The sequence below is a fragment of the Mixophyes fleayi genome, chromosome 7, assembly GCF_038048845.1.
Source record: "Mixophyes fleayi isolate aMixFle1 chromosome 7, aMixFle1.hap1, whole genome shotgun sequence".
In the NCBI taxonomy this organism is placed as follows: Eukaryota; Metazoa; Chordata; class Amphibia; order Anura; family Limnodynastidae; genus Mixophyes; species Mixophyes fleayi.
Window position 1 is genome coordinate 83,452,337 of NC_134408.1, and position 288,358 is coordinate 83,740,694.

A 288,358-nucleotide genomic window follows, 5' to 3' on the forward strand; every position below is an offset into this window, starting at 1 on the left:
TTCCTAATTCTTCCGCAGTTCATCAACCCTATTATTTTGGGTCAACCCTAGCTCATGGCCCATTCAACGCAGTTTAAACAGCTTCAAACACAAGTCACATCTTGGGAACCTGCCTTCAAGCAACACTGTTTGAGGTCTGTGCCACACGCCAGGGCTATGATTCCTTGTCTAGCCTCATCCCCTCAGTCAGCTCTTTCTGAGACCTCTCCAACCTTTTTTATGTATTCAGCAAGGTCGCCTCTGAAACCACCTCACTGACTCTGGGATTGCCCCATCAACCTCATTGCCCCTATTTCACCTCTCACCTGCAAAGGTGGGAAAATCAAGGTCTGGCCCCAGGAAACGGTTCTGGCCTTCAAGGCTTTAAAAGAGAACTTTTTGGCTGTCCCTATCCAAAAACTAAGACCTGATCAGCACAAACCGTTCTTTTTGGAAGTTGACGCCTCCTCTGTCAGTGTGGGTGCTGTTCTTTCACAAAAATGTTTCTCTGGCATGCTCACTCCTTGCGGTTTCATTTCGGTAAATTTTTTAACGAAATTCACTACAGCATTGGGAATAAGGAAGAGCTCCTAGCCATCAAGGTGGCCCTGGAGGAGTGGCAGTAACTTTTGGAGGGGGCCCTTCATCCCATTACAGTGTTCACGGATCACACAAATTTCATTTACCTACAGTCTGCTCAATGCCTAAACCCTCAGCAAGTCCATTGGTCACTTTCTTTGTCAAGATTCTAATCAACTGTGACCTTTCGCTCCGGCAAGCTGATGCCCTTTCCAAGTCTTTTAACTTATCAGATACTTGTTGTTCCCCTGAGCCTAAACCTATAATCAGTCTGCTCAAAATTCTGGCTTTGAACAAATCCAGAATGCCTCCTGTTGATTGATCTTTTGTGGACATCCACCTTTGCAACCTTTATGATGGGCTGATTACTCCAAATTTGCTTGGTATGCCGGCACTATGAAGATCATTGCCCTCTTATCTCCTCATTATTGGTGGCTCTCTTTAAATTTTGATGCCCACAAATATGTTCAGGCCTGAGGGGTCTGTGTCTGACACAAGACTCTTAGGCGATTCCCAGCCAGCCACCTCCTTCCTCTGCTCCAGACTCCCCTTGGATGAGCATCAGCATGGACTTCATCACTGATCTTCCCAACAGTCGTGGCTGTATTTCTATTTTTCTCCTCTTAGAAGCTTACCTTCTGCCGTTGAACTGGCTCTTCGAATTTATCGAAAACATTTTGTTATATTAACGGATGTATCCTTAAAATTATCTCAGACCGTGGGGTACAATTTACTTCCAGATTCTGGAGGGCTTTCTGTAATTACCTTGGGTTTAGTTTGAAATTCTCCTCGGGATACCATCCCCAGACCAACAGCCAAACTGAGTGGGTCAACCGGTCAACCGCAGACCTTCCTCCGCTGTTACTGTTCTGAACATCAAACCTCCTGGAGCGATCACCTTCCGTGGGTGGAATACACACATAATAACCATCAACATGAGTTTATAGGTGTCTCCTCTTTCTTTACCATCTTCAGTAAACATCCCGCTTTGCACACATTCTCTGATGCGCCTAACTCCCCTGTACCTGCTGTTCAAGACATGGTCCGCGATTTCTCACAGATAATTGGATGAAAGTGGTAATCAATATTTTCTGCACACTAATATTGCGTGAGATGTGATTAGTATGCAATTTGATAATAATTTTAGCAAATAACGTGCAAATAAGTTTCATCTAATTATTTTAGTTAATATAAAATATAATGTGGTTTCCAACATATTAATTACATCAAGTTTGGTCTCAACCTGTTTGCGATCACACAAGAACATTTCCAGTGTTATTTATTCACCTTGTGAATGCTAGTTAGAAATAGTATCACTTTTTCATACAACAAATAACCAGTTCATAGGAATCATAAAGGAACCACTTTGTACAAGTCTAGAGGCTGTAATCTGAAGGACACCTGGCAATCTCAAGGAACAATGATCAGAGGAATCCACCAATGCCATGTCGAGTTCATAGGAGGTCAATACCCTTTGACCTATAAATGAAGACCTTAATACTGTAACTGTTAATCTTTGTGATGGCACTGGTTTTTAAAACTGTACTGTGTATAAATTGTTCACCTCTGGTTTTGGAAAAGAGAGCGTTCTCATAGAAGCTTTTGCTAGTGCTAACAACATGCCTATACATACCAAAGTTTGTCTTGTAATAATAGTGCAAATAAATCCTTGAAACCACAGAGATCGCATCGGTGAATCTTTATTGCAACCAATAAACACATAAACATAACAATGCTTTCTTTTTCTTTGAGGTCACTCTCTGCGTGTGCATGCGCAAATTGAATTGCATCCCATTGCTAGTATTGTTAGGTTGCTAATTCACATAGTGGACAGTATGATTAGGTAGACAATTCAAATGTCGGCATTATTACTATAGGGTTAGCGATAGGGCTAAGGATATGATTAAGGACAGGCATAGGGACAGGTCTAGAGATAGGTCTAGGGACAGGGTTAGGGACAGGCATAATACTGTCTACACTTGAATTGTCAATCTAATAAATACTATCTACATTTCAATTGTTGTCCTAATAATACTGTTGATGTCATTATATTGTCAATGTCACGTTTGCAAGGAATAAGTTGGATCCTGTCAGTCTATTAGGATTGATGCTACTCCTCCCAGAGACGTAGAGTCTAACAATGTAGATGGTTTTCACCTGGGATCCCCGCAAGGGTATTTTGACTTTGCAGCCTCTGCACTGCAGGTCATGGCCCTCTGGGGGAGTACCCAACGAGACCTGAGAGAATGGAGTAGCAAAGAGATGCTTAGTGATGTTGCAACAGCAGGAATGGGTACAGCGATAACTCTGTTGAATTGTAGCACAGGAATGATTGAGAGCATACACTGGGTACAATAGTCTGCAGACCAATACACAGGAGGTAATAGATGCATGATGCAGAGCGATACCACTAGGCAATGGAGATGACACACCGGGTGCAATAATCTGCGGACAGATACACAGGAGATACAGGATACAGGGAACCACTTCCTAACAGCAACAGGTACTGACTCAAAGAACCAGCACCAGAGAGAGAGAGAGAGAGAGAGAGAGAGAGGAGGTCTTAGATGTAGTCCATTCAATAATGAAAGGCGAATAGGGAGAGAGCAGAGGGAATAAAGTTTGGATAGGTATGCGTATGCGCAGACCACCCAGGAAGATGGCCACTGGAGAGGTGATTGGAGGACTCACTGAGGGGCAGGTAGGCGTTTTGGACCCCAGGTGGGGAACCCAAGAGTCTGGCGCTTGACAGTCCACTAAGCTGCCCACCAATCATATTATTTCAATCTTGTAGCTGTTGAAAACACATGGGTGTTGTCTCATCTGTTAAATAATGTCTACTGATGCTGATGCTGTCCATCTAATGAGCACTGATACTGCCATGGCTGTCCCCTCTCCAATGTATTGCTGCTGGCCCTTTCCAATGTTTTTGCTGCAGTGCTGATCCTCTCCAATATATTGGCTGTTGATCCTCTCCGATGTGTTTGTTGCTGTACTGACCCTATCCAATGCTACAAATAGTAATATCGGAGCCAGGGCCGGTGCTAGGGTCCATGGCGCCCTAGGCATTTTGAAAAAAATCGGCGCCCTCCTCCCTCCTCACCCCGTCTTTCCTTACCTCACCACCGCCGCCTCTCTGCTCCGTCTCCTCCCCTCCACTCACTGAGTGAGTGGAGGGGAGGAGACGGAGCAGAGAGGCGGCGGTGGTGAGCAATAGCCTCTTCCCCCCTCCCCCGTGCATCTGAATGCTGTGCGGCGGCCGTGACAGGTATGGTCAGCGGTCGCCGCACAGTTTTAAAGTAATTTTCATTCTGGAGGGCGCCCTCCAGAGCCCGGCGCCCTAGGCAAGTGCCTAACCTTGCCTAATGGGAGCGCCGGGCCTGATCGGAGCAAAAACAGCTAAAAATCACATAATTTTATTCTATTTTTAATTAAATCCAGATTCAAAACCCAAACTTTTAATGATTTTGGGGCAAAACCTGTAACAAAACCAAAACACGAAGATGTTTTAAAACCAAAACCACATCCAAAACCAAAACATGGGGGTCAGCAAACATCTTTACTATCTATATAAATAATATATCAAACGATGTTTGTGACAAGATGGACTGCCTATGCCATCCTGTCTGTTGTAGCTGGGAACCGGCTGGACTTACCTTGCCACCGTTCCCTTTCAGTATCCCAAATGCGCCCTCTAACCAGAGTAGGAGGGGCTTATAAATGCTGCCACGACTGAACTCCTTACCGGGTTTCTTCTGGGTAACTAACGCTGCTGGTGTACCCTGTTACTGGTGCACCTGGGCTGGTACCCCTGACCTCTTCCTATGGATCAGAGTTGCTGTGGATGGATGTCCCCTGGCCTATCACACTGGCTAGAGCTGCTGGGTAGTGGGCAGAGCAGTGGTATTGGATTCTGGGTCCAAATCTCAGAACAGCCGTGAACGGATTATAGTTGGGTCTAAACTGTAGGTCACAGAAATCAGCATAGAGAAGTTTCCAAGCAGGTCTTTGAAGCAAGTGATGTTTATTTGCTCACACTGGTTGAAGGTACCAGTGATCAGTTCAGATGAAACAAGAAGAACAACTTTTAATACAAAACAGTGCTGTTTTTATTAGAGATAGGCAGGCTCGGTTTCTTGACAACCGAACCCACACGAACTGTGGGGATCCGAGTACCGTCTTTCGCGCCTATTCGGATTCTTAAAAAAGGCAAAACGTCATTGTGACGTCCTCGGATCTCGGATCTCAGATCTCGCAAGTTTTGGAATCAAATACCGCCCTCCACCGCGATCTAGCGCCATTTGAGAGAGGGATACAGAAGGGGTAGGATAGAGTGACAAAGCACAGAGATCCATTGCTGAATTTCCCATTGCTGAAATAGAAATATACAAGTCCTTGCAGGCTTATATTTCGAATTTGCAGCAATAAGTGTAGGGTGTTATATACACGCAAAGACAAGAACTCCATTGTTGAATTTGTCATTGCTGAAATACTAATATACCAGTCCTTGCAGTCTATTTTTCTGAATTTGCACTAATAAGTGTAGGGAGTAATATACACCCAAATGGAAGAGCTGCATTGGTAATTTGGTCATTATTGAAATACTAATCTACAAGTCCTTGCAGGCTTTTTTTCTGAATTTGCACTAATAAGTATAGGGAGTAATATACACCCAAATAGAAGAGCTGCATTGGTAATTTGGTCATTATTGAAATACTAATCTACAAGTCCTTGCAGGCTTTTTTTCTGAATTTGCACTAATAAGTATAGGGTGTTATCCAAATGGATTCACAGCAGTACACAAATGAGCAGGAGTAGCAATCAGCTGCTGTTTTTTTTATTTAGAAAAACTTGCAACAAAATACATAACACAACAATCTTACAATAACGAAACCCCTTCCATATCCCAATAAAAAAGTCCATGCTCATAATAAATAAAGTCCATAAAAATAGAAAAGTCCATAGGCCTTCATGGCTAACTGGTTATATGCACCATAATAAATCACAACTTTAATGTTAAAGCAAACTTTAACTGTGCAAAACTAAAAACAAGCATAGTGGAACTAAATAGGATGACTAGACATATGCAAGCACTTACTAAAAAAAAGGGACCAATCAAAATCTACTGGGAGGTGAAGAAATAGAAAGCCAACAGATGGAGAGGCCCCAGATTTCTGCCACCCACTAAGGGAGTTTCAAGCCACGCCAAAGCCTGGCCTAGCTCGCAGCATCCATCCGTTGTCTCTCCATATCCCTTATCTTCCAAACCTCGTGAAGAATATCTCCCACCACCTCTTTGCAAGGGAGGACTTTCTTGTGGATTGTCACTAAACACTGTGCATTTCAAGTGTAATACCTAACCACTAATGTAACTAAAAACAGAATGACCAAATCAAAAGCCCAAAATCTCTTGAGCGCTCCATAAACTCACTCAGGGTAACTAAGCCCCGAAAGACTAAGGGTGCCCAAGACATATGAGACCCTATCATAAACCTCTATGTCAAAAGGACACCTCAACAAGAAATGATCCATTGTGTCCTCCTCCCCTGGACACTCCTCCCATGGGCAGCCACGATCATCAACATTCTTTACCTTGAGGTTTCCTCTAACATAGAGTCTCCCTTGGAAGGAGAGCAAGGCAATGTCCCTGAGCTTCAGTGGTATCCTCCGATCAGTGATCAGAGCTATACCATCTGAGCAGACACTGCCCGGGCAGTCCTCAGTGACAGAGGCTCCCAGAAGTGAGACCGCAAGACTCTCCTCTCCAACTCCCTTCTAAAGGAGCTGTTGACATCTCTCACCTCCAGTTGCCATTTCCTTGTAACCTTCAAACCCAGTTTCACGTAGGCCAGGAGCTAACCATGTGGAACTCGAAAGCTCTTTACCGCTCCTCCCTCTAAACAGGAATTGAGGAAGGGATGCACCCAGGCATGAAAGCCCTCTACCCAAAAAGGGGAAATATCCAAGATGAGACTGTGCAGATTTAATTTAAGAAAGGTGAGCATAAAGAAGACCAAAGAATTTACCATACCCAGGCCCCCTTGACCCTCAATCTGTAGGTCACTCTACGCTTAACAAGGTTCAGCCTGTTCCCCCAAAGCATCTGGAAGAACACTGCATTCGACCTGTCAAGTAGACACCAGAGGTACTAATGATTGACCCAATCAAAAGCCTTTGACTGGTCCAGTGTCAGCAAATACTTTCCCCACTTCTCAGCACGACACCACTCAACGGCCTCCCGGACACCATGGACAGAACTAAAGGTGCTACGACCCTTCATGGTGCAAGGCTGAGAAGGAGAAAGTACCAGGTCTGTAATCTGAATCAACCTGTTAAACAGCACTTTTGCCAGAATCTTGGGATCCACATTAAGAAGGGCGATGGGATGCCAGTTATCAATCTTTGATTGGTCTGATTCCTTTGACAATACTATAAGGTCAGATGTCCTAAGGCACTCATTAAACACTTCCATAAGGTGAGGGGCCAGGATGTCGACAAAGGTCTTATAAAACTCAGATGTCAGGCCATCCGGTCCTGGGGACTTCTTCATAGACAGACTCTCTATGGCAGCCTTGACCTGATCTACATTATATCACCATCCAGGGTGTCAAGTGCAGCATGCAGGTTATTCACACCAGGAGCTTCCTTCAGAAATTGCTACATCTTCCCTCTGTCAAGTGACATATAGGCCATGTAGCGAGCTTGTTCGGACATTATAGATGTCACATTAATGGTGGCAAATCTAATAGTTTGGGGAGCCATTATTCTAGGTTATATAAGTAGACCCATTTAGTTCCACTTTACTTATTTTGTCTGTGTCCCACAAAGGAGACCAGCTCTTTCCTTGACTCCTTTGAAGAAGGCTTTGAAACCTGAGTCCTCCCTCCAGCACTCTTTTTGGAAATGTCAACCATACCTGGCCCACCATCACACTATTCCTTATTAGGGGGGATGGATTTAGTTATGACTACCTCTTCAGCAGAGCCCTTAAGGGGCTTAGGAATAGAATTTTTACCTAAGGAAATGCCTGAATGAGTACTAACCTCTGGAGTCTCTACATGGGTGGGTACTTCCCCTGGCATTATAGTGTTAACGGTCAAGGGAACTGGAGAAACTCCAAGAACAGGATTCATCCTAGACATCAAAGGGACCACTGAGTAATATGGCTGCCTCTTCCCCCTACCCTTCCTCTTGTCTCCTCCTAACACTAACCCAACCCCTACACCAACAAGGAGTTCCTCCACCTGTAACTGAGGGGGGTTCCTAAGTAACTTCTCACCTTCTTCCTCTGACGCTTAGACCTAAGTTTCAAATCACCTTCTATGTCCCTCACCACCTCTCCCTCTTCCTCCTCTTCACTGGAAATATCCAGAAACCAATTTACAACCACAAAATCCCCTGATTTGCTGGACACCTGCTTTCTCCTTTTATTTTTGCCTACTAGGGTCCATTCCTCTTTCTCCATCTCCATTTCGGATTCTGAGACGTGATCAGGAGCAGCATGTGCCTTATTCTGAGATCTGCTTCGCACAGCCTCCTCCCTCACATGCTCCAAAGTACCCTCCATGCTTTGTTGCAAGACTATTCCCTCTTCAACCAAAGGGCTCAATACTGAGGGGGTCACAGTGGGAACCACAACTGAAGAAACTTTATTATGCTACGCCAGTGGGCATCTACTATATGGGAGGCCATCCTCACCACAAAGTTTGCACTTAATTGCAGAACAATCCCTTGCAGTGTGCCCTAGCCCCTGACAAAGAGAACACTTCAATTTCATACAATTATTGCTACGGTGCCGAAAAGACCCACACCGGTGGCAGAAACGAGGCTGCCCAGGGTAGAAACACTGGATCTTATCCCGACCTGACCTATGTAGGCTGCAGATGGAAGATCCAGAGTACGCCCCTCACTCTGCCGCAGCTGTACAGTCATGGACCAGTCCCCACCCCAGATATGGTGTTCTGGATCCGGCACCTTACTTAAGGGTGAAAGTAGGTCTGCGTAACATTTAACCCAAAAGGACAGATCTGCCACTGACAAAGTGTCACGGTTTGGTAAACTTGACTCTTGGACCTGCCCAACTTGGCGCTACTCCTAGCAGGGTGTGGAGTCTAAGGACGGATGGTATTCACCAGTGATCACCGCAAGGTGATTTGGACTTAGCGGCGTCCGTCCGCAGGTCGCGGTCCCTGCCTGGAGTGTTATGCGAGATCCCAGGGGAGTAGAAGTGAAAGTATGTAGACACACCTGAAGATGATTGAGATGAAAGCTCTACTTCCAAGTAGCGGAGTGAAGACAGATGCAGGATGAACAATTCAAGTAGCGATTTAATGATGACAAGGAGTTTGAGCAGAACAGTCTCTAGTATATTGACACAAGGAGAATATCAGCAACATGTACAGTTCCACTAGCAAAGTAACAGGAGTAGATACAGCTTAGCAGTATATTGGCATAATAAGAACAGTAGTGGCATGAACAGTCCAACAGCAAGATAATAGCGACAAGTGCAGTTTGAGTATTGGGACCACAGTATGGCAGCACAATAAGAGAGGTGCAATAAACAGTCCAGCCAGCAAGATAATAACAATAAGTGCAGCCAGAGTGGGATGACTTGTAATACAGCAACACAATAACGGCAAATGCAGGAGGAACAGTCCAGTCAATAAAGGTAGATGAAGTTAAGCAGATTGATAAAATACAACCTGCAGTATAGCCGGACCATAGGGAGGAATGCAGAGTAGATGATCCAGATGGCACAAATGTGGAGACTGGAGCAGCTTGAGCAGGATAGCCCGTGGAGCAGCTACGCAGCAGAGTCTGGTGTAACTTGAGCGGTATAGCCTTGTGGAGCAGCGATACAGCGGAGACAGGTGTAGCTTGAGCAATGTAGCCCATGGAGCAGCGACACAAGGGAGACAGGTGCAGCTTGAGTGGAATAGCCCGTGGAACAGCAACACAGCGGAGACAGGTGCAGCTTGAGCGGTATAGCCCGTGGAACAGCAACACAGCAGAGACAGGTGCAGCTTGAGCGTTATAGCCCGTGGAACAGCAACACAGCGGAGACAGGTGCAGCTTGAGCAGTATGAACAGCAACACATAGCAAAGGCACTGACAATCCAAGTAGATACTCAGGAAACAGACAAAGTCCTAATCAGGCAGGTAACTCAAGTACCAGGACCAAAGGAAAGGGAGGAAGTGCCTTTTCAAATTTGGAGCCAGGACTAGGAACCAATAGAGAACTGCCATGGAGAGACAGGTACTACGTCTGCGTATGTGCAGAACAAACGTCAGGCGTTGAGGTGTGCTTAATGAGGGACAGGTGGGTGTCTTAGTCTTCGGTTATAGAAGCCGAATGAGCGCCATGTGACACAAAGACTCGTTACGGACTAATATTGTAATCCTAACCTGCTCTTGTCTAGTAACTGCGTAAGCCCTATATCTTAGCCAGGGACTCTGTCCTTTAACAGAACCACATATATTTCAATATGCCTGAAGACCCCCATAGGTGGAAAAACTAATGTCATATTCAGGGGATCCTACAGGGTGTATGCAAGCAAACAGATCACTAGCTACAAAGCCCAGTGTAAAAAACTGATTAAGAAAATCAGGCCTAGAGGGAGGGTTTACTTATCCATTTTAATTGAACAACATTTCTCCATTTTGGTGGCACTCCTACTAAAGCAGGCTGTGGAGTCACAACCCGCTTCCCTGTTAATACCCCAGCATATGACACAAGGGCTGGCCTACCCACAGCACCTGAAGTCCAAGGTTGAGGCTCTAAAGAAGTAACTGGAGGATCAGGGATCTCCTCACCCCCACCCCTAGGCATAGCAGCACCCACAGACATAGCAGGAGCCAAAACAGATTCAGCCACACTAATTGCAATATATTTTACACACTGAGCCCCATTGGGTAATTTTTCAATACTAACAGGCGCAAAGACTAATTGCACAGACACAGTACCAGCACTAGGTGAACTAGCAAATGCAAGTCTCTCACCACTTATCTCAGTGTCCAAAGCACTTGTGCCTCAGTCTCTGAACTCAGTTTATTTACACCTGTGGTAACACTGGCTGCTGCAGACATTAGTTCTCCAAGAGACTCACTCATTGCAAGATCAATCTGAGCCTCATCCTGCTGCACAACACAGTTAGCTGCTGACACATGTGACAGAGTCCATTACAGACTGCGCCATACCTCCGGTCGCAGCGCTCGAACCAAAGCCGCCATCTTGGGTTTCGAATTTTACCACCGGACCGCCAGGGAGAGGAGTGAACCCTGATTGAGGTACAACAGGGCCAACTACCTACCCTGCACTGCTCCCAGCCGCCACTGATAAACCCCCATCTTGGACTTCAGGTGACTCTTTCACTTTAGACACTATAAGGCCCACTACAGACCCTAATGCACTCACTACCACACTCTGCGATGTCACGTCTTCTTCCAATGCCCTTATGGATGAATAAAGGGCATTTTCTCCTTCCATATTTTCCATCTCTGGAACAGGGATATTAGCAGGCATAGGGACTGAGGCAGATTGTTAGGTTATATTTAGAGAGACAGGATCCAAACATTTTACAGCTTCACATGCAGGACCCACAGTCAGCTGTATCATACCTTGGGATGGATCAGTAGTAATAGAATCAGCAGATGTTAATAACTGACTACTCTCGGATTGCTGGCATGTTGCTGGTAATATGCCATTCTCTAATGCAACTCCTCCAGGTGAGATTCTTTATACTTTCGGTTATCCGCCAATTCATCAATAGCCCTCTTCATTTCCACCCTGTCACGGCTAAACAACTTATTTTTCTTTAGCTTCTTTTTAGTAATTCTCTGTCGCAATCTAGCAACTGAGATCTCTGCCCTATGCACTTCTTCCTGCAGACCCTCTATTTCCACTCTGTCTCCCCAGGATAGATACTCTCTGGAGTCAGGTACTGACCGGGCATTCCCCAAAGCTTCAGCCTCCTGACCAGCCTGACTGGATGAAACAGGCGCTTCCACCCCAGGATCCAGCCCACCCCCTGAACCACTCTCTCCCTCTAATGTGGTAAGTTGAAAACAGGGAGTTACCTTTGCTGCAGGCATCTTTTCTTCCACAGGCTGCACCGAGCCAGGGGCTTTAACTTCAGCTTTATTCTGATCACGTTCTGTTGTTTTGTCACGCGAAGATGTTGAAGCCGGGCCTTTCCTGCATTTTCATCAGCAGTAGCACCACTCATTCTGGGAGGCTGATTATCAGGGATTCTGGATGAATCTAGACCAAGGCCTGGACCAGGCTCGGTAGGCAGGGGACTCTCCTGGAATGTTGCCACAGGAGGCTCCATCAAGGCTGGGTTAGGCAAAAAAAACTCTACCCTGCAGGCTTCAGGAAGTCAGAGCTGGAACAAACACCTCCTAATCTTTTTATTGAAAAAGTATTGCAACAAGATATATATAAACTGAAACAAGTTGTGGCACTTATGTAAAAATTTAAAACATAGGATACTACTTTTAGGGGTAGAATGCCCCACACACGAGTCCCAATTTAAAATGTCCATAGCAAGAACAACATAAAATATTAAGTGCCCACAACCAAATATACAATCAAAACACAATCAACTATACAATCATAACATAACTAGTACTATATACACTGCAAGCAAAGAGAAACTGATCCAAGCTTTTAGACATATGCAACCGCACATAAAATAAAGATGTTAACTCAAAAATCTACGGGGGGTGCAGGACAGAAAAGCCATAGATGAAGAGCCCCCAGACTTTGACCCCCTTACGGAGGTCTCAGACCCCACCACAGTCTGACCCAGCTTGTATTGTCCATCAGGGACCTCTCCATATCCCTGAGTTTCCACACCCTCATGAAGAATGTCACCCACCACCACATCGCAAGGGAGGACTTTCTGTCTAATTGAGACCTGACACTTTACATTCCATGTGAAGTACCGGACTACTAAGCTAACTAGAAAAGTGGTGGTCAAATCAATATCCCAACACCTACCCTTGAGCGCTCCATAAACCCACTCAGGGTAACTAAGCCCCGAAAAGCAGGTAATGCCCAAGGCACCAGACACCCTCTTGTAAACTTCTACATTGAAGGACAATTTGAGCAAAAAATTGTCCATTGTCTCCACCTCCCCCAGACACTCCTCCAGTGGGCAGCCACGATCATCGGCATTTCTGTACTTCAAATTTCACCTCACGTAGAGTTTCCCATGAAAAGAGAGCCAGGCAATGTCCAAATATTTCAGGGGGACCCTCCAGGAATTAACCAGTGCAAGCCCCTCCAAACACACACTACCTGGGCAGTCCTTCAGTGACAGCTGTTCAGAGAAGAGGGAGCACAAAATTCTCCTAGAGAAGCCTTTGACTTCTCCCACCTCCAAGCCCCAACACCTTGTCACCTTCAAGCAAAGAGTCACGTAGGCCGGGAGATATCCATGCCAGACCCGGAAACTCCCTCTATCCAGACACTGAGGAAGGGATGCACCCAGACTCTAAAAACCCCTCTACCCATCGAGGAGGGGTCCCTAAGAAGAGACTCCCCAGATGTAACTTGAGGAAGGTGGTTAGAAAGAAGAGCACTGGTTTTACCATCCCCAGGCTTCCCTCCCTCCTCGATTTGTAGGTCACAGTTCGCTTAATGAGGTTCAACCGGTTCCCCCATAAGAGCTGGAAAAACACGGCATAGACCTTGGTCCATAAAGACTCCAGCAAGAGGCACACGTATCTAACTTACAGAAAAACTGGAATCAGAAAGGTCTTGATCAAGTCTACCCTTTCCCTCAGAGATAGCCTCCACCTCTTCCAGCTCTCTACTTTCTGGGTAGCTACAACCAGTCTAGCCTCCCAATTTAATTTCGACTGGCATAATCACCAGTGCCAAATTTAATGCCTAAGATCTTGATCTTCTGGCTGGCTCGGGGGAGGGTGTCCGGAAGGTCAAACTACTGGCCTTCCTCCCCCATCCAGAAAACCTCACTCTTCTTCTGGTTTACCTTTGAGCCACCGGTCTTGGAGTACCAACGGATTAGAGTTGCCACCTCCAATGCCTCCGCAGGACTCGACAAGACAAACAGTGACATCATCGGTGTATGCCACGACTGTCAGCGGACGACCCGGGCCCAATCGCACCCCCTCTGCAGTGCTGCCACCTAACCTCTGAATGAAGGGGTCGATGGCGAACAAATACAGAAGAGGGCTCAGGGGCAACCCTGCCTTACAACAGAGTCAACTGCGAAGGATGGACCCACCCAACCATTCACAAGAGGGAAGCTCTCAGCCTGCCTGTAGATTATCTGGAGCCAATTAACCACCCGCACTGGGAGCCTATACCACAGGAGAAGAGCCCACAGGTACTCATGACTTACCTGAGCCTTCGACTGATCCAACGCTAGTAAGTATTTCCCCCACTTCTCAGCACGGCAGCGTTCAATGGCCTCCCGGACCCCAAGGACAGCACTAAACGTGCCCTTCACTGTAACTCCTTCATCCGAGCCTTCACCCGGGAGATCTCCCCACCATCTCCCTGCTCAGAGATCAAGAACCCTAATTTCCTTCTCAAGGCCTGGTAGGAATTTTTATTCAGCAAGTTCTTTCTGGCTATGAGGTTACGGAAAAAGCTCCTAGTCCTCTTCTTACACACCTCCCATCACTCAGACCTACTCCTTCCCGCCTCCAAAAGTGACTCCTGTGCTTCAAAGAAGTCACTGAAGGACTGTCTGATCACCTCCTGCTCAAGGCCCCTACCTTTCTGAGGAGTTTCTGAGGCGTTCAAGGATACACACAGGCAAATGTGATCGGAGAACTCCACAGGCCTCAGCACTGGTGCCTAAGTCGTCGAGCCCTCCTTAACAAAAACCCTGTCTATTCTAGATCTACAACTACATCTAATAAAGGTGAAACCTGTGAGGTCTGGGAAATGGCGAACGTGCACATCCACCAGACATGCCTGCCTAACCATGTTAGCTAAAAAATTTGAATCGTAGCCCAGAGTAGTCTTTGCGCCCCCCCTGTCTTTGAGCCTGATGATGGTGTTGAAATCGCCTGCAAAAACCAACTGCCGGGCTGTAAAAAGGTATGGTTTTAGCTCCCCGAAAAGGCATTTCCTGTGCCACTTGCTTTGAGGACCATAGATATTAATTAGTCTCCGGTTATGCCCCTCAGGTTGACATCTAAAATCATACATCTACCTACCTGTAACTCTATAACTTGCTGGAGAGTTATCCTGTCAGTGAAAAGGACCGCCAACCCACAGTACGGCTCGGCCACAAGAGACCAGCATGAGGGGCCGTGTCTCCACTCCCGCTTCACCCTAGTCTCCTGCAAAAATAAAATGTCAACCTCAAGCGTGTTGAAAAAAATTGAAGGCCATATAGCGAGCACGTTCAGATAAGATGAATGCCATGTTAATAGTGGCAAACCTTATGGGCTGGGAAACTACCATTCTGAGTTATAGTAAGTAGGACCCAGATCACTTTCTCTTTACTTGCTTAGTGGAGTCCTCGTCAGAGGAGCCCCACTTTTTTACACTAACCCCGGCCGGCACCATATCGGAATCAAGAAGGTTTACCTCCTCATCTTCGGAGGTCACCTTATCTGGCCCAGGGGAAACAATACCAGAAGAAATGGCAGAGATAGGAGCACTACCAACTCCACTTCACCCTCCGTGGCTGCCTTAGGCAGACCCACTAATTTCTTAACATTTGGCGGATCAGGCGGACCAGGGGGTGGGGGACCAGGGTCTGGAATATCTGGGGTAACCAGGAGGGAAGGGGCCTGAATAGACGATACCAGGGCAGGAGGTGAGTCTTTGGAGCAAACTGAAGGAACCAAAGGAGGGATAGAGTCCTCCGGTGGGTGAGAGATCTCTAAAGGGGTGGTGGATATTGCCGGGGAGGAAGAGGTTACTGTGGCCAACTCCTCTACAAAGAAAGACGTTGCGCAAACTTAAAGGTGCCTTCAAGAAATTTTCCCCAATCAGAACCTTAGCTGTCATTTTACCCGCTACCTTCTTTTTTGACTTCTCCTTTGGTTTCTTATACTTGGGTTCTACCCTTAATGGGGATGGGCTTTTGACCTTTCGCCTCCTCCTCATGACCTTAGGCCTAAATTGCAAGCTACCGTTCTCACCCCTCACTATTTCTCCATCTAACTCCTCATCACTTGAGAAGGATAGGAAACGGTTAGATAGGATAAGCTTTTCCCCGCCAGACTTTACAGCCCGACTCTTTCTCCCCTTCTTCCCTTGCACTGTAAAGGGGGCTTCTTCCTCCATAACTGTTGGTTTTGCAACTGGCACAGTGGACTGGGCCAACACCGGCTGGGAGGGTGAGGGGGCGCAGGAACAGACTCCGAAGAAGGTCCTGGTACGGGAGGGGGCAAATATACAGAAGAAGGACCTGGGGCCTGGACAGGACTCACCACAGATGGCATGCTTACACCTATTTTCATTAACTCTGCAGCCTGAACCAGGTCTATATCAGATATTTCACATGCATTGTGGGAGGCGTGAGGGCAGCGGCTAAAGGGATGGCCAACCTCACCACATAAATTATTATCATCATCAGCAGCAGCTTTTATTTATATAGCGCTATGATTCCGCAGCGCTGTACAGAGAACTCATTCACATCAGTCCCTGCACCATTGGAGCTTACAGTCTAAATTCCCTAACACATAGACACACACACACACAGAGACTAGGGTCAATTTTGATAGCAGCCAATTAACCTACCAGTATGTTTTTTGGAGTGTGGGAGGAAACCGGAGCACCCGGAGGAAACCCACGCAAACATGGGGAGAACATACAAACTCCACACAGATAAAACCATGGTCAGGAATCGAACTCATGACCCCAGCGCTGTGAGGCACAAGTGCTTACCACTGAGCCACCGTGGGTTATTTTCCTAAATTCAATCACACCCACCATACACAAAAAATAAAAATAAAAATATGCATTTAATTTACTCAGCTTTTAAACCTGAATAGTTAAACAGATAGTTACATCTGCTATTTTTATAAGGATTTTTTAAAAAATTATATTCGGTGTTATACTTTCCTGCTTTGCGCTCACTTCTCTTCGCTTGGCAACGCTTACTTCCGCTGTGCATGCACTTTCACCACGCCTACTTCTGCTGTGTACTCGATGCTTTGCCACGTGTTCCCTTCTTGTTTCCACAAAACAATCATCATGTTCAATTCTCGTTTTTGTTGATTTAATCAACCGCACTTTATCTCTAACATTATTTAAAACCTCTGACTCGAAACAACCTATGTTTAGGAAAGGTTTCACACACTCCCGGATAATCTTGACCCATTTGTCACAATACACCGTTGGGTATGCACCATACTTTTTAAACATAAGGAACCTCGCCGAACCAATTGGTCCCTCCTTAGGCAGCACAACATCAACCATCTCTAGCGTTTGCTTTCACACTGTGAAAACAACCTATTTCTTAACGCTACGCAAAAATTACATTTAATCTTTACATATGACCTGGCCTCATGTCCCTGATCCCCGCAATGGCCACACTTTTTAACGGGACAATTCATGCAGAAGTCACCACAGCGATGGCACATACTCGGCTGGCCCGAGTAAAAGCATTGAATCCGGTCGCGACCAATAAAGGCCACAGATGGTACGTGCAGCACACCAGCCTCCGTGCATTGCAGATGGACCATGTCAGACCACCAGCCTCCCCAGACATGACGGCTCGGATCGGGAACTTTCTCCAACGGGGACACTGAATCTGCATATATTTTTAACCAGAAACACAAGTCAGATTTAGGTAGAGATTCATTCCTAACTAATATAGTCACACGTACCCTTTCTTGGCGCGTGACAGGGATTGCTCGGAAATTGGACCATGGCTCTGTACCTTTCTGCCTTCCCCACTTAGCCCAAAAATCTTGCAACCCATAGTAAGAGCAAAAGCGGACATCAAAATCAGGGGAACTGACAGGATGTATGCATGCAAAAAGATCCTCAGCATTATAAACAAAACTTGCAAAAAAAACTATCCAAAAAGTTAGGTCTAGTAGGGGTCTCACCACTCACACATTTCAATTGAACGACATTCCTCCTCTTAGGGGGCTGCACTCTGATAGACATTTGAGGGACAGTAGGTGCTGCAACACCAGGCACCACCCCCGATACTGCCTTAGCATAAGAATTGGGACCAGGTACCCCAACTAGTGCAGGAATGGGAGCTTCACACAAAGGATTAGGGGTCAGTACTGCAGAGGGCACATCAGTGGCCACCAAACAGGGAGCTGTTGCAACAGCAGATTTAACCGAATACCCCCCCCCCCCCCCCGCAAACTCCCACTACTATTTACACCAGACACTTGCTTATTTACACTGATCTCCTGTGGCAGCATATTTGGCATGTTTTTTGCAGCTTACTCAATCGCCTGAAGGGCTGCCTTTGCTCTAGGAGGCACACCTAATGGACCATAAACAGTATCTACCACATAACCCTGCACATTATTTATATCACATCCATTCAGACATTGCTGGGATGTATCTGTATTCACTGGCATGGAGGTAGCAGAAATTGGCAGATTTCCCCCGATCACCGGCACCACTGCTCCGCCCCCTCCACTCGCAGAGTTACCTTCCGCTGCTGGCAAGGATAGGATGGCTTCATTACTATTGGCACAGACAGGCAATGTGTCATCTGACACAGCTGCACTCACCGATGCCTTGCACGAGCGCCTGTCAGACACTCAAACAGCCTTCATTACAGCAGGAGAGCCTACAGCACCGCTGTGGCTTGAATGAACCACACACACAGGGTGGAGTCGAGACATTACAGCTGCAGCCGTATCAGTAATAACAGGCACGGAGCCTGCACTCACAGGAATCGGGCCATAGACAGGGGATCCTGAGCCAACCACAGCAACTGCAGCAGGCACCATCTCCCTATCTACAATGGCCGCGGCTTCTTGCAGCTCCGTCACCGGCAACTCACCCTCCATTACTCTTATATTATTATATAAAATGTTCACCATTGGACCTTGAACATCAGAAACAGGAGCATTAATAGGCAAGGGTTCAGATGTCAAGCACTCCTCTTTCTCAGACTTCTGACAGTGAGTGCAACTTTTCAATTAACCCTTGCAGTACTTGTTCTTTGTTAAGAAGGATTTCCAATTCTTTAATTTCTGCTGTGAAGGTTACCCTGTCAGTGCTATAAGCATTGTTTATTTTCCTTTTTTGCAGCAATTTGTTTTTTAACCCTTGCAATCCCAGATTCTATGTCTAGTATTTGCTTCCTAACCGCAGACTCATTTTTCTCACTGGGAGCTGATTCAGGGAGGCACATATCCACAGTATTCACACACCCCTCCTGTGCCGCATCAGTGTTGCCGGCAGGCACTATCTCCATAGCCGCTTCACATAATACAGGTTCAACATTAGCTTGCACATCCATACTGCCAGTTATATTTACTGTGACTGAACTTACTTCTGTATTACTGGAGGCAGGCTTGCTTGGTACAGGGCCTGGGATAGGAACTTGTTCCTTTTTCACTGCAGCAGCACTTTTAGATGCAGGCTCTGGACTGGATCCCTGAGTCTCCACTTTAGCAGCAGCTGTTCTTGTTTCCATATTTCCAGAGGCAGGCTTGATTGACACAGAGCCATTAGGAACTTGTGCCTTTTCCACTGCAGCAGCACTTTTGATGCAGGGTCTGGACTAGATCCTTTAGTGGTAGCTGGATTCACCACCAAGGTGTTAGTAGAAACAGGCTTACTTGGTACAGAGCCTGATATAGGCCCCCTGGGCCTTTGCAGTAGAAACAGCTGAATCCACAGTCTGGATACTCTTCTGGGTATGTGTTCTCAACACAGGGCCCAGGCTAGGCCTCTGCAGATAGGCTTGTTTCCATCCTCAGGTATTACCAAGGTTTTCCCTGGAGCTTGCACATTCAAAAAAGGGCCTGTGGTAGGCCCAAAAGCCAGGGAAATTGCCTTGTCCTTTTCAGCTTCATTATGCTCCTTAGGAGCATGGCCTAAGCTAGGCCCAAAAGCCTGGGGACTTTCCTGCACACCTCCCCCAGGATCCTCGATCCTCTCTGGGCTTGCTCCCAGAGTCCACTCTGGTTCTTAGACAGCAAAGACACACCTCCTCTCTCCACAGCTCCTGGCACCAGTCATGATGATAGTTATCCCTGTACGTCATCAGGTAAAGCCTATGTAAAAGTATATAGACTTTTGAAGTCAGGGAAAATAACAAACAAAAAAAACACCTTTTACTGTGTTAAAGAAAAAAGAGCTGTAATTGAGGAAAAGTTAACTGCCGATAAAAAAAAAATTGTCAACATGCCATTATACACACGCAGTGGCAAAGAAAGAATGAGGCCTTAGCCTTTCTCTATGAGTGCGAGGTCTAAAATTGTTACTGAGGCTTCTTCTTGTAAAGTCACTCATGACCAAGCAAGACCAAGTAATTCGGAGTCCAAAAGTGGTGCACAAATACTGTTACATGTAAAAGCCGAACTGGAAGAAAACAGTAAGGCATTAGAGGAAAATGTATGCTCTGATTCAGAAATGACACCAATCCCTGAGGAGAGTCCATCCATGAGTGGTATGTGTAATTGTGATAGTGTACCCTTAAAGAAGGCCCCTTTCAGCATTTCTGCTGATGTGTGCCTGAACAGCCCGAGTGTAGCTAGTGATACACCAATTGAGGATGCATCTTGGGAATTGGAAGAGGATGAGGGGGGTATTTGTGTATCCGACGAGGGCGCTAATGATAATGTTGATGAGGACGATGTTGTTTGTGTAAGTCCTGCACCAGTGGAAGCAGTTCTGGCATGTGATAAGAAAAAGGCCATTGTCCTGCCTGGAAATAAGACCAGAAAAAAACACTTCTTATGTGTGGAATTATTTCTACCCAAATCCTGACAACAGTTGTCTAGTCATTTGTAGTGTATGTAAAGCCACAGTCAGTCGAGGAAGGGACCTTAACCATCTAGGACCCTTATCCATGTTACGCTATTTGATGCGAGTTTATGGCAAGGTGTTGGTAAAATCTGAAAGTTATGGTAAAAAAATAACAACAAGCAGTCCATCATCAGCTAGGACCCTTCTATCACCTACATCCCGACGCTTGCAATCTACACCCACAACACTGTCCTCATCAATATCCTCAGTAGCGATCGGTGTTAGTCCTGCATCCAAGTTGCTAAAGCTAGATGACTCCTGCACTATCCTTGATTCCTCTGAAAAATTCTTGAGTGTTAGTTCCACTATTGCTGCTGCTGGGGGTGAATCTTCCTCCCATAAGAAACCCAAGAAGAAGACCACTAGTACTTTACAACAATTAACTGTGAAACAATCTTTTGCTAGAGGAAGCAAATATGACAGCAGTCACCCACTCGCAAAGCAGATCACAGACGCCATGACGACTATGCTAGTGTTAGATCTGCGTCCAATATCCACTATAAACGCAGCTGGTTTTTCACAGTTAATTGAGGTTTTGTGTCCCCGTTACAAAATTCCATCGCAACACCATTTTTCAAGCAAAGCTATTGCTCAACTGTACCAGATCTTTCGTAAAAATGTAATAATTGAGCTCAAAAATGCCATTCTACCCATTGTACACTTAACCACAGATTTGTGGACAAGTGGAAGTGGGCAAACAAAAGATTATATGACTGTGAAAGCCGACTTGGTTGGTCATTCGCCTTCACAAGCAGGAACAGCAGCAGCATGTACAACACTATGTAACATATCTCACAAGCAGGCTACTCTTTGAATCACTGGCTTCACTAACAGGCTTACAGCTGATAATATGTTAAGAAAACTAAGGGATGTCATTGATACATGGCTTATGCCACGTGGACTCTCCCCAGGATATGTAATTTCTGATGATGCCACCAATATTGTGGGAGCATTACAGCTGAGTGAATTCCATCACATTCCCTGTTTTGCTCACACATTAAACTTGGTGGTGCAGAGCTTCTTTAAAAATAACCGTAAGGTGCAGGAGATGCTTTCGGTGGCCCATAAAATTTTGCAACATTTCCAGCATTCTACCACAGCATGTAGGAGATTGCAGCAGCTATAAGAACAATTTAATTTGCCCTGCCACCAACTTAAGCAAGAGGTGTTAACAAAGTGGAATTCCACCCTGTACATGCTTCAGAGGATGGAGGAACAGAACAAAGCCATACAAGCGTATTGCACAAGCCATGACATTGGGAAAGGAGGGGGAATGTATTTCAGTCTTGCACAGTGGAGAATCCTTTCTGTGCTGTGCAAGGTACTGAAACCATTTGAAGTTGTGACATGTGAAGTGAGTTCAGACTCGCTAGCTTGAGCCAAGTCATTCCCTTAATTCAACTTTTGGAAAAGCAGCTTGACAAACTGAAGGAGGAGATGAAAGAAAGCAATTCTGCAAAATATGTTGGCCCTGTAGATCAAGTACTTAATTTGCTTCGCAATGATCCAAGAGTTATTAAAATCTTGAAGTTGGATCATTATGTTTTGGCGACTGTGCTTGATCCTAGGTTTAAAACCTAGTAGATTCTTTGCTTCCAAATGACCGAGATCTGAACAGATGTAAGAAGCTCCTGGTCAGCAAGTTGACCGCTGAACTGGTCTTTGGCTTGACGATGTCTCCTCTTCAGTTTCTCAGGCAGCTGCTGCTCGTAAGAAATTGCATTTTCAAAAGAGAAGCAGGGATGACGCAGGTGGCAGACCACAACAGTTTGACATCTGGGAGTAAATGTATTATGGTCCGGTTTTTTTAACTCGCTTGAAATTGGCTAGTTTACAGCTAAAATTTAAAGCAGCGCTGGCTTGTAAAGGTAAGTTGCCTTTACAAGCTAGCGCCGCTTTAAATTTTAGCTGTAAACTCGCCGATTTCCGGCGAGTTGAAAAAACCGTACCATAATACATTTACCCCCTGGTCTGGTTTGAAAGATTTTACCAAAAAAGTGTCACCTCGACCATAACTCCATCCGATCCTACTATTAACATGCAAAGGATGGTGGAGGATTATTTTCAAGAGTTCCTTGATATCGAAATGTCAGACAGGCCCTTTCCATACTGGGAAGAAAAACAATCAATTTGGAAACCCATGTACAAACTTGCTTTGCAATACCTAAGCTGCCCACCTCCAGTGTGTACTCAGAAAGAGTTTTCAGCACAGCCGGGAACCTTGTCAGTGATCGATGTAGGAGGTTCCTGTGACTGGATCACTATTACATAACTATTGGTAAAAATTATTTAAAGCAAATAGCGCAGGACACTTATTTATGTAATTGCAGGTGCACTTAATTTTTGATATTGTGTATATTGTGAGATAGGAAATCGTTATTTCTGAGACCAGTGGAAGAAATTTGTCTCTTGTTTAACCTTGCTATAGGATATGCCTATTTCTGATGTATATATCTGATACAATGATCCTGTGTTTACCAAGCCTTTGGTGTATTGTGATGTGGGGAAGTAGCTTGTTTTGGGTTTTTTTTGTTGTTCTGTGGGAATGGGTATTCGGCGACTGTCTGAAGTATTCATGCCAGTCAGACCTTTTGACTTGCTAGTGAGTCTCCTGCCTCTGAAATAAGATCCAGGAAATCAGATGAAAGTGTCTGTATGGAACAATTACAGGTGTATGTAGAAAACTTTAAGGAGAGATCTTACCCTCATGGAAGCTCTAGATAAAACCAATAAAATGGATAGGAAAGATATGTTGATATATAAAGAGAAGAAGGAAAAATTGGAAATCATTCCGTTTATTATAGAATACAATGAAGATGAATGGAAAGTGAAATATATTCTGAATAAATATTGGAAGTTAATCCGTATGGTTCCTATTTTGGGTTCGATGGTTTCAAATTAGCCAGATATTATTTTTTAAAAAACGAAAAATTTTGAATCTTTATTAGCACCCAGCCTTCTGAGGAATAAAAAGGCCAGTGGTGAGACTTTTCTAAAGAAGGATGCTATAGGTTTTTTAAGTGTAATGGCTGTAACATGTGTAAATCAGTTTCTCCTTCTTCAAACAAAATTTTTTTGATTCTTCACATAAAAAAGAATTTAAAATAAAAGAATTAATCAATTGTCAAACTACTTCGGTTATTTAACTGATAGAATGCCCATGTGGTAAAGCTTATGTGGGTGAGACCAAAAGATCCTTAAAATTGTGTCTGCAGGAACATGTTAGAGCTATTAGGAGTAAATCCAAGTTATATACAGTATCTAGGCATTTCCTGAAGTTGCAAACCCGAGTGTACTCAGACGGAAATTATTCACATATGATTGGTTCAGATCCATTTTTTCGAGCATATATATGAGTGAGGATGTATACTATGAACTATTATCCCTTGAAAAAGTCTTTATTAAGACAAAACGCGTCGGGTGTATCTGGTCTTCCTCTAACTGATTGGCGTTATCTGGAGTTTTGCTGCCTATGCCGGCCCGGGATTGTGCTCACGCTCATGTTCTGCAGATTACGTTTTGTCTGGAGGAGGACAGATAAGCTGTGTTTATTTTATCATTATGTACGGGCGTATTTTGTACTTATTGCCAAGAGATTTTACTGCTAATTAAATTGTTTTTATGAATATTATTCTCAATTAAGAAGTATTTAAATGGTGTTACACTATTGTGGCTATCTCTTCGAGTTTTAGCTATTGAAGTAACCTGGTCCCGGAATCTGAGATCATCCAGAGATCCTTTATGAGGTCATATTGCTGCATATACCAGATAAGCTGTGTTGATTTATATATTTGGTACGAGCACTACTTGGTCTCTTAATATCACTTGTTGAGATTTTATTACGCTATGTGTGGCGCCCCTTGTCTTTTTGTATTCCGATACATAATCACTTTACACACATATACATTTAAAGTACAGTTTTACATTCCCCGGCGCCTAGCGGGGTTTAACCCCTTACATGCTGCAGCGCTGGGTGCTACTCAGCCAGCGATGCAGGGCACGCATTAAAATACCTTTTTATTACAATAAAACATTTTGTTTATTAATAACCTTTCATGCGGCACCTAGCGCCGGTGATTTAACCCCACCGGTGCCAGGTATTAGCCATCCTGGCGCCGGAGTCCATTTCAAGATGGTCGCCATCAGGACCTGGCCACAATGTTATTATATGATAACATTTTAAAGCCATGAAAAAACTTGCCCTTAAGTAAAGCAAAATGCATCTTATGTATATTAATATAAGAGATGCTCACTGACCCCTGTGAAGTGGTTTTATTTTTGGATCTGGATTAGCATCGTGTTTTGGTTTTGGTTTTGGCAAAACCACCCTCGTGTGTTTTGGTTTTGGTTTTGTATTTTTTTTTAAAAATTGCTAAAATATGCTAAAATCACATAATTTTACTCTTTTTTGATCCTACATTATTATTAACCTCAATAACACTAATTTCAAGTCATATGCAGTAAATTTTGACCACCTCACAGATCACATTATTATTTTCATACACTTTTGGACAAATACTGCAGCGTCCTGGCTGGATGCTAAGCGACAGAGAAATGACTCAAACACACGGTAGTTCCTGCCATATCAAGGTCCCATTGGCACACAGCAGTGGCAGAAAATACAATTCAGATGAAAAGCCTGCAAGGCCCAGTATTTCTATTTCAGCAATGACAATTAGCAATGGAGCTCTTCTCTTTAGGTGTATATTACACTATACACTCTTTTTGTGCAAATTTAGAAGAAAATCCTGCAAGGACTAGTAGCTGTATTTCTGCAATGAGAATTACCAATGGAGCTCTCCTTTCTGTGTGTTACCTATATAACACTGTAGAATTGGACTGCAGAATTAAATCAACCCTGTAGGCACTATTATTTGTATGTTTTGGCAATGAGATTTAACACTGGAGCTATGACGCTCTCCTGAATGTCACTGATTACTTTGTTTAACACTGATACCACCCTCTTCGTTCAATTCTCTAACTTTGCCTTCCCAACTGCTCTACACTCTATGCTACCGATCTATGCCCCTCTCTCAAATGGCGCTAGATCGCCGTAGAGGGCTGTATTTATAGATTCCAAAACTCACGAGATCCGAGATCCGACGACGTCAAGATGACGTTTTGCCTCGTTTTTGATTCCGAAATAGCGGGAAAGTTCAGAGTCTGAACATCTCTAATTAACATAGTTGATGAGGTTGAAAAAAGACACCAGTCCATCAAGTTCAACCTATTTTGGATCTCCTGCGATCCTGCACTTATATTTGAAATTAATCCGGAGTAGGCAACCGCCCATCTGTTTCAATTTTGAAAATCCCCCCAGACTCAATATTGCAATCCAATTTTTACCCTATATCCACTACTATCCTTTATTTTAAATTAACGGTCGTATCCCTGGATACACCTTTCTGCTAAAAATTTGTCTAACCCTTTCTTAAACATATCTATTGAATCTGCCATCACAACCTTCCCTGGCAATGAATTCCATATCTTGACTGCCCTTACTGTAAAGAACCCCTTCCTTTGCTGGTTGTGAAATTTCCTCTCCTCTAACCTTAGGGGATGACCACGTGTCCTGTGTATGGTCCTTGGGGTAAAAAGTTCCCATGAAAGCTCTCTGTATTGACCCCTAATGTATTTGTACATAGTAATCATATCTCCCCTTAGACGCCTCTTTTCTAAAGTAAACATGCCTAAACTGGCTAACCTTTCCTCATAACTTAATGACTCCATACCCTTTATCAATTTTGTCGCCCTTCTCTGAACCCTTTCTAGTTCCAAATTATCTTTTTTATAGAGTGGTGCCCAGAACTGTACTGCATATTCAAGATGAGGTCTTACCAATGATTTATACAGTGGCAAAATTACACTGTCTTCCCTTGCATCTATGCCCCTTTTTATGCATGCCAATACTTTGTTTGCCCTTGCAGCTGCTGCTTGACATTGAGCACTATTGCTAAGTCTACTGTCTACGAGCACTCCCAAATCCTTTTCCATTATAGATTCTCCCAAATTAATTCCATTTAATTTATAGATTGCGTTCTTGTTTTTGATCCCTGAATGCATAACCTTACATTTATCTGTGTTAAACCTCATATTCCATTTAGCCGCCCAATCCTCCAGTTTATTTAAGTCCCTCTGTAGAGAAGCTACATCTTGCTCTGATTTTATTACCTTACAGAGTTTAGTGTCATCTGCAAAAATAGAAACTTTACTCTCTAAACCATCACCAAGGTCATTAATAAATATATTAAAAAGGAGTGGTCCCAGCACGGAACCTTGAGGAACTCCACTTAAGACCTTTGACCAATTAGAAAATGTTCCATTTATCACAACTCTCTGTTCCCTATTCTCTAACCAGTTTTCGATCCAAGTACAAATTTTGATTTCTAGACCCAGTTCCCTTATTTTGTAAACCAACCTCTTGTGTGGCACTGTATCAAAGGCCTTTGCAAAATCTAAGTAGACCACATCTACTGTCCTGCCCTGGTCTAAGTTCCCACTAACTTCCTCGTAGAAACTAATTAGATTAGTTTGACATGACCTATCCCTCACAAATCCATGTTGATTCCCACTAATAATTTTATTGCGTACCAAGTAATCCTGAATACTGTCCCTTAAAATACCTTCCAGTAGTTTCCCCACTATTGATGTCAGGCTTACAGGTCTATAATTCTCTGGTTGTGATCTCGTCCCCTTTTTAAACAACGGCACCACATCTGCTATTCGCCAATCCCTTGGTACTGAGCCTGATGAGATTGAATCTCTGAAAATTAAGAATAGCGGTCTAGCTATTTCCGAGTTTAATTCCATAAGGACCCTTGGGTGTATGCCATCTGGACCTGGAGCTTTATTTATCTTAATATTCTTCAGTCGCCTTTGGACTTCTTCCTCTGACAACCAAGTATTAATTAATGGCATGGTTTCATTTCCATTTTTATGTATTACTCCTGCCATTTGTTCCTCTCTGGTAAATACTGAAGAAAAGAACGTGTTTAATATCTCTGCTTTTTCCTTAGTATCATTTATCAATTCACCCATCTCACTTCTTAGTGGTCCTATATTATCTTTTTTAATCCTTTTGCCATTTATATACTTAAAAAACTTTTTGGGGTTTGTCTTACTTTCTTTTGCAACGTGCCTTTCATTTTCTAATTTAGCCAATCTAATTTCCTTTTTGCATGTTTTATTACATTCCTTGTACCTATGGAAGGACTCCTCTGACCCTTCAGACTTAAACAATTTAAATGCATGCTTCTTCCTTTGCATTTCTTCTCTTACCTTTTTATTTAGCCACATTGGTTTAGACTTAATTCTTTTACATTTATTTCCCATAGGAATGAACTTATACGTGTATGTTTCCAACAACATTTTAAAGACAGCCCACATTTCTTCCGTATTTTTTCCTTCAAAGGCTTTGTCCCAGTCTATGCTCTTTATAGACTCCTTTAGCATATTAAAATTTGCCTTTTTAAAGTTTAAAGTCCTAGTTGATCCCTTATACTGTTGTTTCTGGAAACTAATTTCAAATGAGACCATATTATGATCACTGTTTCCCAAGTGCTCCTTTACTTGAATATTTGATATTACGTCTACATTGTTTGTTATTACTAGGTCCAGTATAGTCCGGTTCCTAGTTGGTTCCTCAACTAATTGGGACATGTAATGGTCTTTTAGCGTGCTCAGAAACCTATTTCCCCTAGCTGTACCGCAGGTCTCAGTACTCCAATCAATGTCCGGATAATTAAAATCCCCCATAATTAAAATTTGACCTAGTTGTGTAGCCTTTTCAATTTGCTGTAGAAGTTGGGCTTCCTCAATCGTACTAATATCTGGCGGTTTATAGCATATCCCTATCAGAAACTTCTCTGAACTTTTTCCTCCGCTGGATATTTCCACCCACAATGCCTCTATATTATCACCAATATTCTCATATTTAACTTCCTGAATACTTGGTTTTAATTCTGGCTTAATATAAAGACATACTCCTCCTCCCCTTTTATTTACCCTATCCCTCCTGAAGAGAGAATAGCCTTCCAAGTTGACTGCCCAGTCATGTGTATCATCCCACCAGGTCTCAGTAATACCTATAATATCATACTGCTCATTCATTGCTACTAGTTCTAACTCCCCCATTTTACCTGTCAGGCTTCTTGCATTTGCAAGCATACACTTAAGTCTATTGGCTCCCTTAGGTATTTCTTTTTGCTTTAAAAAGGGCCGCTCCTTATCGGCTATGCTTCCCTTTCCCCCCTCTCCACCCCCTTTACTCTTGTTAAATTCCTCCTTACTACTCTCAATGTCTATCCCATAAATACTTGCTTGCCCCTCCCCCCCGGAGCCTAGTTTAAAATCTCCTCCAACCTTCTAACCATCCTCTCCCCTAGCACTGCAGCCCCCTCCTCATTCAGGTGCAATCCATCACGACAATAAAGATGGCAACTGACCGAGAAATCAGCCCAGTGCTCTAAGAATCCAAAACCCTCCTTCCTACACCAATCTTTTAGCCACGCATTAACCTCCCTAATCTCCCGCTGCCTCCCTGGACTAGCGCGTGGCACAGGTAGTATTTCCGAAAATACTACCTTGGATGTCCTTGCCTTAAGTTTGCGACCTATGTCCCTGAAATCATTCTTTAGGACACCCCTTCTTCCTCTAACTCGGTCATTGGTGCCAACATGTACCAAAACCGCTGGGTCATTCCCAGCCCCTCCCAACAATCTGTCCACCCGATCCGCAATATGCCGAGCCCGAGCACCCGGGAGACAACACACTGTTCGGCATGCACGGTCCCGGTAACAGATTGCCCTATCTACCTTCCTAATAATTGAATCCCCTACCACCACAATCTGCCTGGGTCCCTGAGTAACTTTGGTCCCCTCTGTGCTGGAGAGACCATTCCCCTGGTTGCTAGAGGAAGCAGTGTCATCCAACTCTACCAATTCTGAACTGCCTTCCACAGTATCTTCATCCAATCTGGCAAATCTGCTGGGATTGCCTAGCTCAGAACTGGCCTGCCTCTTCCTCCCTCTGCTACCCCTAGTAACTGTTACCCAGCTGCCTACCTGTGCATCCTCCTCTGTCTCTGCTCCACCCTGCTCAGCTAACGCATCAACGGTGAGCTGTAAACTCTGCTCCAGGTTGGCAATGTCTCTCAATGTTGCAATGGTCTGCTTTAGATCAGTTACCTGGGCTTCCAAAGAGACCAATTGCTCACATTTCTCACAGAGGTATAAACCTTGGAACACTTGCTCCAAGTGTGCATACATATGACAAGATATGCATTGAGTGAGATCATCAAGCCTGCTACTACTCATCTTATTATGGCTAACCTAACTTCTTATAGCCTACAGTGAACTTTAGTACTAGCCTTTCCTAGCCACTTACCAGTTTAAACCCCTTCCTGGATTCAACTCCTTAATGGAACCAACTCCACACTTTAAACAAAAACAGCACTTGAAATCAAAAAAGCAGTGAAATCACAAGCTCAATGAAATCGCTTGCTACCTCCTGTTAAATAGAGCTTGCACTAACCAGCTGTATCAACTATGCAATTAAACCACACCCACTAGATCTAACAGAGAGAAGGAAAAAAAAAACAAAAAAAAAACACTTAATAAACACACAGAAAAAACGAATCCCGTTCAATAAACACACAGAATAATTCCCCAAACTATATCACTCTCTCAGCACAGCACAGCAATCCTTAATAGAACCAACTCCACACTTTAAACAAAAACAGCACTTGAAATCAAAAAAGCAGTGAAATCACAAGCTCAATGAAATCGCTTGCTACCTCCTGTAATTAATATATTACTATCTATTTCTCTTACAGTATGCAATAACTCTGACATAACCAACATAAAACGTATCTCACTTTGCACTTGTCTTACAATCTTCCATATCTATCTATATAAATAATATAGCAAAATATCTTATTATATAATAACAGTCTATAAGAAATTACACTACACTTATACAACCTGCAATATCTATCAAACTAATATATAAAATGTATCGAAAATATAAACCTATTATAGCTGTATAATAATATATGCAACTATAAAATAAAATATGTTATGTATATAAATAAATGTAAGTTATTTGCAGTATATGTGCAGTGTACTATGTAGCATTTATGTAGGGTTGGGTGTAGTGTATGGGGTGTGTAAGGATAATCATCGTCATCATCATCATTTATTTATATAGCGCCAGCAAATTCCTTAGCGCTTTACAATTGGGAACAAACATTAATAAAACAATACTGTGTAATACATACAGACAGAGAGGTAAGAGAACCCTGCTCGCAAGCTTACAATCTATGGGACAATGGGAGTTTGAAACACAAGGGCATGTGCTACATCATATTGCACACTGGACCAGCTAGAATGCAAAGGTAAAAGTACTGAGTGGGCTGTGTGTGTACCAATGTTGGTCAGAGGGTTGTTGTCTTGTATTAGCTGTGTAGAGGGTGGTAATAGGGGAGATTAAGATGGTGGTTGAGGAATATGATAAGCTTGTTTGAACAGGTGGGTTTTCAGTAGAGATGGTCACTGACCCCCGTGTTTTGGTTTTGGATTCGGTTTTGGATCTGGATTACCGTCGTGTTTTGGTTTTGGTTTTGGTTTTGCAAAACCGCCATTGCGTGTTTTGGTTTTGGTTTTGGTTTTGTTTGGTTTTGTTTTGCTATTTTTTGGGAAAATCCATGTTTTTGGGCCTAAATTAACCCAATTTAGTGCTCCAACTGTTTTAGAGACAAGTAATCTAATTGTTGAGGTAATAAATCATCCAAAAAAACAGTTTAATTCTTCGTTGGTAGGCCTATTCTACACACAAAACAGATTGTCTTCCTCTCCATCTATGCATATTGGCAATGCAGCCATCGTCTTTGAATGTATATTACACCCTACACTTATAGTTAAATATGTAAAGAAATGGAAAAAGCCAGTTTGGTTTCTGTCTCTCAAGGCCCCCCTCCACTTGTATAAAATAGCAAAAAATTCAGCCATTATAGACTGTACAATATTAATTGACATGGAGAAAGCCAGTTTGGTTTCTGTCTCTCTAGGCCCCCCTCCACTTGTATAAAATACTAAAAAATTCAGCCATTATAGACTGTACAATATTAATTGACATGGAGAAAGACAGTTTGGGGTCACTCTGTCTCTCTAGGCCCCCCTCCACTTGTATAAAATACCAAAAAATTCAGCCATTATAGACTGTACAATATTAATTGACATGGAGAAAGCCAGTTTGGTTTCTGTCTCTCTAGGCCCCCCTCCACTTGTATAAAATACTAAAAAATTCAGCCATTATAGACTGTACAATATTAATTGACATGGAGAAAGACAGTTTGGGGTCACTCTGTCTCTCTAGGCCCCCCTCCACTTGTATAAAATACCAAAAAATTCAGCCATTATAGACTGTACAATATTAATTGACATGGAGAAAGACAGTTTGGGGTCACTCTGTCTCTCTAGGCCCCCCTCCACTTGTATAAAATACCAAAAAATTCAGCCATTATAGACTGTACAATATTAATTGACATGGAGAAAGCCAGTTTGGTTTCTGTCTCTCTAGGCCCCCCTCCACTTGTATAAAATACTAAAAAATTCAGCCATTATAGACTGTACAATATTATGAAAAATGGACAAAGCCAGTTTAGGGTCACTCTGTCTATGACACCCTACCCTTAAGGATAAATTGCCCTAACAGCAGCCTTTCAAGATGGTATGTGATATGGAAATGCCACAAGTCCCTTTCCTCTTTGGGGGTAGATTGCACCCTACACTTACATAGAAAGTTTTAAAAAGATGTTATCGGCATCATCTTCAGCTTCATCCTCACCCTCATCAGTGTGTACGTCATCATCACAGACTATCAATTCATCGCCGCTTGAATCCGCCATTAGAGAACAGTCAGTGCTTGGATGTCTTGGATGGTGAAGGCCTTCCTCGTGGAAGATGTAGTTCATTTTTATAAACATCATTTTCTCCACATTTTTGGGAAGTAACCTTCTACGGCGATCACTGACTAAGTTCCCTGCTGTGCTGAACACTCGTTCAGAGTACACACTGGAGGGTGGGCAGCTTAGGTATTGCAAAGCAAGTTTGTACATGGGTTTCCAAATGGCCTGCTTTTCTTCCCAGTAAGGAAAGGGACTGTCTGACATTTCCATATCAACTACCTCTTGAAAGTAATCCTCCACCATCCTTTGCATGTTTATACTCATATTGGATGGACTTATGGGCAAAGTGACACATTTTTTTGAAAAATCCTTCAAACCAGCCCAGATGTTAAATTGTTCTCGTCTGCCCCCTGTGTCTTCCATGCTTCTTTTTTGGAAATTTAATTTTTTACGAGCAACAGCTTGAGAAAGTGAAGGAGGACACGTCGTCAAGCCGAGGCCCAGTTCAGCGGCCAACTTGCTGAGCAATAGCTCCTTGCAAAAGTTCACATCTCGCTCATTTACAAGTAAAGACTCAATGTAGGTTTTAAACCTTGGATCAAGCACAGTGGCCAAAACGTACTGATCCGAGTTCAAGATCTTAATAACTCGAGGATCATTGTGAAGCGAATTAAGTACTTGATCGACAAGGCCAACATACTTTGCTGAATTGCTTGCTTTCAGCTCCTCCTTCATTTTCTCAAGCTGCTTTTCCAATAGTCTAATTAAAGGAATGACTTGGCTCAAACTAGCAGAGTCTGCACTGACCTCACATGTCACAACTTCAAATGGTTTCAGCACCTTGCACAGCACTGAAAGGATTCCCCACTGTGCAAGAGTGAAATACATCCCCCCTCCTTTCCCAATGTCATGACTTGTGCAATATGCTTGGATGGCTTTGCGCTGTTCCTCCATCCTCTGAAGCATGTACAGGGTGGAATTCCACCGAGTTACCACCTCTTGCTTAAGTTGGTGGCAGGGCAAGTTAAACTGCTCTTGGAGCTGCTGTAATCTCCTACATGCTGTGGCTGAATGCCTGAAATGGCCTGAAATTTTACGGGCCACCGAAAGCATCTCCTGCACCTCACGGTTATTTCGTAGGAAGCTCTGCACCACCAAGTTGATGGTGTGAGCAAAACAGGGAATATGTTGGAAATCACCCAGCTGTAATGCTCGCACTATATTGTTGGCGTTATCTGAAATGACATACCCTGGGGAGAGTCCGAGTGGTATAAGCCATGCATCAATCACATCTCTCAGTTTGCGTAACAAATTGTCAGCCGTATGCCTGTTAGTGAAGCCGGTGATACAAAGAGTGTGCCTGTGACAAATGTTACGTAGTGGTGTACATGCTGCTGCTGTTCCTGCTGGTGAAGGTGAATGACCAACCCAGTGGGCTGTCACAGTCATATAGTCTTTGGTTTGGCCACTTCCACTTGTCCACATATCTGTGGTTAAGTGAACAGTGGGCAGAATGGCATTTTTCAGCGCAATCTCTACATTTTTACACACTTTTTGGTATAGTTGTGGAATAGCTTTACGGGAGAAATGGTGTCGCGATGGAATTCTGTAACGCGGACACAAAACCTCAATTAACTGTGAAAAACCAGCTGCGTTTATTGTGGAGATTGGACGCAGATCTAACACTAACATTGCAGCCATGGCGTCTGTGATTCGCTTGGCGACTGGGTGACTGCTGTCATATTTGCTTCCCCTCGCAAATGATTGTTTCACAGTTAATTGCTGAAATGTAGGACTGCTCATTTTATTCACCTGCCTCTGGGATGACGATTCACCCCCAGCAGCAGCAACAGCAGCAGCAGGACTAACGCTTTCTTCAGAGGAATCAATAATAGTGCCGGAGTCATCCAGCCTTAAGTGGGATGCCGGGCTAACTCCGAGCGCTACTGAGGATATTGATGAGGATGGTGTGGTGGGTGTATTTTGTAGCCGTCGGTATGTCGGTGAGCGGAGGGTCTTAGCTGATGAGGGAGTGCTTGTATTCTTTTGGGAAGAACTTTCAGCTTTTCCCAACACTTTGCCATGAACTCTCGTTAAATGGCATAACATAGACGAGGTTCCAAGATGGTTAAGGTCCCTCCCTCGACTGACTGTGGCTTCACATACACTACAAATGGCTATACAATTGTTGTCTGGATTTGGGTAGAAATAATTCCACACATAAGAAGTGGATTTTTTTGTTTTATGCCCAGGCATGACAATGGCCTTTTTCTTGTCACGTGCCAGAACTGCTGCCACTGGTGCAGGACTTACACAAACAACCTCATCCTCATCAACATCCTCATTAGCGCCCTCGTCGCCTACACAAATCTCCCCCTCATCCTCTTCTAATTCCAAAGTGGCATCCTCAATTTGGGTATCACCGGCTACACTCGGGCTATTAAGGCACACATCAGCAGAATGCTCACGATTAGACATCCCACTGTTGGATGGACTCTCCACAGGGATTGTTGTCATTTGTGAATCAGAGCAAATATTCTCCTGTAATGCCTCACTGGTATCTTGCAGCTCAGCTTTGACGCGTAACAGTAGTTGTGCACCAATTGTAGCCTGGGTAACTTTTTGGGATCTGCCACTAATAGCCAAAGGTGAAGGCCTCATTCTCTCTTTGCCACTGCGTGTGTAGAATGGCATGCTTGCAATTTTTTTTTTATCGTCACTTAACTTTTGCTCAGTTACACTTCTTTTTCGCTTCAATACAGTAAATTTTTTTTTGGTTTTTGTTTTTTGCACTAATTTGAAAACACTCTGTTGTTTGACATCGCCTTGGCCAGATGACGTACTGGGAACACTAACATCAGGACTGGTGACAGAACCTGGTTGCTCATTTAGATCATATGTGGACTGCTTTGAATCCATTCTGAGCGCAAACCACTGAGGAGTGCTAAAAATTATTGAGTAGATACTGCTGACAGATATGACTTTTGACAGCCAGAAATATTAATGCACAATTAGGGAGGACACCCCAAAAACACTGAGGAGTGCTAAAAATTATTGAGTAGATACTGCTGACAGATATGACTTTTGACAGCCAGAAATATTAATGCACAATTAGGGAGGACACCCCAAAAACACTGAGGTGTGCTACAAATTATTTAGTAGATACTGCTGACAGATATGACTTTTGACAGCCAGAAATATTAATGCACAATTAGGGAGGACACCCCAAAAACACTGAGGAGTGCTAAAAATTATTGAGTAGATACTGCTGACAGATATGACTTTTGACAGCCAGAAATATTAATGCACAATTAGGGAGGACACCCCAAAAACACTGAGGAGTGCTAAAAATTATTGAGTAGATACTGCTGACAGATATGACTTTTGACAGCCAGAAATATTAATGCACAATTAGGGAGGACACCCCAAAAACACTGAGGAGTGCTAAAAATTATTAAGTAGATACTGCTGACAGATATGACTTTTGACAGCCAGAAATATTAATGCACAATTAGGGAGGACACCCCAAAAACACTGAGGTGTGCTACAAATTATTTAGTAGATACTGCTGACAGATATGACTTTTGACAGCCAGAAATATTAATGCACAATTAGGGAGGACACCCCAAAAACACTGAGGAGTGCTAAAAATTATTGAGTAGATACTGCTGACAGATATGACTTTTGACAGCCAGAAATATTAATGCACAATTAGGGAGGACACCCCAAAAACACTGAGGAGTGCTAAAAATTATTGAGTAGATACTGCTGACAGATATGACTTTTGACAGCCAGAAATATTAATGCACAATTAGGGAGGACACCCCAAAAACACTGAGGTGTGCTACAAATTATTTAGTAGATACTGCTGACAGATATGACTTTTGACAGCCAGAAATATTAATGCACAATTAGGGAGGACACCCCAAAAACACTGAGGTGTGCTACAAATTATTTAGTAGATACTGCTGACAGATATGACTTTTGACAGCCAGAAATATTAATGCACAATTATGGGGGACACCCCAAAAGCGCTGGGGAGTGCCAAATATGAAGAAAAAATAATAAACCTCTATCCTCCTCTCTGCACTAGCGATTTTGGTTAGAGCAATTGCAAGAACAATATGGTATTCTCTGTCCCTGCTCTAATTAGCCTATGACTACACCCTGCTCTCTCCCTCTGTCAAATGGCGATGGATTGCTGTGGAGGCGTGTATTTATAAAGTTGAAGTATCGCGAGAACCGAGTCCCGAGATCCGACGACGTCACAATGACGTTCGGCCTCGATTTGGATTCGGAATGGGCGGGAGAGTACCGAGCTGCTCAGCTCGGTACTCGGATACCCAAAGTTCGGGTGGGTTCGGTTCTCGGAGAACCGGACCCGCCCATCTCTAGTTTTCAGAGAACGCTTGAAGGTTTGGAGACTAGAGGAAAGTGTTACTGTGCGAGGGAGGGTATTCCACAAAGTGGGTGCAGCCCAAAAAAAGTCCTGTAACCGAGAATGGGAGGATATGATGAGAGTGGAAGAGAGACGCAGATCTTGTGCAGAACGGAGGTGTCGAGTAGGGAGATATTTTGAGACAAGTGAGGAAATGTATGTCGGTGCAATTTTGTTGACGGCCTTGTATGCCAGTAGAAGAATTTTATATTGGATTTATTGAAATACAGGCAACCAATGTAGAGACTGACAGAGTGGCTCAGGAGAGGAAGAACGGTTTGCAAGGAAAATCAATCTAGGCGCTGCGTGCATAAGATTGTAGGGGTTCAAGTCTGACTTTGGGAAGACCAGTAAGGAGGGAATTGCAATAGTCGATGCTGGAGATGATGAGTGCATGAATTAAGGTTTTTGCGGTGTCTTGTGTGAGATATGTGCGTATTCTGGAAATGTTCTTTAGATGTTTGTAACATGATTTAGATATGGGGAATAAATGATAGTTGTGAGTCAAGGATTACACCTAGGAAGCGAGCTTGCAGGGTGGGATTTATGGTCATGTTATCAGCAGAAATAGAAATGTCAGGCAGGAAGCTTCTGTTTTTAGGTGGGAATATTATTAAATCAGTTTTTGAAAGATTGAGTTTGAGTTAGCGAGAAGACATCCAAGATGAAACAGCAGAAAGACAGTCAGTAACGCGAGACAACATATAATAAATTTAAATAAGTAAACAACCAAAAAGCTGTAGTGTAAGGTGCAAGAGATATGTTTACAAGCCAATAAGTCACCAAAAACTGCTGTCCAGAAGGGGAAAAAGGAACACAGGAAACCAGCCAAGAAATCACAGCAAGTGGAAGTTGAGAATGGCTGGTTGAAAATTTTATAGAAGCGGAAGTGGGAAATAGCTAAGGCGGGAAAAAAAAACCAAAGTGTCTTCTCATGCACAATCGCACATTACATGGTTTTGGCAACAAGAGGGCGGAAGTTAGATAAAAATTTAATTGCAACATTTCCGTTTCCAGATTTTAAAAATTATTGTTACAATGTGGGCGGTAAAGCGAAATGCACAAAAAAATTTACTACACTGATGCATTTCGTCCTCATATGAAGACTTTATCAAAGAATCCAATCTTTGATAAAGTCTTTATATGAGAACAAAATGCGTCAGGTTACCATACACTTTTTACTAAAACCGTGGTGAGAAGCAGCTGTGTGAATATGCTGAGTGTTCAATCTGTTGCCAAATCACAAAAGGACTGTTCTTTATTAATGAGAAATTGCATAGTATCCTACATGCAGCTGTAGGTAGAGCTCTACATATTATGGAAAACCGAGGACAGTGAAACCTCCTTTATTAACAACTGATAACTTATCGGACACAGAGGGAGATTGAAAGGAAAAGGGAATTACTCCCTAGGTGACATCTACTCAGATCCAGTGAAACTGTTACTTGCTGTTCTCTATGATTGAAAACACTCTTGTTTGTTGTGTAAAGATCTATTCCTTATATAGGGCATATCTTTATTGGTCCAAGGGTGGTGTGGTGGATAAAGACACATGCAAATTTTGGGGTTGATCCCAGAAGTGGAATAAAAGTCAGCTTATTGAGAAATCATTGGGATGCCATCTATATTTGAATAGATCTGAAGTATCCACGTGATTGCTATCTACATGGTGAACTGCTACTCACCTTAGGATTGCTTCAAATTGTTTCTTGAAGAGATGATTTATATAGAGCACATACACCAGGTTTTCACTAATATTAAGCTTCTCCGAGGCGTTAAACCTGTCCCTTTTTTGGATATTACCAAATACACATTGCAGATAGTGGAATTATATATCTGTTTGTTTTATATCTATTTTATTAATGTTTTTGTGATGCATCACATTAGATGAATTAAATAAGTGATGAATTAATAAAAAAAAAATTTTAGATTCAAACTCTGCTGTTTTCGTATTGCTATCCAAGTAAGTCTGTATAATACCCCTCTCTAAAGGTGCCTCTTTATATATTTTTAATTGGTTGAGAATGTTAATAATGTTACCTACCAGATTTATGGAGATGGTGCAAAGAACATTTCATTCTTTGAATCTTTTTTCTGTTTACAGCTATAATTAAAGCTATCTTTTTTAATTTTAATGATACGGTTAAAGATCAGTAATTACATGTCTTTGCATCAATGTATTATAATTTACAAGTGTTCAAACAGTTTCTATTGTATTACGCCAAATACCCCGTGGCGTTATGTTTTTTTTTAACACTAGTAAAAACAAATTTAATACGATAGCTTCTACTGTCGGATTAGTTTAGTAAAATGAGTGTAATAAACCCATTGTGTATAATTCCTTAGTTAAGGAATTGTAAAGCAATATATTAAAAAAATGTATATATAGTCGAGCCTGGAAACTGTGTACAGCACAATGAGGTAGTGGAGAAAAAAAACCTGTTATCATAATATATAGAACACATCCTTTGACTTCACACTTTCAGCTATAGCCACTTTCCTGTTATAGGAAGTATTTCCATGCTGCAAAAGAGAAAAGTTTGAGGAAAAGAGAAGTAGTTTTGAATTGGTTGTTTACCATTAATCAGACTCTGCTTGGCAGGGACTGGATGACTATAAGCCTGCACAAGCTAAAAAGGGGCTGGAAAACTACAGAAGGCTGCATTCTTCCTATTTAAAGCTGCAACACTTCACAAAAGGTCTTGTTTGCAGACTTTGTCTTGGAGCTCAGAGGGAAGACACATATACTGGTGGCTTAATGGTGCTAAGAAGATCCTAACTTTTTTTTCTACTCCAAAAAGGAAAATCACATGTCTAACAACTAGACATGATTTTAATACATAAAAGGCATTTTATAGCTTTTACACTTTTAATAGGTCAATTTCTAGCTGTACAAGCTCAGTATGAAGAAAGTGGTAAGTGAAACAGCTCAGCCTTTTAAGTGATTTTGTGAATTTAAGTGGAATTTGGACAAACTTGCTGAATTGTTATGGCTTTTTAGTTGTTTGGTTTTCTTTAACATGAAACATTAACTTTTATAAGAATTGCACACCTTATGATGTTTTGTTGCTATGTCACTGTTTATGTGAGTTCTAAAAGTGCACAACAATGAGCAGATAATATGTGATACAATAAAGTTCTTAACAACATTTTGCCCATTGTTACCTGGCAAAGCAAAGAAAGAACTGTTCGATAAGGATGTGTGGGCTTAGAATTACTTGCTGCAGATTTCTCTGCAGTCTCAGATCCAGCTAGGGTGGAGTCCTTGCTATGTCTTCAGGCTTTTTCTTTGTTGAGCAAGAATTCCCTTGTCTCTCTTTTAATTACTTTCCATATACTTTTACCCTGCAGTAATCTTTTCTTTATTTAAGCAAATCTTATTTTTTCTAAGTTATATGTTATATGACATGTGATGTATTCTGGTTTCTATTCTTTGCACTATTTGATTGTGTGTGAATGATAGACTTTTTAAGGCAAAGTGACATTAGCTTTTGACTGTTTCCAGAACCCTTGTTCTCCTTAGGGATTTTTCTTGTATGCTTCTTCCTGGGATCTGCTTAACATAAAGATATAGTGGTGAACATTTTACTGCACTCCACAGCAAGGCATGTTTATACACTTGGTGCATTTAACACATTTTGGTTCACTAATTAATGTACAATACTGAAGCTATATAGTTTAATGGGTGTAAAGATACACATGTATACTTTTAGTGTCAGTGCTTTAAACACTTATCAGTCACATATGCACATAGCTGTGAACTTTTCAAACAAGTTGACCTAGAGATGATTTACAACACAATAATATTTTCTTGAATCTATGATCCTAATAAAAATTGTATAAGATGCCTTCATTAAATGTATATACAAATCATACAGTGAACAGGTTTATGGAAACCGTTAACATACACAGTGTACTTAATTTGTAGTTTTGTTTGTAAAATAAAGCATAGCAGCAGGAAGTCAGTGAAAAGGGCATGGTGTAAAGGAATTGTAACCGATCTCTGACAACCTGGGATGTATCTCAGGGTCAAACCATAAGAATCTCTAGGTTTAAAAAAATAATAATCGTCATGTGTGATTCACCATTAGGGTCTTTGGAAGATATTAGTTTGTAACTTTCCCCAGCATGACTCTTGCTCATGACATAAACACCGCAAGGGGGCTGTATACTTTGTAGCTTTACATTTACAAGAGGTGGCACAAAACTGTAATGGTTAGAAAAGTTGACTGGAGAGCTAGGTCAAGGGACCATTTACAATGAGCATTGATTTTAAAATAGATCTTGTCAGTGATTACATATGTCAGTTCAATTAACTCCTCACATGTGAGCCACCCAGCAAAGAACTGTATCCACATGTACACAGTCCTTAGTTTAAGTATAAGATTCAAGTTCTATACTGTATATCATACACAACACTTTTATATTTTAGTTCTTAGCTTTATATTTTACTTTGTATATTGATGTATTGTCTCATTTCTGAGACTGTTGGCCATCATGTCATAAAATAAATGATGGTCTCAGCTTTCTGCATTTAATAAAATGTAGGCTTAAGTGTTTTACAAATTAAGTATTGCAACATATGTAATATGTTCCGTTGTTCTGTTGCTGTGTGTTTTTTATAAATTGCAGATTTGGCACATATGTGGAAAACTAATTATTTGCAAATGTAGTGCATATTTTGAAAATAAAAAAACCTCATTGATATTTTATCCTACTGAAGTAGCCCCATTAAACAAAGTTTAGGTAGACCTCTAGTGGTAATTTAATATTATTTTATATGGTTATTTACAATACATTTAGTTATGTTGCTATTTTCCATGAAGGTCACTCTACTTTTTACTCTATAAAATGGATGAGCATTTGGTGCACATCATTATATATTTATGGCAATTGAAGAGGTTTGTGCTAGAAATCAGATTTTCTTAATTACTAGAGATGTTTGGACTTGCCTAGATGTGCCCTTCAGATGTAAATTATATGTTCCACAACTTATAGTCATATTTATAGTTTAGGGTACTATGAATAAACTGACCTCACCATGAAGTACCCAGTGAGTTGAATTGCAAACTTATTTATGGTAGATTACTTAGATTTTGATCTTTGAGACCTCAGAATAGAATATTTTTAAGGACTTTCTAACATCAAATATATTAGGAAGGGATCGCAGTGGTGGGGCCAAAATGAGACCATTCATGGTAAATTATCCTTGAGGCCCTTGTCAAACTGGATGGCCTACTCTCCCGGAAGTCTCCAAGACATTCCGGGAGAGTGGAGAAGTATGATTAAAACATCTAATATGATGTATGTATAATACTCGACATACATTAAAAGTGATGTATTGGATGCCTTGATGATGAAGGAGGTTGTGGTGTAAGTTCTTATGACACAGCACAAACGGAAGCAATCCTAGCATAGCAGATACCCCCAAGGAAGAGACAATGACATTAACTTCTCTGTACAAGTGTGGGAATGCAAAGGATCCCAGTAGGTTTTGTAAGGGGTCTGGAACTCAATTACTCACCTTTGTCCTGCTTCCTTAACTCCTACTCACACTGGCTGGTGTCATAGTAACCAAAGAGAAACAGCCTATTCCTATTAGTTACTATGACAGCAACCATGGCTGCTGTAAAATGAAAATCATTTAGCTATGCTTCTATGGTTGTTGTTGAAACACCCAATTGGAAGCAGTTTGGGATGTTAACCAACAACAGTGCATGTTGCATCTTACAGGGTACTTGTAGGTTGCCAGAGCACATTTCTTCCTGGGCACCAGATTTTTAAACCTACTATTTTCTCTTTTTAAATATAGTAACTGGTGGTCGAAGTGGGGGGTATACAAGATATGCCATACCGCCACTTCTCCTACTGCTGTCATTATAAAGCTATCAAATTCTATGCATTTATAATTTCCATACCGCCACTTTTAAATTTCCACTTCAACCACTGATATTAACCCTATTGCTTATTAATTTATTTAAAAAAAATATATAGAGCATACATCCTCTTCAGTGATTAACAATTGGTAGCTTACACGGTAAAATACAAAACTGGTTATTAACAAACAGATGAAGAATTAAGATGGTCCTGCTCTCCGCTATCAATCTATAGGACCATACCATTGATAAATAAATTTGTACTGTCTGTCAAACCAAGCAAATATTTATTATTCATAGGATACTATAGAAAATATACAAAAAACTGTCTTAACATTAGTAATCAAGTTACTTTAGTTTAAAATCTGCTTCTGCGTACATAGTTGTAGCTATAGTATGCTATACCATTCATGGGGTTAAAATGTCGCTTGTAATGGAGATTGTTGTAACATGCAATGCTGGCCAGAGGTTACAAACATTACATGTAGCCAATAAAAAAGCTGGCTTCCTGTCTGATGACGTACTGGGTTTATGAATGTTCTAGCAGCAAAGCTGGATTATGGCTCTCTTGGAAAAGACTGTTCATCACACAAAATAAAGACACAGAGATGCTCTTTACTACTCTTTGTTCATTTATTTAGGACGTAGTAAAAACTATGTAATTCCATAGTTTCAAAATGTATATAAGTGCATAATTGTCTACTGTCCTATTTTTTAATATTGACACCGGCACAATAACATTGTTTTTCTTTCTGTAGTTTAGATACAATTCTAGCCATTTATTCTTATCATCTGGGCTAGATACAGTAATATTTATTGGTAATGATTTTTTAAAATGCAAGAATTTCCTTATAATCAAATTTAGCATAGATGGCTCAGTGGGGTTGTGGACCTGTATCCAATATAATGTGCTAAAATGCACCAACCCCATAGCATAATGGTCCTGGAAACTATATAAAAGTGTGGCCAACTATTTAAATATAGTCAGGAATTTACTGTATTTTGTTGAAAAGATATTTAATGATGCTATTGGTGGCTGGCATCCCCTCAAAACAAAAATATGGAGTGGTATATTTAAAATATGAAGAATTACTGCTGCATTACAATTCCAGGAACACTACACATGTACTTGTACTGTGTCCTAATGACTGTGCAGTGTCCAAAATTCCTAAGGCCTAATCCACTCGTAGAGATACCAGAAGACCTAGCATATACTTCAGAGCAAAAAGTACCACCCAGCGTGAACCCTTTATACTAACAAAACAAGTAAGGGGTTAGTGGAGAAATTTCCCCTCCTGAGAAATGTAATAGAGATAAAATAACCTGCCTGTTAGGGGCAAAGTCAGAATTTCTAGAAGGCGGTTTCCACGCCATTCCGCAAGAGTTGCTTGACCAGCATGCAAGGGGCGTGGCTAACATTTTAGATGGTGCTAGGCCGCTCTCCAACCCCTTCCATCCACTTTAAATACATGGTCAATGTTGCATGCACTACTGTTAGGAGTTCCCTTCATGAACAGTACACACTGAAGCTGGTTATGCATCCAAACTTTTCTTGCAGTAAAGACAACGTCCTGAATGAGTGGGATATTCACCCAAATTTAAGACTGTCCCACCAAAATCAGGACAGTTGGCAGACTGTCCAACTAACTCTCACTGGATTTTGCACCTTTCACTATCTGCTGCTGCTCATGTCTTAAGCTCGGTTGCTGCTTGTTTTGATCCTACAATGTTGGGACTCTGAAATTACAGCTACATAAAATATGGAAAGTCTAGCATTGAGTAACCCCTCTTGGCCTCCCTCTCCCCAACTAGCCTTAACATTAAATCATTCATACTCAATAAATAGATCTCTTTCCTTCTAATTCAGCACAAGGTGTCTCTGGGACGATCAAGGAGACACCTAGGCTCAGAGATATTCCAGGAATCTCCTCTAATTTTTTCTCACATCCAATAGTGGTGTGCAGAAAAATGAGAGGAGTTTCTTACTGTAATGGCAGGCATTGTACACAGCGGACATCTCAGTGTTGTCCATATGCCACATTGCCGCCATTGATTCTCCCCATAAGCAATTAGTATTCACAATAAAAAAATAGCTTATCCCCAAACGCAGTCACACATTAAATTATTAGCCCACAAACCACCCCAGAATTAAATTAATAATCCCAGCACCCCACCTTAAATGAATAGGTCCACTCGACTATTAAATTATTCCCAACCATCAAATAAAAAGCCTCCACCATCACCCATTATTAAATCAAATGTTCTCTCCCACCATTATGTAATTATCCTTCCATCTTCAACCTACCATGAAATTAATAGTTCTCACCCCCAAACCACATTACAATCAGAGCCATCCCCCCCTCATTTATAATAAAAGTTCCCTCCCTTATAGTTACAAGAAAAGTGCCCTGTTCTCACATGTACATTAAAATGCTCCTCCCTCAACCCTTCCCCCACACTTACATTAAAAGTTCTCCAGTTAAACACTTATCTCCTTCCATCTGGTGCCACCAGAAAACAAACCGTGCCCCGGGCTCCCTAAGTGCCTGTGTATCTGGTTATATGAATTTGTATAAAAGAGTATTATTATTTTGGCTAAAGGCAAAGATGAAAACATCCTTGTTTGGTTTTCTATTCATTTCAAAATCCCAGATTTGCCCTTTTTTGGAAGTTTTTAAACTATGTCTGTATATTTACAGTGGTGCTATTACTAACACTACAGAGATTTTAACCTGAAACAATGAAAATTAGGGTGAAATCCTTTTGTGGCAGTGAGCTACAAGAGAACAGGCAAATCTGAGTACCATGGTACAGTCTATGGGGTAAAGCCAGTGGATAGAGAGCAATATGCTGATGCTGGAGAGGGGGTGCAGTGTGGGAGCCAGGCTGCTTACATGCGCATTGTGGGAGTCTGAGCAGTCACGTTGAGGGTTGGTCACCAACTGTTCCAGGAAGATGGTATGAACTGAAGGAGCAAGCCACCAAAGACTGTAGTCATTAGTCAACTATATAATTTGCCAGTCCTGATTGATCTGAATACTTAGGATTGCTGATTGTTTTTGACCCATACACAGCAATTTTGGGCCAATATCAAGAATGACCAAATTGTTTTTATCGTGCATGAGTGTATGGCCTGCTTCATTTGGTCTGCCAACATTAGACAATTATAATTTTTGTTTTCTAGAGTGTATGCAACATGAAAATACATTGCACACATTGGAATCTAGCATAGAAGTGAATGCCTATTCACAGTTTAAATACCACATCTGTGAAATAATAATTATAATTTTTTTAAATTATTCTTTAGAAGTGATGGGTGCATGTATTAAATCCTTTGTTTTAATGTGCTATACCTTAATTGGTTACCAATATTAGTTGCATTATAATTTACCTGCTTTAGGAGAGGAACAAAGAGTGTAAAGTTAATACAGGAAATTATTTGGCACTGCATGTCTTTGATGAACATCTGTTTATCTAAGGCTCCTCTTCAACATACTTCTAGTCAGAATGCAACAGATGTTGCATACAAATGTAGTGAATGGTATTTATTATATATTTTGAGTTCAATTCCTTTGCTTCCACTCCCTCTAAAACATAAAGTTACCCAATCCATATGTCTCAACGCTGGTCATCGTTGGAAAAAAAAAAAAATATATATATATTATATATATACTCAAAAGCCAAAATTCTGGTGCACATTTTAGGCATTAATGCACTTAAACCAGAAGATTTATTCATAGTTACAGACAGATATGTGTTAAATTCTGCAATAATATAAATTCTAATATAAGTTCTAGGAAAATATGGGGTTCTTAATGTACATTTTGATTAGACTGTGGATGCCCATCTGCCACATGTAGGTGACTTACACCAAAAAATTACAATTGTATTACATGGGACATTTAGTGCCTCTAAACAACAAGTAGTACTGGTAGGACTAGACTGCTGATTAAAAAAACACCTGTGAATAGATGGCTGGGCTGCTCGACCAAAAATAATGCAATTTTGTAGATTTTGAAGTTAGTGACTGCAAATGGGGGATGTCCGTAGTCAGGCGCGGGCTGGCAGGTTTTGGCCCGGGGGGGGGCGCACAGACAGCCGCATCATGTGACACACGATGCGGCCACGTCATAATTCCGCGGTCGCATCATGTGTCTTGTGATGCGGCCGCCTGTGTGCGGCCGCATCACATGATTATTACCGGCAATTACACATAAATATTACCAGCGGCCGCCGGTAATATTGAGAAATTATTTCATCCACGGGGGGGGGAGGGGAATGGGGGGAGGCGGCCGGCCCAAACAGCCGTTAGACTTAGCGGCCCGGGTGCCCGCTGCCCCCCTGCCCCCCGGTCCAGCCCGCCCCTGTCCTTAGTCCTCAACTAGACATTATAAGTGTCCTAATTAGACATCTGTGGGCCCCTTATCAAAATGTTTCGAGGGCCCCTTGTACTGGAACCTGTAGCGATTGCCCCCACTGTTATTATGGTAGGTAAACATTTCTATATTAACATGTAACATGTGTAAACATGGTCTCCTACATGTTGAATAATGTTTGTTTCAAATTGAATGGCAATGTATGTAGCTGGGTGCTGCTACACTTGAGAAGTAATGCAAACATTACTACCGATTCTGTTTTGCTCATAATTGAATATGTCATAATTAATATTTGAATGGATAGTTTAACCAATGCGTTACAATGAGAATGTAGGATTACAGCTGCCAGAGTATTTATATAAAAAATAAATGTAAAACGATTTTTTTTCAATATATTAAATAAGAAAAAAATCAAGTTTCAATTGAATTTGTTGGTTCAAGCCCATCAGGCGCACACATAGGTAGTTTCCAGTTGCCCAGAAACACCTTTCCGTCGAAGACTCATTGACAGACTGGTCCCTCTCTCAGGACCAGGCAATTTACTGCCGCAGATCTACAGATCCGTTCCACCTCTCCTTTCACCTCCACCTATATGTACTGTCCTTCTTTTTCCTGAGAGTTGCAGCATATGACATTGCAGGCCCACATGTGCAGGATATAAGAGAGGCAAACAGAAGACTGCCTTAGAATCTACAAAGCAGATGATAGAAGGTAATTCTGGGGGAGGGCTCTTACTGTAATAGAGGTGGAGGCTAGGAATTAATTTAATGGTGGTGGGTGATAATACAGTAAGATATAACGAATACAGTGGGCATAATGACATATACATGAAGCAGTTACACATAAATAACACAAATGAATGAAAGTAAAATTGTAGGGACTCTAAGCTGCCCTATAGTACTGTGCACAGCATGACACCAAAGACTGTACAATGTAGGAGGACTGATACGGCTTGATAAATAAGCTATCAAAAATATATCAAACTTTAACAAATACATTTTGGGCTTCTAATAAATTAATTGAAAAAATTGAAAAAAATATAAATGAATAATGAAAAATTACTTGCAATACAAGCATTGTGTGGAATCATTGAGACACAAGGATCCCCAATCTTCTTGCTGTTTCACAATCTATACACATACTCGTTAGTGTTTCTATGCTAGCCGTAACACATGCTTGCTAACATTTTGGAACTCAGCTTCAGGATATCCTGGTGCTGAATGCGGAGGGGTGGCTACATGATCCACGGCATAAAATATTGCAGGCGGGTCCATGATGGCGTGACTTACTGTGAATTGTGTCATTAATCCCTGTTCCCAACCATTCAATAGGGAAGTGGGCAGGATGCAGGAGGGAGCAATGCTCTCCTGGGAGTTCATTGGAACTCCTTGAAACTCAGAAATCTTCCACAAATTTTGGGAAAGCCTAACTTCCCAGGAGGTTTTCAAATATTCTAAAATAGTAGGCAACTAGGACTTCTATTCTGTGTGCAGGAAAATCCCACTGGACAGTTATCTTGAGGAAAAATCTCAGGGAAGATTAATTAGTCATCATGTAAACTGGAAATACTGAACTTCAAATTGTTAAATATGTCAGTTATCTAGTGGAAACGCTAAAGGAAAATACTTAATAATGAATATATATATATATATATATATATATATATATATATATATATACATATATATATCACCTCCTGTCTCTGTTTATGAGAGAGGTGGCCATTTTGTAGTAGTAAGGAAGGCATGCAGGAGATTACTCTACCACCGTGGAGTCTGAGAGATCTCGTGGACATTCCTGGAGAGTAGTCCACTATTATGGGTTAAACCTATGTACTTCTTCATTGGAGGTGCCCCATGCCCAAGATCACACTGTTAAGGGAACACAGCTGCTCACATACACTGCTATTAGGGGATTAGTGGGGAGAGGAGCGCTCTGGCAGTGTTGGACAGGTAATTACAATATCTCTCTCTCTCTCTATCTATAACATACTTGCCAACTCTCCCGCATTGTCCGGGAGACTCCCGCATTTTGCAAGAGTCTCCCGGACGAGTGTAGCAATCTCCCTGATAGGAAGGGGGAAAAATTTAGTTTAAACGCCGCGATTCACCCGGAATCGCGGCGTTTAGCCCCGCCCCCACTGTAAAATGACGCGATTTGCGTCATTCCGTCACGGGGGCGGGGCCAAAATGACGCGATTTCACAGCCCCGCCCCCTGCACGCCCACGTCCCAGCCGGCATCTCCCGGAAGAAAAAAAAAAAATGTTGGCAAGTATGATCTATAATATAAAAGCTTAGCGGCGTGTGTTAGTCTGTGTGTGGGGAAAAAAAAACAAGCTGCAGCGCCACCTGCTTGGCGGAGTTATACACGTATAGTTATACAAAAATATTTTCTCAGAAATGGCTCATCCAATTGACCTGAAATTTGGTATACTGACATTATTTGACAAAAAAATTAGAATAGTGAAGTCAGTTAACTTCCATCATCCCCCCTTCCCCCCGTGGGAGGGGTAGTTAAGGCTAAATTTTACGAGTTGAGGGGTCAAACTCATTTTCGTGAGGTAATTTTACCTCATGAACACACAATAAAAAGGGCGCTTGTCCCGGGAAGTAACGCTCCTCCCCTGAGGAGGCCTGAGCTAGGCCCAAATGCATGACAAGAACCTTTTTAACACCTTAAGTAGCTTGATTTGACTAGAATGCATGAGTATCATGCACGGGTTAACTTGTATATGTATGTATGTATGTATGTATGTATGTGTGTATATATATATATATATATATATATATATATATATATATATATATATATATATATATATATATATATCTGAAAGTCAGTTTGGGCGGGAGATTTAAAAAATAAATCTTCCACCCCAGTCTGAGAGGCACTAGGGGAGAAGAGTTGGCTGAGCCCTCTCTCCCTTGCAGCTCATGGATAGGGGGGGAAGTATACTCCTCCCTGCCCTAGCAGTAATGTTAAAGGTGTTGAAACTCTCTGGGTTGGTTCACGTGCAGGCTGCATGAATCATCCCAGATTGGTTAAAGGGACAGGTGGACCGATTACCTCCTGCTAAGACTAGTCTCCAAATGTGTATAAAAAGGCTGTTTTGTATTAAAAATTCTTCTTCTTTCATCTGACCTGATCACTGGTACATGCAACCAGTGTGAGCAAATAAACATCACTTGCTTCAAAGACCTGCTTAGAAACATCTCTATGCTGATTTCTGTGACATACAGATTAGACCCAACTCTAATCCATTCCCGGCTGTTCTGAGATTTGGACCCAGCATCCAGTACCATGACTCTGCCCACTATCCAGCAGCTCTGGCCAGTGTGATAGGCCAGAGGGAAGCCATCCACTGCAACCCTGATCCTTAGTAGGAGGTCAAGAGCAACAGTCCAGGTACACCAGTAACGGGGTACACTAGCAGCGTCAGTTACCCAGAAGAAACCCGGTTCTGGATGCCGGTAAGGAGTCCAGTGGTGGCAGCATTTGTAAGCCTCTCCTACTGTGCTTAGAGGGCACATTTGGGAAAATGAAAGGGAACGGTTGCAAAGTAAGCCCAGCCGGTTCCCAGCAGCAACAGACAGGGTGGCATAGGTGGTCCATCCTGTCACAACAACAATAACCCTAGCCTATGTGTATGTTAGGGAATTTATGCTGTAAGCTCCAATGGGGCGAGGACTGATGTGAATGACTAATATTCTCTGTACAGTGCTGCAGAATTTGATGTATCTACCACTGCATCAGGGAGAGTACTGGACAGTGTGATCTGCTGGAGAAAGGCAACAAGTAGTAACTGGCACACCACATGGGTGCAGGATGGACCCACAAGTCAATTTACTCATGGGCCCACGTGTGGGTCTGTTCATAAGGTTATTTGCATCACAAAATAAGACATATACACAGACTGGTGAGTTTCCTTCTGGGAGTTTAGCCTGCAGTCTAGGTAGTATTTATATTTCAAAATAAGTTTCTGTTACAAATAGCTTTGTTTTGGAATTAAAATACTATGTGCCAATGTAATAGAGTATGTGCCAGTAACAGTGTGTTGTAGTATTCAGTACATTCATATATCTCTAACAGAGTTAAGTAACTCAAACTTTTAGGTAATTGATTTTCCAGGTATGCAATATAGGATGGGAGAAAAATTCCAGATGTCCTGAAGCCTGCTTGTTTTGGAATAATGTCATGTTACAAGTGGAATATGCTGGGCAAACGTAGAATGGAAATAAGGCTGGAAAAAAAACAACAGGGTTTTGACAAGCAAAAAGTAAAGAACATGGAAAATTGAAACATATTGCAATTTGTAGATGGCCAATGAATTGGCTATTGGTTTTCTAATGAGTATTAACATGAAAACGTCATTTAAGATTAAACGAAAGTTTCATATTAGGACAAAGCATTTTTTTTCTGAGTTTATATTATTTTTTCAGAAATCCCTTTACATTTGTTACACAATTTCTTTTCTCATTCTGATGCCACATGCATGGACATTGACCAATGACAGGCATTTTACTATCCTGAATTACCGTATTTTTCGCTCCATAAGACGCACTTTTTCCCCCAAAAAAAGTGGGGGGAAAAGTGTGTGCGTCTTATGGAGCGAATACTTCATGCCAGAAAGGAAGGAAGAAAATAAAACTTACATGTCCAGCGTGGAGAAGCGGGTCCCGGCCAGGCTGCAGATCCTCCTGATCGTCCGTCCCCTTGCCTATCTGTGAGGACCTAGCTATCACATGGGACGTCCCATGTGATAGCTAGGTCCTCTCAGATAGGCAGGGGGACGGACGATCAGGAGGATCTGCAGCCTGGCCGGGACCCGCTTCTCCACGCTGGACATGTAAGTTTTATTTTCTTCCTTCCTTCAGGAGGATCCGCAGCACTGAAGACACCTGAGGGAATAAGATAAGGCTATAGTGTTTGTGTGTGTGTGCTGGAGACTATACTGTGTGTGTGCTGGAGACTATACTGTGTGTGTGCTGGAGACTATACTGTGTGTGTGCTGGAGACTATACTGTGTGTGTGCTGGAGACTATAGTGTGTGTGTGTGTGTGTGTGTGTGTGTGTGTGTGTGTGTGCGCTGGAGGCTATAGTGTGTGTGTGTGCCAGTGTGCTAACATAGCATGTGTGTCTAAGAGTGGGGATCAGTGTGTTAATATAGTGTGTGTGTGTGTGTGTGTGTGTGTGTGTGTGTGTGTGTGTGTGTGTGTGTGTTGGTAAGTGTGAGTGAAGGGGCCAGTGTATTTTGTGTGAGTGAAGGGGCCAGTGTATGTTGTCCTTCTCTAAAACTAGGTGCGTCTTATAGTCAGGTGCGTCTTATGGAGCGAAAAATACGGTATCATAAATATGTAAAAAAAATGTGATGCAACACTGAAATGTTTTAATTAGTTTTATCAACTAATTATTTAATCTATTCTGTATGGACAAAATATTCGGACACTTGACCATTACACCAACAGGGACTGTATGACATTGTATTAAAATACATATACTTTAATATAGAGTTGGTCCCCCTTTTGCAGCGATAACAGCTTCCACTCTTCTTGGATGGCTTTCTACAAAATGTTGGATTGTTTCTGTGGGAATTGGTGCCCATTCATTCTGTAGAGCATTTATGAGGTCAGGCACTGATCTTGGACTAGAAGGCCTGGTTTGAAATCTCTATTCTAGTTCATCCCAAAGGTGTTCCATGAGGTTGTAGTCAGGGTTCTGTGCGGGATAGTCAAGTTCTTCCACACTGAACCATGTCTTTTTAGTCCTTGATTTGTGCACTACGGCGCAGTCATGTTGAAATAGAAAAGGGTCTTCCCCAAACTGTTGCCACAACGTTGGAAGAATAGCATTGTCCAAAATGGTATGGTGGTATGCTGAAGCATTAAGATTTCCCCTCACTGAAGATAACAGTATATAAGTCCAAACAAACAAAGCAGAGCAAAACGTGTGGAAAAAGGATGGTGAAAGATATGATTGAGTGTAAAGATATGCAAATATTATAAAAATATCTAAAACAATATAGAAGCCAGGGCAGAATCCAAAACGGTCACCACAGAATCTGAAATATAACACTTTAATAAAAATAAATATAAAAACAATATATAAAAAAACAGCAAATGGTAATTGTCTCAAAAGATCACAGAATAAAAAATGATAATCTTCAGTGTGTAATATACGGATGGGACTTACGCAACGCTAAATAATAGGAAATCAATTGTCAGATAATTAGGGGAACAATACCCCACTAATATGTCTCTCCTGTAATTAAATGGGAATTCGGGCAAGAGACAACAGCAGTCCGATAATAGGTGTCGGCCGGTTTAGCAAGCCTGCTAATATAGAAGGTAATATGTACAGTAGGATAATAAGATATGCACTTATGACCGCCCTGATGCTCCGTAGTCCTGTGGCACTCCGGCTCGTAGCTGTTTCTTCAAAGGTGCTGTGCAGTTCAAAAAATCTGCCCGGGCAGAAAAAGAGACTGGAGAAAGTGATTCCGCAGTTAATTCGATCTCAACGATCTGGCTCCAAAGGTATGCTGGTCCTTATCCATATTTAGATCCGATGTTAGAGGATCAAAGCATCAAGTGCTCACACATAGACTGACGCATTTCGTCTCTCGAATATGAGACTTTCTCAAAGCCAAAATGAATATGTTCTCTCTATTTGAGCCATCTTAAATAAGGGAAGTCCCGGAAATCATTGAGGTGGTTTGTATGTGTTTTTTATTATAATTATTATTATTATTTTTATCTGGATCGACTGGTACTTTAGTTCATACCTCATTCAGATTTCTGATGTGATTTTATTATCGGTACATTTATGTATTATGCATTACTTCGTGACATTGTCTCCCTACAAGATACGTAGGTCTTATAATCTATGTTATTGATGAGACTATTTATATTATACTGTATTTTTGAAGACCGATGAGATTACCCTTCTCTTCTGAGTTTTAGGTCATAGCTAGGATTGTGTGTTATATTTATTTTTATATCTATATTTATTATGTTATGAGTCCTTTTTGTCAGCAGCTCAGAAAGAACCTGATTGATTAATGTTTTCTGGGATTTCCCTTATTTAAGATGGCTCAAACAGAGAGAACATATTCATTTTGGCTTTGAGAAAGTCGCATTCTAGAGACGAAACGCGTCAACCTATGTGTGAGCACTTGATACTTTGATCCTCTAACATCGGATCTAAATATGGATAAGGACCAGCATACCTTTGGAGCCAGATCATTGAGATCAAATTAACTGCGGATCACCCTCTTCAGTCTCTTTCTCTGCCCAGGCAGATTTTTTTGAACTGCACAGCACCTTTGAAGAAACGGCTACGAGCCGGAGAGCCACAGGACTACGTAGCATCAGGGTGGTCGTGAGTGCATATCTTACTATCCTCCCGTACATATTGACTTCTATATTAGCAGGCTTGCTAACCCGGCTGCTGTTGTCTCTTGCCTGGATTCCTATTTAGTTACAGGAGAGACATATAAGTGGGGTAATGGTCCCCTTTTATCTGACAATTGATTTCCTATCATTCAGCATTCAGCATCCCATCCATATATTACACACTGAGGATTATCATTTCGTATTTTGTGATATTTTAAGCCAATTACCATTTGCTGATTTTTTTTAATATTGTTATATATATATATATATTATATAAATGTGTGTATGTGTTATATTTCTTATTCTGTGGTGACCGTTTTGGATTCTGCCCTGGTTTCTATATTGTTTTAGATATTTTTATAATATTTGTATATCTTTACACTCAATCATATCTTTCACCATCCTTTTTCCACATGTTTTGCACTGGTTTGTTTGTTTGGACTTATATGCTCATAGTGGGGAGTAGCAATTCTCCCTTTATCTCACAGCTGCATTGTGTGTATTTAAGGTGGTTACAGCCCAGAGTGGGATTTTGTTTTTTCATACTGGAGATAATAGGCCTAGCCTAAACCCTGAAAAACTACCCCATATCATTATCCCTCCTCTTCCAAACTTCACAGTTGGCATAATGCAGTCAGGGAGGTAACGTTCTCCCGGCATCCGCCAAACCCAGACTCCCCCATCTGACTGCCAAACAGAGAAGCGAGATTCGTCAGTCCACAGAACACATTTCCACTGCTCCACAGGCCAGTGTCGGTGTGCTTTACACCACTCCATCCGTTACTTGGCATTGGTCTTGGTGATGCGAGGCTTGCATACAGCTGCTTGGTAATGGAAATCCATTCCATTAAGCTCCCGCCGTACAGTTTTTTTGTGCTTACATTAATGCCAGTGGAAGTCCGTAACTCTTCAGCTATGGAATCAGCAGAGTGTTGGTGACTTTTACGCACCATGCTCTTTAGCAATCGTTGACCCCACTCTGTGAAAATTACGTGGTCTTCCGCTTCATGGCTGAGTTGCTATTGTTCCTAAACGCTTTCACTTTCCAATAATATCACTTACAGTTGACAGTGGAATATCCAGCAGGCATGAAATTTCACAAACCATCTTGCATTCTATCACAGTACCATGGTTGAAGTCATTGAGCTCTTTAGAATGATCCATTTTGTATCCCAAATGTTTGCAAAAGGAGACTGCATGGCTAGGTGCTTGATTTTATTCACCTCTGGTAATGAGTCTGATTGAAACACCTAAATTCAATAATTAACAGGTGTGGCCAAATACTTTTGTCCATATAGTGCACCTATAAAGGACGATTTTGATTTTTTTTTTTAAAAGCTTGTATGTATTGTTATTTCTCAGTCTTTATATAAGAAGGGTTGCATGTTGCCTAAAAACAACAGCTCACTTCCATGAGCATTTGTCCCACTTATGTTTTAAACCTTAGAGTTTTCTTTTCTGCTGGAAGCTTAGTCTATTATGATGGCTTTTTTTCACTTTTCTCTGGGGGACTTTTATAGCTGTGTAAATATTTCCATGGAGTAAATTTATTTTGCATGTGTGCTAGTGACTGACAAGTAACATTTCAGATGAAAAGAAAACAACCACTCAGGAGTGGTAATCAGCAATTTGTCCTATTAGCACTTCTTTACGCGTTGAACTTCTGCAGCTGCTGCTGGATGTTAGTCATTAGAGCAATTTGTAGAACTTGCACAGTGGCGTAAATAGACATTTGTGGGCCACATAGCATTTTTGTAAGGGCCCCAAGGTGCAGCTTAAGGGTGAATAAACAAATATACACATAGGGCTTTTTCAGAGGTTTCCTGCTGCACTGCAACTACTAGGAAAATTCTGTTTTTAAACTTGCATATAGCTGTTTCAAACTAATTAGCTCCTATCAATTCAAAATATAACTGAACAGATTCTTTGGTGTACTCAAATTGTCCATTAGGTTGAGTCAGGGCCGGATTTACCACTAGGCAACCTAGGCAATTGCCTAGGGTCCAGCGATCCCCAGAGGGCCCTCCCAGGGCCGATGGTGAGACCAACCTTTAAAAATGGGCCACTACTTATGAGCCAGTGCTATGTGCTTGCCCCCGGGCTAAAGTCTGCCAGCCAGCCCCTGAATAGGGGTATATGTTATGCTAAAAACTATAGTGCTATGGATTTTTTCAGGGAGGGGTCCCAAACCAGTATCTTGCCTAGGGCCCCATGAGGTCTAAATCTGGCTCTGGGTTGAGTAGGGCTCAAAGGAACAATTGCTGTTTATACAAGGGCAACTACTTTCTGTTTTAAGAAGGTTCTCGCTGTATTCTATTTAGAGTAGGGGGCATCTTGGTTCCTATAAACTCAATCAAATTGACTTTAATGGCTGCTTTGCATCTACACAGTTTAACATGCCAAGGACAAGAGATGTGTGTAGAGAATTCATAGAGCTTCCATGATATACAAATGAAAAACTGTGACACTGACAGATGACTGTGACATGTGATCTGAACTTTGCTCATTAAATCCAGCCCTATATTGTTTTAAGTCTCAAATACATTGCAGCAGAAGTATTAGTCTATTTCATCTTGTCCTGTTAATTGGGTTTATCAATTTATATTAAATATTGTCAGATTTTGGGTGGAAACAAAGATTCACTGCCCTAAAACTGTGACTACCTATTGACTAACTTTTAAAATTGTTTTTCCTTGCTATCAGCCATTTTACACTCTTAGGGCCTGAGTCATTAAGGGGAGTAAAGCATAAAAAAGGAGTAACTTTGTATCTGGGCAAAACCATGTTGCATTGCAGGGGGAGGTAAATGTAAAATGTGGGGACAGATTTATAGTTTGGGTAGGGCTTGTCCCAGATCAACCTTAAATTTCAGTGTACAAATAAAGCTATTAAGTATTTGTGTGCTATATGAAAATACAGCCTGTATTCAAGTCATGTGCAAAATAATAAACTAATTGCACCCCTTCCATCGTAGCATGGTTTGTCCCAGAGAACATTTACTCCTTTTTTTGCCTTACTTTCCTTAATGACTCAGGCCCTTAAAGTTTTCTGTATGCAGAGAGGGGGACTGAAAATGTACACAAAATGTAGAAGATTGTGAGATGAACACAACCTAGGTTAACTCTAAATCATGCTTGCCGGCATTTTCAATTTACCCTCCAGGTGATCCCAGAGGTTAGATCCTGGGAATAATTGTGAGGGAACATGGCCGCATGAATTGTGTAATTAACCCCTGCCTCTGCAGTTCAGTGACACATTTTGCAGCATTATATGGTAGAGGGTGGGGCCAGGATGATGCAATTCACTTTGAATCACGTCATTAAGCCTCACTGCCACCCACTGCACCAGGCAAGTGGGCAGTATGCGGGAGTTTGCACTTCTCCTAGAAATTCGGGAATCTCCCTGACAACCTGGGAGAGAAGGATACCCTAAACTGCAGCTTTAAAAATAAAGCTGCACAATATTTGTGTGCTACATGCAAAAGCAGCCCAGTATTTTCCCTGTATGCAAAAATTGCACCCCTTACACCGCAACATAGTTTGTCCAGGTTCAAATTGTACCCTTTAGCTTGATTTGTTCCTATGTATTAGGCCCACAATGTACACCCATTAACTAGTAGGAATGGTCTATTGCATCTTCCTCTTTTGTTTCTTGCAAGCTTATTTCACCATCTTGTGCTGTTTAACTTGATCTTTCTAACAGCAGCAGGAAATCATTATCCCACCATAAAATTCCATTCCAGTGAAGCTATAATTGATTCCTGGGATATTTTCTTTTTAGACAGAACATATGTGCCATGCATTAGTATAACTCGGCAGGTATTGAATTACCATAAAATGTCACCATTAAGTTCATGGTCAGTTCCACTTCGACTCCAGGCTAAAATGATTTCCATATGATTCCAGTTTGCAAATCAGCACAAAAAAAATTGAATTTTGTATTTTGAAAAATATCATAGTTTAATTACATGAAAAATTATTGTGGATAGAAATGAACCTGTGAAATTAAGTATAATTTATTGTATGAGCGTATAATTATAAGTAATATATTTGACTCTAAATCATGATTAAAGACAGTTCACAAAATGCTAAAAGATTCTTAATATAATATACTTTCCAACTCTCCCAAAATGTCCAGGTGACTCACAAATTCAAAGTAGGTATCCTTGGGAAAACAGGCCTCGATAATGCATGTTACTGGATCACTTATAAATAACTTATAGTATAAATTTATTTAAAGGAAATAGCACAGGGTGCTTATTTATAGAATTGCAAATGTACTTATTTTTATATTATGTGTATTTTGGGAAAGGAAATATTTTTATTTCTGAGACCAAGGGAGAAAATTTGTTTTTTGTTTTTGTTGCTAGAGAAAATCTCCAATTAGGCATATGTGGGGAGGGAGTCTGATAGCAGGAAATGCTAAATGTTTTTTGAGATGAAGTGTCAAATGCCTGCTCTGGCCGAAGGACCAGCTGGGGGTCGTTACTGTGTGGCCTTTTGTCCAGAGTGCTAGAACCTTCCTGGACATTGTACACAGCTCAAGATGCAGGAAATCAAAGCAAGTTTAGGATATCACAGATAAGAGTAAATATTGTTAGTTTTGCATTGCATGTAAATCCATTTTTGGGTAAACTAATTGCATCCTGATTCTAAAAATAGCTCAGACCTCACTGTGCTGGCTTACCTGTGAGGCTGTGTTCAAATCTGTATAAAAAGCACTGTCTTGTATTGAAAATTGATCTTCTGGTTCCATCTGACCTGATCACTGTTACCTTCAACCAGGGTGAGCAAATAAACATCACTTGCTTCAAAGACCTGCTTGAAAATATAATCCATGCTGAAAATCCTGTGATCTACAGATTAGACACAAAATCTAATCCGTTCCCGGCTGTTTCTAAAGGTTTGGACCCAGCATCCTTTACCACCAATCTACCCACTACCCAGCAGCTCTGGCCAGTGTGATAGGCCATTGGGGATTCATCCACAGCAACCCTGATCCCTAGGATAAGGTCAGGAGTGGCAACCCAGGTACATCAGTAATGGGATACACTCACAGCATCAGTTTTCCATAAGAAACCCGGTACTGGATGCCGGTAAAGGAGTCCAGTGGTGGCAGCATTTGTAAGCCCCTCCTACTGTGGTGAGAGGGTGCATTTGGGATAACGAAAAGGGAATGGTGGCAAAGTAAGCCCAGTCTGGTCCCAGCAGCAACAGACAGGATAGACCGCCTACGCCACCCTGTCAGATTTCTGGTGGCAAACGGTGGGATAACAGCAGGCGGCTTTTCGTGCACCAGTCAGGAGAGCCAATTAATTCAGGAAAGTTATAACTGCAGTCAGGAGAATGCACAGAATGCCAAGTACAGTAAAATGTCCAAGGCGGAACTCAAGATACTGTGCCAAGCAAAGGAGATAGAAATTTATTTCACAGCGACAAGGAACGAAATGAAAAGGCGCTGAGAGCCTGGGATACGCAGTACATGTCAGCAGTAGAGGAAGCTGACTGCTACAGTGACCAGGAGGAGACATTAACTCCAAACCTAGAGGTACCTGCAGTAACATCCCAGAACACAGCATCCCTTTCCAGCAACAGTCACCTCCCACAGAGTGAACCAGTGATGCAAGTTCAACAGCTTGATGAGGGTAACTTTTCAGTATTAGTGCAGCAGATGGGGGTCCCTGGGAGACAAACCAAATGAGGCAGAGTGGTTGCTTATCATCCAGTTGGGGGGCAATCCGTGGGCACTGCCTCCTGCAGCGGCCCATGAACCGTCATCTGCTGCGCCCAGATTGGGCTCTCTTCACTTTTCCAAATTTGATAACACTGTTGGAGATATTGATGGACATTTGCAGGTGTTTGAAATGTCTTGTAGCCTCCATAACTTGCCCAAACAGGAGTGGGTAAAGTATCTAGTTACCATGGTACAAGGTCATGCAGTGGAAGATTATTGCGGAGTGGCCCCAGAGGACTGTGTGGACTACAACGTGGTAAAATGGGCCCTCCTTAAGTGCTATGTTATAACCCCGGAGATCTACCTGCAGAAATTTCGGGACTTGGCTAAAAGCACCCATATCAGCCATGAGGAATTTGCCCACCAGTTGCAGCAGTTGGTAATAAGATGGATTAAAGGATCTGACACCAAGTCCTGGAAGGAATTAGTAGATTTAACTTGGAGCGAGCAATTTCGCCGACGGTACGCGCCGAGGTGAAGGAGTGCGTATTGGACCGTAGCCCAGCAACCCTGGAAAAAGCGGTCCAGTTGGTGGATCAGTATGTGACAGAAGTGCCAGGTTAATAGTCAACTCCAAAGGACTGTACAATCAGGGGGACACCCCTCTTCTACTCACCCCCAAAAACAAGTACCTAACCCTTCTGGTACCATTCGCCAGCCACCGTCCCGCCCTGTCCCTGGGAGTTATCAGAGACCATCAAAGCCCAGGATGGAGAAGAAATGCTACAGCTGCTGGAAAATCGGCCATTTAAGGATGGACTGTTCCACAGCCCCAGCACCCCAGGCTAGTGCCCCTAATCTGAGTCCTGGGGCCCAGTTGACTTGCTTAACCTGCGAAGGTGAGCCAGTAGAGACTATTTCCACCCCTGCCAGCCCAACGGAGTGTGGCGTGTCTGAAGATGACTCAGCAGTGAGGGTCACTTGTTTGTCCAAAAGACCCCCCCCAAAAAACATTTGGAGAAACCTGCAGTCGGTCCAAATGAGACCCCTGCGGTGTGAAGGACTTAGAGACTCAGGGGCCTCAATTACTGTTGTGAGTCCCCATCTTAATGATCCTGCTGCAGTATTGCAGCCTCGCACTGCCAAAGTTAGTGTGACAGATGGCCTGAAGAAGGAAGTGCCTGTCGCAAAGGTGTATCTGGACTGGAGAGATGGCTGAGAGTTGCAAGATGTTGCCGTTATGGATGGCCTCCCAATCAATGTGATCTTGGGCAACAATGTTAGGGGTGGAATTGTGATTGCATTTCTCAACTTCATTACCAGGAGCCAAGCTGCTTGACTACAGTCTTCAGGATCTACACCTGCACAACCTAGCTCAGAGGAAAAGACCACAGCTGCTATTTTTTCAGGAAACAGCCAGATCTTTACCTATGGATAGACTATGTCCCCTAGCAACACACAGGATGTTGTCTCTTGCCAACCTGATCTTGTGGGGGTGCCCGGTGATGCTCCTGACCCAAGCAGTATGCCAGCTAGGGGGGTGAGTATAGGTGACCACAGTGGAGTTGCGACATGTTGCCGTTATGGATGGGCTCCCAACTGACGTGATCTTAGGCAACGATGTTGGGGGTGGAATTGTGACCGCATTTCTCAACTCTAGTACGGGGAGTCAAGCTGCTAAAGTACAGTCTTCAGGATCTACACCTGCACACCCCAACCCAGAGGAAAAGACCACATCTGCTATTTCTTTAGGATACAGCCAGCCATTTGCCCCTGGAAAGACTACGTCCCCTAGCAACACAGAGGATGTTGTCTCTTACCAACCTAATCTTGTTGGGGTGCCCGGTGATGCTCCTGTCCCTAGCACTATGTCAGCTCCAGTGGTGAGTATAGCACACCACAGTGACTCACTTTGACTGACCCTAGTCATCCCAACATAGCCCCCCCTGTAACATATCCTGACTTAGATGATAGTGAAGGCCCCAGTAGATCAGGGAAGAGGTACATCCTCACTGTGGTGTACTACACTACCCAGGATCCAGATGCTGTAGTTCTGTCCTCCATTACTGCGGAAAAGGTAGCGGAAGCGCAAGCAAAACAGACTTTGTATGATCAGGGCAGAGTGTTGAAGTAGAACAGAAGGTCCTTGTTCTGATGCCCACGCGCCAGAACAAGCTCCATGCTGCCTGGCTGGACTGTATACATTCGTTTCAAAATGCCTAAGTGATATCATTTACGTGGCATCATTTGATAGCGATAGTAGGCTGCAGTGGACCTACCACATAAATATGTTGAAGGCATACCACGAGTGTGTGGGGTCGGTAGCAGCAGTTTGCTGCTTACCATCTGAGGAACCCGGAAGTGACCCACTACCTGACCTCCTTGCGGATGCCAGAGGTGAAGGTGGTGTAGAGGGAGTGTACTGGAATGAGCAGTTGAGTGCCCGCAAGAGGGAGTAGCTTGAGGCAGTGCTGTGGCCCTTTGCATCTCAGTTCAGTAGAAATCCCGGTTGGACTACCTTGGTAATGCATCATGTGGACACTGGTGAGCGTAAGCCAGTTAGGCAATCTGCATATCGGGTCTCACCATAGGTCAAGGAGCGTCTATACAGGGAGATGTGGGGGCTGCTTGAGCTAGGTGTAATCCAGCCATTGCGCAGTCCTTCTGCTTCCTCTGGTGTATTGGTTCCCACGGACGATAAGGCAGCTCGGTTTTATGTATACTACCGCCAGTTGAATAATGTGTCCATGTCTGACCCTACCCCTTGTCCTGTATTAACACTTTTGTAGATGAGTTGGACAGAGTTCAACTTTACCTAGAAGACATTTCCATTTTCAGTAAGATTTGAGAAGATAATCTGGAGCAAATAGGACTGGTGTTAGGGAAGATTAGGTGGGTATGTCTGACTGTTAGGACAGAGAAGTGCCAGATGAGGATGTCAGTGGTACAGTACCTGGGTCATTGTTTGGGAGGAGGTAGGTTTAGGTCAGAACCAGCTAAGATAAAGACAATCTGAGACTGGCCCCAGCTACGACCCAGTTACATGTACTGGCATTCTTAATGACTGCAGGGTACTACAGATGTTCTGTTCCAGACTTTAGTACTGTAGCGAAGCCCCTGACAGATCTCACTAAGAAGAAACTCCCCAAAGTAGTTGACTGGACACCTGCTTGTGAGCTGGCATTTCAGTCGTTAACGGAAGCCCTGGTTCGTGCTCCAGTACTGTGGCGCCCAATTATGACAAGGACTTCATTGTGCAAACGGACGCTTCACAGTATGAACTGGGAGCAGTGCTTAGGCTGAAACTGGCTATCAGTGGGTGGGGGCGAGCCAGAATGACGTGTTTAGCCATGCCTCCACCCACTTCATAAAACAAGGTGAGCTGGATCCGGGAGGTTGTCCTGCTCTCCCAGGACTCCGGGAGAAGTCCTAAAAATTCGGTAGTTTCCCGGACAGTCCTGGAGAGTAGACAACTATGCAGTAACGGGGTACACTAGCAGCTTTAGTTATCCAGAAGAACTACTGCGGTGAATGGGCGCATTTGGGATAACAAAAGGGAGCGGTGGCAAAGTAATCCGAGCTGGTTCCCAGCAACAACAGAAAGGGTGGCATAGGCGGTCCATCCTGTCACAATGTAATTTGCAGCGATTTAGCCTCGACCCCTGCAATGAAATAATGCAATCGTATAATTTCACCAAAGGGGACGGGGCCAAAATGACATGGATTGAAACACCCCACACCTCCACAATATACCTTTCCTCTGTTTTCTCCCTTATAAATCAGGCAATCATACATATAATATCCTTCATACTGCAAACTTGATAGAATGCAGTGATTTTGGAGTCTTTTTAGAGTGTGTTTGGCTAACGTCTAAGCACCTATTGCATTACTTATTCCAAACTTTTGGCATACATATGAACACGATGCATAAAACAACCTATTGCTAATCAAATAGAAAATTTATAACAGCGCAGTGTAGTTCATCACTTCCAACTTCAGTGTATCCAAGTCCAGTAGCCCGGAAACTACCTATGCTTGAATCACAATCTCAGGAGTGTGTATTTTCATTAAGCACCCGTTGCTTAATTTTGAAGCAAGAGCACGCTGATTGTTACACTGTATCAATAACCAGCAGTTGTCTCTGTTCGGCTAAGATGACACTAACTCAGACTAGAGTATAAATGAGCACACAGCCTTTAGATTATTTTCCTCCTGACTTGCTTTCATTAGAGGTAGGTCTGTTTTACATGTGTATCTATCTTCCTCTGTATACCCCGGTGATTATTCAGCATATAAATGCTGACTACACCGACAATACTTACCATGATGTGTTCAGAACGAAGGACTCCTTCCACTACCAGGCTCCAGAACGACTGCTGTGTAAACCGAGTGAAAGCATTGCGATCAGTGGAGAAGCCGACGGCAGCTCATGACGTCACCAATAACCGAGACGCTGTCATCGGTGCTTTAATTAACAGCATTCACATTTAATATGCTTATTTCCGACCCCCATATAGCCCCAACATTAAATAAAATTGCACCCATATTAAATAATTAGGCCTCTATTCCCCTAACAAGCCCAACATTAGCGTTTAAGTTTAATAAATGAACCCACTCACCCCAAACTGGCCCCAACATTCCCATTTAATAAACATCCATATCGCCTTTCACGGACCCTGACATTAAATAAATAACCTTCAACATTTATTAAACAAACCAATTTCACCCCTCACCAGCCCCAACATTGATAGTATTCCCTTTTAATACAAAGGCTTTTTTCTCCCAATTTTTTTATTTTTCCTTTAAAATGTTCATAATTGGCTGCTGAGTCGAGTCTTGCCCTCTGGGCTAAAATTTGCCAGCCCTCCCCGGCCCATCAACCCCACAATCAAATTATTAGCTTTGAAATTTACAGCACATTTAATAGAGATTATTGTTACTAATAAACACATCACTGCCTTTTTGAATGTAGTACTTTTTTATTTTTTAGAGTTAATTACTTATGTTTTTATTATACAAATGGAATATATATTTTTGTACTCTGAAGACCCCCCTTTTCGCCAACCCCCAGCGTCTCTCCTGCCCTGTATTCTCCAGCTCCCCTCCCCCCCCCATTTTATACAGAACCCCCATCCCCTCCCTCTCCCACCACCCCACTTTTTTTTTACAAACCCCCCTCTCCATCCCGTCTGCCTTCTCTATCCTTACAGCAATATAATTGCCTCAGGGCTCCTCGGCTTCTTTTATGGCTGCTCCTTGCTCTGATATCATCTTCTTCTGTCTTCTTCCTCCTTCTTGTCTCTGCACTGGCTCCTCTATACAGCCTTCTGGCGTCACATTTGCATGTCAGGTATACTGCTGTGAGCAGGGTGCAGGGCGCCGGGACGCCTTTTTTCATTGTGCCAACTCCCTGTCACTGAAAACTGACACCCCCTGCGGTGAGTCTGATGGGACCCTCTGGGGGCTGTATATAGCAGGTGGTACACTGGGGACTTTTAGGGCATTTCTAAGGCAAGTAAAATTATAGATTGTAAGCTTGCGAGCAGGGCCTTCTCACCTCTTTGTCTGTTTTACCCAGTTTGTTTATTAGTTTACTATGTTTGTCCCCAGTTGTAAAGCGCTACGGAATATGTTGGCACTATATAAATAGATGATGATGATGATGATGATGATGAATTGTCCTGCATCAGTTGAGGATCAAGATATTCAGTTCATGCAACTGTGCAGGGCCGTCTTTCCCATTGGGCACAATGGGCAGGTGCCCGGGGCCCTGCAGCCCAGGGGGGCCCATCGGAGGCAGAAAAAAAAAACAAAATCTGAAAATAAAGAAGACAATACTTACCTTGCGGTCAGGTGGCGATCCGGCTCCCTCCCTGGTTTCCTCCTCCGTCGCGCCCGCAGTGCATGCGGGCGTGACATCATCACGCCCGCCCGACATCCATTGCAGAGCGCGACGGAGGAGGAGGCCAGGGAGGGAGCCGGATCGCCAGCTGACCGCAAGGTTAGTATTGTCTTCTTTATTTTCAGGTTTTTGGTTTTTTTTGCTGCCTCCGACGGGCCCCCCTGCAGGGCCCATATATATAATATAAATATATATATGGTCCCCGGTGCACTGCTTTGCCTGGGGGCCCAAAATGTTGAGAAGCGGGCCCTGCAACTGTGGATTGCTGATATGAGTTAATGGGACATTTGTTGCTTATACCTTTCTCCCTAGTTATAAGTCAAGAAGTTATCTATGGATCTTCTGAACCACATTTGGTCCGAGATGGGCAGATTGGTCAAAGGCACATTTTGGGCTCATACCCAATTGTTACAAAAGAAGTGTTTTGTTGCTGCGTTTTACCTTTTTTGGTGAACACACCTGGAAAGCAAGTTATTATGGGGGAGAGGGGGAGGCGGGAGAGGCAGAGAGGCAGATCAACTAAACCAGGACAGGTCAGCCATTACAATATGTACCCTTTTGCCTTCCTAAAATATGAAGTCTGCTCAGTCTACTCTCCAATCTCAGGAGTCGGCTCCACAAACTAAATTTAGTGTGCACTGAGGCAGAAAAATATTCAGAGACGCACTGTGCAAAACTATAAATGTCAGTTCAATCATCATCATCATCATTTATTTATATAGCGCCAGCATATTCCGTAGCACTTTACAATTGGGGACAAACATAGTAAACTAATAAACAAACTGGGTAAAACAGGCAAAGAGGTGAGAAGGTATCACTGTTAAGCTGTATCCCTATGCTTTCTCTATTCTGCACTCGCTGCTCCTGGACTAAACCTGCATATGCTACTGTTATAAAGGTGGGTGCATTTGTAAGCGCCTGCGGGGAACAGGACAGACACACACAGAAGAACTTACTTTTTAAACGATGGTCACCTCCAGTCCGCTTCCGATGTCACAGCCGCCGACCGATTCCAGCAGATCAGCAACCGCAAGCCTTGTCACCTCCAATCACGTCCCTCTAAGAAAGAGACAGAGATTACGTCCGTGCCTACCAGGAAAGGGCTGTCCGAGAACACGGCAATGAACAAAGACGCTCTCAGTCCAAGCTCACTTGTTGCCTCCTCACTTTGCTCTTGCCACGGCGCGGGGGACTACAGGCACTTGAAACCAGGAACGGTCCCGCCTCAAGTACCTCATACACCTCCCGGTGAGGGCCCAACCGAAAGAGGGAATCGAGCGTGATACTCACCGGAACACTCCCACTTCTGATCCTGTTCTCCTGCACCTCCCCGACAACTGCGGATGACAAGGAACACACAGCCTCCCTCTGCACTGTCAGTGAGACTAAGGTGTGCACCCACAAAACGCTAACCTTACTACAACAGCGACCCGACCCTAACAACACTCTAATGGTCAGCCACGCAACTTGGTTAAACAACTAAACACTAACTAGGTGTGGTGCACTAATAGGAACTATTCACTAGCCACTACGGGGAACACCAGCCGGTGTTCACGGACTATACCGGAGGGCAGTTCCTAACCCCCTCACCCAGGTCTAACCAAGGAGACTGTCTCCTTACTATGAGGTCACCCACGGACCCTAAGGACCGGCTGCACAAGGCCCGGCTGAGGCTCACTGGAACAGCACACTAACCCAGGACCTGACTGCCGCACGGAACAACCGATCGAAACTGAGCTGCCCGACTGCCTGCATCCGTATATCGAACACGTGTCCTTGCACCCGGAACTGCCAGAGAACCTTCATGGAATTCGGGCTTGGGGACCCTCAACCAGAACCACGGGCCGCCCCTGGAACTGAATCAAGCTGTGCTGCACTGCCACTGACTCACACAGTCACCCCCTCTGGATACCAGCGTGACCCCAGGGACCTAAGGGATGGGAAAACTATGTGTGTTCTTCCCTGACTATGTGTAAGCTGGTAACTACACCTGTCCCCACAGTACGGGTAAGCACAGGAAAACAACAGGAAACAAGAGCCTACCTTTAATGGGGGCCTGACGTCTTGCACCTGGAAACAATTTATGTAGCACACCAAAAATACAGTATGTAAAGCAATACTCGCCGCACAGACAGAATAAATACAGTAATACAGTACTTTGCACGCTACTCACCAGAGTAAACAGCTGCTAGCCAACCGGACGGTTGCTACAGTACCAACAGGAGCCTCCGCTCTACTGTACCTCTTCCTCTCAGTGTACTCACCGCACGGGACCGCGCCCTACACTCACAAGGCTCTCATGCCTCTAACACACCAGGGCCTCTCTGTCCAGCTACATACAGAGCCTTGTGCTCTGTCTATGGGCCTTATCCCCTCTCTAACTCAGGGCTCTGAGCCCACTAACTAGGGCCTTGTGCCCTGCTACCTAGGGGCACTAGCCCCTGCCTACTTAGGCCTTCCTACCTCTGGGCGTATAATCCCTGGCAAACTACTAGGGCCTTGTGCCCTTTTTAGTCTATGGGCTTATAGCCCCCTGACCAGGCCCTATGGCCTCTAGGCCACTAACTAAGGGCCTTGTGCCCTTATACACCTGGGGCTCTGAGCCCCCCGCCTAGCTAACTAACAGAGCCTTGTGCCCTTTTAACTCTATGGGCTATTTGCCCAGTACCTAATAGGGGCCTAGTGCCCAACGCCCTGAGCCTTGTGCCCCTACTACTTGTCCCACGGACCTTGTGCCCGACCATGACCACGGGCCTAGTGCCCGACCTAACGTTGAGGCTACTTACCTGCTCTGCACAGGAAACTCAGCTTGCCACGCCATCTTCCTTCTTCTTTTCCGGGTCTTCCAGACCCTCCAGCCGGCTGTTGAAGGCTGCTTGGCAGGGGCGCTCTTAGCCCTTACAAGGGATCCCCGCCGCCGCCGATCTCTGCTCCGGCGGCTTGCTTGTAGTCTTCTTCCGCCGCTCCGGACGTCTGGTCTTCTCCTCCGCCGACGGATTTCTCAAGAAATGGCGCCAGCCGGCGACTTATATAGTCATCGGCACAATGTCATCACTAGGTGCTGCCGCGAGCGCCGATTGGCTCGCCGTGGCGCAAATCTTTCAAACGGCCAGGCGCGAGCCGCGATTGGCTCGCATATCCGGCCGCTGATTGGCCAGCGGGGACAGATGAGCCCTGATTGGCTCATCCTTCCTCCGCTGACAGGACCTGAAAAGAAGAAGCGATACTCACCGCTGGAACGCTGGATCAGTGAGTAGGATTCCCTCTTCTCTTTCTTCACCCTCTTGTAGGGCACAGCCATCAGGAAACTCTTCAGCTCCTCCAGGGCGACAGTGGGGTTCTTTACGGGCATCGGGCACATCTCTACACATTGTGAGACGTGTCCGACCGTAAAAATGTGTTTTTTCATGTGTTAGTCTTTTTCTACCTGCGTATGGGCACACATGTATCCAGCTCTACATGAGCTCTAGTACTGAGTTTAGTGTATTCCTGTTCGCTAAGTGTAAAATAGACAAATTTGTACTGCGCATGCCCACAAAAAAGCATATGCCTATGTTCGTATACAGATTTGATACTTAAACCTCATTATGTTGAGAGACTGGACAGGGGAGGGAAGAAGTGTGCAAATGCAGGGCCGCCAAGAGGAATTTGGGGCCCCGGTACAGCAACTTTCTGCCCACCCCACCTCCACACATCGAAGTGTGATGCGTTCCGCTGATGCGCAGTGGAGCTGCCAAAGAGGGCGTGGCCACATTGTAATGGGGTGTGGCGAAAATGGGTTGTGGCTTGGATTCTTAAGACAGGACATATTAAAATGGTGTTGATCTCACCTACTTGTTGTTGCAACTTTCACAACCTGGTACTTGCATGGATCCTGGAATGTTGCGACTCGTTTGGAAAATGTATAGGTACATGAAATATGGAAACCAGAGCAATAAGTGACCACAGAAATTATAGAGAATAAGGAGAGCACCCTTGTTGCCACCGAACAATACACAGCATACTTGTGACCGCCACACAATACAGAGGGCAACCATGTAACCGCCACACAATACAGAGGGTAACCATGTGACAGCCACCCAATACAGAAGGTATTGTGTCTGCCAATACAGAGGGCATCCTTGTGACCACCAACTCAAGTACTTAAATCCAGATCCAGATACAATTGCATCAATAGATCAGGAGGAGCGTGAAAAAATAATTTGACATGTTGCAGGTATATTGCTTTTTGTAAAGAAAGTCTCTGAATTTCAACAGGCATCTCAGCAGAATGAGGCACTGGAAGGTTTTTCTTTCTCGTCTATTTTTTTATTTTTAATCTGGATTTCTAATCTGCAGTCAAATGGCCAGATTGAGAAAATCTTTAAACTTAGAAGCAAAGAAGATGACACTACCATCATCGTGGAATACAGAAAACAGAAATACAGCTGACCGCAATGTCTGCTGCCAATTAGAACAAGAATAGATTCTATACTCCACAATGTTTTATATATATATATATATATATATATATATATATATATATATATATATATATATATATATATGAGAGAGAGATACACACAAACACAAACAATGCCATATGCATACATACACGCAATACCATATACCTACATACACACACACACACACACACACAATGCCATATATACACACACACACACACACACACACACACACACACAATGCCATATAAACGCACACACACAAAGCCATACACATACACAATGCCTGGCATATAATACCCCCACCACCCCTGGGCTCCTTGTACTTCCCTACTGACATCCGTTGGAGACATTCTATGTAGAGGATAATAGCCCCGCTCCGTGCTCTGCAATGATAGGCAGCCTGGCAGCAGTCTGATTTGTTGCCCGGCTACCTGTCTCCATCAGATCACTGGTAGGCTGAACCAATTAGCTCTGCCACCTAACGACTGGTGAATTACAAAAATAAAGAAATAAAAAAAAAATATTGTGGTCTTCGGTCCATGGCCCCCTGGCATGTCCAGGTACATGTAATTAGTACCTGCTCCCCCCCCCTCATGGTGCCCCTGTGCCAATACAGACCAAGTACAGTAGGGACGTGTTTGTGTAATTGCAGGTGCCTGACAACTGATGCAAATACACTCTGATTATTATGACAGTCGCCAGTTCTAGCTAGCCACTTCTGAATGACTGATTGTGTATTTGACTACATAGCTGATAATACTTTGTTTATTGATCTGCATAAATTCTATAATTTTGTGGGCGTATTTTCAAATATATATTTTGCTATATTCCTCCGTACACGAGAAGAAAAATAATACTTGCATTATTATAGAAAGTTTTTTTAAAAAATTAAATCAAACGTTATAGTGAACATGTTTTTGCTTTTAAAACAAATGGTAGCAGATTTTTCCTGTGCTTATGATCTGTTTGTGTGTCAATGTATCTAAGTATAAGTACATCTGATATAAACTTGGTGCATATGCTACAGGTGTACAGCTGAATGCATCTTGCGCTGCCTCGGCTCTGCATATTAAGGCGTAAACAAGCTATTTTTCCACGCTGTTTTTAGAGCTTATTTTTTGGACGCAGATGTGTCCAACTTAGCATTAGACTATAAATGTATAGTCTGTCCAGCATTTGTCTATCCAATAAATCGGATATTTAAAAATAAAAAATAAAATGCTCAGAGTGAGGTTCTTTCCTATCTTGCATCTTACTGGGATATTAGGAAAGTGTGCTCTATACCCTGGTCTCTTTATAAACATAAATGGCTATATATATCATAGATTGGTGGAGTCATATACAACTGACATGATATTTCTTTATTTGATACTTTATTTCTATACCTTTAAACTGTGTTTCAGAGCTGTTGAGTAAGCTACAGCTGCTTTTAAATAGAGATGTTAACTGACCCCTGTGTTCTGGTTTTGGTTTTGGTTTTGGATCTGGATTAACTTCTTGTTTTGGTTTTGGCAAAACCGCCCTTGCGTGTTTTGGTTTTAGTTTTGGATCTCATTTTTTGTTTGTTTTTTTGCTAAAATCAAATATTTTTGCTTCCCCCCCTACATAATTATTACCCTAAATAACACTCACTTAAAGTCATTTGCAGTAAATCTTGACCACCTCACAGGTCACAATATTATTTTCATACACTTTCAAACAAAGACTGCAGATTTAGAAGACCAAGCCTGCCAGACCTGTTATTTGTATTCCAACAATGGCAATTGGCAATGGAGCTCTCCTCTTTGTATGTTACCTATATTAATGTGATTGCAGATTTAGAAGACCAAGCTTGCCAGACCTGTTATTTGTATTCCCACAATGGCAATTGGCAAGGGAGCTCTCCTCTTTGTATGTTACCTATATTAATGTGATTGCAGATTTAGAAGACCAAGCTTGCCAGACCTATTATTTCTATTTCAGCAATGACAATTAGCAATGGAGCAATGGAGCTCTCCTGAATGTCACTGGTGGCTTTGAAGATCACTGCTACCCCTCCTCTTTCTTTTCTACCTATGACGCTGCCCAACTGCACTAGAGACTGCTAAGGACTGTGCTACCCCTTCTGTGTCCCTCTGTGAAATGGCGCTGGATCGCCATTGAGGGCGGTACTTATAGAATCCAAAGCTAGCGAGATCCAACGACTTAACGCTGACGTTTTGCCTCATTTTCAATTGGCGCGCGAAAGTACCGAGCTCGGTTCTCGGATCTGCTAAGTTCGGGTGTGTTCGCTTCTCGGGGAATCGAGAATGAGCATCTCTACTTTTAAATAGGGTGTAAGAAAATTAACTTAACTTTTGCTAAACAAAGTTGCAGTGACACCTAAACAATGTATTTAACTTTCTTTTTTCAAATATGAAAATTTTATTTATTGGGATTAACTGTGGATGCCCAAGCAAAATTATAATGCCTTAAAAAAATTAGGATCTACAATATTCTGATTTTTTATAGCTACTGTATTCTTCCAAATGTGGATATTTTTATTTCTGCTCTCACCACAAAAAAGATGTGTTCCTATAACAAGAAACTATGTATTATATGCAAAGAAAATTAGTACTTGCTTCAATGGTTCCTTTGTTTGCTTTGGAATGGAGGACTTAGGACGTGGCACATGCAATATTTGATTTGGCATGTCGCATACGCTAGTGGTCATTCTTATATTTAGTGCACTCATTGGTGCTGTGACAGATGTATACTTGCCTTCTTCCATGGAATGTCCTGAAAAATTTCAGAGTCCTCCCAGACTCCCTGAAGATTAGGACTCAATCCCTCATCCCGCCTAAATTTCTTGCAAAGTGGGCAAGGCCACAAGGCCATATTTGCAGCGAATTGCATTATCATGGCTCTTCCTCTGCTGCGATCACTTGATTGTGGCATTTTTCAGCTGGGGGCGATGGACTGGTGGTAACAAAAATCATGTCATGACGCCTCCTGCACTTGCCACTTAGACTTCAACTCCTGGGCCACCAAGAAAGGAATTGTAAAAACTAGGTAAGTATGAACATATATTACCAGAAACATTAATTACACTGATTCAATTTGTCTCTACAGTAAACAAATTGGAATTGAGCCCTCAGAGAGCACACGTGTTAAAAAGTCCTCGGATTGTGGTTCATTTGTAATTCACATTATGTCTGAACAATTCTGTTCTGCGGGTTGTCTGTACTTGTCATCTGTCATCTGCTCTTTCTTTGCACTTTGAGCCCACCTGATTTTCACAGGCTGTCTGGTTTTAGGTTGCTGCTTCCTTAAAAAACGTAGTATAATAGACAATAGGAGAGGAAGCGCAGGACAAATAGTATAGATGTTATATAAAAAAAAGAACAACACTGGACTAGTATGCAAAAGAAATGTTTACAGCTCTTTCAGGAAAAAATGCAGGGAGGCGAAAGACCACTGGGGGCAGATAAAAACTTACCCTAACGCTATCCCTAGATGTCAGAGTGGTCCGCTTGTGAAGACAGGCTGGAGGTTCCAACGTGGCTGTAAACTCCAATGGTGGAACGCATGTGGACCGCAAACTGGAAGTGGATGGTTCGCAGTTTGAGAAAAAAGAAAGAAGATGAGGGGGAGTATTGCAATGGTATAAACCTACGCGTTTCATCCGCTGAAAGAGTCCATTCAGCCTGTCTTCACAAGCGGACCACTCTGACATCTAGGGATAGCGTTAGGGTAAGTTTTTATCTGCCCCCTGCATTTTTTCCTGAAAGAGCTTTAAACATTACTTTTGCATACTAGTCCAGTGTTGTTCTTTTTTTTATATAACATCTATACTATTTGTCCTGGTTTTGCCCCAACACTTAAACTTTACATCAAGATATTGCAAGTGCTATGTACAGAGCCCTGCAGGACCTAACTTTGCCTAATAAATAACTTCCCTTCATGAAGATTAGCAAGACCAAAGCTGCCAGTATGAATTCTAGGGACAGTTTGCTGCTGGACAGGTATATGTATATGTTGCACAGGATACAGTATAAATGGAACAAGGAAAACCACCCTTTCACCCCAATGTGACATGACCAATGAAAATGATAACAACTCTAAGACACTGGGGTCTTTTATGCACCACTTATTTATAATTCCTGCCAAAAGTGCGTTCGAACAAGATATCAGACCTTCCTTTAGTGACCTCACAGTGATGGGAGGTTGGTGGGCGGTAGTGAATGCTTAAAAATATTAGCCTGAGGATAGGACTTTGTCAGTTTTTGGGGATGAATCTGCTATTGAGGATATGTCCATTATCCATCTTTCCGAGGTGCAGTCATATGAAAGCACCCCTTTCTCTTTTATGTTAAGAAAAGAAACGTGATTGAAATTGTATTTATTTATGTCCTGTTAAGTTTTTTTCAATATATATATATATATATATAAGTGCTCATAGTGCGCGGGTATGAGATGGTCATGAGATGGTCTAAACTGGAACTGTTCTCAGCAATATGAGAAAAGTTTCCAGTTCAGCATTGACTTTTTTTTTTACTTAATCCTGAGGGCAGAGGGTTCGCAAGGTGTGTGTGTGTGTGTGGGGGGGGGGGGGGGGGGTTCGGTGCAGAGGGTTGCACGGGTGTCATTCATGCCATTGGTGGGGGCAGGGCATAGTGCTCCCTCTACTGGATAGTGGGTCCCTACAAAACTGCTCACCTGTCACTGAAGGTGTCCGGAGTTCGCTGTTATCTCCCTGTGGTTACATCTGTCCAGGGGAGCCGAGAGAAGAGTGGAGCGGGTACTAATTACCTTGGCCCGGACATGCCAGGGGGCCCGGACCCGCACTGAAGACCACAAGCCTTTTTTTTAATTTACCAGGCCGGAGGTGGCAGAGCTAATCGGGAAGGGGCAGAGCTAATTGGTTTGGCCTGTCAGTGATCTGATGGAGACAGGCAGCCAGGCAACAAATCAGAATGCTGCCAGGCTGACTGTCATTGCAGAGCGAGGAGCTGAGCTATTATCTTCTACAGAGAATGTCTCCAACAGATGTCAGCAGGTAAGTACAAGGGCTGCAGAGGGGTGGGGGTGTTATATGCCTGGCATTGTGTATGTATATGGCTTTGTGTGTGTGTGTGTGTGTATAGCATTGTGTGTGTATTTATGGCAGTGTGTGTGTGTATGTATATGTGTGTGTATGTGTGTGTATATATATATATATATATATATATATATATATATATATATATATATATATATATATATATATATATATATATATATATATATATATATATATTATAATTGTGGGTCGTGGGGGATAGAATCTATTCTAGTTCTACTTGGCAGAAGACATTGCGACCAGCTTTATTCTGTATTCCACTGACAGTGTGACCTTCTTTGCTTGCAAGTGTTAGGTTTTCTCAATCTCTCATTTCACTGCAGATTAGAAATCCAGATAAAAAGAACCTTCCAACGCCTCATTCTGCTGAGATACCTGTTGAAATTCAGAGACTTTCTTTACAAAAAGCAATATACCTGTAACATGTCAAATTGATCTATTGATGCAATTGTATCTGGATCTGGTTTTAAGTACTTGAGTTGGTGGTCACAAGGATGACCTCTGTATTGTGTGGCAGATACAAGGTTACCTTCTGTATTGTGTGGCGGTCACATGGTTACCCTCTATATTGTGTGACGGTCACATGGTTACCCTCTGTATTGTGTGGCGGTCACAAGGGTTCTGTGTATTGTTTGGTGGCGACAAGGGTGCTCTCCTTATTCTCTATAATTTCTGTGGTCACTTATTACTCTGGTTTCCATATTTCATGTACCTATACATTTTCCAAACAAGTCGCAACATTCCAGGATCCATGCAAGAATCCAGTACCAGGTTGTGAAAGCTGAAATATCAGGTAGGTGACAGCAACACCATTTTAATACATAATATGTCATGTCTTAAGACTTCCAGCCACACCCCATGTTGGCCATGCCTTCACTATATGGCCACGCCCACTTCAGTGGCGCCACCGCGCATTGGCAGCGCACATCACTTCTCCTATGTGTGGTGGTTGCTGTACCGGGGCCCTAAATTCCTCTTGGTGGCCCTGCAGATTATTATGATCTCTGTGTCAGAGGAGACACCCAGTAGTTGTCAGAGGAGATGGAGAGCAGGTATCAAGTGGGGGCTGGCAGCTTAGGACAAATTTGAATGTGTGCTATAGAATTTACAGCGTAACAAAACACAAATAAACTCTATGTTGCTGAGTAGGCAGATACCAATATCACACTTGTTGCAGGGGGTCTGCAATCACCAATAGAAAGATATCACAAAAAACAACAGTTGCAACTGTGCATATGGTATCAATCAAGAGGTTAATGAACTGCGGTAAATATTACAGATATATAAATAATCACATTTAAAAACCAATATATAAAATAATTAGGCCTGAAAAAGTATATCAAGCTATATAAATTAATACATATAATCACTCAGCTGGAACTTTGAGCTGAGTGACTAGAAGTGGATTGACTTGAGATAAATGCACAATCATCTTAGATAGCTCTATATTATTTGCCCAATAAATGAGCTAATTAATCACTCAAGTTAGTATATCATGTCCACATGTAACCAAATCATGGAATGGAAAAAAATTGCCAGCAAAGATAGAAAAAATAGTGAAGCGTCTCACAGTTCTTGATATCGATGATTGATGTACAACAGTGTGAGCCGCAAGATGACTATGTACAAGAGAAGCTAACCGGAGCTACCGCTTACGACAGCCAGAGTTCTTACCAGGATAACTGGATCAGGGCAAACTGAAGTATTGCACAGCAACGTGTGTACAGATTGATTACCATCCCACAGTGCTAAAATTGTCCTCCTCCCTTTGGCACAACACTGTATAAAGATTCGTTACTCTGGTTGTATATGCTGCGGCATTAAAGTCACAAATAGACATCCGAACTGTGATATATCCTTGGTGTAATAAAGCTGACCACAAGGGCTACAGTGGTATTGAAGACACTCCAATTCCTCAGTTCACGGACCAAACAATAACAATATAGCCTCACGCATTCCATCGCCTAATGGGCGATTTCATCAGAGACATAGCAACCTCCTTCTCTTACACCTATAAATACCTATCACTTAATTAAACACATTCACACCTGTTTAGTTAACCATCTTATAACCGCAGTGCACCAGACCCATTAAAGCATGAAGATATTTCTTGTACTTAAATGTGTCTATGTCTCGCTAACCGACAGGGTAGTGTTCTATTCAATATACATTATCATAGCTTATATAATTACTTATAATACTTAAAAGGAAACCAAAAAAGGATGTTAGAATTGGAGTATTAGCAAAAATAAAAATAACAATGTTGAACGATCTATCAGTAACCCGATTACACGGGCTTTTTCATTTAAGAATGTGGATAGCAAAGGTATTAGATAAAGTTACATACCAAGGTATCTATATATCTAATAATGATATCTAAGGAAGTTAAATGAGAATAAATAAGAAATCCTGAAAAATACTGTAACGCAAAAATTGTGCTTACACACAATGTTTAACAAAATAAAAATAAGAAAATACCGTGTACAAATATGCATACTGTGGCCGGGTCCCACTAGGTGCCACATGAAAAAGCTATTTATAAAAATGTTTTTTTTTATTAAATAAAAATGTTTTATAGGTGGGCTATGTGTAACTATGTTTATTTTAATTGTAAATGTGTGTTTAAATGTATGAAAAGTGCAAAGTAAATGTGGAAATGTATGTATAATAAAAAAGAAAGTACATTTCCCTGTGCTGGGGCTGCAGAGGCAGCCCTGGATCCCCTTCACCCTCTGGCAGCCAGCTTCAGATAAGTTTCAAATGTGTATAAAAAAGACTCTGTTTTGTATTAAAAGCCGTTCTTCTTCTTTCATCTGACTTGATCACTGGTACCTTTTAACCAGTGTAAGTTTGACAAACACATATATTGCCAAATTGGGTCTTTCCAGTTGTTCAGTGGGAAGGTGGACCAAACAGATTACAAGTGTCCAACGTCTCCAGTTGTCCTATGACCACATGCAAGTTGGAAAATCATTTTGGGCCCACACACGTTATTTCAGGCCAATGTAGAAAATTGTCCTTTCAGCTATCAGTCTTGAGCCTCTCTCTTGTAATTTAGGAATTATTATTGTGCTAAATCAACTGCTGTTTAAAATGCACTTATAAATACACAAAAAAGGATAAGACTAGGCACACACTACAAAAATTTTAGACCAATGTGTTATCTCTAACGATTTTTTGACCGAAAGAAGTTAGAATCGGTCTGTTGATTCATGTGCACACACTACAAAAGATTTACCTTCGATCTCTGCTCTTCATCTGGCCCATTACTCAAAGCTAACTGTCAGTATCACAGAGTATAATATGAAACTTTAAAACTTGACCAATCAGAGGCTAGTATACATATGCATATGTGAGCCTGTCACATTCCTATCTCTCTATTTTGACCCCCTGTCTTACATTCCCATAAGTAATAAAAGCAATAGGTCAGGAATGCATTGCTAGCTCTTCTTAGGCCTTACAGTGTTAAGGTTTGTTGGTGATCCGCTCATCCTCTGGAGAATGCCAATGATCTGCTAAATGCTGGACCTGTGACTAGACATGACAAATGCTGACCCATCCAGAATCCCTGCACGCTGTAAATAGTGTATTTGAATCAGAAGTTTGTTGTTGACTGGCGGGTTTGCAATGTCTCCAAAATACCCATTTTTTTCGATTGTTATATACTAAAGTTTAAGATAGTATGTTTTTTATTTTTATCGACAAATTTTAGTCGACTTGTATGTGTGATAGTATGGACCACCTATGCCACCCAGTCTGCTGTTGCTGGGAACCAACTGGGCTTACTTTGCCATCGTTACCTTTCGTTATCCCAAATGCTCCCTCTTGCCGCAGTAGGAGGGCCTTACAAATGTTGCCACCACTGGACTCCTTACCGGCATCCAGTACCAGGTTTCTTCTGGGTAAGTGACGCTGCTACTCCTGACCTCTTCTGATTGATCAGGGTTGCTGTGCATGTATTCCCCCTAGTCTATCACACTGGACAGAGCTGCAGGGTAGTGGGCAGAGTGGTCATACTGGAAAACCTGGATCCAAGCTTTAGTAACAGTCAGGAAAGGATTAGATTTTGGGTCCAATCTGTAGGTCACAGGAATAGAAAAGTTTCCAAGCAGGTCTTTGAAGCAAGTGTTGTTTATTTGCTCACACTGGTTGAAGGTACCAGGAATAGGTCAGATGAAGCAAGAAAGAACAATTTTCAATACAAGACAGGGCTTTTTATATCGAGTTGAACACAGCCTCACAGGCTATTTTTAGAATAGGGATGCAATTTGTTTACCCAAACATGAATTTACATGCAATGCAAAGCTAACAATATTTACACTTCTCTGTTATGTGCTAAGACTTGATGCTTACATTATTTGAGATCCAGTAATGCCAGAATGCAGGCAGCGGCCCCCTGCTGGGTATACAGGCTAAACAGGTTTTTGTCACTTCACATAAAGACTTACTTAACATTTCCTGCTATCAGCAAACAGACTTCCTCTAGCAAAGATACAAACCCAAACACAAGGACACTTGCATACAAAACACATCCCAATGTAACACGATAATTGCATTTCAAATTATACATTGGTGCCTGCATCTCTGATTTAAAATTCATTTCTACAATAAATTATTTCTACATGATGCAACCAAAAATAAGTTATTTATCAGTGATCCAGTCACACTTCGCTTTTCAGGACTTCTCTGAAATGATGTTAGACATTGAATCCTATAGGGAGAGCATTGAGGCAGAATGATCTTCAGATCCCACATCGCAGCTTACCTGCTCTCCCTTCCAATCACTATCGCAAAGTTGCTTTTCATATACGTGACCTTAGGTCACACATGTGCAAAGCATGGTAAGTGACGTCATCGCCGGGACAGTCTCCTATCGGAAATGCTGTCCCGGGATGATTTTTTGATAAATGGTTACTGAAAGTCATCTGTCATCATTGTGATGAAAGATGATAACTAACGGGACAAAAACTTGTTAATTAATAAGTAGGCTCCTCAGCCGCAAATAATAGGTGTCACTGAGGTGTTTGCATCATTCATTTACAGCACTGCTGCACTAAAGCATTTTTGAGTGCTTTCTTCTCCTTATACTGCATGTGGCATGGTGATCTGCCTAATCAAAACTTTTTTCTTTTCCCTATTTGAGTGATGGATAATGATGTAATTTAGCATTTCATAATGGTTATTATTGTGTATGGTAATAACATAAAATAGATCTACGTAACTGGTTCCATAAATCATATTTCAGAATTTTTTTGAGATTCCAGTTTAAGGCTCTCATATGTTTTAAATAAAAAACAGTTGCAACCATGTCACTTGAAGTTTCACCAGAACTCAAGTTCCACCTCTTTCTTCCTCTTGGGGCCATATAGTTTTATAGACAATGTTTCCTTTTAGCCGAGCAATCTGGAAAAAGATGAAAAGGTCAATCTATACCTCCCAATATCTGGATATCCGGCATCGAGACAAGGGGCATGTCCAAACCATAATGGGGTGTCTTTTGAAGCACTAGGCTGCCCCCAGAGGCAAATGCAGGATTTCTAGAGGGGGGTTTCTAAATGTTTAAATGTGGAGATGGCATGGCCAACCCATTCATGGGCCGTGACTGGCATTTAACAAAAGTTAGCACTTCTTCAGTCCTAGCCATTCTCCCTTGTAATACCACGTGCACCCCTGTCTACTGCATGTGGCTTGCCCTTCGTGTTTTCCTACAATTACACAACAGGGAACATACCAATCAGCTATACCTGTTATCGGGGCAAAATCATTGCTGTGCAGGACTAAGTGAAAAAAAAAAATCTGAACCTCCCTTCTAATTCTAAAATTGCATAGATTTGGGGGGCAGTAAAGCCATTCAGGAATGTAACAATTCATCATATAGTTTCTCAATCATGTCACATGTGTGCAAATGTCCCTTTTGATGTGCTACAATATAAATTTACATTTGTGGCTATATACATAAGAAATCTTTTTCCCGCAGGCAAGGTATGGGAGTTATGAAAATATATTTTTAGAGGTCTTTATTCTTGGCTTCTCTTGCAAACATTTTTTTGCTTCTCTGTCTGTTTTCATTTCCCACAGGCACATAATTTTACCCATAAATATGGTCTACAGTCATCAACTTTATTCATTTCATTTTCCAGTGGAAACATAACCATTGTGCCTCACCTATTTCCAAACATAAGTGTCTGCTTCCAGAGCTGTGTGCTGAGGATCTCGTTGCAACATGAAAATGCTTTTATAGCTACGTCCATATAATGTGAAATAATTGGATAGGAATATACTGAGATTTTTTATATAACCGTTTTAGATACTAAAATATATGTACAGTTAAACTCAAATAATTAGAAGACAGTTTCACTGGCTACATATAGATGTAATTCAGAAGATCAGGACTCATGTGTGAGGTCAATACTCCTTATTCCAGCTTCTCAGACAGCCAGAGTGAATACAAATGCTAACACTATTCAGTCAATCCTTATTTAATACAAATATTTTGTTTATAAATTATTTATACACAGGACTTTGTAGTTTGTTTGACTTCCACTGTGTCTGGCAGATTACTTTTCTGAAAGTGAAGGGTTCTTCACTGTAATGGTTCAGACTATAAGATTCTCTTACAATTGAAGTGGTGATGGTCAGTTCTTTCACTTGATATAAAAATGGATTGGATGTTTTTCTTAGAAGAAAGCATATCTTTTCCGATTCTGTATTCGCTAGAAACTCCGCAAAAAAACTAGCCCTGCAACATATCGATAAAATACGTCAGTATCCCTCTGGTGATATAACTTATAACCCAGCAGTGATTGTTAGTGAATTTAGGGAGTTTTATTCTTCCCTTTACAACCGTGATGCACCCCCTGATCCTCACTTTGAATTACCTTTCATCTACACCCCTCCCTAGAGTCACCCCCACACAGCAATCTTCGCTGAATGCAGATATTACTTTGACGGAGGTCATGGCGGCGGTTAAGTCATTGAAGTCCTCCTTAGCTCCTGGTCCGGATGGCCTCACCCCTCCAGTACTATAAAGTTTGCTGAGGTTCTCTGCCTTTACCTGACAAAATTCTTTAACAAAGTGCTCGTGGGGGCTTCATTTTAATCCGCCACTACTAGGGCCAACATATTTGTTATTCCCAAACAGGGAAAAGACCACTTTGTGCAAGTTATAGGCCTATTTCGGTACTTAATGTTGACCTGGAAATATTTGCAAAGATTTTGGCCTCTAGGTTGAACCCACTCCTCCCTGCCCTCATCCACTCTGTCCAGGTGGGTTTTATCCTAGGGTGTCAAGCCCCTGAATATACCAGAAGGATTATCTACTTAATTCATACAATAAATAACTATGATCTTCCTTCCCTCATCATGGCGATCGACGCTGAAAAGGCGTTCGACCACATCTCCTGGTCATTTATGGAGGGAGTGCTTCAGACAATGGGATTCACAGACAGATTTCTGACAGGTATTTTAGCCCTCTACCGATCCCCCTCGGCTACTGTTTCTGCTAATGGTCTGACCTCAACGCCTTTCCCGATTATGAATAGCACTCGCCAAGGATGTCCCCACTTATATTTCCTCTTGTTGCCGTGCCATTGGCCTCTAGGATTCGAGATAACTGTGAGATATTGGGTAGACAGGTGGGCCCCTCTACTCATAAGATTGCACTTTATGCAAACCATGTTTTGTTGTCTATTACTCATCCCAAAACGTCAGTGCCTTCCCTCTTAGATGAGCTAGACCTATATGGCTATTTTTCAGGCTATAATATCAACCCAGACAAGACAGAGGTTTTGGATTTTAATGTTCCTGATACGGACAAGGTGATACTAGAGTGCTCCTTTCCTTTCCAATGGGGTCTCCACAAAATTAAATATTTGGGTATTTTTATCACAAAGCACTACCGACACCTTTTCAAGCCAATTTTCCTTGCCTCCTTGACAAAGTAAAATCAGATCTAACAACTTGGTCTCAACTCTACATTTTCTGGATTGGTCGCATAAATGCCGTCAAAATATCCTCCCCAGACTGCTTTATTTCTTCCAGACTCTTGCTATTCGCATCCCACCTTATGTCTTTAAATTCCTCCAATTCCATGTTTCCAGATTCGTTTGGTCAGGTAGATGGCCCCCAGTTCGACTTAAGGTTCTTCAGAGATCCCCACGGGGAGGGGGCTTGGGGATTCCTGACTTCCGAAGATACTATCTCTCCGCCCAACTCACTCAGTGTGTCTTATGGTCCGGTCCGATAGAAGCCAGAGTTTGGTATAAAGTAGAGGCCCAGGGTCTGGATTGCTCTCTTTATCTTCTCTCCTATGGCTCTAAAGATCTCGTTGCCCAAAATGCTTTTTACTTCATCTAGTAGTATCACATTCTCTGTCCATTTGTGACTAATCATCTCAGAAATGTGCTCTGTCGCCTCATCCCTCCCCGGTTATAACACTATTCAATTCCCCGGATTTTCTTCCAGGAACTCATCCTAGTTCATTTTTGCCGTGTCACTTGTGGGGGGTCATTTATCTCAACCACCTAACCTCCTCTGCAACTTTTCCTCAATTTTCTGAAATTCAATCACGTGTCCATATTCCCTCAAATCATATTTACCACTTTCTGCATATGTCACTTTCATAGTGTTGTCAAAGAATGCCTCTCATCCCGCTCTCTCTCTACCTTTGAAGCCCTCTGTTTACGCCAAACCTCAACAAAGGGTCTAATCTCTACGCTTTATTATGAGCTTGCTTCTTCCACCTCAACTCTAAGAGCCCCCCATGAATTAGCCTGGGAGCGGGACCTTGATGAAGAGCTGTTAGATGAGGAATGTTCTGAGATATATGAGAATGCTGCCTCTAACTCTATCTGTGTTAATACCATTTGTACAGCACCTTATAGACATTCTCTTTAATTCTACGTGCCTTTGCGTTTTCGTAGAATCCTCCCTGATCCGTCTGATCAGTGCTGGCGGGGTGCTCCCATGAGGGCACATTCCTCCATATATGGTGGACGTGCCCAAATCTGTCAAGCTTCTGGGTTGATATCAAAGGCTTGCTTAATTCAAACCTAAATTCTTCCTCCTCACTATGGGAGCTCCCTCGGCATCCCATCATCAGAATAAATTAATCAGGCACATTCTCTCTGCAGCTACTTGCCAAATAGCGGCAGACTGGCATCTGCAATCCCCTCCCTCCATGCAGTCCATAATTAATAGAGTCTGGCAGATTCAACGGATGGAATATATGAACAGTATTATTCGGAACTCCTCAAGAGCCTTCACCAGGGTCTGGGACCTGTGGTTATCCTTTTTTTTAGGCGTGTCCACCCTTTACATAACTCAGTTCTAATTAGAGATGGGCGGACTCGGTTCCCCGAGATCCAAATCCATCTGAATTTAGCCTATCCGAGTACCGAGCCGAGCAGGCTCGATACACTCCCGCCCATTCGGAATCGAAATCGAGGCAAAAAGTCATTGTGACGTATTCGTATTTCTGAGCTTGGTTCAAGCTAGATTTCAAAAGCATAAATACCAGCCTCCACAGCAATCCATCGCCATTTGACAGAGGGAGAGAGCAGGGTTAGGTCACAGGCTATATTAGCGCAGGGACAGAGCAATTAGTGTACACATAACTGTTTGTATTCTAATCTCTACAATTACAATATTAATACCATTTGCAATTATTAGAGGAGGATATAGGAGGTTTTTTTTTCTTTTTTTGGGCACTCCAAGTGCTTTTGGGGTGTCTCATATTCCCCAGTGTTTGACACTAAATTTTTCTGGCTGTCAAAAAAAGTAATCTTTGTCAGCAATATCTATCTAATACAATATTTTTCACTACAAGTGATTTGGGCTCATTAAAATGGATTCAAAGCAGTCCACATACGAGCAGAATCAGCAACCAGATTCTGTCACCAGTCCTGATCGTGTTCCCAGTACGTCATCTGGGAAAGGCGATGTAAAAGTACACAGTCTTTTTAAATCAGGGAAAAAAACACACAACCAACAAAAATGTACCGCGTTAAGGCGAAAAAGAAGTGTAACTGAGGAAAAGTTAACTGCTGATAAAAAAAAAAATTGCCAACATGCCATTCTACACACGCAGTGGCAAAGAAAGAATGAGGCCTTCGTCTTTCTCTATTACTGCCAGATCTAAAAATATTACTGAGCCTTCTTCTTGTAAGGTCACTCGTGAGCAAGCAAGACCAAGTAATTTGGAGTCTAAAAGTGGTGCACAACTACTGTTACGCGTCAAAGCCGAGCTGCAAGAAAACAGTAAAGCATTAGAGGATAATGTATGCTCTGAATCAGAAATGACAACAATCCCTGTGGAGAGTCCATCCACCATTGGTATGTCTAATCCTGAGCATTCTGTTAATGTACCCATAAAGAAGGGCCCTTTCAGCAGTTCTGCTGATGTGTGCCTGAACGGCCCGAGTGTAGCCGGTGATACACAAATTGAGGATGCCACTTTGGAATTAGAAGAGGATGAGGGGGAGATTTGTGTAGGCGACGAGGGCGCTAATGAGGATGTTGATGATTATGATGCAGACAGATACCAAATTGCCTTTCTCAATTTCTATTTATATTCTAGATTATATAACGGCTGAATAGTTTTCTATTTTACTCCTAGTGGAGAGGGGCTCTGATGCAGACAGATACCAAATTGCCTTTGTCTATTTCTTTTTATATTCTAATTCTACACTCTATGCAGGCTGCTTTTTTTCTATTCAACTACAAGTGGAGGCCAGGGGGGGGGGGTTCATTGACAGCCACCAAACTACCTTGGTCCATTTATTTTTTATATTGTTCAGTATATCCAGGCTGCTTTTTTTATATTCAACTACAAGTGGAGGGCGGGGCGGTCACAGACAGCCATCAAACTACCTTGGTTAATTTATTTTTTATATTGTTCAGTCTATCCAGGCTGCTTTTATTTCTATTCAACTACAAGTGGAGTGGGGGGGGGGGGGCGGGGGGCTATAGAGACAGAAACCAAACTGTCTTTGTCCATTTCTTTAGATATTTAACTATAAGTGTAGGGTGTAATATACACCCAAAGACGATGGCTGCATTGCCAATATGCATAGATGGAGAAGAAGACAATATGGTGTGTGTGTAGAATTAATAATAGCCTACCAGGAATGAAACTGTTTTTTGGATAATTTATTAGCTTTACAATTACATTACTTATCCAAGAAACAGGTGGACCACTAAATTTGGTTATTGTATGCACAAAAACATTGATTTTTGAACAAAATAGCAAAAAAAACCCAAAACCAAAACACGCAATGGCGGTTTGGCAAAACCAAAACACGACAGTAGTCCAGATCCAAAAAAAAAAAAAAAACACGGGGGTCAGTGAGCGTCTCTAGTTCTAATACTTAATTTCTTTCTAGGACTTCTCTCTTCTTTTACATTGAATCTAGTCACTTCTTATCCTCCCACCCTTTCTCCTTCTTCTCTCGCTCTTTCCTTTTCTGTACTCTTCCTCTTCTCCTCTTTCTTCTTCTATCCTTTTTGTACAAAAACTCCGGGTCACTCATTTTCCCTATATCTAAATGTTTGGTTGACTTGATAATTCACATGGTTTGCGCTGGTCGTAGACTCTATGATATTCTTGACTACTCTTGATAAGTGTATTCACTCTGTCAATCGTATTCTTCTGTTAATGTGACTTTGCAAAAATAAAGCTTTAAAAAAAAAGAAAGAACAAGAAAGCATATCCTTAGCAATACCAATTCCATTGCATTTTTGGGATGTTTGATTCATGGAATAATCTTATTGCCTTTTATGGGGTCATTGTTTTGCCTTCTTATTTGTATTATTATTTTTATTTACATGGCATCACAAAAGGTCTGCAGCGGTGTACAACTTTTTCAGGATAAACACAGCTAAGATTTAAAATGTTCATATTTTGTTTTGTTTTCAACCTTAATTAACATTACATTTAAACAATTGTAAAGTTAAATAAAACTATCCTCTTCCTTTAAAAAGTGTTTCAGAAATCTGTCCCCAATACAGAAACGCTGCTGCTTCCAGTTTTATTATTCAAAGGAGCTTATTTTGCTTGTAACTCTGTTATTCTAAGCTGACTAAGGATACCTTCCCCTTAACTTGCTTTGATGCAAGGGGCATATTCTCTGCAGTTGCTAGATAGGTATAAGAACATATTGCTCCCCTGGGAGGTTTAAAGACAAAACAAAATAATCTAGTTCTTTAAAGGTTGCAATCTCAATGAAAACCACATGTCTAATTCAAAGTGTTTACAGATGGATAATTAACAGTCGTATTTTTTTAACTAGGTTACGCTTTTTGAATGTTGTTTTTGTGTAAAAACTGAATAGGTTGCATTATATAAATATCAGTAAGCATATTGCTAATATCTTTTTTATAACTTTTGTGCTCCTGAGGACACAACATTAATTTAATTTATACTTTTCCTCCACTTTCCCCAATATTAAATAAGGCCTTAACACCAGTGCAATGCCATCCCTAAAGGATTGAATGGCTGATGCCATCTTAAGATGGAGTTAGCCATCGGAGACTAGTTCCGAAAAGCTAAGCTTTTTGGAGCTTCATAAAATTGCCCAGGCTGCAGTCCCCATTAACACTTTACTTAAAAATGCTTAAACCATGCGGAAAAAGCAGTTTTGTTTTAGTGCTTCAAAAACAGGCCTGTAGATCTGATATACATTACTTATTTGTTTGCAGTGTGATATGAAGTTGTAGGTCATTCATTTTTTTATATGTTATTACCTGTTTTTGTTTTTTTCCATCATAGGCTAAAAATGCAGAAAAGTTGAATGTCAGTGCTTAATGTTAAGTAGTCTCCAAATGTATCTAGGGCAAACTTGTACAAAGCGCTTAGATATACCTTTGGATCAGTTAGTACCTATTATATGCATAGTTATCACACTTTTTTTGTTTGCAGTAAATGAGTGTATGCTGTGCAGGGCAGATTATGAACTTACAGTAGGTATGATAAAAATTCTGAAAGTGGCCTCATGTGGGCAGGGCCAAATCAACTGTAGGCAGGACAAAATAAGGCGGGGTTAGTACAAGGTTGGCTCTACCCCCAGAGAACTGCCTCGTGCTCTCAAGCACTAGGCTGCCCATTACATACCACCCTTCCCCTAACATTCCCACTTGCGGGACAAACATGTTGGGACTGTCAAGCTGAAAACTGGACAGTTGGGAGGTATGATTATTGGTTCACCAACATAACGGCTGACTGCTCCTTGCAGGAATGATGGGTACACTTTGACTTATACATAGATAGTAGGACAAAATGAGCAACTAAACATTTGCAGTAGCAAACCAGTAACAGAAAATGTAATCACAATTTACATATTTGTACTTATTTAATAACATGATGCAGAGAAACTGCCAATATAGAAAAATACAGTTGGCAGACTGTCCTGCTCTCTCCTACCTGCTCTTGTTGCTTTCCCTACTTGTGCCAGCTGGTGTCTTTTGCTCAATTGCTGCTTGTCTGGATCCTGGAATGTTGGGGGCCCTATTTGAAAAAAAAATGGGTACATGAAATTTAGAAAACTCCAACCAGCTCCGGCATTAAATCAGTAGCACACACATTTAATAATTAGGCCTTCCTCCAGCCCCAAAATTAAATTAATAGTATTCCCATTTTATAAATAAAACTATTTCCCACAACCATCCCTGGCATTAATTAATTAATGTTCACATTTAATAAATAGTCCTCCTCCCCAAACTCAGTCCCACATTAAATGAATAGCCCCAAACCACTCCAGTAAAAAATTAAAGGTCCCAATGCCTCATCTTAAATAAATAGCCCCACTATTGAATTAAATAGCCCTATCATTCACAAATAAAATAGCACCCATTAGCTATCACCTACCTCACACCCACATTTTATTACCATAAACCCCCCTGCCCTCACCCACATTATATCACCATAAGCCCCCCTTCACACATACAGACACACACACATTATATTGACATAAACCCCCCTGCCATCACACACACATTATATTGACAGAACCCCCCTCCCCTGCCCTCAAACACACACACACAGACACATTACATTGACATACAACCCCCGCCACCCTCACACACATACACGCTACATTGACATAAATACCCTGCCATCACACACACACACACACACATTATATTGACATAAGCTCCCCTACCCTCATATTTACCTTGTTCCAGCTGAGCTTCCTGCACCAGACACATGGGACACCACCTGTAATATGATGTGTGTTCCATGTGACATCTGGAATAGGAAGACTCAACACATAGGGGGAGGGAGGGATGGATCCATGGCCACTAGAAGGAAGGTGGCTGGTCACGGGGAAAGGCCCAGCTTCCAACCACCATGCTGTTCCCCCACTGGCACCCCTGGTCTGGGGTTCCCTTGAATGAGGGGCGGCCCAGGGCACATGCCCCCTCTCTCCCCTAATCCGTCTCAGTTGTGGGCCGGCCCCGTTGATGCGAATCCCATTTCCGCCGGCACCCGGCAGAAAAAGACCCACAAAAGTATAATGGAGAAAAAAATATCTGGAGGCCAACAGACAGCCTCATTAGGCCACCGTCCTTCCTGGAAAATTCACCATAAGGCCTATGACCCATCTGCCCCTGATAGTGTGACACTTGCGACATTCACATAAGCAGAAATATAATAAGCTATTGTACAGGATATAAACAGTAGTATTGTAAAAAAAAAGAAAAAAAGAAGGAAACAACGTATCGGAGTGTAGCTTGCTATGTTTTTGTGTTATCTACGGCATCATCTACCACATATATCTTAATTATTTTGCTAATATAATAAGAAAGTACACAATGGAGGGAAAAGTACAGAGACACATATGCAGGGCAGTTGCAGTATAATGGATTGAATAGTTATTTATAGGAATTTGTTGATGGCATGCCTACATTCTGGTGAATACATAGACTCTATTGTGTTTCCCACTTCTCATAAATGCAATTCTCTCTTAAATCACACATTGTTATGTGGCATCAGAAAAAAAAAATACAATATTTTATACTTTCCATACAACATACAACTTGTTACGTTTAGGCTTGATATTTATAATCATTATTTTACAGAGCAGATTTTCTATGAAAAAAGCCTCTAAACGTTGATGTTCAAATCATAGAACAGTTGGCAATCCATATCACAATGTCTGAACATGTTACTAGCTGAAAGGTTTTCTAGATATTAAAATATGTTGGAATGGAATGTCATTAAACTGTAGAGATTTTGATGTGATTAGAGTCACTGTTTGACAAGAGATGTCTAATTGTGTAAAACTGAATGATCATGAAAGTTGCTGCACATGTGGGACTGAGTTTGGGGAGGAGGGGAATTTATTAAATGTGAATATGAAAAATGGTTATGGGAAATGGTTATATTTATTAAATGTAAATGCTATTAATTTATTGCTGGGGCTGTTTGGAGGCAGGGAAATAGCTTTATTTATTAAATGGGAATATTATTTATTTAATGTTGGGGCTGGTTCGAGGGAAATATTCTATTTATCATAGGGCACCCAACATTCCAGGATTCAGACAAGCAGCAACTGAGCAAAAAACACCAGCATACAAGTGAAAGGGACAAGAACAGGTAGGAGAGAGCAGGACAGTGTGCCAACTGTCCTGAATCTGGAGGGACAGTCCCGAATTTGGGTGACTGTCTCGCTTACTCAGGATTTGGTCCGACTGCAAGGACAGTTGGGAGGTATATCATCATCATCATTTATTTATATAGCGCCAGCAAATTCCGTAGCACTTTCAATTGGGAACAAACATTATTAAAACAATACTGGGTAATACATACAGACAGAGAGGTAAGATAACCCTGCTCGCAAGCTTACAATCTATGGGACGATGGGAGTTTGAAACACAGGGACATGTGCTACATCATATTGCACACTGGACCAGCTAGAATGCAAAGGTAAAAGTACTGAGTGGGCTGTGTGTGTACCAATGTTGGTCAGAGGGCTGTTGTAAAGAGGGTGGGACCTTAATGACACAATTTGCATCATCATGGCCCGTATGTGTAATGATGGAATCTCTCCCCCTACACTTCCCCTTTAGACCTCCCAGCATTATACCATGCCCCAATTACATCAGACATACCCCCTGCCACTAGACCATGTCCCAAAGCTGTTGTAAAGTGAAAGGATTATAACACATTCATACAATTCACTAGAATTATAAAATAATGGATTATAGAACAGAGACAAAGTAGTGGACTTGATTTACAAAGCACACTGTAAGAGTACTGCAAATTTGTTTTTGCACATTCATGGTTCGTTCAACGCACTTCAAAGTGCACTCCTACTCTCTCTGTTCTCAGGAGAGGCCTCTGCAAATTAAAAGTATGCCTAGGTTTGTGGCAAGGTGTGAAAATCTCAAGAAGTGCACTGTGGATAAGTGTAAATGTCAGATCAGAGTCACATCTCTTTAGAACCACCTCTTTCATTAAATTAAACTTTTAATTTTTTCTTCTAATATACTTTCTCTTTATGGCTTAAATTAATCATGAAAATGACTGCCTTTTTTACATGTGGCAAATTTGTGAGTTTGTTCTTCTGTTAATGTGAAAAAAAAGTTTCAACTAGAAATGTACTTCACCAAAATGCAAAAGGTGCAAAATGCATCCCATTAAAGTATAAGAATAAGGGTTGATCTCTGCTAGCTGCCAGAGCTGGTTCAAACTTCAATTATTTGTGCAGAACCATAACTTAGAATTCTAGTGCCTGGGGCGAGAAAGACAAATGCCGCCCCCCTAGCCCTCAATTTTAACCCAATGAACCTAAAATACTCCTAAATTGCGCCCCCTTCAGTTTTGCGCCCTGGGCGGTCGCCCCTGTCGCACAGCCCTAGTTACGGCCCAGGTGCAGAGAGATGTGTGTCCTTTCAGAAACAAAACAATGCTCCTCAAAATATGCCCCGTTCACCGCTTTATGTGAATTAAAAAATCTTGCTCCGCAAATGAAAGTTCCTTTAACACTGCCTTTCAGACCTAGGTTCACCGGTACCTACTTGATACTTGACAAAGAATGCCTTCACTCTGCCTAACTCCTCTAGGTGGCTTGTGCAAACTTCTGCTGCATCACAAATGTCTTTTTGCCCCACAAACCCATAAGTTTTGGCACTCCCTGTGTAATCAAGGTTTATGGCATCATCCAAAGAAGATTTTGCTCTGTGCTTCTTAAGTGAGGCCCAGTGTCTTTCTCATATTCTCATAGTTGCGTACTCTCCAGGAATGTCTGGGAGACTCCCAAATTTCTTTGCGTTCTCCTGGACTCCAAGGAGATCAGGGCAACCTGGGTTCCTGACACACTGAATTCATTAAATGGCGAGGACGGGACTCACAACGAAAATTGCACATCATCATGGCTCCACCCCCTGCCATAATAGGTTAAAACTGATGATGTGTGTTTAGGGGGCAGGGTCAAACAATGTGATTCACCAAGCCCCGCCTCCACACGCCCACCTGCCCCGGAGGCAAACATGCCAAAGTATGGTCTTTCTAGTAAGATATATTGCAAATCATAAGGAAGCCTATATAACAAGGATTGCAGCTGTGCAATCCTTTTTCTGTTATCTTCATCTCAGGATGGTGATAGCAAAGCAAAAAAAATGAAAAAATGGTTTATTGTTTGAATACATTTTTTTTTTCAATCATCAAAAGCATTAAGATATTTTTTAAAAATATATTTTATCTATTTTTTAAACTATTTTAATAATTATTCTTTTTAGTAGAACTGAAAGTTGACGCCTGTGCTTGCACTTCCACTGTGCATGTGCAAACTGGCTAGACTGGTCATGCACGCACATATTCTCTGTTAAGCTTTACTGCTCTGGACCAGTATCACCGGGGCAGCTGAGTAATAGAAAGTTATTTTTATTGACACTTTTTAATAGATAGGCCAGAAAGTGTTGTACCAAAGGGTCCCTAGTGGAGACAATGGTTTGGGATCCTTACTAATACAACAGATTATTTACTACCATATCTTATCACTAAACTATATTTGTACATAAATGGTTAAAAAGCAATCCATCCAGGTCTACACTTAGATTATTAAATGCGTAAGGCTATAATCTACTTGCCATATTGATGTATCGCAGACTGTAAAACCTAATAGCTTATATTTACTTGTATGGCTGTGTTATGTCATACAACAAATGATGGCCTAACCATTTCTATACACCCTGAAGTGTCTTACGTAAAACAGAAAAAATGTCTGTTTGTAACATCTATTGATGTGCACAGTGCAATGCCATTTTATACAGTATTGTAGTACATGCAGTTTAAATGACAGGTTAATTTCTAAAGATATTCGAATAATTCAAACTGGTTTGAAATTTGACAGAATTTGAACACTTCAAGGCTTCTCAAACCTGTATGTCCCTGAAATCAGATTCGATTTTGAAGTTTGCTTCTACTGTTCTTGTTGGAGATTCTATAACATTTTGCTTGTTCAGCTTAAATGACTACATTTTTTTAGTATTTTAATAATTGTTTAATTCAAGCATTGAACATTACTGTTCCAGTTTAATGTTTGCTATTCCTGTTCAAAGATCAATGTTATCAATTTGAATTGGAAAACTGTTAAAAATACTATACAATGTAGGCAATAACTTTAAAGATGTTCGATTCTGTTTGCCTATCTATCTAAAGTTAAAGAATTTTCAGCCAGTTTTCAAACTTTACAGCTAACTAGACATACTGGTTGGAGAACCAATTGTAACTAATTTCAAGCAGATATTCTATCTGTCCATTCATCACCAAAAAATGTCTGTTTCACTCTTAAGACACAGCGTGTGACCTATAGCATGTTTGTTGGTAGAAATATCATCATCATATGTCGGGAGGGGGCTTCATTATGGGGGCGTGACCACACAAATTGTGTCATTAGGCCACACCTCATGCTAATCTTTGTCAATTTCAGCCTATCACAACAGTTGGTGGGGCCAGGATGATGCATTTAGTCTCAGCCCCACCCACTTCACCAACGAAGAAAGCTGAAAGTGGGTACTTGTCCTTCTCTTGGGAGTCTAGGAGAACTTCCAAAAATTCGGGAGTCTCCTGGACATTCCGGGAGAATAGGCAACAATGCTGTTATTTGATCATGAGAGACCCTTTAAACAAGAAAACATGTTAGTGTACTGATGACTGTTGTTGGGTCAGATCATGGACCACACATACCTTTCTAGATCAAATTTTGCTCCAGAGGCTTTCCTTTTAGATCCAGATTTATGGAAGAAAATGGCAAATTATGCGTCTTCCTAATGAAAACTTCCTAATATTTTTACAATTAACTCTCCTAATTTCATGTTTTTAATATATTCTTTCAGATATCAATCACAACTTTATTATGTTATTAACACAGACTGTTAATTGAGTTAATACTTTTTTATCTTCAATAAAAAAAGAAAAGTGAAGCAACACAGGAATGCTGTTCTAATTTTTCGCCATTTTTATCTCAGAGCTGGTAGAAACTTGGCGTAATGGCTCTGAGCGTCCTGCTAGAATGACCTGTCCCAGCAGGTGACAGACCCTCCTTTCTGTCATATGATTAGCCTAATGCATGGCACAGAAAATTACATTAGTTGCTTCTATTCAGATATCATTTGTTAGTGCAGAGAAATCAATGTTTATCTCCATGTGACTGATGAAATGCTAGGAATGTTAATATTGAGAATCCTGGAATGTAAAAGTCCTTGATGGGTGACTGCACTGCACAGTTAAGAAATTGTTATGTTTAATTCACATATTATTATAAATTTGAGAAGTGCTGATATGAATTGGTTACAAATATGCAATATACTGTATCAATAAAAGCATGTGAAAAGTGTTGTCTTACTCTTGTTTCCACCAAAACCACAGACAATTAAATAATAATACTTCTTGCACAGCATTTTGTTACCTGTGCTGTTTTAATATCGTGTTGTACTGATGTCTATCACTAAAGAGACATACAATGCAACCAGCAAATTTACATCTAAGATTTGCTTTTGAGATTTAGAAATCTATTTAGTATAGAACAAAAATCCCTATCTCCAGCAAAAACTGATATTTTTCACAGAGATAAAGCTTCACCCTATGCACCAAGTGGTCACAGCCCACATGATGCATAGGGCGACTCTTTACAAGGCAGCGCCGCTTTAAATTTAAGCGCTGCAGATGCTGAACTCGCCGGAGTTGAAGAATCCGGAGGTTCATACATTTACCCCCAGGTCTTGCCAGCCATAGCTTCACTATGCTTTTAACAAGAATCATGATGGTAAATGTACCGCATAGTTGCCTACTCTCCTGGAATGTCGGTGAGACTCCCGAATGTTTGGGAGTTCTCCCGGGAGAGCAGGACAACATCCTGGGTCCAGCTCACCTCGTATGTGAAGCGGGTGGGGGCGGGCCAGGACGCGTTTAGCCCCACCGATAGGCTAAAATGCGTAAAGATTGACAGAGGGAGTGGCCTGATGACGCAATTCACTTGGCCATGCCCCCAAGATGGAGCCCCCTCCCGGACAACTGGCTGTAAAAGTTGGTAAGTATGATGTACTGCTGCAACCCTCTTTCTGTTATCACTATCTCAGGAGCGCGATGTCTTGCAATAAAGCATTTTAGCATTGGTGAATCATTTCTAAATAAATTGTTAATCTATTTTTTCAATTTATGGAACTGAAAGTGCAAGACTGCTTCACTGCGCATGCGTGAACCAGATTGCATCAGACTGGCACGGAGACGCAGTAAGTTAACCTTTACTGGGCCATTATCACCAAGGCTGCTGAGTATCGATAACAATATTTTATTGAGAGATTGCGATAATAAATTATTTTCAATCGCTGCAATAATCAGAACTTATCGATAACTTTTAATATATACACCAGATAGTTAGTTAACACTTTTATTGTCTATTTAAAACTGTTCTTTTTTTCACAACCTTTAAAACACTGAACACTTTTATCCTATTAAGATTTTATTTCCTGGCAACTGGAATGGAAACACACAACTGTCAGTTTGGAAATTTAAAGTATTTTTTTATTACTGGGTGGTCCTGAGAAAAAAAAGGCTCAGCTAATGCCTGTTTTTCTCTGCACTATAATATATTAACCAGTCACATCAGGTAGATTTCTTTGTGTGATCTACTGATGGCATAACAACAAGAAATTGTTTAAGTCACTTTTATACTTTTGTACTTGAATTAAATAAAAAAAGGAGAATGTCAGTTTACCAGATTAACATGAGTAGTAGTTATATAATTTGTTACAGCTGGGTAAACATTTGCAGCTGTTTCCAAACTCTGTGCTATTCTTTACTCAAGTGGTAAAAAGCCTGAGATACAAAAATAACACTAAGTGCAGGTTGTTAACTTAAAAGAGCTTCAGAAAATATTGTGTAAGACATTTAGTTAACATCAATTGAACTCCATGCTAGGCCTCCTATACTATCCACACAGCCATCAATATCCTGTATGAAGGTCACCATGGTAAAGTTATGCAGACACCATTTGCTTGCAGTACATGCTCTATACATCATTACTGTTCATGGGGCTAAAATATTAAGCAGCACTATTTTTCCAGTTATTTTCTTTTGTTACATTGCATTTGGAATGCAATGGACTAAAACTTGTGCTGACAAGCTCTTAGTATGATATCATCATACTTGCCTGCTTTGTAGACTTTTCCTCCTGAAATTTGTGAGTCACCCAGACATTCTGGAAGAGTGGGCAACTATGGATATAATTTCAATATGTTTTCTTATAAATGTTTCTCAAAGCATTTGGACCTAGTTTATTACGTGCAGAGGATATCATCCAAATGTAAGATTATGAACAGCTGTTTCCTTACTGCTAACTCTACCAATGCAAAATTAAAATGTGTAGCAAAAAATATTTTTCTATCATTGTTGCATCACAATGCAAAATTAAATATAATTGGTAGACTATGAAAGAGAATGCACAGTAGGCAATATTGTCGTCAAATAAATTATACAATACTCCCTTTTTAAAAATGATATTTCAGATCAATGAATCTGCAAAATACAGCATATAAAATAGTCATACATGTATATCTTTCATATTAAGTATATTTAATATTAGCTGATCTGTATCATTACTCACCAGATACCGTCATTAAGTATATTTTTTTTTATTGATGCTTATCAAAGTAGCAAAAGGACTCAAAAGGGCTGTTTCGGCGAAGACTTATTGCCCCAGAAAACCACTAGCTTAATTCAGCAGTTCTAGTTTTCTCTTCTGAATTCTTTTCCTGCTAGTTTGCATTGCAGATGCAAAGTCATAAGTCAGCAAACTTCAGCCCAGGGGGCAAGACTCGACTCGGCATCCTATTTTAAAGAGAAAAAAATGCAGGTGGTCCAGTGACCCAGCCCAAGGTAACCCACTATGGGACTGGCCCGGGGGGCAGATGCCCCCCTACTCCCCAGCCCAGCCTTCCTCTGTGAACGATCAGCATATTATCTACAATCAAATAAATACAATAGCAACACAATAGTTACACAAGTCAGAGCAACTCACAATAACCCTTATGTTGTATTGTAATATATCTTCCATTGTAATATTGATGATAAACTTTATTCATTACTCAACTGTTTATAAATGACCATTTTTGCAAACGTTGTGTACCTCATTGGCTTTTTGTAATGGCCACTAAAAATGGCATCTGTTCATCACTGGGCTCACGCTGCATGACAACCTTGAGGAACCAGATGGAGATCAAAGCACTGTTTTAGTGCTTTGTTCTTTCAGCTGCTGCACATACGTGCCTACTTTTTGGACTTCCCCTGAGGGAGATGCATGAGGAGAAATCCAAGGGGCACATGTGGGGAAGTGATGACAAAATCATGTCGCCATGCAGCTGGGGATGGGGCCATAATGGCGAAACTGGCATCATCAAGGTCTGCCCTTTTACAAGAAAGAGAGTCGAAATCAGTAAAGGTGACCTACTCTCCCAGGAAACCGCAGTGCCCTTGCTCTTTGAGCCACAACTTTCTTTGTCTTTCCCTCCCTCTACTCGATGTACTCTCCCAGGAGTACAGGAGGACTCCTTGGATGTTCTGGGAAACTATGCAAATATGTTTCTGCTTAAGAAATGGAAATCCTGTGACTGAACATTATCATGCCACCAGCATATGACCATAGTGACAGGCAAAAGATAAAGGCAGAGAAGACATGAATTGGATAATCTCTGTCGGCCTGCACGAATAGGTCTAAACTGGATGTAATAGGGAAGATAATGATTGGAGTCTCTTATGAGTCTTGTTCCCACTTGTGAAAAAATAGGGTAAAATAAAAACCTAAAAGTTATGCAGAGACATACTGTATACATTCTCTATTGTAAACAATTCTGTATTTTGATAGGTAATAGGTAATGAGTATGCTTTTGAAAGTGGTATGAATGCAATAGTTCTACATTTCCAGTTTTGAAATGGTGTGCTACGACCCACAGTAACCAGACAATAGCTTTCATTAGGCCGGTTAGCTACTAGTATTAAAGCAAATGCTATCACTACCATTTTTTAAGGCCAGTAAAAGCACGCAAACAGGTATAGAATATATTATTTACAATGACCTCATACCAAATTACGCTTGTATCTGTGTCTTTTAGCCGCTGCATGCTCCATTTACACATGATCAATTAAGTGAATGCAAGGGGGACAATTGTGTGTCCTCCACTGACACCCCCAAACTGACATATAAAACACAACATAAAATATGATGTGCATTTTTTTAAAGCCTGTGGGTAACTGGAATTAGGGGTCTATTTATCAAGCCCCTGTGGATTTGAAGGCTTGCCATCACTCCTTTATTTAAGTGATAGAAAATCTTTGATTGCACAATTTATCAATTAATGGTCACCAGGGCATCTGAGCAATGCTCAGTTCCCCGGTGATAGTGGCTGGCTGCGACAATAGGAGTCTTACCGCTCACCAGGCCTATCTGTCTCGAGTTATCCCAGGCTTGGACTTCCAGTTTCAGATTTTCCATAGCAATAGGAGGACAGTGGCAGTACCAGCAAAAGGCTATCACTACAGATTGTCTTTACCAGCCAAGCGGCTTTAATAAATAGGGAGAAGCCCTTAATCCAGAGAAAATTTCTGTTTTCAACAAATTTAGGGCTTATATCACTTTAATAAACAGACACCTTAGTCTGATTGCAGTCCACTGCCAAAAGCTGATTTCTGATTAGTTGTTATGGATTACAGCACACCACTGTTCCTTGCACTATGTTATGAATAAGAAAGGAAATTTCATATTCATTTAGGTTTTGACCCCAAATTATCTAAAAACAGATAAAAGTGTAGTATACAATTAGACTAGTTTATATTATCGCACTGAAGCTAGTAACTTGGAATAGGTAATGGCATTTTTCCAAAAAATATATCGGTATTCAGTGAGCAATGTATAAATTGTCAAGTGCATTGCAAATAAATGGACAAAGAACATTAGTTTGCAATGAAGAAGAAAGCAAGGTTATATAAAATATAATTATTTAACTCCTGTCATAATATGGAAATATCCATCAGACCTGAGAACTCACATAGTTGCACAAATCCACTCACCAGAATAAAAGAATTGGATGTATGAACTTAATTTTATAATAGGTACGTTTCACACCACAGTTTTCCTGCATCAGACTGACCACTACTGCCTCAAATCACTACTCTGTTCAATAGAAGAAAACTTCTCTTTCCACGATCTAATTCCTCAGTTTGTGGCTTCTTGTTTACCTCATTTCCTCTCCTCACATGACAATACTTCTGTCACCTATCCCAAATATCTGAAGACGTCCCAGATATGCAGAAGTTACAATTAATACAGTAAGGAACACAGACCCTAATGACAAAATATAATAATATATTCTTATCAACAGTGTTCACATAGGATGACCAAAATGCTGGATAATGTGTAATGTAACACTAACCAATTCACACCATTAGAAATCACTTCAAAATCTAAGGAAGAAGCAGTGATGAATCTAAATAATATTAATATATACAAATCACATGATTCAAGTTGCATGCACAAATGTATTCTAAAGAAATCAAGTTCAATTATAAATCAATATTTTTTTATTTTAATAGACCACCTAATATCAGGGTCAGTGCTACAAGAAGGACCCTATAGAACTTGAGAGGATTCAAGATCGAGCCACCTTGTTAATGAAGGGAATGGATAGTTTACATTATAAATAAAGACTTAGAGGTGACCTAATTAATGTGCATACATGTATCTGAGGTCAATCCAAAGATATGTGCTTTTCATTCATAGGTCTATGCAGGTGAAAAGTGACATCCACTTTGATTGGAAGAAGGCTACTTTCACCATTCGCACTGAAAGCCATCCTTAGCTGTAGGTGTTGACAGACTATGGAACGCTTTACCTAAGGAACTGGTAATAGCGAAATGTTTACAAGAATTAAAAACTGGGTTGTATGCCTTTTTTTGCAAAGAATTGTATCTTCATGATTGTTAAAATTAATTAAATGGGTGCTGGACCCAGACAATTAACCTGATTGCCATTTAAGGGTTTAGGGAAACTTTTTGTTTTCTCACAGCAAGGATACATTCTCAGCTGCCTTTCTTGGATATTGTTTTGTAAGAATATATTGGACTTGATTGACTTTGAATTTTTCAACCCTGTTAAACATATAAATCAAAAGCATATTCACCTTACAAGAGTCAGCTATTAACATGAAGCAGCCTTTTGCTGGCAACACACAGGCTGGTCCTGCTGTTTGCCCTGACTGCCTAAATCAGTATCTAATTTGGCCACACAAATGGTTTTCTAAATTAGATAAGATCCTGCTGTTCGGCATATGGGCTGCTGCATCACTGGGGCCTATTAGTGTGTGGGATGCTTGCCATTGGTTCTGATGTGCACAGTATTATTTTCTTGCCATACTATAAATGCTAAGAATTTATATATTCAGAGCATTTAGAATTTAAGAAGTGGTAGTATTGTATATGCTAACATGAAACTGCTGCAGTTTTATAATAAATGGTTTATTTTTGCTATTGCAGTATTCAGGTGCTGCTTTGCATCCATATTTTATTTGTCATTACCAAATAATAATAGTAATAACAACAATAATCTGAGTCTGGACTTGGTGATAAAATCTACAGACATAGAAAGTCCTATGAATTCAAAAGTCTATATTGTTTTATTTTATATATACTTAATTGAACATGTGCTTTGCAAAATGTAAGGTCTTAGTCAAATGTAACCCTGTTAAAAAAAGACAAATAGGATTGATGTCTCAAGCTGGGTACACACTACAGAAATTTCGACCAACTTTTTATGCCGGGTGATTTTACATGCGACCGATGGTCCGATCGCTCGGTCCATGGACTGCATACACACTAGCCTTGTTTAGAAAGATAAAGGGAAGGGCGGACGTCCCGTTAGCGACTTTTTACAGCCATGTTGTCGTGAGCAATGACTGTAATTTCGTACTCACTGTTGTGGATCGGTCGGAAGTTTATACACACTACACAACAGAAACGAGATGGGAACGAAAATATTAAACGGTACGACCAACCAAATGAGGCGATAATCGTCCATTTGGGCAGACTTTCGACCATTGTGTAACTGTACACACTGACCCGACTTTTGAACGAGCGGTCGTATGTCGGCTGTTTAAGCCGATTATTGGACGAAAACAGTGTAGTGTGTACCCAGCTTCACTGCTGTTAAATATTGTACTCCAGATAGTGACTTCTCAATGATCCCAGGAAGGCTTTAGGTTAGTTATTTAAGTCTGGGAGTTTGCCAAATTCCAAGTCTTATCTGCAGTCCTGAGCACACAAAGCTTACTAGAGCTAAGTATGGTTGTAGCATTCCTTTCACGCAGACGTGAATGAACCTATAATGGCAGATGTCACTTACAGCAAAATAATTTCTCATTTTTCCCTTGGAGTTGTAATTATATTCCAGCACATAAGCTAAGATTTGTTCAATCTTGTGCACATGAACTATTCATATTTAATGTTCTGAACCACCCTTGTTTGTCATCATCTGGAGAAAAAAATACTTCATGCAAATTTGATGTCATGTTATTTGCAAACTCGCTAATTTCCAGGCAAAGTCTCAGGATTTTTAAAATCGTGCATGTGAATTTTAGATTTTTTTTTTAACAATTTCCATGTAGCAACAGATATACATTTTTAATGGCAGTATAATGCTGTCTCTATATATTTTAACCATCTATTTATTCATGTTCACTATAGTTTAGAGACTTGCACATTATTTCTCAGCATTCAGAAACCTTAAATGACTGTTCATGGACGAAAAGCTATCAGCATGCAATTTTGTAAACCTCATGCTTGCCCAGGAGAATAGGCCTCCCACACGCATCCTGCCTACTTCCCTAGCGAAGTGGGCAGGGGTCTTGATGACATGATTTTCCACTTTGAATCTCTGCTCTGAGATCTCCTGGAGGGTTGTTGATAAAAATAAAAAGTAGTAAGTAAAATAGTATGTTCAAAAAGCGCACTTAGGACACATGCTCATTTTGTAACAAATAGATTTTCACATACAATTATACTAGATTACTTAGGTACCATGTAAATTCATATGATACAGAATAATCTCTGTAATTGGTGCTTAGTGGATATCATTTTGTCTTCTAAAATAATTGCAGAAGCTGTGTTTAATCAATTTGCACAGGAAAACTAGGTTGTATGAGCAGTATGAACTGTATGAAACTGAAAGTACTCCTTACTCTTAAGAGTTAATGGTTTAGAAATTTATGTCACAGGGTCAACAGTTCTAAAACTTTTTCTCCCCTAATTACATACTGATTAGTCATATGTGAAGAAAATTCTATACTGCCACCATGTGGATCTCAGCTGAATAGTTTGTAGATTTAATACATTAAATATAGAGATGCTCACTGACCCCCGTGAAGTGGTTTTGTTTTGGTTTTGAATCTGGAATAGCTTCGTGTTTTGGTTTTGGAAAAACCACCCTCGTGTGTTTTAGTTTTGGTTTTGGATCTGTATTTTTTTAGACAAATTGCTAAAATATGCTAAAATCACATAATTTTGCCAATTTTTTGATCCTACATTATTATTAACCTCACTAACACTAATTTAAAGTCATTTGCAGTATATTTTGACCACCTCACATGTCCCAATATTATTTTCATACACTTTCAAACAAAGATTGCAGCACTTCTTTCCAGTGATAAGAAAAAGGCCATTGTCATGCCTGGGCCTAAGACCAAAAATCCACCTCTTATGTGTGCAATTATTTTTACACAAATCCTGACAACAGTTATCTAGCCATCTGTAGCGTTTTTTAAAGCCACACTCGGTAGAGGGACCTTAACCATCTAGGATCCTCATCCATGTTACGGCATTTGAAGCGAGTTCATGGGAAGCTGTTGGGAAAATCAGAAACTTATTTAAAAAAAATAACAACAAGCAGTCCAGCATCATCTACCTCCCTTCTCTCATCTAGATTCCAGCACCTGCAATCTACACCCCCAACATCTTCATCAACATCCTCACAAGTGATGAGAGTGCAGATATGGATAGCTTGAGTCAAGTGATTGCCTTAATTATACATTTTGAGAAGCAGCTAGAGGAATTGAAGGATGAAATTAATCTAAGCAAATCCGCTAACTATATTGTAATTGTAGATCTAGGACTTTATTCGCTTCGCCAGGATCCAAGAGCTATCAACATCTTGTAATGACGTCTCCTCCTTCAGTTTCTCTGGCAGCTGCTTCTCGGAAGAAACTTAGCTTTCCCAAGATACCCAGTGGAGATGCAGATGAGTCAGCACAACATTTTGACATTTGCTCTGCTCTAAAAGAATTGCCCAAAAATCGTGACAGCTTTGCCATAAAATGAACTACAAATTCCATGAGGAAGGCCATTATCAGCAATTACATCAAAGTACACAGACTTCTGTGATGTTGGATTCCAGCGGGAATGAGTTCGTATTGTTTGAGGAAGATGTACACAATGATGAGGGTGGATATGATGACAGTGTACATTGCAGGTGCTGAAATCTAACTAAGAGAAGGGAGCTACCTGATGCTGGTATGCATGGTAATATTTTGGGTAGAATGGTATCTTGGCAATTTTATGTTTTTCTACAGTAAACTTTCACCTTTTTTTAGAGAGTTTTTTTTCTTTCTTTAAAAAGGTACAAGCTTTTTATTTTCATTTTTGTTTCCCTGACTTAAAACCACTATGCACTTGAAAATAGGCTTTCACACATGAGGTAGAGGGATTAGTATCATTATGACTGAGACTGGAGAGTGACAACAACAACAATGTCACCCCTCCTGTTTCTGTATGAGCATTGGCACAATACAATGTCACTGGAGACTTTGAAGAACACTGACAGCCCTATTACAATTTCTGTTTTAGCACTGAACCCTGTCGCCTCTCCTGTTTCTGAGGGAGCTATGGTACAGTAAAATGTAACTGCAGATTTAGACCAAGCCAGCCCTATAATTTCTATTTCTGCAATGACTCTTAGCAATGGAGCACTCCTCTCTGCCTGTTACCTATAAAACACTTCTGAATTTGCCTGCAAATTCAGAAAAAAAGCCTGCAACAACTAGTATATTATATTTGTATTTCAGCAATGACAAATTCAGCAATGAAGCTCTTGTCTTTGGGTGTATATAACACCCTACACTGCTATCACCCTCCTCTTTTACTTCTTTAAGTTTGCCTGCCCAACTGCTCTACACTCTATCCTACCCCTTCTGTATCCCTCTCTCAAGTGGCGCTAGAGCGCCGTGGAGGGCGGTATTTATATATTCCAAAACTGCCTAGATCCGAGATTTGACGACGTCGCAATGACGTTTTGCCTCATTTTGGAATCCGTAAAAGCGCGAAAGTACCGAGCCGACTCTGCACGGTACTCAGATCCCCTAAGTTCGGTTGTGTTGGGTTTCCGAGAAACCGAGCCTGAGCATCTCTAATTAAATATAAAGCAAATAGGTCTCAGTTCATAAATTTATATTTTTCATAATTATACAAGTCTGTAATTGTTTGATTATTAATTATTACTTTTAATCTATCTGTATCACATATGGCAAAATAAATCCGGCTTTTGTTGAAATCTCTGAGTTTTAGGACAAAAAATAGCCATACCATATTTTTAAGGAATGGCGCAAAATAGCAGTGGCTATGCGGCCACAATGTTTTTTTTGTTTTTTTTTCTTAAGCCATTTTGGATCCAACTGAGCTTCATTAACACCTTCACATCTAAAGCTGTTCTCACCTCTGTGCTGAGTCTATTTTGACACATTTTGGGATGGGCATTTTCCAACATCAATATCAGTAATTTATTTATGCAGTACCCAGTCTACTTACACCTTGTCTTTCAGAAGACTTCACATTTTCAGAAAATACCACTAGTTTGCTTATAATTCTTCACAAGCCAAATACAATATGCACAAAATGCCCAAAAAAGTTTTTTTTTTTTTTTTTTTATTAAAATCGCAAGAAAGTGATCTAAAACCAAATGCGTGGGGTTTTTTTCTCTAACAACCACAAAGACATACTTTTGTGGTTCTTGCTTTGGCAGTAATCCACCTTTTCCAAAACAGAAAAGAAGCAGGATTCTACACAATAACAGGAATTCAATTCCCTGTGTTGACCTAAAGAATAACGCGGGGTGCGCACTAATACCATTACTACGTTAATAGATGCGCATTAGTACGGTAATTGCAACACTGTTTTTTAGAAAAATCCTTGTTAAAATTAATGCACTAATTTTTTTCTAAAAAGCAACATGGGAAATTGAATCTGCCCCATAGATTTTCATAATAAATATGCACTTTTTTGCTAGTTTGCAGCGTCTTTAATGAAGGATACAATATGTAGGAATAATATGGTAGCCCAACAAGGCATAACATTTTAAAATGTAGACATTCTAGTATATTAAATGAGGCTACCCCTGTTTTTATTGAAGTCAGAATAGGGGAGTTCTGGGCATTAGAAATCCCCCCAACACCACCATCTCTGGACTTTACAATTTCTGTAGTGGAAGGTGTTATTTTCTATTGAGAAGCAGACAATAACAACTAAGGGAGCATGCCATTTGAAATAGAGAATTATCTTCTTGCAAATGAGGGATTTCCATAGTTTTGTGAAAAAATTCCTCCCACGTCCTGAGCTCCTTAATGTTTTCTGCAGTGTTGGTAGTTATTTTCTGGTGATCACATGAGATAACCAAATTATAACTACTAAAGGGCCACATTATTTGAAAGAGGAGAATTTCCTCTTTCAATCTAGGGTACCACTATATTTTTTGAGACCAGGATAGATCAAGAAGTCCCCCCCTTCATCCCTGGACTTCTTAATGATTTTTGCAGTGTAGGTGGTTATTCTATCACACATGAACAAACTAGGGCATACTTGCCTATGCTCCTGGAATTTCCGGGAGGCAAACAAATGTAATGCTGTGCGATTCAGCATTTCATAGCAGGGGACGCCACGCTCCCTCCTGCAGTTGTTCCTTCCAGGATCTCCCGGAGGGAAGGTTTTCAAAGTAGGCAAGTATAAAATAGGGTGTCACTACGTCTGTGTGAATCAGTATTGTGGAGAAGGGGTGCTTTTAGTATGCCCAGGCTCTTTAAATTGTAGCGTGGTGGTTGGCAAGGGGCATACCCAGGGCAATGCCCATACTCAAGCCTTGTCCCCTTCCCCTGCTCACACCAGTAGTAACTAGCTGAGTGGGACTTTTGGTTACATATTACCGACCAGTGGGTCAGGTGTCGGGACACACCATTTGTTTAAACTAGAGATGCTCGGGCTCGGTTTTCCACCGAACTTAGGGGATCCGAGTAGGCTCACGAGCCGGCTCGGTACTTTTGTGTGTCCTTGGATCTGAATCAAGGCAAAATGTCATTGTTGCATTGTCAGATCTCGCGGATTTTGGATTCCATAAGTACCTCCCTCCCCAGGAAATCCAGCGCCATTGCTCACACAGAAACAGGGGTAGCAGTGTTCTTGTGACTTGACAAAAATTGACTGGAAGTTACTGGAAATTATTGTTATTGAGGTTAATAATAATGTAGGAACAAAAACAGAGCCAAAATAATGTGATTTTAGCAAAAAAAAATAGGGATTTTAGGAAAAAAAAAAGGGATCCAAACCAAAACCAAAACACGCGTGGGCGGTTTTTCAAAAACCAAAACCAAAACAAGAAGTTAATCCAGATCCAAAACCAAAACCAAAACACGGGGGGTAAGTGAACATCTCTAGTTTAAACTATAATAGCTCTCTTTGTAGTTATCCACGTAAATTCTCAATCAATCTTTTAATTGTACTGTTAAATTAGTGGTGTGGTTGATATCAACCTATAAGCTTTTACAATACTTCATACTTCTTTTGCAGAGTTTTCCTTTTATTGTCTGTACTAATAATTAACAAAATACTAGTTTATGAAACATCTGCCTACAGTTGTATATGCATATATGCATGTTGCTATTTATGTGTTCACAGTTTATTGAACCTGATCTTCATTCAGCCACATGGATGGCCCACTAACCTTCAAAAGAACAGCACATTACCCTTAATCTCAGTAATAAGTTGAAACAATACTTAATCAAAGAAAGAGGCACCTATCTGTAATAATGTATCAGCAAGCATGTTAGATAAGTATTACATACTATAACATAAAAACTCATAATAAAGCAGGAAAGAGGTGGGTGCTGGAGGTGAAGACACGGCGGGTTGCCTGCTGCCCATCATTGTGATAAGTGGTATAGTTTAAGAGCAATATGGAGAACAGAGTAAAAAAAATAAATCAATCGAGAGGGAGAAAACAAAACAGGAGAAAAGAAAAGTAAATAAGGAGAAAGAAAATCCTACGTACATTGACATAAACAGTACAAAAAAAGTTAAATGCTTGTAATGTATACACAACCCCATTTTTTTGTGTAACCTATGCATATGCATACATCTGTATTGATATTTTAGTGTACCCCTGACTTATTCCTGGAAAGGCAGAATGGAGCCAGGTAGGGTTTTGCAATTGTAGGGAGAATACAGTGAGGGTGTGTTCATATAATTGCTATAGAATTATAGGTGGACATAGCCACAGATATGCCAGTTAGGAGTTGTATCTGTTGTAGGTGCTTTAACCCTGGAGCAAAGATCTGTAATGATTATGATCAGCATGGAAATTTTCAGTTTAGAAAGAAACAAAACAAAAAAAAAAAAGATAAAATAAAAATATATATAAAAAGGTGTGTCCTGCTCCCCCAAAAATAGAGACCAAGCACCAGTGCTCATAGTTTGGGCTGGTTACCGCTAATGCAAGATAACAAACAGTGCGAATTCCGCCTACAAAAGATGCCACCAGTACTAGACTTGGACAGACTGATCAGGTCACACTATAATAACCTGCCCACTCTCCTGGAATGTCCGAGAGGCTCCCGAATTCCAGCCATTCTAACACATTCTGTCCATTGCCTTCTAAAGTTGGCAGGATGGGAGCCTCCATGACGCGATTTGAGGTGATTCACTACTTTGCCCTCTCCCCCCGCTTTTGAATCATTGTGTCGCAGGGTTAAAAGGATGCAATTTGTCGCACCACATCCCCTTCCATCCTAACACTTGATCCCGGAGGGGAGGTGTAAACAGTTGGTAAGTATGCACTATAGCAGGGAGACATGCAGCATTATTACAGGACTGGATTTCCTAGAGGAATAGGGCCCACAAAAATAAAAATGTGCCCTCCCATAGGAAAAAACAGCCCCATACTGAAATCACTGGAGCTCCTACCAACACCCCTGTGTGGTAAGGGTTGGGGTATTAAAGTTTTAATATGTGAAAAGAGCATTTTTATGTGTGGCAATAAGGTCCAAGCAAGTCCTAGTAGCATAAAACTGTTTGGATATGTTGATACTTGTAAAACTATAACAGAGCATAATGGCAGTTGTAGACCTACAGGAACCAGCATGACATGGCATCCAGGGCACTATTGGATTTGCAGGGCTACATAGCAAAATTCTATATAAATGAAAAACAATCAGGACACTCTCCTAAATATGTAGTAGAAGATCCAAATGTCTATTTTGGAGTTGAGGGTAATACTTTAATTTTTAACAAATCAGTTAATTCACTGATTAAACATTGACCTTAGACTCTCTCGGTCTGTGTGTGTATTAGGGATGTGCACCGCCGACTTTTGGTGTCTCGTGTTTTGTGTTTTGGATTCGGATTTTCGCGATGTTTTGGGTTCGGATTTGTTTCGCAAAACACCTGTCGAAAGGTTTTGGTTCGGATTTAAGGTTTTGGATTCTTTTTTTTTTTGAAAAAAGCATAAAAAGTTCAAAAATCAAGTTTTTGGGCTTATTTTCACTCCTACGCTATTATTAACCTCAATAACATTCAATAACAAGCATTTCCACTAATTTACAGTGTATTCTGAACACCTCACAATATAGTTATTAGTCCAAAACGTTGCAACGAGGTATCTTTCTGGACTGCGTAGTGGAGTGGTCCCCACAATATAATAAGAAAACCATCAACTGGTCTTAATCGCACCAAAAAATGTACCTGGACTGCGTAGAGGAGTGGGTCACCACAATATAATTTAAAAACCCTGAACTTGTATGATTCGCACCAATAAATGTATCTGGACTGTGTAGAGGAGTGGGTCACCACAATATAATAAGAAAACCATCAACTGGTCTTAATCGCACCAAAAAATGTACCTGGACTGCGTAGAGGAGTGGGTCACCACAATATAATTTAAAAACCCTGAACTTGTATGATTCGTACCAATAAATGTATCTGGACTGCGTAGAGGAGTGGGTCACCACAATATAATAAGAAAACCATCAACTGGTCTTAATCGCACCAAAAAATGTACCTGGACTTCGTAGAGGAGTGGGTCACCACAATATAATAAGAAAACCATCAACTGGTCTTAATCGCACCAAAAAATGTACCTGGACTGCGTAGAGGAGTGGGTCACCACAATATAATTTAAAAACCCTGAACTTGTATGATTCGCACCAATAAATGTATCTGGACTGCGTAGAGGAGTGGGTCACCACAATATAATTTAAAAACCCTGAACTTGTATGATTCGCACCAATAAATGTATCTGGACTGCGTAGAGGAGTGGTCACCACAATATAATAAGAAAACCATCAACTGGTCTGAATCGCACCAAAAAATGTACCTGGACTGCGTAGAGGAGTGGGTCACCACAATATAATTTAAAAACCCTGAACTTGTATGATTCGCACCAATAAATGTACCTGGACTGCGTAGAGGAGTGGGTCACCACAATATAATTTAAAAACCCTGAACTTGTTTGATTCGCACCAATAAATGTATCTGGACTGTGTAGAGGAGTGGTCACCACAATATAATTAATAAAAAACTCTCCACGGGTCTGAATTTCCCCAAAAAAAATTCTGGACTGTGTAGTGGGGTGGCCCCGGTACTAAATTTGATACCTGGCCCACAATACCTGATCCAAGTTCCAAGTGTAGTGTTTATAACATATTAACACTACACTAATTCTAGCATGTCAAACCCTCTTGTTTTAAATAATGACAGGGCATTTAACTTTTGATTTAATTTTTTGAATTTGTTGACATTTTCTTTTACTTTTTGAACATGTCAAACAACTGTTGAATGGTCACATAATACCAAAAAAAGAGTTGCAAGATGGAATTGTCCTTGGGCCCTCCCACCCACCCTTATGTTGTTGAAATAGGACATGCACACTTTAACAAACCAATCATTTCAGCGACAGGGCCTACCAAACAACTGTGGCTAAAATGATTGGTTTGTTTGGGCCCCCACACCAAAAAAACAATTCATCTCTCCCTGTACAAACTAAACAGGCTCTACTGAGGAAAGATGTCGTCCTCATCCTCAACCTCTGATTCCTCTCCCCCTACAGTGTGTACTTCCTCCTCCTCACACATTATCAATTCATCCCACTGGACTCCACAACCACAGGTCCCTCTGTACTATCTGGAGGGCAGTGCTGTACTTCATTGAGGAATTGATTATTAATTTTTATAAACATCATTTTTTCAACGTTGTGAGGAAGGAACCTCCTTCGCCGCTTACTGACCAGGTTCCCCGCTGCACTAAAAACTCTTTCGGAGTACACACTGGAGGGGGGACAACTCAGGTAAAATAGAGCCAGTTTGTACAGGGGCTTCCAAACTGCCTTTTTTTCCTGCCAGTAACAATATGGACTGTCTGACATGTCTATTTGGATGGTGTCAGCAAAATAATCCTCCACCATTTTTTCAATTGTGACAGCATCCAATGCAGCGACAGTAGACATGTCTGCAATGGTTGGCAGGTCCTTCAGTCCGGACCAGATGTTATCAGCATCCCCGCCAGCGGCTCTTTTAGGAAAACTGAGCTTTTTCCTCGCAGCCATAGATGTGGAAGAAAATGAGGGTGGAGCTGTTGGCATGTCACGGCCCTCTTCAGAGGACAATCTCCTGACCAGAAGGTCTTTGCACCGCTGTAGACTTGTGTCCGCCGGAAACAGAGACACAACATACGCTTTAAACCGAGGATCGAGCACGGTGGCCAGAATGTATTCCTCTGACATTAAAAATGTGACCACCCTCGGATCCTGGCAAAGCGTACGAAGGGCTTCATCCACAAGAGCTACATGCTTTGTTGGATCGCAATGCTTTACCAGCTCCTCCCTCACTTTCTCCAGCTGCTTCTGCAACAGCCTGATCAGGGGAATGACCTGACTCAAGCTGGCAGTGTCGGAACTGACTTCTCGTGTGGCAAGTTCAAACGGCTGGAGAACCTTGCACAACACGGAAATCAGTCTCCACTGCGCTTGACTCAGGCGCATCCCCACTCCTTTGCCTATGTCGTAGGTGGCTGTGTAGGCCTGAATGGCCTTTTGCTGCTCCTCCATCCTCTGCAGCATATAGAGGGTGGAGTTCCAGCGCGTCACAACCTCTTGTTTGAGGTGATGGCAGGGCAGGTTCATGCTTTTTTGAGGTGCCTCTAGTCTGCGGTAGGCACTGGCTGAATGCTGAAAGTGTCCAGCAATTTTGCGCGCCACCGCAAGCATCTCCTGCACACCCCTGTCACTCTTGAGGTAATGCTGCACCACCAAATTAATGGTGTGTGCAAAACATGGGACGTGCTGGAAATTGCCCATATTTAATGCCCGCACAATGTTACTGGCATTGTCTGACACCACAAATCCCCATGAGAGTCTAAGTGTGGTAAGCCACTGGGAGATAATTTCCCTCAGTTTCTCTAATATGTTGTCAGCGTTGTGCCTCTTATTAAAGCCTGTAATACACAATGTTGCCTGCCTTTGCACGAGCAGCCATTTTGTAGATGCTGCTACTGATGCAGCTGTTGCTGTTGCTGCGGAAGGCGATGCATCTACCCAGTTGGCTGTCACAGTCATATAGTCCTTCGTTTGCCCAGAACCACTTGTCCACATGTCCGTGGTTAAGTGGACAGTGGGTACAACCGCATTTTTCAGAGCACTGAGGACACTTGATCGTACTTCTCTGTACATTTTTTGTATCGCCTGCCTAGTGAAGTGGAATCTCGACGGGATTTGGTACCGGGGACACAATACCTCCATCAACCCTCTAAATCCCACTCCACTGATGGCGGACACCGGGCGCACGTCTAACACCAACATTGCAGTTACAGCCGCAGTTATACGCTTTGCAATAGGGTGACTACTATCGTATTTTGTGGTCATGGCAAACGACTGTTGGACGGTCAATTGTTTTGTGAAAGACTTAGCGGTCTTACGACTTCCCCTCTGGGAAGATGACCGACTAACAGCAGCAACAGCAGCAGTGGCAGTAGTAGGCGTACCGCTGCAGGATTCCTCGGATGAATCCCGTATTGGAGAGGACTCAGTCTGGCTGCTGACTTGGGCTGCAGGAGTCAATCTGATGGAGATCGTGGAGGAAGTTGACGAGGAGGGTGTTGCTGGTGTGTATCCAACTGGATCACAGGATTTAGGTGTCCCTGTACCGATGACGGTCCTAGCCCCAGTTCCTGAACTAACCACTGAACTATGAAGGTTATTCAGGTGACGTATAAGGGAGGATGTCCCTAGGTGGGCAAGATCCTTACCCCTGCTTATTTGAGCTTTACATAAGCTACATATGGCCATACATTGGTTGTCCGGATTTGGATAAAAATAACTCCAGACCGAAGAGGTGCATTTTTTGGTCTTCTGACCAGGCATGACAATGGGCTTTTTCATCCCATGGACATCAGCTGTTTCCCCCCCTGGTGCCTCATTTACAATAACCACATCACCATCCTCATCATCAAGTTCCTCCGCAGCGCCAGCTACATTATCAATAGCCTCCTCCCGAGCCACCTCTTCCCGTACAGTGATAGGAAGGTCAGGCTTGACAACCACCAACACCCTTGGGGATTTGTGATAATTTCTCTTTAAAAGGCAGAGATGTTTGCTGTTTGGTTGCTGACAGCATAACTCTCTTCAATTTTTTGTAGGGGGGGAGGAGGAGGGCTAAGATCCTTGGGTGAAGATGGACCACTAGTCATGAACACGGGCCAGGGCCTAAGCCGTTCCTTGCCACTACTTGTCGTAAATGGCATATTGCCAACTTTACGTTTCTCCTCAGATGATTTTAAGTTTCTCTTTTTGCTTTTTTTTGAGAACTTGGGCTTTTTGGATTTTACATGCCCTGTACTAGGAGATTGGGCATCGGGCTTGGAAGACGACGTTGATGGCATTTCATCGTCTATGTCATGACTAGTGGCAGCAGCTTCAGCATTAGGAGGAAGTGGGTCTGGATCTTTCCTTACTTCATCCTCCAAATTTTTGTTCTCCATTATATGTAGCACAAGATACTGCAGAATGTGTGAACCTGGTAATATTGCAGACAGTACCAATGGACTTATACTGCAGGATTGGTTTTGCAAATTTTGTTGTAATTAATTTTTTTTTTAATTATTTTTTTGTACTTTTTTTATAACTTTTTTTTAACTTTTTAAAGACTTGGGAATAATGGGGAAATAACTATGCCCTTAGAAGCACAGAGCACAGGACCACTGGACCACTGGACCACTGGACTGAACAGGACACAGCACAGGACCCAGCAGCACCACTGAACTCAAAATTGACAGAGCACAGCACACAGCACCACTGGACTGATACTGCAGAGCACAGCACAGCACAGAACTAAACAGCACAGCACAGAACTAAACAGCACAGCACGAGATCTACCAGGACAGAGGACCACCTAACACACCCTCCCTCTACCCTGATCAATCTACTAGCGGGGAATTTATAGGATCCGAGTATCGCGAGATCCGACAGCGGGATTATGACTCCGAGCCTCGGATTCAAGTTTTCATTTGGATCCGTCTCGGATCCGACTCGGATCGGAAAGGTTCGGATGGGCTCGGATTCACAAAATCCGAGTGCGCTCATCTCTAGTGTGTATGTTAGGGAATTTGCTCATGTGTCCATTGTAGGCGCTTTTGGTGGTGGTTAGGGCTCAGCATGGGCACTCTGACCGGTCTGTGGCTATGCATCCCAATACATCAGCAAGCTAGAGTACAAAAATACAAAAGAATTTTAATAGAAAAATACAAAAAACAACAAAAAAATCAAAGAAAAAAATACATTACAAAACATTTCCTGCCCAACAATAGTTTCAGTTCCCTTTACTTTCATCTCCCTTTCAGTTCCCTTTTACTGATGAAAGTAAAGCGAACTGAAGCGATCGTTTGGTAGGAAATATTTTGTAATGTATTTTTTTCTTGGAATTTTTTAGACTTTTTTGTATATTTCTATTAAAATTCTTTTGTACTATTGTACTCTGGCTTGCTGGTGCTGGTCTGTTCATTTTATTTTAACAATTGAGGATATGCAATGTATTATGACCATGCACAGCACTTTTTTGCTACTTTGTTTGGCAGATATTCAAGTGCATCCGCCTCCATCTATTTTTATGCAGATGGATGGATAGATGGATGTATATATATATATATATATATATATATATGTGTATGTATATATGTGTATGTATGTATGTGTGTATCATCATCAACATTTATTTATATAGCGCCAGCAAATTCCGTAGCGCTTTACAATTTGGAACAAACACTGATAAGACAATACTGGGTAATACATACAGACAGAGAGGTAAGAGAACCCTGCTCGCAAGCTTACAATCTATAGGACAATGGGAGTTAGAAACAGAAGGGCATGTGCTACATCATATTGCACAATGGACCAGCTAGAACGCAAAGGTAAAAGTATTGAGTGGGCTGTGTGTGTTGCAATGTTGGTCAGCGGGAGATGATGAGTGCATGAATTAATGTTTTTGCAGTGTCTTGTGTCAGATATGTGCGTATTCTGGAAATGTTCTTTAGGTGTATGTAACATGATTTAGATATAGAGTTGATGTGGGGAATAAATGACAGTTGTGAATCAAGGATTATACCTAGGCAACGAGCTTGCGGGGTGGGATTTATGGTCATGTTATCTACATAAGAGAAATGTCAGGCAGGAAGCTTCTGTTTTTGGATGGGAATATTATTAATTCAGTTTTTGAAAGATTGAGTTTGAGATGGCGAGAAGAGATCCAAGATGAAATGGCAGAAAGACAGTCAGTAACGCGAGACAACACAGATGGTGAAAGATCTGGAGAGGATAGATAAATTTGTGTATCATCCGCATAGAGATGATACTGAAATCCAAAGGAGCTTATTAGTTTTCCAAGAGAAGTGGTGTAGATAGAGAATAGCAGAGGACCTAGGACTGAGCCTTGTGGTACTCCAACTGATAAAGGAAGCGGAGCAGAGGTGGATCCAGAGAAATTAACACTGAAAGAGCGATTAGATAGGTAGGATGAGAACCAGGATAGGACAGTGCCTTCAAGGCCTAGGGATTGTGGCGTTTGTATGAGGAGAGAGTGGTCAACAGTGTCAAATGCAGCAGAGAGATCCAGGAGAATTAGAAGAAAGTAATGGTTGTTATTTTTTGCTGTGATCAAATCATTGACAACCTTGGTCAGTGCAGTCTCTGTGGAGTGTTGAGAGCAAAAGCCTGACTGAAGAGGATCCAATAGGTTGTTTGCTGTAAGAAAGTGTGTGAGGCAAATGTGTAGGCAATTATCTCAAGAAGCTTGGAGGGGCATGGTTGGGAGTTGGGAGATGTGGCAGTAATTTACGAGAGAGTTAGGGTCAGAATTCTGTTTTTTTAAAATGGGAGTAATCACTGCATGCTTGAATAGTGATTGAAAAATACCAGTAGAAAGAGATAGATTACAGATTTTAGTTAGAGGGGGAATGAGCACAGGGGACAGGGACATACCAATTTGTGAGGGAATGGGATCAAGAGGACAGGAGGTAGATTAGGAATATGAGAAGAGAGTAGAAACTTCCTCTTCATTTGTGGGATCAAATGAAGAGAGAGTGTCAGAGGGTGCTACAAAGGAATTGAGCCGATTGCTTGTCAAGGGAGATGATACCATTTCAAGCCTGATCTTATCAATTTTGTCCTTGAAATAGGAAGCAAGATCCTGTGCACTGATGTTAGTTGGAGGATTTGGGGCAGAAGGATTCAGAAGAGAGTTAAATGTGTTAAAGAGACGTTTGGGGTTAGAAGCCTGAGCGTAGATGAGAGATTGGAAGTATGTTTGTTTTGCAGTGTCCAGAGAATTTCTATAGGAGTGGTAGATATCAGTATATGTGATGAAATCATTAGAAGCACAAGATTTACGCCAGTGACGTTCTGCTTTATGAGAAAGTTTGTGTAGAGTTCGTGTTACTGTTGTGTGCCACGGTTGGCAACGAATGTTACGCAAAGTATGTAGTGTCGCTGGAGCCACTTGATCCAGGGCAGTTGCTAGAGTTTAATGAAAATGGGGTACTGCCCGATCAGGGGAGGAGAATGTAGAAATTGGGGAGAGAAGGTGTTGGAGAGAAGTGGAAAACTGTTGAAAATCAATAGAGTTGAAATTCCTGCGGTTGTGAGGAGGCTTGGAAGAGTTTGACACTATGGAGAGTAAAGAACTGGGGGTGAGCGAGTAGCTAATAAGGTGATGATCCGAGAGGGGGAAAGGAGTGTTAAGGAAAAGAGAAACTGAGCATTGTCTAGAGAAAACAAGATCAGGACAGTGGCCATCCTTATGAGTAGTGGATTCAATCCACTGGGAGAGGTCAAGTGAGGAGGTTAGAGAGAGTAGTTTGGAAGCAGCATTTGAACGTGGATTAGAAATAGAGATGTTGAAATCACCAATTATGATGGTGGGGATATCAGTAGATAAGAAGTGAGGGAGCCACGCAGAGAAGTGTTCAAGTAATTGTTGGTGTGGACCAGGAGGTCGATAGATGACAGCAACACGCATAGAGAATGGGTTAAAAATCCTAACAGTATGTACTTCAAAAGATGTGAACGTGAGTAATGGGACACTTGGTAGAACTGTGAATGTGCACTGTGGGGAGAGAAGTAGTCCAAACCCCCCCTCCTTGTCTGCCTCCCGGTCTGGGGGTGTGGTTGAAATGGAGACCACCATGTGAAAGGGCTGCAAGTGAGACAGTGTCTGATTGCGTGAGCCATGTTTCTGTTTGTATATATATATATATATATATATATATATATATATATATATATATATATATATATAATGAGAGTGGTTTTGATTCTGAAACGTGTTCATGTTTTTGTTTTGTGACAGATTTTGCCAAAAAATCGTTGTTTTAGAATTGGGTCTGGATTTAATTAAAAGTTGTGCAAATAGTAAAAGAATGTCATTTAGTTTTTTTTTTTGCTCCCATGTAACTCTTTATAGCATTAATATTATTTACCAGTGATTTTCAGTCTATTTTCTAATAGTCCCTTTACAACTGTCCCAATTGTCACCAATTTTGGTCAAAGTCTGCAGCAGGGACAGACTGGGCTGGCCAGCAGGGGGACATCTGCTCCCCCGTCTGTTCCCATAGTGGGATACCTTGGGCTTTGGTCACGGGGCCACCTGCATTTTTTCTCCTTTTAAAATGCTCCTAATAGACTGCCGAGTCGAGTCTTGCTCCCTGGGCTAAAATTTGCCTCAACTTGTCTGCAGCGAGCTGTGTCAATGAAAGTTTTTGTAATTTTGCCATCATTATATTTGCTTTCTCCCATTCAATTCCAAAAATAATTAATCAGTCTATGCGGTCCTATAACTCTGTCACTTAGTGTAGATCATCAGCCACCATATCTCCATCTCTACATATATTCTTTGCCAGGGCAAAGATCTTCCTCTTAATTTCTCAGAATGTGGACATTCAATTGCATTGTCAAGACATGTTATGGGCAGCCAAATCTTCATCATTGTTAGTATTATACATACTTACATGTTGGGAAGGGCAATTATTGACCTATCTGAACTGTCAGTTTTACATATTTCTTACACTTCACTAATAGAACACATAAATATTGTTTATATACAGTTCAGATTGATATACATGGGTTTTGGGGACCACCTCCACTGCAAGTCTCGGGCATCCCCTTTATAAAGCTTCCCCTGTGGGGCTGATTCTTATGCCCTTCCTATAAATATATAGGAGTACCTTTGTTCGATTCAGAAGGGCATTATTACGGCACAGAGCATATAAGTAAAACAAGGTATGAAATATCTGCTCTTGGCTACCGATGAATGCTCTGCTCATAGAAAAGTGTGTAGTACTAGTCTTTGAAGTTTTTGGTATGGGTGTAGGCCACTTTTGTCTATCATCATCCATATTTATTTATAAAGCGGCAAGGTTTTTTAAAGCTCTGCTCTTGGCTACCAATAAATTCTCTACCTATCAAGAAGTGCATAGTACTATTCTTTGAAGTTTTGTACTATGGGTGCAGGCCACCTTTATCTATTTACTTTTAGAAATGTCTAACTGTCCATCCAATGACCTCTACCTGTTACTGTAGCTTCACTGTCTCTAATGCATGCCCTGTAGCATTCTAAAAGTATTGTGTGCATAGTCTTTGAAGTTTTATAATATGACTGCAGGCCATCTTCATTTCTTATCATCCTTATTTATTTATATAGCGGCAAGGTTATGAAAGCTCTGATCTTGGATAGCGATGAATGCTCTCTTTGTCCATCGAGAAGTGCATAGTACTAGTCTTTTGAAGTTTTTGGTATGGGTGCAGGCCACTTTCGTCTATCATCATCATCATTATCATCACCATTTATTTATATAGCGCCACTGATTCCGCAGCGCTGTACAGAGAACTCATTCACATCAGTCCCTGCCCCATTGGGGCTTACAGTCTAAATTCCCTAGCATACACACACATACAGACAGAGACTAGGGTCAATTTTAATACGAACCAATTAACCTACTAGTATGTTTTTGATGTGTGGGAGGTATTTTTGATGTATTTTTATGATATTTTTTCAGAGCAGAGACCTGTAACTAACCTCCCCCTACACGCTGTCTGTTTTAAAGTGGCACTTGAGACAATCAGTGAGTGCTATATATATACACATATATAGAAAGAAATATATATACTGTGGCAAGAGCCCGCTACAGCAGAAGCACACGCGTACAACTTCTTCCTTTTTATGGTTGTTTATTGTCAGGATGGTAATAATGTTTTGACACCGTATACTTGCACAGCAATTATGGAGACCCTCAACGCTTACTATACATAGTCCAGCTCTCTGTCCAGATCAGCCAGCTAGCCCAGCGTTGATCTCCCTGAACAATGAAACAAGCAGGGTTTTATACCTGACACTCCTCCCACAGGCCTAGCTTGATGAACAGGTGACACACCCACCTTCTCTTTAAAAGGAAACGCACATCCCTGGCTCTGTTTAGACTATCAGACCCACCCTGTCTGTTTGCTGAGAGGAAGCAGCTTTTACATCATGTAAGTAAACTGATTTTAAACTACACATACGTTTTTACCTGGTTTAATCTCCACCTAGGTACATAACTGTGCCAATGTTTTACTCTACTTCTCTGCATATTGCCAGCTAAATGCCTCCTTTTGTTACCATACATACATACATACATATATATCACAAATTTGTATGGAAATTTCATTTTGCCTCGTTTTGAGATCCAAAATTGGCACATCCGCAATGTTGCAATGTTGAAATTTGTCGCATTTCACCAATTCCGAAGCGCTCATCTCTAATACATATGCATGCACACACCGACAGCATAGTATGGCACTTCATGAAACTTTTAATAGCCCTGATACACCACAACATACTAAACAAATTTGCATGATATATAAACAATAGCCCAAAAGTGAGCACACTGGTCCTCTTAGTGCTTAAATTCAGTGCATTGAGAGAGGAGTTACTGTCAATCTCTGAAATGTAGCATGCAGTGCTGAGATTAAGCACTAGAAAAACCTGTGAGTGCCCACTTTTGATATATATATATATATATAATGTGATATTCACTGACACCCATGTTTTGATTTTGGAACTGAATTAACTTCGGTTTTGTTTTTGTATCTGTATCTTTTAGAAAAATTGCTAAAATATGCTAAAATCACATAATTTTGCTCTTTTTTTGTTCCTACATTATTATTAACTTCAATAACACTAATGTCCAGTCATTTGCAGTCAATTTTGACCACCTCACAGGTCACAATATTATTTTCATACACTTTTGGACAAATACTGCAGTGAACCTGGCTGGATGCTATGCGACAGAGCAATGACTCAAACTCACGGCAGTTCCTAGCACATCTAGGAAACATTGCCACACAGCAGTGTCATTAAAGAAAAGTTGTACAAGATGGAATTGTCCTTGGAATCAGTTATGATTCATTTGATCGCTCCACCCGTCCCTTGGATAACTGTGGTAATTCTACAGCTAATACATGGACAGAGTGAAGTGGGCGGTCATGTACAAGGAGACCCTCAAAGATGGGAAATGAATCCCGTATATATCCCCACCATGCTTCGTGCCTTCTTTGTCTGCAACTGCATCCACAGAACTCTTTATTGAAAAGAACATTTGCTCTGCTGGGAAGTCCATGTCTCGCTTTTCCCTTCTGCCTCTTTGGAGGACCATTGGTTGGGACAAGTGAGACAGCTCCTTCCCTTGCAACTTGACTACATTTTGGTTTTACCTGGATGTTGGACAATTTGTGAGGGAGCACCATCTGGAGGGACTTAAACCAGACTTGTGGAAGCCAAAAACTGTCCACAAGCTCATCAGAGCTAAAAACATTATGGAGTCTGTTCCAGGGATCCCTGCTGCAACAACAAAACATATGTGGGAGAATGTGGCCTCTAAGAGGCTGACTAATAGACACAAAGACATTGCATGGATGGCTTTCCAGGGGGGTCTGCCTCTCAGGACATTAATGCACTCCCGGAACCTGTGCCCCCTTCTCTTTCTATCCTACCTATGACGCTGTCCAACTGCTCTACAGACTACCAAGAACTTTGCTACCCCTTCTGTCCCTCTGTGAAATGGCACTGGATCGCCATGGAGGGCGATACTTCTAGAATCCAAAAATCGCGAAATCCGATGACATAACAATGTCGTTTGGCCTCGTTTTTTAATTCGGAGGTTGCACAAAAGTAAAGAGCCGGTGTGTGTATATATATATATATATATATATATATATATATATATATATATTTATTTTTTTTACACACAGAGTGGTCATAGTGGGCCACATGATGGCATACATACCACCACCTTTCCCACTGCTTGGATTTCAAAGCTATCAATCTACATTTACTTACATTTTCCATACTGCCACTTCTAAATTTACACTTCAACCACTGCTGTCTATCTATCTATCTATCTATCTATCTATCTATCTATCTATCTATCTATCTATCTATCTATCTCCTGTATATGGCTAGAGCAGTTTAAGTCATGTGATGAGTAGTAGTTATGAGTAGTAGTAGATGAGTAGTTATGTAATCACATCAGTTCCTAGGAACTTGGATAATAGCAGTAGATTAAAATATGATTATAATTCTACTACAATCTAATCTCCTTACGGTTATATATCTCTTCTGTGACTTCTCATATCTTCATAATTTACTCATTACCCTATGTATAGGGATTACATATATTCATTGGACTGGAGTAAAAAAATTTACCAAAATCAATTTTATAATCTTTGCAAATTATTCTTTCTTTCCGTTCACTATTATCATTATTTCTTTAAACATCCAATATGTTTAGGTAAATCCACAATAAAAAAGTATATGTCTATGTTGCACTGAGCTACCTTTAATCCCGCAGTAACTATAATACATACGGGGTATATTTACTAAGCGGCTTTGTCATTAATAAAATTGCAATTTTAAAAAGTGACTGTAAAGCGACAAGAATCAAAGGAAAAGCCACTTAGTAAATGTACCCCATGCATGTGTTCCGAAAAGAACAATGAACATGAGCGTGAAACTAGTGCAAGGTGTATCCATTGTCTACCATAAAGTCCCTTTATTGCTCATGTGTATTAAAGATTGATTTGCATAGTGATCAATGTTTCCTGTAAATCTAAACAATACATAAAGGAAAATGTTTGTCATACAAACAATTTCATGCAATTCTGTAAATGAAATTAAGATTCTACATGAAACTGTCAGTATTTGCAGCCATTGTAAATTTAACCATATACAATTCATAATCATCACCACAAACATGCAACAATCAGATTAATAAGCATCCTGTATTTTTCCCTTTGCATTGAGGGCCTGATTCAGTAAGGCATGCAAAACAAATGTTTTGATACGGGTGCAAAGCATATATAAAGATACGTCTGTTGCTGAATACGGGTCAAGGTTCTGCTCTAACAATACACTGCAGAATACATAAATTACAGATGTGGAATATAAAGTCCCAAATTAATGCACAAATAAAAAAAAAATATTAATGTCACTTGTTAATAATATAGTCATTAATAACAAAACATTTAAAAATTAAATGCTTTGTTTTTCCCCCATAAAATACATTATGATGTTTTGAATGTCTACTGTATATAAAATGCTTGTTTTATATAATTGCTTCTGATTTCAAACAAATGCTCTAGCATGTATATGCGACCGTCTTCACTAATAATTAGCACATACACCCGACCTTTAGCTGGTGCAAGTGATATGACAGTAAAACACGTACCATAAAGATACCCAAGGCTTAATTAATTGCTGCATGCACTCGAGCATGGCATGCTCTTATTGTACATTCAATAGGTGCATACACGTAGTCCCCTCCCCATTCTACCCCATAAATCATAGGCTGTAGTAAGGGTCCTTTACGCTTCAAGATTAATTAGATGTTGCGTTTATTGGTATATGGTCCGGTACTGGGAAAGCGCAGTGATTTTATGCAAAATACGGCACATATCAACATTAACGTTCCTTAATGAATCAGGCCCAGAATGAGACTAACGTCATAAGCATAAATTTTAATTAATTTAGAAGTTGCAAAGATCACCATCATCATCACCATTTACTTATATAGCGCCACTGATTCCGCAATGCTGTACAGAGAACTCACGCACATCAGTCCCTGCCCCATTGAGGCTTCCAGTCTAAATTCCCTACCACACACACACACACACAGACTAGGGTCAATTTGTTAGAATACTACATATTATGCAGTGTTGGACATTGAGGGAATAATGATACAAACAAATTACATACAATGACATGGAAGAAAAGGTAAAGATGGCTCTAATCTAAGGAGCTTGCAATCTAAGAGGTATGGGGTAAACTTGATGCATGAAGTAGCAGAATAACAATTGCAGCTTTTTGTTGGAATACATGTTCAGATTTACATTGCTAGAGTTCTTTTTAGATGAAGTCTAAAACCCCTTTAAAAGTGTACTTTTTGAACTATGATGCATGCAAGGTATATTTACTAAGTGGTCTTGTCTGTAATAAAATTGCATTTTAAAAAGTGACTGGAAAGTGCCGAGAATTTCCAATCACTTACCTCTAGCCTTTTTTTTCAATTGAATAAGAATTAAAAATACATTATTTACTCTCAAGGTCTTGGACAAGAAGCAAAAACAAATGGTTGAGGTTCTGTTTCTGTCTGCAGGAGTGAAAAGTACAAAATAAAATACAAAAAACTATATAAATATTCTCAAAATCCAACATAAATTAACTAAACCCGTCTACAGGAAAAAAAATGTTTTCATGAGTTCTAACCTCTAGTCTTATTAGCAAACATTCTCCTGCCTGATGAGAAGTGAACAATGAGTTAAATATGGACAAATGAACCTGGTGGGGTTGTGGTACAAGTAAACACTATAAGGCATATAGACTTCTCCCAATCTTTTTCACAGTTTAGGTTCTCCCATTTTTTTCACTAGGTCTTATTAGTATATAAGTCAGCTAGTCTTTTTGTTCAGCGCAAAAAGCACTTTTGGCCAAAGATCCGTTTCAGTTTGCACTCCTACTGGGACGGATCTTCCTTTTGCACCTCTCTGCGCTTAGAGAGGTGGAACAGGGGGGGGGGAGGGGGTAGTGGTTGAGCCTAGCAATGCACTTTACATTTTATTTTGAATTGAAAGCAACCGCAAATAGGTCTCTAGGAGACGTTTCTTTTGCAGGTGCTTTCAGCTGGGGCAAGACACCTTGATGTATTAAAAAAACAAAGTAAAAAGGAATTTAAAAAAAAGGTGTGAAACAGCATAACCAACCTTTGTTCTGTTTGGGGGGGGGAGAACAATTGTTTTTTTTTTACATTCTTTATTTATTTAAGTACCTGCTTTACAGAGCACTGTGCATGATACACTTGCACGCCGGCCCATAAGGTAGATAAAGAGGTGTTTGTGCAATTTTCATAGTATTCTAAGTCACACAGATCTAAAGATCCTGCCACTCTAAATATTGTATAAATTACGGAATGCAATTTACACTTACGATTTCAGTGTAAATTGCGTCCCACTCTAAATGAGTCCCATAATAACTAAAGCAATATGTCTAATCTAAACCAGAGCCCCAAAAATTACATATCCTGCAAACTATGAACACCCACCAGTAGCCAAATTTTAGATACACAAATTAGATACACTGATAAAAACAAAATCACACAGAGAATAGAGGCTATAAACAGTTTATATTCCCACTAGTCACCTTTGTTTTCCTGTCTTTCTTCCTCCAGACCTTAGACATACAAGCATCCCAAATCAAAACATTTATTGATAGCTTTTCTATATAAGTATAACAGTTCAAGATGATTAACTTAGGACAACTTATATGCATATGAAATGTCTACTATACAGTACTTCAGCATTCTTCTGAGTTTGACCCTTTCCTACAGTAATGTGGGAATTGGAACTAATTACTTCACTACACAAATAACTCATACTTGCCAACTTTCTAAAGTTGGCTTCCGGGAGCCTGCCAGGGGAGGTGGGCGTGAGGAGGGCGGGGCGCCAAAATATCGTCATTTTAGACCCGCCCCCGGTGACGTAATGACGCAAACGCATAATTTTACACCAAATGCATTTTGGACTAAATTCTGCCCACTTCACTAGGAAGTGGGCAGATTTGGGAGATTGCCATACGCTCCCGGGAGTCCGGGAGACTCACCCAAAATGCGGGAGTCTCCCGGACATTCCGGGACAGTTGGCAAGTATGAAATAACTACAAAATATGCTATAACAATACTTCTATGCAGTAATGCTTTCATAATTGAGGAGATGCAAGGAGACAGGTCATACCTACCGATAAACATGGTATGAATTGTACAACCAGTTCTAAATTATGATTAAACATTGCAATGTCCTTGCATTAATATTATATGCCAACATGAATAAATATACATATCTATTATTTTCTAGTCAAGGTATCAGTAGAGAAATCCAGTAAATCTCTCTTAAATATAACTGTAACTTACACTATGATATGATATGATATGATATATGGATATAATGAAAAATGTAGATAAAATGTGATTTATGTGTCACATGGAGAATTAAATGTATCTTATTATCTGCATTCCCAAAATAAAGAGCATTGAATTGTTACAACTATTTACACTTGTGTTTGGTATTGTTACCTGTTAAAATAATCTCTTTCGTGATGTATTTACAGAAGAAACAGATGGCATTGCCTGCAGACAAGGTGATAACACTTACATGAATCAAGATATTTGGAAGCCATCGATGTGCCAGATCTGTGTCTGTGATAATGGTGCCATCCTGTGTGATGAAATCCAGTGCCAAGAGCTAATAGGATGTGACAATCCAGTGAATATGCCGGGAGAATGTTGTCCAGTGTGCAAAGATACATCCGGAGGTCACTCAAATAACCCTAGTAAGAAACCTTATCTTTATTCAACTGGTTATGAATATATTTTATATCTGACAGATAAAGTTTTATATTGGTAGCATAATGAAATTGGAAAACATATTTCAGTTTATTTGGAGAATACATGGGTAATGGAACAAAAAAACATAATAATAATTCATCAATTATGTTCTATGTTATTAGTACAACTTACTATGAGCATTATTAACTTTAGCTCCAGCATATTCTTCTGCTCTGTACAAGCAAATAACATGTGTTCAGGGACATCAGTCCCTACCCCAGACAACAGTTGCAATCTAAATTACCCACTACAGTCTCACAAATACACACATCGGGGATGATTATGCAGAAGCCAATTAGTCAGTTATATGGACGCAATAAAATGTGCAATATATATGTGTGTGTATATATATATATATATATATATATATATATATATATATATATATATATAATATTTATTTAAATGGAAGCTGTATCTTACTGTGATTGTTTATATGTTGATAATGTTTGTGGACATGTTATAGCCCTTACCCACTGTAGTCAGTGACATTGTATGTAAAATATTACTGCATTGGACACACTGGGTTGAGGCATGCATACTGAGCGCAGCATGCGTTTGTTTTAAACTGCACGTAGCAAGGAATGGATCTCAAGATACGTGTCTTAATGACTACTGGTATAGTTTTACTCTGCTCTACTAGACCAGACACTGCAGTATACGTAGTACAATACTTATGTGGAGTATAAAATCTCAAAAGAGCGCATAGGAAAAAAATATATATATTTAATTTATGTTGCATAAATTATAGTCCTGGAAAAATTTTTAAAAATGTTTTTCTTCTAGAAAAAGGGTGTACTTAATGTCTACTGTACATAAGTCATATTTACAGCTGCAAACACATATTATAGTATGCATACGATTCTGACATTACTAGGACTTAGACTAGACCTCTAGCTGGTATAAGAGATGCTGCAGAAAACCAGCGAACTGTGTTTGCTCGAGCTTGACTTGGATGTGGCTGACAAGGAGCGCCCTTACTGTACATTGCCTATGTCTATCCTCCCATTACCCACCCCGGCCTCCTTTCCTGAAATCATAGGCTGTAGTAAGTGTCATTTGTGCTCGAAGATGACTTAGTTGCCGCTGCGTTCTGTTGCGCATCATCCACTTCTTAGCATGCGCAAAGTGAATTTGCTGATGACATGCACAAAATCGTCAGATACGAGCTTTAATGACTCGGGCCCATTGTGGTTAATGAGCACTTACAGTTGAGGACATGTCATTGAACCAAATTTATTAATTAATTCTGAATTAATTATACAGCTCCATCATACTACTTACTGCTTGTACAGATAATATTAAATCATTCACATCAATTCCTTTCTCATTTGAACTTAGAGTATGTTATTGTCCACACAAATGCATACACACTAGGGTCCTGTTTTGTAAGCAGAAAATTCCTTTATGTTTTTGTACTCGGATGAGAGCACCCATAGGCAACATATGAAAGACATGAGGGAGCAAACAAAATTGACACTAGATAGGGCCCTGATTGGTATTGAACTCATTGCCCAGCATTGTTAGGCAGCAATGCTAACCAAATTTGATTTATTTGTTTATTATCATTTATTTACATAGCACCACCATATTTCACAAGGCTTTCCAGAGTAAATTATTTAACCGGGGGTTAAAGCAAGTAATTAATATATAGTCCTATATAGCTGAACATGAATGCTATCAACCATGAACAATGCATAAGTGGTTGACTAAGTTATAAATCCATATCCATATGTAGAAAAAAACTGGGCATTTCTGAGCATGTGCACTCTCATATATAGACAAATACCATGTATACAATAAATATACACTATATAGACACAAGTATTTGGTCACAGCTGTTAATTATTGAATTGAGGTGTTTCAATCAGACCTGTTGCCAGAGGTGTATAAAATCAAGCACCTAGCCATGCAGTCTTCATTTACAAACATTTGCAGGGGCGGACTGACCATCTCGTACTTCTGGCAAATTGCAGAAGGGCCGATGGCTAGATGGGCCAGTCTGGCTGTCCGTCCACCCAACCAGCAGCACATTAATTTCCCCCCCACCAGTCGGCATGAGCATGCATGAAGTGAGGGGGGTGGCACAAACCCCGGGGCCCCCTATGTCAGGTCCATTATTCTCTCAATGGGGTACACAGTATTGGCTGGCCCCTCCTCCGGGACCAGCCACCTTCACCTTTCCCCTATGTGTGGCCTCTTCCTATCCTGTCAGAGACAGGAGTCACATGGTATGCACATCACATGATAGGTGCCGTCCCATGTGACCAGAGCAGCACCAGAGACAGAGAGAAGAGTCTCCTACAAAACGCAAATGGAATAAGTTAATTGTGAGGGAAGGAGGGGGTGATAATATAATGTGTGATGGAAGTGAGTGGGGGGACTTATTATAATGTGGGCGGGAGGTAGGCTATTAATTTAATGGAGTGCAGGTTGGGGGTAACTCTATAATGAGTACTTTTTATTTGTGGGGTGATGGTGGGGCAATTTAATTTATTGGTGGGACAATTTAATTTAATAGTGGGGCGTATTAATTTAAGATAGTTTGATGGGACCTTTAATTTAAAGCTGGGGTGGTTTGGGGCTATTGATTCAATGTGGGACTGAGTTTGGGGAGAAGGGAAATTAATTAAATGTGAATATGAAATATTTAATGGTGGGGATGGTTATGGGAAATGGTTATATTTATGTAAATGCTATTAATTTATTGCTGGGGCTGTTTGGAAGGAGGGAAATAGGTTTACTTATTAAATGGGAATATTATTTATTTAATGTTGGGGCTGGTTGGAGGGAAATATTCTATTTATCTTAAGGCACCCAACACTCCAGGATCCAGACAAGCAGCAACTAAGCAAAAAACACCAGCAGCCACAGGTGGTGAAAGGGACAAGAACAGGTAGGAGAGAGCAGGACAGTCTGCCAAGTGTCCTGAATCTGGAGGGACAGTCCTGAATTTGGGGGACTGTCTCTTACTCAGGATTCGGTCCAACTGCAAGGACAGTTGTGAGGTATATCCTGCTTCACACTGTACTGCTCGTGAAGGCAGAGCAGCGTGCACTTGACAATAATGCACAGAGTATTGCCTGTGTATTTGTGTAAAATGTGTCTAAAATGAAAACCATATTACTTCATAGGGGTCCCCCTGTCTTAAGTGTCCTGGGTCCCCCCGAGCCTTAGTCCAGACCTGGTTAGCAGGAGGGAGCTGATAATTGCTCACCGTCCCGGTAAGGACACAGACTGCAGCACAAACTAAAGATCTCGAAGTCTCATGAAATTTGGCAATCTCATGAGACTAAGAGCTTACCTGCTCGCTCTACAGAAAGTTCCCACCCTGATGGAAATCAGCAGCACCAGTAGCATAGATAAGTACAGTGGGCTGGGAGTGTCATAATCTGCCTGGGGGGTGGCATAATGTGGATGGGGGTCATGATAAATGTAACGTTTTATTATAATGTATGTATCAATGACCCATGTCGACCACGCGCTTCCTACACAATGTGGGCACAGCGGCGGCACACAGCTTATTTCCTACTCATTAACAGAGGTAGACCTGTGTGCTTTAAATGCCAAGGCTGATTTTTAGTCCCAGTCCGGCCCTGAACATTTGTGATACAAAATGGGTTGTTCTGAAGAGCTCAGTGACTTCAAGCATGGTAATGTGATAAAATGCCACTTTTGCAATAAGAGAGTTTGTGTAATTTCATCCCTGCTGGATATTCCACGGTCAACTGTAAGTGATATTATTAGAAAATTTAAGCGTTTAGGAACAACAGCAACTCAGCCACGAAGCAGGAAGATCACGTAAAATCACAGAGCAGGATCGAAGACTGCTAAGACGCATTGTGTGCAAAAGTCGCTAACGCTCTGCTGATTCCATAGCGGAAGAGTTCTGAACTTCTACTTGCATTAATGTAAGCCCAAAAACTGTGCGGCGGGAACTTAGTAGAATGGGTTTCCATGGCCGAGCAGCTGCATACAAGCCTCACATCAACAATGCAGTCATAGGCCAAGTGTCATATGGAGTGGTGTAAAGCACACCGACACTGGACTGTGGAGCAGTGGAAATGTGTTCTGCGGAGTGTCGAATCATGCTTCTCTGTTTGACAGTCAGATTGGTGAGTCTGGGTTCGGAAGATGCCCGGAGAACGTTAATTGCCTGACTGCATTATGCCAACGGTGAAGTTTGGTGGATGAGAGATAATACTATGGGGCTGTTTTTCAGTGTTTGGGCTAGGCCCCTTTTCTCCAGTGAAGAGCAATCTTAATTCCTCAGCATACCAAGTCATTTTGGACAATGCAATGCTTCCAACTTTGTGGCAACAGTTTGGGGAAGGCCCTTTTCTATTCCAACATGACTGTGCCCTGGTTCACAAAGTAAGGACTGCAAAAACATGTTTTGAAGCGTTTGAAAGACCTTGACTGATCTCAACCCCATCGAACACCTTTGAAATAAACTGGAACGGAGATTGCGAGCCAGGCCTTCTCATCCAACATCAGTGCCTGACCTCATAAATGCTTTACAGAATAAATGGGCACAAATTCCCACAGAAACACTCTAGCATCTTGTGGAAAACCTTTCAAGAAGAGTGGAAGCTGTTATCGCTAAAAGCGGACGAACTCCATATTAAAGTATATTTATTTGAATATAATGTCATTACAGTCCCTGTTGTCCCAAGTGTCCGAATACTTTTGTCCATATAGCGTATATTTATAATTAAAATTTCACTAATGATATAGGCAAACAATGAGAAGTTTGAAATATTTGAGGTTAATAAAATCAAATTGCATTTAAATGCTCCCTCAAAACTCACCTTTTCCCACTTGCTTACCAGGCCCCATCCTAAGATAATTCCCGCCTCAAGCTCCCCCTGCCCTTTTCACTCCGCCCCTATCATCTCCGATCACTACCCTAATCCTCTTAAATGTTAACATACACAAGTTTGGTCATCTCTACCACCTTTTTACTCATCCTACTTGTAACGTTTCCTTTGTTCTAGTTGTGTCTTCTTATATAGCTTTTTTCTCTAAAGTCTTTTGTACTGATTTATACAGATTCTATTGTTTCGCCTGTCCCTTACTTATCTGTATTTTTTCTGTTTATTTTTTGTTTATTATGAGGGCTGTGAATTCTGTGGTGCCACATACATAAGATGATGATTATATTGACACTTTATTTGATCATCTAATTGTTTTAAAGGAATAGGATATATTCCTGGAAGTAGTAAATACTAATTGGCGTTATCCTATGTCTTTACTTTCTCTATGGCTTCTGCTGAGGCTGGTTCAACAAATAACAATTTTATTGAAACAAAATTCCACAGAATACTTTTTCACAGAACAAAATGCTACATTATTGTTTCAGTTACATAATATTCATTATGTGACTCCCATTCCATCTGTACATCTACTGTATGTCACACCTCTCAAGCATAAATATGATTGACAAGGGACTAACAATGTTTTTTCAAAAGGGCAAGAGGACTTACCTCTGGCTATCTTCAAAATATGAATATATCCTGTAAATATATACTGTAGAGACTATACTATTATAGACCTTGAAATTCTACAAATCACACAAATATGTGAAAACAAGTTGCTACAAGACCTTCTCCACTGTTTTGCCTCATATCCTAAACAGCCTAGTCATTATTTCTCTCTGGAAGAGAGGTTCCACCCATCTTCCTTGTGCACTTTTGAGTGATTTATGAATTAGTATTTGTAATTAGTAATTATACTAATTATGTTACTTTCCTTTGCACTTGCAGGTAGAGGACTAAAGGTGAGCGACAACACAATTATTATCTATAATTTCTGCAAGTTACTGAACTTTTATGCAATTTAATATAGATTACTATAACATTCATACAATTATTTTGTTCATAAAATGGCTGGAGTTTTATAAAAAATAAAAATATTTATTTTAGAAATCTTTTTGTTTAAAACAAAATGTTTTCAAAATGTTGTCAGCTTCATATAGCTACATACCAGTTTTTATAGATTTTTTTAAAAAAATTATTTATATTGAATATTCTTAACATCCAATAAACCATGTTGTGACTGCAGCAAACAATTTTGATTTGTTAAAAATGCATTTCAAATTTAGGCCCTCATGGTCCTGGATAAATAGTTGGCACAGTCAGGGTAAAAATTTGAGTTGCATTACATTTTTGTGTAAGCATTTTTCCTAAAATATATTCTTTTGTTTAGGGTCAAAAAGGAGAACCCGGAGATGTGCCTGCCGTAAGTGCTTGCTGTTTTTTTTCTTTTCACTGTTACACTAGTTGGACAGAACACAGACTACACTACAAATATTTTTACTTATATCTATTTAGATTCAAATAGAGACCAATTTTTAGCAGTCACATTTCACACTGTCCCCCCAATTGCTTACCTGAACAGGAAAGGAAAGTAGGGGCAGAAAAGACCTGTCCATCTCATGGCAGCCTTCATATCACTTGCTCACTGTCTGGTGCTTCTGTGTTCATTTACTGTACAAAATTTCTAGTGCTATATGACCGTGGAACCTAGATATAGGGTGCAAGTGACATGGAGGCACATGTCAGGTACTAAATTGTGACAGTGAATATGTCAGCAGTTAACCTGTCGAAATGAAAATGTCCACAGGCGAAATGCTGACACTTCTATTGCAGGGTTCAGCTTGAAAATATCGACAGTGTGATTGTCGACATTGTGAATGTCGACAATCGCAATGCCGGCATTAAAAGACCAAAGTCGACGGGTCCAGTGGATAGCCGCCGAATCTGCCGACATTGGACTTTTAATGTCGGCATTTGTGAATGTCGACAATCACACTGTCAACATTTTCAAGCTGTCCCCACAATGGAAGTCTCTGCATTTTTAGAATATCTGAGGTCATTCAAGGCTATGAGAACCTTTTTTGCATTGTACATAATGCAGATAAACTCTCTCATATTGCTAATAGACCCAGAACAGAGGAAACTGAGAAATCACCTTTGGGCTCTTCTGTGTTTGGGCGTACTTCTGTTTTCTAGAGATCTGATTCAGTGCAGTAAACAAAAGCAGTGATGAAACCCTGAAATATTTAAATTTTGTAGTTGAATTTATTATTTTTTATAAATGGGGTAATTGCCTTTAAATGTGAACACTAAAAGGCAATTTCCACATTTAGAAGAAAAATTGTAATGCCCTATTGACTTGCCTTTCTCCTTTTACTCAGAAATGCATTTATTAATTGTTATAATTAGTGATGCCTTATTTCTTCAATAATCTATTTACAATATCAAGTGACCAACCTGGGTTACCTTTATTTACTGAACACTACTGAACACCATTTGACTCCTTTACTTCTCACAATCAAAATCAAGTGAGGTGTTCCTCATCCTAATCTAGATTTGTTTTCTTCCTTACCTTTTATAGTAGATCAGATCAGTTGAGTACAGCGTCTAAAATACAAATCAGACAATTTCAATTGTTGTGGACTACTAGCATATACTGTATAATACAGCAATGCACAGTAGTTGACAGAAATAATGTCATCTACCAGTCCATAAAGCATACCACTGTAGTCGACACATTTTCGCTCATTTGTGTTGCGTTGATAATTTTAATTTTCCAAAAATGTTCAATCCTGAAGCTAACAAGGACAGTACACCCCTCTCTTAATCTGGCCAATCAACCCTAGCACATTGTAATGGGTCCAAGCTGGGTATATGTCAGGGGCAAACACAGGATTTTTAGTGGGGGGTTTCCACACCACGCCGCCAGTGGGCGTGACCAGCATGCATGGGGGCATGGCTATAATTTTAGACAGTACTTGGCTGCTCTCCAACTCTTCCTATCCCCATAATATACATGGGCAATCCTGCGTGGACTACTGTTAGGTGCACGCAGCTCTCCCTTTTCAAGCAGAGCCGTGTGAAGCTGGGGCACGGTCCAGCCACCTCAATTATACAGTGCCCCAGGCTTGGAGGGGGGTTTCCAGGCACTAAGAAACCCCCTCGGTTTGCCTATGTATGTGTGTGGCCAAATCAAGAATATCTGGTCATATGCCCCACATACCTGTAGGGCCCAGTTAATGCATTTAGAAAATTACTACACAAATAGTTTAATCACAAACATCATATGGCCACATTTTCTAACATATCCTGATTAGATGTTGCTTGTGATGGATGCTTATTTTGGGCCCATACAAACGCCTACCAGCGTCCTACCAGTTACATCTAAATAGCCCAATTAACTAGCAGAATTTCAGCATGTACGAGTCCATGCAAGTAGAACCAAATATGATTCAAGTTGCATTAACTGGGAGCTAACTTGGAAAAGTTATATTACCTGGATAAAATAGCAAACATAGAAAATAGTTTACTTACCTAATTGCATACCCTGGGGTCTATATGTGACTCATAGGTTGCACACATGTTCATGACTTGATTCTTTCTCTCTCCTTGTCGCACTGGCAGAATCAGTATGGCATTTTTAGCAATTATAGATGAGTTTCTAATTTTGCATCCCCCAGGAAGGCAGAAAGTGCTAGAATAATGATATTTATGCTGGTATGATGTGCTTCGGTGTTAATAAAGTGGAGATCTGCAGAAGACCCCAGCTGAGATTTTGCAATATACACAGGAGCCTTTAGATATACGACTGCACATAGCCATTGATTTACTCTTGTTGCTTTTGTTCTGTTAGTGGAACCCTAAAAATATATTGTTACATTTATTTTATGATGTTTAAATGTATAGTTACCAAATATGTTTACTTTATTAGAGATGATGCTTATTAATGTGGTATTCTTTTAATAGCATCTGTTAACACTGATTAGTCAATAAAAGTATTCAGTACTTAAGAAATTAATGAAGTATCTAGTAAAAACAATGTATTATTTAATTCTAGGTGTCTGGTATTCGTGGACGTCCAGGACCTGCTGTAAGTTTTTACATAATATTTTTATATGAAAAAATCTCTGTACATCATTTATAGGGGAAATCATCATGACAAAGCTGTACTGTATTTGACACTGTTATGACAGTTGTCAAATGTCCCCAATTATAACATACTCTTTCAGGTTTTAAGGTTTTGCTCCTGGAAATGGTTTCATAAGACTAAGTCAATGGGGTTTATTTACCATAAAACCCAAAAAAGGCAAATGTTCAGTAACACATGGAAACCAATCATTAGAAAGCCAGTGATTATTTTGCATATTTGCATTTCTTAGCAAATAACCACATTTTCTGTGATTTCATATATTGGATACATTTCTATCTACCTATTATCCATTCTTTATAATGCTATCTCTACTGAAGAGTGGTAAATAAAATACAAAAAGTACATTACAATAATTTTTCCTGAGAATGTTTTTAAGTCGATTGCATTGCTGCAAAGTCTATATACACTATATCTTGTTTGATGAATTTGGTTGCACTTGCTCCACAGCAGAGATGCTCAAACTATTAATGCAAGTTCCTGATTCCCTACTGATGTGGGGCCAGTTTGTTTAAGGTTCAACCTAAATTCTGCAGGGGAATTTAAAATGGCGGCCAGAAGTCAAACGTGTTTTTCAAATATCAAGATGTATAGCAATTGAGTTTCTTAATCGGAAGTTTTACATGAACTCTGTACTCTCTTGATGGACGTTGAATATGTTAATAACGAACGGTGAACAGATTTGTTGATTGTCAAACAAGCTCAAACAGTTTGAGAGTTTTGAACAGCCTCAAGCCTGCTAGAAGAAACTTGAATCATAGTCAAATTTTTCAAACTTGCAAAAATGTTTTGAACTTTTGTGTAGGTTTGACTAGTTCTAGGGCCATTTTCAACATGGTTCAAGCATATCGCCTTAGCAACGAAGTGTTTTTAAAAATAACATTCAAATGTTGTCAACTGGTCATATGTCATAAGGGAGAAAAGTTGACATTGTTTTTGTAGGCAAAGGGGTTGTCATGTTTTCTACTTCTATGAAATTGATCTGTATTTCCCTTGCACATTCTAAATTTATAACATATGCTTACAGGCTTAAAACACATTATTTAGTGTAGGCTTTTCTAAGTTAATAAACTTTTCCATCTCTTTTAGCATAACTGTTTAAATGTTTAAAAAATGGATACTCCTATGAAGTTTATTAGATTATCTAATCTTGCTAATCAAATTCTCTTTGCTGCATTTGATTAATTCTACTCACGAACTCAGAAGAAACAAAATGCAGCTTGCTTGCTATTGTGACCTTGACACATTTATGTGTATATCTAAATAAGAGTAGATGGCATCACCAAAAAAGAAACATTGCATTTGTGCTGCACCTGCCTAAATTTCCCTTGTTCTTAAATAATCCTTTATAGAACTTTTAAAGAAAAAAAACATAAGATGTCTTTTTTATTACTACTAATATCGTCTTAAAACAGTTAGTTTTTTATTATATAACGTTTAATGCTTTACATATCTAAAGTAAAAGTACTATTAAAAAAACATATCATTAATGAAACCACATAGAGGCAATATAGCAATATTAGGGTACATAGGCACATCCATAGCAAGCATGCAAGCCAATAGTGGAACTGAAAGCAAGGTACAAATAAGTAAAGCCAATTTAATTGATAAAAAGATACAAAGATAACCGTCAACTAGTAAATAAATAAACAAATAATAGACATAAAACTTACCATACAATAAACTGAGCAAAAAAATGGAGACACTAAACCAGAAAAATAAGGAGTGGAGAGCAGATAAGCTAAAAGAGAGCTTGAAGCTTATTGGTGTACCCAAAGTTTTAAAATATGGCTAAAGTAACTAGAGATGGGCGGGTCCGGTTCTCCGAGAACCGAACCCACCCGAACATTGGGTATCCGAGTACCGAGTTGAGCAGCTCGGTACTCTCCCGCCCGTTCCGAATCTAAATCGAGGCCGAACGTCATTGTGACGTCGTCGGATCTCGGGGCTCGGTTCTCGCGATACTTCAACTTTATAAATACACGCCTCCACAGCAATCCATCGCCATTTGACAGAGGGAGAGAGCAGGGTGTAGTCATAGGCTAATTAGAGCAGGGACAGAGAATACAATATTGTTCTTGCAATTGCTCTAACCAAAATCGCTAGTGCAGAGAGGAGGATAGAGGTTTATTATTTTTTGCTCACACTTAATATTTGGCACTCCCCAGCGCTTTTGGGGTGTCCCCCATAATTGTGCATAAATATTTCTGGCTGTCAAAAGTCATATCTGTCAGCAGTATCTACTAAATAATTTTTAGCACTCCTCAGTGCTTTTGGGGTGTCCTCCCTAATTGTGCATTAATATTTCTGGCTGTCAAAAGTCATATCTGTCAGCAGTATCTACTAAATAATTTTTAGCACTCCTCAGTGCTTTTGGGGTGTCCTTCCTAATTGTGCATTAAAATTTCTGGCTGTCAAAAGTCATATCTGTCAGCAGTATCTACTAAATAATTTTTAGCACTCCTCAGTGCTTTTGGGGTGTCCTCCCTAATTGTGCATTAATATTTCTGGCTGTCAAAAGTCATATCTGTCAGCAGTATCTACTAAATAATTTTTAGCACTCCTCAGTGCTTTTGGGTGTCCTCCCTAATTGTGCATTAATATTTCTGGCTGTCAAAAGTCATAACTGTCAGCAGTATCTACTAAATAATTTTTAGCACTCCTCAGTGCTTTTGGGGTGTCCTCCCTAATTGTGCATTAATATTTCTGGCTGTCAAAAGTCATATCTGTCAGCAGTATCTGCTAAATAATTTTTAGCACTCCTCAGTGCTTTTGGGGTGTCCTCCCTAATTGTGCATTAATATTTCTGGCTGTCAAAAGTCATAACTGTCAGCAGTATCTACTAAATAATTTTTAGCACTCCTCAGTGCTTTTGGGGTGTCCTTCCTAATTGTGCATTAAAATTTCTGGCTGTCAAAAGTCATATCTGTCAGCAGTATCTACTAAATAATTTTTAGCACTCCTCAGTGCATTTGGGGTGTCCTCCCTAATTGTGCATTAATATTTCTGGCTGTCAAAAGTCATATCTGTCAGCAGTATCTACTAAATAATTTTTAGCACTCCTCAGTGCCTTTGGGTGTCCTCCCTAATTGTGCATTAATATTTCTGGCTGTCAAAAGTCATATCTGTCAGCAGTATCTACTAAATAATTTTTAGCACTCCTCAGTGCTTTTGGGGTGTCCTCCCTAATTGTGCATTAATATTTCTGGCTGTCAAAAGTCATAACTGTCAGCAGTATCTACTAAATAATTTTTAGCACTCCTCAGTGCTTTTGGGGTGTCCTCCCTAATTGTGCATTAATATTTCTGGCTGTTAAAAGTCATATCTGTCAGCAGTATCTACTAAATAATTTTTAGCACTCCTCAGTGCTTTTGGGGTGTCCTCCCTAATTGTGCATTAATATTTCTGGCTGTCAAAAGTCATAACTGTCAGCAGTATCTACTAAATAATTTTTAGCACTCCTCAGTGCTTTTGGGGTGTCCTCCCTAATTGTGCATTAATATTTCTGGCTGTCAAAAGTCATATCTGTCAGCAGTATCTACTAAATAATTTTTAGCACTCCTCAGTGCTTTTGGGGTGTCCTCCCTAATTGTGCATTAATATTTCTGGCTGTCAAAAGTCATATCTGTCAGCAGTATCTACCAAATAATTTTTAGCACTCCCCAGTGGTTTGCGCTCAGAATGGATTCAAAGCAGTCCACATATGATCTGAATGAGCAACCAGGTTCTGTCACCAGTCCTGATGTTAGTGTTCCCAGTACGTCATCTGGCCAAGGCGATGTCAAACAACAGAGTGTTTTCAAATTAGTGCAAAAAACAAAAACCAAAAAATAATTTACTGTATTGAAGCGAAAAAAAGAAGTGTAACTGAGCAAAAGTTAAGTGACGATAAAAAAAAAATTGCAAGCATGCCATTCTACACACGCAGTGGCAAAGAGAGAATGAGGCCTTCACCTTTGGCTATTAGTGGCAGATCCCAAAAAGTTACCCAGCCTACAATTGGTGCACAACTACTGTTACGCGTCAAAGCCGAGCTGCAAGATAACAGTGAGGCATTACAGGAGAATATTTGCTCTGATTCACAAATGACAACAATCCCTGTGGAGAGTCCATCCAACAGTGGGATGTCTAATCGTGAGCATTCTGCTGATGTATGCCTTAATAGCCCGAGTGTAGCCGGTGATACCCAAATTGAGGATGCCACTTTGGAATTAGAAGAGGATGAGGGGGAGATTTGTGTAGGCGACGAGGGCGCTAATGAGGATGTTGATGAGGATGAGGTTGTTTGTGTAAGTCCTGCACCAGTGGCAGCAGTTCTGGCACGTGACAAGAAAAAGGCCATTGTCATGCCTGGGCATAAAACAAAAAAATCCACTTCTTATGTGTGGAATTATTTCTACCCAAATCCAGACAACAATTGTATAGCCATTTGTAGTGTATGTCAAGCCACAGTCAGTCGAGGGAGGGACCTTAACCATCTTGGAACCTCGTCTATCTTACACCATTTAACGAGAGTTCATGGCAAAGTGTTGGGAAAAGCTGAAAGTTCTTCCCAAAAGAATACAAGCACTCCCTCATCAGCTAAGACCCTCCACTCACCGACATACCGACAGCTACAAAATACACCCACCACACCATCCTCATCAATATCTTCAGTAGCGCTCGGAGTTAGCCCGGCATCCCACTTAAGGCTGGATGACTCCGACACTATTATTGATTCCTCTGAAGAAAGCGTTAGTCCTGCTGCTGCTGTTGCTGCTGCTGGGGGTGAATCGTCATCCCAGAGGCAGGTTAATAAAATGAGCAGTCCTACATTTCAGCAATTAACTGTGAAACAATCATTTGCGAGGGGAAGCAAATATGACAGCAGTCACCCAGTCGCCAAGCGAATCACAGAAGCCATGGCTGCAATGTTAGTGTTAGATCTGCGTCCAATCTCCACAATAAACGCAGCTGGTTTTTCACAGTTAATTGAGGTTTTGTGTCCGCGTTACAGAATTCCATCGCGACACCATTTCTCCCGTAAAGCTATTCCACAACTATACCAAAAAGTGTGTAAAAATGTAGAGATTGCACTGAAAAATGCCATTCTGCCCACTGTTCACCTAACCACAGATATGTGGACAAGTAGAAGTGGCCAAACCAAAGACTATATGACTGTGACAGCCCATTGGGTTGGTCATTCACCTTCACCAGCAGGAACAGCAGCAGCATGTACACCACTACGTAACATTTGTCACAGGCAGGCCACTCTTTGTATCACCGGCTTCACTAACAGGCATACGGCTGACAATTTGTTACGCAAACTAAGAGATGTGATTGATGCATGGCTTATACCACTCGGACTCTCCCCAGGGTATGTAATTTCAGATAACGCCAACAATATAGTACGAGCATTACAGCTGGGTGATTTCAAACATATTCCCTGTTTTGCTCACACCATCAACTTGGTGGTGCAGAGCTTCCTACGAAATAACCGTGAGGTGCAGGAGATGCTTTTGGTGGTCCGTAAAATTTCAGGCCATTTCAGGCATTCAGCCACAGCATGTAGGAGATTACAGCAGCTCCAAGAGCAGTTTAACTTGCCCTGCCACCAACTTAAGCAAGAGGTGGTAACTCGGTGGAATTCCACCCTGTACATGCTTCAGAGGATGGAGGAACAGCGCAAAGCCATCCAAGCATATTGCACAAGCCATGACATTGGGAAAGGAGGGGGGATGTATTACACTCTTGCACAGTGTGGAATCCTTTCAGTGCTGTGCAAGGTGCTGAAACCATTTTAAGTTGTGACATGTGAGGTGAGTGCAGACTCTGCTAGTTTGAGCTAAGTCATTCCTTTAATTAGACTATTGGAAAAGCAGCTTGAGAAAATGAAGGAGGAGCTGTAAGCAAGCAATTCAGCAAAGTATGTTGGCCTTGTCGATCAAGTACTTAATTCGCTTCACAATGATCCTTGAGTTATTAAGATCTTGAACACGGATCAGTACGTTTTGGCCACTGTGCTTGATCCAAGGTTTAAAACCTACATTGAGTCTTTACTTGTAAATGAGCGAGATGTGAACTTTTGCAAGGAGCTATTGCTCAGCAAGTTGGCTGCTGAACTGGGCCTCGGCTTGACAACGTGTCCTCCTTCACTTTCTCAAGCTGTTGCTCGTAAAAAATTAAATTTCCAAAAAAGAAGCAGGGAAGACACAGGGGGCAGACGAGAACAATTTAACATCTGGGCTGGTTTGAAGGATTTTTCAAAAAAATGTGTCACTTTGCCCATAACTCCATCCAATATGAATATAAACATGCAAAGGATGGTGGAGGATTACTTTCAAGAGGTAGTTGATATGGAAATGCCAGACAGTCCCTTTCCTTACTGGGAAGAAAAGCAGGTCATTTGGAAACCCATGTACAAACTTGCTTTGCAATACCTAAGCTGCCCACCCTCCAGTGTGTACTCTGAACGAGTGTTCAGCACAGCAGGGAACTTAGTCAGTGATCGCCGTAGAAGGTTTCTTCCCAAAAATGTGGAGAAAATGATGTTTATAAAAATGAACTACATCTTCCACGAGGAAGGCCTTCACCATCCAAGACATCCAAGCACTGACTGTTCTCTAATGGCGGATTCAAGCGGCGATGAATTGATAGTCTGTGATGATGACGTACACAATGATGAGGGTGAGGATTAAGCTGAAGATGATGCCGATAACATCTTTTTAAAACTTTCTATGTTAGTGTAGGGTGCAATCTACCCCCAAAGAGGAAAGGGACTTGTGGCATTTCCATATCACATACCATCTTGAAAGGCTGCTGTTAGGGCAATTTATCCTTAAGGGTAGGGTGTCATAGACAGAGTGACCCTAAACTGGCTTTGTCCATTTTTCATAATATTGTACAGTCTATAATGGCTGAATTTTTGGGTATTTTATACAAGTGGAGGGGGGCCTAGAGAGGCAGAAACTAAACTGGCTTTCTCCATGTCAATTAATATTGTACAGTCTATAATGGCTGAATTTTTTGGTATTTTATACAAGTGGAGGGGGGCCTAGAGAGACAGAAACCAAACTGGCTTTCTCCATGTCAATTAATATTTAACAGTCTATAATGGCTGAATTTTTTGGTATTTTATACAAGTGGAGGGGGGCCTTGAGAGACAGAAACCAAACTGGCTTTTTCCATTTCTTTACATATTTAACTATAAGTGTAGGGTGTAATATACATTCAAAGACGATGGCTGCATTGCCAATATGCATAGATGGAGAGGAAGACAATCTGTTTTGTGTGTAGAATAGGCCTACCATCGAAGAATTAAACTGTTTTTTTGGATGATTTATTACCTCAACAATTAGATTACTTGTCTCTAAAACAGTTGGAGCACTAAATTGGGTTAATTTAGGCCCAAAAACATGGATTTTCCAAAAAAATAGCAAAACAAAACCAAACAAAACCAAAACCAAAACACGCAATGGCGGTTTTGCAAAACCAAAACCAAAACACGACGGTAATCCAGATCCAAAACCGAATCCAAAACCAAAACACGGGGGTCAGTGACCATCTCTAAAAGTAACTTACACCTAATGACAAACCCCCCAAAAAAAACACTAGTGGTGTCCTACAGGGTATTGTTTCATGAAGATAGAACTACGTAGTTAAATATCTTACTTGCAATAAGAAGTACTGTACTGAAGTACAGAGAAGCAGGCAACATAAACACTTAAACGCAAATGGCTGTGAAAATAAAAATAATTTTATCAAATGAGACCATCCATATTTCCTTCATTTATGTGTGTTTATAGTCCATTTTTTGGATTCATTATTTGATTCACCTTAATTGGAGCACATTGTAAACACAATGAGACATAATTAAGAACAAATGGTTCAGACCAATCTGAAAGGAATAAACAGTTAAAAGCAATAAATTAGTTACAAATATCAAATAAAATAAAAAAAATAAAACCAATGTACTATGGGTAGTGATATTATTGATTGCAGAATCATTATTTCTGTGAAATGTAGTAAAATTTAATTAAACACTTAGGGGCGTATTCAATTGTTAGCGGTAACGCTGATAAACGAGCGCTCAAAAAATATTACCGTTTATACGGTAATATTGCGCGCAAAATGCGTTAATACGGTAGTTTACTCGCGAAATTTCAGCTCGCCGCTCAGGGGGCTGCGAGCTGAAATTCCGCGAGTAAATACCGTATTAACAGTAAGATTTTTTGAGCGCTCGTTTATCAGCGTTACCGCTAACAATTGAATACGCCCCTTAGGGCTACTAAAAGTTGCCAATATAATAGAAAACAAAATCAGGGTAAAACATGTAAATGATCCTTTGTGGGGACTGAAGAGTAATGCAATTATAATATAAAATAAAGATAATCTCCGGTAAATAGGAATAGCGGAAATCATATTTATAATTCGTAAAAACTTCTATTGATAGTAAACAGAGGAAATGAAAATAAAAAAATAGGTAGATATCAACTCAACTTTTGCATATGCATTTCTACATGCATTTATCATAAACAAGAACAAAACATTTTAGCAACAGATGCATGTTTAACCCCTTCGATTTGAAGGACGAATGGGACACTGTACATTGCCTACAGAAAATAATGAAGTGACAGGAGATGGTGAAGGGCACTAAAATTGCCATATTTCCCCCTTACTGGCACCTATATACACAGGGGCACCCTTTTTTCAAATGCGCTAGGCTGTTCTTCCATTACTGCGCACAGCACCCATTCACCGCTGCTCTACTACGCAGGGATGTCCAGCCAAAATGATGATCTTACAACTGTCTGTATTTTGATGGGATGTCCCAAGTTGTGGCCTAAAAAGGGCTTGATTAGAAAGAGGGTGGGTTTTCACCAAATACGGCAAAGTGTGGGTGAAGTTTGGACAGGGCAGGAGTGGGGTTTATTTTGTCTAGCTTTCGGGATTGTGAATGTTGAGAGCTATGCAAATAATGCATATCTTAATGTATAGTTAATTTCACATAAATATGCTTCATCATAGCAATGTTTACACACTTAATAACAAACCAGCTTATTTAACTAAAAGGACGCTGGGAGAAATCTTATAATTTTACAAAGCACGTTGGCTTAGTGGGTAGCACTTTTGCCTCACAGAACTGGGGTCACTAGTTCGATTCCCAACCATGGCCTTATCTGAGTGGAGTTTGTATGTTCTCCCCGTTTTTTCGTGGGTTTCCTCCGGGTGCTCCGGTTTCCTCCCACACTCCAAAAACATACTAGTAGGTTAATTGGCTGCTATCAAATTGACCTTCGTGTCAATTTAGTCTGTAAGCTCCAATGGGGCAGGGACAGATGTGAATGAGTTCTCTGTACAGTGCTGACGAATTTGTGGCGCTATATAAATAACTGGTGATAATGATGAAAGAAAGCATTTATTTCCTCCATTTTCTTGTAGCACCAATCAGAATCTGAAGGCTTTCATTTTCTTAGCATCTAATTCCTTGTGTTAAAACTATAACCTATCTATAATCTAACTATAATCTTCAAAACTGTGAGATAATCATTGAATACTTATTTAACGCTATTAAAAAAAGTTCTATTAAAGCGCTACGGAATTTGCCAGCGCTATATAAATATATGTTCATGATGAGACATGCACCACTTCCTTGCACCTCTATCTCCAATGCATGCTGTCTCCAGAAAGTCCATGAGACACTTCACAGCTAATTGATTCCCCCCCTATGAATACAAAACAGCCCCACCTGCCTTATTAGCTTCCTCAGGGTAATGATTTCACCATACTGCTACTTCTCTTTTATAAGTTCTCTAACAGCAATTCCAATGTTTTGTAATGTGGTTATCTGATCTAGACTTTGTATTTTCCTGAAATTAACACTAAATGCAGGTTTAATTTCTATGATATATTATATTATATTATATCATTTCTCCCACTCACCCATGGGATATAGACAAATATTCTATCATTTATTTCACTGTCATATCTGTTTAAATTAGATGATGTTATGAAGTAAATGAAAAATTGATAGGTAACTCTAAGATTTTTAGCTTTTCTTGGATATTATGCTACCAAGGGACTGTGATACATATGCTTAGCATAAAGCTTAAATATACATTTAAAAACTATACTATTCTTTATTAATGGATTATATATATATATATATATATATATATATATATATATATATATACATATATTATTAGAAAATAAATAAGTATTCAATGATTATATCACAGTTTTGAGGGAAATAATATATATTACTATTTTAAACTTAATAAAGTTCATCAAAAATTATTTTTAATTTACTGCAGTTCATAAGTATAGTAAGCCCACATATAGAAATGTAGTAAAAATGTAGTAAAAATATTATACATAATAATAATACACACAATTGCTTTTCGTTCACTGTCTTGCATTGTCAGTTAAAAAAATCCTACTTTTTTGCCAATTTTGTATAATTTTTTTTAGTAGCCGGAGGAATAAGAAACCAGTGGTATTTTCTGCAAACACAAACACTTCTGAATAAACAAGGTTTAAATTGTGTGGGTACTGTGTGATAACAAATTGAAAAAATAGTGTCACTCACTGGACGGTTCGTGCCTCTGGTCTGGTACGTGGCTCTCTCTCATTTCTGCCGGCGCCTGTCGTAAGCCGCGGCCGTCCGCCATCTTGACTGGATTGAGCATGTGCAGGACTCTTGAACTTAAAACCTTGCTTTTAATCCTATTGGTGAATCAATCACCACTCACTATTTAAGGCACCTGTGTCCTTAGTATCGTTGCCTGTTCTTGGTTCTCATTCCCTTGAGACTCCTAGGTGTTTCCTGTGTTCTGCTCGTGTGATCGGTTTTGCTGTGGAGAAGTCTCTGCTCATCCGTGGTAAACTTGCCCGCTACAGACTACCTCTACTCCGCTGCATGCCTACACCTGGACAAGCCTTATCTGCTCTTCTGTGGTAAACGTACCCGCTATAGACTGCTTGCCATTCCGCTGCATACCTGCACCTGGACAAGCCTGCTCTGCTCATCAGTGGTAACGTACCCGCCACAGACTATTCGCTATTCAGCTGCATACCTGCACCTGGACAAGCCTGCTTTGCTCATCAGTGGTATACTTGCCGCTACAGACTACCTGCTATTCCGCCACCTACCTGCACCTGGACAAGTCTTTCCATCACCGCAGTGGTACAACTTGCTATCCGCAGACCACTGACGCTCCCGCTACCTACCTGCACCTGGACAAGTCTTCCCATCACCGCAGTGGTACAACTTGCTATCCGCAGACCACTGACGCTCCCGCTACCTACCTGCACCTGGACAAGTCTTCCCATCACCGTAGTGGTACAACTTGCTATCCGCGGACCACTGACGCTCCCGCTACCTACCTGCACCTGGACAAGTCTTGCCATCACCGCAGTGGTACAACTTGCTATCTGCAGACCACTGACGCTCCTGCTCCTACCTGCACCTGGACAACTCTTCCCATCACAGCAGTGGTACAACTTGCTATCCGCAGACCACTGACTCTCCCCGCTACCCTCCTGCACTGACACGAGTCTTCACTGCACATCAGTTGTTATACCTACCTCCGCATTATAGCTGCAAGTCGCTGACTCTCCTGCTGCATAGTTGCAAGTCGCTGACTCTCCTGCTGCATAGCTGCAAGTCGCTGACTCTCCTGCTGCATAGCTGCAAGTCGCTGACTCTCCTGCTGCATAGCTGCAAGTCGCTGACTCTCCATTGACATTTCTTATCCTAAGTTGTTGTGCTGTTCCAACCATTCACCATACTGCCCAGAGGATCGCTGTGATAAACTCCGCACCTCTGGTAAGCATAATCACACCTGGTGAATCCTGGTTAGAAACTCCTAGTGCCCGTGACAGTAAGAACAGGCCATGACAAACCCAGGATTGGAACCAACAGCTAGGGAGATGCTGCAGCATCTGGTTACTCGAATTGAACAACAAGATGTTCGGCAGCAACAGCTGTTCCAATATTTTCAGGCCCTAGCCGCCCGAGGAGACCCTTTGCAAAATGTTTCAGCTACTGTTGATTCTCCAGTGTCTTCTTCTCCCCCAGTGCCATCCCAGGTGTCTACCACCTCTACGCTATACCTGCCTACTCCCGCTAAATATGATGGAGACCCGAAAACTTGTAGGGTTTTTCTCAACCAGTGGTCCATTCATTTTAAACTTCAAACTCACAATTTCCCTACTCATCGTTCTAAAGTTGCCTATCTAATTTCTTTGTTTTCCGGACAGGCTCTGGTGTGGGCCTCCCCTCTGTGGGAAAGAAATGACCCTCTATTAGAAGATAGTGCCATATTTATTTCAACTTTCCGAAGAATTTTTGACGAACCTGGACGTGTTATTTCTGCTGCCTCCAGTATTCTCCGACTACGCCAAGGATCCCGTTCAGTAGGCCAGTACGTAATCCAATTCCGTACACTTGCCTCTGAACTCCAATGGAACAGTGAGGCGCTGATAGCTGCCTTCTGGCAGGGTCTTGCTGACAAAATAAAAGACGCTCTGACCTCACAAGAGTTACCCTCTTCCTTGGATGATTTGATTTCTCTGTGCCACAGAGTAGACATGAGATTTCGAGAAAGAGATTCTGAAAGAGAAAGTTCATCTAAAGTCTCAGTTCACCCGACATCTCGAGTTCGTTACCTTCCACCTCCTGTAGAACTCATGGAGATAGGACGCTCTAGACTAACTTCTGAGGAGAGTGAGCGACGAGTGAAAAATAGACTCTGTATCTATTGCGCTGACCCTCCTCATATGCTGAACTCTTGTCCCAGAAAGTCGGGAAATGCGAGTCCCTAACCTGTTCCGGAGAGGTAAGGTTAGGGTCCCTGGAATCCTCTCCATGTCTCATGGACTCTAAAATTTGTTCTTTCGCTGTTACTGTTTCCACTTCTACCAAGTCATTTACGTCTCAAGCACTTCTTGACTCTGGTGCTGCCGGAAGTTTTATTTCAAGTTCCCTAGTGTGTCAGTGATCCTTACCAGTGATTCCTTTAAAAACAGCTATTGTTGTCACCGCTATAGATGGCTCACGAGTTATCAATGGAATCATTACTCAACGTACCATTCCTTTGACCCTTTAAATCGGAGCTTTACATTGAGAGCAAATTTCTTTTTTGGTCCTTCCCGTTACTACCAGTCCTATTGTACTTGGCTTTCCGTGGCTTCAACTCCATTCTCCTCAGATTGACTGGAACACTCCGCAAGTCATTTCCTGGGGTCCGAATTGTCATCACAAATGTCTGACTCGAGTTGTTCCAGTAAAAATAAATAAATCTTCTATAGCACCTTGTCCGCCCGGCCTTCCTCCACAGTATGCTTCCTTTGCGGATGTATTCGATAGAGCCCAGTCAGAACGCCTTCCACCCCATCGGGCTTGGGATTGTCCGATAGACTTACAACCTGGCAAGAACCCTCCTAGGGATCGTGTATACCCTCTTTCGTTACCAGAGACTCAGGTGATGTCTGACTATGTCAAAGAAAATCTCCATTGTGGGTTTATTCGGCCGTCCACCTCTCCCGCTGGAGTGGGGTTCTTTTTTGTTAAAAAGAAGGATGATTCATTGCGACATTGTATAGACTATCGAGGCCTTAACGCCATTACCATCAAAAATCGCTACCCTATCCCGTTAATTACTGAACTGTTTGACCGCATCAAGGGAGCTCGAATATTCACTAAACTAGATCTTCGTGGCGCCTACAACTTAATTCGGATCAAGGCCGGAGATGAATGGAAGACAGCTTTTAACACCAGGGATGGACACTATGAATATATAGTCATGCCTTTTGGGTTGTGTAACGCCCCAGCTGTCTTCCAGGGATTCGTGAATGAAATCTTCCGGGATCTGTTGTATGTTTGTGTCGTCGTCTATCTGGACAACATATTGATTTTCTCGCAAGATCTGTCCTCCCATCAACAGCATGTGGCAGAGGTCCTTTCTAAACTCCGAAAAAATTTACTATTCTGCAAGTTAGAAAAATGTTCCTTTGAATTATCCCAGATTCCATTCTTGGGATATATTGTTTCTGGAGTTGGTCTAGAGATGGATCCGGAGAAAGTCAATGCAGTGCTACTTTGGTCCCAGCCAACTACTCTCAGGGCGATTCAACGCTTCTTAGGATTCGCAAACTATTAGCGACGCTTCATTCAAGGTTTCTCCTCCATTGTCTCCCCAATCGTGGCTCTGACCCGTAAGAGCGCCAATACCAAGCAATGGTCGGCTGAGGCTCTTCAAGCATTTCAATTCCTTAGGAAGGCGTTCTCCACCGCTCCTGTTCTTCGACAACCTGACGTGACCCTTCCCTTCTTCCTCGAAGTAGATGCCTCTAATATTGGACTAGGGGCCATTCTATCCCAAAGATCAGAACAAAGGAAATTCCATCCCTGTGCTTTCTACTCCCGAGCTCTTCTACCTGCTGAGAAGAACTATACTATCGGGGATAAGGAGCTATTGGCCATAAAGGTGGCTTTAGAGGAGTGGAGATATTTACTGGAAGGGGCTCGTCACCCTTTGACTATTTTTACTGACCACAAAAATCTTCTCTATCTACAGTCAGCTCAATGTATGAACCCCCGACAAGCAAGATGGTCACTTTTTTTCTCTCGCTTTGATTTAATCATAACTTTCAAACCGGCTTCAAAAAATAAAAAAGCTGATGCATTGTCTCGGGCGGTTGCTGCTTCCTCTGACGTTGAAGAATATTTTGACCGTCCTATATTGGATCCTAAATCTGTGAGTTTGGCCACTTCTTCCACCAATGTTCTACCATTTGGGAAAACCCTTGTGCCACCACCTCTGCGTAAAAAGATTTTGTCGTGGTATCACTCCTCTCGCTTCACTGGACATTCTGGAGAACGAAAAACACTAGAGATTCTCTCTCGGAGCTATTGGTGGCCCTCGATTAGGAAAGATGTCAAAGAATTTGTGGCTGCTTGTGACATTTGTTCAAAATTTAAAACTTCCCGTAGAACACCAGCGGGCCTACTCCAACCACTACCTATTCCTTCCAAACCATGGACCCATATAAGTATGGACTTTGTCACTGATCTTCCCCCCAGCAAGAAATGTAATACCATCTGGGTAGTGGTAGATAGATTCTCAAAGATGGGTCATTTCATTCCTTTGACAGGATTACCCTCTTCATCTACATTGGCTGACCATTTCATCATGGAAATTTTTCGGATTCATGGATGTCCATCTGAGATCGTTTCGGACAGAGGAGTGCAGTTCGTCTCCAGATTCTGGCGAGCCCTTTGCAAGACCTTGGGTATTCGACTGTCATTATCATCATCATACCATACTCAGTCGAATGGGCAGACCGAGAGAGTCAACCAGGATTTAGAGACTTTCATAAGAATGTTTTCCTCAGCCAACCAGGACAATTGGGTAGATTTGCTTCCATGGGCTGAATTCGCCCACAATAATATGTATCACGAGTCATCTTCGAAAACACCTTTCTTTGTGGTATACGGTCACCATCCGTCTCTCCCAGAATTTCCTGCCCTCCCTCCCACCCAAGTTCCTGCTGTGGAGAATTTATGCCAGAAATTTAAAACTATCTGGTCTCAGGTTAAAGCCTCCCTGAAGAAGGCATCTTCCAGATATACATTTTATGCTGACAAAAAGAGGTGAGCAATTCCACCACTTAAAATTGGAGACCGCGTATGGCTTTCTACCAGGAATATATTCGCCTGAAGGTTCCTTCCATGAAGTTTGCCCCACGTTATATCGGTCCATATAAAATCACTCAAGTGATTAATCCCGTGTGTTTCAAGTTGTTATTACCAAAGAACCTTCGGATCTCCAATGCCTTCCACGTTTCATTACTCAAGCCTCTCATCATCAACCGATTCTCGGTTCCTCCTTCAGTACCTCGCCCAGTTCAAGCTCATCAAGAGGAGGAGTTCGAGATTACCCATATACTGGATGCCAAAATCTCTTGTGGAATCCTTTGCTTCCTGGTGCATTGGAAGGGTTTTGGCCCTGAGGAGCACTCTTGGATCCGCGCAGAAGATCTCAATGCTCCAGCTCTTCTAAAGAAATTTTATTCCAAATATCCGGGCAAACCCGGTTTCAAGTGTTCTGTGCCCACCTTTAAAAGGGGGGTTACTGTCACTCACCGGACGGTTAGTGCCTCTGGTCTGGTACGTGGCTCTCTCTCATTCCTGTTGGCGCCTGTCCTAAGCCGCGGCCATCCGCCATCTTGACTGGATTGCGCATGTGCAGGGCTCTTGAACTTAAAACCTTGCTTTTAATCCTATTGGTGAATCAATCACCACTCACTATTTAAGGCACCTGTGTCCTTAGTATCGTTGCCTGTTCTTGGTTCTCATTCCCTTGAGACTCCTAGGTGTTTCCTGTGTTCTGCTCATGTGATCGGTTTTGCTGTGGACAAGTCCTCTCTGCTCATCCGTGGTAAACTTGCCCGCTACAGACTAACTCTACTCCGCTGCATGCCTACACCTGGACAAGCATTATCTGCTCTTCTGTGGTAAACGTACCCGCTATAGACTGCTTGCCATTCCGCTGCATACCTGCACCTGGACAAGCCTGCTCTGCTCATCAGTGGTAACGTACCCGCCACAGACCATTCGCTATTCAGCTGCATACCTGCACCTGGACAAGCCTGCTTTGCTCATCAGTGGTATACTTGCCGCTACAGACTACCTGCTATTCCGCCACCTACCTGCACCTTGACAAGTCTTCCCATCACCGCAGTGGTACAACTTGCTATCCGCAGATCACTGACGCTCCCGCTACCTACCTGCACCTGGACAAGTCTTCCCATCACCGCAGTGGTACAACTTGCTATCCGCAGACCACTGACGCTCCCGCTACCTACCTGCACCTGGACAAGTATTCCCATCACCGCAGTGGTACAACTTGCTATCCGCAGACCACTGACGCTCCCGCTCCTACCTGCACCTGGACAACTCTTCCCATCACAGCAGTGGTACAACTTGCTATCCGCAGACCACTGACTCTCCCCGCTACCCTACTGCACTGACACGAGTCTTCACTTCACATCAGTTGTTATACCTACCTCCGCATTATAGCTGCAAGTCGCTGACTCTCCTGCTGCATAGCTGCATGTCGCTGACTCTCCTGCTGCATAGCTGCAAGTCGCTGACTCTCCTGCTGCATAGCTGCAAGTTGCTGACTCTCCATTGACATTTCTTATCCTAAGTTGTTGTGCTGTTCCAACCATTCACCATATTGCCCAGAGGATCGCTGTGATAAACTCCGCCCCTCTGGTAAGCATAATCACACCTGGTGAATCCTGGGTAGAAACTCCTAGTGCCCGTGACAAATAGGCTCCGCGGCAATGGAGTTAAAAAAACGTAAATTGAGCGCATTTAATATCTCACCTAAAGGCATCTCAAATGCTTACATAAAGCAATGCATTTTATTTGTTTTTACTTGTTTTTTAACATTTGTTAAAAAATACATTGCAAAATCCAGAGTGAATGTAGCCTTAATGTAGTGCATTTGCACCATACATTACAAATATCAGTGACTCAGAGTTTACAGAGTCACCAAAGATTGGATAATTTCTCCTGTATCTTGGCATTCATGCTGTTTCATCAGCAGCGGAACAACCATCACTCTCAGAATATTAGTTCCTGGTCACCAACATTTGTGGGTTTGTGGTGCTTCTCACTACATCAATACTACTCCTTATTGTAAGCACAGTTCTTACTTACTTTTTTCACTATTCATGAAATACTACACTAAATACTTTTGTAATAACTAGTTAACCTTGTAAATCTCAAACTTTCTCAGTTCAATGTACCCTTAGGGTTTCCATATATTTTTCAAGGCATCCTTAAGCCAAAATAATTGCCAAGTAGTCCCCTGTCTTGATCACCACCGGCCCTGGCTGCTGCTTCCCTGTGAGATCGCAGCAGCTCCCCAGGGAGCCACGGTGCACAGATTTGGGAACCACTGACAAACTATGATACAGCACTGTGTTTCCTACTTTGCTGTATTCAACTGCGATCTAATACCAAGTGCTAGTTAGCTTATTGGAATTTACAAATTTCTGAATTTTGACTTCCCGTTTCACTGCCAATAGAGGTTTTCCTATTATAAATATGATTTTTCCATAATACTATTTAACAGATGATAAATTAATTTTTTAATTACATTATATTTTTATTTATTCTTCAGTTCCCACACATGAACATGTTTTGAACTATTTTGCCTTGAATTGTATTATTTGTGTAAATTTTAGTAAATCTAAGTTTTTAATGAAACTGTATTACATGTCCCAGCAATAATGTTACTGCAATCAAAAGAACTAGTCATAGTATTTTGTTTATTTCACATTTCAAAAAATGTATTTTTATTGTTTCCTCCTATCAGTCTTGTTTGAACCATTAGTTTGTTACCTACTAGTCAACAGCACAAGTAACAAATTTATACTTCTACCCTGTGCAGTGGGAGCCAAATGCTTCATATGGAACATATTATTAGTCCAGGTCTTCAAAGGCCGCCACGACAGCACATCTGATTTCCATTTTGAATGTTATGTGCAACCTGGAGCCATTACGATTGAACTAAAGGACATTCTCAGCTTTCCCCAGACCCACTGAATGCTGATTCAATGAGCAATTCTTAAAAAAGATGTTCACACCAGGGACTCTAGGGATAAGTCTCTAACCAGAGCAACCACATTAGACCTGATACTTAATGCCAAACACACATTAGATACAAAGATACATCTTAATATATGTACTTTTTAGTAGGTAAATATAACTATCTTTGAGGTTGATTATAATTAGTTCTATCAGCAAAAATCAGACGTGATTAAAACTTGTGTTTTTTGTGATGCCTTTTTTGTGAAACGGAAATAAGTTTCATTGTGATGTTGTTTCCTTTTTAACAGGGACCTCCAGGTATTCAAGGACCTAGAGGAGACAGAGGTCCAAAGGGAAAACCTGTAAGTTGACATTATACATTTAAACATATGTAATATTAAAAGCTACTATTTTATAATTAACAGAGATGACCAAACTTCCATGGTTTGGTTCACTGAGTTAGTTTATCAATTTAGTTCATTAGTTCTAATTATACCAAATCAATTCTCAAATCTATAAATCCCTCAAGCAGAAAAAAATACATAAAGTATTACTAAATATAAATTAAAATGTTTACATGCTATCTATTTGTTGTTTTATATATATATATATATATATATATATATATATGTTTATTTTCATAGAATTTGTGACAATATATTTGAAATCTTCACGATTTACAAATTCCTTTTATGAAATAACCCCATATGAGGGAAGATTCTGTGCTTTGGTTATCAAGTTTGTTTGAAGTGCACAATTTTACCAAAATTCAATACAGAGCCATGTAGAATGGATTCATGTTGTTTATGATAAATTCTGACCCTACTATATGCTTGTCACAGCAGAAATCAAGATTTGATTTAACTCAAAGGAGGGAAAAACCGCACCGGGTGGTTCATATAATTCCTCAATGATATATCAATCCTGTCTAATGGCATCATCCATAAAGATTGAGGATCGGTGCACCCGATCATTAATACATTATAAATCAAGACACAAAGGAAAGAAAAGAAATGATCTTGTGGGGCACTCAAAATGAACCCTAAGTTAGGATTATAATATATGTATATTGATTACTGTAAAATACTTCTTTATTGATATTCATTAAAACATTCTCATAGCGAAATATAAAAGGTGATAAATGGATGAAACTGGTATAATACAACAACTGATAAAAAGACAAACTAAAATTTGTCTTGCCGCGTTGCTGCTCTCTTATACCACTGGACTATTGTAGGTTATAGTGTATGTTATCAATGTTACATCTCCGTGGTTAATGTGTTCCTGGACATTGAATATACAGTGATACTAAATATCTAACCTCTAATAATGAGAGTATAAATGAATATGATACCCCCTAAATAATAGAACAGATATATACCAAGAGTTTGAGAAAACTGGTATGATTGACATATACCAGTTAGTTGAAATAGGTAAAAACCCAATAGTTATCACATATAAACCATATATTAGGTGTAAATATTATAATTTAAACCATTGGGACATATAATGAATCTCCTGGGAAGATACCTTCAATCTATGTATAGACTGGGTTATTATACAACATATACTATAATGATTGTGGCTTAAAGATATTGATATGCAATGTATTAAACCTTTTTACAATGCCCTAAATGTAGGTATATTCATAGGTTCTTATCCCCTCTTATTTATGCGGGTTTAGAACTACAGCATACTCAAAGTTCATTGGTCCTCTTAATTATATCAGGACCACAATTAGATAGAATCAACTGAACAAATTGTATATTCATGATTATAATTCAATCCATGTCCTGCTATCTTCCCTATTTCCCCATATATAAAGGATCTATCTATCTAATATGTAGATGGTGCTATGATACTAAATTTGCCACCGCTGTGTCAGGCTGCTAATTTGATTAACCAATATGAACGTTCTCATATCAGGGCTGCAGCGTGCACAGAGATCTCATTAGGCTGCTTTGAGTTTTATAGTATATGTGATCAGATCTGTTTGCTATTTGAGGTTAAACTGTCTATAAAAACTGCCAGGATTGAAGAGAGCATTAAACGCGGCGTCCGCCGACGCGCGTTTCGCTAGAAGCTTTTTCTAGGCAAAGACAAACGCGGCAAGACAAATTTTAGTTTGTCTTTTTATCAGTTGTTGTATTATACCAGTTTCATCCATTTATCACCTTTTATATTTCGCTATGAGAATGTTTTAATGAATATCAATAAAGAAGTATTTTACAGTAATCAATATACATATATTATAATCCTAACTTAGGGTTCATTTTGAGTGCCCCACAAGATCATTTCTTTTCTTTCCTTTGTGTCTTGATTTAGAAATCAAGATTTGTCAGACCAGGCAACATTTTTCCAATTTTCAACTAACCACTTTGGTGACCCTGTGCCCACTGTAACCTCAGTTTCCTGCCCTTAGCTGATAGGAGCTAAGGGCAGGAAACGAGTATGGTCTTTTGCTGCTGTAGTCCATCCACTTCAACGTTCAACGTGCTGTGCATTCAGAGAGTATCTTCTTATTTATTTGATTTACTGTCACCTTCCTTTCACTTGGACCAGTCTAGCCATTTTCCTCTGATCTCTCTCATTAACCCGGCATTTTCGTCAACAGAACTGCTGGTCACTGGATGTTTTTTGTTTACATTCTCTGTAAATTCTAGAGACTGTTGTGCATGAAAATTATCAAAAATTAACAGGTCTGAGGTATTTAAAACACCCCATCTGGCACCAAAATTAATTCCACAGTCAAAGTTACTTAGATCACATTTCTTCCTCAATTTGGTGTTCAGACTGAATAACAACTGAACCTCTTGACTATGTCTGTATGCTTTTGTGCATTGAGTTGCCTCCACTTGATTGGTTGATTTTATATTTGCATTGACAAGCAGGTGTGGCCACTGAGTGTATATAGTATATAGAAAGGCAAAAGAGGAATCTATGTGTGAAAATCTGTAAAATTCTGCATTTCAGTGCTCATGGTAGCGACTGAGGTATATGAATGACATAAAATTAGAGATAGACAAAATGCACTATAGAAGTAATCATAGAATGTGTTCAGTTATGTTTATCAATTTGCATTTTCTTCTGATAAACACTGGATGTCAGTGCTGCTCCATATAATGTTTTAATGAGTATGGATCATTGCACGAGCACCAAATAGAAATAGTTTGTAGACACTTTGATGCAGTAATTGCAATGTTTTAAGTATGTTTATTTTTATGAATTGCAAATTAAATCATATTTCAAACATTATTTATCATGGGGACACTACTTAAAAAGGAACTTTAATAAAATAAAATTCCCATATTTGAACAAACATTTCAAACTTTTTGTAGAGATCCATTTCGTTATTAACTGTGAAGATGTTTTATGTTTATTAAAATGTTTGTTTGACTAGGGTCAGAGTGTGTCTTTGTGTCCCTAGTTTTGAAGTAGATTGGGATACAATATCAGACAAAGCATAAAGTATTTGAGATATTATTTTCCTATGGGATAGCAAACTATCTATTAGATACACGCTGCATTTGAAGATGTAGGGGTGTAAAGGGAGTGCCTGGGAGATGATTTAACAAACAAATAGGGTTCATGTCATAGGTGACCAGAAATAACAGAGGGGTGGGCTCACATTTCCCAATGAAATGGGGCTGGGCTGAATATGACAGGGGCATAGTCATAATGTGGAAGGTGGAGTAATGACAATCAGGAAGCCAAAGACTGAAGAACTAAGGAAAGTAAAGCAAAAAAAAAAAGTAGAAAATTACAATGTTACAATGCAAGGGGTGCAAATCAGTTTATTATTTTTCACATAAGGGAAATACTGGTTGCTTTTTCATGTAGCACACAAATACTTGGTAACTTTAGTTTACATTGAAAATAAAAGTTGATCAAGGGCATGCACTACCCCAACTCTAAATCTGTCCCCACATTTTAAATATATCTTTCCTTCCAATGCAACATGGTTTTTTGCTTTATTTTCCTTAATGAACCAGGCCAAGAGAGTTTTATAATGGAAGTAATAAGGTCCCTGAAAAGCTTTTTTGACCTGTCCTCCCGGAGATCCCAGAGGACAGGTCATGTGAATAGACTTTGTGTATACAAAAATAGACCAATAATGCTAATGTTACTTTCAAGCAAACAATAAACAAAGGTGATGGTGCCCAAATGCCCCAAAGGGTCAGGTATAACATTTTATTGTGCACATGCTTCTTTTCATTTATGTGTGGTTGATCATAGGCAATATGTGATTGCTAGATTGAAGAACTAGAGATGAAAGTACATTTGTACTGATCACACCATTTTACAACATTCACTTTTCATATATTGATGGCGCGATATAAATAAATGATGATGATGATGATATATTGAGCTCAATTCCCCTAATTTTGTTAGGGACCGAAATGTGCCCATGTACAATTCCATAACACTATATTTATGTTTACAATGATGTCTGGATAGATTATATAGTTAAATATGCATAAATATGCATATAACTGTAGCTATCCTGTTCAACTCAGAGATGCATGTTCAGATAGCAAATGCATCACAATTAGGAATAGAGCAAAAACAATATGGCAATATAAGCAGGTACTCTCTGAATAGGTAAATAGCACTGAAGCAAACTGTGATACACAATTCTGAGGAAGCTCTGTTTGTTCCCTCCCAGGGGTCTATTTTGATTTTTAACTTGTTGTTTTGTTGTTAGCCTTGTTGTAAAGTGGCTGGGCTCACTACATTATAATTTAGGGGCTTGATTTACTAAACTGCGGGTTTGGAAAAGTTGAGATGTTGCCTATAGCAACCAATCAGATTCTAGCTTTCATTTATTTAGTGCATTCTACAAAATGACAGCTAGAATCTGATTGGTTGCTATAGGCAACATCTCCACTTTTTGAAACCCGCAGTTTAGTAAATATACCCCTAGGAGTTTAATCTAAGTTTGTTCATTACAAAATAATAGATATATATTCAATAACACCGATTGATAACTTGTGAAGAGTTGATGGACCATTTGACTTAATAAATGTGGTACTGAATAGGAATGCTTCTATGTTCTTGAGAAATACATATAATGGATAATATATTTATTAACTGTTTATTATGATTCTAACTTGTTGTATACTCGTCATAACTTACAAATGCATTCCTTTAATATAAACCAATTTTTCCCAAAGGGTGCTCGGGGTCCTGGGGGAATAGATGGAGAACCTGGTATTCCTGGACAGCCTGGTGAACCTGGACCACCCGGTCATCCTTCTCTCCCCGGAAGTCATGTAAGTGAAGATACAGTATAATTTACTTTAGATGTTTTATATATAAGGTAATTAAATGACTGTTCTTTTAATACAAAGTGAAAGCTAACAAATAGTTCATAATTATGCTTAGTCCATTTAGAGTTTTTTTAATGACATCAAAGTACATAGAGTGGATGTTCATTATGTTTCCTGTATATGCACTTATTGAAAGGCTTGTGTTGGAGAATATGGGACCTATGGAGGAGGCCAACAATGGAACTACTATTGTTAAAACACTACTTGAATATGCCCATGCAATAGAAACAGAGGGCTCTATTTATCAAACTATCTATCGAAGGGTCACAGCCAACAAAAGCAGTGCTATTGTCGGCAATAGCCCCACCAAGAAAAAAAGATTCACCGGTCTTGCCAGTGAAAGCTTCCCCTGTGAAGCATGCATAAGTTTATTTTACCAGAATTGTGGCTCTGCAAGTACTGCTGCATTCCTTCTTTTGTTTTCATCCCATCTCACAATGGCAATTGCAGAACAATCAATAAAGAAATTGTTTATTTTTATTTTATTTATTTATTTTTAAAAAATCACATTGGAATACTAAAAACAAAAACAACAACTTGAACTGGTTTCTGGAGCCCAGTGTACAGTTATATGCCCAGTGCTATATACCAATTAAAGCATTGGAGTCTGGCTACTAGTTGTTAATGCACTATACTACATGCACATATAGTTAGGTTGAGGATCCTGGAAAGGGGGTAAGATAGCTCACAACATTCTCCAAACACCAACCCAGCTTACTACAATAACAACAATATCACCAACTCCTTCAAAATGTTTTTATGTCTTATTCTCTTAATTTATAACTTCTCTAATAATGCTAACAATTCACAATAACTTTTATATAATAAGAACTTGTTTTCTTTTGTTGTAGCCATTTTCATCTCAGATGCAAGGTGGCTTTGATGAGAAATCTGGGCTTGGTTCACAAATAGGATTGATGCCTGGTTCGGCGGTAAGAAAAATCTGGATTTTTTTTTAAGTCAGCAGAGCAGTGCCCACACAGCTGTCATATTGACATAGGGCTTTCCATATTCTTTAAAGCCGTATAGCTTTCAAAATATACTTTTCGATTCTCTGCAATCAGTGCCCATCTATGTGCTTGAAAGAGATCACTGAAATTATAGACAGACAGAATTGGGGAACCAACATTTCTGCTTTAAAATATGTCAAACTTTATACAAGTCAGTCCCATTATAGAGTGTGCTCCTGTCTAAACTTAGAGATAGTGAAATTCAAATGTAATCTGTGGTACATAAGCATTAAAAATGAAAAAAAAAAACAAGCTCAGTCAATGACTAAACATGTCCCTATCATACTCCAACATTTAAATACGTACAAATGTTTGCTAAATTATGTTTCAGTAACTTAGTCAGGATTCACTCAACTATATGTTAATTAGAAATGACCATAGAGTAACTCCTTGTTGGTTACATGCATCTGGTGTTCTGGGCTCAACATTCCTCAATATTTTATTATTTATATCACAAATAAAGACCACTTTAACAAATTATACCACTTTAATAAATATGTCTCTATAACAATATTTTTATGAGACTCTTACCAGCAATGCATTTTCTGACAAGAAGCTGCATTTTACTTGTTCAGTGTCAGATATTTACATACTCTTGCAATTGCCATGTATCAACTGTAAGTTGTCTATTTATCTATATTGGGTGAAATCGAAGATTTTGTATAGCTGAGAAAAATGTTGCTAGAGCAGCTGAGCAATGCTCATCTCCACTGCAATACTAGCAGGCAGGGTTAAAAGTACTCTAACTGCTTCACCATCCAGGTCAATCTGTGCACACGAGTCAGCTCACGCATGCACACTTGGTATTGGGGTTCCAGATTTGTAACAAAAAAAAAGTTATGTATATAAAAAAATCATAACTTTAATAAAGAAAAGGAAAATGGATTTGATTACTAATAAAGTATGTTTTCCTTTTGTTAACCCATGGCTATCACTATTGCTCCCGGCAAAAACATTTTTGCTGGATCTAGGGCTTTTCTTACTATGATAAATAGACCCCTAAATCTGTTATTTCCTGATGCTAAATTTAACATTATTGAAGTTACAATTTATTTTATTTAAAAAAAAAAGAAAAAAAGCAAAATGCAGAGGAGGTCATCTGATGTGGAAACCAGCTGCTTCCTTTCTTATCCTTTTCTTTAATAAGTCAGAGCTGGAGACCACAATTAAAGGCTCACCTGGCCATTGGTGAGTTGTGGGCCATCTGTTGCCCATCACTAGCTTACATATTCTGTATCTAAAAACAATAGCAGGATTTTATTGGGAAGCTGCATTGCACATTTTTGATATTTGTATTGCCAATGAGATCCATATTTCTATTCTGGTCATTCTGGGTGACACAATCTTTGTTTCGCATAGTTATTAGTTTTCTTAACTGTTTCCTGAAAAATCTATAGTTTTTGAATGCAGAAAAAACATAATTTTTTAATTGTGGCTCTGAAATATGTTTTTCAGGGACAAGTTGGACCAAGAGGACCGCAAGGTCTACCAGGCAACCCGGTAAGTAGTCCTATAAGATTATGAATAGAAATGTTGACAGAGAATAACAATGAGAAACAACAAAAAAACAGTATATAATGCTGTGTCTGTGTTAACATAATACAGTAATTTCAGTTGATGGTTTTATTGTATTCCCATGTTTTAATATGTGCATGGAGGGCTGTGAATTAAAATGTCTACAGTAGAAAAAGTTTGCTCCATTTTTCTGCTCCTGTAACATGAGATTAAATAATACTTGAATACAGTACACAATGGTACATCTGATTTACATTTGTTACCAAAACTTTCATTAATGTTTTAATCCACCATTATATAGTATGGAAAAAGTAGTAAAGGCTCGGGTAGATCAGGTATTTAAAATAATAAAAGTAAAAACGCTTACAGAGCCATAAGCAATATAAGGATATCAGGGTTAATTCTTTCTGTGACTTTTTACTGCATGTTTCATATAGGTAATTCTTCAAAAGGCAATGTCTGAACACTTCATTTTATTTTTTTAGCTACCATTCTATAACTTTGAACTGTGAAGTATAGACATTTTCTTCTCTTTTTCTTCTAGGGTGGTATGGGCCCCCCAGGCTCTCCTGGAGAAGCAGGAGAGCCTGGATCTATGGTAAGTTGTGATTTTTTACATACTTCACAATAATTTTATTATTTCAACATTTAAGCCACCTGTAAATGGGTGCATCAGTCTGAAGGTCATATAAGTATGGGAATGTCCCATGACAGTTAAACACACTGTAGGGATAGCTTGCTTTTTCAAACATATAGGCCAATTTATAACTGATGTGTAAAATTAATATTTTATACTTAATGTATCCTACATTTATATATTTACAATTTATGTCCACAACAACAAATCAAATTTCAACTATTTGACTATGAAAATTAAGTTAGATGGGTCTTAAATTTGATGCACAAGTTTAGTTCCAGAAAGTGATAGCTCTGTGTCCTACCTAATAGTTGAATGTTTAATATTTGATCAAATATCAAAATCAGATATTGGGAATGATGAATGCTTACAACATACAACATGCAAACAAACCAGTATATTGATAGGAAATTAAATTGCTTGTTCGAATTAATGATGACACAGGTAGAAATCTAAATCTGCCACATAGTATAGAAGAATATTTGAGAATGTGTATGTGTACGTCTATAGCAAATAGTTGGAGGTGTGTGTCAGCATACCACAATAACAAGAAAATAACAATTCTATTATATAACCTAACATTCTAAAGTAACACTCTAGTAAAATCTAACCGCAAGCTGTCATGAGCTTTGACATTAATCAAGTTATATGCAGTGTTATCTGGTTGCCTCGCATCAATAATAAAACCAGCATTATGTGTGCACAGTAGGATACGGGTGCTGATCTCAGCACTACTTTATGGTAGGGAAAAACATTGAATACAGTTATATAGAATTCCCAAACATAAAACTCACAGACCATGCCTGTCACTATGTTGTCAAAAAATCTAGTAAAAAAATACCTCAATGCATATTATCCATGAATTTTTCCATAAGTGTCTTTGTCTTAAAACAATATATTGCTAAACATTTACAAGTGTGGAAAAATATAATAATTGTTCTTAAATATGTACGTTGTTTCTTTATATTAGTACAATATTATGTATCTAACATTTTCATTAAGTAGTATGCTGAAGTAGAAAGACATTTTAGCTGGATATTGTTGAACTAATTAAAAACTTGTTGTGGTAAATAAAAGGTAGCGCAAAAATGTAGATGTGCAGCATACAAGAGCATGCAGAATTTGCCAGACATGCAAATAAAGTTTGCATTTTTACCCCCTTGCGGTGCACCATGATTTGCTCAACTACAAATTCTGCACACAAGCAAAATTTGCACTCAACTCTAAATCGGCAAATTAATAGTACATTCAGAAGTGACCAAAGAGTTGCATGTACAAAAATAGACACGATAGTGAAGAGACATACTTAGCTGTGTGCCATCAAGGTTGCAAATGATCCACAGTGGCAGAAACGGAAATTGTGGGTAAAGCTTTTTTCATGCAGTGACATATGGTATATGTGATTAATAAGAAAGTAGAATTAAGAAAAATAGTTGAATAGAATTTTTATATGAAATTAAAAGAGAATATTTGAGTATTTGTAAGTTTTTATTATTACATTCATCAATTAAAATGGATTCTTATCATATCAAAAGTAATATCTCTAGAGTGCATTTTATAATCTTTTGTAGGAACAGTGTTAACTAATATCTATTTTTGGTTTGGTTTTTAGGGTCCTGTTGGTCCACGTGGCCCTGATGGACCTGCAGGAAAACCAGGTGAAGATGTAAGTTATTTTTAATGAAATGCATTAATATGTTTGTTTTAATTTATTTAAGTTTCCCACAACTTTGGATACTTTATTTATAGAACAATTTATAAATCTTTTGAAAGTTTTAATTTTTTACTTTTATTTAGTTGTTAGTGTTAAAAAAAGACACAACTTTAATCTCTCCATGATTGTCCAAATGCTGTCCTGTAGTTTATTCTGGGAAATATCTTGGGAAAGACAAGCAAAAAAAACCAAAGAAAGACACTTCTAGTTTGACCAAATGGCAGGCAATTTTCCAAATCCCTCCATTGTATTTCATAGTAAGCAGGACTGTTTGGGCACAAATGGCGCTATCAAGTTGTTTCATCTCAATATCACTATGTAGACTTAAGTTAATTTAAAATGTAGATGTCCTTAAATGACCACTAAACCTACATGTTTCCTTATGGTGAAGGACAGTTATAGTTGCCAGCAGCTGACTATTTTTATATTTATATATACAGTGGCTGGTTCATGTTTAATTTCTTCACCTTCCCTTATCTCTCCTTGTTCCAACCATGAAGCACCACTGGTAGCCAGTCTCTAATGATTTCTTTATTAATTGCAGCTGATAATACTGTTGCCTAAAAATAACCACAAATACTTTCTCCACCAGTAGCTTCAATTGTTGTTCCCCTATCTTTTGTATCAAGTGTTCCTAAAACCTCTTCGATTGTAAGCTTTTTTTGCTTCTGTTTCTCGCGCATCCATAGTGGGACCCTAGGAACTTGGTGTGTGGTCACTTTAAAAACTTTAACACTTGACCCTAGCTCCTCCTCCTCTATACTCCTCTCCTGATAGGCCTTAGTTTAGTTTAATGTCCCAGCATGTAGGACATGTTGGCACTGCTGGGCAGCCCTTTTTCTTTATTTCTTTATTTTCATTTTATTTATTATTTACTTGGAGACTTTTGTTACCTGTGCTTAAGAGAGTCGAATCAGTGGTTTTGTGGAGCTGCGCCTGCGGCTGTCAGATCTGCAGTGGACAGCACAGATGGCTGTACACTGCTTGGAGCGGGGAACCGTAGGTGCTGTGGAGGTGTCTTCACTGTCACTCCCCCCTCTCTCCACTGGAAACCTCCAATGGAGTCAGGCACAGACACTGCAGGCTACGCTCAGCATTCCGAGGCAGCAGCTGCAGGGGAGCAGCCTTTGCCTTACCAGGCAATGATGGAGAGACAGATGGTGAGTATAAACATCTCTCAGCATAGTGCTGGGAGAGACGGGTTAGAAAGCTCCAGCACTCCCATTCTTTGTCATTCCATCTGTAAGCTACCAAGTCTGTATTGTTGTTTTTCTAAGTGACTTGTCCCTTAGATTGTTTGGGCTTTGGGGCTGTATTGCAGGCTCACTTTCCTTTCACTCATTGTGTGCTGCTTCTGTCATTTCTTGTGTGTTGTTTCTTCTATCTGTGTTTATCCTGTCAAATAGTGGGAGATCCATGAGGGCTAAGGCTGGGGTGGCTTGCATAATGAACTTTATCTGTTCCGGATGCAACGCCAAATTGCTTTCTGGACAGCCAGGTGTGGACGCTTTGTGAGCTGTCTGCCAGTCTGTGGATCGAGTGTCGAGTATGCCTGGGGTTTCTTGTTCAGAGTCAGCAGACTCTGCCTGGGCTAGGTCACAAGCTGACACTGTAGCTGATATTGCCTGGCTGGTCAATTCACAACTGGGAGAGTGTTCCTTCCCAAGATTCCTCTGCTTTTGCTGGGAGTCTGGCAGTTCCCGTCCCTGTTTCACAAGGCCAGGGTCCTCCAGGGCCTATGGCTATGGCCTCCAAGGAAACAGCCTGGGTTAAAGGTGTAGTGGCTTCGATATGAGGTCTGGTTTTGATATCCTCCTCTTTAGAGAGGATGTTGGAACCTACTATGCCACCTTCCTCATGTAACTGCAGGCAGGTAGGGTGCCCCAGCCAGGAAATGTCTCAAATTCTGTCCTACCAAGGAGGAGGGGAAAGTGGTTGTTGAGTTAGACATGGAGGAATCCTCTTCTAGGATTGAAGTTACCTCTGTCAAGGTGTGGAGGATTTGATACAGGCTGTGCTAGACACTCCAGAGACAGCAATCCCTGAGACTGCAGAGACTTCTCTGTTTGCACGGCAATTGAAAAGTTCCTATTCTTCTTCCTCTTTCTCCCAGTTGGAGGATTTATTGGGTGAGGCTTGGTCATTGCCGGACCTGAAGTTCCAGGTGTTCTATCGGCTGCAGTCCTTTAATACTTTTCCCTCTGAGATTCTTGCTAAATGGGAAGAGCTTTCAAGGGTAGATGCTCCTGTTGCGCAGTTGGCTAATGTAGCTACAATCCCTACTCCCAATGCGGCCACACTTAAGGACGGTGCAACCATAAGGCTAAGGGTGTCCTTAAGTCCATATTTGTTGCAGCCAATGCCTCCTTGATGCCTGCCTTGGCATTGGCTTGGGTGAACAAGGCTGTGGAATGCTGGTGCAAACAGCTTTCAGAGGGACTGATATTGGCATGGCTCTCTGCCTCTGCAGTCTTGGCCCGTCAGACTGATGGGTAGTCTAGAAAGACTCTTGAGGCACTTCCTTTCTATGTGAGTCTTCAGTTTGGGCAGGAGCTTGACACCATTATTAGTCAACAAGGGGGAAGGTACTTTCCATTTTAATAATGCTCCTAAGCCCAGGGTGTCCAGGTTTTGCTCCTTTTGTTCCTCCGGCAGGAAGAACAGAGTTAGTACTCCAGAGATCCGTCATCCACCCCATGGGTGGTTTACAGTGTGGACACCAGGCCTGGTTTGCAAGGCATCCAGCCGCTATGTCTGTAGAGAGGCAGTCTGCATTACAGGTGTTCTGCCCATCAAAGGTCTTCCGAGGTGGAAGCCCATCTTCTCCTCTTCCTGGATCACTGGTTTCAGCCTACTACAGATGCCTTGGTGCAGGGAATCGTGCACTGGGGGTAAATGATAGATCTCCTCAGGTATCCTCCCAGATAGCTCTTTTACAAAGTGCTCCTGACAGGTTGGACAAAGCGCCTGGCTCTGAGAGAGGCCATCCACTCCCTGATTTCTTCTGGGGTGGTTATTCTGGTCATTCAAACCTTTTTTTTTTTAGCTTTTATAGTTCCAAAATCCAATGGTTCATTCAGGCCAATCCTAAACCTCAAATCTTTTAACACACTGCCACCCAGATTCAAGAAGGAGTCCTCCAAGTTGGTAATTTACAGTATGGAACAGGGGGATTTCATGGTCTTTCTGGAAGTCACAGACACTTATCTGCATGTTCTTTGGTTTTGCTGTTCAGTCAGACCATTATCAGGTCCAGGTTCTTTTGATCTGGTCACTGCTCCACGGGTCTTCACCGATATCATGGCACTCATGACTGTACTGTTTCAAGGATGTTATAATCATCACTTACCTGGATGATCTCCTTATGAAGGCGCAGTACCCTTTGGTAGTTCTGTCACATGTCCAGGGGGTGTGCAGACTCTGGAGTCCCACGGTTGGATCCTCAATTTCAAGAAGTCCAAATTTACTCCATCCCAACAGATGACTATTTTGGGTCTTCTCCAACAGCAAAAAAACAGCAGGTGTTCTTGCCACTGGACAAGATTCAGGTCTTGTGGAAGATAGTAAGGTCTCTATTGGCTGTCAGACAGACCTCTACGTTTCTGCATGAAGGTTCTGGGCAAGATGGTATTGACTTTTGAGGTGGTTCAGTTTGCTCAGTTTAATGCAAGGGAGTTTCAGTTGAAATTCCTCTCAAAGAGGAATAGATCTCACCTTAACTTTTCCAGTCAGGTGTTTCATCTTTCTCCTAGAATCGCTCCCTTGGTGGCTACAGAAGGACTATCTCTGCAGGGATCACCATTTCTCGATCTAGGATTGGACTTTCGTGATGACTGACGCCAGACTTCGGGGTTGGGGTGCTGTCTGTTTTCATGCCTGTTTTCAATATCTTTGGACTCTGGAGGAATCCAAGCTTCTGATAAATTTGTCAGAATTCCGAGCGGTGTTCCGCACTCTGGTCACGGCAGGATGTTTGCTGCAGGGCAATGCAGTAAAGATTCCATCGGACAATGCCACGACAGGGCATACCTTAATCAACAGGGCAGCACCAGGAGTGGGCTGAACATCACGTTCGAACCATCACAGCGGTTTTCATCCTAGTGGTGAAAACTTGGGGGGTAAAATTTCTGAGCAGGCAGGTTCTTCACTCCAGCGAATGATCTCTATGGACAGATGGGGTCAACCAGACCTACATGATGGCATCTTGGTTGAACCACACGGTTAAACGCTTCCTGGACAAGAGAATCTCGGGCAGTCTTGATAGACGCCATGTCCGTATACTGGTGGTTCTGCCTGGTTTACCTGTTCCCTCCAGTTGCCATGCTTCTGAGGGAGTTGAAGGAGGTGAAGAGAGAAAGCTTGGTCATTCTGGAGGTGCCTGGTGCAGCAACGTTATCTCCACGGCAGTGGGTTGGTCGTGGTGTCTGCTATTCAATCAAGGACTGTTTTTTCATCTTGTTTTAGAATATCTCGCTTTAATGGCATGGCTGTTGAAGTTATGATCCTTCTAGCTAACAGGTTGGGCACTGAAGCTGGGTTTGGCCAAAAACGTTCATTGTGTCTTTAGGACGTAAACTGCCTAGTTTGTTAGGAAAGAGTTCCCTACCTCTTCTTTTTGAAAATCCAGGTTACTTATGTTCTTACAGGGTGGGCTGGGTGCTGGTTTGCACCCTTAAGTTAAGGTTCAGGTGTCAGCTCTTTCTATTTCCTTCAAATAAGATTTGCATGGATACCTGATGTGCAGACGTTCCTGCAGGTGGTGCTTCTTGTGAAGCCTCCGTATGTTCCTCCAGTGGCACCTTGGAATTTAAACTTGGTGTTGAATGCTTTGCAGCATTCCCATTTTTAACCCTTGGACACAGTGGACTTGAAATTCCTTAAGTGGAAGACTATATTCCTTTTGGCTGTTACTTTGGCTAGAAGAATCTTGTATTCTTGTTTTTCATAAGGATAGGGCAGTTCTTCAGACCAACCCATAATTCCGTCCTAAAGTGGGGTCCTGGTTTCACATAAATCAGGATATGGTCATCCCTGCCCTGACAAGATGTCGATCTTGAAGGACGAGGCTTCTCTATGTTCTCTGGATGTGGTCAGAGCTTTGCATACTTATGTGCGTAGGACCCAAGATGTGCACAAGACTGCAGATCTTTTGGTCCTTCATAAAGTGCTCAAGAGGGCCTGGCCATTGCTTGGTGGATTGTGGCTGTAGTTCATCACTTATGGTGAGGATGGGAAGCCTGTTTCAGAGAATCTGTGCGGTATAAAGAGGAAGGTGCTAGGGTCAATAGTTAAAGTACTTAAAGTGCTCACAAACCTGGATTATACCTACACTATACCCCAATGTTCCCGGTGTCCCCCAATGGACTAAGAGAAATGGACTTTATATATGTATAAAAAATCCAATTTTCAAGTCATTGTATGTAATTTTTTCATTGTATAACGCTACTTAGTATGTCAGTGCTCTATAAATAAAATACAATAATAATATATGAAGAGTCATTAATACCATTTACAAATATATGTAAAAATCCCCATACCTTGATAGATCTTGAAATATTTAAATATTTAACATTCTGTTTACATTTGATGTGCAGTTGACTGCAATCTATTGTTCGCTGTTCTTATCCATATTCCAAAAAAGTTGATATGACTGACCTCCAAATATAACCATCATGCTTTGAAAAATAATTAATATGGAATTTTTTCTAGAAACTAAATTCTCTGAAAAAGTGATGGTTTGGTTTTAATATAAAATTTATAATATAAATTATAAATTGGATATTGCCAGAGATGTGCTTTGCAACACTGTTCTGTTTGCTCATTTGTGCATTGTCTTTATCTGCAAGGGCGAAGCAGGTAAATCAGGACAAACAGGTGAACCAGGATTCTCAGGATCTGCAGTAAGTAACGGATTATTATTTTTTTTTAAATGATTGGTCCAATTAAAGCATGTGACATAGAAATTATGTCACATCTGCTTCGCTGCTAAGTTTCTCTCTTCAATTTGGCATTAGTCAGGGGTTCCAGCTACGGCCAAAAATACAGAACATACTAGTGCATCCAGGAGATGACTAAACACAGGTTCATAGATATTAGCTTCCAACAAGTCCTGTAATAATCCAATAAATTATACACACTCTGGGGCCGAACACACTGAGGTATTTGGCCAACTGGTCAATATCACTGGCAATATTGCAGAGTGTGTGACAGAGGCAGGATGTGGCACTGCAAGGGCCCAAAGCAAATAGTAGTAGTTTTTCCACTGCTATGTTGCCAGTTTTGTACATACATGTCTTCTTCATTTTTTAGTTGGACCTGAGCTTTTATTCAGTTTTGTGCTGTTTTTCTTTTGCAATATGAAATGATATTCTAATTATTTATTCTATCTTCTCTTTAGGGAGCTAGGGGTTTTCCTGGTGCACCTGGACTTCCAGGACTCAAAGGACACAGAGTAAGTATTGTATTGCTTATTTATTGGTATTACAAGTTAAAAACTACTCTATATGCAGCTTATGAGTAAACATTTCAAAATTGTTCTGAGAAATATTTGATTGATTGTACATTTGACAGTGAACTTTTGCAAGTTTTGCCAATTTGGCATCAAGTGTTCCCATCTTACCCCAACCACAAACTACACAACAAAATTAATTGACCGTCACTTACCCAGCTGTTTTCACAGAATACAAATTGCGTATTCACAAATGCAGTGCAAAGTAGGTATTCTCTGGAAAGGTACAGCAAAAGTGATTCAAAATTGTATAGCTGGAAGGTCACATCTCTGAAAAATGTCCTATTCTGCTATAAATTTCAATTTGTCTCAAATATTGCAGGAACTTTGCTTATTGTTATTATTATTGTTATTATTGTAGATATGCTCCTTTGTACAGTAGGGAAAACAGGACATACACAAAACAGGGACATACAAAGTAGACAAAATAAATTCAGACATGAAAACAAAGAGTATGGAGGACCCTGCTTATAAGAGAGCTTACATTCTAAGCGGAATAGGGCAAAGCTGAAACAAGAGGAGAAAATGTGGCTGAGAGTGGAGATTTTGACAGTTGTTAGGTGTATTAGTGTGGATAGCATTATAGTGGATAAGGTAAGCTCTAAAAAGAAATGGGTTTTCAGAGAGTGTCTAAAGATTTGAAGGCTGTGGGAAAGTCCGATTGGGCAGGTAGGAAATTTTATAAGTGGGGAGCAGCATGGGAGAAGTCTTGTAGGTGGGAGTGAGAGGTGGTTACCAGAGACGAGACAAGACGCAGGTCAAAGATAGATCTAAGAGGACGGGAGGGAGAGTATTTTGATATGAAATTTGAGATGTATGAAAGGGTGTTGTTGAGGGCTTTGTAGGTAAGAGTCATTAATTTGAACTGGATTCTGGGGGACACAGGAAACCAGTGTAGGGAATTACAAAGTGGTGCAGCAGATGTGGAACAGTGAGAGAGGAAGATTAGTCTTGCAGCAGCATTTAGGATGGATTGAAGTGTGGATACATGGGTGCGCATCTCTAATAATGATAACTGTTCCGCGCCATGATCTAAATGCAGTTGTGAATTAATATAATCTTTTTTCCGGATTACATTTAGTCAATACCTTTGCTATGCAATAACTCATGTTACAGATAAAGTATGTCAAATCTAGCAATAAGGGTTATCAGGTATAACTTTGAAGTAGAGCCCAAAATATTTTCTAAACTGGCTAAGATTAATTTTAGAACTAGCCCAAAATACAACTATTCTTCTGGTGTAAAATTTATATGAAGAATGTATTTTTTCCTGTAGATAAAATATAAAAATGAAAAATTTATTAAATACTATTTATTAAATGTTAAAGATTTTCAATCGTATTGTTGTCAACCAAAACATTCATAGAAGTGGTGTTCATATGTGTATATATAAGCATTTGACCGAAATTTTCACAGAGTTTAAATAAAAAGGTACAAGCTTTAGATCTTCTATGAGTGGCCTGCATAATAAAGTACTAAGCTGTATAGAACTAAGTTGATGCAGAGTATCTAAAATAATACAAGTCATTTCTCAAGTTTTTGGCATTATTATATGATGATCAATATTTTATAATATTATTAACTTTCTTTTTGTCTTTTAGGGTCACAAAGGACTGGAAGGCCCAAAAGGAGAGATTGGAGCAGCTGGATCCAAGGTAAAAATATTAGATAAATTATAAACATGAATAAATTACACTTTACACAATCCATGGATTGTTGTCATAGAGCATTTTAGTGATTCTTACAATATCACTTTTAAACTGGGTTTAATATTGTTGAAAATCAATTAATTGGATTAATTTAAATAGAAAATACATTATGAAAGTGGGAGAAGACCATGTACTGCCATTAAGATGGGTCATGTTAGCTCTTAGCTCTTAATTGTTGCATGTATCACTTTCTTGCTGAAAGAATGTCTCTTATTACAATTCTCAATAAAATCTTACAGAAACTATGCTGATTTTGTCTGTTTATGCTTTCTTCAATATTTAGGGAGAATCTGGTCCTACTGGTCCAATGGGTCTAAATGGCCCCGCTGTAAGTTTGTTTACATTATACGAAATGCAATGTGAAGTTACAACATTCTATTTGCTTAAATAATAATGTATATCAGTCATAAATAATATATATATATTGTGTATTATTTAGTATCTTCCTATATGGTTGAAATAACATGTCATTGACTGGAATGAATAATTGCTGTTTTTGTTAGGTGTACAGCTTGTCACTTTTAAACTGATTTTTAGTTTTTAAAAATATATTTTGGGAGGGTGGGGGACTTTTTTAATGGGCTTAGCACCATATATTTACTGCAAAAAAGCCCTTAAATATTAATATCTGTCTTCTCAATGCAAGAGATGACACTGTATTATTTTCGGAGACTTCTGTGTGAAACAGTTTCCCAATAATTTTAATATGGGCCCTGAAACTCTCCCCTTAGTCATCTTCTCTAGCGTAAACTAAATCAACATTCACAGCACATCATATCTAATGTCTTCCATTAATTCTCTGATTAATATAGTTGAATTTCACTAGACTTTATCAACTTCTTGGCTTTCTTATGAACTGGCATTGCTAATTGGACAGAATGTTGAATATAGATCTAACTAGAGCTTTAAGAAAATCAAAATTACATTTAATTTCCTTATACATATTTTAATGCAGGATAACATGTATGTGGCTTTGCTGCAGCAGATTGACATTAACTGTGACTGCTAAGGCTATAATCTATTAATTCTCCCAGATTAATCTCCATGAAAGATTCAGTAACGTAGTACCATTTAAGGAACAAGTTGAATGTAGATTTTTCCCTAAGTGCATTTATCTACACTGAACCTGATCTGCCACTTGTAAATGTTCAAGCCCACAAGTGTTCTAATACCATTTACAAGGATATTTCTACAATTAATAATCTCTATAGCTCGACATGTTTCTCTTTTATCTGAAAACATGGATATGTTGCATTCAATCATCTTTTAAGTTATTTTTACATTAATTATGATTGGCTTCAGGAAAAAAATATAACATACACTGCTAGCAATCCTGCTAAAGTGAAAGTATGAGCCACTGTTCCATCTGACAGTTTTTTATAGTAGAAAATGCATAAACAACATCTACAGATGTTATTTTATGTAACAGTTATAAGTGTGAATCCATATAAAATGCATTTGCAATGTTTCAGTAGATTAAATCTTCTGCAATTCCAATACCTACATTGTGATAAATTCTTGATAGAGGACATTTGCTTGACAACCCTTGCCAGTTATGAAACTATGCTGTCTGCTATTGGTGAAATTCCAATTTGAAATAAAATAATAATATGCATATAATAAACACGTACAATACCAACACACACCTAAATAATTGTCCTTTATTTGGAACAAACTAGGCAGTTGATCTGTTTACTTTTAAAATAATTGGTTTGCTCAATCACAACCTGAACAGATTGTTGACTGTGTCTCTGGTCATTAGGTAACCAAACTGCATGGGGTCTTCACGATACAGTTCCTCTTGATCACTGAATCATCAATTAATGTATCTTCACAATTTGACCCCATGTGTGTATGTTCACCCAGCTAAAAGATCATTTAATTTCAATAAACTGCTTATATAAAATATTTGTACATATATTTCTTATGGAAGCATCTACTTTGCTTCCTTACTTTTAGAGATTTGATACTTTGAAACTTGTGTCAGCTGAATGACTTCTTGCAGGCTTGATTGGGTTAAGGGGAAGGTTTGGTCCTAAACTGACACTACCTTACTAATTCCCTAGGTAACACATCAATCTATTTTCATCACGCAGCTCCTAAAATAAAGTAGGTTAAATGTTTACCAAAGGCAAAGATCCCATTTAAGAGGGGATCAGGATTAAATTTTTCAAGTGGTGTCTTATCCACCAAGGTACGGAAATGTTCAGTCTAAATTTGTATAATGATAATATGCATCATTATAATTTTTAATATTTATGTAAGTTATTTCTTTCTAACCCACTCATTTTATCCAACTGTAAAGGGACCAAGAGGAATGCCCGGTGAAAGAGGACGTATTGGGCCTCAAGGGACACCTGTAAGTATAGTCTAATCTTTATGATTTTGATAAACACAAAATTAATGTTATCTAAATTAATGCAAAAATAATAATAGCAAAAAATAAAATAACATATTTAATAGACAATATTAAATTATGACAAAGAGAAAACAGCAGTACTACTAGCCTGAAATGTTAACAAAAAGTTCACCAATCTATTATATTTATGTAAATAAATGGTACAAAATATGTAAAGCAAGATTTACCTGTAAAATTCTAAATGCGCAGAATTCTAATGGGCAAGTTGACAGTTATTTATAATCTTCCATATCATTAAGTTACACCATTTATTAATACACTTTGGATTGCTATTTTTCAGGGTGCAAGAGGTGCCAATGGACTTGTTGGACTGGCTGGACCATTAGTAGGTTACCATATTATTTTCTCTAATTGATTTATACTGAGTTTCATTGGCTCAATAATTTCAGTAGTTGTATGAAAAAATAACTTTCTAGTTTGACAACAGAGTAAAAGTTTTGTCTTGCTAGGTAACAATGAATTAATGACTTTTAATGTTTTATCTGACAGGGTCCCATAGGCTTAAGTGGTGCTCCTGGGTTTCCTGGCGCCCCTGGTATGAAGGTAATACATAGCATAATTAGTGTTTATGATTAGTTTAGGTTAGTTATATCTTTTCCACTACCCATTGCAGACAAAATGGAGGACAACTAGACCAGCTCTACTATACATATTTCTAAACATCATGGTATTATAATTAACTTGGGAATCACACCAGTGTAAAAGCACTGGCTTTCTATATACAAGTATAAGTTTGAATATTGCATGCATGTATGCGTGTGTGTGTATATATATATATATATATATATATATATATATATATATATATATATATATATATATATATATATGGGGTATGGGCTAATTAATCAATTTCCCTGGCATTCAGATAGTTTGTAGCTTTCTCTTGGACAGGATAGTTTTCTTTCTGTTATAGAAATGTCAATTTGTAGAATGTGTATGTACAGATAGTATGACGATATGGAAATCATGGTGAAAGGTAAATGAAGAATCCACCCTGTGACAATAATATGCTTGCCCTTGTTATGTTAAATGTTTAGCTCTTCATCCTGCCCGCTGTCTGGTCTGCCCAATGACAGACTTATGTGTGAAACTAGCATGCCTGTTAACTTAGGCCAACTTAGACCAACAGTTGGTTACAAGCACAAAATGTTTTATTTGCAAGATGCAGTAAAATATAGCACAATTGCCAGGATGTTTACCAGGACTACCATCTACTATACAACTATTCTGAAAGGAGCTGTAGTCACCAGTTCCAAGTAGCACTGTCCCAGCTGTTGAGTCACTATCCTCTACTCCCCCACCAGCTTGGTGGGAATCAAGTCCATGGGACTGTCTTCCCGCTTTTGACAGACTGAGAGATTACATGGACCAAAAGAGACCCAATCCATGATGCGGATGGCTCAAACCAGTTTAGTTCAACAGAAGCCATAACCCTTGTCAGTATTGTCCAAGCAGAAAAAAACTATTGGTGGGTAGCATCATTCTTTTATTTCAAGCCTGGTTCCCATGGTAACGTTATTTAAGCAGTGCAGACTTTAGCCAACCTCAACTATATTGGTACCTTCGAGGGGCTGTTAAGTTGCCTCCCCAAGATCCTCAGGTTGTTACAAGCACTCTGCTGTGATTAACTCCAGGTAGTCTAGCTAAGTCTTAAGTATAACAAAATGGGCACCCACTTTACCAGATGACAGACCACAATCGCATGAGCTCTTAAACAACCGAGGCCAAGTTACAATTTAACCCTGTCTTTTGTCTGATTTGCTCCTATGGACTACTGTCACTTCTGGCACAACTTGGCCAACCACTAATGAGGGTAGTCTGCAAAATTTTTGAATAGAGATCAGCGCAATTTCTAGGGGCACCATCAGTTGGCTTGGTACCCTGGTAACCCCAAGTGATGCTAGCTCTTATAGGGGACACGGCACTAAACCTACTCTTACCTAAGGCACCCACCTGGTAACATTTGAAAACAATGCGACATTACAATATTATCAAGAAAACTGTAGCTTAACCTTTATTTTTGTTCAACAATCTAGCACCTTTGTCTCGCCACATAAATCATCACCGATTATGAAATGTCAATGAAGCCTAAATATTTTACCGTTTAATTAGTATAATAGGGTACTAGATCATATGATATATCAATCCTAGATCATATGGCTATAAAACTCAAATGATTGAAATGGCAGACACTGTAACATAGATTATGCCAATACCATATTATTGATTCATTAAATTCAATCCAGTCAGTGTAAGCTCATAAAGTCTTAACCTACCCAAAACTAAGTTCACAATGGGATTATCTGCATTTTCTACAACACTACTAAGTACAATAGTTAACATGACATGCAAAGTTACACCCACATCAGTTGACAGTTACTGTCATGACTGTATTGGGGGAAATTCAATTGCTGGCGATGTGGAGCGCGGACATCGCGCTGTTAACATTGCTTGCAATTATGGTACAAATTTCCGCTCATTTTTTCTTGCACCTCTATCTCCAATGCAAGGTGTCTCCAGAAAGTCCATGAGACACTTCACAGCTAATTGAATTCCCCCCTATGAATACAAAACAGCCCCACCTGCCTTATTAGCTTCCTCAGGGTAATGATTTCACCATACTGCTACTTCTCTTTTATAAGTTCTCTAACAGCAATTCCAATGTTTTGTAATGTGGTTATCTGATCTAGACTTTGTATTTTCCTGAAATTAACACTAAATGCAGGTTTAATTTGTATGATATATTATATTATATTATATCATTTCTCCCACTCACCTATATGGGATATAGACAAATATTGTATCATTTATTTTACTGTCATATCTGTTTAAATTAGATGATGTTATGAAGTAAATGGAAAATTGATAGATAACTCTAAGATTTTTAGCTTTTCTTGGACACTATGCTACCAAGGGACTGTGATACATATGATTAGCATAAAGCTTAAATATACATTTAAAAACTATACTATTCTTTATTAATGGATTGTCTCTATCATCTTCATCATATATATATATATATATATATATATATATATATATATATATATATATATATTAGTAACAAAGGCACCCTTCTTGTGGCACTATTGACACCTTCTTTTGCAAGAAAACCCAGCAGATATCATAAACACGAACAACTTCTTGTTGCAAATCAAAATGGCGGTTTATTGGTACATCACAATAGCACATCAAAACGTCAGGATGACACCAGGCAACCTACATCTGGCTATACGGTAGTTCCCTAGCTACCATCAGAGCCACTAATTGGCATCGGTCGCCCTGCACAATTGCACGGTACAGGTCTTTATAGTCAAGACTCCTCCCACACGCTTGGGTGACTGACAGGCGACACTCCCACCTTGTCTTTAAAGAAAGTCTCCTCAGGTGCTCTGTAACGCCTATTCAGTACAGACACCCTTATCAGCTCTGCTGTTAGCTGTGGAAATAAACACTTCAAAGCATGTAAGTAAATCACATTTTACATTTACTTTATCATGTCTCAGACCTGTACATAACTGAACATAAGCACAGTGCTACACCTGTGTATGAACTGGGCTGCAGCCTTTTACCTACAGACTGTTAGCTCCATAGATAATTGCACTCTGAGAGGCCTGTGGCCAGCCACTCCCATTGCCACAATATATTAAACACTGAATAACTAATATGAGCACCTTCCTTTTCTGTCCAGAGCTACTGAGCACTCAATTAAAACACAAGGATACATTGTTTCCAACTCTTTGGGTTTATGAGCTTTATTTAGTTCTGTGCCCATGTATAACAGATGACCTTGTGGCATATATTGACTATGCAATGCTGCTACTATAATACATTGTAGTCTGTCAATTTATGTGACTTCTGGGGCTGCAGGTGTTTAGCATAGAACCACATGGGAAATTGTGTAAAGTTAATGTATTTAGGTCTGCAGGTGCTACATACTTGCAATGGAGACAACTGTAATTGAAAATTTTACAATTGGCAATATTCTGTTCTTTATTTGCTACAAGATAATACACTGCAGACTATTGCAAACAATAAGAGTTTTCATTAAATTTAAGAGTGTGTAATCAGCTTCTCATGCATGTTTGGCTTTGAAAATTCCTAACTCCTTTTAAAATAAGTGGAATGGAGAATATTTGGCACTTTGAATGGGAACGAAAAGAAATGCCTCGATGATGGCTCTTATTTGTTACAAGGGATGATACTTATGGGCAGGGCCGGTGCTAGGGTTTTCGGCGCCCTAGGCAAAATCACTGACGTCAGTGATCAGGTGTGTGATGCGCCGGGCAGCCCGGGCGCATCTGATTTAATACACAGTGACGGCGGCCGTTGAAAAAACAGCGGCGGCACCCCGTCGCCGCTGCACCTCTCTCCCACTTCTCTCTGCTGACTAGATTTTTAAATCTAGTTAGCGGCAGCGGCGCCCTGCAGGTCCCAGCGCCCTAGGCAACTGCCTAAGGTTGCCTAATGGGAGCGCCGGGCCTGCTTATGGGAATACTTTTCAACTTGTAAATAAATTATTTTACTTTAGAGACATTGATGGTTATAGCAGTAACTTAGATGTTTTGGTTTCCCATTCATCACTAAATAACATACACAGCTATGTATTTAGACATTTCAGGATATAATGAGCTTTTGATAATTGATATTTGAAATATTTGGGCTAGATGATTGCAGTGTTTTTTCCCTGTCCAGACCTACTGTAATAATACAATTTAAGGACAATGACGTGAAACTCTTGGTCCTAATATGGGAACAGTCTATAAGACAGTAAAGAAAGATTTAAGAATGTTTAAAATAGATGACTGCTCTTTGGATGCACTGATTGCAAGTCCTTTACAACTAGTGCATGGCTGAAGAAAATATTCCCAGATCTTCAGGTTCTCTGCTATACACAGACCCTGAATTTAGAGAACATTATAGTCATTGTTCCAAATATGCTTGATTCTGTAGGATAACACCTGCCAAATAAAAGATGTGTCTCCAATAGAAAACCGTATTAAAACATTTCTGGAACTTTCATTTTGGTATTCAAATTTTCTACAGTCCTGCAGCTTCCTCCTTGGGTAACGTGGTACACTATCCACTGAGGATGCTGCAGGACTGCAGTGAAATGCGTTTTGGGACTAAAGGACTACTACAGAGAGAAATAAAATCCTACATTAGACCACTGCCTGCTTGGACAGCAGTGTCTGCTTGCATCTACATCATATCAAAGGGCCTCAGGAAGGACTGGACCTGTGAACCATCCTTGGTAAACCTACAACCTTCACCAAGACGGCTTGAACTGGACCTGGGATCTTTTTTTTTTAGCTGGACTAGTGGACAAGGAGGAGCTAAACCAAGCACAAAATCCAGCACCATATACTATCTGGCTGTTTACACATTTATTTATTTTTTTGTGTGTTCCAAGGAATTTCAACCATTTCCTTTGACAACCTAACTTTCATAATAGCTATATGAAATTAATTTAAATATTGTTTGTATACGCTCAACCTTTGTATATGACTCAACCTCAGTCACACTTGCCAGTGGTTGTTTTTTTGCTTTTGTTTTTTTTACAATACCTCTTAATTTGATTGGATACTGTATAGTGATTGTGCTATTGGCAACCTTTATAGCTCACAGACTGCCCCATGTTTTGTCAAGTTATTTTTACATTTTCATTTTCTTCTGTAGGTCAGCTAACCTTAATAATTAATGTTGATTTTAATTATTGGCAAAAAAATAGTTATATTTCTTATATATACAGTGCATGGGTCTTGGCTGTAGCTATTGCAATGGATTTCTGAGATTATAAAAATGTGATTGGTGCAAAATGTTTAAATTCATGTCTGTTTGCATAAAATAAAGCTTACACTATTGTGATCAAAATGCATGAAAGCATTAAGGCATATCACGAAAGAGCCAATGCAAACCGCACAATTATTCTAACACCACTGTACAAATAAATACAAATGTATGGTATATATCTAGAGAAGAAAAAGTACATAAATATTTTAGCTTACAGTGGCTATGGGAGAAACAGGTAAATTATTTCTTATATGCACAATACACTAGATGGTAAGCTCTCACAAGCATGACCCTCTCTGCGCTGCAGGTAGACTTTGTCTACTTTGTATTTCACTTTTTTATTTGTGCTCTGTTATTTGGTTGTCTGTGCTAAATTGCTAATAAAATAATAATAATAATAATAATAATAATAATTAATAAGTTCCATTTGGCCAACTGTGCACCCAAACATTGCTATTAATAACACAGGTGCAGTCAGACATGCAGTGTAATATAGTCATTTACATAAATCTTGCCCACAATTTCTTAAGTGAGAACCAATCTCATTTAGTTCATCAGAAAATCACAAGGGGTTTTTGCAAGTCTTACACTGAAGATCTCTAATAAGAGAACAGCTCTATTCAAGATTTAAACACATTTCTACATATATGTTCAGATGCACAATGAAAGTCAAAGGGATTTGTAAGGTGTAATTTGTATTTCTTTACTCATAATTTCTGCAGAGAGAGTTTATTACTATTATTTTTTGTTTTGTAAAAATGCTATTTTTTGCAGAAACATTGGAATACGAGAAGGCATTTACTGTATCTGGTGTTAGTAAATACTATACATATATCTAGTTCATTGCATCACTCTGTTATGCTTAAAATGATCTATATAATTGTTTTAATGTTGTCATTTATTAAACTTTTTCTACAAATAACTTTCAATCCATTTGTTCGCACTTGACTTATTGGATGCATTATATGTATTTTTCATACTTCATTCTAAATTGTGCAAATTATTTGTAATATACACCTTCCTATAATTTAGTCTTTGTAAAAAAAATTGAAAAAAAAACAATAGGATGTTAGAAATTTATAATAAAATATAATAAGCTTTACTGAAAAGTAAGCAAGGCCTCCTAAGAAACTTGTGTAGGTTAAGCAGTCCAATGTGCCATTTGTGAATATATGAAACCATGAGAAAACTTTTGCAATATCTTTATTATTTTATCAACTTAAGGGCGAGGCTGGTCCAACTGGTGCACGAGGACCTGAAGGTCCACAAGGTCCAAGAGGTGAAACTGGATCTCAAGGACATTCTGGGTCACAAGGTCTTCTGGTAAGCCTTTGTGTCATGTATCTAAGTGAACATTTTCATATGCTATGACCTATAGCATAAAATTATGGGATACATTTCAGTTAAAATAGTAACTGTTCACAAATTAATTTATCATCAACTGCTGAGTAATGTAGAGAAATAAGACCACAAACTAACCATTTGGTCTTCCTAATGTATATAGTTGTTAAGAGTCTTCTAATTTGCAAATATTGGCTATGTAGTGTTTAATAAAGGCTAGGCTTATAACGATTAGTTTGTTCACAGGGTGCAGCAGGGACTGATGGCACTGGTGGCACTAAAGGACCAACTGTAAGTCATTAACTATATATTTTATTATGTGTTGCTGAAAATGTATATGAATTTGGACAAATATTGTTTTGATATTTCTAATTTCAGGGGGGTCCTGGGGTTGCAGGTCCACCTGGGCTTATAGGACCACCTGGATCCACTGGACCTCAAGGAAGTACTGGAGCAACTGGTATCCGAGGCTCAGCAGTAAATATATTACTTGTTAAATTACATCTTAGACACAGAACTGTTAATTGCTATCTCTTTGCTGTTGCATGAAGTCTATACAATGGTCTATAGAACAAAAAAATCACTTGTTTTGTGATTAAGAACTAACTTATGGAAGCATATGTAGCACATGTACTCCCAGGAGTTGGCAAATGCTCTTTAGATTGGTGCCCACCTACTAGCTTTTAGTTGAAATTATGAATCTTTGCAAGAGAGGGAGAACAAATTATGAACAAAAGTGTTCAATACAGCGCACATACCAACTTTAGAAAGTTGGTTTCCAGGAGAGGTGGGCATGATGGGGGGCGGGGCTCCAAAAATGCGCGTCATATTGGACCCACCCCAATGATGTAATGACGCAAGCGCGTCATTTGACAGCGGGGGCGGGGCCAGAGGCCGCGATTCCCTGCTAATCGCAGCGTTTGGGACCTAATTCTGCCCACTTCACTAGGAAGTGGGGCACTTCCTAGTGAAGTGGGCAGATCTGGGAGATTGCCACACTCTCCCGGGAGTCTGTGAGACTCTCGCAAAATGGAGAGTTGGCAAGTATGCAATACAGCTCAGTCCCTCTACCTGAAATTGCTATGCAGACTTTGCATGGATGACCCTTTAGATACTCCTCCCCCACTTAATTTCCCTCCTTCTCTCTCCCTATTTTTGTTATTTATTGTTTCTATTGCATTTATAATTAACTGTTAATTTACAAATTGATTGAATCTATGCTTCATGATATTTATTTTTTATTGTTAGCTAAATTATATGGACCATGAAAATCTATTATTTATTTATTACAGAAAAAAAACCTCCCATAACATATAATAAGCACATATCATAAGTCAATGTACAAAAACGATGTCTCATGGTCTATTTACATAAAAAGATGTGTACCTTTGTTTACCTCCCAGGACCTCATACCAAAGCTTCTTCCCTCTTTGCAGCTTTCCTCCAGACCTTCAATATTGCATCCATCTAGCAAATATAGGGCATGTGGGGAAAATAATAAAGCTTAATGGTGAATGCTTAGCAAATGAGACATGATGTCTATCACACCTGAAGTAAACTGACTCTAGGCTTCCCAGGACCCAGCACAAGGCTAATCTAGGAGCCTGAATCCTGCATACATGCTAGATATATTTGTGTTCACAATTACAAACTATACACAAAGAAAATAAATTATAGCTAGATAACAATTAGATCAATAGCATTAATAAGTTAAGATGGAAGTGTAGGGTTTATGACTAATTTCATTTAGGTAATGTTAATTATATGGAGCAAGATATCACACCCTGTGATCTATTTTATTTAATAATACTTCATGAAGGTCTTCAGCGGTAACATTCAAATCATAGGAAATCCTGTGCCATTTGCCAGTTGCACGCTGTGAGCCTGATTCATCTTCAAATGCAATGTGAAAGCAACTTGCAATAAAAAATCAGTCACATTTATGCCCGTATTTAAGAACAAGCGGATCTCAAAAAACGTTTCTATTTGAATATAAGCAAGCTCTGCCTATATGGTCCTTGTCGTATGCAGGTAGACAGAACACTCTGCAGGATTTATACATGCATATGTGCAATATTGACGCATGAAAAAAAAATCATAAAATTAATTTTAATTACAAACATTAATACTATATTCATTGAAAAAATATGTAAAAATATATTTTCTTTCCAATTTTTTTACATAAAATGCATAATTTAGAAACTATTAAAAGTTTATCTTACTTGCAAAGACATGCTCTGGCATGCATACATGTTAGTTAGCACTATCAGTCTACACTTACACCTGCCCTGTAGCTGGTACAAGTGATACGGCTAAACAAAACACGTACCCAAGAGATGGCCAGAGATTGAATTGAACTAATTTGCGTACACTCGACCTCGGCATGCCCTTTCTGTACATTGTCTATTTGCGTCCGCCCTTTCTTGCTCCTGTTCCACCCTTCAAGTCATAGGAAGTCGGAAGTGTCATTTGGGTTTGCTGTTCAATTGCATGCAATTGTGTTCACTGGTGTAAGGCCTGTTTCTGAGCATGCGCAGAGCAATTTCTCACAATACGGCAAGCAACAGGACTTGTGTTTGAACATGAACCTGTATATTGTCCATCTATTTTATATGTAGTCTTTTAGGACATCATGACATAGTATCATAATCTAATCTCTGGATTTTTACAAAGTTTTAAGATCTCATATTAAAGCCAAATGTTATGTAATTCAGTCTAATTAATTCAATGTTTGTATAATGAGAAATTGGCATATATTTTTTATTTGTTTGAAGGGTGATCCCGGTGTCCCTGGTTTCAAAGGCGAAGCTGGTCCCAAAGGAGAACCTGTGAGTAAATTTATCATTTTATTAAAGCAACTGGATAAACCAGTTATTTTGTTCAATTGATGTTGACAGTTGTAACTAATAATACCCAAGTATCCAAATAATTGATTGAAGTTTAGTAACAATAGAATGTTATCCAAACAGGGCCCACATGGTCCACAAGGTGCAATAGGTCCACAAGGAGAAGAAGGTAAAAGAGGTCTTCGTGGAGACCCAGGATCAATAGGCCCACCAGGACCAGTTGGAGAAAGGGTATGAAAATCATAATGTATAACATCTAGCACACAATTTAGTGATAAATATTCATATAAATGTATTGGCTAAAATATATGTTGCTATTATTGATTACTTGACTACTCATATTAAAAGTGTTAAATGTAATTTTATTATATTGACATAGCTAGAATTAAGATATTACAATTTATATTTTTTACACTTGTTAAATTGTCTTTCCTACAACACAAGCCATAGTTCATATTCAATTGACTCATATTGCTGACTTGGGCATCTACAATGATATTTTAAATTAAAATTTGATTATAACTCATATCACAATTTATTATCCTAGCAAAACTTGGTTTACACTAATGAAATGGCTTTTTCTCATGTACCAAGTTCTGCTACTTTTAATTGCTTGCAATAGATTTATTATGCAGGTATAAAGTGGAAAATTTTTTAAATGTACTGTCACTTTTAACTATTCATAGATTACATTACAAACATGGCAGTCAAAGGCTTCATCCTCTCTTCTCTTTTGCACACTTGTCCATCTGACAACTTTATCTTATGTTGGCAACTAAGGGCATTTAATAGACCATTCCCATAACAAGTATAGTGAGTGTTCTTTCAAATTAACTGGTTGTGGAGGCATGGGAAGAAATGTACAAGCAATGTGCAAAGGGAGTGAACACTCAATTCTGAAATGCCATTGTGCAGTATATTTAAATTTAAATTAAGGACATAAGAATTTTCAAGGAGGGTGAAATTTTCCTTTATGTAACATTTATACACATCTTCAAATTATTGTGCCTTGAAATAAATTATCCTTATGAGATGATTTTTAACAGTGAATCAAAAATATATCCCTTGTCAACTGTTAGTTTTATAGTATCCATTTAATATGTGTATGCACAAATGAATTGATTACTACAGTTTAGTTTTTAACATCCTTTTTAGCTTGGACAAATGTTCACACTTTTCTCAAATGTGCTATTATATTGTCTTTAGGGTGCCCCAGGTAATCGTGGATTCCCTGGATCAGATGGATTACCTGGACCTAAGGTAACAATAACTGTTTTATTTTACTGCCATTGACCTGTCAGACAGTTTTAGTTTGATATTATTTAATCCAATTTAGCGTTTTCATCTGTCAGGAATGTCCATATAAGGTCCTAATTTTTACTTTTGGAAATGTTTACCTTCAGGTGTTGAAGTGGGCTGTTATACAATGTTATGCCACACCGCCACTTCTCCCACTGCTTTCATGTAAAACTATAATTCCATTCACTTCTAAATTTCTGCACCACCATTTATAAATTTCCACTTCTACCACTGTTTACCTTGGAAAACATGTTATCCTAGAATTTAGACTTCTTGCGGCTCCTATATTACCATAATTGTATGCAATATCTTCATGCTCCATGAGGTGTCATGGTTTTTATCTCTTAGGAAATAGGCTCTTTATCCAGATCTACCTTTAAGAAAAGAGACATCTAATTTTTTTTGTAAATGAAATACAGCAGTAAAGTAGAGACTCAATAGAAGAGATCCATATGGTTCAATTTCATTGTTATAAATGTAAGGTCCTGCTTTAATTTGCAAATATGAAACCAGTTCCAGCACAGATTTAAAAAATGTTTGATATTTGGTTTTTGCTATACCACTGCTTTCTGTGGAGAGATTTACTGTCAATCAAATGAGTTTTATAGACAGCACTAGCAAACAGTAATGTCTGCAAGATACTAAAATAAACTATGATAATACATTTCCAAATTCAATTAAATTACAAATTAAAAAATCACATTTGTGTTTTTAAAAGATCATCAGCTACAAAGCTGATCTTTTTTAAATATCCTTTTATTAGTAACAGTAGAAATATGAGCCCACTGTAATATAGTAACACTGCCTTTCTTTGCTATTTTCATATCTCTCCTGAAAATGTATTGAAAATCCTTGAAGGGAGCGCAAGGTGAACGAGGAATTGCAGGCATTTCGGGCCCTAAAGGAGCTACTGGAGATCCTGGGCGTCTTGGAGAACCTGGCCTTCCAGGTGCTAGAGTACGTAACAAACTGTACAATGCACATCATTTAAGAAAATCCCAGGGTTAAATATTCTAGTTTTATTGCTAGATCAGGTTAGTTTTTAATGTTGTAAATTGGGTTGTTTCACTATATGATGTTGTATTTTATTTAAACCTTGCCTTCCACCATTCACAGGGTCCAAATTAACTTTTAGGTACAATATGTATTCTACTGGGCTTACCCTAAAGCAGTCCTTTTGGCCAAATAATTTTTCATATTTATTTCCCTTACTGTCTGTGGTGGAACTATCATGGGTGCAGGAGGTGCAGCCACTGCATGGCTGATGGAGAGGTTCCCTCTCCCCAAGAACCCTGCAGTGTTCCCTGAGGCACCCTCTCTGCTCCGAAAGAGTAGAGTGCAGTCCTCTTCTGAGTGGCATATGTGCCCATTGACCATGTATGCTCAGAAGCAAAGAGTGGACCTGGGAGGTTACAGCAACATTGCAGGCCCCCTACTCAAATTTAGCTATGGGGCCTGGTGATTAACTGTTCTGCCCCTGCTCACTGTCCATAGTATGCTTAAAACAATAACAGAATAATCATCTTTATATTATCTCAAACACATATTGATTGCATTCCCCTACTTAATGGCTCTTTTTAGATGTTTCAGTTTTCTTGCTTTTAATTAAATTCCATTCACAAATCAAATGTGACTGTGCACCTTAACTTTTATAGCAATTCAATACTGCAGACTCAACCAATACAACACAAATATAATATTTCCTTTACTGTGCTGTTTAATAAAAGCTAATGCAGTCATTCAAAAATAATTATTTTTCAAATACTTACTAAAACTGTGTACGTTCTTCTAACATCATGCAATATTTGATCTACATCTACAAATGCAATAGACTGATAGAAAAACAATAGTTGTTCAAAATTGTATACTAAACAGTCTACCTGTTGCTTAATGCCAAACATTTATATTGATTTCACAAGGGCATTTAACATCAGTCATTAGCATACTCTGTTTCTAAGTCTTGTGTACCGTAACATTGACTTGAGTATCTATAGCACATTGCCGCATCTGGGGGCTGTGGTATGACATTCAACATATTTGCTCACTCCCTCAAGCAAAATGTATCACTGAAGTTTGATATACATATATACTTTAAAGACATTATGCAACATGGTAACTTAAAGAATAGCAGCAATATTCACAACAATTTTCTCATGTTATTACACTCTATTGCTATTCTTTTGTCCACTCACCTTGTTATGAAGTTGTACCACATAACTGTTTAAGCTAGCCTACATTAGATCATATTTTCCACCTTGGTCATTGAAGTCTTTCTCATTATGTTTGATAATGAAAAAAATACATTATTTCTTCATCTCCATTTTAAGAGTGTTTTAGGAAACATTACTATTTTATATTTGTATCTTACATCATTTCCAGGGTCTGACTGGAAATCCTGGAGTCATAGGTCCAGAAGGAAAACCAGGACCATTGGTAAGTTTAATTCTTAATACTATAATAGATATATAGCACACATTAAACAGCACTGTATATTGGCCACTAAATTTTGAAAAAAATAAATACATGATTGGTACATATGGAGAAAATTCAAGTAATTTGTTGATTCTTGCTTCTTGAAGTATGAGGAGGTCAATAAGAATGAAACTTTGGTGATCTGAGCAGGGGTATTAAAATGTGACATTAGTTATAAGCCAAGTGTTGAGAAGGTGTAGATTTAATGTTTTAAAGGAATAAGGAAAGTAATTCTATAGCCTTAGAATTATAGGATCAGTTCTGTGTTATTGGATGTATTTAAGAGCAGTACATAAAGTATAGAGGACACACTGACTTTTGTGGTTTCTTTTAGTCAGTTCTCTAAGTCATCAATCTGTGAAGACATTCACAGTGAATCATATTCATGAAAATCAGATCTGTCCAGTCAGCTATTAATCCAATCACCACACATTTCTTCTTCGGGTTACATTCTTTATATTATCTGAATAAGAACTTGACACTATTAATAAATCTGACAGACATAGTAAGTTACATACTTTCTATGGAAAACACAAACAACTTTCAACAAATTTTAAAATAAATTTATGCTCCTTGAACCAAATTGGATAATTGTTTTGTGCAACTCTTCCCCTTTGTCCAGTGCTCCACTGGGATATTTAATATGCAATGTGCATGCTGATTAGAATTTTACAGTTTGTAAATGTCTACAAACCACTTCTGTAGCTTCATGACCTTGCAAATGAGGAAGTCCTGGTTCATGTTGAATTGAAGGTTTGCAATTGTCAATCCAAGCTGATTGAGGGACATTACTTACAACTGTGCTCTAAGCAGGAAATCTTATTTCCATACATTGCATATACACAGGGTCGTAACTAGAGCTGTGCGACAGGAGCGACTGCCCAGGGCGCAACGCTAAAGGGGGGACGCAATTTAGGAATATTTTAGGTTCATTTGGTTAAAATTGAGTGCTAGGGGGGCGGCATTTGTCTTTCTCGCCCCAGGCGCTAGAATTCTAAGTTACGGCTCTGCATATACATTAAACTCCCTAACTGCATCGAAGTCATACCTATTTTGGCTTATCCCTCACCTGTGTCTCTTTACAAGGGTCACTCCATGCTGTCCAGTTCAATAAAGCAGGGCATTCAAAAGCATAAAATAGGCAAATAATTGCAAAAAAAGGAAGGAGAGGACATTCAAACACTCTAAAGTCCCTACTGCTTTCACCTCAAAAATATGTTCTATATACATTTTGAATTTGACTAATTTTTTGCTACAAAATGCTCTTTGTTCTATAAAGAACTTACACCCGTTATTCGTCCTTATCATCACTTCCTACTATTCTTAAAAGACTTCTTCAGTGTGGCATCTTAACTCTGGAAAGCTTTTATTCATTTTATCAGACTGTCCCCAAACCTTTATTTCTTTGAACAGTCCTTGCAAAAACACTTCATCAGAAAACTTATTACATTACCTAACCATCTGGTCCTGTTTTAACAGGAAGGCATATCTGTCCACCTTACTACTTAATAGCTCAGCTAAATTTTAAAAATGTATCTGGTGTTTTCCCTCAATTATGGATCCTCAAAGCTCAACTGCAAAAAGAACTCTTATTTCCTAAATACTGGTGATTGAAACCCAAATTATGTTTCCGCATGCTAACCAATATAATCAATTGTAAGTTTGCATTATCTTGCCATTGTCTTACTCTTTGGAGTATGTTTGTGCTTAAAAATAAATAGATAATGATAATAATAATAATAATAATAATTAATAAAAACAACAACAAAAACTGTTAGAACATTTAAACCTGCGAAAAAACAGGAGTAGTTACATGTGATCTCACAGGGGAAGACATGCCTTAATGCTAATGGAGTTTTTACTTATATAGTATAGACTCTATGGGCCTGGTGCTGAGTTGAACTTATGCTAGTTTGTGTAGAGTATGTGCAAATTCACACTGTGCATGCCCACAAAGAGAACGCACACATATGCACCAATGCAGCAATGCAGACATGTGCATATCTGACACTTTCTCCTCCTTAGAGAGGCAGAGCAAGAGAGGAAAGAGGCGTGCAAATTCCCAACCATGGCCTTGTCTGTGTGGAGTTTTTATGTTCACCCCGTGTTTATGTGGGTTTTCTCCGGGTGCTACGGTTTCCTCCTACACTCCCAAACATACCAGTAGGTTATTTGGCTGCCACCAAATTGACCCTAGTCTCTCTGTCTATGTGTGTATATGTTAGGGAATTTGGACAGTAAGCTCCAATGGGGCAGGGACTGATGTGAGTGAGTTCTCTGTACAGTGCTGTGGAATTAGTGGCACTATATAAATAGCTGCTGATGATGATATTTGTGTATGCTTTGCTTTGTAAAATAATATATAAGATCTTACAATATCACACAAATAAAATGGAAACATTTGAAAATCTATGTTGATTTTTTTTCAGGGAGCTCCTGGAGAAGATGGTCGTACTGGTCCACCTGGTCCAATTGGAATTCGCGGTGAAACCGGCACTATGGGACCTGCTGGTCCAAAAGGCAACAGTGTATGCACAACAATTCTTTTTCAAAATAGAATCATTTTATTTTCAATTTTCACAAATTAATCAATGTCTCTTTAACAGGGAGACCCTGGAAAGCCTGGTGAACAAGGCAGTTCAGGAGTTCCTGGACAAAGAGTATGTTTCTATTTTCCATTGTTGTCATGGCAACACTACAACTAAGCATATCGATCTTCCTATTCATATATTTTTTACTTGTCATCATCAGGGAGCTCCTGGAAAAGATGGGGAAGTTGGTCCTTCTGGTCCTACTGGTCCCTCAGTAAGTAAAGCAAAAAGCTGTACATTGTACATAATGAAAGTGGACAGTCATTCATTAAATCAAATAATTATTTTTGATTCTTTAGGGACCTGCAGGCGAAAGAGGTGAACAAGGTCCACCAGGTCCTACAGGGTTCCAGGTAATCTATATTTCTGTGTTCGTGTATCTTTAGTCTACATTACTACTTAATTTTTTTTAAATCTGTATTTACTACTCTCATGAAGATTAATTCAGACTTATTTCTTAGGAGAGGTAGCCTAGTGATTTTTATACTGACAAAAGGGTTTTACATCGTCCATTAGGTAAACACTGTAGAAAGGTGCAGTAAACATAACAGTCCCTCAGTCCCTGTGCCCAATTCCAGCTCTCCTGTAGTGTAATCTTTCCAGAAGTCTGTCTGTTACTATCTGCTGACATCACACACTGGCCAGTCCCACAATGCCTAGCGGGTACTGATAAAAGCAAGCAGTGAGCAGTACACATTCTACACCTATATTAACTGTGATAGGCAACATAATTGTGAAAAGGAGAACGGCCATTCAGTTCTGAAGTGGTCAGCATAGGATTAGTTTTGAGCATCTCACAGCCAATAACATGCCACAATATAAATGCACCTCCTTTTCTGAAGTTTAGATCGCAATTCCTGTAAAAAACAGGGATCATCATTTACAGAAAGGCAAGTGTGCAACATTTTCAAAAATGGCACTGAGCCAATGTTGGCTTCTTCTGACTTTGTACAAGCTAGTCTGAGCCTCAGTACCAAAAGCGAACATGTAAGCTTGATTGGTATGTTTAGGGCTGTGGACAGTTGTTTTCAGTATATAAAATAATTATTATTGTTATATATTACATACAACTTTTTAAACAAATTCTTATTTGACATACTCTACTTCCAACACTGCCCTCTGTAAATGTAAATGCAGTGTTACTGTTCCAGAATGCTTTAATTGAAGCCATGTCTAATGAACTCCGTATATATGTCAAATTCTTACCTAAGGTTTGTCACAAAGTTTGTTTATATTTTGTAAATATATATTAGATATGAGAGGTTCGTATTCAAAGAAAACCGTCAGATCCGAGATTTGGAATTCTGAGTAGATACAAAACATGACTCGATTCTAAGTGCCAAATTCGAATCTGAAAATGAGGCAAAGCGTCATTTTCAGGAAAATATGGAACCAAAATGCTTGTTATATACAGGGCCGGATTAACCATAGGGCTAACTGGGCTACAGCTCAAGGGCCTCGGGCATCCAGGGGGCCCTTTTAAGTGCTCAACAGCAGTATTGATCGGTCGGGGGCGCCCCCCGGCGCGATCAATGGTGCTGAGCACTTTCACTGCGGTCCTTCCCCGGCACGCTGTAGTCTCCTTACTGAGGAGGTCTCGTGAGTCTCACTCTCACGAGACCTCCTCAGTAAAGAGCGTACATCGCGCCGGGGAAGGACTGCATTGCCAGGAGAAGGAGGTAAGTGCCTTTGGGGGCGGGGGCGGCTCGGCTCACTGGGGCGGGGGGGGCTCACAGGGGAATGGAAGCCCCCTTAGCCCAGGGGCCTCCATTCCCTTAATCCGGCCCTGGTTATATAGGAAGTGCGTAATTGCACTTCTGGTTAATGCCTTCCTAGCTGGAGTATTTCATGGTGAAGGTGCATTATTGCCTTGGTACATGTCTTAGGTACTCATGGGGAGTACACACCTGCTAGGTAGGTGTCCCATTGACTCACCTATTAATCTCTGTGCTTGGTTAAAATAGTGAAAAACATTTGTGTACTTCTGGCCATGGGACTTCTGGGTTTGGCATTTCCGGTTTATGCATTCCAGGGTGGAATGCATATTGTTTGGAGTGAGTCAAATGGAATACAAGGTAGTCATTGACTTTTATATATTTTGCAATGATATGCAGACCTTTTAATGAATCATGAGCTGCAGCTAGAGACAATCTAGAATTACATAAGACAATTTGGGATTGTCTTTTTTGTTGTTCTATTTGGATGTCTTGACAAAAATCCAAATGTAGGACCAAAACGTTGACTATTTGAGATTTGGAATTGAATTAAAAGAAAATGAAGGCAGAAATGGTGATTGTACCTTTTAGTAACTGCCATGTGTTTTGCTGCTACTCTTGTCCCTAGTTTTAGCCAGCCAGCCCACTGCAGACTTTGGCCAAAATTAGTGAAAATTTGGACAGTTGTGAAGAGATCAATAGAAAATAAACTGTGTAAATGTGAATGTTAATGTTATAAATATTAGCAAATACAGGTCATAATCAATTTATTTTACCTGTTTTTAACAGCCAATGTTTAACTAAATCCAGATTCAAAACATATATATATATATATATATATATATATATATATATATATATATATATATATATAGAGAGAGAGAGAGAGAGAGAGAGAGAGAGATAGGACAAGATATCTAGATGGCGCTTAACCCAATGTAGTAATGTTATCCATAAGGTATAAAGACAATTAAGTAGACAAATACACCTCCACAGGTATGTGTGTGGCAGCCAGTCTTCAAAAACGGATGGTAAGTCCGAAAACAAATAGTACAATGGGTAAAGAAGGACGGCGCCTTCAGGTGTATACAGAATATAAATGACAAATAGGTGTACAATGCACAATAAGCACAGAACAGTCCAGACAATATATCCAATAAATGTCTATATAGAACACCGCAAAGGTTTTCATATACCAATAGGCTGAAAATCGGTACTTAATCAGCGTGTAACAACTGAAACATCATACAGTAAGTATTAAGATGGTGTGCGTACCAGATAGAAATATAAAAACCGCTTATCTGTATCGTGGCTCCTAGGTCATCCCGACATATGATGCTCCATCATGTCTCCCTCAGCCGCAGTAATATGGAAATATATATAGTATGTTCTAATAATAAACACAGAAGCAACAGCAATCTCATCCGCTTGTCATTAGGAGAGAATATATGAAAAAGCCATATGGTGTAGTATTTTATAGAAAATTTAATAAACAGATACATTTATAAAATGCAAACTCACAATGCAGATAATATATAAAAGCTTATCTGTAATATTTAGGCAGGATTGCTGGTAAATTGTCACATCTCCTGTTGGTACTTATAGACGTCCCTCCATAGGCTCCATACAAAAGCTCAGTGTAGGATAGGATCTATAGCTCCCAGAGTGTGACCAAGCTTACATTCTATTATATATATATATATATATTTTCAAGTATTACAATAATTAGTAATTACATTCCTTGTACCACTCAAAACAAATGCAATGTGGAGAGTCAATACATACATAAATGAGCCTTGAAAACAATTTCAAAATGTATTTAATAATAGTTTTACTGCACTTTACAGGGATTACCAGGACCACCAGGACCTCCTGGTGAAACTGGGAAGCCAGGTGATGAGGTAAATCATTTTAATGCTTGTTTTGCCAATGTATGCTTAGCTTATTCTTAAAATAAATTATTGCTGCTTATACTGTATTAGGTAGACTTGACTAGAATTATGTTAGAATATGTTGTTGATCTATTGGTTCATCATTTTGTGTCACCCAGTGGATGTGGATTAAGTATGACTATTAACTGTGATGTAGATAATTAATGTGGAAACTGGAATGGACAGGAATAGATTTTGCTTAAGAAATTTTTACATGAATTGTGTTCTTTTCAGTGTTTATGAATTAAGGAATAAATAGTCATATTAGTCTGGTGTTGTGCAAGCATTTTAGAAGGTCACACAATCACACTTTTCCAGTTAGACAAGGTCTAGGGGTGATACCTAACAGTGAATGGGAATACGGTTTTCCTGGGACACAGTAAGCTCTTCAGAACATTTCACTAGCTAAAACTGCATACTACCATGCTCAGTGTGTTACATCAGCCTAAAGGTCTATTTCAGGTTTCTAAAAAGCAAATAATATAACAATATGTACAGTGTTATGGAGTAGTTAGAGGAGATTGATATCAACATATCGTTTCTGCACAATCTTAATCTATTTAAGATTTCCACCAATAATAGAAGAAAATAGATAAATAGTTGTATTCAAATTTTCTCTTGAGCTTAACTTTTCTCATGATTCAATCAGACAGTATTATTGTCAGCGCCTCTCTTCTCTGAACTTCCCATCTTTTTGAATGTGAAAAAAAAAATCTGCTTTAGTAGAGGTTTTAGAGCTTTGAGAAGAGACATAGTAGTAAAAGATAATAAGACAGCTTTGTCTATAGTAACACAAATAGCATGTAGTGGCAAATGTAATTCTGTAACAGAGGAACTATAATGTACTAGTGGCTCTGAGGAGTATACCAAACGGACAGCTGCAGTGCCATAGTTATACAATACTTTGACAATATTCTGTTATGTCATATAAGTCATGTATATGAATAAACTAATGAGGCCATTTGGTCATGGTCAGTGCTTCAACTAATTTTCAGTGATGTCAAAACAATTCACGTAGAGAGGCCGAATATATTTATTATCAACCTTATCTCTCATGAAATAGGGAGTGCCAGGAGATTCTGGAGCTGCGGGTCCACTTGGTCCAAGAGTAAGTATTATTTATGTATTATGTATTATTTATATTATTATTAATTTATATAAGTGCTGAAGTTGTTTCTTGGTCTGTTTCTAAGTGTACGTGTTTTTACGCTTTAATTCCTACTTTTAATAGAAATATATCTTGCTTTGCTTCTTTATTAAACTTTTTGTTACATATTTATATATTTTTTTCTTTGAATTGATTTTTTGAGTATTTACAATTGTATACAGCAAACTATATCATACATAATATAGATTTATAATATATATAATATATAAATATATTTATCATAGTTTCTGTAGGCAGTTTATTAATGACAAGCTATCGATTTTATATCCATGAATGCTGTCAAAAGATGCTACATCAAAAGTGTATATATTAATACTAGTATTTTTATTATAGGGAGAACGTGGTAATCCGGGTGAAAGAGGAGAGCCTGGAGCTTCAGGACTTGTGGGCGAAAAGGGCATGGCTGGAGGTCATGGACCTGATGGACCAAAGGTGAACTAACATGATTCTAAGAGATATATAAAAAGTGAAGTAAGGGATGCAATATACCAAAGAAGCCCATTTATCTATGGAAAAAAATAGCATTATTATTTAAAAACATCACAAAATTGTATAGCAATATATTGGGAACATTTTACAAATGTGTATACCCAATTGTAAAGTGCTACGGAATTTGTTGGCACTATATAAATAAATGTTGATGATGATGATGATGATGTGTATACACTTGTATATGTTTAATATATGTAAATGTTATGTCCTTTAGCTGATGGAGGGGGTGTATACGACTTTGTGCTTGTGCAAAGACATTTGTTGAGAGTAGCTAAGCTGATAGACAAAGCAACCAGTTTGTAGCTGGTTGGTAACTAGCCAGTAAGCTACAATGTTGGTAAAAGGCTATGTCCTGCTAGGTTTAAAGAAATATTGTGTCTAGAGGTTAAAATATATAAAATCAGCTACAATAACATTCATACATTTTAAAAAGCACATGAAAATAACTACTTTCGCAAAAACACGCTCTGTTATCTAAACCAGTAAATCTAGTAAAAAAAATATACAGATTCTCTGTGACTATTATCTTATGTAATTTCTTATTACTCATTTTTTTTATTTGTCTTCTGTCAATGTTTTCAAACTTTTAACGCATATTCTCAATCAGAAATAATGTTTAACTAATTTATATTCTCTCACACGTGCTTATAATTCTAGGGGAGTCCAGGCCCAACTGGCACACCTGGCGATGTGGGACCCCCTGGGCTACAAGGAATGCCTGGAGAAAGAGGCATAGCTGGAACACCAGGTCCAAAAGGTGATAGAGTAAGTATGTTTCTGCGTTTCCTTGTTTTTTGTGTGTTTTTTTTCTTTTTTGGGAGACTAATGTTAATGTCCTTTACTACAGGGAGGTATTGGTGAAAAAGGTTCTGAAGGTACAGCTGGCAATGATGGTGCAAGAGTAAGTAGGTTTCTGTCTTGTTTGTAGAAATGTGTGTATCCTTGCAAAAGAGGGAATGCCATCCCATGTAGATGATCTTTTCATGTCACATAGGGAGGCATGCTCCACCCTGGTAACACATTTGGCCTTCCTTACTTCTGTGGTAGCACCTCCCCCCCTTACCTCATAATAACACATTTTCTCCTCTCACCTCCGTAGTATCACATGTCCCCACTCCTTTAGCAACACATTCTCCTGAACAGTTTACACATTTGCACCTTAGTCTTTCCCATGAGTCTTCCAGCAAATCAAAATGAAGCTCATTTAGACCGCTATTTACTATCAATCGGTAATAACTCTAAGTTTTTAATTAAATCTATGGCTGTGATAAATCTATTGCTGAAGCTTAGCAATAAAATGTCATCAGGGCAGATGAGTAACACTCAGCTTCCCAATGACACTAGCTAGCAGCAGTTAGAGGAGTCTTATCGCTTCATCAGTTAGTCCTGCATGCAACAGCATATATGAGTCCTTGCTTTGCACATGTGCAGTGGAACTGGAAACTAAAAAAAGTAACTAAAACATATTTATAAAATGATTAAAAATGTTTAAACAATAGAAAATGATTAATAATGATTGCTGCTATTTAGCACTGAAAATCTTATTTATTTAATTAATCTAAGCATTTTTTCATGTAATATCTTCAGCTAAAGTCAGTGATATGAAAATTGCAGCAGTACCAGTACCACCACAATCCTTCTTAAAAAGGCTTCCTCATACAGATAGCTGGCAGCAGAGCCGTAAATAAGAATTCTAGCGCCTGGGGCGAGAAAGAGAAATGCTGCCCCCTAGCTGCCCCTGTCGCACAGCCCTAGTTACGGCCCTGGCTGGCAGTATATCCTTGATAGATTGAGAGAACCACTATTGACTTCGAAAGCACCCATTCATAAATAGGCCTTTTATTGTGATTTGCTGCCAGAATAACCTCACTGACGATTGTCAGGTCTCACTGTGTCTGAGAGAGTGGTTCCCTATAGCCACAGTGAGAGTGTGAGTCAGACTGGTAAAAGTAAAGGAATTATGCTTACATTGGAATCATTAAAGATTGGATTTACAGTACATGTAATATAATATCATTTATGTTTATCTGTACATATTGAGTTTTACAAACCCTGTGTGTTGGTACATATTTGCACAAAACCATATAGATCAATTAGTAATTATCTTTAATCTATCTAGTGCATGTTAGACAATTAAAACAAATGTATGCAGCTGAATGCAAGATTAGTAAATACACCTCAGTGGAAACAAAATCTTTGCTTTTAGTGTGTTTTAATAAATTCATGTTGACAATAATATGCATTATAATTGTGTTTTGTACATTAAATAAATTGGATATGTTTTTTTCGTTCCTGTAGGGTCTTCCAGGACCACTCGGTCCGGCTGGTTCAGCAGGTCCAGCAGGTGAAAAGGTAAATAAGTGATTTCACATTAATTTATTTTATGTTTTATTCTAAACCTAACACACAATCACTAATTGTGATTTCTTCTAGGGTGAGCCAGGTCCAAGGGGCGTAATGGGTCCTTTTGGTTCACGTGGAAGTCCTGTAAGTAAAATATTTCTAGGATTAGTTTCATTACTATTAAAAGTAATAAGCAAGCACTTTATCCCTATCAACATAAAATTGTGACACATAAGTACTTAATAACCCCAATTTAGCACTGCCTTTTTTATTTTTTAATTTTTTTTTTTTTAAAATTCAATTTTACCTAATGCACATGATTATACTGTATGACATACGAACTCTCTTTTACAATAAATAAACTTTGGCTAAAATTTTAATGAGGACTCTTACTTTTTTAAACAAATTATAACAAATTGATTTTGATTTTGGTTGGCTTTGTATCATTCATTGCTTATCTCTTATTTTATAAAATTTTATCTGAAGTTAATAACTATAACACTAATTAAGTAATAATCTTTCATTGTACCGTGGAACATGTTAGTACTATCTAAATAAAATAATTCATTTTTTGGCATTTATATATCTGAAATATTCATGAGAACAATTGTATTACTAGTCTCTCATTTTCTTTTTATTTCTGTTTACACAAATCTTCCTTAGTATTAAACATTTCAGATAATAGGCACAGTCCTGTTCAGGAAAAAGGTGCTCCACCCATTGTTGCTTCACTCCCTCATCACTTGCTCAAAATATTCATAGCTGACTTTGTTTACTTTTCATTTTTGCAGTTTTAGAGCGGACTTCTTGTAGAAACTAGATGCAAACTTGTCCCCCTAGTATAGTTATTGTTGCACATCATTATGGAATGGTTCATGTTTTTATGTTTTAAACCATGTATGCAGGCAGTTTTGTCTATTTGTCCCCAAGTTAGATTATAGACATATTTGTCAAAAATGGGAAAAAATACAAATAACATAATTGCTCACATTTATAGAACTGCTCTTAAAGCATTTCATTTATTTTACTGTTGATTATGATTATTAATACCAATTTTATGTTTTTCAGGGTTCTAGAGGTGAAAATGGACCTACGGGCCCTGTTGGATTTGCTGGTCCACCAGTATGTATTCAGTGTTTATGGTGTTCACATTTACTGTAGAATAAGTGTAAACACAATAATGTAAACATTTATGTTGTAAATTTACTATTGTCCAGTTTTGTGTGTGGTTTTAAAACTGCCAGACAGTGCTTGTGGTTTTCAGCCCAAGTTACAAACTTTACTGTCTTGTGTTTTGGAGGCTGAAACCTTAAACTACATGTTATATTGTATTTATTTAAATCTAAGTTATCACTTAACATTCTGCAAGAGAGTTTATTTATGGTATGTTATGGTATGTGTTGATAATAAATGTAACCAAACCATTAATTTGTGACATGCACATTTTTGTAGGGACCTGATGGACAACCTGGTGTGAAAGGAGAACCTGGAGAGCCTGGTCAAAAGGGTGATGCTGGATCTCCTGGACCACAAGGTCTTTCTGGATCTCCTGGTCCACATGTAAGTATTAAAGAGACAGATATAAATGGATCAAATAGTATTGTAGCAATTCCTATTTCTTCCAATCTGATATTCATTAAACTTAATGAATAAAAGTGTTTATACTTCTACTTGCTTCATTTCAGCAAACCTCAATTAAAGATTAATGGTATAGAGTAGATTTATCAAACCTTCTAAAAAAATGTAAAAGTAAAGGTGTTGCCCATAGCAACCAATCCGAGTCTAGCTATCATTTTCTAGAATATATTAGATAAATGATAGCTAGAATCTGCTAAGGGCAACACCTCAACGTTTCCTTATTAGAAGATATCATAAATTCATCCCTATGTCTCAACAAGTGTATTGACTACACAGTTGTCACCTTTGTATTTCACTCATTGTTATTGTGAAATATTCTCACCAAAGTATGAAATAGGCTATAATGTCAAAATATTGTATTTTTACATACTGCATTGTAATTTCATGACAAAAAAGATTTACACCATTGTAAACAGCCAAATAAACATATAGGGCCTGAGTCACTAAGGAGAGCAAAGCAAAAAAAAAAGACGCAAATTTGCACCTTGACAAAACCATGTTGCATTGGAGGGGGAGGTAAATTTAAAATGTGGGAATAGATTTATAGTTTGGATTTGGCATGTCCTAGAGAAAATTTAAATTTCAGTGTAAAAATAAAGCTAGCAAGTATTTGTGAGCTACATGAAAAAGCAGCCAGCATTTTCCTTATGTGCAAAATAATAATCTAAGTTACACCCCTTGCATTGTACCATGGATTAAATTTGCTCCTTTTTTGCTTTGCTCTCCTCTCCTTAATGACTCAGGCCCACAGAGTATAGGAAATCTGGATAAAGCCTTAGTTGAAGTAATGACATCCGTTTAAGAAGAGTTGGCAGTTCAAAGATGGTTCTATCTTTCTAAATATATGCATTTCAATGATACCATTGTGTAAAATTGTTGTTATAGGGACCTCATGGTGTGCCTGGACTTAAGGGTGGCAGAGGAACCCAAGGTCCCCCGGTAAGTATATATATATATATATATATATATATATATATATATATATATATATATATATATATATATATATTCATGTATTTATTTTTTAATTTCATTGTGCTGGAATATTCATACCTATGGTAATTACATTTTGTTTTCAGGGAGCAACAGGGTTCCCTGGATCTGCTGGCAGAGTTGGACCTCCTGGTTCTGCTGTAAGTAAACCCTAAAACCCTAAACAAGTTTTAAACATTTTCAGTCTGTGATTATGAAGTAGAACTGTAAGTTGCATATGCTATTAAAATGATACTTTTTCATAATATATCAGAGATTTATGGGGACTTAATTTTAGACTATGGTTATCCAAAAGATAAATATTCTGATTTTTATTTGTAAATACACCCCTTCGTGTCATAAGGTTAGTTATAATGCTATATGTTGTGGTGGAGATAAATATATTTTAGGCCTCCCAAGAGTGTTGAGCCCAGTAGTGTTCACATGCCCTTCCTACAGTTTGATATCTCTTTTATTTTAATAGGGAGCTGTAGGTCCTGCTGGCCCTATTGGCGAACCAGGCAAAGATGGTCCACCAGGCCTTCGTGGTGAGCCTGGGGCACATGGTAGAATTGGAGACAGAGGACCTGCTGGCCCCGTTGGAGGTCCGGGAGATAAAGGAGATGCTGGAGATGATGGACAGCCGGTAATATAGTAACTGAATAGTGAAAGATTTTCAATATTCTTAGTGCCGCATTAACCTTAATTTGGTGTCAGAGGATAGTAGGTTGCTCATTTGCTAATGTTTACCTTAAGTTGATTAATTAGTTACTTTATTTGATATTATTTATGTAAGGAAGGAAAAAAACAGGTTACCTTACAATTAACAGTTATTACTAGATTTCTGAAAAATTATAAGTGTGAAATGCAATTGTACCAATAGTAACATTCTTTAGTTTAATGCATTCTCCCTATGGAAAGGTTAATTTATGTAATACAACTAACAGATTATATTCATTGAGTATCTCTATTTCTAAGCTAAGTAGTGTGACAGTAGTGCAACAGGCAATTCCCTAGTTAAAAAGTTAAAAACTTGCTGATAGTAAAATTCATTCTTATAGAATATGGAACACTTGCATTATAATAATTGACTTAGGAATATTTAATTATTGTAGTGAGTTTCTTTGAACTAAATATAAACAAATATATATTTATTCATATTGTTTAGGGTCCTGATGGCCCACCAGGTCCAGCTGGAACAACTGGCCAAAGAGGCATAGTTGGTATGCCTGGTCAAAGAGGAGAAAGAGGCATGCCAGGACTTCCAGGACCAGCTGTAAGTATTTTAATAATAGATTTTAGTAAAATGTAGAAAGCATCGGTTTCATGATTTACAAAAAAATATATATTTTGATTCATGTAAAAATAGAGGATGGCACCAGAGATGTCACTTAAACAATCCTGATGTGATTACTCTGCTAGAACTATAGGATTTCTGGCAGAGAGCTATACAGCTTTCTGCTAAAATACGCTATATATAAACTATATATATATATATATATATATATATATATATATATATATATATATATATATATATATATATATATATATATATATATATGTTAACCCATGTATGATACTCATGCATTCTAGTCAAATCAAGCTACTTAAGGTCTTAAAAATGTTCTTGTCATGCATTTGGGCCTAGCCAAGCGCCCTTTTTAATGTGTGTTCATGAGGTAAAATTACCTCACGAAAATGAGTTTGACCCCTCAACTCATAAATTTAGCCTTTACTACCCCTCCCATGGGGGGAAGGGGGGATGATGGAAGTTAACTGACTTCACTTTTCAATTTTTTTTGTCAAATAATGTCAGTATACCAAATTTCAGGTCAATTGGATGAGACCTTTCTGAGAAAATAGTTTTTTCCACACACTAACACACGCCGCTACACATGTGTGTTCATGAGGTAAAATTACCTCACGAAAATGAGTTTAAGCCCTCAACTCATAAATGTAGCCTTTACTACCCCTCCCACGGGGGGAAGGGGGGATGATGGAAGTTAACTGACTTCACTATTCTAATTTGTTTGTCAAATAATGTCAGTATACCAAATTTCAGGTCAATTGGATGAGTCCTTTGAGAAAATAGTTTTTTCCACACACACACACACACTAACACATGCCGCTAGGCTTTTACTTTTATATATTGGATAATGCTAAGAATTTAGTAGGTCAGTGTATAACTCTGCCCAGCAGGTGGCGCTGCAGCTTGTTTTTTTTTCTTCACACAGACTAACACACGCCGCTAGGCTTATATATATTATATATATATATATATATATATATATATATATATATATATATATATATATATAAATTCGAGCAGCTGTCTGGTTGGGGAGCATCTCAATTTATAGGTATAACGAAAAAAGGGACTGCGCTGAAGAATTTTATATATAAATTAAAATGTAAATAATTTAAAAAAGATTCAATGGGCATAAGCACATATATTTAAACAAGAAACAGAAGCATAAAATAATTTTTCTTTGTCTTCCTTTGGAGGACACCGGGGACATTGGGGTATAGAGTAGGACAGGGCGAACAGGCACTTTAACTTCTGTTAATTAAGCCTTAGCTCCTCCCCCTCTATACCCCACCTCCTGTCCAGCCTCAGTTTAGTTTAAGTGCCCGGCGAACGGGCTGTGTCTGGGCTGATTAGCAGCCATTTCTGCTATTTCTATTAAGAAATAGGTTACTTCTTATTATTTTTTTTGTCCTAGACAGCCGCTGCTCAATGAGCTAAGATGTGGCTGTCAATCTCCGCTTCCCTGCACTTGCTGGCTGTCGGCTCTGTTGTTAGAAGCCGCATCGGCAGGCCAGTGCAGGGGGTTCCCCCTGCGGCCTCCAGTTTTCTATTTCTGGGCTCCGGCGGCTGATAGGACTAGTGGCCGTGGGTGACAAGGCGCAGGGGTTTGTAGTGTGCAGCACGGACGGCTTAGCACTGTCTGGAGGGGGGGATCGGAGGTGCTCTGAGAGGTGCCTCTGTTGCCAGCCTTCCCTCCCAACATTTTAATGCCCTCCTAGGAGCCGGACACAGTCGCCGCAGGTTGTGTCCGTCCTCCTGATCTGATAGCCAGATAGACTGCAGACACTGCGTGAGGAGGGATGGCACCAGGTAAGTGAAACCCTCTCCCAGCACAGTGGGAGAGGGGTTGAAAATCGCAGTTTGTCCCTGAGCAGGCTGCTTCTTACTGGAAGCAGTCATTTTATAAAGCAAAAAAAAAAAAAAAAGGGATTCTATTTTTAGCTAAGGAGACTGGGTCAGGCTAGGGTCACTAAGATAGTGAGCCCTGCTAGGCACTGAATTGGTTGAAAAGGTTATCCTGTCCAACACTTGCCAATACAGTGCTGGGCCCTGGGGGAGTGGTGTTTCTTCTATTACACTTCCTCCATGGTGGTCTCTCACTAATTTGTGTGCAGACACCAGAATAGACAGCCATTTAATAGCTCCAGCTTCTTCCCTTTTCTGTCCTGAGTTCTGATAAGGTAAAAGGTTTGGGGGTTGTTATTTTCAAAAGTTTGTTCTTTTTACTCTGTGGGGCTTTATTGGCTGTATTGCAGGCTCACTTTCTGTTCAGTTTTTTGTGCTGCTTGTCATTTATATTGTGGTTTGTTACACTGTTTAATTCACTGGGTTTTTTTTGTGTTTTGTCCCATCTGTAAACATGTCAGATAGGGGAAAAACCATGCCTTTTAAAGCTGGTGTTACATCAATGTTGAGTTCCACCTGGGCTGTTTGTCACATTAAGTTACCATCAGGTCAGTCAGGCACGCAGGCTCTGTGCGCAGCCTGCTGGCTTTCAAAGAGCATACCATGTAAAACAGCAGCTGCTGCTTTACATACGGCTACACATGCCTGGGTTCGGTCTCTCTTCAAATACGGTGGCTGAACTTGCTCAGTTGGTGCGGGAACAGGCTGTGGCCGCTCCATCTTCTTATTCTGCTTGTACTGTAGCGAATAACATGGGTTCTAATTCGCTAAGTCAAGGTTTGTCTGTTTCTCCCTGGCGGGGTCTGTACAGCCTGCTTAGGTACAGGGACTTGCATCCTCTGTACAGGGTTTGGTTTAGGTTTCTTCTTCTTTAGAGAGGATGTTACAATCTGAGGCACCATCTTCCTCACGTAAGCATAGGAAGATGACGCCATAACTTCAGGAAAATAAGTCAGATTTTGACTGTAGTTCCCAGAATGAAGGTAATTTAATGGTGAATTCTCACATGAATGCTCCTTTGGTGGTGGAGGAGATTCATTCCGATCGCCAGAGTGTGTAGAAATTAATATAAGCTGTGTGTCAAGGTACTTCACTTTCCTAAGTAAGAGGTTCCTCATGTTGCACAGGATTCTCTTTTTGTACGGGAAAAAAATAAAAAATAATAATAATTCTGTCTTTTGCCTGGCTTCTTCCCTATTGGAAGATTTGTTGTCAGAGCCTAGGACTTCCCCAGATAGCAAGTTCCAAGTTTCTCGGTGACTGCAGTCAGGTTATTCTTTTCCTGCTGAAGTTTTTGCTAAATGGTAGGCGCTTCCACGTGTGGATTCCTGCAGTTACAAGGTTAGCCAAGGTAACTACTATTCCTTTTCCTAACAAAGCCACTCTTAAGGATGATACAGACCGTGAGGTTAAGGCCATCCTTAAGTTAATTTGCGTGGCAGCATGTGTCTCTTTGAGGCCATCTGCGTGGGTTAACAAAGCTGTAGAACGCTGGTCAAAACAGCGGTTTCAAGGTTTGTTGGCAGGCAGGCCGTCCTCTGAACTGCTTCCATTAGTGGAGCAAATTCAGAGGACGATAGATTATTTACGAGAGACAGCTACATAAGCGAGACTGATTGGTGCACGTATTTCTGCCTCTGCAGTTTCAGCTCGTTGTACTCTCTGCCTTAAGTCCTGGTAGATGGGGAGTCTGAAAAGGTTCTTGAGACCTTACCTTTTTTCGGGGGGTCTTTTGTTTGGACTTCAGCTTGACTCCATTATCAGTCAAGCTACAGGTGGAAAGGACACTTTTCTACCTGTTAATGCTGCCAAACAAAGATTATCCAAATTCCAGTCCTTTCAGTCCTCTGGAAGGTTTCGGGGTTAATATTCCTCAGGCCAATCTTCTATAGGCCAGTCATCCACCCCTAGGGGTGGTTTGCTGTGTGGGTGCCAGGTCTAGTCGGCTCGACGTCCAGCAGCGAAACCTGCAGACAAGCAGTCAGCATGACGGTCATTTTGCTCCTCCGCTGTTGCCATTGGTGTGAGCTTGTCTTTTCTTGTTCAGGGATCAGTGGTTGCAGTCTACCACCGATGTCTGGGCTCGGATGTAGTGGATTAAGGATGCAAGATAGATCTGCTCAATCTTTCTCCCAGACAGTTCTTTGTCATAGGGTTTCCCATTTGTCCATGAAAGTGACTGGCTTTACGAGAAACGATTCTATCCCTCCTTTATTTCGGAGTGATGATTCCGGTGCCAGATTCTCGAGGAGGTTTGGGTTGCTATTACAACCTTTTTCTCGTTCTAAAACCAAAGGGCTTATTCAGACCAATTCTGATTCTGAAATCTTTCAACACCCAGGTCACAGTGCCCAGTTTCAAGATCAAGTCTTTGAGCTCGGTCATTCACGTCATGGATCAAGGAAGATTCATGGAAGATTCTAGACATTAAAAATGCCTATCTTCATGTACCTGTCTAGAGGGGTCATCAGTCCCTTTTGAGGTTTGCGGTTCGGTCAGAGCACTAACAATTTCAGGCTCTTCCCTTTGGTCTGGCCACGGCCCCACGTATCTTCACAGAGATCATGCGGGTCGTGGCTGCTCTGCTAAGGTCTAAGAGCAATACAATCATCCCTTGTCAGGACGATCTTCTTTTAATGGCAGAGTATCCAAAGGTGCTTTAGTCGACATATCCAAGTAGTAATCCAGACTCTACAGTCTCACAGTTGGATTCTCAACTTCAAAAAGTCCTAGTTGCTTTGGTGGTTACATAAACAGATTCTCGCCAGGGGACGCCATTTATCAATTTAAAATTGGACCTTAATCACAAAGGTTGCCAGCCTTCAAGATTAGAGGCCATCTGTCTTCATGCTCGGTTTCAGGGTTTTTTGTACTCAAAAGGAATCAAAGTTTCCAATCAATGTCTTGGAACTGTGAGCAGTCTTTCATGCTCTTATAAGCGCATAACACTTGCTGCAGGGAAGGCCAGTAAAGATTCATTTAGACCATGCCACATTAGTGGCATACCTCAATCATCAGGGTAGTAATAAAGGTCCTTTGGCCATGCGGAAATTGTCCCTTCATCCTAAGGTGGTTTCGTCTGTTGGTGGAATGGTGGAGTCACCCGAATGTCAACATGGTGGCATCTCGGATGAACCACAAGTTTCTCCTCTTATACTCCCGTACAAGAGATCCTATGGCTGTCACAGTAGATGCCATGTCTGTCTCTTGGAGGTATCTCTTAGTGTACCTTTTTCCACAGGTTGCCATGCTCCCAAGGGTGTTATAAAAGGGTAAAGAGAGAGGGGATTCCATTTCTTCTGATAGCGCCGGATTGGCCTCTGAGGGCCTGCTACACTGATGAGCTCGAACGTGGCGGTTGCCACTACGTCCAGATCTATTAACTCAATATCCCTTTTTGTCATCTAGGTTTCTACCATCTGGCTTTAACACTGTTGAAGCCATGATCCTAAGCACTAAGGGTTTGTTTTTAAACGTGTGGGGCAAACCATGCTTTGTGCTCGAAAACCAGCCTCTGCAAAGATTTAGCATCGAGTCTCGAAAACTTTTATTGACTGGTGTGAAAAGAAGGGATATCCTACTTCTTCTTTTGGCTTGGCCAGGTTACTTAGGTTCTTGCAGGACGGGTTGGATGCAAGTTTGCGCTTTAGTTCTCTTAAAGGTCAGGTGTCAGCTTTTTCGGTCTTCTTTCAAAGAAAACCTGCTGTCATTCCTTATGTGCAAACTTTCATTCAGGGCGTTCTCCATATACAACCTCCATATGTTCCTCTGGTACCCCCATTGGATTTGAATTTGATGTTGAATGCTTTACAGCATCCGCTTTTTGGACCTTTGAATACAGTGGAATTCAAATTGCTATCCTAGAAGACGGTTTTGCCCATTTCTACGGCACGCACAGTTTTCAGAGCTTGCTGCTTTATCTTGCATGTCTCCATTTCTTGTTTTTTTATAAAAATAGGGCAGTTCTTCAAAACTAGCCCTCTTTCCTTCCTACGGTAGTGTCTGGTTTTTATCTAAATCAACACATTGTCATTCTGGCCCTGATTGATTTATGTCTCAGGTTACCAATATTTCTATTCGTTTTCTCAATGTTGTCCGAGTTTTCCGAATTTTTGTGCAGAGGTCTCAGAAGATGCGCAACACTAACGATCTTTTGATTCTCTATCATGATCAAAAAATAGGCTGGCTAGCTTCTGAAGTAATTATTGCTAGGTGGATTATGGCTGTTATCCGTTGATCTTCTAGTAAAGCTGGGAAGCCTGTCCCAGATAATCTAAGCGTGCACTCTACAGGGTCTGTAAGTGCTTCCTGGGCGACCCGTCAGGGTGCCCAAGTGAACAGCTGTGTAAAGCGGCCACGTGGTCCTCTGTACACACATTCACTAACTTTTACAAGTTTAATGTGTTTGCATCCAAGGGTGCAAGTTTTAGAAGAAAAGTGCTTTGTACCATTTCTTCTGAGCATTCCCTCCCATAGGGCAGCTTTGGGATGTCCCCAATGTTCCCGGTGTCCCCCAAAGGAAGACAGAGAAAATGGGATTTTTATACTTACGTAAATTCCGTTTTTCTTAGCCCATTGGGGGACACCAGGCGCCCACCCTTAATGCTCTGGTTTCTCCTACTATTTGACATGTTGTCTGGTTGTTAAGAGTATGTTGTTTGTTAATTTTATGCTCTTTTCCGGTTTCTCTCTATCTCCGCTTTCTGTGGGCTTGGTTAAACATAAACTGAGGCTGGACAGGAGGTGGGGTATAGAGGGGGAGGAACTAGGGCTTAGTTAACAGAAGTTAAAGTGCCAGTTCGCCCTGTTCTACTTTATACTCCAATGTAAGGTTTGCCAAGAAAGAGATTTGATTACTTCAACCTAAGTTAAGGAAGAGATTGGTACAAATGTGATTATATAGGAACATATAGACTTATAATTGGGCAGTGTGAGTTATTCTCAGATAAAGGGAGAAAATTACTGTGCCAAACATGACAAAAATTAGATCATGATATAATTTCCAAGGACTGACAGAATTTAGCAATGACATTTAACTTGAAAATACTGATATGCATGAACATATGAATTGCTACTAACAAAAAAGCAAATTAGAAGCAATATTAATAGATGTAAAATAAATATAGTAATATCCACTTATCCAAAACTGGATAGGTAGATTTATAAAACTTTCTAAAAAGGAAAAGCTGAGGTGTTGCTCATTGCAACCAACCAGATTCTAGCTACTATTCATTATCCTTAAAACACCTTTTACATAACTTCAAAATTCTATATATAATATTAAATGTCTTCTCACAAGACTTTCCTTATTTTTAAAATTTTAAAAAATATATTTCAGAAACACAAAAAAATCACTTAACTAGGTAAATAAAAATGGATGGAAATAAATATGCAATTATTGATCAGTGTACATTAGCTCCTTATCATTTGATTGCTTATAAAAAACTTAATAGTTAAACACAATATAGTTTACTTGTAGATTACTCAGCTTGATTTTCTTATTTATAGTTAATATGTAGATTAGTTAGCTTAATTTCTTTATTAAATTGATAGAGCCAGATAGATTTCATCAGTTCATCTCCTACGTTGTACCTGTAGTATTATATTAAAAAGGTCCAATATTTCAAAGTCTTTACCCAAAACAATTCCCTCTGGTGCTTCACAAACAATACCAGAACTAAGATAGATGCTTTTGAAAAATGCAAAAACCATATATTGGAGAATGTTCACTTTGAAGAACATGGAAGAGAGACTAATGATCTCTTGCGCTCATCTAACCATAGGTTTCTTTAAAAATATATCTAGATAAATAAATAAACATATATATTTAGATTTATGTTTTAGTCTGGCCATCATATTTTCAAAGTCTGTTAATATTGAATGTTTTGCTCCTTAGGGATCCCCAGGAAAACTGGGTCCAACTGGCTCTACTGGTGATAAAGGCCCATCTGGTCCTATTGGTCTTCCTGGTGCTAATGGTCCTGTTGGTGAACCAGGTGCAGAGGTATATAAACTTTTTATGTTGAATTCTGTCAATTATTACATGACTGGTATCTTGATAGGAATTCCCTCCTTTCCATGAAAACGTCAGTTTTTTTTAGAATACATATTTTAGTAAAAAATATAAAACAATTTATTAAATTTGTATTTAATTGTCCCTTTCATTTACTTGACAGTTGATTTGGGAAATGTGTTTCACTGCTAGGAGCTAGCAAAATTGCTATATTTTGATTTGGCTTATTATCTGTATTTATTATTTGCATATTAAATGCCTGTAAAAAATGTGGATTTAATTTAAAGTAATTTTAAGTATGCATGAAGTATGTATGAATGAGATTATATGCTCCATACTTAAGCTATGTGCAGATTTTTAAAATCTGGAATTGTATGTGTAGCGGAGAGGTGTCTCCCAAGTTAGAGTTTTGGGGCAGCCAAACCAAGCATGGCCATGCCCAATGTTACTATGCCCCTAGTGAGACATGGCATGACTGTTTCCTGAATAACAAACCGTGAATGTTGTGAAGTATACTGCTCTGTTATGACACAGGAGCAGAGGATGTCAGCTGCTGCTCTTTGCTCTTGTTCCATACAAGGGAAGAAAGGAGGGAAAGGAGTAGAGCAACTGAAGAGGAATACCTGAGTAGGCATGCACCGTGATGTATACAGGGATTACCATGTAGCTACTTGGATGCAAAACTAAAATGCTGTATATTGAGTTGTAAGTGAGGCCCATTGTCTGACTTGCTCTAGAAGGAACAGAGTTAATTTATGAGTGGTTGATATAGGCCATTGCACATTTGCATGTTGTTTAGTAAATTGCTCCAACTTGTTTTCTAAAAACTTTCCTTATGGCTGAATTTTGAAAAACAAATGTATGTATGAAAGAGAAAAGATAAATTCCATTATGAAATTACCAATATTAGAACAATGCATTAAATATTAACTAATGTCAGTAATTTTAAGCAGTTGTTGCTGTTGTAAAATGTGGTGTCAAGCACTTAAGGTTACTTTTCTGGGTGGAAGGGTGAAACTGGGGACTCTGTAGGTGGTTGTGAGGATGACACTAATTCCTTGAGGTGGGAATGATTGTATGGTATTTTGGAGTATAGCTGGCCTAATCATCATTAAGTCCTCTGTTAAAAAGAATTAAAATAACCTGCTAAAAATAAAAATAATGTTGCTTAATTAGGAAATTCACTTTGGTCAATTTCCCTCCTCTGTATTTGAGGAGGACAGATGAAGCAGTCAAATTCCTGGTCATAAAGGCAGTTCAGTAAAGCAGGAAGGCCCGGTTTCTGTCAGTTTTTCATACAAAATTGGTTTGTGCATATGTGTGATAAGAGCAACTAACAAATCTGATTTAAAATATCTGGAATATCATGCACATTTTCCAAAATTTGACAGAATTGGTCTGCCAGCTTCATACACAGACTGACTTGCTTGGTGGATGTGGTCTGTTGAGAGAACACCGTTATTAATAATATGCAAATGCATTGTTAAACTTTTAGATTGGCCACTTCTTAATAAGAATATAGTCATGACTGTGAGTTTTGTCAGCATACAACAGTCTCCTAATGCGTAATAATGATGTGACCTTTTTGAAGTAGAGGTTAGTGTTCAGTTTTCTCTAAAGGTGGCCATACAAGTTGCTGATTAAAACTAAATTAGTACAAAATCAAGCCATGTGTGTGCCTCCACTGAACATCAAAGATGGCTGACAGCAGTTAAAATATCTAGGCTTTTCCATCTTTTGCAAACTGAAAATTTCTGCCAGGTGGTGACTGCAGTTGCTATGAGTATGTGGTTAATGTCTGACTACACTAATGTAGCCCCATAGATCAGACATCATGTCTTCTATAGAGATAATTTGGCATATAAGTACTCAAGGTACCAAGGTACAATATTTTGGGCTAAATACTTCCTATCCTGCCAACCCAGTTCTCACAATGTTTTTGCAGTTTTACATAATTCAATTTTACCATTACGTTACCATTACGTTACTGTGATACTTTTTCACACATAGTCAACCACTGATCAAGAGTTTTCAATAGCTATCAACTTATTTAGGCCTCAAGGTTTGAGTTCGGTAGCATACCAATTTGTAATTATTTTTGGTTATATTGTTGTGACTAATAAGCTAATTAGAACTTGTTTTTTTCTAGGGAACTCCAGGCAATGATGGTGCTCCTGGACGTGATGGAGCTCTAGGAAAACGCGTATGTGGATTTTTTTATTCTGTCAATAATTTAATTCTACGTTGTGCTAACTAGAGACTATATTTTTATGCACTTACATGACAAGTATTTTGTTTTAAGGTGTTCACAAATACTGTTCCATGATTACCAATTAGGTTATATATGACATTATTTTGTTTGCTAGCTGAATTAGTTTGTTGCTGACAGCTAATCAAATTGATCTAAACTAACCAAATTGCTGAATTGCACTCAGGTAAGGAGTAAAATTGGCAAAAACCAAGTGCTCCAGGTCTGCCAGAGCCAAATAATAGCAGTAAGGTGTATCACTATTTGTACCTGTGAATCATTCATTGCCAAATAGACATCATCACCAGTTATTTATATAGTGCCACTAATTCCGCATCGCTGTACAGAGAACTCAGCCACTGCCCCATTGGAGCTTACAGTCTAAATTCCCTAACATACACACACACACACACACACACAGACCAAGGGAGACTAGGGACAATTTAATAGCAGCCAATTAACCTACTAGTATGTTTTTGGATCATATTACTTGACCACTTGTTTCAGTTAATAATACCAATACTCAAACCAAGTATGCAAGGGAGTGATACTTTTCATTCACATATTTTTATTTCCTCATCATTTTATTTTTATTTGATGAGTCTGATTTTTCTTTACATGCTTCTAAATTCACTGAGGTAAATAGCAGTAGTGGTAAATACTTGGATTTTCCTAGAAAAAAGGGGCGCACTAAGAAAAACTAGAAACAGATGTAACATTAAAATGTAGGAGCAATCAATTAGGTAGATATAATGTATATCCCATGTACTATGCTTATTGTTTATTAATGTTTATTACTATTGTTATCGTAGATTTTTAAGGCATCCAGTGCTCCACACTACCATACAGTAGAACACACAGGACATACATAATACAGGGACATACAAGGCAAACAAAATAAATGCAGACTATAAAACAAAGGGTATGGAGGACCCTGCTCATTAGAGAACTTACATTCTAAGGGGAAGAGGGCACAACTGAAACAAGAGGCGCAAGTAGGGCTCAGAGTGGAGATTGTGAAACTCGTGAAGGTGCATTAGTGTGAATAGCATTATCGGGGATAAGGTAAGCTCTAAAAAAAAGAGATGGGTTTTCAGAGAGTGTATAAAGATTTGAAAGCTGTGGGAAAGTCTGATTGGACATAGTAGGGAATTTCATAAGCGGGGAAATTCTAGTAGGCGGGAGTGAAAGGTGGTTACCACAGACGAGACAAGATGCAGGTCAGAGCTAGATAAAGGAGGGAGGGAGATTATTTTGATTTGAGATGTATGAAGGGGTGGTATTGTTTAGGGCTTTGTAGGTAAGTGTAAGTAGCTTGAATAGGATTCTGGAGGACACAAGAAGCAAGTATAGGGATTTGCAAGTTGGTGCAGCAGATGTGGAGCAGTGCGAGAGGATGATCAGTCTCACAGCAGCATTTAGGATGGATTGAAGTGTGAATACATGGGTGTCGGGAACGGCAGATAACAGAAAGTTGCAGTAGTCAAGATGGGAGTAAGAAAAGGGCATATTCTGGCAATGTTTTTAAGGTGGAGTTGATAGGATTTGGAGTCAGGATGTGGGGAATAAAGCAGAGGGCAGAGTCAAGTGTGACATGAAGGCAGAGGGCTTGGGAGACTGAGAAAATTGTGGTGCTATTGACAGTTAGGGAGATATGAGGTCAGGTGGTGACTCTGGCAGGAGGGAAGATAATAATCTCTGGTTTGGACATGCTGAGCTATAGGTAATGTTGGGACATCCATGTGGAGATAGCAGAAGTACAGTTGATTTCACAATATAGTACAGAAGGAGAGAGGTCAATGGCAGAAATAGATTTGTGTATCAACAATGTAGAGGTGATACTGGAGGCCGAGTGTGCAAATTAATGCCCTAAGTGAAGAGGTGTACAATGAAAAAAGTAAAGGGCCAAGTACAGTCTTGTGGGGCCCCAATAGATAGGGGTATGGAGGGTTGGATTTGCCAGAGGTAGAAACACTAAAGAAGTGGTTTGATAGGTAGGAAGTGAAACATAAATGAACTGTGTCACAAGAGCCAATGGAGTGAAGGGTGTGTAGAAGAAGAGGGTGATCAACAGTGTCAAAAGCAGCAGACAGTTTCAGGAGAAGAAGTATGAAGAAATGACCCTTTCAAAAAGTAGATCATTGATTACTTTTGTGAGAGCAGTTTCAGTGGAGTGTTGGGGGTAGAAGCCTCATTGCAGAGAGTAAAGAAAGGAGTGAGAGGAGAAAAAGGGAGACAGGCATTTGTGCTCTATTCGCTCAAGTAGTTTGGAGGCAAAGGAAAGGAGACAATAAGGGCAGTAGTTGGAGAGAGTGGCCAGTAGAGAGAGACAGGTTAAAGAGGTGAGCATGCAGTAGAAGAGAGGGAGTGGAGAAGTTGGGAAGAAATAAGGTCGAGGGCACAGTTTGTAGGGAGAGATGATGAGATAAGTGCAGAGACTTTGTCTTTAGGTACTTGAAAGGATGTATTAAGGGTCGTTTGGGGAGTGTAGGTGAAGAAGGGGAGAGTGGGTGGAGTGTGTGGAATTTGGCAAGTGAAATATCTTGTAGCATGGTGTCGATTTTGACTTTGAAATAGGTGGCAAAATCATGGGCAGAACGGGAGCAAAGGGGGAGCAGGTGCAGGTGAGCAGAGAAGTGAGTTGAAAGTTTCAGAGAGGCAACGTGGGTTAGAAGACTGGGTGGATATTAGAGAATTGATGGAAGTTAGTTTGGCAATTGAAAGGGCAGTTCTGTAGGAGGAAATCGGGATAGGATAGAGATTTCATTCAGTGGTGCTCTACAGTGCGGGAGCACTTTTGCAGGTAGCGGGTCTGTTTGGTGTGCCATGGTTGGGGTAAAGAGTATTTAGGTGTTGTTGTGTATGTGTGGATTTGGGTGCAGGGGGGAAAACATGAGGTAAGGTGATACTGAAGGGAAGGAGATTGGTCAGAGAGTGGGAAAGCTAAGTTGGAGAAACTGGAGATGGAGCAGTAGCGGGAGAAGACAAGGTCAAAAGAGTGTCTGTCACAGTGGGTGGGAGATGAGGCCCACTGGAAGAGACCAAAGAAGGAAGTAAGAGAAAGAAGTTTAGTGGCAGAATAGACAGTGGGATTATCAATAGGAATGTTGAAATCGCCTAGTATAAGAGTAGGCAGGTTAGATGATAGGAAATATGTGAGCCAGGCTGAGAAATTGTCAAGTCATTTGGGAATCTGGACCTGGGGGGCGATATACGACAGCATTATGAAGGTGGGGAGGATAATATAGGTGGACAATGTGGACTTCAAAGGAAGGGAATCAGAGGGAGGGTTCAGAGGGTATGACTTGGAAGGTGCACCTTGTCTTTTTCCAGATCAGGCTGAGGGAGAGTCTCTCATAAAAGAGAGCTGCAGGGGATTTAGTGTCAGAGGAGGTGAGCCAAGTTTCTGTAATGGCAAGGAGTTTGATGATAGATGATTATTAGGTGGCTATGATGATACTATGCCGGACCCACTTCTAGAGTTCACTGATGCAAGTTTGTTAGAAAACATATCTGGCATTCCATAGTGCACAGGAGAAAGGAAGAGACGGTACAGGAGATATGTGGATAAGATTTGCGGGATTGTAAGTATAGGGTGGATAGAAAGGTTTGGGGTGAAGCAAGTTTATTTAAACACATTGGACCTGATTCATTAAGGAAAGGAAAGTAAAAAAAAATATAAACTTGAACCTTAACAAAACCATGTTACATTGGAGGGAGAGGTAAATTTAAAATGTGATGATAAACTTATAGTTGGTATAAGGCATGTCCTTTAAATTTCAGTGGAAGCATAAAGCTATCAAGTATTTGTGTGCTACATGAAAAAAACAGCCAGTTTTTATCTTATGTGCAAAATAATAAACTAATTTGCACCCCTTGCATTGTATTATGGTTTTGTCCAAGAGAAAACTTTCTAATTTTTTTGCCTTACTTTCCCTAACAAAGTATTCAGTTAATCCCATTACTAGGTTTTGTTGTCAAGAGAAATCGCATCAGTTTATTTAGCTTTGTAACAAATTCACATATGTTTGTAGGATATTGAAATTATTATTTTTTTGTACCATTCCAGGGAGATCGTGGAGATCCTGGGCCTGAAGGTCTTGCTGGGTCTCAAGGTGGTCCAGGAACACCAGGACCAATAGGTGCACCAGGAGAAGCTGGACAAAGAGGTGAACCAGTAAGTTATTTTATATGACTCTTAATATGTATTAAAAAAAGAGTATGTTTTTTGTTTTTTTTTATCGTACAACTGATGGAAGTATTTAGGTGTTTGTTTACTAAGGTGGTTACAATGCAATAATTTAAAATATATCAAGATTGTATGCATTTCAAAACATTATTGTAGCTTACAAGTAACTTAAAAATACTTTGCCTTTTTCTATAAAAACTTTTTCCTTTTTTTGCAAGAAATCCAGATGTTTTGGTCTTTGTATGAAGAACTATATCTACATAACTTAATTTCTTATAGAGTACCATTATTGTTTTGTCCATAAGCATTTAAATAGTTAACTTCTATTCTTTTTCTTAGGGTTCCCGTGGCCCTATGGGTCCATCAGGAAGAGCTGGGAAAAGAGGTTTTCAAGTAGGTTCATGTTTATTCTCAACTTCCCCATGAAATATATTAGTTAATTCATACTGCATAGTGCAAGGATTTCATTGTGATGTAATTTACTAGGGTCCACAAGGTCCACGTGGAGATAAAGGAGACAATGGTGAACGTGGAGAAAGAGGACAAAAGGGACACAGAGGTTTCACTGGTTTGCAAGGTCTTCCGGGTCCTCCTGTAAGTATTAGGCTTAAAAATAATTTAATAGGAAATAGAAGTCATCTTGGAGTTCCTTCATCTATATTCCTCTGCCTGCTGCCTTGCACTTTCATATGGTCACAAAATTCACCATTGATTTCTAATAGCCTTATATTTCACAGTGCGACGGGTATAATATATATAAATTACTATATTGATTCATTACTAAATATACCTGCAAAATATATGACTTATTTTGACTTTATTTGTAAGTAATTTCATGTAAAATAAAAATGCGAGTAATTTTACACCATTCTACTTACATATTTAGATGACTATATCCATATATTTTTATATTCTAACTTACATCCATTATTTCTGTAATCTCAGCATTTGATCAACTATTTTCTATTTTTTTTGTGCACAATTTACTATAGGGCCCCATCGGTGAACAAGGTGCTACTGGACTTCTTGGACCTTTTGGCCCCAGAGTAAGATTATTTTCTCTAATTTTTTTTGTCATTGTCACTTTTATTGCTTTAATTCTAACAAGAGCCTCACAACATGTTCCTTAGAAATAAATTTCAAGTAATATCATTTTCGTAAGTACATATAACTTCCAAGAGAAATTTAAACCTATTTCGCAGACCTTCAAGGCTTTTTGTGATTACTCACCTTCACTTAAAACTTATTTCTTGTGGGCTCACCTATGAAATGTGTTTAAGAATTTCAAATGAGAATGAAAAAGTGACTGAAATATTTAAGCACAATTATAGAACAAAAATTATGAATGACTAGTACATCTTTGCATTGACAGCAACTTGAGCATAGTTTAAAATTAATTATAACTTATGATTCTTTTAATTTATATAGGGCCCACCTGGTCCAGTTGGACCACCGGGAAAAGATGGTAATCAAGGCCCAACAGGGCCAATTGGACCACCTGGAGTTCGAGGATCTGTTGGAGAAGCTGGGCCAGAGGTATTTATCAAATTCATTACACACAGTAATAAATAAGTTAAATAGACCCAGACCATTTAAAGATCAAAAGCTGACAACATTTGTTTGCATTTTATTTAGGGTCCTCCTGGGGATTCTGGTCCACCAGGTCCACCTGGGCCCCCAGGCCTACTCACAGCTGCAATAGATGATTTATTAGGTGGCTATGATGACACTATGCCAGACCCACTTCCAGAGTTCACTGAGGATGAAGCTGCTGGCGATGGAAAAAAGAATGATCCAGGGGTTCAGGCTACCTTGAAATCATTAAGCAGCCAAATTGAAACCATGCGCAGACCTGATGGCTCCAAAAAGAACCCAGCACGTACATGTGATGATCTAAAACTGTGTCACACGTCCAAGAAAAGCGGTGAGTAGATATAGCTAATCATTAATCACAAATGTGGAGGCAGGTAACCTGTACCAATAAAAGCAAAGAATACAAAAATGTATATATATATATATTGCCATGGAAATAGCCTCAAATGTAGCAGCCTTTTGGTCAGTAACTAATGTTAAAGTGCAATTTTCCCCACATCCTATTTTAGAACATCTGGGGTATTGGGGTATAGTGGTAGTGAGATAGGCATGTGGCACTTAAAGAAAGCTGTTAGGTAGCCCTAGATCCTCTCCTCTATACCTCCCCCTCCTGCTAGGCTCCAGTTTAGTTTTAAGTGCCTGGTGTTGTAGGACGTTGGCAGTCTTTTTATTGTTTATGTAAAATTGATAGCTATCAATACTGCCGGTGTGCCTGCTATGTGGAGGGGGAGTGAGTTACATCTCCGGTTCACTACATCTCCCCAGCTTCTCTTCCTTCTTGGCATGCAGACTGTGTGATTGCAGGAGCCTAGGTGTGTGAGCTGCATTGATTTTGTGGATTCATGTCCATGGTTCACTTCAACCGCTCAACTGTGGCTCTTATACAGACTCTGCAGCATATCTGTTTGTTGTTTCTGTGCCAGGCGGTAGATGGCTCACACAGCTTGGTGGCAGCTAGTTTAGGTGTCCCTGCATTGAATTGCAGCATACAGTATGGAGGGTTGTGCGCTGCGTGGAGAAGAGCATAGGAGTTGCTCCGGTGGTGCCTCCACTGCCGCCCCCTGCTCCTGTTGTGGGATTCCAGCCAGCTGACCACAGTCGCTGCTGGCTGTGTCCGGCCTCCCAAGCAGTGGCTCTACAAACAGCCACAAAGTATGGCAGCAGGTAAGTGAAGCCCTGCTTAGCACAGTGCTGGGCGAGGGAGGGTAGAAGCCACAGTGGGCCCCCAGGTGGCTGCCTTTTACTAGAGGCAGCCATTAGTTTACTTATGGGACTGGGTCAGGTAGAGGTTACTGGGTTTTTTTCTGTAAGCCCCTGCTAGGCACTGGAATGGCAGAAGGGGTTGTCCTGCTGAATGGCTGCCAATCCAGTGCTGGGCCATGGGGAGAGGTGCTCCTTCCCTCTCTCTGCACTTCCTCCCTGGTGGTCTCTCACTCCTCCTGTGCAGACAACAGAACAGACAGCCATTTTAAAGCTCCAGCTTCTTTCCTCTCACTGTCCTTTTTCTGATCAAGTAATGGTTGTGGGGTAGTTTTTCTCTCTGAAAAATAGTTTCCTATTCTGTTGAGACTCTTTGGCTATATAGCAGGCTCATTTTCTGTGTTTGAATGTGTGCTGCTTATTTTATTCACTGTGATTTCTCTGTAATTTATTGTAGTATTTTGTCCCATCTGTGTGTAACATGTCAGATAGGGGGAGACCCTTTAGAGTTAGGGCTGAGATGCATTCTATGATGAAGTTCACTTGTTCTGTTTGCAACTCTCAAGTTTTCACCTGGATGGTCAGTTGCAGATGCGTTGTGCGCAGCCTGCCAGTCAGCGGATTGCATGCCGTGTCCAATGGGTGGTTCTGGTTCCGCCTCGGCAGAACCCAACAGGACTTGGTCGTTCTCCAATACTGTATCTTAGCTTGCTCAATTGGTGCAGTCTCAGTCTAGATTCAGAGGGTGATGGATTTCTTGGAGAGGCGGCCCTGGACATTCTACATAAATCAGGACATTGTCATTCCTGCTCTTACAAAATGTAGGTCTTCGGAAGACGAGGTTTCTCTTCATTCTTTAGATGTGGCTCATACTTTGCGTATGTATGTGCATTGGACTCAAAATTTTGTGCAAAACGGAGGATCTTTATGTCCTCTATTATGCGCAGAACAGGGGCTGGTCTTCCTTTAAAATGCCTATTGCATTTTAGGGGCTGTAATCCATCAGGCCTATAATGGGGCTGGACAGCCTGTTCCCGATACTCTTCGGACTCACTTCACAAGGTCGGGGAGTGCTTCCTGGACGGCATGGCATGGACTGAGCAGCTGTTTCTGGTGGTCATCTGGTTTTCCGTTCACATGTTTACTCGGTTTTACAGGTTCAATGTGTTTGCATCAGGGGATGCAAGTTTTGGAAGAAAGGTGCTTCGCGGTTTCTTCTGAGCGTTCCCACCTGCAACTGCGGCTTCGAGATGCCTCATTTGTCACCCGATAGGATGTGGGAAAAATAGGAGTTTTATACTTACATATACCAGGCGCGCACCCTTGATGCTCTGATTTCTCTTTTTGTTTGATATGTTGTCTTTTTTGTTTAGGAGAGGTTATTCTTTTCCTCTTCTCTGTTCTGTTCTCTATACTATCTCCTTTACTGCCGGGCTTTGTTAAACATATACTGGAGCCTAGCAGGAGGAGTTTTATGTCTCCAACTGTTTCTAGGGCTACCTAACAGCTTTCTTAAAGTGCCACACACCTATCTCACTACCACTATACCCCAATGTCCCCATTGTCCCGCAATGGACTAGGAAATTCAGAGTTTGAAGCATAGATTAGCTTTAATTGTCAGCAATCATAAAGCAAAAAAATCCAAGCCACTAAAGCAAACTCAAGTCTAGCTTATAGTACTATCCTACTTCTATGCCCTACTGGGAATCCAGACTGCTTACCAAATTCACTGTAGCCTGTCTCCAACTCATCTTAGGTCTGGACCTGTAACTTCTATCTCTGTAGCACAGGACTCTCTTGAGTTCCTGTGTAGCAAGATGCAAATCTCAGGAACAGTCCACTTGTATGACTCCAACTGTTTCTAGCTCTAAGCTCTCCTTCATCCAGCAGGGCATATCACAGTTCCACACTGAGTTCCTAACTGAGCTGCACATGGGTTGTAACTTGACACCACCAAGCCTATTAATATAACATATACCCCTACTCGGCTCACATATTCTGGGTTAAGCAATTTTGGGACTAGACCATGAATGCCAACATCCCTCTTACATTAATTGGTCTAGAGATTTGGTTTTCACACTATTGAGATCATCCGGATTTTCCCCCTGTTGGTTAGCCTCATCTTCTATGTAACTTTGTTTCTCTTTTGTTTGGACATTAGGTAATTTGCATGTCTATAGATTATAGATGGTCCAATTGCTTGCACTAGAACAGTAACCATTAATTCTAATCTGGTTGGGGACTTTTTTCGTTCCTGGCTAATGTCATACTTTGACCTATCAACTCCAGCTCTGGTGCTTCTTTTATCTTTACTTTCCTATACAGTTTTAAGAGTCGACTGCATTTCATTTACCATGCACTTATTTAACTGCTGCTCATATTTACTGTTGGAATTTCTCTAACTCTCACTTACAATTAGTTTTCATTAGGATATTTGTCAGTGGTGATGATAAGTCTGTCCTTTTTAAGCCTGTGATATGTCACTGCTATGCCTTCTTTCTCAGTATATCTCAGCTCTTCTTGAATTCCCCATCAGGTGGTCAAACATTCTTCTGTTGCTCTCTTGCACCAACTTTCTCTTATTCCATTCTCTTCTAAGATCAGGAGTAAACAAATTATAATTTTTTCATATACAAATTAGGCACTTTATTTGTCACCACATAGTAATTTTGGTCAGTCGTTCATTCATTACATTCACTCTCTAGAGTCTGGTTGGCATTTTCTATGTTTTCATTCACACATTTTGTCTGCTACAATTGTTCAGAGAAGTTCTATATCTCAGCACACAGTTGCTTGTTGAGTGTCTCTAATTCAGCTTCAAACTTTGACAAGGTCTTCAAGGAGCAGGCTAAGGCTAGAGCTTTGGTTTCTTTTTCATAAGCCTTTGATTCTGCATGTCATGTACATTTTCATATTTAGTAGACATTAAGGAAAGTAAAACAAACAAAATGAGTAACTTTGTACCTTGGCAAAACCATGTTACAATGCAAGGGTGCAAATTAGTTTATTGTTTTGCACATAAGGAAAAAACTGTCTGTTTTTTCATGTAGGACGCAAATACTTGATAGCTTTATTTTTACACTGACATTAAAAGTTATAAATCTGTCCTCACATTTTAAATTTACCTCCCCCTCCAATACAACATGGTTATGGGAAGGTACAAAGTTACTCATTATTTTGCTTTACTTTCCTTAATGAATCAGGGCCAATGTTCTCCTCATTGAGTAACTGATCGAACTTCTGCTTCTTCCCTCGCAGACTTTTTAAAATATAATAATTGCTGAGGCCTTCACAGTTAGATTTTATCTTGCTGTCTCTCTTTTTTAACATCACAATTAGATGGGTCACTTGTTTACATTACACTCTAATGTTCATTTACACAGTTTCTAACATCATAATGTCTTTTTATTTCTTGTTGAACTACTATAACTTTTTGGTTAAAAATATAAATTTCTTACTTTCTCTTTGCTAAATCAGACTACATTTGTGCTCTCCTTTCAGTGCATTCTCTTTCAGTAATTCACATACTTCAAGATGCCTAGCCATAACTGCCAGTTTTATGACTGTCTCCTAGTAAGCAGTGGCAGCTGTCTCTTTCTCATTGGTTGTTTAGAATGCTCTATTTAACAGGCTTGATTTCTCAATTTCTTTTTTGTACATTCACATAGAGTTGTGCTACCCAGGCTAACATTGTATTCTTTTCTTTAAAACATTATTTTAATGTCTGCTCCCTCAGGTTTTCCTTTTTTGATATTGCATTTTTAAATAAGATCATTTTGCAACTTTTTCGTTGTTTGTTCCTGCACCGTCAATTGATTACACTGCTTATATAAACCACACTTTTGTTAGCGCCAAACACCACAAAACTGTAACAGACAGAACTTGTAGCTTAAACAGTAGCAAACTTTATCTTCGCCTACTACGTTCAACACCGGAACAGCTTTATTGATCGAGTAGGCATGGTAATATAATTAGCATGTGTCACAATTAAACACAATCCCTTTTCTTTTGCACAGGTTTCAGCATTACACATTCAACTCTTGTGTATTCATATTCACATACTTTTGGGACTTTAGCAAAAAGTAAATTTCAATTCAGTTTCTCACTTTACCCCTTCTTGTCCTTTGTAACTGAATACTTTTTAACACAGCACTAAATACATAAGGTTTTTTCTGAAAACACTTGCTTTTCTGTTGCTTTCACTTTGATGCACAAAGCATTTATTAAACCTTTCTTGAAAGTTTTGCTACTCACTACCTGGGTTTGGCTGATAGTCACAGACACTCTCCTGTTACCCCACTTACAGGCTAAAATATCCATGTTTATAGTTACTACAATTTTCACCTGATATCCAGAATTCAGTTACTGGAATTTGCGCAGATCTTTTCATACATGCATTCTTCACCATATTGTGACGGTATTAGCCAGCCTTTAGGTGAAAAATTTGGGTCTCCACTAGACAGAGTATAAAATATAACTTAACTTTAATTGTAAGTGACCATAAAGCAAAATAACACTGGTTAAAGAAGACAGCAAACCTAGCCGCCATTGAGACTGCATATTAATTTATTCACCCCTCTCTATCAAATAAGCAGCTAGGCCGCTTACCACTTTCACTGTAGTGGCAAAACTCACAAGCACACAATCTTTATACTGCTGAGGTCCGCAATCAGTGATTGTAGTCGCTCTGTTTGGATCCTGCTTAAAGCAAAATTAAGTCCCTCTCCATTTCTCTCTCTTAAAAACACAGGACTTTCCTGAACTCCAATGAAGCAGAATTCAGCTATCATGGGACAGACCTTCTGACTGCCCTCCACTAATCCTAGCTCTCCACTCTGCTGCTTCCACAAAACCGCTAAAAATTGAGCTGTCTGCTAAGCTCCCAGCTGAGATACAACTTCTCACCCGGGTGATCCCGGGTCAACAGTCATGTGACAGGGGGCAGGAGTGGGTGTGGAGACCATAGCCCCGTTCCCCACTACCCCACTATAAAATGCTGAAATTCATGGCATTGAATAGCAGGAGTGGGGCTTAATGACCATTCCTACCATTCAATGCCGTGAATTTCGGCGAATCCGGGAGGTTTGCCTACTCTTCAGGGAGTCCGGGAGAAATTTGGGTGCCTTCAGGGAAAACGGGGAGAGTAGGCAAGTATATAGTCAAACAAGAAATAGAGCGACAAACATAGTTTAGTATTATAAATTATTTCAAAACAACAGTGAAGTGCTCAAACTAATTCGCGTACCAAATGTATAAATAAAAATAGCTTATCTGAAGTGCTTGTTGCCTTTATATAGGGCCTGATTCATTAGTACGTTAGACAAAACCATGTTGCATTGGAGGGGGAGGTAAATTTATAATGTGACGGCAGATTTATAGTTGGGGAAGTACATGTCCTAGATCAGGCCTTTCCAACCTGTGGCCCTACAGGTGTTGTGAAACTACAAGTCCCAGCATGCTTTGCCGGTAGACAACCAGTTGATAACTGGAAGGGCATGCTGGGACTTGTAGTTTCACAACACTGGAGGGCCGCAGGTTGGACAGGCCTGTCCTAGATTAATTTTTAATTTCAGTGTACAAATAAGCTATCAAGTTTTTGTGTGCTACATGAAAAAACAGCCAGTATTTTCCTTATGTGAAAAATAATTAACTAATTTGCACCCCTTACATTGCAATATGGTTTTGTCCAGAAAACTTGAGTAAGAAAACTTACTCAATTTTTTGCTTAACTTTCCTTAATGAATCAGACCTATAGTCACACAGGATATTTTCCTTCACAAAGATGCTGTATTGCTAACAAAAAAGAGTAAAAATATTATAGTGTAGAATACTTGAAATAATAGAAAATCTCTATATATTAAGACCAGTATATGTACCAAACGTTCTTTATATTGGAGCTTTGATTAAAGTATCCCAAATTTCGAAGTAATTTTGTGCTAAAAATTATTTAATAGACATAAAATAAAAAATTGTAATCCAATAAGCGTACATTCAAATGAAAACAACAGGCTTATCTGCAAAGACTCCATTCATGATCTCATAAATAGTGAGACAGCTTCTGGCCAAAAGAAAAAAGTTCCAACAGCTATATGGAAACCTCCTGTAAAGGCAGCAGTGTTCCAGCTACGACCTTTATGAGATTTGATTGAACTCCTTGTAGATAAGCCTGTCGTTTCTATTTGAATGTACGCTTAATGGATTACCATTTTTCATTTTAATCACCTAGTGCTATACTTTATTGTTGTGAGATATAATATATATATATATATATATATATATATATATATAGAAAGGGTCGGACTAACACTAAAAATCCGCCCTGGCATTTAAAGCACACAGGCCCACCTCTGTTCTAGATAATAATAATGATGATGACGATGCTGAACACCAGTATCAGACGATTGTATGTACAGGACTGCCAAGAGAAATTTGGTGCACAGGTACAGTGAACCTCCAGGGCCCCCCTCCATAGAGGAGCAGGAGAAAAACGGTGTGTCAAAAAAAGGCATAGCCACATTGCGTGGTCAACATGGGGCGTTGATACATACATTATAATAAAACATTACATTTATCATGCCCTCTCCAGCCACACCATGCCACCCCCTCAGGGACATTATGATCAGGGCTGCCAAGAGGAATTCAGGGCCCCGGTAAAACAAATTCATGAGGCCCCCCTTATAGTCGAGTATGCTAAAAAAAATTGCAACGCCTTGCGGCTGCGCAAGATTTTTCGGAGGTGTGGTCATGCATTTGGGGGCGTGGGAAATGTGCCATTGGGGCGTGGCTAACACATAAAAATCACTAGGCTCTGAATTCGCCGGAGCGCCACATATGTCCAAGCACTCCTGACTTTCAGGACATCTAGCACCACAGTGTAGTATAGAAAGAATGCAGTGTGTACAGAAAGAGTTCAGTCTTGGCCTGCACCTTACATTGGGCAGAACACTCACCAAAAATTGTCATTGTCCCTACTAGAATCCCAACATCTCACATACTGTCCTGCTCTCTCCTACCTGTTCTTCTCACTTTCACCACCTGTGGCTGCAGGTTTCTTTAGTTGCGGCTTGTCTGGATCCTGGAATGCTGGGGGTCCTATTTGGAAAAAAATGGCTACATTTAGATAATTCCAAACATCCCTGGCGTTAAATCAATACCACCCACGATTAATAATTAGGCCTTCCTCCAGCTCCAACATTACAATAATGTGCCCCTTCATCATCGCTATGCCTTATGATCACACTGCGCCCTCCATGCTGCTTTTGCCCCTTCACCTGGCTCCCCTTCATCACACTATACTATGCTGCTCCCCCCCTTTTTCAATCCCACTGTGCCATGCCTCCCCCCCTTTTTAACCCCACTGTGCCATGCTGTACCCCCCGTTTTTTAACCCCACTGTGCCATGCTCGCCCCCCCCCATTTTTTATCCCCACTGTGTCATGCTGCCCCCCATTTTTTAACCCCTCTGTGCCATGCCCCCCGTTTTTTAACCCCTCTGTGCCATGAGCCCCCTCGTTTTTAACTCCTCTGTGTCATGCTGCCCCCCCTTGTTTTTTAACCCCTCTGTCTTGCTGCCCCCCCATTTTTTAACCCCTCTGCCATGCCCCCCACCCATTTTTTAACCCCTTTGTGCCATGCCCCCCATTTTCCTCCCTTTACTTACCTTTTCCTTTTCTCCTCTCTTCTTTCTTGGTCCTCTCTGCTCTATTCAGACTGAATGCTGGGCGTGACATGATGACGTCACTTCCGGCATTCAGTCTGAATGGAGCAGAGAGGAGGGACGCCGGCGCCGCGTCCACGTGAGTATGTTTATTTTTTTTAACTACCCTGCTCCCCCCACCAACGACTGAGCCCCCCCCCGCCGCAAAAAAGAAAAAACAAGAAAAAAAATTTAGTTTTGAAAAAAATAAAAATCGTCAGCACGAGGTAATTAGTACCCGCTCCCCCCCTTCTCGGCGGCCCCAGATTATGATACCCCCCACTGTAATTATCTATACTTCTGCTTCTGCTGATATCAATCAGGGTGGGAACTTCCTGTAGAGGGAGCAGGGAAGCTCTTAGTGTCACGAGATTACCAAATCTTGTGAGACTTAGAGATCCTTGGCTTGCTCTGCAGGTTGTGTCCTATCCAGGGACTGGGAGCAGCTATCAGCTTCCTCCTGCTAACCAAAGCTGGATTAAAGATCGGGGGGCTTGGAGAATTTAAGATAGGGGGGCTCTATTATGTAACATGGTTATCATTTTAGACAAATATACAGGCAATACCGTGTACACTGCTGTTAAATGCTCGCAAATCTGCCTTCACGAGCAGTACACTGTGAAGTGGTACATACCTCCCAACTGTCACTCCAGTCGGACCAAATCCTGATTAAGCGAGACAGTCAACCAAATTTGGGACTGCCCCAGCAGATTCAGGACAGTTGGCAGACTGTCCTGTTCTCTCCTACCTGTCCTTGTCACTTTCTCCACCTGTGACTGTTGGTGTCTTTTAGTTGCTGCTTGTCTGGATCCTAAAATGTTGGAGCCCCTATTTGGGAAAAAAAAACGGGTACATGAATGTATAAAAATTCCAACCAGCCGCGGTGTTATATCAATACAGCCCACGTTTAATAATTAGGCCTCCCTCCAGCCCCAACATTAACATACTAGTATTCTTATTTGATAAATAGATCTATTTCCCTCCAACCAGCCCTGACATTAATGAATAGCATACACATTTAATATCTAGACCTATTTCACTCCAACCTACCACCATATTAATTTAATAGTATACATATTTAATAAATAGGCTTGTTCCCCCTAACCTAGAGATAGATTCCCTAGGCGCAAAGGTGCTCGGTATAAAATTGGATATGGAAGTGGTGCTGTAGAACAAGTAATAAGCTCAGAATTGACGTGATGATTGCAACACTGTATGGTTATGTGCAGTCCAATACTGTGTTTATGCAGTTTATTACACACTGATAAACATGTATCAAAGTAGTACATATGACCAGAATTGCAACCCTTGTGCATTATATATAGAGACAATGTAGAGTGGCAAAACAGTCAACAATTTGAACTGTATGGTAAAACATATATAAAGCCAAGATGCACTAATTCCAAATGTCCCTTTAAATAGGTATCAAAGCTATCAGTATAATAGACACCATCATCGAATGAAGGGACTGATATGTCATATAGTCTAAGCATAAAGTAACAAGAGTTCAGAACTCGGTGGCCCCAATGGTAATAGGACTGGCGTCCAGGCTCTTTATAGTACAGCGTCTGCAGAGCTAGTTTGCAGTGTAAATGTCCAAAAGCCGGTGGGCTGATATGTGGGCGCTGTAGGTAGCAATTCACTGGCATATCAGCATAGTGTAGAGGGCAGGAACTAACAGAATGTCCGTATGCCAAATGGCTTGAGACTTGGTAGGTCAGAACCACTGCAGCCAAGGGGTAGCGGGATGGGTGGTAACAGAGACTTACCCTAGTGTAGGGTTGAGGATGTATTCTCTAATCCCTTCCGTTCCGTCTGTAAGCAGCATGTATAAAGATGCCGAGGTGATAGCCCTGGAGACAGAGTAGTCGCGGACGAGACTGGGTCCAGGCTGCGCATGCGCCAGTAAAGTTAGAGGTCCCTCGCTGAATCAAAGTGGTATAGAAGCGATCAGATAGACGAGGAGTTGCAGTTATAGGGGCACATTTATCATTCATCGGCAGAATTGAGAAATAGTTATCAATCCTTATCGCATGGATAAGGATTGATCTATTTCTCAAATTTATTAAAAATGGTACACAGAAACAGCAGTTCCAAAAAACTGCTGTTTCTGTGATAAAAAAAATCATACTAACCCCCCTCTTCGGGACGCGCTGTCTCTAGGATCTCCTTCACGTCATCTTCGTTCCTCTTCTTCTTTCCATTGCACATGTGCAGTTCCACAATTCTGCGAGCGGTGAGTGACAGGGAGGGATCATGTGATCCCTCCACACATGCACTGTCCAGCTCTGCTCTTCTGAGCAGAGCTGACAGCATTGGGTTTTTTTATTTCTGATAATGTACGCCAGCTTCAGCTGGCGTACATTAACATGACAAGTTCCCGAAAAAAATGTTTTTTCGGGACTTGTTAGATTGCGGCCGGGAGCAGTCACCATTCTGTTGAATGGTGACTGCTCCCAAAAACGAAGAGGAATGCAAAGCAGCAGATATACATGATATCTGCTGCGATGCACTCTTAATAAATTTGCGGAGGACAGGAGGACACCTTAATGACCGGTTAAAAGCACTATCGTGCTTTATTAAATATGCCCCTGAGTTAGAGCTAGGTATATCGGACGCGTTTTGCCTTTAGGCTTCCTCAGGTATATAGATAATCTGCTGTGCTTGAAAAGAGATTTAAATAGGCGCCATTTCTAGTGGTAGTTCGTGATTGGTTAGTTCTTGCTCAGTCTGCCATAGGTCAATGGTGTGATAGACAGATACTGTAGCTAATGAGGGACAGCTAAGCATAGAGTATAGTGAACGAGATCACAGATAAGACAGTGTAAATTAAAGGATGTAAATAATTACATCACTGACAATAAAATTACATGTGATATCACAAGGGTGATCTACTTATTACAGTGCCCCTGTGGTCTTCAGTATATTGGTAGAAAGCAGTTCCGAAAAACTGCTGTTTCTGTGATAAAAAAAATCATACTTATCCCCCTCTTCGGAAGCGTCTCAGGATCTCCTCCAGGTGTTCTTCGCTCCTCTTCATCCTTCAATTGCGCATGTGCATTTTGAAGAACTGCACATGCGCACAAAGATCCTTGCTCTGTCTCTGCAACTATCGTTGCGGTGAGTGACAGGGAGGGATCATGTGATCCCTCCACACATGCTCTGTCCAGCTCTGCTCTTCGGAGCAGAGCTGACAGCATTGGATTTTTTCAATTATCAAGACAAGTTTCCGAAAAAAATGTTTTTTCGGAACTTGTTAGATTGCGGCCAGGAGCAGTCACCATACTGTTGAATGGTGACTGCTCCCAAAAACGAAGAGGAGTGCAAAGCAGCAGATATCCACGATATCTGCTGCGATGCACATTTATTAAATATGCGGAGGACCTTAATTTCACGGTAAGTGCACTATCGTGCTTTCTTAAATATGCCCCATAGTGTATCTGAGCATTGTGCGACCCATCACTCTCATGATCCATCACTGCTCAAATTTATGGGCATCAGTAAAGTTGCAAAATCCTGGAGGGGAGGGGACTATGTGAAGCTGATTTCAAGGGAAGAATCCAAGTGCATTTTTAAGTTGAAAACCCTCACACCAGAGGGTTTCAATATCGATTTTGCATTGTAACATTTACTTTAATCATGTATTCAACAACATACTACATTCCAGCATCCACTAGGTACACTTCAAGGTGTATTTATGTTACCACTTACCATACCAATTATTTACATCCTTTACTTTACACTGTCTTATCTGTATCGAATAATATGTGATCTCGTTCACTATACTCTATGCCTAGCTGTCTCTCATTGGCTACAGTATCATTCTATCACACCATTGACTTATGGCAGACTGAGCAAGAACTAACCAATCACGAACTACCACTAGGAATGGCGCCTATTTAAATCTCTTTTCAAGCACAGCAGATTATCTATATACCTGAGGAAGCCTAAAGGCGAAACGCGTCCAATATACCTAGCTGTAACTCAAACTACAACTCCTCGTCTGTCTGATCGCTTCTATACCACTGTGATTCAGCGAGGGACCTTTTTAACTTTACTGGCGCATGCGCAGCATGGACCCAGCCGCGGCCGCGACTACTCTGTTTCCAGGGCTACCACCTGGGCATCTTCATATATGCTGCTTACAGATGGGACGGAAGGGATTGGAGAGAACAAATACGTCTTCAACCCTACACTAGGGTAAGTCTCTGTTACCACCCATCCTGCTACCGCTCGGCTGCAGTGGTTCTGACCTACCAAGTCTCAAGCCATTTGGCATATGGAGATTCTTTTAGTTCCTGCCCTCTACACTATGCTGGCACGTCAGTGAATTGCTACCTACAGCGGCCACATATCAGCTCCACGACTTTTGGACATTTTACTCTGCAAACTAACTCTGCAAACGCTGTATTATAGAGAGCCTGGATGCCAGCCCTATTACCTTTGGGGCCACCGAGTTCTGAACTCTTGTTACTTTATGCTTATGATCTTAGACTATATGACATATCGGTCCCTTTATTCGATGACTGTGTCTAATATACTGATAACTTTGATACATATTTGATGGGAGATTTGGAATTAGTGCATCTTAACTTTTTATATGTTTTACCATACAGTTCAAGTTGTTGACTGTTTTGACACGCTACATTGTCTCTCTATATATAATGCACAAGGGTTGCAATTCTGGTCATATGTACTACTTTGATACATGTTTATCTGTGTGTAATAAACTGCATGACCACAGTGTTGGACTGCAAATAACCATACAGTGTTGCAATCATCACCTCAATTCTGAGCTTATATCTTGTTCTACAGCACCACTTCCATATCCAATTTTATACAGAGCACCTTTGCGTCTAGGGGAATCCATCTCCATATTTACACCTGAAGGGCTGGGACTTCCCTTTACTTTCACTCCCTTTTCTAAGGCAACAACTCTCACTAGTAAATAGGGAGCGCTGGTTCCCACTCCCGATTCCTTATTCCCCCTAACCTGCCCATAAATTAAATTAATATTATTCACATTTAATAAATAAACATATTTCCTTCCACACAGTCTTAAATAGGCAACACCATGACCCGCCTGCATTAAAAATCCCCCTCCATCAAATTAGTGACTTAACCATCTTCCCACCAATAAATCATTAGCTCCCACCCACAATTAAATGATTAACCCCAACCCCCATTAAATTAACTCAACACCCCCTAAGTGCATGCCAGGGGGAATAATGAAATCCCCTTCGTATCCTAGCTGAATCCCTCTTTTGCCATCTAACACACAGAGACATTCACAGCTAACACTGGCTGTTATAAAAAGTGTTGGTATGGCACTCTGATGTCACTGTGCACAACTGTGTATGCCCAATGAGTTTAAGTGACTTGATCTATAAAGTTGTCAAATCTCAGACCACTGGAGAAAAACTTTCCCAAGTATATTATAATGTATTATACAAGAGAGTTGTGTGCACACAAGACAGGTGCAGTAATACAACATCTGCTGACATTTACATAGGCACACCGATAGACCAAGATATTTTATACACATACTCAACTAAGCATTAGACACCCACCTTTAAGTGATTAACTTCCACCCCACCATAAAATTATTAACTCAAACCTTTTCCCACATTACATTAACCCCTCTCCACACACTTACCTTCTTTCATTCTGCATTTCAAAGGTAGACTCTCGAGTGTACCACTGTTGCTTCAATCACACATCAATGGCATGCATGTCAGTTGATGCACGGCCCACATGTTACACTTAGGTGTGTGCAGTACATTTCATTAGGGTGTGCACTTAGGGAAACCTAGAGAAGGATACTCTGTGCCTCTGTGAGGGGTGTGTCTAGCATCACCTAGCTAACATAATATGCCACATAGTAGTGCAACCAGTTCCTATTATGCCATACAGTAGTGTCCTATATTCCTATTATGCCATATAATAGTGTCCCAATTCATATTATGCCACAGTAATGATTCCACTTCAAATTATGCCATAGTAATACCACCCAGTTCATATTATGCCACAGTTTTACCCTCAATTAAAACTATGCCACAATAGTGGCACCAATAATATGAATTAGACCACAAAGTAGTGTCCCAAGATCATATTATGCCACAGTAGTGCGACCAGTTCCTATTATGACACACAATAGTGTTCTAAGTTCCTATTATGCCACCTTAGTGTCCCCAGTTCCTATTATACCACCTTAGTGTCCCCAGGTCCTATTATGCCTCATAATAGTGTCCCAAGTTCCTATTATGCCACCTTAGTTCCTATTATGCCACACAATACTGTACCAAGTTCATATTATGCCACAGTAGTGCCCCAGTTTATACTATTCCAAAGGCCCTTCACATAGACAGTCTTCCTTTCCGCAGCCGGGCATGCGCAGCTCCATTTCATGGAGGGAACACAACTGTTGTCATGGGGAGAGAGAGGCGGGCACAAAGGAGAGAAACGGATCTGTATGATCTGCTGCCAAGCACTGTATGGAGGCTAGTCCCGGGGGAGGGACCAGCCTGCCTGTCAATCATCCCAGTTCAGGGCCAGAGGGGAAGTTTCCGGGCCCTTGTGTGCCACCTCATGGGGAACAAAAATGCTGCTGGAAGACTTTGCTGCTAGGGCATTTGCCAGAAGTGCCAGATGGCCAGTCCGGCTCTGTGTATAGATATATGCACCACTTTATTATGTATGTCTGTTCGTTAATGAAAATATATAATTAGCAACTCAATACATATAAGCAGATATGGTCAAGAGGTTCAGATGTTGTTCAGACCAGACACCAGAATGGGGAAAAATTGTGATCTAAGTGACTTTCACTGTGGAATGAGTGTTAGTGCCAGACAGGGTGGATTGAGTATTTCAGAAACTGCTGATCTCCTGAGATTTTCACACGCAACAGTCTCTAGAGTTTACAGAGAATGTCCTACAACAGCAGAGGACCACATTTTGTTCCACTCATATCAGCTTAGCAAGGAAACTGAGACTACATTTGCTGCAACATGAAAATGGTAGTGTCACAATTTGGTGTAAACATCAGGGGGTAAATATATTAAGAGCACATTTCTGCAAGTCGCCGGAAATTGGGAAGTTAGCAGTGAACATTTAAAGCAGTGTTTTGCAAAACAATGCCTTTAAAGCCATTGCTGATTTAAATTTTCACTGCAAACTCGCCGATTACCGGTGACTTACAGAAATCGGGTCTTATCCAGTATTCTAAAGGTGTATCTAATAAAGTAATCACTGAGCGTAAGTATATAAACTATGAATTCTGTGAAACAGACCCCAAAATTGTAAAATGTGAAAACAGAAGTATGGCATATTAACTTAATAACATTCCTATAACACTTGATGAACAGTATTGAATGGGGAAAGTAGAAATACATACATTTCTTTGAGACTGAGTGAAGATTAAATTCTGGTTTTATTTTTACTTTTTTATTGTTTATAAGTTTGCAGTGGCATCTTGTAATGTATTGTTTCCAAGTTCATAAATATATACAGTATATCATGAATATGTTGATATGAATAAATATGTTGAAATAAAAACAAAAGCTGTTTTAACAATTCACTTTGCTGTGTTTTATACCACATTGTGTGTTCACAGGCGAGTATTGGATAGATCCAAACCAAGGATGTTCAGAAGATGCCATAAAGGTTTACTGTAATATGGAAACTGGAGAAACCTGTATATCTGCAAATCCCTCCCAGATACCTATTAAAACATGGTGGTCTGGTAAAGGTGGAGATAATTTTAAACCCATATGGTATGGGGTTGATATGAACAAAGGATCTCAGGTAAGGGATGTTATAAAATATTGTTGAGTATATTAGAAATATATTCAAATGTTTTCTCTTTTTTTTTAGTAACACTTTTAATATTTGTTTGATAGTAGATAGTAGTAAACTACTTGTAATCACTGTATTAAATGTTATCAGAATATACATGACTGTGTGGCAACCACAAGCAACCTCAAGTAATTAATTCTTATCAATGAACTGATCAAGTGTAAGTGTAATCATTTTCATAAAATTGTATCACGTATATGGATTTACTTTGTAGTTTTAAAAATAATAGATTCACAACATAAAAGAGTAATTTGTTTCCATATTGGTATTTATGATTAAGTGATCTGACAACTTGACATGTTTCTGTTTATCTTTAACTTAAAGCTTGTTTGTTTTTTACTTACATTGTGTGTCCAGGAGTTTGGTCTACATCTTCATTTTTTCATGTTACTCAATATCACATACTACAGAAAGTTTTGGTTTACAATTTGTACATAATTCCAAAGATGAGTTTAAAAACAGTTGGTGTGTTTTATTAAAAAGTCCACATTCCTAAAAAAAAAAGTTTCATTCTCCTGGATTCATGGAGGATCAACATGTAATTAGTTATTACTTTGTACTTTATATTTTAGTAATTCACAAACATATATAAGACTGTGATGGGTTATCATATTTTGGGTCTGAGTATACCATTGGAACCATGAACTACACAAGTGTCTAATCCTAGGGTACATAGGACTAATAAAAAACTGGATCTATTATTGTGCAAAATAGCTGGTATTGACATTGCTTTTGTGTAGTCAGGAAATAAATATAATGTGCATTATAAAGAAGTCTAATAACAGGTATTGCATTTTAGGTGTATAAAAACTATAGGTAACAATAGCATGATGTTTTTTAATAGCAGACTTGTCATCAGAAGTCTTGGGGCCACTACAACCTGTCAAGCAGTGCCACTGCCTGGCACTTCCCTCATTCACCACTTGACTACAAAATGAAGTCCAATATAGAGCCACCTTTGGAAGCTTGCATATTAACCAGAGCTCCATTCTACTAGGCTAAGATAGAAGTCAGACCTTGAATCTAATGACTTTGAATCTAATAGCTACTGTTTAAAGCAACCCTCTGATCTGGAAACTAGTATATAGAAACAGCCTCCAACATAGTTTGTTTTAATGACTTCCAATCTTGTGGCTAAAGTTTAACAGATACCTCAAGTCTAGAAACTAGTGTATTGCAGTCACCTCTTCTCTGGTGGCTAGTGTATAGGAGCCACTTCCAATCTGGTGGCTATTGCCACCTCTAGTCTAGTGGATAATGTATAGATGTCATCTTCTATCTTGTGTCCAGAGTATAGCAGTCACCCCTTTATTGGTTTCTAGTATAAAATGCAGTATACTTCCATGATGTACTAATCACTATCTGGCCCCTGCACTGCTTTTTGCTCATTGGTAGTATGAAGAGACACTGGGAGCACCCTAGACAACACCTCACTGCACTGATTTGCAAACAACAAGCAAGTGGCTGGGTAGAGGAACATCACTGCCAAGGTTTATACCAGTGGGATAGAACTTATCAGTGTTGTGCCTCTAACATGACACACCATTCCCACCTGATGACGTCCATGTTATGTGGTCTCATACTTGGGCCTTGGTCACATAAGAGGGCAGCATATTACATTTTGGACCAGTTGTTTAATCTGCAAATGGCTTGTCAACTTGCCCTGAGAATGCACTGAGCATACTTTTTGACTTCAGAATCCAGTGTCGGACTACAGCATGAAGGGCGCACCAGGGGAATGTAATGGCAGGTACCCATGAAATAGTATATGCATAGGAGTGCTGCCGAGGGAGTATGGTGAGCCACTAGAAGGGACTTGGTCAGCCCATGGACTAAAATTTACTTTTTCTTTTGGTAATTGCTAATTATACGGACAATACTGTAGCTTCTCAGAGCTGCTCTGCTTCTTCCTCTTGAACTGCCTTTTTCAAATCCCTGCTGCTGGCTCAGTCAGCGAATAAGTCATCAGATCAGCCATGCAGTGGAAGGTTTAAAAACAGTAGATTAAGTGTAAGAAGTAATGCAGTATATAATACTGTACATGCACTTACCTAGATCGAAGTCAATGTCCACACAGTATATAAGTTTTATACATACATACCAATCGCCACAATAACACACACTTTCTTAATAATCACACTAACCTGTCAACTCCTCTGTCTGCTTCCTGGATGTCTCTGAGGGTCCGGATAAGAGAGAGGAGTGGAAAGGAGAGAGTAGAGAGGGAGTCAGCTTAAATGAGGTGGCAGGTCCTAGGGAAGGGGCCAGCCCTCAGGAAAAGCTTACATGTCTAGCTAGTTTGTCCCACCCACTCTGTGCTGAAAAAAGGAAGAGCTCTTTTTTCCTTCAGGCCTGTCCAGGCAGTCCATTATCAGACTAGCCAGCGAAGACATATACAACCCTGCTTCCAGCCTTCAGCACCTTTATTGTACAATCGTGGCCCCATACCCTAGGGAAAGGGAACATCTGGCAGTGGGACCCACTTGGAATTTCTAGTCTGACACTGCCAGAATCATTAACACTGGTAGCCCATGTTCCATCAATTTCCCAACATTGTTTTAGAATGTGTCATTGGCAACTTTAGTTTAGCTAGATGCATTAACAGGTTTACAAGCCAATGGTGGTTATAAGGTTATGTTTGCCACTAATAAGTGCATTGTTCTTTTGCTACTATGTGCTTAATGCAATCAAAATGCATATTAATAGCTGTTTGGATATACTATTGTGGCATATAATAGCATAAAGCTTTGATTGCCTCTAATCTATATTGTTAATTCTTTTTAGTTTGTCTATGGAGAAAGTGATTCACCAAATACAGCTGTCACTCAAATGACCTTTTTGCGCCTTTTGTCAAAAGAGGCTTCACAAAATATTACCTACTATTGTAAAAATGCAGTGGGATACTTGGATGAGAAAACGCAAAATCTAAAGAAAGCCGTTATACTTAAAGGTGCTAATGATCTTGATATTAGAGCAGAAGGAAACAGCAGATTCAGATACACCGTTTTGGAAGACAGTTGTTCGGTGAGTGTACAGAAATTCCCCACCACCCTTGTGGTGGTGGTGGATTTAAAAAAATCATGGGAGCTGATTTGTACAGACAGCCCATTGTATGGATCGTTTTTTCCTAAATTGTAATTTTTGGACAGTGGATTGGAAGTTGTATAATATGTTAAATTAACAAACTTTGAAAATAATAATATACAGATGTCCAATGTCCAATGGTGGACTCATATATTAATTTTTGGGGTGGCATTACCTGCAACATTTGGAGCATTTATTTTAATATTGCTATAATAAAATGCCTTTGGGAACTGGCAGGGGATTGTTTAAGAATGAGGAACTAAAGAGTTAGAAAAAGTATATGTTTTTATAGTCCACACTTTGTGAAAATTAAGGTATAGACTGGGTTAGGTGAGAGTAATACCTTATTTTGTCACCACTAAATGAACAAATCTTCTCTTGGGTGGTCAGCTTTAAGTAGGAAGAAGTTTTATACTTTATTTACAATTTCAGTTGCAAAAGCATCGTTCTTTGTGTGGATAGATAAGCATCATTTAACTTCATTTGACTATTCAGTCTGTTCACTCCTTTCACAGACAACCTATAAGTCCTCAGCATTAGGGAGTTACTGCCAGAAAGGTTAAGAAACATATTTAAAAAAAAATAAGAAAACACATATTAAAAATATTTCTAGAACAAATGGCTATGATAAAATGTGTCATTTTTTATTTGTTAATGATGTAAAAATGTAAAATGTAAAAATGTAAGCTAACAAAGTTTTGTGTGTTTGTTTTTAATTTTCAGAAACGAAGTGGAAATGTAGGCAAGACTGTCTTTGAATACAGGACCCAGAATGTGAAACGCTTACCCATTATCGATATTGCCCCTGTGGACATTGGTAGTGCAGACCAAGAGTTTGGAGTTAACATTGGGCCAGTTTGCTTTTTGTAAACCATCAACATAGCAACCTAGGAACTTAAACTGACTGAGGTTATCCTGGGATTCTTGAAAATTATAGCTGGCAATGTACCAGCACTGTACATACAGTTTTCCAACATTTTCCATTCTGTTAATTACCTGGCCTTCCACAAAAGTATTTATTTTACATTCAGTTTGATTTTTTTTTTAGCAATATTAAGAACAGCAATATAAATACCATAAATGGACTGAGTTTTTTAAAATTCGTTTTTTATCTCAAAAATATTTGCTCACCAGAGTCAAATTTGGTAATACACATAGAAAACAATCATTTGTTTTTCATTGTGCCTGCCCAATATTTCGATTTGTAAAAGCACATCTGCAGATTGAATTTGTTCTATAGATCAATATGACATTATCTGCTCATGTTATTCTCTTTGATAAGCAACTGCTTTGTAACATTTTGGGATCAATTCATCAAGCTTTTTATTTTTGCCATTTTGGCTTGTGGTTTCATATTGTAACAAAAGGTATTCATATTAAAGTACTGGATTTTCAAATGAGGGGATTTATGTGAAATTGGCATGCTAATATTGGGTTTTAGTTGCAAGTTGAATCACTATAATCTGACAAGAAATTTTGATGTGTATGTCTAGAATTGTCTACTTTGTCAAAAATCCTAAGGTTTGACATTGAGTTGTTGGGATATACATCCATTTCCATCTAGCACACTAGTTCATAGACTAAGATTTAAAAAATTTCCCATCTGTACTGTTCCCAAAGTGGTTTGAAAAAGTGGAGATGTTGCCTATAGCAACCAATCAGATTCTAGCTGTCATTTTGTAGAATGTACTAAATTAATGATAACTAGAATCTGATTGGTTGCTATAGGCAACGTCTCTACTTTTTCAAACCTGCAGTTTAGTAAATATACTAAAGGAGTGTTGTGCACAGTTAATTAGGCTAGCATAACCATCTACAGTATATGTAGGTAAGATATTGACTGTCACAATGTTGATGTACCTGTACAATGGGTTATTTTTTTGCGCAGTGAATAATATTAAACTTTTTTAAACAGACAGTTTGATAGTAAACTGCTATATAAGTTTAAAGATGTTTATACAAAACAGCACATCGATACAAAGCTTGATGGATTTCTCATTTTATTTTTATTGTCAGCTGATGGCTATTTGTTTTGTGGTTCACTTTTAAAGAAATTACATTGGAGTATGATCTTTGCTGTACTGCAAAGAGTGGAAAAAGTAAATATTTATTAACAAGGTATAAAACAAACATATTTGTTTTTAGGTCTGTATTATGTGCATACTCTATACAAACAGCATTGCTCACAAAGATAACTTTTAAGTATTGATGTTATCGGTTACATTGTTAGTAGCAAGCAAACTGTTATGTACAGTATATGAACAATATTTTCATCTTTAACCATAAGATGTCAGGTACAAAAGGCTCCAACATTTCTTAGCATAAGCTACCTCATCTCTAGATGTTGAGTTGCATATAAAATAGTTCTATTTCTTGTTAGATATAAAAAGGTGCTATGCTTTTTTTGCTCTTCAGAGAATGGGGAAAGTCGGCATACGTGTTTGATGGTGCTAAAAATTCCTTTTGTAAAATCCTGAATAAATAAAAAATAACAGTGCCCGTAAAGGATATTATTTCATGAGTAATGATTAGTGCGATTTCAATGCTTTTACGAAAAATATTGAATTTCTGTCTTTCATTCTTGCTTCTGGATAGGCTTCAATGGACATTAACAGCAATATGCTTTTGTCAGCTTAAATGGCAAAATAGAAATAATCACATCAAAAAAGAAAAGTATATATTTACTGCTAACTATGTATCTTTACAAAGCTTTTAATTATTTGCATGCTTCTCATTTGTTGCTGCATGTGGAATTTTTCAAAAGAAAATATATAAAAATTCCACAATTATTAAACTAAAGTGATAGCTTTGTGTCACATTTATTGGCTGAAATGTGGTTACACTGTGTAAAAATTTAAACATTTCGCAGATTCTTCAAAGCATTTAAGTGATATAATGATTGGCTCAGTCTAAACACATTGGGCCTCATTTAGAAATAATTGTAAATTCTACTAGGAACATCTTGCATCCTAGCAAAACCATGTAGAGGGGAAAAATTAAAATGTGTGGACAGATTTAGAGTTGGGAGGTGGTAGGTCTCAGCTCAACCTTAAATTGCAATAGTAAAATAAAGCTTCCCAGTATTTGTGTGCTGCATGCAAATGAAGGCAGGCAGAGTTATACCCAGGGGCTGGATGCCAAATTTTAACATGTAGGGGAGGGGGGGCGATAGGGGTGAGAGTTGACACAGCAGCCTATTAGGAACATTTTAAAGGAAAACAAAATATAGATAGACCAATTACCCAGCCCAATGTAGCCCACTAAGGGACTGACCTAGATCGCAGATACCCCCTGCCCCCTAAACCAGCCAGCCCCTGATTATACCTGAATTAAAATTTCACCCAGTGTATTGAAACATTGTTAGTACAGGTACATGTGCAAATAATTCAGTCTATTACTTTACCTCAAATATAGTAGGTGAGACACTGCTAAACACTAGCAGAAGGAATCTGAAACCAATTAGGAGACACACATAGTACAGAAGAATATTTATTTTGCACTTTTATCAGTTAATAGCAAGTAGTGCTCATATACATGATATTTACCTACACACAAAAATAACAATTACTGATCCTAGTTCCATTTACATCCTCAATTCATGCACTTCTGGTTTCTCTCTCCTTTAACCCCCTCCCCCCTGTCCAGGACACAAAGAAGTAAACCTCCCAAAAAAACACTCCAGCTTCATGGGTTTTTCATATTTTTTACCAGCAACAGTTTTTATTGAAGAAAGATGTGAAGAAATAAGTGTCCAAAAAGCAAACAGGGGAGAATACAAACATTTATAAGAACGATTAGAAAGTGCCTGATCAAGGTAATTAGATCTAGCACAAAAACTCATAGGAGGAATAGAGTGGTACATCAGACATGCACCTCTTAACTGGATACTTGGAACTTCACCATGCACAAAAAATGGACTATGGGCCATATTTATTCATGAACTTTTCACTGTCTCTTCTCTCCTGCAGCTGCTGTGCGATCCACAGCAGATTTGTGTGCATGTTCCGTCTGAAAACTTCGGGCATGCACACAAACATCCCTGCACTTCACAGTTGCAGAGAGAGCTGTGTGTGACATGAAACAGAAACATAGATTTTGGTAACTTCAAACCCTATTTGATCCTTTATTCTTTATAAGGATATTCTCATGTCTATCCCAAGCATGTTTAAACTGCTTTACTGCATTAGCCTCTACCACCTCTAATGGGAGGTGTTATGTGCGTATTGTCGCTAACCAATAACGATTGTCGAACCTCGATTTGTGTTTCCAAAGCACAAAGATTTATTCGCAATAAGTGGAATAATATGCTCAAGCGAAGTAATAGTAAATACAGCCGTTACTTATCGCAGACGCTCTGGATCCAGTGCAGTCATTCATTCCTGAAGTCTGGGGACAAGATGTCTGCACTCTGGATCACAAGCTGCTGCTTATATACACAATCAAATACAGTAATACAATGAAGATGGTATAGCTTGCATCTATTGGTCCGGGTGTCAGGAATGTCCAAGGGGTCGTCAATCATTGGCTGGTTCATCCTAAGGAATCCAAAGGAGGGGGTCATCTCTGCAGGGGGTATGCTCTGCTCTTCCCGCCCGGATTCCTTAGTCTTAAGTAGTTCATAATTCCCTATCATTCATAACTTGCGTATGCACTCTGCGATTCCCTCGCAGAGTGAACCAAACAGTAGGATATGTAATAAGGTTCATTATGATACCACTCATGATGTTATTCCTTTAACCCATTCCGTGTATTTCACTAATATGCATGTAACTCTGATATAACATATAAATACTACTATATTTCGACATAACTGACTATGTGTTGCAATTACCATTAATGTGTACTATTTTATAAGTATGCGTGTTTGTGCGAATGTATGGTAAAAGACCGATTACTGTTGCTGCCACGTGTAGTGGATGCGTACGCCCTTTCACGCCGTAGCGTGCCCTTGTACGTCATAGCGTACCGTACGCATCTTTTCAGACAAAGACAACCAAGTTTGCTAGACTTTAATTGAAATGACTTTATCCAATTTGCTGACTTCGACAGTTCCACCCTTTGATAGTGTAATAAACTATCACCCAATCACCGTTTCAAGTTCAGGATTATACAATACTTCTTCACAGACCATGATCTCAGTATCTGGTACCACCCTTTCAGTCTCTTTCTGAGTGTTACTCCCATGAGACCGTTTTCCACACTTCAACACAGTAGGAACACATTTGACAACTAAACCAATTGCTAAGATGACACCCAGTATAAGGAGAAGGAGCTTACCTACACTCGCAATCATTTCCTGTACCCACTCCCCCAGACCGGAGAACCATTTTGCTGGGTTCAACCATGAAAACCAACCCGCCACCTTTTCCCCGACCTCATATAACGAAGAATTATGGCTCTTTCGAAATTCCCATTTCAGCTGCAAAATTTCATCCATCTTCCGGTCTATAACCTCTTTAGGGTCTTCAGTATTATTAGTAATGTACGTGCAACATTTGACACCAAACTGGGTGGCCAGTGTCACACAGTACCCACCAGTAATAGAGGTGAGATAATTTAGTACCAGTCTATGTTGCACCAACTCCTTTTTGTATGCTTGTAGCTCCCTTCCAGTATACCTGAAAGTGTCATCATACATCTCGGTGATATTATCTATTAATTTAGCTAGGTCTTGGATATATTTAAAGTTTAATGTTCCCCGAGCGGTCCTGGTGAGATCTAGAGCAACCATAACTTGGAAACCAGCAGTTTCACTAATCAATTTTGTAGCTATGGGTTCCTCACCAGGAATCATATTTCTCTTGCCACGGTGTTCATACTGTGTGTGTATGTATGGTGGTGATGTAGTCTTGTGAATATCTACCATTTCTTCATGAGTAATAGTCATGATTTCAGGAACCAGTTTAACTAGGAAACACAAGCCCTTGGAACTCGGAGTCACCCAGTAATAAGCTTTCCTTCCACAAACAAAATACACATCATCAGGGAGAACATAAGGAACAGTATGCCCATGAATTATATCACACAGAGTTTTGATAAAACTACCCATGCCTAGTGTCTCCATCTGCTCTATACACGTGTCGGCATTAATGATATTTTCACATTTATCTGCAGAGACTTTTCCAATAGATACCTTCTTATGTTTGGTTATACGCCCTAATTTGTGACTTCCATCAACATTCCTGCCTAGTAGTGACCTTGTGAGTCTCTCTCTAAAATGAGTGTTGTGAGCCATTGTCTGATCTGATAGGTCAGCCTCCCAATTCTCCAGGCGCTTTGCATGAGATATGTTTAGGCACAGCAAAGATCTGCCTATGGAGTATTGTCGAAGCGTCAGACTAGGGGACCTAGTGTTATTGTACCTCCCTTCTATGGGCCTCCCACCCCTTAATTTGATTACTTCAGATATGTTTAGAGGGAATGGCACTAGTCCTATGTTATGCTGCCCTTGAGGCACGTGAGAGCACACCCAACACTCGGTTTGGTTTAGCACCTTACCCACCAGGGAGTGATAATCCTCCAAAGGATGCCCGCCTATATTCAGAGTACTGGGGGACTGGCATCGTTGGATACATCTCTCTTCAACTAGGGAGTTGCAGAACTTGCAGATACAATACTCATCAGACAATAGCCCCTCACACTGCCTCCGAGTTCCTGAGCTAGCAGACCTTTTCATAACCCCTGGACCAAGTTTGATAATGGGCTGCTCAGGATATCCTATTAACTTTTCTTCGGCCTCCATTTCATCCGTATCACTCCCAGAACTCTCCTCCGTCCTCCATCCTCCTTCACAAAAATAGAATGTCCTAGAAAAAGTAAAAACAAGGAAAATCCTGGAACAAAAGAAAAACAAAAACTGCCAACTCCATCGCTGGAAAGATAGTTCTGAGGCAACGTCTCTGGTTCAGGTGTCTCAACTGCAGGCTTTAGGTCTCCCGGAACAGGCTCACAAGTGACAGCTCTATGTCGTCGGTCTGAGTCTTGTCTTGCACTTTCTCCGGATTATGGACTCTCCTGCAGTGGGTGGAATGGACCCAAGTGTCTCTCTCTGCAACCTTCAGTGATGTAGTACTGGTCAGCAGCACTTGGTACGGGCCTTCCCAACTGTCTGTTAAACAACCTGAACGTAAGAAATTGCGGATCATAACATAGTCTCCAGGTTCAACATCATGACAGTTCGTCTCTGGCATACCAGGTGACAGCATTTTTAGTTTTTGTTGTTGTTGTTTCAGCTGTCTACTCATTCTTATAAGATATTGTACAGTCACTTCATTATTACACTTTAAGTCGTCTTGTGGACTCACGATCAAATGAGGTTGTCGTCCGAACAGTATCTCAAAGGGGGACAGATTAAGGGGAGGTCTAGGAGTGGCTCGAATGCTGTGGAGGACCAACGGCAAAGCCTCAGGCCATGCCAACCCAGTTTCAGCCATTATCTTACCTAGTTTGTTCTTGATAGTACCGTTTACTCTCTCCACCTTACCACTGGCTTGTGGTCGGTAAGGGGTGTGAAGTCTGCTACTGATTCCCATAAGTTTACACATATTTTGGAAGATATCACCAGTAAAATGGGTACCCCTATCACTTTCAATGATTCTAGGGATACCGAACCTACACACAAAGTCTTGTACAATTTTCTTTGCAGTGAACACAGCAGTATTAGTGGCTGCCGGATATGCTTCTACCCAACCGGAAAACACATCAATACACACTAACACATACTTTAGATTCCTGCACGGTGGTAATTGGATATAGTTAATTTGTATTACCTGAAAAGGTCTGTCTGTAGGAGGGATGTGGGATGGCTCAGTTGGAATAGTTTTCCCAACATTTTTCCTCAAACAAGTAAGACATGACATTGCTTTCTTACCAGCTTGAGAGGAAAATCCGGGAGCACACCAGTATGCTCTCACCAGTTTGCACATACCTTCTTTACCCAGGTGAGTCAGGCCGTGTGCTGCTTCAGCCAGGCTTGGATAGTATGTTCGGGGAGCTACAGGCTTACCTTGTCCATCCCTCCAGAGTCCTGAGGACTCTTGACCACATCCCTTCGCCTTCCAGACCGCCTTCTCCTGCAGGGAACACAAATCTTGCATTTCAATTAATTTCTGCGTGTCTAATGTCTGAAAAACCATCATAGTCTCGGTCGATACAGTCATAGGTTGCCCTGCTGCCCATTTAGCAGCTTCGTCTGCCCTGTTGTTGCCCAATGACACTGGGTCTTCTTCAAAGGTATGGGCTTTGCACTTTATGACGGCTACTGTTCTGGGTAACTGTATCTCTGTCAGAAGTCCTTTTATGTGTTGTGAGTGTGCTACTGGTGTACCTGCTGCTGTCGTAAAGTTTCTAAGACGCCAAAGGGCCCCAAAATCGTGCACTACCCCGAAGGCGTACCTAGAGTCAGTATATATATTGGCTGATTTACCCTCTGCCAATTCACAAGCTCTCCTTAGTGCTACTAGTTCCGCCACCTGGGTTGAGTGAGGTGGACCAAGGGGTTCAGCTTCTACCACATCCTGATCGTCTACAACAGCGTAACCAGTACATAGCTCTCCTGTCTCTGTCTGTCTATGGCAACTTCCGTCTGTATAAAACGTAAAATCTACTTTTTCTAAGGGGGTGTCACGTATGTCGGGCTTTGCAGTAAAGGTCTGATTCAGGTGTTCCATACAGTCATGCGTGTCAGTATTCTTGCCTAACTCATCATCAACCAGGGTCTTCTCACCTCCCACCCTTTGTGTCTCTTGAGACACATACGGAAGGTATGTAGCTGGATTTAAGGTGTTACATCGTTTGATGGTGATGTTTGAGGGTGCCATCAGGGCTAGTTCCCATTTTGTGAACCTAGCTGAAGAAACATGTCTGGTTTGGGCTGAATTTAACAGAGCTGATACAGCATGGGGTGTATAGATGGTTGAATTATGACCTAATACTACATCTTCGCTCTTACTTACTAAAAGGGCCGTTGCTGCTACACTTCTGAGACATGTTGGGAGTGACCTTGCCACATTGTCTAATTGTGCACTGTAGTATGCTACCGGTCTGCTAGCGTCACCATGTTTCTGTGCGAGGACACCTGCTGCACAGCCATCAGCTTCTGTACAAAATAGCTCAAAAGGCTTATCATAATCAGGTATTCCCAATGCAGGTGCTCTTGTCAGACTATCTTTAAGGTTAAAGAACACTTGCTCTGACTCTTCTGTGTGTACAACACGCTCTGGTTTTGAGGAAGAGACTAGCTCCTGCAATGGTAATGCTAGAATAGAAAAACCTGGGATCCAGGACCTACAGTATCCACACATCCCCAAGAAAGTACGAATCTGCTTCTGGCTCTGCGGCAGGGTCATGTGTTGTATGGCCTCAATTCTGTCGGTTGTCAGGTGTCTTAGCCCCTTAGTGAGGCAGTGTCCTAAGTATTTGACCTTAGTCTGACATGGCTGTAATTTATCCTTTGCCACCTTGTGCCCTGTTTGTGAAAGATGAAGCAACAACAATTTAGTATCATGCAAACATGACATAAAAGAATCAGAGCACAACAACAAATCGTCCACATATTGAATTAGAACAGATTCATTGTGGGGTTGAAAGGATTGCAAACAGTCATGTAAGGCTTGGGAGAAAATACTGGGGCTGTCAATGAACCCCTGGGGTAGTCTGGTCCATGTGTATTGCACTCCCCTGTAGGAGAATGCAAAAAGGTATTGGCAGTCAGGGTGAAGAGGGACTGAAAAGAAAGCAGAACATAGATCAATGACAGTAAAATGACTGGCAGACGGTGGAATCTGCATGAGGATGACAGCTGGATTCGGCACTACGGGGAATTGGCTCTCAACAACTTTGTTAATTCCCCTTAAGTCCTGGACTAATCTATAGCCCCTCCCCCCCACTCTTCTTCACAGGGAAAATGGGACTATTTGCTGTACTGGCTGTACGAATTAAAATCCCTTGTTGTAACAGCCTCTCAATAACAGGATATACCCCTAGTTCCACCTCCGGTTTTAATGGATACTGTGGGATTTTTGGAGCTATCCTACCACTTTTTAGATTTACCATGACAGGGGCTACGTTTGCCATTAGTCCAGTGTCCTGTCCATCTCTGGTCCATAGTGAACCTGGTATTCCCAGCAACATCCCCTTTACTTGAGATGGACTTTGTTCTATAACAGTAGAGTGTAACATTAACCTTTGAGGGGTGTCCAATATATCCTGTACCTCATGTGCGACCTTCTCCGGCATATCTAAGAACACACCATCAGAAGTACAGTATATGACACATCCCATTTTACATAACAAGTCTCTCCCTAGCAAGTTAGTAGGAGCCGCTGCAGCCAAGAGAAATGAATGCTTAGTATGCAGAGGCCCGATAGTAACTTCGGCGGGTTTAGTTAGGGGATAATGTAACACTTTTCCCGTTACCCCCATAGCTGGAATAGTTTTACTGGTCACCTGTAGGTTGAAAGGAGAGGTTATCACAGATCGTGCCGCCCCTGTATCTACAAGAAAAGTTTGTTTCCTACCAGCTATGTCAACTATCATTGTTGGTTCTTCACTCTGACTCTCAGTTAACCTCACTGGCTGTAGACTACAGGTATGACCTGACCCCTACCGCTGACTATTGATTTCCCGCGCAGCATTTGCTGCCGTAATATGCGCGGGTAGATGTGAGTCTTCTAGTCTATGTGAATCCCTCCTTGGAGGATATCTATGTGACCCACCTTTCTGTGTATTGAGTCTTTCCTTTTTACACCCTCTAGCGTAATGTCCTTCCTCGTTACAGTTGAAACACCTGATCACTTTAGGTTTCCTGTTATATGGGTTGTATGCTGGTGGTCGTGTATGCACCCCTTCTAGAGCCTGTATACTTACCGTCATTAACCTATCACTTTTCTCTTCCCTTTTTCTAAAAAGGTTCTTGTCATGCTCCCCAGCAGACTCCCTAAGAGAGTCTACCGTGATGCCTCTCCAATTAGGTAATGTGGTTTGTACTCTCGTCTTTAAATTTTCTCTAAGGCCATCCATCAGTACCCCTACAGCTACCTCTCTGTGATGTGGATCCTCACTTATGTTGGATATCCCAGTGAATCGTGCGATCGCTGTTATAGCTCTAGCAAAGTAATCTGAGGCAGTTTCACTATCCTTTTGTTTAATGGTGAAAATCTTACTCCAATTTACTACTACTGGAAAACAGATGGCTAAGTTTTTGACAATTTGTTCTATATTCCGTTGGTTAATCTCATCAGTCAAGGTGTCATCTTCCTCCAACAAACAATCTTCAATAAATTTTTGTATGTTAGTATTGGGAGGAAGACACGCCCTCAACACTACCCGCCAATCCTTACTGGTTGGTTCGTGAGCATTTCCTAAGTCTTTAACAAATTTCTGACATTTAGCTAACTCTTTTCTAGGATCTGGGAATTCAGTCATAATGGAACGTAATTCTGATCTAGTCCAGGGACAATGCATTGTAACATTTCTTAAAGGAACTACATCATCCTTATCCGGTTTCCCATTGGGAACTGATATTGTGCGGACCGGGAACGCACCCTCTGGTACACTGACTTCAGGAGACACTACAGGATTTACTGGTCCTAGATTTAGAACGCTTTCACTCCTAGTGATCACGCTACTCTCACCTATCTCAGCCATTTTCTCATACTTGCGCTGAGCCTCTAGTACACTAACGGCATGGGCAATGGCCGAAATCACAGTGGGTTCTTCTTCACTTTCAGATACACTTGATTTAAACTTGTTTAAAACAGGATACAACTTAGCAATTTTTCTATTTTCAGTTTTAACAACGGCTGTACTTACCCCTCCCGCCACATAAGATGGCGGGGGCGCACTTGCGCTGAGTTCGCCACGCTTCGCAACGGTTACATCTGCCTTGCGCGCGCTTTTCGTCACGCCTACTTCCAGTTTGCATTCGCTGCTCTGCCAAGTGTTACTTTCCATTTGCCACAATTTTAAACAATCATTATGTTTATTCCTCACTTTCGTTGAGGTAATCAACCATACTTTATCTTTTACGGTATTTAGTACCTCTGCATTAAAACTTCCTATTGTTGGGAAAGGCCTATCTTAAGTTTTGGTCATCTTGACCCACGTGTCACAATACACAGTTGCGTATGCACCATATTTCTTACACATGAGAAATTTCGCTGAACCAATAGGGCCTTCCTTAGGCAGTACACTGACCATCTCTAGCGTATGCTTAGCACCCATGTTGAACAATATACCTTCTACCCGGAACACAGACACACCGCAATGCTCTGTTCCTTCCGGCCAAATGTGAAATACAGACACACCGCAATGCTCTGTTCTTTCCACCTAATAATTTCAACTCTGTTGCTATACTCACCGCTAGAGATCTATAATGCTCGGTGAACGTATTTCCTTTAGCCGCGTTCACTCGCTTTTCTCGCCCCTGGCGAGGATCCCTAATACAGAAATATCACTGTGGGCCCCAAGGGCTATCAGCTCCTCGATACCCTGGCTCAACCACAAAAATCTGCTGAGTTTATTATCGCTGGGAGCGCAAGTTAATACAATCAACCTGCCTTTCCAGTATAATTCCTCCTAGCTGCTTCACCAATTCGCACTAACGGTGCGATCGGATCGCACTGCCTACCAATACTAATTATTAGCAAACCTTGCGATCTATTGGTAGCGCTTTGCGAAAACCCGGTTTTCGCATTCGGTATACCTGCCCTGTATACCGTCCTTCAGTTGGGCAATCCGCCTCGTCAGACAGCAACTGAGCACAATCCACAATAAAACAGTGTATCTACGTTACAATATCACACACTATACACCTTTTCTGCGCAGAAAATCAAAAGTTCCCAACAACAGTAATAATATCTCAGAGGCTTTCACAAGTAATTATACTATACATGTACAATAACTATCAAAACGATTGTTTAACCACGTGGCAAGTCTACCGGAAGTTCGCGTACGCACAGCAGGAAATACACATACGCTAAGCAATGCAATACAGTTAAAACGCACAATGACAGAAAAAAGAAACAGTTTTCTTTTTTGTCCCTTAGCGTGCCCTGGATAATGCAAAACGGACATTCGGTTTCGCAACACAGAGTAAAATTCAGGTTTTGAACACCATGCGTTCTTACCCGTTTATGACGCGTCTCCACCCTTTGTTGAGGAACCGAAATCCGTTGGTCTTGCGTATCATCGGCAACGAAACCTCCAAAGCTCACGAGCCCCCAAAATGTTATGTGCGTATTGTCGCTAACCAATAACGATTGTCGAACCTCGATTTGTGTTTCCAAAGCACAAAGATTTATTCGCAATAAGTGGAATAATATGCTCAAGCGAAGTAATAGTAAATACAGCCATTACTTATCGCAGGCGCTCTGGATCCAGTGCAGTCATTCAATCCTGAAGTCTGGGGACAAGATGTCTACACTCTGGATCACAAGCTGCTGCTTATATACACAATCAAATACAGTAATACAATGAAGATGGTATAGCTTGCATCTATTGGTCCGGGTGTCAGGAATGTCCAAGGGGTCGTCAATCATTGGCTGGTTCATCCTAAGGAATCCAAAGGAGGGGGTCATCTCTGCAGGGGGTATGCTCTGCTCTTCCCGCCCGGTTTCCTAAGTCTTAAGTAGTTCATAATTCCCTATCATTCATAACTTGCGTATGCACTCTGCGATTCCCTCGCAGAGTGAACCAAACAGTAGGATATGTAATAAGGTTCATTATGATACCACTCATGATGTTATTCCTTTAACCCATTCCGTGTATTTCACTAATATGCATGTAACTCTGATATAACATATAAATACTACTATATTTCGACATAACTGACTATGTGTTGCAATTACCATTAATGTGTACTATTTTATAAGTATGCGTGTTTGTGCGAATGTATGGTAAAAGACCGATTACTGTTGCTGCCACGTGTAGCGGATGCGTACGCCCTTTCACGCCGTAGCGTGCCCTTGTACGTCATAGCGTACCGTACGCATCTTTTCAGACAAAGACAACCAAGTTTGCTAGACTTTAATTGAAATGACTTTATCCAATTTGCTGACTTCGATAGAGGCTATTCCACTTATCCACTACCCTTTCTGTGAAGTACTTTTTCCTCAAATTTCCTCTCACACTACTTCCCTCCAATTTCAATGCATGTCCTCGTGTTCTAGTACTTCTCTTCCTTTGAAGAATGCTTCCATCCTGTACCTTCTTCAAACCCTTCATATATTTGAAATTTTCTATCATGTCCCCCCTTTCCCTTCTCTGCTCCAAACTATACATATTAAGATCTTTTAGTCTTTCCGGGTAAGTTTTGTGCTGTAGGCTATGCACCATTTTAGTTGCTCTTCTTTGTACATATATCGAAGATATCTGCTGCAATGCACTGTTGATACATTTGCAATATACTTAGATTTGCGTCTGTTCTCCGAAACCACAGGTTTCTAGGAATTTACATGAAATAAGGATTAATAAATAGGCCCTTATATTTATATAGATGTAACTGTGGGATCATCAGTCTGAACATAATCCACTACAATCCTTTATTAATAGTCATTATTTACAAATTAGAGACATCCAAACGATATAGCAAATTAACATAACAACTACATTAAAAATAATCATTACTATACATATACAATCTAATAATCTCACTCGGTATAACAGAAAGAGATAATCATACATACTTCAAGCAGAAGTCATCTACACTTGTGAACTGTCTATATATAGTCTCAAACAGGACTGATCTGCGGTATATTATAGGAACAATTCACTCTTTACATACTGGGAATATTGGAGTCATTTATGTATACCATATCAATGGACACTGCTCCCTAAGAACAATTTTCTGCTTTAAATATATAGGATTATTTCTTTCTGTTATGCTGACCGTGATTATTAGATTGTATATGTATATTAGTGATTTTTTTTAATACATTGTCTTAATAAATTGTACAGTACAGTCATTATTATCAGCACTCTTCTATAAATTCATTATTTTTTATCTTGAGAATTTAAATATGTTTAGATTGTTAGAGTGTGCACTTATCTGTGAGAATTAAATCAATATTCGTATAACAGTTGTGACCATTCGAAATAACTTATAGTCCTTATAGTCCCTTTCATGGGGTCCACTTACTCTAAACACATCATGGAGAAAAAATTCTGACATAAGCTTATTGCCACACACAGGGATCTAAGTCACACTTACCATGTCCTCCGCTGTCATCTCACGGCGATCCGTGTCCTTCCTTGTCGCCTGCAGCATTCCTGACCACCACAGCTTCATTTGCAAACAAACACATACTGTTTGTACTGCTACATGAGTGCGGCCAACTTGGATTCAGTCAACTGATCTTTGCAGACCATTCAGATTCAGCAGCTATGATCACGTAATCTGTGCAACCAATAGCTATCAGGAACATCCTATCTAAACCTCCTGCTGAGATCTGCTCATTGCCAGAACAACACATTTTATTTCCTGAGGATAGTGCTTGGCTCCAGGTTCCATTTGTTTCCTGCACTGTTCCTGAGTACCCCTGCATTTCCAAGCGCACTTTTTCTGCAAGTACTCTACATTTCCAAGAGAACATCTTTCTGCAAGCACGCTACATTTCCAAGTGCTCAACTTTCTGCATTAATTCTGAATTGCTCAAGAGTTTTTATTTCTCAGCAAGAACTTTGCATCATCTTGTGCTAAATCTGCAGTGCTCAGGGTTTTTGCCTGTATCACTAGTCCTGTGATTCTGAGTCTGTAGGGCTCAGTTCCAGTTATATGTATCTGTGTGTGGGTTCCAGGGCTGTGGCTGTCTCACAGGCCTGAGTCCTCCCTTCCTAGTTTCAATTCTGAGTTCCTGTCTCCAGTTGTAGCTCATTCTGTTCTGCGTTTCTGTGTGCTCCACATTGTTCATTCTTAGTAGTGTGTTCTGTTTGCCTGGTTACAGGTGCCGGAGTTGAGATCCCACAAATAGTTCCAGAGTGTTGCTACGACGCATTCCAGTTCTAAACTCCCATCCTGCTAGTGCTTCTCAGTACATTCCAGATGAACAGAGGTGTTATCAAGGCCTCCAGTTTCTGTCACACTCCTGCTTCAGCAAGACCCAAGGTCCCAAATCAGATCAAGAAGAACAGGGGACTGTGCCACTTATGAGACACTGTGGATTGGCCAGTGCTTTCCAAAGGAGAAATATTGTAAGGGGATTGGGATTTATCAAGTGTAGGATTAAATTACCTTTCCAATGTTTTTGAATTTCTTCACAGCTTTCCCTGAGGAATGGGATTTGTCTAGAATTAGGAATGTATAAAGAGAAGAGACAACCGATATCCATCTGTCCTCAAGAATACTGGTTATTATTAGGTAGCAGCCATTTTTCTACCAAATTTGTTTAAACACTGGGTTCCTTTCATTATCTCCCTTCCTCCTCCCTTCTTTGTTCCATCCCCCACCAATCACATTAACTCCCTCCAGATTACCTTCTCTTCCTGATTGGACATGTGGAACTCAGCACCGATCATAAATCCAGCTATTCACACGTTGAAAAATCATATCTATGAAAAAGTCCCATTGGAAGGGATGAAACACGTTGGTATAATACAGTAACTATTCTCCACATCGATCCACACTAAACCTCACTCCAGACCTCAATCATGTCAACATCTATAGCGGGTCCCCCTGCGTGAGAAAACAATTTACCGCACTGTTGAAGCAGTGGAACGCACCGGCTCCTATGCTTTTCACCGAAAAGCGTTCCAACACCAAAGCAGGAAGCCGCTGACCACCACTGAAGGGGAAGTTAAGTCCTATCAAATTGCTATTCTAATTTCAACTCACCCATCACAACCAGCCTACATTTACACTTATAACACCCACCAATATTTAACACACATAGCCATTTTAACACAGAGCTTATTATATATTTTATTTTTTATTTATTTCTTCTTTCCCTTGTTCTTTTTCTTTCTAGTTTTCGTTTATTCGCTTTAATATTTTTTGTTATATTTCATTTGGTTTTTACTTCATGTTCTATTTTTGAATAGTTTATTATTTTGATATTTAATATTATGTTATTTTTTGTTGTTGTTTTAATTTTCTCATTACTATCCTTTAACTACTAACTTTTCCTTTCCCATTTATTTTCTCTTATTATTTTCAACTTTTTTTCCATGTGTCTATGTACATCCATTCAATGAGCTTATAACAGTCAAGAGCTATTTAAACATTTAACTGTCCTGGCAGATAGAAGCTTAAGGATCACACACTTATTGAGCTTTATACATTCATACCTTTTGCTATTAACATTCTGAGAATTATTGATGCAAAATACCTAATTTTCCTCAGACTTTCTGAGCTATACACATTTATACCTTTTCACCATTACCTTCAACAGCAAAATACCCAATGCTTACTCTAAACAAAGAGCTAAGGATATAGTAACCGGGTACTTTGCAAACTGTCAAAGGCCACAAAAGGTGAACCCCCTCTTCACAGGACTCTACCGACACCTACAGCAAGTTTTCTGAACTGAACTGACATCTGCCTCTACTCAAAGGATACACCCAGGAATACCAAACCAGTGGAAAAGCGTAAACGTCACAAAGGTAAGCCGTTCACAACTAGAACACATCCACATAGCAGCAGAAAAACTCATCACCACACTAAACTACACTTCACCTCGGAAAACTACAACTAAACTTCTAAAACTACAGAACCGTAACCCCTGTACCCTCAGTTTGGCAGCAACCACCAAAACACACTCATCAATCACATGCGCAAAAACCCAACCTATTGGCAGAACTCTTTCGTATCTGTGAGGTGTCAGCAGAGATGGATAGGGATTTTAGTCCACACATAGTTAAACATAATAAAGTTATTGGTTTATCTGAGAACAGGAACAACAGCAGTGATGTAGGTACACACAGGATTAATGGCTGCAGCAGTTGTAACAGTTATAGAATGCAGACAGGGTCATAGGGTCATATAGCAGGGTCAAAGGGTCATACAGCAGGAGAATGCTGATGTCATTAATCACCTCCCCCTGCACCAGTTTTCACTAGAGGACCAATAGAGTGTGAGAGAGTAGACAGCATAAGGAGCGCACTTCTTTCCAACACCTCAGTGTTGTCTCCGGTTACATGTATAAAACATAACCCAATATCAAAAACATTTCTCAATAAAAAAAAATCTGTAACCAGACAATACATTGTTAATAAATAAAGCAAGCAAAAAGTGAAGCATTTCAACATTAATCAGTTATCAGTAATCAGTCCACATTTTAACATTTTAACAGGAACATATTCAGCAAGTGTGATGTCAGTTAATATATCTGCAACATTATCCTTGCTTGCTATATAAGTCACATTGATAGACTTTTTCTCCAGTAACTCACGTATAAAGTGATCTGTAATGGCAATGTGTTTGGACCATCCATAGTGCTTTGTACTAGAAGAAAAATCAATTGCACCTTTCTTCACACAAAGTCTACTTTATTCATAAAGCTTCTTTTGCAATTTCTGTGCCATGTACTCCACCTCGGTGGATGATAGGGAAAAGGTAGGATGCTTTCTGCTTGCCAAGCCAAACCGGTTGTCACAATTCTAGCAGATATAGTGGATTCGCTTTCGCGAAACTGGATTTGCGCTGACAGTAACAGGCACCACATCTATCGAACCACAGGTTTTCTCCAGGGACCCTTGAAAGGAAGTTTGGGGTTTGCTGCAGGTAAGATCAAAGGTTGTGGCCCTCTGTTAGAAACCCCTCCAGCCGGCACAACACAACCCGGAGTCTAGTCTGCCAATCAGGTGTTCACTGGAGCCCCTGATGGTGGGGACAGACTGGGCTGCAGACTGACAGAGGGTCTTGAAGTGTGTACCGGCTGGGGAGAACCCAGGCAAGCGGAGTAAGGTCCAAACAGAGGTCCAGGGCCGGCAGCAGGCAACAGATCCGATAACAAGCCAAGGTCAGGGGTCACGAGCAGACAGGGAGGTCGGTATTCAAGCCAGAGGTCAGGGTCACGAGAAACACAGGCAGGATCAAAATCCAGACAAAGGGTCATACACGGGTAGTCAGTAGAATGTCCAGCAGACAGGAACAAGGCAGATAGCAGGTCAGCAGACTGGCAGACAGAAGCTATAACCGGCAATGAGGTAGCAGACCTCATTGCCTTAAATACTGACACAGACCAATCAGGAGTTGACACACTCCTGCAGGCTAATTGCTTAGACAGAGCAGGGCCAATCAGGGCTTGACCCCGAAATACACAGTTGCAGGCTAATGCCTGTAAATCCAGCCCTCCTCATAGATCAGCCTACCGGCTATCTGTTGCGCGCATGCGCCCGGCTACCAATACCGCCGGGACGCAGCGCTGAAGAGGCGTCCGGCCGTTGCCTTGGCAACGGTCGGGGGTTAAGGGGAAATGATGTCCCGGTTGTCATGGTGACGGCCGGGACTCTGGAGCGGGCAGCAAGCGAGCCGCGGCGGCTTGTGACAGTACCCCCCCTTGAGGAGGGGTCAAGGAACCCCGACCCCCAGGTTTCCTAGGAAATTTTTTGAAAAATTCCTTCAACTGTCTTGAAGCGTATAGTCGTCTTCGCGGGACCCAGGACTGCTCTTCTAGTCCACGATTCCTCCACTGTACTAGGAAGTGTACCTGCCCCTGCACTCTTTTAGAGTCGAGAATCTTCTGGACCACAAATTTTTGTGGTATGTTCTTGTTTCTCACAGAAAAACCTGTAGGTTGGGATTGATTCGGGTATAATACTGGCTTAAGTAACAAAGAATGAAACGTGTTGGGGATCTTTAGTGAGCCAAGAATCTTCAATCTAAAAGCTACCGGATTGATCTGTTTGGTAATCATGAACGGGCCAATAAATTTAGGCCCCAGTTTCTTACACAGCTGTCTGAGCCTAACATTTCGAGTTGACAGCAACACTTTCTGGCCCACTTTGAATGAGCAGGTGGTACGGTGGCGATCCGATTTTTTTTTAGCAGACAATGAGGATTTTTTTCAAGGAGGACTGAACTTTCCTCCAAATTATTTTCAGATCGGCAGCTGTGGAATGAATCTCCGGGATACCAGCAGATTTGAGAGAATATAGAGAATTAGATCTGGGATGGAAACCGAAGTTACAGTAGAACGGGGAAGTTTGAGTAGATGAGTGAGATGAGTTATTGTAGGCAAACTCTGCCGAGGGCAGCAAAGAGGACCAATTGTCATGGAATTCTGAAGAATAACATCGGAGGAACTGTTCAAGTGACTGGTTAACCCTTTCAGTTTGCCCGTTAGACTGAGGGTGGTATGCAGATGATAGACTGATCCTGATTCCGAGAAGGGTGCAATTGGCTTTCCAGAATTGCGCTATGAATTGTGAACCACGATCAGAAACAATATCAGAAGGAAGTCCATGGAGACGGAAAATATGCTGTATGAAGAGAATGGCCAGGTCTCGAGCGGTAGGAAGCCTGGTTAATGGAAGGAAATGTGCCATTTTGCTGAAACGGTCTACCACAACCCAAATAGTATTGTGTCCTGCAGAAGGTGGCAAATCAACAATAAAGTCCATGGACAAATGTGTCCAAGGTTTTGCAGGAATGGCTAACGGAACCAACTGACCCACCGGGCGAGTCCTGGGGACTTTGTTTCTGGCACAAATCTCACATGAGAGGACATGACTCTTGACATCAGCAGACAAGGATGGCCACCAGACCGTACGGGAAAGGATTTCCAGCGTCTTGTGAATTCCAGGGTGTCCAGCAGATCTATTATTATGCGCCTCTGTAAGAACCGCCTTCCTTAAATGGACTGGAACAAAGAGACATCGCTCCAGAGTAGTATCAGGGGCTAATCCCTGAAATCTCTGAAGTGTAATACTCAAATCCTGGGTTAAGCCAGCATGGATTACGGAAGGAGGAATAATAGGCTCTTGGTTTGTAACTGGAACGTGGTGTGCCAAGAAACTTCTGGACAGAGCATCTGCCCGGACATTTTTGAAACCTGGTCGATAGGTGATCAGGAAATTAAATCGGGTAAAGAATAACGACCAACGGGCCTGTCTGGGATTTAGACGTTTGGTCGAATGAATATATTGCAAGTTCTTGTGGTCGGTAATGACAGAGATCTGATGTGAAGCACCCTCCAGCCAATGCCGCCACTCCTCAAAGGCCCATTTGATTGCCAATAGTTCTCTATTACCGACATCATAGTTGGCTTCTGCTGAAGAGAACTGACAGGAGAAATAGGCACATGGGTGTAGACGATTAGTATGAGGATCCTTCTGCGATAGGATGGCACCAGCACCGACGTCAGAGGCGTCGACCTCAAGAACAAATGGCTTAGCTGGATCCGGGTGTCTAAGGACTTGAGTGGCGACAAAGGCCTTTTTCAGGCTTTCGTATGAGGCTACTGCTTGGGGAGACCAATTAGTGAGATCCATTCCTTTACGGGTCAGGGCGACAATGGGAGCCACAATGTCAGAAAAACCGTGAATGAATCTTCTATAATAGTTGGAGAAGCCCAGGAACCTCTGTACCGCCTTAAGATTGTTTGGTTGCACCCAATCCAAAATAGCCTGAACCTTAGTTGGATCCATGGAGAATCCCTCAGAAGAGATCACGTTACCTAAAAAGGATACCTTCTGCACCTCAAACTCACACTTTTCTAGCTTGGCATAAAGGTGGTTTTCTCGCATTCTTCGTAGAACTTGTTTAACGTGATCCTGATGTGCAGACAAAGACCTGGAATAGATAAGGATATCATCTAAATAGACGACCACGAAACAACCAAGGAAGTCCCGAATAACTTCATTGATCAAGTCCTGAAACACTGCAGGTGCATTGCTAAGGCCAAATGGCATGACCAGATACTCGTAGTGGCCGGAGTGCATATTGAACGCCGTCTTCCACTTGTCTCCTTTCCTGATACGGATGAGATTATATGCTCCACGGAGGTCGATTTTTGTGAAGACATTAGCACCTCTCAACTGATCAAATAATACTGAGATGAGCGGAAGGGGATAGGTGTTCTTGATTGTGATAAGATTCAATCCCCGGTAACCAATACAGGGTCTTAGTCCTCCGTCCTTTTTGGATACAAAGAAGCATCCTGCTCCTACGGGAGATTTAGATGGCCTGATGAAGCCTTTCTCCAAGTTTTCATCAATGTATTCCTGCATGGATTTGGTCTCTGGATCTGAGAGGGAGTACAAGCGCCCCTTAGGTAACTTGGAACCAGGAATAAGCTTGATGGCACAGTCGAAATCACGGTGTGGTGGTAAAGTATCAGCAGCCTTCTTGGAGAACACATCCCAGAACTCATGATATGGTGAGGGAAGCTGCTCCGGAATAGACTGAACCACACGCAGAGGCAGTGTCAAGCACGACTGTGTACAATAAGAGCTCCACTGGACAATTTCTCCTTTTACCCAATCCATGACAGGGTTATGACGGGATAGCCAAGGGTGGCCCAGAATCAAAGGGACTGACGGACATCGAAAAGGAAAAGTATTATGGACTCCGAATGGAGAGCTCCAATGTTCAACTGTAATGGCGGAGTCTCCCAGGTAATCTTGCCGCCAGGCAATGGACTCCCATCTAAGCCACATATAGTAATGGCAGATTTAAGCTTTACCATCGGAATTCCAGCAGAGCGGGCAAACCCGATGTCGAGGAAGTTGCCGGCCGCTCCACTATCAATGAAGGCAGACAGGGCCACGGAGCTGGCACCGAAAGTAACTTGTGCAGGAATCAGGACAGCATTCTTTTGGGAAACGATTTGCAAACCCAAGTGGGCCTTTCCCAGACATGCTCCCATTTCAGGTTTGTATGGACAAGAGCAGGAAAAGTGGCCCTTATTGCCACAATAAAGACATAGGCCTTGTGACCGTCTCTTGTCTCTTTCCTCCGGAGGAAGGTGAAACGCCCCTGACTACGTAGGCTTCTCAACATCCGTGGAAGCTGAAATAATTGCAGACAAACAAGAAGATGCCTCTTTCTCTGTCCTCCTCTCCTCGATCCTCCTGTTAATTTTAATGGCAAGTTGCATAAGTCTCTCCAACGAGGTGGGGGAAGAATACTGCACAAGTGAATCCTTAATCTCCTCTGACAGTCCTAAGCGAAACTGGCTGCGTATTGCTGGATCACTCCACTCACTGTCAGACGACCATCTGCGGAATTCAGCGCAGCATTCTTCTGCCGAGTGCCGGCCTTGCTTTAAGGCCCGTAGATGAGTCTCAGCAGAGGCAACTCGATCTGGATCATCGTAAAGAAGGCCTAGTGCATTAAAGAAAGCTTCCAACGATTGATAGGACTCGACTGTGGTAGGGTGAAGGCCCAAGACTGGGGGTCACCCTGCAGGAGGGAGATGACAATTCCAACTCTCTGCTGTTCTGAACCAGAAGACCGAGGCTTCAGCCGAAAGTAGAGTTTGCAGCTTTCTTTAAAATTCCGGAACAGGACTCTATTTCCGGAGAACCGGTCCGGCAAATTTAACTTGGGTATACCAACTGAACCAGAACTGGGCAGTGTAGTCCGGGGGACCCCGTCTGGGGAGGACAAACGCTGGGACAGTTCCCAGATCATCTGGTAGAGGGTCTCAACATGACCCGCCAGGGCTTGAAGAGGAGAAGATTTGGTTCCACTTTCTTCCATACCAAGTTCGTCTCCGAAACGTGGTGGCCGGTTATAATGTTAGGAACCCCTCCAGCCGGCACAACACAACCCAGAGTCTACTCTGTCAATCAGGTGTTCACTGGAGCCCCTGATGGTGGGGACAGACTGGGCTGCAGACTGACAGAGGAACGTGAAGTGTGCACCGGCTGGGGAGAACCAAAGCAAGCGGAGTAAGGTCCAAACAGAGGTCCAGGGCCGGCATCAGGCAGCAGATCCGATAACAAGCCAAGGTCAGGGGTCACGAGCAGACAGGGATGTCAGTATTCAAGCCAGAGGTCAGGGTCACGACAAACACAGGCAGGGTCAAAATCCAGGCAAAGGGTCATACACGGGTAGTCAGTAGAATGTCCAGCAGACAGGAACAAGGCAGAGAGCAGGTCAGCAGACTGGCAGACAGAAGCTATAACCGGCAATGAGGTAGCAGACCTCATTGCCTTAAATACTGACACAGACCAATCAGGAGTTGATACACTCCTGCAGGCTAATTGCTTAGACAGAGCAGGGCAAATCAGGGCTTGACCCTGAAATACACAGTTGCAGGCTAATGCCTGTAAATCCAGCCCTCCTCATAGATCAGCCTACCAGCTATCTGTTGCGCGCATGCGCCCGGCTACCAACACCGCCGGGACGCAGCGCTGAAGAGGCGTCCGGCCTTAGCCTTGGCAACGGTCTGGGGTTGAGGGGAAATGACGTCCCGGTCGTCATGGTGACGGCCGGGACTCTGGAGCGGGCAGGAAGCGAGCCGCGGCGGCTCGTGGCAGTACCACCCCCCTTGAGGAGGGGTCAAGGAACCCCGACCCCCAGGTTTCCTAGGAAATTTTTTGAAAAATTCCTTCAACTGTCTTGAAGCGTATAGTCGTCGAGTCGCCGTAACGCAGCGCTGAAGAGGCGTCCAGCCGTTGCCTTTGGTTGAGGGGAAATGACGTCCCGGTCGTCATGGTGACGGCCGGGACTCTGGAGCGGGCAGAAAGCGAGCCGCGGCGGCTCGTGACAGTACCCCTCCCCTTGAGGAGGGGTCAAGGAACCCCGACCCCCAGGTTTCCTAGGAAATTTTTTGAAAAATTCCTTCAACTGTCTTGAAGCGTATAGTCGTCGAGTCGCCGTAACGCAGCGCTGAAGAGGCGTCCAGCCGTTGCCTTGGGTTGAGGGGAAATGACGTCCCGGTCGTCATGGTGACGGCCGGGACTCTGGAGCGGGCAGGAAGTGAGCCACGGCGGCTGTGAGTACCGCCGCGGCTCGTGACACCCTCTGCTCTGACTCTAGGTGTGACAAGCTGGTATCAAGAAGCAAATAGACTGGTCAACGTATCCAGGACTGGTACACAAATGGACTGCAGAATGCCAAATCAGGAAACCAAAGAATTGTCATAACAAGTCAGGTCAGCAATAATCAGGAGCTTAAACAGTACCAAACAGCAGGCAAAAGAGAGGTCCGGAATGGTCCGGGTCAAAATTCACAGGGGTTAAACACAAATAGTACTGGAATGCTGGAGTAAAGTTTGAAGCCTAATACTCTGGCACTGAGCAGGTTTAAATTAGCTGAGCTGATGAGCAGGGCAGGTCTCAGGACAAAACACATGATCGCAAGTTCAGAGTTCTTAAAGTGCCACGCGCCTTCTGTTGTACAAAGTATTATTTTTATGGCACAAAGTCCTGCACCTGGAGGGAAGGGACGAATAGAGGGAGCGTATCGGATAGCAGGAATGAAAAGTAAGTGCTGAACTTCAATGTGTGACACAGGCATCCCATGTAGAAATGACAGGCATCCTCATCTATTCCCCAATCAGCATTACAGAAAGTCTTTAATGTGTCACGAGCCGAGGCTTTACTACGAGCCGCCGAGGCTTTACTACGAGCCGCCGCGGCTCTCTTCTACTCACTGCCCCTTGTCCCTGCCGTCGTCATGACGACCAGGAAGTCACTTCCGCATTTGTTCGGCCGTTGCCAGGACAAAGGTCGGACGCTTCTGCAGCCCCTGACGCATCCCGGCAGGCAAACACAGCTGGGCGCGTATACAAGTAATTGAGATGGTTAGCGCTGCGACCCGGCAAGCTGTTGCTCGGGCGCATGCGCAGTTTACACTCCCATCAGCTGGGGCCCAATGTCTGTTTAGGGAGTCTGCTCCTGATTGGTCATTATCTGTATTTAAGGCAGGGAGGGCTTAGCCTCCCTGACGGTTATAGCGTTCAGTTTCCTGTCAGCAGACCTGCTGATTACAATAATATGAAGACCTACAGGCGCTTATAAATATTCTTTCTAAATAAATAATAAAGATAATACTTAAATTTGGTGATGACCACCCTCCGATTCTTATTTCTCACAAGTATTCATGTGATCATGGAACAGAGAAAAAAAGGACAATATAGTGTAATACAGTCCAATTAATATATATAACAAAAAATAAAAAATAAAAAATAAAAAATAAATAAATAGTTCAATAGACACAGAAGATCTTCTCTTATATGTAGACACCCCCTATGGTGGGGTACTCACAAGAGTCAGATGAAATATGGGCTCATCAAAAGATAACTTGTCTTTTCTTTTCATATAGTCTCCATCCATGGGATATTTCCATTAACACGAATTTTAGATGTTTCACCAGCATAAAAAAAGAAATAAAATATCTCTAGTGTAATATTGCTTGGATAAAAATTTATTCATATAATCACAGAGATATATAGTATAAAAACAAAGTATATCTACTCATACCAGATAGATGAAATATTCAGGCAGTTGGTAAAGGTTCCACAAAGTTTCCAAACTGGTTCCCATGCAGAGTACACCAAAACATAAACATCCATTCAGTGTAAGAGATATTAAAATCAGCAATAAACAAGCTCCAACATGTTTCGACCTGAACTGGTCTTTTTCAAGGTGCATAGTTAACTGATCTTTCCTATAGGCTATTTATATTCAAACCCTCCAATAAGGGCATTCTTTCAATTAGTTTGGTGAAACATCATAATTTCCATATATCAGCAATTCCAAATCCAGTTACTTATATCACATAAAATCAATAAATGAATATAATTGTTCTTACTTTCCCTTTCATTAAAACAAGAAAAGAAAAAAAAAAAAAAAAAAAGAGAAAAAAAAATTAAAAAAAATAAATTTTTTCCTTTTTTTTTTTTTTTTTTTTTTTTCTTTCTCCCCTCTTCCTTCTTTTTTTCTAACTATACAGCGCTATGTCACTTCCGGTTTTGAACATAGTGACATCATATCCGGTTTAGCGATATTCTAAAAGATACAAATATGGTACACAGAAAATCCTTGCAATTAGATATTCTAAGTGAGAGATGCATACAAATACCAACCATATATGAGAGTAAAACGAAAATGTGCTTGGGCAGGATATTGAAAATAGCGCTACATCACTTCCGGTTATGGGGACTTCCGGTTTCGTGACATAGATATATTTCCATGTAAAACACTATTCTATGATTCCTGCTTAGTATTTCTCAACCACAGTGATATATACAGGGGTAAGTATACACATAACTCACAGAAATTAATAAATATCAATCATGTGACATCACTTCCGTTTTTTCGATTTGTCAATATCATACAGGATTCCAGTTACATATATATCAAATGGGCCCCCATCGCTCAAGCATAATACAGACATAATGACATATTATATAACATTTTACAAACATCAATGAAGTGACATATATAACAATATTGAGATCCTTTCTTATTGTTTAGGATGCTGGCGTCACTTCCGGTTTTGTAGTATAATGCAGGGTCTTTCAAAGATGTATTGTTTACATAGGTTGCCATGGAAACAAAAAGTAAAATAAAAAATAAGGAGAAAAAAAAAATAAAAAAAATAATTACACATAACAGAAGCACAGAAAATGACTTGACAATATCAAGTAACATTGAGACATCTCAGATGAATAATAGTTCAAGTCAGAAAACACTTTAACTCAAAGTCCCTGTTTAACCCTTTAGGGATTAGACTATCAAGTTTATAAATCCAAGACATTTCTGTTCTTGCTAATAAATTGTCTATGTTTCTGATTTTCCAATTACTCTGTATGGAGTCAATGGCCATAAAAAAAGTCAGTTCAGAAGGTGAGCAATTGTGTTTGTTTTTAAAATGTTGGGAAACAGAATGTGTAATTACACCTTTTTTAATGTTTCTCACATGTTCACTTATGCGAGTTTTTAGGGGTCTTGATGTTCTACCTACATATATGAGACCACATTTGCACCCCAAAATATATACTACATTTCTAGAGTTGCAGGTGAGAAAATGATTAATAGAATATTCTTTTTCATTTACAACAAATTTCTCAAATTTGCTAATCTTAGACGTTATTACCCTACAGCCTTGACACATTCCACATCTATGGAAACCTTTGCTGACAATTCTACCACTAGGCTTAGTGCTTCCACAGGTGCCCCTTACTAATTTGTCTTTGATATTGGGGGCTCTTCTGTATATAAAAGACGGCTGTTCAGGAAGCAATTCATTCAGAATCTCGTCTTTTCGTAGTATATACCAATGTTTCCGAACTAATTTTTCTATGCCTTTATATTGACTGTTGTATCTCATAATAAATGCAGTATCGTATTTTTTCCTCTTGTTAGTTTGATTAGATGTCTTGTCCTTTTCTTTTTTATATAACAGATCATGTCTATCCATTTTGACAGTTCTTTCCATTGCTTTCTCTAGATGTTGTTGACTATAACCTTTTGCTTGAAAGGTTTCTTTCATATCATTCATTTGTTGGTTTAAAATACTAGGATCAGTGCAGTTGCGTTTTAATCTAAGAAACTGACTATATGGAATCCCATTTAGCCATGCTTCATGATGCTCACTATCCTTAAGAATATATGAATTACTATCCGTAGGTTTTTTATACCCCATAGTTTGTATTATTCCATCTTTAACATAAATTTGTAAATCTAAAAAATTAACTGAGGTTTTACTGATATCAAATGTTAAATGAACATTCCAATCATTTTCATTCAGGTAAGAGCAAAACTGATCTAGAGAATCTCTATCTCCACGCCAAAAGAAGATGATATCATCTATATACCTGAACCATGACACCAGGCCCGCTCCAAGAACGCCAACTTGACTGAGAAATGTGTGTTCCCAATGAGCCATAAATAAATTGGCGTAGCTTGGAGCGAACCTGGTGCCCAGGGCTGTGCCCGTTTTTTGCAGGTAATAGTTGTCTTGAAAATAGAAGTAGTTGTTATAAATTCTGAAATTAATTCCTTCAAGAATAAAGAGTTTAAGATTTTGATTTAAATTAACTGAATTGAGAAAAAACTCTATAGATTGCAGACCTCTCTGATGAGAGATTATGGTGTACAGAGAGGTGACATCTGCTGTGATCAAAAATAAATTGTTGTCACAGATCATACCATCTAACTTCTGTAAGATATCCCCTGTATCTTTCAAATAAGACGGTGTAGTTTTAACAATGGGCTGAAGATGATAATCTATAAAAGCTGACAGGTTGGAAGTGATACAGTTGACTCCTGATATAATGGGGCGTCCTGGGGGGTTTATTGAGTTTTTATGAATCTTAGGCAAGATGTATATATATGGAGTGGTGGGAGCTGAAATTAAAATAAATTCAGCAACCTTTTTGTCTATAGTGGTATTAGACAAAAACTTATTAATAAGTGTAGTGAATTTTGTTCTAATAGATACAGTCGGATCATGTTTGAGTTTCAAATAAGTACTCTCATCTCCCAACTGACGATTAATTTCTCCAAGATACATGTCACGATTTAAAATAACTACCCCCCCCCCCCTTATCGGCTGGTTTTATTACAATATTCTGATCTTTTTGTAAATTCTTCAGTGCTAGTCTTTCTTTTTGAGATAAATTATTATGCAGATTATATTTCTTTTTTTTCAAAAATATTTTTATATCATCAACCAATAATTTGTTGAAGGTGTCAACATAAGGACCCTTAAGGTGTTGTGGGAAAAAAGCTGATTTTTTCTTAAGAGGACAGTTGGAATGTTCTACAACCTCTTTATTAATATTCACCGTATCTTCTAAGGATTCTCCTAAAATATTTTCATTTTTATGGAAAAATTTCTTTATGGTAAGTTTTCTGATGAATTTTTGAACATCTAAAAAGAGTTCAAAAGAATCAGGAAAAACTGAGGGTGCAAATTTCAAACCTTTGGATAAAAGAGAAACCTCGTTATCATCCAAAGTTTTACTACTTAAATTAAAAAATTTTGAATCCTTATGTGTCGAAGTGGATACAACTTATTGGTTATTTGATAGCTGTTTAATCACTTTTTTAGATTTGTGGATTTTTCTTTTCCTTTTCAATTGCTTGCCTCCCCTTTTCCCTCTATATCTTTTTTTCCTATGTTTTATTAATATCTATTTCTCCTTCCGTTTTTCCAATTGGTTCTCCCTGATAGGTCTGGACCCCTCTCTAAAAAAGAAGAATTCAAATCATTCAGGGGTTGATACCTATTGTATGAATGGATTGAATCTTCCCATTTGGTTTGACCCTCATTATTTCTATAAGGTTTATTGTCTCTCCAATGATGGAACGGTCTTCTTGACCTAGGTTGATGTTCATTATCACGTAAAAATTTGTCATCTCTTCTCATTTTACGTGAGATTTTTGTTTCCCATCTTGGAGGAGAGGAGACAAATTTCTTCGGTGAAAAAACCTGGTTTGTATGCCGTTTATCTTCATTTTTATTTTTATTTTTCTTCTGTTTAGGATATTCTCTATTATATTTAGGAACAGAGGTTTTAGCTTTAGATGGTGTTTTTGTTTCTTTATAAATAGTTTCTCTGTCCCTATAGAATTTCTTTTGTTTTTTAATCATCAGTTCTCTAGTATTTTTCTTAATTTTATCATCAATGTGATTAATTTGTATCTGAACATCGTCCAGATCTTCAAAAGGACGGACAAGGGATTGAAGGCTCTCTATTTCTTCATTTATGTGTCTTAAATCCGTTCTTCTCTCATCCAAAATTAATTGTATGAGGGAAAAAGAGCATTGATCCAAAATGGCTTGCCATTTGGCTTTAAAGACATCAGAAGAGGTAGAGAAAGAAGGATGTTTAATAACTTTCAAACCTTTCGGAATTAATTGATCAGAGAGATAATGCTCAAGTGTTACCACCTCCCACCATATTTTGTTCTCTTTTAACATAATTTTTTCAAGTTTCAACAACACTGTATCTAAATCCTCATCGTACAGTGAAACAGATATATCTTCCTTATTAAATAGTTCTTTGACTTGATTTGCTCTAAATTCTTTGAAAGAAAACATGATGCTGCTGTCTAGAAAACACAAAGTGTATAGCAAATAGTACAATATAAAAACGGAATGTGAAATCCAAATAGCGCTTCACTTTTAACAGCCGCCCGCTAGAATTCAAAGGGAATATACACAACTTCCCAACAATTCATAGACAAATTACAATAATATGAAGACCTACAGGCGCTTATAAATATTCTTTCTAAATAAATAATAAAGATAATACTTAAATTTGGTGATGACCACCCTCCGATTCTTATTTCTCACAAGTATTCATGTGATCATGGAACAGAGAAAAAAAGGACAATATAGTGTAATACAGTCCAATTAATATATATAACAAAAAATAAAAAATAAAAAATAAAAAATAAATAAATAGTTCAATAGACACAGAAGATCTTCTCTTATATGTAGACACCCCCTATGGTGGGGTACTCACAAGAGTCAGATGAAATATGGGCTCATCAAAAGATAACTTGTCTTTTCTTTTCATATAGTCTCCATCCATGGGATATTTCCATTAACACGAATTTTAGATGTTTCACCAGCATAAAAAAAGAAATAAAATATCTCTAGTGTGATATTGCTTGGATAAAAATTTATTCATATAATCACAGAGATATATAGTATAAAAACAAAGTATATCTACTCATACCAGATAGATGAAATATTCAGGCAGTTGGTAAAGGTTCCACAAAGTTTCCAAACTGGTTCCCATGCAGAGTACACCAAAACATAAACATCCATTCAGTGTAAGAGATATTAAAATCAGCAATAAACAAGCTCCAACATGTTTCGACCTGAACTGGTCTTTTTCAAGGTGCATAGTTAACTGATCTTTCCTATAGGCTATTTATATTCAAACCCTCCAATAAGGGCATTCTTTCAATTAGTCTGGTGAAACATCATAATTTCCATATATCAGCAATTCCAAATCCAGTTACTTATATCACATAAAAGCAATAAATGAATATAATTGTTCTTACTTTCCCTTTCATTAAAACAAGAAAAGAAAAAAGAAAAAAAAAAGAGAAAAAAAAATTGAAAAAAATTAATTTTTTCCTTTTTTTTTTTTTTTTTTTTTTCTTTCTCCCCTCTTCCTTCTTTTTTTCTAACTATACAGCGCTATGTCACTTCCGGTTTTGAACATAGTGACATCATATCTGGTTTAGCGATATTCTAAAAGATACAAATATGGTACACAGAAAATCCTTGCAATTAGATATTCTAAGTGAGAGATGCATACAAATACCAACCATATATGAGAGTAAAACGAAAATGTGCTTGGGCAGGATATTGAAAATAGCGCTACATCACTTCCGGTTATGGGGACTTCCGGTTTCGTGACATAGATATATTTCCATGTAAAACACTATTCTATGATTCCTGCTTAGTATTTCTCAACCACAGTGATATATACAGGGGTAAGTATACACATAACTCACAGAAATTAATAAATATCAATCATGTGACATCACTTCCGTTTTTTCGATTTGTCAATATCATACAGGATTCCAGTTACATATATATCAAATGGGCCCCCATCGCTCAAGCATAATACAGACATAATGACATATTATATAACATTTTACAAACATCAATGAAGTGACATATATAACAATATTGAGATCCTTTCTTATTGTTTAGGATGCTGGCATCACTTCCGGTTTTGTAGTATAATGCAGGGTCTTTCAAAGATGTATTGTTTACATAGGTTGCCATGGAAACAAAAAGAAAAATAAAAAATAAGGAGAAAAAAAAATAAAAAAAATAATTACACATAACAGAAGCACAGAAAATGACTTGACAATATCAAGTAACATTGAGACATCTCAGATGAATAATAGTTCAAGTCAGAAAACACTTTAACTCAAAGTCCCTGTTTAACCCTTTAGGGATTAGACTATCAAGTTTATAAATCCAAGACATTTCTGTTCTTGCTAATAAATTGTCTATGTTTCTGATTTTCCAATTACTCTGTATGGAGTCAATGGCCATAAAAAAAGTCAGTTCAGAAGGTGAGCAATTGTGTTTGTTTTTAAAATGTTGGGAAACAGAATGTGTAATTACACCTGTGGAAGCACTAAGCCTAGTGGTAGAATTGTCAGCAAAGGTTTCCATAGATGTGGAATGTGTCAAGGCTGTAGGGTAATAACGTCTAAGATTAGCAAATTTGAGAAATTTGTTGTAAATGAAAAAGAATATTCTATTAATCATTTTCTCACCTGCAACTCTAGAAATGTAGTATATATTTTGGGGTGCAAATGTGGTCTCATATATGTAGGTAGAACATCAAGACCCCTAAAAACTCGCATAAGTGAACATGTGAGAAACATTAAAAAAGGTGTAATTACACATTCTGTTTCCCAACATTTTAAAAACAAACACAATTGCTCACCTTCTGAACTGACTTTTTTTATGGCCATTGACTCCATACAGAGTAATTGGAAAATCAGAAACATAGACAATTTATTAGCAAGAACAGAAATGTCTTGGATTTATAAACTTGATAGTCTAATCCCTAAAGGGTTAAACAGGGACTTTGAGTTAAAGTGTTTTCTGACTTGAACTATTATTCATCTGAGATGTCTCAATGTTACTTGATATTGTCAAGTCATTTTCTGTGCTTCTGTTATGTGTAATTATTTTTTTTATTTTTTTTTCTCCTTATTTTTTATTTTTCTTTTTGTTTCCATGGCAACCTATGTAAACAATACATCTTTGAAAGACCCTGCATTATACTACAAAACCGGAAGTGACGCCAGCATCCTAAACAATAAGAAAGGATCTCAATATTGTTATATATGTCACTTCATTGATGTTTGTAAAATGTTATATAATATGTCATTATGTCTGTATTATGCTTGAGCGATGGGGGCCCATTTGATATATATGTAACTGGAATCCAGTATGATATTGACAAATCGAAAAAACGGAAGTGATGTCACATGATTGATATTTATTAATTTCTGTGAGTTATGTGTATACTTACCCCTGTATATATCACTGTGGTTGAGAAATACTAAGCAGGAATCATAGAATAGTGTTTTACATGGAAATATATCTATGTCACGAAACCGGAAGTCCCCATAACCGGAAGTGATGTAGCGCTATTTTCAATATCCTGCCCAAGCACATTTTCGTTTTACTCTCATATATGGTTGGTATTTGTATGCATCTCTCACTTAGAATATCTAATTGCAAGGATTTTCTGTGTACCATATTTGTATCTTTTAGAATATCGCTAAACCGGATATGATGTCACTATGTTCAAAACCGGAAGTGACATAGCGCTGTATAGTTAGAAAAAAAGAAGAAAGAGGGGAGAAAGAAAAAAAAAAAAAAAAAAAGGAAAAATTTATTTTTTTTAATTTTTTTTTCTCTTTTTTTTTTTTTTTTTTTCTTTTCTTGTTTTAATGAAAGGGAAAGTAAGAACAATTATATTCATTTATTGCTTTTATGTGATATAAGTAACTGGATTTGGAATTGCTGATATATGGAAATTATGATGTTTCACCAAACTAATTGAAAGAATGCCCTTATTGGAGGGTTTGAATATAAATAGCCTATAGGAAAGATCAGTTAACTATGCACCTTGAAAAAGACCAGTTCAGGTCGAAACATGTTGGAGCTTGTTTATTGCTGATTTTAATATCTCTTACACTGAATGGATGTTTATGTTTTGGTGTACTCTGCATGGGAACCAGTTTGGAAACTTTGTGGAACCTTTACCAACTGCCTGAATATTTCATCTATCTGGTATGAGTAGATATACTTTGTTTTTATACTATATATCTCTGTGATTATATGAATAAATTTTTATCCAAGCAATATCACACTAGAGATATTTTATTTCTTTTTTTATGCTGGTGAAACATCTAAAATTCGTGTTAATGGAAATATCCCATGGATGGAGACTATATGAAAAGAAAAGACAAGTTATCTTTTGATGAGCCCATATTTCATCTGACTCTTGTGAGTACCCCACCATAGGGGGTGTCTACATATAAGAGAAGATCTTCTGTGTCTATTGAACTATTTATTTATTTTTTATTTTTTATTTTTTCTTTTTTATTTTTTGTTATATATATTAATTGGACTGTATTACACTATATTGTCCTTTTTTTCTCTGTTCCATGATCACATGAATACTTGTGAGAAATAAGAATCGGAGGGTGGTCATCACCAAATTTAAGTATTATCTTTATTATTTATTTAGAATATTTATAAGCGCCTGTAGGTCTTCATATTATTGTAATTTGTCTATGAATTGTTGGGAAGTTGTGTATATTCCCTTTGAATTCTAGCGGGCGGCTGTTAAAAGTGAAGCGCTATTTGGATTTCACATTCCGTTTTTATATTGTACTATTTGCTAGACCTGCTGATTGTTCTGTGTTCCTGTACTGCTGTACCTCTGGATTGACCTTTTTGTGTATGACCTTTGGTGTGTTTATTGGATTGTGATTATCTGCTGGTGACTCTGACCCCTGCCTGTGCCTTGGATATCCTTTCTTTCTACCGGACCTGACCCTTTGCCTGGACCCCACTCTGCTGATTGCTGTTGCCCTTTGACCTCGGCCTGTCCCTGACTTTGTTTCCTCGTGCTGCCATCTCCTTGCCACGCTACGGTTTAAACCATAAGCTTGTACTACGCTGAGCATAAGACCTGTGAGCATCTGAGTACCTGTGAGCACATCAAGCTCTACGGGAAAGGCGGCTGCTAAAGGCGAAGACCTCTACCACCTGTTCTACAAGCTTATAACTATAACTGGTAGCCGTGACATAAAGTTGAATCTTTAGACTTTGTAAATCCCAGCTTTAAGGAAAAATGAACCTTTCAGGTATCTTAAGATACTTTTGACTGCGATTCAATGTTGCTTCCCAGGCTGATTGCAAACTGGCTCAATGCAGGTGTGATGTCGGTGTGAGTCCCAATACTTGCATACATTAATCTCCGAACACCATTTTGATAAGTAACTTTCATCATCTCCTTGTCACTTGTTGGTGACAATGCTTTTGGCATTTTTATGCCTTTATCAATAGGAGTGCTCTCTGGCTTTGCATCAGATATTCCATACTTGGTAAGCATTGCCTCAATGTATACCTGTTGATCAATTGCAACATTCCCAGCTTTGAGATTTCGCACAATCCTCATGCCTAACAAAATATTTGGGACTTGAATCCTTCAACCTGCATTCAGAAGCCTTGTGTCCCATCTTGTGACATACAAAGCACTTGTACTTGGGCTTTTAGGACTTGGTACTTTTAGTGAGCAAAGTAGAACTCACAGAATTTGTCTCACTAGGAATGTACTCTTGAAACTCCAGCTGCATGGGCCTCACGAATTCTGTTATCAGCTTTGTATTATTAACCTCCAAAGCTACAACAAGGAATTAGAGCTCTGGCGTCAGATTTTACAACATTGCCATTGCAGCTTCCTTATTGTCCACCTGTGCTCCCACAGATGTCAATTGCTGGTTTGTTTTTTTTTAAATTTAAGTTTTATTGGGTTTTGCACACATATACAGGTTATACATGTACATCCAACAAAATGGCATGGTACGTTATTGACACTGAAAAAATGACATCCTGGCACCAGTCCAGAATGTACTCCGAAACTATAAAAGAGATATGTCAAACCCTTACACCTACCTGCTAAATAACCTTATAAAACAATAACATATAGACAAAGACAAAGGAAAAGAAGGGAAGGGGGAACCACATTAGGGAGGGGGTCTAGCAAAATTCCTCAATTAAGCTTCAGTTTAGTTTAGTTTAAAGCTCTGTATACCTAGTAGGTTATGTATCAGCCAGGCACACAACGCGCCCAAATGGTCCATATAACCAAGCCAGCCCTCGGGTACAAAAATGGGGGGGATCCAACTACTCAATCAGTCAAATTTGAAATCGGGGACTCTGGAGAGTCCAGAAGTTTTAAACATGGAACCCATGTAGCATAATACAATTCAAACGAGTCTTTCGTTGACAGGTGCATCTCATCCATGATCCTATAGTGTTCCAATCTATTAGACCAGTCCCTAATATTCGGAGGTGTGGTTGATCTCCATTTCACTGGGATTACTGCCTTCGCTGCCGAGATAATAAATTTTAAAAGAGATTTTTTAAAACTTGATAGAGGCATATCAACTTTATTTAACAGCCAGAACACCGGAGTGTTGGGTATGTTTTGACCTAGCAACTTCCGCGTGGTGCTCACCACCCGGGACCAAAATGTTTGCAACACGGGGCAGTCCCACCAGATGTGCAAAAGAGAACCAGAACCCTGGTTACATCTCCAACAAGTATCGGGCACCCCGCGGAAGGCCTTCGCCAGCTGCGCCGGGCATCTGTACCACCTGGTAATTACCTTATAGTGGGTTTCTAGGATTGAAACATTTGGAGAGCACGCGTGAGCTGCCTGAAATATTTTAGACCAATCTGCCTCTTGTAACTCAACCCCTAAATCTCTCTCCCACTCCTTGGTAAATTTTTGAGGGGATACGAATAGATGTTCTACCAGAAGCTTCTATATGATTGAAAGGGAATGTGAGGGACCTGATGACCTGAAACAAAGAGATTCAAAAACTGTTAAATTCCTAGAAGTGTGTTGTTTCGGGAGACCCTGTGACAGAAGGTGTTTAATCTGTAGGTATCTCCAGATCTCTGCATTAGGTAAATCCCATTTGGATTGGATCTCTGTGAATGAGAGAACCCCCATTGCACCCACCAACTGGCCGACACGATGGATTCCTGCCTGGGACCACTGTTTGAAAGCTAGCGGGGTAATCCCCGGATGGAACATTGGGTTATTACATAATGGTGTTAGTGGGGAAATTGGAGAGGAGATACATGGGAAGGCTCTAATCTTAGACCATTTTGCTAATGTAGGACCTAAAGTAGGATGAGCAATCTTAGGAATACTGGATAGCCAGAGTAATGTGTCAGCCGGGGATTCCAGAGAAAACGACTCAATTTCCACCCATTGTTTTGACCCGACCCCACTAGACATCTCCAAAATTGCCGCATCATAGTAAGAGGAGAAGTGGAGAAGTTGCAGTCCACCCAAGTGTCTTCGTCTTAATAATATTTCATGCTTGAATCTAGGGCGTCTCTCACCCCACACAAATTCGCGCACCGTTCGTTGGATGCCCTGAAACCATGAGTCCGGCAAATGGATCGGTAAAGTCTGAATGAGATATAAAAGACGGGGAAGGACATTCATTTTTATTATATTGACCCGGCCTATCCAAGTAAAATTCTTATTCTGCTACTCCCTCAAGTCAGCTCGGACCCTCCCCAAAAGTGGTCTGAAATTGAGCTCATAAAGACAAGTGAGGTCACTAGGGATTATCACCCCCATGTATTTTAATTGGGAAGGGTGCCAAATGAAAGGAAAAGCAAGTTTCAGCCCCTCTACCACGGAGGCTGGGGTCTTAATATTCATAGCCACCGACTTACTACAGTTAATTTTAAAATTAGATAACACGCCAAACTTTTGAAACTCACTGACCAAATTTGGTAAAGAAACAACTGGATTGGAGATAATGGCTAAAAGGTCGTCTGCGAATAAGGCGAGTTTATGCTCTTTCTTGCCAACTTGTAGGCCCGAGATATTTGGGTTGGCCCTGATAGCTCCTGCCAACGCCTCCATACACAACACAAAAATAAGTGGTAGAGCGGACATCCCTGTCTGGTGCCGTTGTTCAACACGACTGGCTCCGACAAGTCTCCATTTATTTTAATCCGAGCCGTAGGTTGTCGGTAGAGTGCCAGAATTCTGTGAAGACCAACCGGCCCCAGACCCAGGTGCTCAAGGATCCCTCTCATAAAAGGCCAACTTACGCGATCAAAAGCCTTCTCTGCATCGGTGGACAAAAGCATTGATGATGTTGGTGAACGAGAAGCCATGTGAATCAGGTCTATCACCTTGGTAGTGTTGTCCCGAGCCTCTCGACCTAGGACAAAGCCCACTTGATCTGCGTGAACAATTTTTGGGAGTAGCACTTTTAATCTATTTGCAATAAGTTTTGCATACAGCTTGATATCCACATTAAGCAAGGAGATAGGCCTATAGCTCGCGCATTGGGAGGGGTCTTTTGCCTCTTTAGGGATCACAGTTATGTGTGCTTCCAAGCTCTGGGAGGAGAAAAAAGTATCTCTGGAAATCGCATTGAAGGCCGACACCATCAGGGGTATCAACTTGTCTTTAAAGTACTTGTAGTAAGCAATGGAAAAGCCATCAGGGCCCAGACTTTTACCCCCAGGTGTAGATTTGATAGCCTCCCTTAGTTCCCGCTCGGGGAAGGGTTGCTCTAGTATGTCACTGTCTGGGCTTGAAAGAGTAGGAAAACCCACCTCCTTTGGATATGTCGAGATCCGAGCTGAATGAGTAGAGCAATTGCTGAGTTTTTGATAGCATTTTGTCAATATACTCGGTTATGTCCTGTAAGTCACTTAACTTTGTCCTGTACAGTGTACGCCTCAAGTTTATTCTCCTCATCAGACCTTTGTCCTCATACGCCTTTTGCAGAGCTGTCCACATGTCTTGTGCTGGCCCTTTCCCATTGATGATGGAATACACGTGCTATTCCACAGCCAAGCAGATGGTCTCCATGGCTCTATCCACTTCATCAGCATTTGGACCTTCTCCTTGATCAACTGTGACCTTCCACAGTTTTTCCCACTTGAGATGAATGTCCATGGTGAATTTCCATGTTGCGTTATTTTCTGAGCCTTTTAATTTTGCAACGCTCGTACTGGACCCTGTACTGTGTACTTTTTTGAAAAATCAGCTTCCTTTTATGTCTGTATTTCTCTCCTATCATTCTTTTGCTTAGCGCTTTTTTCTAATGCGTGGTGCTCGGTCCAAAATCTATTGCCAGAACCTTTTAGTGTCTGTAGGGTGTCAGCAGTGTTGAATAGGGATATTAGTCTGCACATCATTAAACTTAACTGAGTTTTGTTTTTTTTGAGAACAAGAATAACAGGGATGCAGGTACACACAGGGTAAATGACTACAGCATTTGTAGCAGTTAAAGAATGCAGACAGGATCATAGGTTTATACAGCAGGTTCATAGGATCATACATACAGCTTTATCATATATAAAGCTTTGTCCAATTCTCAATACTGTTGGCAAACGCCACAGTAGCGCTGAGGATAGACTTCATACTTAAAAACAAGACTGTTTTAGGATCTACTGAACTATCATCATTGTTCAGCTGTGGGACCCACAGAGCTCAACAGTCATTGCTGTTTCAATATCTGTTCAGCTGCCCACAGAGCTCAATTGTGATTGCTGTTAACATCTCTGTTTGGCTGCTGGACCCTTTGCAACCAACTGTCAGCATCCTCCTGGACCTACAACATTAACCCCAGCCAGGGGGCAGTAAAGTATCCTTCACCTCTTAAATTGCCCCGCACAATTTGGATCAATTGTTCCTTTCCACTTTTTCATTACCTACCCTAGCTAATGCACATTCATTCACATCTCTCCATCTTGCACCGACACAGTTTACAGTCTCTCCTATTAACTGTCACCATACTTCTCTCCGAGTTCCTCTTCTTTCTCTATCATCCTACTTCTTACTTACCGATTATAATATCCCCTTCACTACTTCCCTCCTTGCTAGTCTGTACACATGAACTGTTTTGTCTCCTGCACCCACCACACTCACCAGCCTATATAAGCAGAAATAAAGCTCACACCCACAAATCCTCCTCACATATCCTGTCTCTCACCCTACTCCTTCTCATGGCTGCTGGAGGCATATCACCGAACACTGGACCTCATACAATCACCATTATTTGCTCACACTCTTCGCTCCACACTAAAACTTTCAATCCATCCTGTACTTCCAATCCCACCAACATTATCCACATAGCTCCACTACCTTCTCTTCCCTTCTCCTGTGCACTATGGAATGCCATATCTGTCTGTAACAAACGAACATCCATCCATGAACTATTAATTTCTAAATCCGTCAACATCCTTGCCATTCCAGAAACTTGGCGGACCACCTCTGACACTACATCCCCTACAGCTCTCTCTTATGGGGGACTCTCCCTCAGCCACATTCCCAGACCTGGAAACAAACAAGGTCGTTGTGGAGTAGGCATTCTACTTTCTCCAAGTTGCATCTTCCAAGTCATACCCTCTGTACCTTCCCTCTCATTCTCTTCCTTTGAAGTCCATGTCTATTATATCCTCTCCACCTTCATGTTTCTGTCATTTATCTCCCCCAGGTTCCCAATTCCTTATCAACTTTGTGGCCTGGCTCGCTTATTTTCTATCCTTTGACCTGCCTACTCTCATACTATGTGATTTCAATATTCCCATTGATAATCCCACTGTCAATTCTTTTACTTACTTCCTTCTTTGGTCTCTCCCAATGGACCTCATCTCCCACCCACTGTGATGGGTATTCCCTTGGCCTTGTCTTCTCCCACTATTGCTCCATCTCTAGTTTCTCCAATTTAGCTTTCCAACTCTCCGACCACATCCTCCTTTCCTTCAGCCTCACCTTACCTCATGCCCTCCCCCCTGCACTCAATTCCACACATACACAACGAAACCTAAGTACTCTTAACCCAATCTACTTCTCATTTTCACAAATACAACTATTTTATCCAATGACTGCATTGTCTGGTCCTAATCAAGCTACCTTTTATCTACAACAAAACACTCACTTCAGCCCTTTACAATGCAGTTCCAGCTATTACATATAGTCTCTGACAATACAAACCTCAAACATGACACACCAAACAGACCCTCTCCTTGCAAAAGTGCTCCCGCACTGCAATGCCCCACTTGAAGAAATCTCGTTCCTATCCCGATTCTCCCGATCCTCCACTATAATTTCATCTTGCGTCACTGCCCTTTCAATTACCAAACAAACTGTTAAAGAGCTCCTATATCGCTGCTGACAACGCAGTCGCGGTGGGCGGAGCTTGAGCCACACATAATGGCCACTAGCATTCCACTGCTGTTTACATGCGCCGAACTTATGCGTAGATTGAAATATGAACTGGCTGAAAGCTAGAGTATTTCAAACAAAGAAATTGTCTCTCACATGTGGCATTTGGCAGAGAGCATTAAAAACAAAGGAAAAATATGGGCTCACAGGACAGAAAGTCACAGCTAAGAAACACAGAGCAGTGAGTCATCATTGCAGGCAGTGTCGAGTTGTGGGAGGTGTGGCAGAGGTCAACAACCCCTGTCTGAAGCAATGCTTTCTGTGTAAAGGTTTATAAATTTCTGAAGCAGGCAAAACTGTCTCTTTGCTACAGACACCTCTCTTCACTGGACATCACACTGCAACTTTCCACTGTAAGTTTTGTCCTGCAATAACTTCTCTGTATTACCTAACTTTTACCTGCATCTTATATACTCTGCCTATCTATTTCCATTAACTTTCCTAATATTTGCTTGCATGTATTTCTATTACATTTCCTCTGAATCTTTAACTCTAATCCTGCTATCTAACTATTTCCATAAGTGACTGCTTCTTAATCTTTAACTCTATTTATCTTATCTATTACATTTTATATACAAATATATATATCCCTGCAATTTAATTAACTTTTGCAAAGGCTGGCTTTTTATCACAAAGGCATGCTTCTCACACAGCCCATTCCCTCCTCCTCAGGAAGGCTATTGTTTCCAGGCCTGTATTATCCCTCAGGCCTGACCACATGTTACATGTTACACACATGCGCCATGCTACCTTCCTATCTCACTCTCTCATTCATAACTTTCTCTCTATCATTTAATCTTTATCTTTTGCATAAACACATTTCTCTTTACATATTTAAACTACAGATGTTCAATGACCCCGTGTTCTGGTTTTGGTTTTGCCAAAACCGCCCTCGTGTGTTTTGGTTTTGGTTTGGATCTGAATTTTTTAGAAAAATTGCTAAAATATGCTCAAATCACATAATTTTGCTCTTTTTTGTTCCTACATTATTATTAACCTCAATAACACTAATTTCAAGAAGTTTGCAGTCAGTGTTGACCATCTCACAGGTCACAATATTATTTTCATACACTTTCGGACAAATACTGCAGCTACCTGGCTGGATGCTAAGCGACAGAGCAATGACTCAAACACACGGCAGTTCCTAGCACATCTAGGAAACATTGGCACACAGCAGTGGCAGAAAAGAAAAGTGGTGCAAGATGGAGTTGTCCTTGGATCATGAAACCAGTTATGGTTCATTTGATCGCTCCACCTATTTCTTGGATAACTGTGGTAATTCTACAGCTAATACATGGCGATGAGCGCTGATCCCCCGGGGTGCGTGCTTTTATCAGACCCAGATCAATCCAGGGTGCCAGAAATGCACTAAAAAGAGCCATTGCAATTCCCAGCAAAAACATAATCTAGTTAGATACCTTTGATGTAAAGTGCAGATTACAAACACTTGATGAAACAGCAGCAAAGTTGAAGGTGATACATATACACGTCTATTTAGACATCCATGCTTCCATTACTTATACAAGCAAAGTTGTTCTTTTGTAATAAAACTGTTGTCTTTATACCGTTCAAAAAAATAAAAAATAATCCTCCACCATTCTTTGGATGTTGATAGTTGATAGTAGGATAAGGTGTAGTTATAGCAGAGGTGTCACTAATTCTGATCAATTATTTTACAGTAGACAAGACCAGGGGGTAAATGTATCTTGGTCCGATTTTTTCAGCGTGTTAAAATCGTGACAAATCGTATTCTCTCAAATGTATCAAGCTGCGATTTTAACCCTGATCTTCAAAATCGCTGGTCATCTCTGGCGCTGTGCTGCGATGTAAAACACTCCTGTGTTCGCTAACTCTCCTGTGTTGTAGCAGCGTGTTCTATAAACACATAACCGTTACACTTCCTGTCATACAGCCGGAGCTCCGGCAGCTGTAAAAACTGTTAAAAATAGATGAAAGTAAAAAAAAAAAAAAAAAAGCGTGGAGTCCCCCTCTATTCAGTATTAACCCTAGCGCTGCCAGACTACTGCTGGTTCCGTGAAAATTGGGGAAAGATTTTGCGTGGGGTCCCCCCGATTTTCAAGGAACCAGCACTAGGCAAACCAGCCAGGTGGCATTATAGCAGGGAGACACGCGGCAGGGGTCCCCCTGCCATAATGACAACCAACCCCAGGCTGTTTAGCACTGGGCTGGATTCCCTAGGGAGTGGGGTCCACCGAAAAAACGAGCCGGGCCCCCTTCAAGGAAAAACCAGCCCAGTGCTGAAAGCACTAGGGCTCTTCATACACCCCTGGGCAGTGGGTGTAGGGTAATAACGGCGATTATAGTTGAAAAAATAAACAGGCGCCATTTTGTTTTGTGAAACTACAAGTCCCAGCCATCCAGGTTGCCAAAAATAGTGTGGGCATGCTGATACTTGTATAACTACAAGCACCAGCATACCCATTGCAGCCAGGCCTTGTTGGCACTTGGTGAACCACAAGTGCCAACATGCCCTGACACCCAGGGCTGGCTGGGACCTGTAGTTCCACAAAATAAAATGTTAAATAAACCACTACACCCTTGTTAAAAGCACTAACTTTTAATAAAAATAAATAAACCCACAATAAAGACAATAAACACCCTCATTGATACCATATATTTTTATTAAAAATAATAAATACCCTATACTTACCACAGATTTTCATCTGTTGTCCGCAGCTTTTAATCCAAAAATGGCTGTCCCCAAACATCTACATGGTGTGCAAACAATTGACATTGTTTTCCATAGTGTACATGTTGGTATGATTGGGAATAGTTATACATTTGTCTATTTTTACAGCTCAGGAGGAGCAGAAGAAGAAGGAGGAGGAAGGGGGGGAGGAAGACAACCATGAGGCATTGGTGGAGGCTGCCCGTATTCCATGCTCACAGACTTTTTCACGCTTCATTGATCTAGAGGCCCAACATCACACTTCAAACCTTTCTACACAAATGTCCCTAGTTTTCACTCCTTTACCATCTTCCCAATTGTTCACTTCAATCCGTCAGCTGAATTTACCCACCACAGACCCTCCGCCCCATCATGCTTCATTTTTCCCCAGTTTATAGTCCCCATTTTTCCCCTGCTGCCCCGCATCCCTCACCAAACCAACAATCTTTCCCCAAAACATCTCAGCCCCAGCCCACTCTGTATCCCCACCTGCCACATCTCAGCCCCCAGTTCACTCTGCATCCCCACCTACCACATCTCAGTCCCCAGCCCCTTCTGCCCAATCTCAGGATTCAGACCCTTTTGCCTATACACCTGCCATATTTCAGCCACCATCCACTTCGGCCTACCCACCTGCTTATCCTCCTGCACCTTCTCAGCCCCCAGCCCCTTCTGCCTACCCACCTGTCTATCCACCTGCCTATCCACCTGCCATATCTCAGCTCCAAGCCCTTTCTGTCTACCCACCTGCCTATCCACCTGCCCCATTTCAGCCCCAGCCCCTTCTGCATACCAACCCGTTACTTCTCAGCCCCCCGCCCCCTTCTGCCTACACACCTGTCTACCCTCATATCCCTACTGCCTACCCTCCTGCTTACCCTCCTGCCCATCCTGCGTACCACCCGACCTCTCCTGTCTACCCTCCGGCTCCATCAAAGCCCCAAGACCACTCTGTCTACCCTCTGGCACACCCTCGGTCACTCTCTGCTGACCCAGTGACCTCTACTTTTTCTCGAAAGCCTTCCACATCACGAGTGACCAGAAACCAGACTAAAAAATTTACACAGCCGCGTGAAAAGAGAAAAAGAGTGTTGTAGCTTTGCAATTTTTTGCTTTTATATCTGATGTGTGGTATTTGATGATTTATTTTTGGTTTGGTTATTGTGTTTTAAATAATACACTTTTTGAACTTCTTCGCTGTTTTTTTATCTAAAAGATTTTAAATAGTGACATGTACACCAGATTGTTACGTGTACTTATCTTACAAATAGGTACTTATGACATATTTCCTAAAGTGGGCTGTCTCCACAGTTTCAAGAGGGATTAGGTCGGCATTTACCTCCTCCTTACCAGCAACCTAAACCCCTGGAGCCCCACTCCTGATGTTAATGTTTTGGAACACTACACACTACACACAGAGCAATTATGTTGCATACTCTCCTCGGCGCATAGATTATTGCCCCATCAGATGGGTCAAGGCACCGAAATTGGGCCTTTACAATGCCAAAAGCACTTACTGCGACCATTCTGGTGACTATATGTGCTGAGTTGTACGTAACTTCACTCTCTGTGTGTAGATTCAAATTCTGAGCGAGGAGCCACTGGCAGAATGGGTATGCATTGTCCCCTACATAGGGTGACAAAGTTCCAAAAAATTAGTCCAGACTTCCAAAATACAAATGTCACTTGCCGGGGTATCGGGCAGCCCACCCGACCCCCGGAAAACTTACCTCGCTCCGGCGCTCCACTCAGTCCCGGGTACCGCCATCTTGGATCCATGTCTCTCTGTTGAAACCACCAGATCAATCGATTCTCTTCAACGTCCTCTTCTAACGTCCCTAAAGCACATCAAGAGGAGGAGTTTGAACTTAAACAAATTCTAGATTCCAAGTATTGTAAAGGCGGCCTGAAATACCTGGTAGACTAGAAGGGCTTCGGTCCTGAGAAACGCTCCTGGGTCCATGCTTCCAATGTTCACGCCCCTCGCCTGTTGGAGAAATTTCATAAAAAATTTCCTACAAAACCCGCAGTAGACGAGCAGTGCCTGTCTTCAAAGGGGGGGTACTGTCACTCGCCGGGGTATCGGGCAGCCCACCCGACCCCGGCAAACTTACCTCGCTCCGGCACTCAGCTCTGTCCCGGGCGCCGCCATCTTGGATTCCGGTCTGCGCATGCGCAGACCCGCAACTTATAAAACCTCTGCCTGCATTCCTATTGTCCAGGCAATCTTGGCGCTAAATACAAAAGGCACTTCCTCCAAACACTCAGTGCCTGTTCCTCAGTTGCCTTTTGGTTCCTAAGATGTGGCTGCTCTATATCCTGTTTCCTTGTCTGCAAAGCTGACACTCCAATTAGGTACCGTCTACTCTACTTGTCTGCAAACTGACACTCCAATCAAGTACCTGCTATGTACCTTGGCTGCAAAGCTGACATTCCAATCAGGTACCGTCTACTCTACTTGTCTGCAAGCTGACACTCCAATCAAGTACCTGCTACGTTTCTTGTCTGCAAAGCTGACATTCCAATCAGGTACCATCTACTCTACTTGTCTGCAAAGCTGACACTGCAATCAAGTACCGTCTACTCTACTTGTCTGCAAAGCATACACTCCAATCAAGTATCTCCTACTTTACTTGACGCTCCAACTACGTACCTACAATCCTACCTGCTTGCGTCTTGAGCTCACGCTCCAACTAATACCTACGATACATCCTCGGTCTACAGAGCTGACGTTCCTTCAGCTGTTCCGGTATTCAACTGTCCCTTTGTCTCCTGACTTCCCAAGAGGGTCTCGATCAGTACTCTAGCAGGGGCCGCGACCTGCGAGCAGATGCAGCTAAGACCATACTGCTTTGCGGCAGTTCCTGGTGAGCACCGTCTGCTCGTTAGACTCCGCACCCTGTTGGAGTAAAATATTGTTTTTAATTTATACCCTATTGATGGTTTTATTGAATTGTCTTATTTAGATATTTAACAACTGCTGCAAGGTTGTATCAGTAGATGATAGGAACGCTTGCAAAACTGAGTGAACAAGGAGTTAATTATAACAATTTAGTATTGGTTTTAATTAACCAATCAAATTGACACAATAGATATATAAAGCACCTTGATTATGGCATTACTCACTCTTGATAAAGTTCCCTATGGGAACGAAACGCGTAGAGGAGTACTATGAACATCGTGACTAAAACCTCAGTGTAAGTACTGATGTAATTTGTATGTCACAATAAAGTTTTTTATATTGATCCATTGCTTTGGTCTTCCTTGGGTGCCGTGTACGCTTTGGAAAGGCACTGTCGGTGGTTGCGGTTATACAGTGTCCAACGCTGGAGGATCTACTACCATATATGAACTACATTACCCAGCATCACTCACAATCTTTTGATTGGACACTGAGATTACTAGCAGCGCTTACCATCGGGCGGTTGAATTTCTATTCAGGAATACAGCTCTTCCAAACGGATGATACATCTTTACGGACCTTGGAGGACTGATTTATTGTGTGGAACAACATTATCTTCTAGACTTTAGTCTATAACGGTACATTTTTATTTTCTGGACCACGCTACATTCAGCTTTTAGTCCATATATAATATACACAATACATTGGATCACCCCAAAAGGGGTACTTGCTGTATGTTAGTAAGTGCATGGGTGTAACTAAGGTCCACCCAGTGAACGTTTTTATCGGTATATGTTAATTGATATGCAGTTTGTATATGTAGAATTATATGTTCTATCACTGAGCGCTATAGGATTTTAATACAGGATTAACACCGGGCTCTTGGGAGAGAGTCTCTCTATGTGCTGCTTGTGATAGGGTGTGTGTTTTTATCTCTGGATTTGAGCGCTCGTTCCCATTATATATATATATTGATCAGGGAAGAGGGAGGGTGTGTTAGGTGGTCCTCTGTCCTGTGATTTCTCGTGCTGTGCTGTGCTGTGTTCTGCTCAGTCCAGTCCAGTGGTGCTGTGTCCTGTGCTCTGTCCTTCTGAGTCCAGTGGTGCTGTGTCCTGTGCTCTGTCCTGCTGAGTCCAGTGGTGCTTTGTGCAGTTCTGTGTCCTGCTGATTTCAGTGGGGCTGTGTCCTGTGCTCTGTTCTGCTAAGGGCATTGTTATTTCTAAATTATTCCAAAGTTATAAAAAAATAAATATAAAAAAAATAAAAAAATGATACGAAAAAAAAAAAAAATTAGGTTGAAAAAAATAGGTAGTACTATTTCAATTCAAAGTCACACTACGTTCACTCTTGCAGCTGTCACAAAAAATAGGTAGTACTATTTCAATTCAAAGTCACATTATGTTCACTCTTCCAGCTGTCACAAAAATTAGGTAGTACTATTTCAATTCAAATTCACACTACGTTCACTCTTGCAGCTGTCACTAAAAATAGGTACTGCTGTATAACTACAGTCCAGTGGTACTCTCCTGTGCCGCAGATAATTTTAAAGGCTTTGCCCAGTGTGTGTGGTTTAGGGGTACGCTCTCTTGTGCTGCATATAATGGAGTACCAAAATTTGGAGGATAAAGTAGGGAAAGATCAAGAACCACTTCCTCCTAATGCTGAAGCTGCTGCCACTAGTCATGACATAGACGATGAAATACCATCAACGTCGTCTGCCAAGGCCGATGCCCAATCTCCTATTACAGGGCATGTAAAATCCAAAAACCCAAAGTTGACTAAAATTTCCAAAAAAAGAAAATTACAAACATCTGAGGAGAAACGTAAACTTGCCAATATGCCATTTACGACACGGAGTGGCAAGGAACGGCTTAGGCTCT

General features: G+C 40.3%; 1 protein-coding gene across 1 annotated transcript; it reads left to right on the top strand.

Moving 5' to 3' along the window:
• Positions 1–39,546: 39,546 nt before the first annotated feature.
• On the top strand, positions 39,547–241,786 carry COL5A2 (collagen type V alpha 2 chain). Its single transcript, XM_075180052.1, has 54 exons — positions 39,547–39,764; positions 126,618–126,839; positions 132,660–132,673; positions 133,102–133,134; positions 135,769–135,801; positions 154,756–154,809; positions 159,622–159,720; positions 160,629–160,709; positions 162,243–162,287; positions 162,847–162,900; positions 164,552–164,605; positions 170,500–170,553; positions 171,051–171,104; positions 172,763–172,816; positions 173,154–173,198; positions 175,176–175,229; positions 175,570–175,614; positions 175,779–175,832; positions 182,310–182,408; positions 182,673–182,717; positions 182,805–182,903; positions 185,201–185,254; positions 185,396–185,503; positions 186,479–186,532; positions 187,430–187,528; positions 188,951–189,004; positions 191,473–191,571; positions 191,650–191,703; positions 191,795–191,848; positions 191,934–191,987; positions 195,197–195,250; positions 196,344–196,388; positions 196,782–196,880; positions 197,598–197,705; positions 197,788–197,841; positions 199,239–199,292; positions 199,374–199,427; positions 200,352–200,405; positions 200,736–200,843; positions 201,807–201,860; positions 202,001–202,054; positions 202,378–202,539; positions 203,062–203,169; positions 211,007–211,114; positions 213,273–213,326; positions 217,441–217,548; positions 217,900–217,953; positions 218,047–218,154; positions 218,553–218,606; positions 218,989–219,096; positions 219,196–219,484; positions 235,662–235,852; positions 238,688–238,927; positions 239,711–241,786. The coding sequence occupies exons 1-54, from the start codon at positions 39,677–39,679 to the stop codon at positions 239,855–239,857; spliced, it is 4,479 nt and encodes a 1,492-aa protein (XP_075036153.1). The 5' UTR covers positions 39,547–39,676; the 3' UTR covers positions 239,858–241,786.
• Positions 241,787–288,358: the final 46,572 nt, after the last annotated feature.

Bases quoted from the DNA above. Each gene is read 5' to 3' on its own strand.
- COL5A2 (XM_075180052.1), top strand. From the start codon at position 39,677: ATGATTTTAATACATAAAAGGCATTTTATAGCTTTTACACTTTTAATA. The intron at 175,615-175,778 runs GTAGGTTACCAT...TTTATCTGACAG, and splicing joins TTGGACTGGCTGGACCATTA to GGTCCCATAGGCTTAAGTGG. The intron at 182,718-182,804 runs GTAAGTCATTAA...TTCTAATTTCAG, and splicing joins GTGGCACTAAAGGACCAACT to GGGGGTCCTGGGGTTGCAGG.